Here is a 263,235-nt window from a genome sequence, read left to right as displayed (position 1 = left end):
CTCCCTCTCCCCCACTGTCCCCTCGCCCTCTCCCCCCTCTCCCTCACTGTCCCTTCGCCCTCTCCCTCTTCCCCACTGTCCCCCTCGCCCCTCTCCCTCTCCCTCTCCCCCACGGTCCCCTCGCCCTCTCCCTCTTCCCCCTCTCCCTCTCCCCCACTGTCCCCTCTCCCCTCCCCCCACTGTCCCCTCTCCCTCACCCCACTGTCCCCTGTCCCCCACTCCCCCACTGTTCCCCCTCCCCCACTGCCCCTGTCCCCTGTCCCCCACTCCCCCACTGTTCCCCTCCCCTACTGTCCCCTGTCCGCCTCCCCCACTGTCCCCTCTCCCTCCCCACTGTACACTCGCACTCTCCCCCCTCTCACCTACTGTCCCCTCTCCCTCCCCACTGTCCCCTCGCCCTCTCCCCCCTCTCCCCTACTGTCTCCTCGCCCTCTCCCCCCTCTCCCCTACTGTCCCCTCGCCCTCTCCCTCTCCCCCACTGTCCCCTCTCCCTCTCCCTCTCCCCCCACTGTCCCCTCTCCCACTCCCTCCCCCCCACTGTCCCCTCTCCCTCTCCCCCACTGTTCCCTCTCCCTCTCCCCCACTGTCCCCTCTCCCCCACTGTCCCCTCTCCCTCTCCCCCACTGTCCCCTCACCCTTTCCCCCACTGACCCCTCGCCCCCTCCCCCACTGTCCCCTCGCCCTGTCCCTCTCCCTCTCACCCACTGTCCCCTCGCCCCGCTCGCCCCTCTCCCCTACTGTCCCCTCGCTCCCTCACTCTCCCCCCACTGTCCCCTCTCCCTCTCCCCCACTGTCCCCTCTCCCTCTCCCCCCACTGTCCCCTCTCCCTCTCCCCCACTGTCCCCTCTCCCTCTCCCCCACTGTCCCCTGTCCTCCCTCCCCCACTGTCCCCTCTCCCTCTCCCCCACTGTCCCCTCTCCCTCTCCCCCCACTGTCCCCTGTCTCCCTCCCCCACTGTCCCCTCTCCCTCTCCCCCACTGTCCCCTCCCCCTCTCCCCCTCCCCCACTGTCCCCTCCCCCTCCCCCACTGTCCCATCTCCCTCTCCCCCACTGCCTGGTCTCCCTCTCCCCCACTGTCCCCTCTCCCTCTCCCCCACTGTCCCCCTCTCCCTCTCCCCCACTGTCCCCACTCCCTCTCCCCCCCTGCCCCCTGTCCCCTGTCCCCCTCCCCCACTGTCCCCTGTCCCCCTCCCCCACTGTCCCATCGACCTCTCCCCCACTGTCCCCTTGCCCTCTCCCCCCTCCCTCACTGTCCCCTCTCCCTCTCTTTCCCCCTCTCCCCTACTGTCCCCTCACCCTTTCTTTCCCCTCGCCCTCTCCCCCTCCCCCACTGTCCCCTCTCCCTCTCCCCCACTGTCCCCTCTCCCTCTCCCCCACTGTCCCCTCTACCTCTCCCTCTCCCCCACTGTCCCCTCTCCCTCTCCCCCACTGTCCCCTCTCACTCTCCCCCACTGTCCCCTCTCCCTCTCCCCCACTGTCCCCTGTCTCCCTCCCCCACTGTCCCCTGTCTCCCTCCCCCACTGTCCCCTGTCTCCCTCCCCCACTGTCACCTCTCCCTCTCCCCCACTGTCCCCTCTCCCTCTCCCCCACTGTCCACTCTCCCTCTCCCGCACTGTCCCCTGTCTCCCTCCCACACTGTCCCCTTTCCCCCTCCCCCACTGTCCCCTGTCCCCCTCCCCGACTGTCCCCTGTCCCCCTCCCCCACTGTCCCATCTCCCTCTCCCCCACTGCCTGGTCTCCCTCTCCCCCACTGTCCCATCGCCCTCTCCCCCACTGTCCCCTCGCCCTCTCCCCTCCCTCTCCCTCACTGTCCCCTCCTCCCCTCCCCCCCCTCCCCCACTGTCCCCTCTCCCTCTCCCCCACTGTCCCCTCACCCTCTCCCCCTCCCCCACTGTCCCCTGTCCCCCTACCCCACTGTCCCCTCTCCCTCTCCCCCACTGACCCCTCGCCCTCTCCCTCTCCCTCACTGTCCCCTCGCCCTCGCCCTCTCCCTCTCCTCCATTGTCCCCTCGCCCTCTCCCCTACTGTCCCCTCGCTCCCTCACTCTCCCCCACTGTCCCATCTCCTTCTCCCCCTCTGTCCCCTCTCCCTCTCCCCCACTGTCCCCTGTCTCCCTCCCCCACTGTCCCCTCTTCCCTCTCCCCCACTGTCCCCTCTCCCTCTCCCCCACTGTCCCCTGTCTCCCTCCCCCACTGTCCCCTCTCCCTCTCCCCCACTGTCCCCTCTCCCTCTCCCCCACTGTCCCCTCTCCCTCTCCCCCACTGTCCCCTCTCCCTCTCCCCCACTGATCCCTGTCTCCCTCCCCCACTGTCCCCTCTCCCTCTCCCCCACTGTCCCCTCTCCCTCTCCCCCACTGTCCCCCTCTCCCCCCTCCCCCACTGTCCCCTCTCCCCCTCCCCCACTGTCCCCCTCTCCCTCTCCCCCACTGTCCCCTCTCCCCCCGCTGTCCCCCTTTCCCCTCCTGTCCCCTTTCCCCCCTCTGTCCCCTTTCCCCCTCTGTCCCCTTTCCCCTGTCCCCCTCCCCCACTGTCCCATCTACTCTCCCCCACTGTCCCATCTACTCTCCCCCCGCCACTGTCCCATACTCTCCCCCACTGTCCCCTCGCCCTCTTCCCCTCCCTCACTGTCCCCTCTCCCTCTCTTTCCCCCCTCCCCCCTACTGTCCCCCCGCCCCTCTCCCTCAATGTCCCCTTTCCCCCTCCCCCACTGTCCCCTTTCCCCCTCCCCCACTGTCCCCTTTCCCCCTCCCCCACTGTCCCCTGTCCCCCTCCCCCACTGTCCCCTGTCCCCCTCCCCCTCCCCCACTGTCCCCTGTGCCCCTCCCCCACTGTCCCATCGCCCTCTCCCCCACTGTCCCCTCGCCCTCTCCCCCTCCCTCTCCCTCACTGTCCCCTGTCCCCCTCCCCCCACTGTCCCCTCTCCCTATCCCCCACTGTCCCCTCACCCTCTCCCCCTCCCCCACTGTCCCCTGTCCCCCTACCCCACTGTCCCCTCTCCCTCTCCCCCACTGTCCCCTCTCCCTCTCCCCCACTGACCCCTCGCCCCTCTCCCTCTCCCCCACTGTCCCCTCGCCCTCTCCCTCTCCCTCTCCTCCATTGTCCCCTCGCCCTCTCCCCTACTGTCCCCCTCGCTCCCTCACTCTCCCCCCACTGTCCCATCTCCTTCTCCCCCACTGTCCCCTCACCCTCTCCCCCTCCCCCACTGTCCCCTGTCCCCCTACCCCACTGTCCCCTCTCCCTCTCCCCCACTGACCCCTCGCCCTCTCCCTCTCCCCCACTGTCCCCCTCACCCTCTCCCCCTCCCCCCACTGTCCCCTGTCCCCCTACCCCACTGTCCCCTCTCCCTCTCCCCCACTGACCCCTCGCCCTCTCCCTCTCCCCCACTGTCCCCCTCGCCCTCTCCCTCTCCTGCATTGTCCCCTCGCCCTCTCCCCTACTGTCCCCTCGCTCCCTCACTCTCCCCCCACTGTCCCATCTCCTTCTCCCCCCTCTGTCCCCTCTCCCTCTCCCCCACTGTCCCCTGTCTCCCTCCCCCACTGTCCCCTCTCCCTCTCCCCCACTGTCCCCTCTCCCTCACTGTCCCCCCCCCCCCCCCCCCCCCCCCCCCCCCCCCCCCCCCCACCCCCCCCTCCCCCCCCCCCCCCCCCCCACCCCCCCCCCCCCCACCCCCCCCCCCCCCCCCCCCCCCCCCCCCCCCCCCCCCCCCCCCCCCCCCCCCCCCCCCCCCCCCCCCCCCCCCCCCCCCCCCCCCCCCCCCCCCCCCCCCCCCCCCCCCCCCCCCCCCCCCCCCCCCCCCCCCCCCCCCCCCCCCCCCCCCCCCCCCCCCCCCCCCCCCCCCCCCTGTCTCCCTCCCCCACTGTCCCCCTCTCCCTCTCCCCCACTGTCCCCTCTCCCTCTCCCCCACTGTCCCCTCTCCCTCTCCCCCACTGTCCCCTCTCCCTCTCCCCCACTGATCCCTGTCTCCCTCCCCCACTGTCCCCTCTCCCTCTCCCCCACTGTCCCCCTCTCCCTCTCCCCCACTGTCCCCTCTCCCTCTCCCCCACTGTCCCCTCTCCCTCTCCCCCACTGTCCCCTCTCCCTCTCCCCCACTGTCTCCTCTCCCTCTCCCCCACTGTCTCCTCTCCCTCTTCCCCACTTTCCCCTCTCCCTCTCCCCCACTGTCCCCTCTCCCTCTCCCCCACTGTCCCCTCTACCTCTCCCTCTCCCCCACTGTCCCCTCTGCCTCTCCCTCTCCCCCACTGTCCCCTCTACCTCTCCCTCTCCCCCACTGTCCCCTCTGCCTCTCCCTCTCCCCCACTGTCCCCTCTGCCTCTCCCTCTCCCCCACTGTCCCCTCTCCCTCTCCACCACTGTCCCCTCTCCCTCTCCCCCACTGTCCCCTCTCCCTCTCCCCCACTGTCCCCCTCTCCCTCTCCCCCCACTGTCCCCTCGCCCTCTCCCCCACTGTCCCCTCGCCCTCTCCCCCACTGTCCCCTCTCCCTCTCCCCCACTGTCCCCTCTCCCTCTCCCCCACTGTCCCCTCGCCCTCTCCCTCACTATCCCCTCGCCCTCGCCCTCTCCCTCACTGTCCCCTCGCCCTCTCCCTCACTGTCCCCTCGCCCTCGCCCTCTCCCCTCTCCCCCACTGTCCCCTCGCCCTCTCCCCCACTGTCCCCTCGCCCTCTCCCCCACTGTCCCCTCGCCCTCTCCCTCTCCCCCACTGTCCCCTCTCCCTCTCCCTCACTGTCCCCTCTCCCTCGCCCTCTCCCTCACTGTCCCCTCGCCCTCTCCCTCTCCCCCACTGTCCCCTCGCCCTCTCCCCCACTGTCCCCTCTGCCTCTCCCTCTCCCCCACTGTCCCCTCTCCCTCTCCACCACTGTCCCCTCTCCCTCTCCCCCACTGTCCCCTCTCCCTCTCCCCCACTGTCCCCTCTCCCTCTCCCCCACTGTCCGCTTTCCCCCCTCCCCCTCTGTCCCCTGTCCCCCTCCCCCTCTGTCCCCTGTCCCCCTCCCCCACTGTCCCCTGTCCCCTCTCCCCCACTGTCCCCTCGCCCTCTCCCCCACTGTCCCCTCTCCCTCTCCCCCACTGTCCCCACTCCCTCTCCCCCCCCTGCCCCCTGTCCCCTGTCCCCCCTCCCCCACTGTCCCCTGTCCCCCTCCCCCACTGTCCCATCGACCTCTCCCCCACTGTCCCCTTGCCCTCTCCCCCTCCCTCACTGTCCCCTCTCCCTCTCTTTCCCCCTCTCCCCTACTGTCCCCTCACCCTTTCTTTCCCCTCGCCCTCTCCCCCTCCCCCACTGTCCCCTCTCCCTCTCCCCCACTGTCCCCTCTCCCTCTCCCCCACTGTCCCCTCTCCCTCTCCCTCTCCCCCACTGTCCCCTCTCCCTCTCCCCCACTGTCCCCTCTCACTCTCCCCCACTGTCCCCTCTCCCTCTCCCCCCTCTGTCCCCTGTCTCCCTCCCCCACTGTCCCCTGTCTCCCTCCCCCACTGTCCCCTGTCTCCCTCCCCCACTGTCACCTCTCCCTCTCCCCCCACTGTCCCCTCTCCCTCTCCCCCACTGTCCACTCTCCCTCTCCCGCACTGTCCCCTGTCTCCCTCCCACACTGTCCCCTTTCCCCCTCCCCCACTGTCCCCTGTCCCCCTCCCCGACTGTCCCCTGTCCCCCTCCCCCACTGTCCCCTCTCCCTCTCCCCCACTGTCCCCTGTGCCCCTCCCCCACTGTCCCATCGCCCTCTCCCCCACTGTCCCCTCGCCCTCTCCCCCTCCCTCTCCCTCACTGTCCCCCTCCCCCCCTCCCCCACTGTCCCCTCTCCCTCTCCCCCACTGTCCCCTCACCCTCTCCCCCTCCCCCACTGTCCCCTGTCCCCCTACCCCACTGTCCCCTCTCCCTCTCCCCCACTGACCCCTCGCCCTCTCCCTCTCCCTCACTGTCCCCTCGCCCTCGCCCTCTCCCTCTCCTCCATTGTCCCCTCGCCCTCTCCCCTACTGTCCCCTCGCTCCCTCACTCTCCCCCACTGTCCCATCTCCTTCTCCCCCTCTGTCCCCTCTCCCTCTCCCCCACTGTCCCCTCTCCCTCTCCCCCACTGTCCCCTGTCTCCCTCCCCCCCTCCCCCACTGTCCCCTCTTCCTCTCCCCCCACTGTCCCCCTCTCCCTCTCCCCCACTGTCCCCTGTCTCCCTCCCCCACTGTCCCCTCTCCCTCTCCCCCACTGTCCCCTCTCCCTCTCCCCCACTGTCCCCTCTCCCTCTCCCCCACTGTCCCCTCTCCCTCTCCCCCACTGATCCCTGTCTCCCTCCCCCACTGTCCCCTCTCCCCCACTGTCCCCTCTCCCCCCTCCCCCACTGTCCCCTCTCCCCCTCCCCCACTGTCCCCTCTCCCCCTCCCCCACTGTCCCCCTCTCCCTCTCCCCCACTGTCCCCTCTCCCTCTCCCCCACTGTCCCCTCTCCCTCTCCCCACTGTCTCCTCTCCCTCTTCCCCACTTTCCCCTCTCCCTCTCCCCCACTGTCCCCTCTCCCTCTCCCCCACTGTCCCCCCTCCCCCGCTGTCCCCTTTCCCCCTCTGTCCCCTTTCCCCCTCTGTCCCCTTTCCCCTGTCCCCCTCCCCCACTGTCCCATCTACTCTCCCCCACTGTCCCATCTACTCTCCCCCACTGTCCCATCTACTCTCCCCCACTGTCCCCCTCGCCCTCTTCCCCTCCCTCACTGTCGCCTCTCCCTCTCTTTCCCCCCTCCCCCCTACTGTCCCCCCGCCCTCTCCCTCAATGTCCCCTCGCCCTCTCCCCCTCCCCCACTGTCCCCTCTCCTCTCCCCCACTGTCCCCACTCACTCTCCCTCTCCCGCACTGTCCCCTTTCCCCCTCCCCCACTGTCCCCTTTCCCCCTCCCCCACTGTCCCCTGTCCCCCTCCCCCACTGTCCCCTGTCCCCCTCCCCCTCCCCCACTGTCCCCTGTGCCCCTCCCCCACTGTCCCATCGCCCTCTCCCCCACTGTCCCCTCGCCCTCTCCCCCTCCCTCTCCCTCACTGTCCCCTGTCCCCCTCCCCCACTGTCCCCTCTCCCTATCCCCCACTGTCCCCTCACCCTCTCCCCCTCCCCCACTGTCCCCTGTCCCCCTACCCCACTGTCCCCTCTCCCTCTCCCCCACTGACCCCTCGCCCTCTCCCTCTCCCCCCACTGTCCCCTCGCCCTCTCCCTCTCCCTCTCCTCCATTGTCCCCTCGCCCTCTCCCCTACTGTCCCCTCGCTCCCTCACTCTCCCCCACTGTCCCATCTCCTTCTCCCCCACTGTCCCCTCACCCTCTCCCCCTCCCCCACTGTCCCCTGTCCCCCTACCCCACTGTCCCCTCTCCTCTCCCCCACTGACCCCTCGCCCTCTCCCTCTCCCCCACTGTCCCCTCACCCTCTCCCCCTCCCCCACTGTCCCCTGTCCCCCCTACCCCACTGTCCCCTCTCCCTCTCCCCCACTGACCCCTCGCCCTCTCCCTCTCCCCCCACTGTCCCCTCGCCCTCTCCCTCTCCTCCATTGTCCCCTCGCCCTCTCCCCTACTGTCCCCTCGCTCCCTCACTCTCCCCCACTGTCCCATCTCCTTCTCCCCCTCTGTCCCCTCTCCCTCTCCCCCACTGTCCCCTGTCTCCCTCCCCCACTGTCCCCTCTCCCTCTCCCCCACTGTCCCCTCTCCCTCACTGTCCCCTGTCTCCCTCCCCCACTGTCCCCTCTCCCTCTCCCCCACTGTCCCCTCTCCCTCTCCCCCACTGTCCCCTCTCCCTCTCCCCCACTGTCCCCTCTCCCTCTCCCCCACTGATCCCTGTCTCCCTCCCCCACTGTCCCCTCTCCCTCTCCCCCACTGTCCCCTCTCCCTCTCCCCACTGTCCCCTCTCCCCCTCCCCCACTGTCCCCTCTCCCTCTCCCCCACTGTCCCCTCTCCCTCTCCCCCACTGTCCCCTCTCCCTCTCCCCCACTGTCTCCTCTCCCTCTCCCCCACTGTCCCCTCTCCCTCTCCCCCACTGTCCCCTCTACCTCTCCCTCTCCCCCACTGTCCCCTCTGCCTCTCCCTCTCCCCCACTGTCCCCTCTGCCTCTCCCTCTCCCCACTGTCCCCTCTCCCTCTCCACCACTGTCCCCTCTCCCTCTCCCCCACTGTCCCCTCTCCCTCTCCCCCACTGTCCCCTCTCCCTCTCCCCCACTGTCCCCTCTCCCTCTCCCCCACTGTCCCCTCGCCCTCTCCCCCACTGTCCCCTCGCCCTCTCCCCCACTGTCCCCTCTCCCTCTCCCCCACTGTCCCCTCTCCCTCTCCCCCACTGTCCCCTCGCCCTCTCCCTCACTATCCCCTCGCCCTCGCCCTCTCCCTCACTGTCCCCTCGCCCTCTCCCTCACTGTCCCCTCGCCCTCGCCCTCTCCCTCTCCCCCACTGTCCCCTCGCCCTCTCGCCCTCGCCCTCTCCCTCTCCCCCACTGTCCCCTCGCCCTCTCCCCCACTGTCCCCTCGCCCTCTCCCCCACTGTCCCCTCGCCCTCTCCCTCTCCCCCACTGTCCCCTCTCCCTCTCCCTCACTGTCCCCTCTCCCTCGCCCTCTCCCTCACTGTCCCCTCGCCCTCTCCCTCTCCCCCACTGTCCCCTCGCCCTCTCCCCCACTGTCCCCTCTGCCTCTCCCTCTCCCCCACTGTCCCCTCTCCCTCTCCACCACTGTCCCCTCTCCCTCTCCCCCACTGTCCCCTCTCCCTCTCCCCCACTGTCCCCTCTCCCTCTCCCCCACTGTCCGCTTTCCCCCTCCCCCTCTGTCCCCTGTCCCCCTCCCCCTCTGTCCCCTGTCCCCCTCCCCCACTGTCCCCTGTCCCCTCTCCCCCACTGTCCCCTCGCCCTCTCCCTCACTGTCCCCTCTCCCTCTCCCCCACTGTCCCCTGTGCCCCTCCCCCACTGTCCCATCGCCCTCTCCCCCACTGTCCCCTAGCCCTCTCCCCCTCCCTCTCCCTCACTGTCCCCTGTCCCCCTCCCCCACTGTCCCCTCTCCCTCTCCCTCTCCCCCACTGTCCCCTCACCCTTTCCCACACTGTCCCCTCGCCCTCTCCCCCTCCCCCACTGTCCCCTGTCCCCCTACCCCACTGTCCCCTCTCCCTCTCCCCCACTGTCCCATCTCCCTCTCCACCACTGTCGCCTCGCCCTCTCCCTCTCCCCCACTGTCCCCTCGCCCTGTCCCTCTCCCCCACTGTCCCCTCGCGCTCTCCCCCCTCTCCCCTACTGTCCCCTCGCTCCCTCACTCTCCCCCACGGTCCCATCTCCCTCTCCCCCTCTGTCCCCTCTCCCTCTCCCCCACTGTCCCCTCTCCCTCTCCCCCACTGTCCCCTCTCCCTCTCCCCCACTGTCCCCTGTCTCCCTCCCCCACTGTCCCCTCTCCCTCTCCCCCACTGTCCCCTCTCCCTCTCCCCCACTGTCCCCTCTCCCTCTCCCCCACTGTCCCCTGTCTCCCTCCCCGTCCCCTCTCCCTCTCCCCCACTGTCCCCTCTCCCTCTCCCCCACTGTCCCCTCTCTCTCTCCCCCACCCCCACTGTCCCCTCTCCCCCTCCCCCACTGTCCCCTCTCCCTCTCCCCCACTGTCCCCTCTCCCTCTCCCCCACTGTCCCCTCTCCCTCTCCCCCACTGTCCCCTCTCCTTCTCCCCCCCTGCCCCCTGTCCCCATCCCCCACTGTCCCCTGTCCCCCTCCCCCACTGTCCCCTGTCCCCCTCCCCCACTGTCCCATCGACCTCTCCCCCACTGTCACCTCGCCCTCTCCCCCTCCCTCACTATCCCCTCTCCCCTACTGTCCCCTCACCCTCTACCCTCCCCCACTGTCCCCTCTCCCCCTCCCCCACTGTCCCCTCTCCCTCTCCCCCACTGTCCACTCTCCCCCTCCCCCACTGTCCCCTCTCCCTCTCCCCCACTGTCCCCTCTCCCTCTCCCCCACTGTCCCCTCTCCCTCTCCCTCTCCCCCACTGTCCCCTCTCCCTCTCCCCCCCACTGTCCCCTGTCCCCCACTGTTCCCCTCTCCCTCTCCCCCCCACTGTCCCCTCGCCCTCCCCCCCTCTCCCCTACTGTCGCCTCGCCCTCTCCCCCCTCTCCCCTACTGTCCACTCGCCCTCTCCCTCCCCCCCACTGTCCCCTCTCCTCTCCCTCACTGTCCCCTCGCCCTCTCCCTCACTGTCCCCTCGCCCTCGCCCTCTCCCTCTCCCTCACTGTCCCCTCGCCCTCTCCCTCTCCCCCACTGTCCCCTCGCCCTCTCGCCCACTGTCCCCTCGCCCTCTCCCCACTGTCCCCTCACCCTCTCCCTCTCCCCCACTGTCCCCTCTCCCTCTCCCCCACTGTCCCCTCGCCCTCTCCCTCTCCCCCACTGTCCCCTCGCCCTCTCCCTCTCCCTCACTGTCCCCTCGCCCTTTCCCTCACTGTCCCCTCGCCCTCTCCCTCACCCCCACTGTCCCCTCGCCCTCTCCCTCTTCCCCCTCTCCCTCTCCCCCCTCGCCCTCTCCCCTCTCCTCCACTGTCCCCTCTCGCTCTCCCCCACTATCCCCTGTCCCCCACTCCCCCACTGTTCCCCTCCCCCACTGTCCCCTGTCCCCCACTCCCCCACTGTTCCCCTCCCCCACTGTCCCCTGTCCCCCACTGTTCCCCTACCCCACTGTCCCCTGTCCCCCTCCCCCACTGTCCCCTCTCCGTCCCCACTGTCCCCTCGCCCTCTCCCCCCTCTCCCCTACTGTCCCCTCTCCCTCCCCACTGTCCCCTCGCCCTCTCCCCCCTCTCCCCTACTGTCCCCTCGCCCTCTCCCCCCTCTCCCCTACTGTCCCCTCGCCCTCTCCCTCTCCCCCTCCCCCACTGTCCCCTCTCCCACTCCCTCCCCCCCACTGTCCCCTCTCCCTCTCCCTCACTGTCCCCTCTCCCTCACTGTCCCCTCAGCCTCTCCCTCACTGTCCCCCCGCCCTCTCCCTCACTGTCCCCCCGCCCTCTCCCTCAGTGTCCCCTCGCCATCGCCCACTCCCCCACTGTCCCCTCGCCCTCTCCCTCACTGTCCCCTCTCCCTCACTGTCCCCCTCCCTCTCCCTCTCCCCCACTGTCCCCTCTCCCTCTCCCTCACTGTCCCCTCTCCCCCTCTGTCCCCTCGCCCTCTCCCTCTCCCCCACTGTCCCCTCGCCCTCTCCCTCCCCCCCACTGTCCCCTCGCCCTCTCCCTCTCCCTCCCCCCGACTATCCCCTCGCCCGCTCCCTCACCCCCCACTGTCCCCTCGCACTCTCCCTCCCCCCCCACTGTCCCCTCGCACTCTCCCTCCCCCCCACTGTCCCCTCGCCCTGTCCCTCCCCCCCACTGTCCCCCCGCCCTCTCCCCCCTCTCCCCCCTGTCCCCTCGCCTTCTCCCTCTCCCCCACTGTCCCCTCTCCCTCTCCCTCACTGTCCCCTCTCCCTCTCCCCCTCTGTCCCCTCTCCCTCTCCCCCTCCCCCACTGTCCCCTCTCCCTCTCCCCCACTGTCCCCTCTCCCTCTCCCCCACTGTCCCCTCTCCTTCTCCCCCTCCCCCACTGTCCCCTCTCCCCCTCCCCCACTGTCCCCTCTCCCTCTCCCCCACTGTCCCCTCTCCCTCTCCCCCACTGTCCCCTCTCCTTCTCCCCCTCCCCCACTGTCCCCTCTCCCTCTCCCTCACTGTCCCCTCTCCCTCTCCCTCACTGTCCCCTCTCCCTCACTGTCCCCTCTCCCTCTCCCCCACTGTCCAATGTCCCCTCTCCATCTCCCCCACTGTCCCCTCTCACTCTCCCTCTCCCCCACTGACCCCTCTCCCTCTCCCCCACTGTCCCCTCTCCCTCTCCCCCACTGTCCCCTCTCCCCCACTGTCCCCCACTCTCCCACTGTTCCCCTCCCCCACTGTCCCCTGTCCCCCACTGTTCCCCTCCCCCACTCTCCCAAGTCCCCCTCCCCCACTGTCCCCTCTCCCTCCCACTGTCCCCTCGCCCTCTTCCCCCTCTCCCTCTCCCCCCTCGCCCTCTCCCCTCTCCTCCACTGTCCCCTCTCGCTCTCCCCCACTATCCCCTGTCCCCCACTCCCCCACTGTTCCCCTCCCCCACTGTCCCCTGTCCCCCACTCCCCCACTGTTCCCCTCCCCCACTGTCCCCTGTCCCCCACTCCCCCACTGTTCCCCTACCCCACTGTCCCCTGTCCCCCTCCCCCACTGTCCCCTCTCCGTCCCCACTGTCCCCTCGCCCTCTCCCCCCTCTCCCCTACTGTCCCCTCTCCCTCCCCACTGTCCCCTCGCCCTCTCCCCCCTCTCCCCTACTGTCCCCTCGCCCTCTCCCCCCTCTCCCCTACTGTCCCCTCGCCCTCTCCCTCTCCCCCTCCCCCACTGTCCCCTCTCCCACTCCCTCCCCCCCACTGTCCCCTCTCCCTCTCCCTCACTGTCCCCTCTCCCTCACTGTCCCCTCAGCCTCTCCCTCACTGTCCCCCCGCCCTCTCCCTCACTGTCCCCCCGCCCTCTCCCTCAGTGTCCCCTCGCCATCGCCCACTCCCCCACTGTCCCCTCGCCCTCTCCCTCACTGTCCCCTCTCCCTCACTGTCCCCCTCCCTCTCCCTCTCCCCCACTGTCCCCTCTCCCTCTCCCTCACTGTCCCCTCTCCCCCTCTGTCCCCTCGCCCTCTCCCTCTCCCCCACTGTCCCCTCGCCCTCTCCCTCCCCCCCACTGTCCCCTCGCCCTCTCCCTCCCCCCGACTATCCCCTCGCCCGCTCCCTCACCCCCCACTGTCCCCTCGCACTCTCCCTCCCCCCCCACTGTCCCCTCGCACTCTCCCTCCCCCCCACTGTCCCCTCGCCCTGTCCCTCCCCCCCACTGTCCCCTCGCCCTCTCCCCCCTGTCCCCTCGCCTTCTCCCTCTCCCCCACTGTCCCCTCTCCCTCTCCCTCACTGTCCCCTCTCCCTCTCCCCCTCTGTCCCCTCTCCCTCTCCCCCTCCCCCACTGTCCCCTCTCCCTCTCCCCCACTGTCCCCTCTCCCTCTCCCCCACTGTCCCCTCTCCTTCTCCCCCTCCCCCACTGTCCCCTCTCCCCCTCCCCCACTGTCCCCTCTCCCTCTCCCCCACTGTCCCCTCTCCCTCTCCCCCACTGTCCCCTCTCCTTCTCCCCCTCCCCCACTGTCCCCTCTCCCTCTCCCTCACTGTCCCCTCTCCCTCTCCCTCACTGTCCCCTCTCCCTCACTGTCCCCTCTCCCTCTCCCCCACTGTCCAATGTCCCCTCTCCATCTCCCCCACTGTCCCCTCTCACTCTCCCTCTCCCCCACTGACCCCTCTCCCTCTCCCCCACTGTCCCCTCTCCCTCTCCCCCACTGTCCCCTCTCCCTCTCCCCCACTGTCCCCTCTCCCCCACTGTCCCCCACTCTCCCACTGTTCCCCTCCCCCACTGTCCCCTGTCCCCCACTGTTCCCCTCCCCCACTCTCCCAAGTCCCCCTCCCCCACTGTCCCCTCTCCCTCCCACTGTCCCCTCGCCCTCTCCCCCCTCTCCCCTACTGTCCCCTCGCCCTCTCCCCTACTGTCCCCTCGCCCTCTCCCTCTCCCCCACTGTCCCCTCTCCCACTCCCTCCCCCCCACTGTCCCCTCGCCCTCTCCCTCACTGTCCCCCCGCCCTCTCCCTCACTGTCCCCCCGCCCTCTCCCTCACTGTCCCCCCGCCCTCTCCCTCACTGTCCCCTCGCCGTCGCCCACTCCCCCACTGTCCCCTCGCCCTCTCCCTCACTGTCCCCTCTCCCTCACTGTCCCCTCTCCCCCACTGTCCCCTCTCCCTCTCCCACACTGTCCCCTCGCCCTCTCCCTCCCCCCCACTGTCCCCTCGCCCTCTCCCTCCCCCCCACTGTCCCCTCGCCCTCTCCCTCCCCCCCACTGTCCCCTCGCCATCTCCCTCCCCCCCACTGTCCCCTCGCCCGCTCCGTCCCCCCCCCACTGTCCCCTCGCACTCTCCCTCCCCCCCACTGTCCCCTCGCCCTGTCCCTCCCCCCCACTGTCCCCTCGCCCTCTCCCCCCTCTCCCTCTCCCCCACTGTCCCCTCGCCATCTCCCTCTCCCTCACTGTCCCCTCTCCCTCACTGTCCCCTCTCACTCTCCCTCTCCCCCACTGTCCACTGTCCCCTCTCCCTCTCCCCCACTGTCTCCTCTCCATCTCCCCCACTGTCCCCTCTCCCTCTCCCTCTCCCTCTCCCCCACTGACCCCTCTCCCTCTCCCTCTCCCCCACTGTCCCCTCACCCTCTCCCCCCCCTCTCCCCCCTCTCCCTCTCCCCCCCTCCCTCTCCGCCACTGTCCCCTCGCCCTCTCCCCTCTCCTCCACTGTCCCCTCTCCCTCTCCCTCTCCCCCACTGTCCCCTCTCCCTCTCCCCCTCCCCCACTGTCCCCTCTCCCCCTCCCCCTCTGTCCCCTCTCCCTCTCCCCCTCCACCACTGTCCCCTCTCCCTCTCCCCCTCCCCCACTGTCCGCTCTCCCTCTCCCCCTCCCCCACTGTCCCCTCTCCCTCACCCCCACTGTCCCCTCTCCCTCACTGTCCCCTCTCCCCCTCCCCCACTGTCCCCTCTCCCTCTCCCCCACTGTCCCCTCTCCCTCTCCCTCTCCCCCACTGTTCCCTCTCCCTCTCCCTCACTGTCCCCTCTCCCTCTCCCTCACTGTCCCCTCTCCCTCACCCTCACCCTCTCCCTCACCCTCACTGTTCCTGTTCCCTCTCCCTCTCCCCCTCCCCCTCCGTCCTCTCTCCCCCTCCCCCTCCGTCCTCTCTCCCCCTCCCCCTCTGTCCTCTCTCCCCCTCCCCCACTGTCCTCTCTCCCCCTTCCTCTCCCTCTCCCCCACTGTCCACTCGCCCTCTCCTCCACTGTCCCCTCTCCCTCTTCCCCACTGTCCACTCGCCCTCTCCTCCACTGTCCCCTCTCCCTCTCCCCCACTGTCCACTCGCCCTCTCCTCCACTATCCCCTCTCCCTCTCTCCTCCACTGTCCCCCTCTCCCTCTCTCCTCCAATGTCCCCCTCTCCCTCTCTCCTCCACTGTCCCCCTCTCCCTCACTGTTCCCTCTCCCTCACTGTCCCCTCTCCCTCACTGTCCCCCCTCCTCCACTGTCCCCTCTCCCTCTCCCCCTCCCCCACTGTCCCCTCTCCCTCTCCCCCTCCCCCACTGTCCCCTCTCCCTCTCCCCCACTGTCCCCTCTCCCTCTCCCCCACTGTCCCCTCTCCTTCTCCCCCTCCCCCACTGTCCCCTCTCCCCCTCCCCCACTGTCCCCTCTCCCTCACCCCCACTGTCCCCTCTCCCTCACCGTCCCCTCTCCCTCTCCCCCACTGTCCCCTCTCCCTCTCCCCCACTGTCCCCTCTCCCTCTCCCCCACTGTTCCCTCTCCCTCTCCCTCTCCCTCACTGTCCCCTCTCCCTCTCCCTCACTGTCCCCTCTCCCTCTCCCTCACTGTCCCCTCTCCCTCACTGTCCCCTCTCCCTCACCCTCACCCTCTCCCTCTCCCCCACCCTCACCCTCTCCCTCACCCCCACTGTCCCCTCTCCCTCTCCCTCTCCCCCACTGTCCACTCGCCCTCTCCTCCACTGTCCCCTCTCCCCTCCACTGTCCGCCTCTCCCTCTCTCCTCCAATGTCCCCCTCTCCCTCTCTCCTCCACTGTCCCCCTCTCCCCCACTGTCCCCTCTCCCCCACTGTCCCCTCTCCCTCACTGTCCCCTCTCCCTCACTGTCCCCTCTCCCCCTCTGTCCCCTCTCCCTCTCCCCCACTGTCCCCTCTCCCCCACTGTCCCCTCTCCCTCACTATCCCCTCTCCCTCACTGTCCCCTCTCCCCCTCTCCCTCTCCCCCACTGTCCCCTCTCCCCCACTGTCCCCTCTCCCTCTCCCCCACTGTCCCCTCTCCCCCACTGTCCCCTCTCCCTCTCCCCCACTGTCCCCTCTCCCCCACTGTCCCCTCTCCCCCACTGTTCCCTCTCCCTCTCCCCCACTGTCCCCTCTCCCCCACTGTCCCCTCTCCCCCACTGTCCCCTCTCCCTCTCCCCCACTGTCCCCTCTCCCCCTCCCCCACTGTCCCCTCTCCCCCTCCCCCACTGTCCCCTCTCCCCCACCCCCACTGTCCCCTCTCCCTCTCCCCCTCCCCCACTGTCCCCTCTCCCCCACTGCCCCCTGCCCCCTGCCCCCTCTCCTCCACTGTCCCCCTGCCCCCCCTGTCCCCCCTCTCCAAGCTTCCTCTGCCCCTCCGCTTCACCAATTCTTCACCCTGAAGACGTCACAGAAAGGTGACGTCTATGTCCAGGTGTGAAGGCGCGGGAGCGGCTCGAGCGATCGGGTGACAGTGTCATGGCAGCGGGCGGTTGTGGCCCGAGCGGGATGGAGCGGATCCAAGCTGCTGAGCGGGAGTCTGTGCCCCGAAACGGTGAGGGAAAGGGAATGGCCAAGTGCTCATCGGCGCCGAGGAGGCCTCGGCGTCAAACAATAGTCGGTAATTGCCGTTTTAGCCAGTGCGTTGGCAGGGATTTGGATTACAGTGAAGTTTGAATCTTTTGATTTGAAATATCTGGCAAAATTTCCGAGAGCGAGAACATACTTATTTTCATATCCGTAATTGTGATTTTCATTCCCGTTGAATGGGACATTTGCCGCTCAATTGTGCGCTTGTGTTGTAACAGGGCAGCACCATCATTGGCTGCACCAACTGAAGTCATACCTGAATTTTGCAAATATCTTGTTTAATTGAGGATTTCATATTGTATGAATTTATTGTGTCTTGACAACTATTCAAACTCGAAAAGTTTCTAAATTAAATCGAACTAAAAATTATTTGCTTCTCACCAGATTTACTCAGTAACATGTCAGAGGCCATTTTCTTGTTCTTTGTTTTCAAGGTTCACCATACTATCATTCGTTATTTCTTAACATTCCTTCAACTGCTTGCACTTGGAGGTGAGGGCAATCTGCCATGGAGGGGTTAAACATCTCCTGAAGCTTTATCCTGTGACCGAGGGACCCAATTTTCATGTGTCATCACAAGGAAGCATAGCTGAGGACTTCTTAATGAACTGGCTTTGTGCTCACAATGAGAGACTTGCATTTGACTCACTATCTTACATTCCTGCTAGCCAGCTGAAAGTGCAAACCAAGTCAATGCACAAACTGAAAGAATGCTAATTCTGTTCAGTCATACAAAACATGCATTGTATTCACTTGTTCAGGAAAAGGAGTTTTCCCCCCCAGGCATGCAGTGTGTTGATTCACCAGTATATAGACATGGCTGGTCAGTCCTATGGTTGTTGTGTGTCAAAAGTACTGTTCCAAGTTGCTCATTTGATGATAGCCAAATCAAGGTGATGCTAATGCTTTGACCTTGGGTTTTTTCAGGACACTTTGTGGTGTAGTTTGTTTTGAAATGGAGTGTCAGTTATACAAAACTTTAGTCACTGAGCTTTGCTGCTTTCCTAAGCCATGATGCTAGATAGACCATACCCATTCACGTTGAAATCATCCAGAAGTAAAGATGAACTAGTAGAGATTCTTCTGATATCACAACCAATCTCTTCACAAAAGTTGTCATTCGTCTCTATCATGAAACACAGCACTTGTGCACAGATACTTATGAGGTTAACTATCTGTGTTTGAATTGAGAGGCAGATCATAGAATCACAAAATCCTTATAGTGCAGATGGATGTCATCTGGCCCATCGAATCTACATCAACTCTCCCAAGAGTATTCCATCCAGACTCCGTCCACACTCTGTAAACCTGTATTTACCATGGTTATCCACATAGTTTACATATCCCTAAACACTAAAGGGCAGTTTAGCATGGCTAATCCACCACATCTTTGGACTGTGGGAAGAAACCAGAGAACCCAGCGGAAACCTACGCAGACGTGGGGAGAATGTGCAAACTCTACACAGTTACTTAAGGCTGGAATCGAACACGGATCCTGGCGCTGTGAAGTAGCAGTGCTAACTACCTAGAAATGCTTTACTTTAGTATTTGCACCATTGCAGTCAATTCTTATCTTACAAGACACAAGGCTACCTCCACAATTTAAATTGTATTCTCAACACAGAATCTGGCCTTAACTGACAGCACATAGGTTTCCCAAGTTGTGTGGATCTTAAGTGAGAGTACAATAAGGAGTCATTGATTAGTGAAATTGACAACCTGAAAGCCCTTACTTCGTGAAACTGCATTTTTTGCTTTTGCCACTGTGAAAACCTATATTCACAAACATTTTGAAAGCATGCCTTCACTTATTTGCAGGTGATTTCCAAACGTTTAGAAGTTATTTCACTGATCTTGGTTTTCTGCTTCTCTTGTTAATAATCATGGGAACAGCTTATATACCACTGACCTCTGACCAAGCTGCTGTGCACAAATTAATCTCTTGGGTCTATTTTGACATTGATAAAGCAAATCAGATGCAGGGCTCTCACTTTGTTATTGGCTTTGTAAGATCAGTGATGAGAAATAACTTCTGGTTGGATGAATTGCAACTTTTGGGTAATGCAATTTTGTCCTTTTAACTTTTCCAACTTCTGCCTCACTTTGACTGTTGTCACTAAAATCGCTAAAGCTCAGAGGAGAGAGTTCCAGTCAGTCTGTTAACAACGAAAGTAGCAACAAGCTTGGGGGTTGTTGCCACTTATCACAAAAGGAAGATGCCAAACCTGGTCAAATGTGGGGTTGGTGTCAAAGGTTGTCATTCACTTCACCCCTGGAATTCAGCTCTTTTGCCATTATTAAACTAAGGCTCAAATGAGCTCAGGAGCTGAGTGGTCCTGGCAGAACCCAAACTGGATATCTGTAAGCAGGTTATTGCTAAGTAGCTGTTGTTGAAATGTTCTGTCACTTTACTGATAGTAGACTGGGGTGATAATTGGCTAAGTTGGATTTGACCTGCTGTATCTGTAAAGGACATGTCAGGACAATTTTCAACATTGTCAGGTTGATGGAAGTGTTGTAGCTGTAGTGTAACAGCTTGGTTAGAGATGTAGCAAGTTCCAGAGCATAAGTCTTCAGAACTGTTGCTGGAATGTTGTCAGGGCCCATAGCCTTTGCAGTATCCAATGCTACAAACCATTTCTTGATTTTAATTGGAGTGAATCAAATTGGCTGAATCAAATTAATCTGTGATGCTGAGGGCCACTGGACGAGACAGATCGTCCACTTGGCACTTGTGACTGAAGGTTGTCTGAATGCTTCAGCCTTCTCTTTTGCACTGATATGTTGGGTCTTCCATTCTTGAGGATGGAAATATTGGTGGAGCCACCTCCTTCAGGTAGTTTTTAATTGTCCATGACTGGATTTGGCAGGTCTGCAGAACTTAGATCTAATCCATTGGTTGTGAGATTGCTTTAGCTCTGTCTGTCACTTGCTGCATATACTGTTTGACGCACAATTAGTCCTGTTCCCTCACTTCACAAGCCAACACCTAATCTTTAAATGTGGCTGGTGCTGTTATTGGTAAGCTTTCCTGCACTCTCCATTGAACCAGGGTTGGTCCCTGGCTGGATAGTAATTTTAGATTGAGGTATATGCCAGGCAATGAAGAGCCATTAACTATGAATGCCATCTTTATAAGATTTGGCCTAATATTTTCAACTTCAGTAATCAGTACTCCTTTGGTACTCGGCAACATTTCAGACTCAACACTGAGCTCTACATTTGAAGGACCATAACCACAACTGCCATTTTATTTTTCGAGCAACTGTCTTTGGTCATGAAACATGGAAACATGAGTCCTATCTGTTGTTTTTTGTTTGTCATGTTGCAATATCCTTTTGCATTATATAGTCATCTCTTTTGTCACTTCTTCTATTCTATCTTTCAACCTGTCACAAAATTACCCTTTCGTTCTTTCTCGTCTTCCTCACTACCCTATCCTTGTATAAACTTAGAACCTACTATCTCTCTAAATGTTTTTCAGTTCTAATGAATTGCTATTTATCTGAAACAATTAGTTTTGTTTATCCTGCTATATAGGTGCTGCTTAAATTGTTGAGCATTTTCAGCATTATTTATTATATACTTTTTTAAATTTATAAACTGCAATAAATAGATTTATTGCTGTCTTTGCTGTTTCTGTTCTGAATTGTTATTATTTCTGTTCTTTCTTGGCATGTTTTAAATTTCCCATATATTCTGAATATGTAAAACACTCATATTACCAAGAATAGGATTTGTCATTGAAATTTCAAACTGTGAATTTTAAAATATGAAGTGAGTATTAAATAATTTAACAGCATAAAATAAACCTTGACCTAGACTTTATGTTGATTGGTAGTTACAAATGCAATTCATTTTGCTGAGTCGTATAATTCAATCTGTTAGCGTTCTTTATATCATATTTATGTTTCTTAGTCATCTCTCTTTATATTTTATGGTAATCTACTATAAATTGTGCAAATTTTGTTTTTTTAAATTATGGAATATCACTGATGCTACATGAAGCTCAGCTGTTTTGGCCTGCATTCACAAATCATTTTTATTTTTAATGTATTTAGAGGAATAATTTTGAAGTGTAACCAATGATCTACTTTAAAAAAATGTCGTTTAGTATATTGCAAGGTTTGTATAGCTGTGTTTGAAGTGTCATGAGACTCAACTTGAATAAAATATTTTTTATGGTTTACTAAGCTATAATATAGGTGCAGAGTGTACTTTGAATTCTATTTACATAAGTAGGTTTTTAAAAACTAATGTTAAATTTGTGTGTTATGGGTCTCACGGTTTATTAAGTATGATTTTGTAACTTTGTGCATAATGTAAAATACAATACTTATCAGCTATTTTCTATACAGTAAATGTAGTAATGAATATTAAAATAAATCTAGGAAATTTGAAGGGGTGATATTGCTCAAGGTTATGTATAGCAGAGTGACATAAAACATACAACAATGCAATGTTATTTTGAAGTACGATTAATTGTTGCAGGCTATCAAAAGTTTCTAATATTGCATTGTTAATTTTAAGTTATTGTTTCTAAAACAAAATTTATAGTTGTAACTTCAAACATGGCTGTATTTATAGAGAATCATAACCCTACAGTACGAAAGCTGGCCTTTTGGGCCACTGAAGCTGCACCACCCTTGAAGCGCATCCAACCTAGACTCTACCCTCTCTCTGTAACCCTGCATTTCCTATGGCTAGTCCACCTAATCTACATATCCCTGAACGCAGTGGGCAAATTAATCTGGCCGAACCATCTAACCTGCACAGCTTTTTACTGTGGTAGGAAACCAGAGCACCCGGAGAAAACCCAGGCACACAAGGAGAGCGTGTAAACTGAACACAGACAGTCACCTAAAGGTGGAATCGGGTCCTTGATGTTGTGAGGCAATAGTGCTAACTATGGAGCCACCATTTGATTTGATTTGATTTGATTACTTACAGTGTGGAAACAGGCCCTTCGGCCCAACAAGTCCACACCGCCCCGCCGAAGCGCAACCCACCCATACCCCTACATCTACCCCTTACCTAACACTACGGGCAATTTAGCATGGCCAATTCACCTGACCTGCACATCTTTGGACTGTGGGAGGAAACCGGATCACCCGGAGGAAACCCACGCAGACACGGGGAGAGTGTGCAAACTCCACACAGTCAGTCGCCTGAGGTGGGAATTGAACCCGGGTCTCTGGTGCTGTGAGGCAGCAGTGCTAACCACTGTGCCACCATGTCGCCAACAAAGAGATAACAATTATTTAGCTGAGTAATCATGTTTCACGATAGTGTCAGAAGTTGTGATTGCTTAGCTTAAATGTCTAATTTAACATAATTTCTTCTGTCTTATCAATAGGGCAAAAGTTGAATGAAGATGTGCTTGCATGGTACTTAAAAACATCAAAGTTAGCATTGGCTTTAGCTGTAATAAGTGATACCCCTCCAGAGAAGAGCAGTAGAGAATATGCAGAGCACTTGGCCAAAACTTTGAGTGTGAAGGAGGTAGACTGGAAGGTAAAAGCTGAGACTTGGAAAACTGAAGTGTTACGTCTACGCCAAGAATTGTTTCTGAGTCGAATGAAGTCTATAGCAGGAACAAGCAATGGTGAGCATATCATGGTGTTCTATGTATTTAGTAACATAGTTAATTTAATTCAATTTGATGCTGCCATGTTGACTGACACTTGGTGACCTGTATGATAAGGAGGCAATACTTTTCCATTTTTGAGGCATTTTTGGAGGCTATGTTTAATGATCTTGTCACAGGACTGGTAATCCAAAGACCTAGGTAATGCTCAGGTGCCTTGGGTTTGAATCCCACGGTCTTACCTGACTGGCCTACATGTGATTGCAGAGCCACAACAATCAGGTTGATTCTCAACTGCTCTCTGAAATGGCCCATTATGTCACTCATTTTTATCAATGCTTCATAGAAATGAATGTAGGTGACCTACCTAGTGTTGGCCTTGGCACTGAAAACAACAGTGGCAAACATTAGATTAGTCAAGCACCAGTTTAATATTCTTATTCTCCAAATTGTATGTAACAATGTCCCAAACATGACGATCACCATGAATAAGCCCTGTGTTACGAAGTCAAAAGCATGTATGGTCACTTTAAGATAGAAAATGCTTTTTTGAATTTAAAGTACAGCCACAGCTGCCAGCTAAAGGTCAGTCTGTTCCAAATGTAACAATTGGCTGTTAAATGGATACTTGATTTTGGCTTTTGTTTTGACAACAGTTTTAATTTAACCAATTAGTTTAAATTATGCCTAAGATAGCGAAAGCCAGTGGTATTTGAATGTTATTGTTTTGACACCTGGAAAGCAATCAAATTATATGAATTTAATGTGCCAATGCAGGGTGTTTTGAAAATTAGTGGGAGAGCAATTGTACAATATTTCCAAGTCAGGATGATGAGTGGTTTAATGAAGAAATTGAAGGTGACAGCACTCCAATGTATCTGCTGGCCTTTTCCTTCAAAATGGTCATGGTCATCAGTTTAGAAAATGCTGGCGAAGAAGTGTCAATGATTTCGTTCACTGTGCATCAGTTGCTCCTAAGTGTCGGTGGAGGAAGGATTGAGTATTCATAGATGTGGTTACAATCAAGTGAGCTATTTTGTCCTTGATGACATCAAGCTTCTTGAATGTTATTGGAGTTGCACTCATTCTGGCAAGTAGTCAGCATACCATCACACTTTTTTTCACTCTGACTTTTTAAAATTTTTTCTCAGGATGAGGACATCACTGCCTAGGCTGGCATTTATTGCTCATCCCAGAGGGCAGAAGTGTCTGGAGTCACATATAGTCCAGACAAGTAAGGGTGACAGTTTCCTTCCCTAAAAAGGACATTAGTGAACCGGATGGCTTTTTCTAACTAAGATTTTATGGTCATTGTTAGACTTTCAATTCCAGACTTTTTAAAGTTCAAATTCCATTATCTGCCATGGCAGAATTTGAACCCAGCTTCTGAGAACAATGTTTAATCAAAGGATTAACAGGCCATCGCCTCCCCATAAAATGCAAACAGCCTGCAGAGGGCTACAGAAAGGTTAAGTGAATCGGCAAAAACTTAGTAAATGGAATATAATGTGGAGAAATATGAGATTATGTACTTTGGCAGAAAAGACAATGGAGCTGAATATCATATATATGGAGAAAGACGACAAAAAAAAGAGGGATTAGAAGTCCCTGTGCATGAATCACAGAGTGAACAGAGAACTCCTATCACCGCCGACAGAGTGATAGGGAACTCCTAAATTCCACTAAGTGAAATAACTTTTTTAAACTCATTAAACAAATACTATTCACAAATCCAAGCTCCTCCTTTCTTAGCTATGTATTATCTAATGCTAATTCTGTAAAAATAATATAGTGTTCCAATAATACACTTATTAAACATTACAATAACTTAATCACAAGATCACACAGTCGCTGTCTTCTTCAGTGTTTTCACTGTTCTTGCTGATGATCTCCCTGGGTTGTTGTCTTTCTTTTTATTAACAGTGAGTACATTTCACAATAAAAAGTATGTTTGATCGAGTGTTTTCTAATTTCTTTGAGAGCAAAATGTTAGACGGGCAGTTAGCTCTCTGGCTCTACAGCACTTGCACACTCCAACTTCACCTGCTCTGAATGTACAGCACTCCAGTTTCTCCACACCAAAGCCTGGTTCACCATCAAGCCCGCTGACAAAGGTGGTAGTCAGGAGAACAGACCTCTATGTCGCACAGACTGAACACCAACTCTCCAATACCACGTCCTACCTCCCCCTTGCCCACGACCACACGTGGGCCATCTGGCTAAAAGCACTCACACTGTCTGTGCCCTCATTGCCTCCAGTGATGTCCCCTCCACTGCCTTCAAACTCATAGTCTCCTAGTCCTGCACTGCCTGATTCTACCTGCTCCCCAAGATCCACAAGCCCAACTACCTTGATTGACCAATCATCTCAGCATGCTCCTGCCTCATCGAAAGCATCTCGTCCTACCTTGACTCCATCTTGGTTCAGGCCCTTCCCACCTCCTTCCACCATGCCCTCCATCTCTTCAGTAACTTCTAGTTCCCCAGTCTGTAGTGCTTTATCTTCACTATGGACATACAGTCCTGGTACACGTCCATACCCCAGAAGGATGGCCTCCAGGCCCTCTGCTTCTTCCTCTCCAACAGACCCATCCAGTTCCCTTTCACCAATAGCCTCCTCCGTCTCGTTGAACTGGTCCTCACTCTCAACAGCATTTCCTTCAACTCTACCCATTTCCTCCAAACCCAGAGGCTGACCATGGGCACCCGGATGGGCCCCAGCTACGCCTGCCTCTTTGTCGAACAGTTTGTCTTCCGTAGCTACACCAGCGCTGTGCCCCAACTCTATCGCCATTACATCAATGACTGCATTGGTGCAGTGTCCTGCACCCAGGCTGAACTGGAGCAATTCATCAACTTCGCCCACAACTTGCACCCCATCCTCAAATTTGCTTGGTCCATCTTGGACACCCTTTTATGACCTCTCCATTTCCATCTCCGGTGAAAGTCTCCAAATGGACGTTTACTACAACCCACAGACTCCCAGAACCACCTGGACTACAGCTCCTCCCATCCAGTATTCTGCAAGAACTCCATTCCGTTCTCCCAATTCCTTTGCCTTTGCCACATCTGCTTGGATGAGGAGATACTCCACTCCCAAGCATGCCAGATGTCCACCAATTTCGAACAATATACTTTTCCTCCATCTGTCATCCATACAGCCTTCCACCACGCTACCTCCATTCCCTGTCCCACTGCTCTAAAACCCCCCACAACACAATAAAGACAGTGCCCGCTTGTCCTCACCACCAGCACATCATCCTTAACCACTTCTGCCAACTCCAACTAGACCCCATCATCAAGAATGGAGAAATTGAGGACTGCAGATGCTGGAGATCAGAGCTTAAAAATGTGTTGCTGGAAAAGCGCAGCAGGTCAGGCAGCATCAAAGGAGAAGGAGAATCAACGTTTCGGGCATAAACCCTTCTTCAGGAATTCCTGAAGAAGGGCTTATGCCCGAAACGTCGATTCTCCTTCTCCTTTGATGCTGCCTGACCTGCTGCGCTTTTCCAGCAACACATTTTTAAGCACATCATCAAGAATGTCTTCCCCTCCCCACTCCACTCTGCCTTCTGCAAGGACCACTCCCTTCTGCAGTCCTTGGTTTGTGCCACTCTCCCCACCAACCCCCATTCCCCCAAACCCCCGGGTACATTTCCCTGCAACTGGAAAAGATGCAAAACCTGCTGGTACACCACCCTCACCTCCCCACTTCCATCCAGGGCCCTAAACAGTCCTCCCAGGTGAGACAGAGTTCACCTGCCTCTCTTCCAACCTAGTTTACTGCATCTGTTGCTCCTGATGTGGTCTTCTCTACATCACAGAGACCAAGTGTAAACTCAGGGAACATTTTGCTGAGCATCTCAGCCAGGCCCGCAGGGGCTGATCGAACCTTCTAGTCACCGCCCATTTTAATTCCCCTTCCCACTCCCTTTTCGACATTACCATCCTTGACCTCCTCCATTGCCACAATGAACCAAACCACAAATTGGAGGAAAAACACCCCATCTTCTGCCTGGGTAGCCTACAATCCAGAGGACTCAACATTGAGTTCTCTAATTTCAAATAACCTCCCTTCCCAGCCCTTCCCCCTTCTTTCCACTCCTCCCTGCCACCAACTGGAATCATTCCTCCCATTGACCAACCAGGTTGTACCCTCTACCTGTCTTCACCTCTCCCCACATCACCATCCTGCCCCTGCCTCCACCTGTATCTGCAGCTCCCCCTACACCTATTCCCAGTCCAGAAGAAGGGTTACACCCAAAATGTAGACTTCTCTACCTCCTGATGCTGCTTGGTTTGCTGTGTTCGTCCAGCGTTCTGCCTACGTTGGATTCTAGCATCTGCATTTTCTTTGTCTCTAATCAGTATGTGCAGTAGCATAAACCATATCTCAAAGCAAGTTTGTATTTATTGACATGTTCCTTTTCAAATTTAACTTGGGACTTGGAAAATATTACATATTATATTGATGGCAAAAAAACCATACATAACAACCTCTTCAAATGTTTGACTATTGTTTTTCAGGAGCTGACTCTGCTTTTTGCCCAGAATTTCCAACTCGAGGTGCTCTGGAATCTAGGAATGAATCCACTCATCTGGAAGATTCAGGTTGTGATCTATCTAATGGACAAGAGTCAGATACTCAGGATCTATTAGCTAATCATAGCCTGGGATACCTTGATTCTTATTCACTAACGAGTGAAAAATCTAAGGCATTAGTCAGTTCCACATTGTTGCATCCCGAATCAAATTCTACCCGTAGAGACAAATTAGAAGAGGGGGAGAAAATGCTCAATCTTCAAACCGAATTTTTACAGAGTTTAATAAGAATTAGAAAAATTGCAATGGTCAGAATGCCATCAACGGAAGCATTGATTCTAGACAGTGACCATTCAGTAGTGACAGATTCAGTCTCGCTTCTTGCTAAGAATTTGTTAGCTTTCTGTGTGGAATCTAGATCTCTTCTCCCAGATTCTTTACTGATGGAAACAACATGGACTCTTGTCCACTTATTGCATGGTGGAAAATTGCCGAAGATAATTCTTGTGCAATGCATTAAGATAGTAGAAGAACTTGTGAAGGATTTGGTGAAAGTCATTCTGGATAACACAAAAGTAAATAGGGTAAGTACATTTTGTGCAGTGTGTTACTCTTATATCTGCATTTATTCAACAAATAACTGCAGCTTAACTATTGTATATGGATTTTCTCATCATTGTTTACTTTAAGAACTAGTGGAGCAGTCTATATCCAGAGACATAAATTTCACTATAAAGATTTTTGCATACCTTTAAGTGGTGCTATTTTGATTAGTATTTTTGAGATGGATTTGTGATCCATCAAATACAAAAACTGAAACCAGAAGACCTCTAGGTATTGAATACTAGGACTGTTGCTGCACAGTTCTTCTGTCTGATGTTATGTGGGATTTATGACCCATTTACTTCAACAGTGTCATTGATTCCATTAAAGTAGGAGACACAGATTTCAGATGAATGTAATTTTATGACTTAAATTATTTTCATGTGGTTGGTTTAAGATCTTACTGTCCACTAGAAGAAAATCAGAATCTCTGGTCATTCATTTGTGAGTGATGATAAAACTGCAGATGCTGTATTCCAAGAAAGACAGGCAGGAGCTGGAAGAACACAGCAAGCCAGACAGCATCAGGAGGTGGAGAAGTCAATGTTTCGGATGTAACCCTTCTTCAGGACTGGGATGAGTGTAGGGGGGATTTCAGATAACTTCTCAGTCCTTCCTATCCCTTTCACTCCTCCCTGCCACCACTGGATTCATTCATCCCATTGACCAACCAGGTCATACCCTCTACCTATCTTCACCTATTCTCACTTCACCACTCTGCCCCACCACACCCTTTATCTGCAGCTCCCCCCGCACCCACCCCCAGTCCTTAGAAGGGTTAAACCCGAAACCTCCACTTCTCAGCCTTTTGATGTTGCCTGGCTTGCTGTGTTCTTCCAGCCTCCTGCCTGTCTATTCATTTGTGAGTTGCAAGATGAGCACGCAGATATGTGCGGTAGAGTTTGGACGAGACATTCCTTTGCAAAAATTACATTCATGAAGTTAGTTTAAAAATGCAATTGAGACCTTTTCCACTGAGGAAATGAGCCCAGGTATTGTCAATTCTGCTCTCTTGAGAGATTGAGTTGGCACAAAGACAATGCTTTCTTTACTAAAACATTAACAAGAGATGACAATTAATGTTCATTCATACCAAGATTATATAAAATTCCTGATAAGATAGAATTCTATTTTTATTTGTATTGGCACAGGTTGAGAAATAATTACAGGAATGAAGGCCCAGTGTGGATACTTAAAAATGAAATAATAAGCAAAGATCATCTGCAAGCACTGCTGTCAAAACAAAATAAGTGCAGAAGAAGGGATGGCACGGTGGCACAGTGGTTAGCACAGCTGTCTCTTATCTCTAGGAGGCTGGGTTTGATTCCAGCCTTAGGTGACTGTGTCCAGAGTTTACTCGTTCTTTCCATCTCTTTGTGCGTTTCCGCCGAGTGCTCCAATTTCCTCCCAATGACCAACAATGTTCAGGTTAGGTTGGCCATGCTAACTTGCCCCAAGTGTCCAGTGATGTTCAGGCTAGGTAGATGAGCCATTGTAAATGTGCGGTTACAGGGATGGAGGATGGCGGGGTGGTGGTGGAGGTTGTAGTTGAGTCTGGGTCTGTGTGAGATGATCCTTGGAGGGTTGGTCCAAAGTCGATGAACCAAATAGCTCCAACTTGCACTGTAAGAATTCTATGATTCTTATTCTATTAAGACAGCACATATAACAACATTTCCAGGCCAAACATGATCAGTAGCCACCACTGGCTGTTGTACAGCATCTAGTGAGAGAAGAAACAGGACCAAGGTGACAGAGTTCTGGCATAGAACTGTTCTATAGACTTTGATGTAGATCTTTGCAAATGACAGAGGCCCATTGCAGAAAAGACATGGGATATCCCGGCCCATTGTGTCACAGATATGCTACCTGCTGTATGAGGAAATGTGCTCACAAAGTCTCTATGGCAATCCCTGCAGGTAGATCTGACAGTTAGAGCTGTCCTTAATTTTCTTTTACACAACACCAGGTTATAGTTGACAGGTTTATTTGGAAATACTAACTTTTGGAGTGCTGCTTCGTCAGGTAGCTGTGGAGCAGGTTTATAAGACACAATTTATAGCAAAAGATCACAGTGTCATGCTGCATACAACTCATAGATATATTGAATAAACCTAGATTGCTGTTAAGTCTTTCATCTTTTAGAATGGATTGCAGGTTTTGGTTCATTAGTATGTAAATGCTACAACTTTTCCAAGTCACGTTTGCGATAACTTAAGGTTTTATAATAAAAAGTGATATCTTGGCTCAGGCAATGCATTAAAGATGTTAGGTTAGAGTCTGCCTGTATCCCAATTGTTATGAAGATGTGAGTGTACTGGACCTTTAAGAGAATTGAAGGCTAGCAGAACTACTTGACAGCATCAAATGTTCTGAGTAAGGTAACAATGTATCACTTAGTCAAAAACTAGATTAGCTGGGTTGCCTGGAAACAACAAAACAGATTCGAATTAGGCCAGTCAGTTTAAATTATACCCCAAAAGATACCAAACTCCAATCAAGTTTGAATTTAGTATGTTGACGATCTTAAAAGCCAATGACACAATCTGATGCTTTGTGGGGGTATAAGGCCGGGGGAAATTGAACAGTTGGTAGGAGAACTGCCAAGCCAACGATCTGCAGACTAACCAGAGAATAGCTCTCTTAAAGGTATCGTTATCGATCTGTGACCTGTGAAGCATAATCCCTCAGAAGAAGAAAAGAAGACACAGGAAGATCCAAATAGAAAATTCAACAGCTGGCTGATTTTGAAAACTTGAATTTTTAGTAAATCTTAATCGGGGGATTTTATTGGACTAGTATTGTAGAAGGGGAGGTAAAAGATAGGATAGAGGAAAGAGTTGTAAATAGTTGTGAGTTAATTATTCTCTGTTATACCGTAAGAAATAAAGTTGTTATTTTTGACCTTTAAATAGTTCTTGGCCTCTCGAATATTCACAGGTTACTGCATGGGATAAATCTCTTCTGTGTTGCTGGTTAAAATTAAGCAGGAAGGTTTACCCAGTATCGTAACACCATTCTTGAGTCAGACTGGTTCTATTTCCAAAGTAGGAATTTATAAAATGTTAACGTGGATTGACTGCCTGTAGATTGTGTTTTTTGAACAAAATAGAATGTATCTCTAATTACAATTCTGCAAATGCAAATTCACCCCATAGACGAGTTTGTGTGGGAGAGAGTGTGCATGTGAGAGTGCATGTTTCGGGTCACTATCTTCCAAGGCGGACTTCGGGATATGCAACAGTGCAGAATTGTCAAGCAGAGGCTGATAGCCTCGTTCCGTACCCATGAGGATGGCCTTAACCGGGACCTTGCACTGTGCACTCTCACACACACTCTCATGTATACACTCTCGCATACCCTCTCTCACACACAAACACTCTCCACTCTCTCTCAGCAACGTTCCCCCCCCACACCGCCGCGAGGCGCACACATGCAAAAACAGACTGACACACACATGCACTGTGTGCAACACTGTAATTGCAGATACATTCTATTTTGTTCACGAAGCACAAATCTACAGGTTGTCTGAGCTGAAATGTCACTTTTTTTGTATAAAATCTTAAGTTTCCTCAAGAAGGTGATTTGAATGAAGATCTGGGATTTATATTAATGAACCAAAACCTGCAATACATGTTAAAATATGAAAGACTTAACAGCAATCCAGATTTGTTCAACATATTGTATCAGTTGCATGCATGACAGTGATCTTTTTGCTATTGAATTCTGTGTTTTATGATCCTGCTCCACAACTACCTGAAGGAGCAGCACTCTGCAAGCTAGTACTTCCAAATATACCTGTTGGACTATAACCTGGTGTTGCGTGATTTTTAACTTTGTCCACCCCAGTCCTACAGGCATCTCCACATCTTAATTTTATTGCAAGTGACTTTTTCTAGGGACCTATTGGGATCTCTGTGCACTTTTCTGGCCTCCATCCATAAATGTGTTCAGGATTGACTGAGCCAATCCTGGGCCAACAGGATTCTCATTCCACACTGCCTTCTTGCAGTTGCAGGGTATATCCTGCAGAGTTTTGAATACATCCTGTCACCAATTTGTAAATGGAAAAGGATTCCCACCCCCTTAATGTCTCACTCATTTGTGGCCAGAAGAGCCAAAGTTTGCATGCTAGCACTTGATATCCAGGGAGTTGTTAAGACTTAAATGTACTAGAGGTGACAGACTCCTTGCAAGGTCCTCAATAAAAAGATCTTTGGTGATCAAGAAGAGTGCCATTCAAACCTGGTGCCTTGGCACCTCTAAGAAATCCTCAGAATGCTGCAGAATAAAATTACAATGCTGGCTATGCTTCCATAAAGTTGTTGTGGAATATAGGCCTCGAGAAGATGTGCAGAATCCTAGACTAGGTAGACAGTGCTATATATTAAAGCACTGTGGCCATCGCAATAACCCCTACCTCAAATAGCCAAACAGCTTGATGAGCAACTCAGCCCCTCACAGAGTCTGCCTGTCTGCTTGGTTATGGGTTAGTCTCTTTTGCAGTGACATACAGGAAAGATTGTGTGTAGCGAGAATGGGTGCAGCAGTGTTAGGTTCTTTTTCTTGAGATTCTTACACACTTGATGCAACTGCAATATGCCAACGTCTGTGAACAGCCAAAATTTATTAAGCAAGTGCAAGCTTTTAAAGGAACACTGTTCGTAAGGCTTGTGTTTCCGTGTCAAGAGATCTCTCCCTGAACAAAAGATGACAGTCTTCCTTTATACATGATTTTATATCACAGACACATGTCACCAAAGACAATTCCCCAGCCACTCCCATAGTCACATGCCACTCAAGACAGAATGTAGTGATTTGAACATTTCCAGAAAGAATGTGATTAGCCCATTCATTTACTGCAGGATCTGATTTAAATTGTTTTTTTTTAACTGCAGGGTGTGATTAGATTCTTAACTGCAGTGGTCTTATTCTTTCTTAACTGCAGGGTGTGGTTAGATTTTCATATTTTGCCTGCGAGACAGCACAAAGATGCTGAAAATCTCAAACCAATTGAAATTAATGCAGAAACACAGCAGGTCTGGCAGCATCTGTGGAGAGAAAGCAGAGTTCATGTTTCAAGTCCAGTGACCCTTCATCAGAGCTGTTCTGAGGCACAGAGGGATTTGTGTGTTCAGGTGCATCTGTCACAAAAAGGTAGCATGTAATCCAGATTGATACTGAGGTGCTGTCCTTTATTCAGAGAAAAGCTGAAAATGTGTGAATGGAAAAGCGCAGCAGGTCAGGCAGCATCCAAGGAACAGGGGAATCAACGTTTTGGGCATAAGCCCTTCTTCAGGAATGAGGAAAGCGTGTCCAGCAGGCTAAGATAAAAGGTAGGGAGGAGGGACTTGGGGGAGGGGTGTTGGAACTGCGATAGGTGGAAGGAGGTCAAGGTGATGGTGATAGGCCGGAGTGGGGTGGGGGCGGAGAGGTCAGGAAGAAGATTGCAGGTTAGGAAGACGGTGCTGAGTTCGAAGGATTTGACTGAGACAAGGTGGGGGGAGGGGAAATGAGGAAACTGGAGAAAGCTGAGTTCATCCCTTGTGGTTGGAGGGTTCGTAGGCAGAAGATGAGGCACTCTTCCTCCAACCGTCGTGTTGCTATGGTCTGGCGATGGAGGAGTCCAAGGACCTACATGTCCTTGGTGGAGTGGGAGGGGGAGTTGAAATGTTGAGCCACGGGGTGGTTGGGTTGGTTGGTCCGGGTGTCCCAGAGGTGTTCTCTGAAACGTTCCGCAAGTAGGCGGCCTGTCTCCCCAATATAGAGGAGGCCACATCGGGTGCAGCGGATGCAATAAATGATGTGTGTGGAGGTGCAGGTGAATTTGTAGCAGATATGGAAGTATCTCTTGGGGCCTCGGAGGGAAGTAAGGGGGGCGGTGTGGGTGCAAGTTTTGCATTTCTTGCGGTTGCAGGGGAAGGTGCCGGGAGTGGAGGTTGGGTTGGTGGGGGGGGGGGGGTGTGGACCTGATGAGGGAGTCACGGAGGGAGTGGTCTTTTCGGAACGCTGATAGGGGAGGGGAGGGAAATATGTCCCTGGTGGTGGGGTCCGTTTGGAGGTGGCGGAAATGACGGTGGATGATACGTTGTATATGGAGGTTGGTGGGGTGGTAGGTGAGGACCAGTGGGATTCTATCCCGGTGGCGGTTGGAGGAGCATCTCCTCCACTTGACGATGCTCTCCACCGCATCTCCTCCACTTCTCGCTCTTCCGCCCTTGAGCCCCGCCCCTCCAACCGCCACCAGGACAGAATCCCACTGGTCCTCACCTACCACCCCACTAACCTCCATATACAGCGTGTCATCCGCCGTCATTTCCCCCACCTCCAAACGGACCCCACCACCAGGGATATATTTCCCTCCCCTCCCCTATCAGTGTTCCGAAAAGACCACTCCCTCCGTGACTCCCTCGTCAGGTCCACACCCCCCACCAACCTAACCTCCACTCCTGGCACCTTCCCCTGCAACCGCAAGAAATGCAAAACTTGCGCCCACCCCCTCCTCTCCTTACTTCCCTCCAAGGCCCCAAGGGATACTTCCATATCCACCATAAATTTACCTGCACCTCCACACACATCATTTATTGCATGTGCTGCACCCAATGTGGCCTCCTCTATATTGGGGAGACAGGCCGCCTACTTGCAGAACGTTTCAGAGAACTACTGTGGGACCCCTGGACCAACCAACCCAACCACCCCATGGCTCAACTGTTCAACTCCCCCTCCCACTCCACAAGGACATGCAGGTGCTTGGACTCCTCCATCGCCAGACCATAGCAACACGACGGTTGGAGGAAGAGCGCCTCATCTTTTGCCTAGGAACCCTCCAACCACAAGGGATGAACTCAGATTTCTCCAGTTTCCTCATTTCCCCTCCCCCCACCTTGTCTCAGTCAAATCCTTCGAACTCAGCACCGCCTTCCTAACCTGCAATCTTCTTCCTGACCTCTCCGCCCCCACCTTACTCCGGCCTATTACCCTCACCTTGACCTCCTTCCACCTATCGCATTTCCAACGCCCCTTCTCCAAGTCCCTCCTCCCTACCTTTTATCTTAGCCTGCTGGACCCACTTTCCTCATTCCTGAAGAAGGGCTTATGCCCGAAACGTCGATTCCCCTGTTCCTTGGATGCTGCCTGACCTGCTGCGCTTTTCCAGCAACACATTTTCAGCTCTGATCTCCAGCATCTGCAGTCCTCACTTTCTCCTCCTTTATTAAGAGAAGAACTGAACATAGAATGAAAGGATATTATGCATCAGTTATATACAGCATTGGTGAGCCCATACCTAAAATATTGTATATGGGTTTCCAGAGTTGACTACGAGAGGAGCCTAGCAGGAAAGACATTGGAACAGCAATGGCATGAGTTTCTGGGACTAATTTGGGAGATGCAGCAAGAATTCATCCCAAGGAAAAAGAAACTTACTAAAGGGAGGATGAGGCAATCATGGCTGACCAGAGAAGTCGGGGATAGCATAAAAACAAAAGAGAAAGGCTATAACCTGGTCAAGGGCAGTGGCAAAGTGGCCAAAGGATTGGGAATCATATAAGTCCGAGTGAGTTCAGCTATGTCGAGTCTCAAGAGAGTAAGGGAAGGCCGAATAGTCTTTAATGCAAGAGTGTAATAGGTAAGACTGTTGAGTTAAAGGTCTGGATTGACACATGGAGGTGTGATTTTATTGTCTTCACACAAACATAGTTAAGGGAAAGGTATAAAATCTTTAAGTGAGATAGAGGTGGGTGTAAAAAGAGTGGTGGAGTAGCACCATTAACTAAGGCATCAGTTACTGTAATAACGAGAGATGATATCTTGGAAAAGTCTTCAAACACGACTTGGTGAGTAGAACTTAGGAATGTTAAAGGGGGCAGTCACATTACTGGGAGTGTGTGATAGATCTCCCAAAGAGTCAGTGTGAAATAGAGGAGCAAATATATAGACAGTTCACTGATTTATGTAAAAGTAATAATCTAGCAATTATACTAGGGATTTCAACATTCCCAATTTAAATTCGGATGGTATTAAGGGTTTAGAGGTGGTCGGTTTCTCGAAATGTATCCAGGGGAGTGTTTTGTATCAATGTATAGAAAGCACAGCAAGCGATAATGCAGTGCTGGGTCTGGTTGTGGGCAATGAAGTGTTCAATGTGGCAGTGAGGGAAGTTTTTGGCACCAGTGACTATAACATTGTATAGTTCAAATTTGTTATGGACAAGGACAGAGATGGCCTACAAAAGATGGCTTTGGATTGGGAGAAAGCAGATTTTATTAAAATGAAGTGCAGCGAAGGTGAATATCAATTTGTGAAGCGATTAGTAAGATTTCATTTCATTGTTGCTATGCGCAGATTATATACAATCCTTCCTGACTTGTTTCAAGAAAAAGCTCTTCCTGGTTTCAAATGGCTTGACATGGGAAGTCACCATTTTGTTATGACCAGGACAGCCTCAGAATATATACCATTTGGTTGCCTCCATCACTAAAGATGAGTGAAGGTAATGTTTTTACCCCTGTTGGTTTGTTTTTATGTAACCAATATGAGCAGGAATATTGTGGAGATAGAATTATTCTGGAGACATTTAAAAATGGTAGGAGAAACTCTGAGGCAGAAATCCTGCCACTTTTTTCATCTGTTACCATTTTTGCTGCTGGAGAAATGTGGAGGACGTGAATCTCTGAGGCAGGAAACTCAAACTCAGCTGTGCTATTTTGAGAATAGTGCTGAATTTACTGGTTATATTCAAATAATGGTTGAATTTTTTGACGACTTTTTAAGGATAAATTTATGTGGTTGACTATAACAAGGGTACTACTTTTGAATGGCTAAAATTCATGCCTATCAAAATTCATACCTTATCATTAGCAGAAGCCTAATTGATCTCTAAACGAATAAAGAAAACAAACATTTACAGTAATTCTGAAAACCTGGAGCGGTCTGCGATAGCCGGCACACTGACTCAAAATTTTATTTGTTATCTGTGAAGAACTAGGGTTGACTTTTACATGAGATATATGGAAAATTCCAGATTTTCTGGCCTAAAATAGGGGTCGGTATTTACATGAGATCGACTGTTACTTGAATTTATACGGTGAACAGACTCTATTTTCATTTTTCAAGGGTCTTAACCACCAGTGTGGAAGTCATGAATTTATGGAGCTGATGTAAAGACTCCTGATGTAAAAGCTGATTAGTCATATAGATTTAAAGAGGCCCTTCAACCCACCAAGCCTGTGCTGACCAACAAAAGGAAACTACACTCATCCCAATCCACTTGATGCATACCTGGTATGCCCTGGTATTTTTAGTACTTATCCAGATGCTTCTTAAATGCCGCAAGAATACCTGCCTCCACTGTCCTCTCAGGCAGCATATTCCATATATCTACCATCCTCTGGTTGAATTTTATTTTCTCAGATCTCCTCTAACTGACTTGTCCTCACCTTAAACTAATGCCCTGTGGTCTTAGACGCATCTGTCATGGGCAAGAGATTCTCATGATCCATTCTGTTCATGCCTCGCCAATTAGTATACCACAATCGGATGGTCCTGAGCCACCTCTGCTCCAAGGAAAGTAAAACCAGCCTATCCAGTCTCTCTTCATAACTTAGACTTTTCATCCTAGGCAGCATCCAGGAGAGTCTCCCTCTGCACTCTCTTCAGTGCAATCACATCCTTCAGCAGTATTCTATCTGTGGCCTAATTTAATATTTTATGATATTGCAATAAGTTTTCTTTGTTCCTAAATTCTATGCCCAGGCTAATGTAGGCAAGCATCTGATAAAGCCTTCTTCAACACAGTGTCTGTCTGTGTTGAAACTGTGGTGCTGGAAAAGCACAGCAGGTCAGACAGCATCTGAGGAGCAAGAAAAGCGAAGTTTTGGGCATAAGTCCTTCTGCTGCTCGGATGCTGCCTGACCTGTGCTTTTCCAGCATTACACTCTTGACTTTGATCTCCAACATCTGCAGTCCTTACTTTCTGTCACTGTATCTGTTTGTGCTGACTGATATCTTCAATGACCGATGGACTTGTACACCAAGATCCCTTTGTTCCTCGTGCTCCCTAGGGCTTAGCATTTGTTTTGTCTTTCCCTTATAAGATCTCCAAAATGCATCACATCACCTTTATCAGGATTAAATTCTATGTGCCATTGCTTTGCCCAGTTTACCAACTGATCAATATCATTCACATACAAGTCGTTAAAGTATACAACGAACAGCAAGAGTCCCTGCACTGGCCTCTATGGTACACTACTGGTCATAGGCTTTTAATCACAAAAATAAAACCCTTCACCATCATCTTTTGCCTCTAATTTGCAAGCCAAGTTTGATCCAGTTTGCCAACTTGCCTTTGATCCCATGGTCTTTTAGCTTTTGAGTCTTCAATGTGGGACCTTGTCAAAGGCCTTAGTGAAGTCTATGTAAACAGAACTACCTTCATTAATATGTTTAGTCTCCTTTTCAAAACAAATCAATTAAATTAGTCAGACAGGATCTCCCTGTATCAGTTTGTGTTGACTGTCTCTGATCAATCCCTGCCTTTCCAAGTATTGATTAATACTGTCCTTCAGAATTGTTCTCCAAAACTTTCCCTACCACTGACACCAGAATAACTGTATAGTAATAACCTCCCCTACCCTGCTGCCTTTCGTGAATAAAGGAACCACATTTAGTTATCCTCCAGTCATCTGTCACTTCACTTGAGGCCAGAAAAGTATTAAATACATCTGTCAGGACCCTAATAATCTACTTCCTTGTCTTCCATAATAGCTTGGGATATGTCTCATTAAGCCCTGGGGGTTAATGTATGTGTGCCCTCTAAAATGTCTAATACCTCCTTCATATTAATCTTAATGTGTACTAGAACTTCATCTTCCCAACTGAAATCTGCAGCTACAATGTATTTTTCCTCTGAATGTCGATGAGAAGTATTCATTTCACCCATGTCCACTGGTTCAAAGCACAAGTTGCCCCTTTGTTTTAAAATACTTACACTCTTTCCTGGTAATCCTCTTACTCTTATCATACGTTTAAAGTGCTTGAGGTTTTCTTAATCCCATCTGTCAAAGATATTTCATTGCTCTTCTTTCTCCTTTTAATTTCTTTTTTAAGTAACCTCTTACAGTCTATACTTTTTAATGTGCTGTAGGTGGCATATGCTTCCTTTTGCTTTGTAGAACTCTCAATATCTCTTGAAATCCAGAGTTCTATGCATTGCTGCATTATCCTTTGCTCTTCAAGGAATATGCAGCACTGAATTCTCACAATGCTACTTTTAAAAGACTTCTGCTTTCCAAAGGTGTACTTAGCTGCAAGGAGCCTCTTGCAGTCAATGCTTGCCAGATCCTTTCTAATGATATTGAAATTGGCCTTTCTTCACTTAACTTTTGCACTAGCAATATCTCTTTCCATAATGACTGAAACTTAGAGTTATGGTCACTATCCCCAAATGCTCACCCACTGAAACTTGAACCATTTGACTGGTTTCATTCCTGAGGATTAGGTCTAGCTCTGCCCCATCTGTATTAGGATTTTCTGTGTGCTGGCACAAGAAGATCTTCTGGATGCACTTGAAAAATTCCACCCCAGTTAATCCTTTCACACTAAGATGATCTCTGTTAATGTAAGGAAAATTGAAGTTCCCTGCAACTATAAACTGGTTTCTCTTGCACCTTTCTGTGATTTGCCTGCATATCTGCTTCTCTCTTTCTCTCTGACTGTTGAGAAGCCTCTGTAAATTCCCAGTAAGGTAATCACACCTTCTCTACTTCTAAGCTCTATCCATGGCCTCATTTGAAAATCCTTCGAGGATTTCATTGTTCATTACTCAGTGATGGTTTCCTGTATCAATAATGCAATGTCTATAGAACACAGCCCTATATCAGGGAGCTGCTTGGAATGAACCTTGACAAAAACCATTGCATCTCTCTCCAGATTCATTGCAAAGATGCATTCCAGAGGAGGTGAGTGATGGTCTATGCACCAATGCAGCTGTTTTGAGGGCAGCAATGGCACACAGATACCAGATTTGCATAAGGCATCTGACAGCAGTGCTCTTCTTGCCATCAGCCCAGTTATATCTTAATATCAGAAATTTCCCACAAGTACTAAGGCTTTCTGCCAAATGACCTTGATGATCTGCTGCTGGAATTGTGTAACAGGATTCACCATCTCCTTGAGTAGCAGGGTCTCAAAGACACTATGTACTGACCACTTCCTGATGGGTTTATAGTCAAAAGTGTTTTTCTTCATAAATTTTTCCATGAAGGATAGGTGCTATGGAAGAGCTCAACTACTTGGAAGTGCTATGGCACTGAGGCCAGACCCATCCTTCGCAACATCAGGGGCAGATCAAATCTTAGTGCATAGTGACACGTGGTGTTTATGTACTGAGAACCTACGCACAGCTTAATTGAGCCACACACAAAGGTAGCCATCAGGATGAAGGCAGTGTTGGGTATGTTCTTCCCCGCCTACTTACTCAGAGCTTTGCACATGGTGCCCTCGAGGACATGGTCCATCTTTGACCTCCAGATGAAGTGGAAGATGGCTCAGGCACAGGTTCAAGGAATGGGCTAGACTTGCACCATGCATAGTAAGACTGACAGTGTCTCACACTTGATGACCCCAGGTTTTTACCTGCAATGAAGAGGGAGCGGTGCTCCGTAGCATATTTTCCACCTCACCTTAGTAATATTCTCCTCCCACATTTTTACACAGACTCCTCCGAACCATATTCCCAGTAACATCAAATAATCTGTCCCACAGTGAAGGGGATAAAGGATCGGTTGGCCCATTTCCCAAAGAACAAGACTTCGCTCTTGCCTCAATTTACTTTGGCTCACAAGGCCAGGTTATACTGGTCACATGTGCTTGTGAGTCTGCACTGACAATGGATCTGAGCAGAAACTGGCGACACCATCCATGTGCGGAGAGGGTGTGACCTGCAGGCCTGCACTGGCTGGAGTAGTCATCCTTCTCAGGCTTGCATCCTTCCTGATGGACTTAGGAAAAGGTTCTATACAAAACACAAACAAGACAGCAGAGAGAGGACAGCCTACCCTGACATCAGATCTGATCAAGAAGCTTTCTGATTCCCACCTGTTGATTGAGATTGTATTAATATGTTGCAGCATAGTCAGATCCAATTATGGATTCCCTTCCCAGAGCCCAGTTTGGAGAGCACAACCCACATTTAGGTGTGTAATATCCTGCCAAAGGCTTTCTGATCCAGTTTCATGAGGCAGATATCCATTCCTTTGTCCTGCTGGAGGCGATCCTATCCCTGAGTTGTGTGAGGTTCTTAGAGATCTTCCTGGCTGGTACAGCACAGGTTTGGTTGGGGTGAATTACCGGTCCCAGAGCAGACCCGAACCTGCTGATGATGAATTTTGACAGGATGTTGTAATCTGCATTCAGCAATGAATTTGGTCAGTAATTTCTGATTTCCTCCTTCTTCCCCTTCAGTTTGTAGATGAGGGTGATATGCCCTTCCTCATGGATTCACACATGCTACTACCAGAAGCATACAGTCACACCCTTTCATCAAGTCCTGGCCGATAAAGTTCTACAGAGCTGAATACAACTCAGCTAGTAAGCCATTATTTCTGGGAGCTTTACCCTGCTAAAAAGACTTGCAGGCCTTACTCAGCTCATCGAGAAATGATAGCTGGTCCCGACACTCCCACATGCTGTCCTTCATGATAGAGGACAGGAGCAGCCAGGAGGCTTTGCTCTTTGGTGGGTTTCATGCCATGCAGTCTGACATAAATGGATTTGCTGATCCTAAAGATGTCTGAATGAGATGATGTCACTGAGCTGGCTTCTTCCTTCAGGCTGTTAATACCAGAGGCCCCCCCCCCGCCCCGTGCACCTTCTGGAAGAACAGTTTGTGAGCCAGTTGTGGATCCTGGACCGGAAGATTATCTTGGAGGATCCTGAGGCAACAAGGTGCACTGGCTCTTCACCTAAAGATTCTCCATGACATCAACCCATTGTCTACAATAGGAATAGTTTCTGCATTCTTTTCTGGAGTTCTGGCAATTTTACCTATCTCTGTCACCTTTTGAATGCCTTTGAAGATGAATAACCTCTTGAGATTCCCCTTGACTGTTTCCCACCAGTTTGGTGGAAACTCAGAGGTTTCACAGTTCTCCACTCTTTGTAATCCCTTTTGAGTTCCTCTATGTTTTCTGGGGTCATAAGTTTCAAGTTCAGGTTCTACATTCCCTTGCAAGCTACCTGGTTGTACAGCAGGAGACAGTCGGCCTGCAGGAGACAGTGGTCAGAGATGAGCACTTACTTGATGTCACTGGATCTTGCTGGAAATTTGTCCTTAAGTGGATAGACCAGTCTAGCTGTGATAACTGTATTGATGTGGTGCTGTGCCTGAAGGGCTATTGAAGATATCATGCACCTTGACAGCTTTAACCATTTCCATCAGGAATCCAGACATGGCATCCAGTTTGCTGTCATCCCCTTTGGATTGTCAAGTTGCATCATTGATGCAGTTGAAGTCAACAGTCAGAATCACCAGTGCTGAAGGATGGCCAACCGCTTGCTTTTTACCACTTGGATGTACACGTTTTTTAATCTTAGGGGAGCATTTCTGTACATGACAACTGGTTCAAAGAAATGCCTGCTCTCTAACTCCTTCAGAGGTGGTGGCGATGTCTCCTTGCAACAGTATCCCCAGGCTGGAGAAAGGGCAATTGTAACCCTTGACCAAATCAATGGCCCATGGACCCACTAGCTTGACTATTTCCTGTAACTGCTGAGGTGTGTGGTGTGAATGTAGGTTTGCTCGCTGAGCTGGAAGGTTCATTTCCTGGCGTTTCGTCACTCTACTAGGTAACATCTTCAGGGGGCCTCCGGGCGAAGCACTGTTGATAATTCCTGCTTTCTGTTTATATGTTTGAGTTTCTTTGGATGAGGTGTGGTATCCTGCACTCCTGCCATGTATGTTCATATCACATGGTGGTTTTATGCTATGCACATTTATGTTGGCAGTTTTCAAAACAAATTTAAGATTTTTCATCCCATACAGTCCAATAAAGGTTTAACTATGGTACTGTTGTTGGGTGAGCTCCTGCAACCCCTTATATCTATAACCCTGTTGGTCTTCTCACCTTCCTCTAATTGGCCTACAGGAAGGCCTGCAGTATACTCCCAGCAAAGTAGTTACTCCTTTTTTTTATTTCTAAGCTCTACCCTGATGGCCACGTTTGAAGAACCCTGTAAGATGTGAATTGATTCCAGCTATGGTTGCCTTGATTAGCAATGCAATGCCCCACCTCTCTTACTTCACCCTTATATCACACCTGAAACTTCTACACCCTGGAATGTTGAACTGCCAGTTCTGTCCTTTCTTCAACCATGTCTCAATGATTGCAAGAACATCATATTCCCATGTGCTGATCAATGGTCTAAGTTTATCCGCCTTATCACTCAAGTTCCTTGCATTAAAATAGATACAATTTAGCTTTTTAGACCTCCCATGTGCCTTACCCTGCCATTCAAAACAAAGAAAAGGCAGCAACTGTCAGAATGGGAAAAAAAAACACATATTGCACACTGACAATGTAAAAATTGTCCAGCTATCTCCTGCCAAAAGCTGGGTCAAGCCATCCTAGCCAGTTACTGTCCATCAATCTATTCTCAATTATCAGAAAAGTGAGCTAAGATATTTTTTGCTGCTCTTACTCAAGTTTCCAGACTGGATTTGATTCCACTGGAATTAAATTGATTGATTGAGCCTGAATGGCTTTAACAAGACGAACAAGGAAAGAATGTTTGGAGTGAATCAAGAACTGGAGGGACACTGCTTAGAATTTAGGAATTTTCCTGTCAGGACAGAAACGAGGAGAACACTATTCTTACAGATGATTATGCAGCTTCAGGAGATAGGGCTCATTGAATATTTTTTACTTTATACAACTTTTATTGTCAATGCCTATACAGAAGAGCAGACTCTGTTCGAGGGGCTCCTGCTTAGACTTTGCATGTTCAAAAAAGGACTGAACTCTGAGAAATAAGGGACACTAACTTGACACTAAAGTAGCATTTCACTGTGTGACATCAAGAAACCCGAGATAAACAAGTCATTGGGAATTAGGGACAAAACTGCCTGCTGGTTAGTAATCACTAGCAGCAAAGACGATGGAGTGCAGGTTCATTGTTCCTTAGAAGTACAGTCCCAGGGAGTTGGGGTAGTGAAGAAAGTCAGAAATAGGGGCACCACCAGAGCTCTTTGGTAAGACCATAAGAATTAGGAGCAGAAGTTCAGCCATTCACCCCATTGAATCTACTCTGCCATTTGAATCATGGCTGATAAGTTTCTCATCTCCATTCTCCTGTCTTCTCTCTGTAACCCTTGATCCCCTTGACAAGCAAGAACCTATCTATCTCTGTCTTAAATACTCACAATGGTCTGGCTGAACAGCCTTCTGTGAAAGTGAATTGCATAGATTCACCACTCTCTGGCTAAAGAAGTTTCTCCTTATCTCCCTTCTAAAACATCTTCCCTTTACTCTAAGGCTGTGCCCTTCGGTCCTAGTGTCTCCTACCAATGGAAACATCTTCCCAACATCCACTCTGTCTATGTGATTCAGTATTCTGTAAGTTTCAATTAGATCCTCCCTCATCCTTCTAAACTCAATCGAGTTTAGATCCACAATCCTCAAATGTTCCTCATATGTTAAGCTTTTCATTCCTGGGGCCATTCTTGTGACCCTCCTGTGAACATGCTCCAGGGCCAGCGCATCCTTCTTGAGATAGGGGGCCCAAAACTGCGCACAATATTCCAAATGTGGTCTGACCAGAGGCTTTTAGAGCTTCGGAAATACACCCCTGCTTTTATATTCAAGTCCTCTCAAAATAAATGCCACCATTGCATTTGTCTTCCTAACTACTGACTCAACCTGCAAGGTTACCTTGAAAGAATCTTGGACTAAAACTCCCAAGTCTGTTTGCACTTCAGTCTTTTGAATTTTCTCCCATTTAGAAAATAGTCCATGCCTCTATTCATGCCAAAGTGCATGATGAACACTTGCCCACTTTCTTTTAGATTCCACACAGTAGTTGGAAACAGGCCCTCTGGTCCAACAAGTCCACACCGACCCTCTGAAAATTAACCCACCCAGACCTCTTCCCCTACATTTACCCCCGACTATGCACCTAACACTATGGGCTATCTAGCTTGGCCAATTCACCTGAGTTGCACATCTTTGGATTGTGGGTGGAAACCAGAGCACTCGGAGGAAACCCACGCAGACATGGGGAGAATGTCCAAACTCCACACATACTCACCTGAGGTTAGAATCAAACTCGGGTCCCTGGCGCTGTGAGGCAGCAATGCTAATCACAGCCCCCGTGCTGTCTGCAAACATTGTACCCCATCTGCCACTTCTGCTCTCTCTCCTAACCTGTCCAAATCCTTCGATACCATCTCTGCCTCCTCAATGCTAGCTGCCCCTCTACCTAACTTTGTATCGTCTGCAAACTTAGCCAGAATGCCTTCATCTAAATTGTTAATGTATAAATTGAAAAATTGTGGTCCCAACACTGAGCCTTGTGGAACACCACTTGTCACCAGCTGCCATCCTAAGAAGGACCCTTTTATTTCCACTCTCTTCTTTCTTCCAGACAGCTAATCTTCTATTTATGATAGCACCTTGCCTATAATACCATGGGATGTTATCTCACTCAGTAGCCTCCTGTGCGGCACCTTGTCAAAGTCCTTCTTGATGTCCAGGTAGATAACATCCATTGGCTCTCCTTGGTCTAACCTGCTCGTTACTTCCTCAAAGAATTCTAGCAGATTTGTCAGGTATGACCTCCCCTTGATGAAACCATGCTAACTTTGCCCTATTTTATTATATACTTCCAAGTATTCAGAAATCTCATCCTTCACAATCGAATCCAGGATCTTACCTACAACCGAAGTTAGGCTATTTGATCTGTAATTTTCTGTCTTTAGACTTTACTCCCTTTTTAAACAGAGGTGTAATGTTAGTGATTTTCCAGGCCTCCTGGACTCACGCTGATTCTAGCGATTCCTGAAAGACCTCCACTAACTCTTCAGCTATCTCCCTTTGAACTCTGGGGTGTAGTCCATCTGATCCAGGTTATTTATCCACCTTCAGGCCTTCAGTTTTTCTAGCACTTTCTCCTTAATGATGGCTATCATACTCAACTCTGCCTCCTCACACTCATGAATGTTTGGGATATTACTACTGTCTTCCACCATGAAGACTGATGTGGAGTTCTTCAGCCATTTCCTTGTTCCCCACTACTATCTCTCTAGCATCATTTTCCAGTGGTCCAATATCCACATTTGCTTTTCTTTTGCCCTTATATAGCTAAAGAAACTCTTACAGTGTTGTGGTTCTGTTTGCCGAGCTGGGAATTTGTCTTGCAAACGTTTCGTCCCCTGTCTAGTTGACATCCTCAGTGTTTGGGAGCCTCCTGTGAAGCGCTTCTGTGCTGTTTCCTCCGGCATTTATAGTGGCCTGTCTCTGCCGCTTCCGGTTGTCAGTTCCAGCTGTCCGCTGTAGTGGCCGGTATATTGGGTCCAGGTCGATGTGTTTGTTGATAGAGTCTGTGGATTCCCTGGCTGTTCTCTGTTTGGCTTGCCCTATAATGGTAGTGTTGACACAGTCGAATTCATGTTGCTTGTCATCTGTGTGTGTGGCTACGAAGGATAGCTGGTCGTGTTGTTTCGTGGCTAGTTGGCGTTCATGGATACGGATCGTTAGCTGTCTTCCTGTTTGTCCTATGTAGTGTTTTGTGCAGTCCTTGCAGGAGAACAGAGAACAGCCAGGGAATTCCTAGAGGCATGGCACTTATCCACAGCCTCTATCAACAAACACATCGACCTGGACCCAATATACCGGCCACTACAGCGGACAGCTGGAACTGACAACCGGAAGCGGCAGAGACAGGCCACTATAAATGCCGGAGGAAACAGCACAGAAGCGCTTCACAGGAGGCTCCCAAGCACTGAGGATGTCACCTAGACAGGGGACGAAATGTTTGCAAGACAAATTCCCAGCTCGGCGAACAGAACCACAACAACGAGCACCCGAGCTACAAATCTTCTCCCAAACTTTAAACTCTTACAGTCTTCCTTTATATTACTGGCTAGCTTACCCACATATTTAATCTTCTCTCTCCTTATTTCTTTTTTTGTCGCTCTCTTTGTAAGCTTCCCAATCATCTGGTTTCCCACTGCCCTTCGTAACATTATATGCTTTCTGTTTTGCTTTTATGCGATCCCTGCCTTCTCTAGTCAGCCATCATTGTCTCATCTTCCCTATACCATGCTTCTTTTTCCTTGGGATAAATCTCTTCTGTATCTCGTGAATTACTCCCAAAAATTCCTGCCATTGCAATTCCACTGTCTTTCCTATTAGGCTCCTCTCCCAGGCAATTCTACCCAGCTCCTCCCTCATGCTGCTGTAGTTACCTTTATTCAGTTGTAATATCATTACCTCTGATTCTATCTTCTCCCTCTCAATTGCAGAGTAAATTCAATCATACGATCACTGCCTCCTAATAGTTCCTCAGGGTATTTATTTTGTAAATGTGCTGAATATTGCTTTCTTGATATATACAATTATATATTTTTAAAAATCTGTTCAGAGATTTTATGACATACCTTAATGGAGGTTCTTGTTTTCACCTCACCTCTTATGGCAGCCGAGGCAGTAAGTATTTAAAGTGTCTACCCAGTGATTACAACAAGGCATTGTTTAAGAAATTTTTTTAATAAGCTAAGAAGTCGATATAAGTAATGTAAATAAATGGACTGAGATGGCAGAATTGATTGCATGACTAGTTTGCAGCATGTGGGAGTTGTGAACTTTGAGTGAATGAGTCCTTTGAGTGAATGATTATCTGAAGCGGGTATCTTCGTCTTGAATCTCTCCAACTCAGATGCATTAAGCTGGACAGAGAGTTGGACACATTTTGATTCATAAAAGAAGGGGAGCAGTTTCTGGACCGTTTGGAACAAAGTTGCAACACTGCTTAGAGATGTGGTGAGAAGAACTTAGGTAAGAACAAGGAACCATAAAAACTGATCCTGTCCAATAATTACTGTTTAACTCTTACCTGTGAGGGATAGGAACAATAAGGGTACAGACCCATGGCACATTGCAACAAGGGACTGTCCAGTGTGTGGTAGGGTCTGGGGTCGGGGGAGGAGTCTGTAAGATGGGGAACTTAATGTGGACTTTGAAGGGGATTCAGTAATTAGCATACTTTTTAAGCAGACTTAAAAGTCTCAGATGGTTTGTTGCTTCTGGTCTTGGAGTGAGAGTTATTGTAAACTGGTTTGGAATAATAGTGTGAAGGCATTATAGGGATTCAGTTGTGGATCAGTGTATTACTAGTGCTAAATTTACATAGCAGTTGTATTCAGTTAAAGTTTGAGATCCAATTTCATTTTTCCTTGTGGGGAAGTCTAATGTAAGATATGCAATTTACATAATATAATAACATTCATTTGAGTTTTGAATTAGTGCCATGTGGGTTTTTATGTGTGTTTAAAAAGGATTCAATGCCAGTCAGGTTTTCTACAGCCATAATGTTTGAACAAAAAAATATGGTATGTGGTATCGGGAGTGTTCAAGACAATTTCCTTGTATTGGGAAAGTTTTTTTTGAACAAAGTAAACATTGAAGAGTGTTAGTCTTTTCGTCAGAGAGGTTTATTTGTTTTTCGCTTGGGGACAATATCCCTAGCTTAGAAAGCCTTTTGGTTTCAGTTTGCAAAAATCCTTCTGAAGATTAGGTTTTTAACCAGTTTTTTTATGTGAAGAATTGAGGTAGTTTAGAACTAGAACATTAGAATAGTACAGCACATGACAGCCCCTTTGTCCCACTATGTCTTTGGCATGCATGGTGCCATTCAAAACAAATCCCATCTGTCTGCATATGTACTGGATCCTCTATCCCCTCCCTGTCTGTTCATGTGTCTGTTAATGCCGCTTGTACTATATATTATATCTGCTTCTATCATTCCCCTGGCAGCTGTTCCAGGCACTTACCATCCTTTGGGTAAGAAAAACTTTTCCTCACACAATTCTTTTAAACTTTCCTCTCTTACCCAAAACCCATTCCCTTAGTATTTGACATTTCCACCCTGGAAAACAGATTCTGAATGTCTACCCCATCTATATCTATCATAATTTTATATACTTCTATCAGGTCCTCAGCCTCCAATGCTCGAGCAAAAACAATCCAATCCAACCACTCCTTACAGGTCACATCCTATTAAACCACTTTTGCACCTTCTCCAAACCTCCACAGTCTTCTGTAGTGTGGTGACCAGAACTGCATACTGTACTCCAAATATGGCCTGAATAAAGTTTTCTATGGCTGCAACACAATTTGCTAACTTTTGTACTCAATGCCCTGACCAATGAAGGCAAGAATCCCTTCTTGACCACCTTAACACTTGTGTTGTCAATTTCAGGGAGCATTACACCTCAAGATCCCTTTTTGTATCAATGCTTCTCAGGGTCTGGATACTTTTCCCTTGCATTTGACCTCCCAAAATGCATCATTTCATGGTTGTTCAGATTAAACTTCATTTGCCATTTTTCTACCCAACTTTCCAACTGGCCTATGACCATCTGTATCCTTTGACAGCATTCCTCACTTTCCCCAACTCCACCAATTGAACTTGCTAATCAAACCACCTAGGAGAAAGTCAGGACTGCCGATGCTAGATCAAACCACCTACATTTACATCCAAATCATTTATAAAATTACAAGCAACAGAGGACTCAACACTGATCATTATAGAACATCATGTCACACACTTCGAGTTAGAAAAACACCCCTCCACAACTACCTTCTGTCTTCTATTGCCAAGCCAATTTTATATCCAACTTGCCATAGATCCCATGTGACTTAATCTTCCAGACCAGCCTATCATGAGGCACCTTTATTAAAGTCCATGTAGACTACAATCACTGCCCTATTTTCTTCAATCATCTTTGTTACTTCCACAAAGAAATCAGTCAAATTGTGAGACATGATCTCCCCTCATAAAGATATGCTGACCATCCCCAATAAGTCCATTCTTTTCCAAAGTGAGTAAATCTGTCCCTAAGAATCTCCGATAATTTTCCTACCACTGATGTAAAGCTTACCCATCTGTAGTTTCCTGGATTATTCCTATTGCCCTTAAACAAAGGAGCAATATTGGCTATTTTCCAGTGTTCTGGAACCTTGTCTCTGGCTAAAAAAGAAACAGAGATCTCTGGCAAGGCACTAGCAACCTCCACCACTGCCTCTTTCAGATCTCATCATTCTCTGGGCACTTATCTACCTTATGATTTTCACAACACCCATTACCACCACCTCCTCCTCCTTAATATTGGCGTGCCTTAGAATATCAACATACTCCTCCCTAATACTCGTCCATGCCATTCCTAGTGAATACTGATGCAAAGTACCTCGCCCACTGCCTCTGGCTCCACGCATTAGTTCTCTCCTTTGTCCTTGAGAGAATGTATCCTTTCTCCAACCACTCTCTTGCTCCTAATTTACACATAATATGCCTTGGGATTCTCCTTAATTTACTTGCCAAGAACATTTCATGGCCCCTTTTAGGCTTTCTAATTCCTTGTTTAAGTTATTTTTTGCTCCCTTTATATACCTCAAGGGCCTTGTGTGATTTCAATTTCCCAAACCTTATATATGCTTCCTTTTTCATTTTGACTAAACATTTAATAGCTCTTGCCATCTAGAGTTCCTGAATGTTGCCAGCCCTGTCTGTCTTCCTCACAGGAACGTGCTGGTCCTGAAATCTGATCAACTGACTTTTATAAGATTCCCACATTGTCAGATGTGGATTTACACTCAAACAGTCACCCAATCTAATCCAGTTCTTACCTAATATGGTTATAATTAGCCTTCTCCCTATTTGGCATTTTCATCCAAACAGAAATATGATCACTGTTACCAAAATATTGCCCCACCGAAACTTCAATAACCTGGCCGGACTCATTCCCCAATACAAGACGGCTCCTTCCCTAGTTGGGCTATCTTCATAAAGTTTTCAAGAAATACTTCTGGATGAATGTAATAAATTCTGCACATTCAAGCCCCTGGCTTGAAGAGAGCCCCAGTCAATATTAAGGACGTTAAAATCATCCTGTTGTTTTTATGTTTTTCTATGATTTGCTTAGACTATCTGTTCCTCTACCTTTGCCTATTGAGAGGCCTATAGTAAAAGCCCATCATAGTCATTGCACCTTTCTTATTCCTGAGTTCTGCCCATACGGCCTGCTGGATGACCATTCCAAGATACCCTGTCTTAGTGCAGCTGTGACATTCTCCTTAGTCAGTAATGCAACACCTCTACCCCTTTTACATCCCTCTCTATCACCCCTGGAACATTGAGCACTAGGTCAAGATTAGAACTGGGAATTTGATTTCATTAGTCTCCTGCAAATTTCTTTAAACATTCATTCATGAATTGTCTTTTGAACAAGTATTGGCTGGAATAAATAGGCTGAAAAGATATCCTTCAATACTTTTGTCTGTTTCAACTGTTAGGATATGTAGTCTGGTTGTTTCTAATCACCTTGAATAACAGACCCAGGTAACCAAGCACATTTTGCCTCCAAACTCAAGCCTTTGCAAGGGGCCTCTCTGGTAAAAGAAACGCTGATCAAAATTCTGTTGGATATTCACTGCACAAGTATGGTGGAAGAGTGTGACGTCTTCAATTAATTTGCAATTCCTGACCACAAACCCTGTTGTATGTGAGCTCTCTATTTCATTAGCCTCAAGTGATCACTGTGAATTCTGTGCTGAATTTCCTCCGTCATAGACTTTGATATTACCATTCTGTGGCTAGAAGATGTTTCCTCTGTTGTACATCCTTGAGAACTGATCATTGGATAATATCTTGCCCAAACCTCTTGCGGAATTTCCTAATTTTCACATTATCTTCTTGTGCTAACCTGATTTGAAGGTTCAGAAGTTGGTAAATATATTGTTATGGTGAATGAAAATGTTTCATAAGCACTAAATTGGTTTTGCTTGATCAACGATTGCTGCAGATAATGTCAGTTGTGATTTGAGCATGAGCTTTGGGAATTCTTTGTAAAACTCTGTCCCACTAACTTGCTGTTAGACTACGAACATAGGAAATAGAAGCAGAATTAGATCATTTAAACTCTTCAAACCTTCTCTGTTATTCAAGAAGATCATGGCTAATTCCACCTTCTCATCAGACCTCAAAAACCTTTGGCCTTTGTTAGGCAGAGAAGTTTGTCTACTTCTGCATTTAATTACTGTCTCCACTGCTTTCTGAGGCAGAGATTTTCAGAGTTGTTCAACAGCCTGAGAGAACTCAGCCTCTTTATCTCTGTGCTAAAAGAGCAATTCCAGATTGTAAAATTGTGTACCCTAGTTCTGGATTGACCCACAAGAGGAAACATGCTTTCTTCATCAACCTTGTCAAGACTGTTCAGGATCTAGTAACTTCAGTCAAGCCACTCCTCGTTCTTCAAAGCTCTGGTGAAAACAATCCCAGTCTTTTTAATATATCATCAGAGGACAATGCATTCATTCCAGCCATCAGTCTTGTAAACCACCTCTGAACTCCCTTCCTTAAATAGAGTTCAGAACTGCACAGTATTCTAGATTAGATTACTTACAGTGTGGAAACAGGCCCTTCGGCCCAACAAGTCCACACTGCCCCGCCGAAGCGCAACCCACCCATACCCCTACATCTACCCCTTACCTAACACTACGGGCAATTTAGCATGGCCAATTCACCTGACCTGCACATCTTTGGATTGTGGGAGGAAACCGGAGTACCCGGAGGAAACCCGCGCAGACACGGGGAGAATGTGCAAACTCCACACAGTCAGTCACCTGAGGCGGGAATTGAACCCAGGTCTCTGGCACTGTGAGGCAGCAGTGCTAACCACTGTGCTACCATGCCGCCCACTAATTATTCTAGATGTGGTGTGAGCAATGCTCTGTGTAACTGAAGCATGACATCTTTATCATTGCTCAATTCCTCTCCCATTGGCCTGTTGCTCACATGCTGTACTATCAGGCTAATCATTTGTGATTGATATGCTCGAATATTTAAGGCCCTCTGCACCTTGGAATTCCTTCGTTGTTCTCCATTTAAGTAATACTTTGATTTTTCATTCTTTCTGCCAAAATAAACAGCTTCACATTTTCCCTCATTATACTCCATCTGCCCTTGCACATGCCCTATTCATATCTGTCTGTAAGTTCTTTAAGTCGTGTTCATAATGACGGGCAGCATGGTGGCTCAGTGGCTTCACAGCGCCAGGGACCTAGGTTTGATTCTGGTCTCGGGTGACTCTGCAGATTCTCCCCGTGTCTGCGTGGGTGCTTCTGGTTTCCTCCCAGAGTCCAAAGATGTACAGACTAGGGGAATTGGCCATGCTAAATTGCCCATTGTATCCAGATATGTACAGGTTAGGTGCATTGGTTGGGGTAAATGTAAAGGAATGGGTCTGGGTGGGTAACTCTTTGGAGGGTCGGTGTGGAGTTATTGGCTTAAAGGGCCTGTATCCACACTGTGTAGGGATTCTATAAATAACATACTTTCTACTTGTCTTGGTATGGTCTGCAAATTTAGCTGCCACGACTTAGCTACCATATTCTCTTCATCGAAACCATTGATGTAAATTGTTAAAAGTTGTGACTTCAGCACCCCTGCAGGACTCAATTTGTCATTCTCTCCAATCAGGCAAAGACTAATGAATGCATAATGTATGTTTTCTGCCAGCCAACTAATCTTCTAGATTAGATTAGATTCCCTATAGTGTAGAACCAGGCCCTTCGGCCCAACAAGCCCACACCGACCCTCCAAAGAGCAACACACCCAGACCATACCCCTACATTTACCCCTGACTAATGCACCTAACAGTGTGGGCAATTTAGCGTGGCCAATTCACCTGACCTGCATACCTTTGGACTGTGGGAGGAAACCGGAGCACCCGGAGGAAACCCATGCAGACACAGGGAGAATGTGCAAACTCCACACAAACAGTTGCCTGAGATGGGAGTTAGATTAGATTACTTAGATTATTTATAGTGTGGAAACAGGCCCTTCGGCCCAACAAATCCACACTGACCTGCCGAAGCACAACCCACCCAGACCCATTCCCCTACATTTACCCCTTCACCGAACACTATGGGCAATTTAGCACGGCCAATTCACCTAACCTGCAAATTTTTGGATTGTGGGAGGAAACCGGAGTACCCGGAGGAAACCCACGCAGACACGGGGAGAATGTGCAAACTCCACACAGTCAGTCACTTGAGGCGGGAATTGAACCCAGATTCCTGGCACTGTGAGCCACCATGTCTGTGTTGATCTGTTATTGCCTTTAGTATGAGCTTTCATCTTTTGCAATTTGCATAACTTTTGATTGGGTACCTTACTAATTTCCTTCTGGAATTGTAAGTACTGTTCATCAACAAGTACTTCTTTATCCACAGTATACGTTATTCATTCAAAGAACTCCAATAAGTTTTTTAAAAATGATTTTTCTTTGAAGAAGCCAAGCTGATGCTTCTCGATTATCTTGACTTATTCGATGAGCTTAACTACAATTTCTTTAATGGTCTTTTTTGTTCACTTGTTGGGCACAGACATTGGTGGTGGTCAGCATTTATTGCCTGGCACTAGATGCTCCTGAGAAGTTGCTGGTGAACTAATTTCTTGAACCACTGCAATCTGTGTGCTGTAGGTGGATCCAGAATGTCCTTCGGGGAAAGGATTCCAAAATTTTGATGCAGCGATAATGAAGGTATGATAATGTATTTCCAAGTCAGGTTGGTGAGTAGTTTGAAGAAGAACTTGCAGGTGGTAGTTTTCTCATGTATCTACTGCTCTTGTCCTTCTAAATGTAAATGGTCATGTGATTGGAAGATGCTGTCTAAGAATCTTTGGTGAATTTCTGAAGTGCATCATGTAGGTAGTACACACTGCTGCTATGGAGCATTGGTGGTGAGGGGAGTGGATGCTTGTTGATGTGGCTCCTGTGAAGCGGGCTGCTTTCTCTTGGATGGTGTCAAGATTCTTGAGTATTGTTGGAGCTGCACTCATCCAGGCAAGTAGGATCACACTCCTGACCTATGTCTTTTGTATGATGAACAGGCTTTGCGGGTCAGGAGGTGGTTTTACCACGCAGTATTCCTAGATATTTGTTTACTAGTTCCAAAAATCCTGGCTGTATGTTTGTTTTTGCTTAGCAAAGGTCATATTTGGGATTGCAAAATATAGAGTCTCAATAAACTCTAGCTTTTTGAGGCTATTCTCAGGCTAAGTGTGGTCGATACCTGACTTCTTATTTGTACATTTGCGCTACCTGGATCTTGAAGTTTATTTCTTAGATATCTTCTGCTTTTCCAAGTGAGCAGTCAGTGCTGTACCACTATGCCACTGACAAATTTAAATCCATTAACTCAAAAAGTTAATGAATATCCAGTTTTTAATTTTTTACTTCACTTGTGAAATCTAATTCTCATCTCTTCTTCACCATCAGTTTCCTGGATTTTCTGTTTTTCCAAGTATATTTTCTTGCTTTTCTCCTTGTATGTTTTGATTTGCACAACTATTTGCAGTGGCCTGTCTTTTTGCATGGGAACATTCTGAGCCCCATTCTGAATAGTCTTGCCTTTTGTGTTGCTGGATCTGCAACTTGAGCACTTTATTGGGGAGGCTTTTGAGTGGATGCTTTTGGTCCTATCCAAACATTGGATTCACCAAAAAGCTGGATGTTTCGACAGATTGTTTACTAATTTTGTGTCCTTTGTTTGATGTTCCTCCTGTACATGACCACTTGAGTATTAGATCTTTGTTTGTTGCAAAAATCTGTGTACTTCAACTGTGATTCGGTTATTAATAAATTTGTTTATCAATACTCCATATCCTCAAAAGCTGCTGTGGGCGGCACGGTGGCACAGTGGTTAGCACTGCTGCCTCACAGCGCCAGAAACCTGTGTTCAATTCCCGCCTCAGGCGACTGACTGTGTGGAGTTTGCACATTCTCCCCGTGTCTGCATGGATTTCGTCCGGGTGCCCTTAAGACCATCATCATCAATTTCTACAAAAAAATCCAGTCAGCCACTCAATCAGGAAGCTCTAAAACTGGTTTGATGAGAATGGTCAGGAGATCCAAGAACTGTTAAGCTGGAAGTGTATGGCTTAAAACGACAACTACACTCAGAAGAGAAAAGACAGGCCTATATGTGACTGAGGCCCAAAAACAAACCCGCGACATAAAGAACATGTAGTGGACAGAAAAAGCACTGGAAGCATAATGAATGACGGGCAACCACAATATGCATGGTTTCTTCTGTGCTGTCAAGAACGCATATGGACCAAACACCAAAAGCCCCATCCCACTACTGGCCATGGACAAAGTAACTCTTGGCAAATATAAAGAAGTCATCAAACAACCACTGGAGGAACACTTCAGAGACTTTCTCAACTAGAGCTCTGTTATAGATCCGAGCATCCTTGAACACATCCCACAGCAAGCTACATGTCACAACTTCAGCAACACCCCAGCCTTGCAGAAGTAGAGAAGGCCATCTGCCAGCTTAAGAACAAGAAGACTGCTGGGGCAGACAGTATGTCCGCTGAGGCATTAAAATACAGAGGCAAAGAGCTCCTGCTGAAGCTACATGCGATTGTCTGTCTTATCATGAAAGGGGAGAGCATTCCAGGAAAGCTCAGAGATGCCACAGTTGTGAGCAACAGTCTGACTTTGGTCACTACAGGAGTATCTCCCTGCTGATGACCATCCGAAAAGTCATTGCCAAGGTTGTCTTCAACCGTCTCTTCCCTGTAGCTGAAGAACTTTTTCCAGAATTGCAATGTGGCTTTTGACCATGGAGAGGCACAATGGACAATTGTAGGAGAAATGCAGGGAAAAGAACCTACCCCTGTTCATGGCCGCCTTCGACCTTTGACACTGTCAATTGGGAAGCATCATGAAATGCTTCTCTACTTTGGTTGCACCAGGAAGTTTGTCACTATCCTTCACCTGCTCTATGATGTTAAAAATCACAACACCAGGTTATAGTCCAACATTAATTGGAAGCACTAGCTTTTGGAGTACTGCTCCTTCATCAGGTGGTTGTGGAGTACACAATTGTTAAGACACAGAATTTATAGCAAATGTTTACAGTGTTATGTAACTGAAACTATACATTGAAAAATACCTTGATTGTTTAAGTCTCTTATCTGTTAGAATGACCATGGTAGTTTCACTTCTTTCATTTGTAAATCACAAAACTTTTTTTTAAAAGTTACATTCTCAGGTTAACTGTAACAATTGGTGTCAGGCCAGATAAGATGTTGAAGGTGTTAGCCTCCTGTGCTTTACCCACAAAGTAGAGCAAAACATCACCCATTCACAACACAACACCATCCATGCTCTCAAAACCAATCACAACATTGTCATCAAATCAGCAGATAAAGGAGGAGCCATCGTCATTCAGAATAGAAGATTACTGCAAGCAAGTGTACTGACAACTGAACAATCAGGAACACTACAGGCAACTCACAGCTGATCCGACTAAAGAGCACACGTGTGAATGAAACACATTGATAAGGACTTTGGATCCGCTCCTTCAGAATACCCTACGCTCCCTCATCCCACGTACTTCTTGCATAGGCGACTACTACTGCCTTCCAAAGATACACAAAGCCAATACACCAGGACGTCCCATCATATCAGTCAATGGGACCCTGTGTGAGAATCTTTCCTGCTATGTTGAAGACATCTTGAAACCCATTGTACAGGGGATCCCCAGCTTCTATTGCGACACTACGGATTTCTTTAAAAAACTCAGCACTCATGGACCAATCAAACCGGGAACATTCCTCATCACAATGGATGTTTCAGCACTTTAACACCAGCATCCCCCACAATGATGGCATTGCGGCAACAACCTCAGTACTCAACACCAACAACTGCCAATCTCCGAACACCATCCTACAACTCATCCACTTTATCCTCGATCATAACATCTTCATCTTTGACAGCCAGTTCTTCATGCAGACACATGGAACAGCCACGGGGACCAAATTTGCACCCCAATATGCCAACAATTTCATGCACAGGTTTGAACAAGACTTCTTCTCTACGCAGGACCTTCAACCAACATTATACACCAGGTACATTGATGACATTTTCTTCCTCTGGACCCATGACGAGGAGTCACTGATAAAACTCCACAATGATATCAACAAGTTTCATCCCACCATCAAACTCACCATGGACTACTCTCTGCTATCTGCCTCATTCTTGGACACATGCATCTCCATTAAGGATGGACACCCCAGCACCATACCCTACCGCAAACCCATAGACAACCTCACAATACTATTCTCCAGCTTCCACCCAAAACATATTTAAACAGCCATCCCCTATGGTCAAGCCCTATGCGTACACTGGATCTGTTCAGATGAGGAGGAACATGATGGACACATGGAAGTACTCAGGGATGCACTCATAAGAATGGGGTACGATGCCCAACTCATCGACCGCCAGTTCCAACGTGCCACAGCAAGGAACTGTAATGACCTCCTCAGGAGACAGGCACGTGCTGCAACTGACTGGGTACCCTTTGTTGTCCAGTACTTCCCAGGAGCCGAAAACCTACGCCATGTTCTTCGCGACCTGCAACACATTATCAATGTGGATGAGCACCTCGCCAAGATCTTCCCCACACCTCCACTGCTTGCCTTTAAACAACCACCAAATCTCAAACAGATCATTGTTCGTAGCAAACTGCCCGGCTTTCAGGACAACTCCATACAACCCTGTCACGGTAGGCGCTGCAAGACTTGTTAGAGTGTGGACATGGAGGCCACCATTATGTATGGGGACACCTCCACCATGTACGTGGCAGGTACTCATACAACTCAGCCAATGTTGTCTATCTTATATGTTGCACGCAAGGATGTCCTGAGGCATGGTACATTGGTGAAACCGAGCAGAGGCTACGGCAATGGATGAATGGGCACCGCACAACAATCAACAGACAGGAGGGATCCCTCCCAGTTGGAGAACACTTCAGCGGTCCAGGACATTCGACCTCGGACTTTCGAGTGACCACCTTCCAAGGCGGACTTTGGGACAGGCAGCAGCAAAAAGTGGCCGAGCAGCGGCTGATAGCTAAGTTCGGCACCCATAGGGAGGGCCTCAACTGGGACCTTGGGTTCATGTCACATTACAGGTGACCATCATTGCACTAAACACACACACACACAGACACACACACACACACACACACACGCCTATACGCACACACTCCTACAGACACACACTCCCAAACTCTCACATGCACCCTCTCACAGACTTAGACCCTTTACACTCACAAATATGTACTGTCTCACAGACCCCCCTCCCCACGCGCGCACACACACACTTTCTCTCACAGACACTCACAACCCCCCACCCCAGACAGACAGAGACATACACACACAAAACCCATGTATGTTTGTGGGGTGAATTTGTACTTGCAGAGTTACATTGTAATTTGCTCAAAAACTGCATGAATCCATGTAAGACTCTGTTAACTCATTTTTTTTGGATTAGAATCAGTCTAAACATTATGGCACAGACAACAGAACACAGGGGGCTAACACCTTCTCAACATCTTATCTGGCCTGACACCAATTGTTACAGTTAACCTGAGAATGTAACTTGTTATAAAAAAAGTTTTGTGATTTACATATGAAAGAAGTGAAACTATCATGGTCATTCCAATAGATGAGAGACTTAACAAACAATCAAGGTATTTTTCAATGTATAATTTCAGTTACATCACACTGTAAACTTTTGCTATAAATTCTGTGTCTGACAATTTTGTACTCCACAACCACCTGATGAAGGAACAGCGCTCCGAAAGCTAGTGCCTCCAATTAAACCTGTTGGATTATAACCTGGTGTTGTGTGATTTTTAACTTTGTACACCCCAGTCCAACACCGGCATGTCCAAATCTGCTCTATAATGACATGGAAGTCATGGTCATGACAACTGGCTCCATCACCAACCTGTTCCCTGTTCGGACTGGTGTCAAGCAGGCCTGTGTTGACCCCCCCCCCCCCCACCAACATTATTCAAGATCTACCTTGCTGTAATGAATCACCTCACTGCTGACAAGCTCCCTGCTGGAGTTGGGCTAACTTACAGAAATATTCAACCTCTGCTGCCTTCAAGCCAAAACCAAAGTCACCCAAACCAATGCCATTGAGCTGCATTACGCAGATGATGCTTGTGTATGTGCAGTCTCAGACCATCGTCAGCATCTTTATGGAGGCACATGAGACCGTGAGTCTCACCCTGAATGTCTGCAAGATGAAGATTCTCCACAATGTAGCCTGGCATTGTGGAGTGAACCCTGATCATCAAGGTCCATGGGAAGGCCTTAGAAAATGTTGACCACTTTCAATACCTTGGGAGTATCCTGTCAGCCAAAGCAACTGTTGTTTAAGAGATCCAGTGTGTTAGTGCAGCTTTCAGCTACCAGAGGAAAAGGGTGTTTGAGAACAGCAACATAAGATCTGACACCAAGATCATGGTTTACAGACTAGTGATGGTTCTCTCTCCTTTTTCGCTTTGAAGCGTGGATTATTTACAGTAGACACCTCGAGGCATTGAAGCAGTAGCACCAATGTTTGCTGTGCAAGATCCTACGAATCTGCTGAGAGGAAAGATGTGCCAACACCAGCATCCTTGACCAGGCCAACATCCCCTGCATTGTGGCACTGATTAGTCTTTGTCAGCTGCGATGGGCTGGTTATGTTGTCTGCATGACAAACAGGTACTCTACTACCAACTTCAAAAAGCCAGGCAAGCCGCAGGTGGACAGAGGAAGCACTTCAGAGAAACCCTCAAGTCCTCACTGGCGAAGTGTGGCATTCCCACATACGTTGGGCAGTCACTGACCCAAAACCGCCTAAAGTGAAGGAGCAGCATTTGGGAAGATGTTGAGCACCTTAAGAACTGCTGTCGATGGAAAACGTGGAAGCCAGGCGAAATAGCAAAAGGAGCACGCTTGCTACATCAATGACCCACCCACCCCTTCCCATGACGACCACTTGCCCCAAGTGTAACAGAGAAAGTTTACAGCTCAGGAACAGGCCCTTCGGCCTTCTGGCCCTCCAAGCCTGAGCCGATCCAAATCTACTGTCTAAACCTGTCGCCTAATTCCTAAGCACCTGTATCCCTCTGCTCCCCACCTACTCATGCATCTGTCCAATCGCATCTTAAATGAATCTACCATGCCTGTCTGTACCACCTCTGCTGGCAATACGTTCCAGATACCCACTACCTTCTGTGTAAAGTATTTTCCGCATGTATCCCCCTTAAATTTTCACCTCTCACCTTGAAAGCATGACCTCTCGTTATTGAATACTTCTCCTTTTGGTAATGTGGTGACCAGAGCTGTGCACAGTATTCTAAATGCGCTGGAACCAATGTCTTGTACAATTTTAACATGACCTGCCAGCTCTTATACTCAATACTCTGTCCGATGAAGGCAAGCATACCACCTGCCTTCTTGACAACTCTATCCACCTGTGCAGCAACCTTCAGGGTATAATGAGCCTGGACTCTCTGCTTATCAACTTTTCCCAAGGCGCTTTATAATTCACTCAAGAATTAGATTTTCCTCCATGCATCACCTCATATTTGTCTAGACTGAACTCCATCTGCAACTTCTCCGCCCAACTCTCCAATCAATCTATGTTCTCCTGTATTCTTTGTCAGTCCTTTATGCTTTCTGCTACTCCACCAATCTTCTTGTTATCTGCAAACTTGCTGATCATACCAACAGTGCCTTCTTCCAGATCATTTATGTATATTACAAATGACAGTGGCCCCAGCACGGATCCCTGTTGAACACCACTGGTCACCTTTCTTCATTTCGAGAAACTCCCTTCAACTACTATTCTCTGTCACTTATTGCTCAACCAATTCTTTATCCACCTAGCTAGAACACCCTGTATACCATGTGACTCCACTTTCTCTATTAATTTACTATGGGAAACTTTATCAAACGCCTTACTAAAGTCCATGTATATGACATCAACAGCCCTTCCTTCATCTATCAACTTCCTCAAAGAACTCTATTAAGTTGGTAAGGAACGATCTCCCCTGCACAAAACCTCATTGCTTATCACTGATAGGCAACATTCTTTTCAAAATCTAAATAGATCCTATCCTTCAATACCCTCTTCAGTTACTTTCCCACCACCGACGTCAGGCTCACTGGTCTGTAGTTACCCTTCTTCTACAGGGGTACAACATGAGCAACCTTCCGGTCCTGCGACACCTCACCTATGCTTAAGGGTGCCACAAAGATATCTGTCAGGGCCCCAGCAATTTCCTCTCTCGCCTCCCTCAGCAACTTGGGATGGATCCCATCCGGTCCTGGGGATTTGTCCACCTTAATAACCTCTAGCCTACCGAACACATCTTCTCCACTTACGTCGATGTGATACAGACTAATCAAGCTTCTATCTCTAATCTCAACATTCATCATGTTCCTCTCCTCAGCGAACACTGTTGCAAAGTAATAATTCAGAATCTCACCCATTCTCTCAAGTTCGACACACAGCCTTCCTCATCATCCTTTAGTGGACAAATCCTTTCTCTAGTTACCTGTTTCTTATATAAGAATAAAATGCTTTGGGATTCTCCTTAATTCTGCTTGCTAAAGCTATTTCATGATCCCTTTATTGCCCGCTTGATTCCTCATTTAAGACTGGTCCTAATCTTCCGATATTCCTCCAGGGCCCATTCTATTCTAAGCTGCCTGGACCTTATGTACACTTTCCTTTTCCTCTTGGCTAGTCGTATGATTTCTCCGGTCATCCACAGTTCATGAATCTTCCCTTTCCTATCCTTTGTCTTCACCGGGACACGTCTATCCTGCACTATCTTTAACCTATCTTTGAAACCGTCCCATATATCAAATGTGGGCTTCCCTTCAAATATTGTTCATGAAGAAGGGCTTATGCCCGAAACGTCTATTCTCCTGCTCCTTGGATGCTGCCTGACCTGCTGTGCTTTTCCAGCAACACATTTTTCAGCTCTTCCCTTCAAATAGCCTTGTCCAATCCACATTTCCCAGCTCCTGCCTAATTTTGATATAATTGGCCTTGACCCAGTTTAGTACTCTTCCCTTAGGACCACTTTTGTCTTGGTCTACGAGTATTCTAAAACTTACAGAATTGTGGTCACTGTTCCCAAATAAATCCCCCACCACAACTTCTACCACTAGTCCTGACCCGTTCCCGAGTACCAGGTCCAATGTGGCCCCTTCCCTCATCAGGGTATTGACATACTGCTCTAGAAAACTCTCATAGAACATAGAACAATACAGCACAGAACAGGCCCTTCGGCCCACGATGTTGTGCCGAACATTTGTCCTAACTTAAGCACCCATCCATGTACCTATCCAATTGCCGCTTAAAGGTCGCCAATGATTCTGACTCTGCCACTCCCACAGGCAGCGCATTCCATGCCACCACCACTCTCTGGGTAAAAAACCTACCCTGACATCCCCCCCCCATACCTTCCACCCTTCACCTTAAATTTATATCCCCTTGTAACACTGTTGTACCCGGGGAAAAAGTTTCTGACTCTCTACTCTATCTGTTCCTCTGATCATCTTATAAACCTCTATCAAGTCACCCCTCATCCTTTGCCATTCCAATGAGAAAATGCCTAGCACTCTCAACCTATCCTCGTACGACCTATTCTCCATTCCAGGCAACATCCTGGTAAATCTTCTCTGCACCCTCTCCAAAGCTTCCACATCTTTCCTAAAGTGAGGCGACCAGAACCGCACACAGTACTTCAAATGTGGCCTAACCAATGTCCTGTACAGCTGCAACATCACTTCACGACTCTTGAGTTCAACCCCTCTGCTAATGAACGCTAATACACCAAAACACCTTACAAGCTCTATTCACCGGAGTGGCAACTTTCAAAGATCTATGAACATAGACCCCACGCTCCCTCTGCTCCTCCACCTTACTAAGAACCCTACCGTTCACCCTGTATTCCGCATTCTTATTTGTCCTTCCAAAATGGACAACCTCACACTTGGCAGGGTTGAACTCCACCTGCCACTCCTCAGCCCAGCTTTGCATCATATCTAAGTCCCTTTGCAGCCGACAACAGCCGTCCTCATTATCCACAACTCCAGCAATCTTCGTATCATCTGCAAATTTACTGACCCACCCTTCGACTCCCTCTTCCAAGTCATTAATAAAAATTACAAACAGCAAAGGACCCAGAACTGATCCCTTCGGAACTCCACTTGTAACTGGGCTCCAGGCTGAATATTTACCATCTACCACCACTCTCTGACTTCGACCGGTTAGCCAGTTTTCTATCCAACTCGCCAAATTTCCCTCTATCCCATGCCTCCTGACTTTCTGCATAAGCCTACCATGGGGAACCTTATCAAATGCCTTACTAAAATCCATGTACACAACATCCACTGCTCTACCCTCAACCACATGCTTGGTGACCTCTACGAAGAATTCAATAAGACTTGTAAGGCAAGACCTACCCTTCACAAATCCGTGCTGGCTGTCCCTAATCAAGCAGTGTCTTTCCAGATACTCGTAAATCCTATCCCTCAGTACCCTTTCCATTACTTTGCCGACCACCGAAGTAAGACTAACTGGCCTGTAATTCCTGGGGTTATCCCTATTCCCTTTTGTGAACAGGGGCACAACATTCGCCACTCTCCAGTCCCCTGGTACCACCCCCGTTGACAGTGAAGATGAAAAGATCATTGCCAGCGGTTCTGCAATTTCCCCTCTTGCTTCCCACATAATCCTAGGATATATCCCATCAGGCCCGGGGGACTTGTCTCTCCTCAAGTTGTTCAAAATGTCCAACACATCTTCCTTCCTAACAAGTATCTCTTCTAGCTTATCAGTCCGTTTCACACTCTCCTCTTCAACAATACAGTCCCTCTCCTGGACGCTTCTTACAAATTCTACCCCGTCCAGACCTCTGACGCTAAGTGTATCCCAGTCAATGTTAGGAAAATTAAAATCTCTCATCACCACTGCCCTATTGCCCCTCCATCTTTCCATAATCTGTTTACCTATTTGTTCTTCTACCTCACACTCACTGTTGGGAGGCCTGTAATCCAGCCCCAACAATGTAACTGCACCCTTATTTCTCAGCTCCACCCATAATGCCTCACTACTCAATCCCTCCATAGTGTCCTCCTTTAGCTTGGCCGTGATATCATCCCTGACCAATAATGCAACTCCACTCCCCACTTCTACTTCCCTCCCTGTCCTCTCTGAAGCATCTATGTCCTGGAGCATTTAGTTGCCAATCCGTCTTTCATAACGTCATATTCCCAGGCACCAATCCAAGCCCTAAGTTCATCTGCCTTAACACTATACTCCTTGAATTAAAGTAGATGCACTTCAGGCCACCAGTTATTTTGCTTTCATCTTCTCTCTGCCTACTCTTCCCCTTATGAATGCTATCTTCATGATTCTTACAGTCTCCAGTTTCCACCTCACTGTCTTCTCTTCTGGTTCCCAGATTCAAGATTCAGTAAATCAATATTCCATCTCTTCCTTTCCCACTCCCACCTTTAATTAAGGACTCCTGCCTGCGCTATTTCCCACTCCTAAAATCCTCATTAAATGCGATCAAAGATTTACCAGCAAAACTTTGAAATTGGGAGTCAGTTTGATGATAGCCTGGAGATTAAGTGAAGGGACTTCCAAAGGGAACATTTGAAGACTTGGTGGGAACGTAGCCTATTGAATCATCAGGAATTTGGGACTATGAATTTGCTTATAGTGTGGTGTAACATTTAACATGAAGTTGTGTTTTAAGTTAACTTCATTACTCAGTCTTACTCTATTGAGTGTATTAGTTGCCTTGTTTAGTAAATGATGATTTTTAGTTGATTTGTTGGAATCAAAGTCTTAAAACATGAATTCCTTTCATGTAATTTAGTCACTGGGAAATTTATGAATTTTTCATGGGATTCTAATTATCAGTGGCAAGAAAAGTAAAAAATGAGAAATTGGAACAGGAGTCGATAGTTTGCCTCCTCCTCTGCCATTCTGCAGGTATGATTATGGCCATTCCACTTTCCTGCTCACTTGCATAACATAGTGTGTCAAAAAATCTGTTCACTCTGTGCAATCTGTCAACCTTGAATACATTCAATGACCCAGCCTCCACTGTCCATTGAGTAGACTGTCAAAGATTAACTACCTTCAAAGAGAAGAAATTCCTTCTCTTATCTACCCGAAACGGGCGATGCCAAATTTTAAAACTGCGACCTCTGGTTCTAGATTCCATCATGCACCTACAGGCAGTTCTTCTATAATGCGATGGTTGTGTTCGTGTAAATAACCCTGCGTTATAGAAAAATTGAGCTTTAGAAACAGCACTTAGTGTTGCCACTGTAATCGCATTTCAGTCAATACATGTTTTAAAAGTCAGTGCTTTCGAGAAAGTATCCACCATTTGCCAATCATGTTACAGCAAATTTGTATAGATGAAATATGTGTTATTGTAGAATGACCTGTACCTATCAAGTCTCCCTAGACACTTGTGATGAAATCTATTTTCTGTATTCCTATGTGTCGAGAAATCTAACACCTGTAGAGACTGTAACATACAAACACAGGATGTTCCACTCCTAGTTACATTGGATCTGCTCAGTAAAGAAAGTGTAATGCTCTGGAAGTATTCTAATAGATCACTGAAAATATTTGAAATGTAGCTAAATAGTTCAAGAATCAGTTTTCAGTCAATTTTTGTTTTAGTCAGTCAGAAATGGTGACTTTCCATAACAAACTGACCGCATGCAAGACACAAGAACAGAGAAATTCTGTGGTAGAACCATGTTAACTAAGATGAAATGTTTGTCTGCTTCCTGGATCTTGAATTATCTTTATGAATTCAGTAGGCACAGTTTCAGGAGGAGAGGTTGAGGAACTGGATGTTGAGTAGTTATAGGACATTCTAAACTTGGATCCTATTGCCTGACAACTACTTGCTGGCAAAAGAAGGAGCAGGAAGGAATTCAAGTTAAATAGGAGTAGTTGTTGAAGGAATTTTAAAACTAGAGATTAGATAGTGAAAAATTGCGATCCCTTTTCAAGGAAGCAAATATTTGATGAGATTTGGTGTCCCACAGAGTCACTAACATCTGGATTGACTAGAAGTTCATGGGAACTGTCTTGTGTGCATTTGGTATTTGAAACATTTGATTGCAGTCGTTAATTCTAATAACTCATATTTTACCTCGTGTTAATTCTGAGTGCAAGATTATAAACTGATGAGCAACTGAGATTTAAAACTTTGGCCTTTGAAACAAAACGTTTACTGGCCCCTCATAAGATTGTAGCTTTATCTGGTTTTGTAACAGCATTAGATTGTCTCTCATTCTCTAACTGTCAATTAGTATAAGCTGACTCTGTTTAGCTTTCCTTATAAGACAACCCATTTCAGAAGCAATCAATCTGGTAAACTGTCTCTGAACTGTCTCAATGCAGGTGTTTTCTTCTGTAACATAGATGAAAGTTGCACACAGTGCCTCAGATGCTGTCTCACCAATAACTTACCCAGTTGTAGCAAGCCTTTTCTACACTTCTATTTCATTTAGTTATATGTTGAACCTGCATGCTAACTTACAGCTTTTCATGTATAAGGACACTCTGATCCCAATATACTGTGACAGTACCCTTCACCTTAACTAATATTTTGCTTTTTCGTTCTTTCTGACAAAGTGGACAATCTTATATATGATCCTAGTTAAACTTCAACAGCTAAGTTTTTGTCCAACTTCTTAAGAGATCTATATTCCTTTGCAGTTTCATGACTGTGCAGTTTTAATATTGTGTATTTTTGTGAAGTAAGCTAATCTGTCTTTAAATGGATAAAGTGGGCATTCTTGTGGATTTTAGCTGATAATGGGGTAGACTGTGCTCATTACAGGAATGATTCATGTGACGTTTTGAAATTGTGATATTTTGCAGGCTCAATAGAAACTCCTTCTCCATGTAGGAGCAAATTACTGCAGACGTTGGAATCTGAACTGGAAGCAAAAAATGCTTGAGATCACAGCAGATCAGGCAGCATCCTTGGAGAGAAAGCAAGTTAATGTTTCAAATCTAGATGACTCTTCCTTCAGAGCTGAAGTTTGGAGAGGGCAGCATTTATGCAATAATGGTGGAGCGGGGGTTGGGGGTGGTGTTTGGAGTGCTGAGGGAGAAAAGATGTTGATAGTTCAGATTAAGTGATCGGAATGTGAGAATGGTAGAAAATGGTGTATCAAACTGCCAGACTGGAAAGAAAAGATAGTCCCACTCTGGTGAGGGAAGGGGAGAGAGAGTGACATACAATGTAACAAGCAAAGCTAAAGGAAAGGGAAGGAATAGGTTCACAATTTGAAGGTGTTCAACTCAATATTGAGCCCAGAAGGTTGAAAATGAGATTTTAAAAAAAATTTTTAGATTAGATTCCCTGCAGTATGAGTTTGCGCTGTGGTTCACTGGTGCATTGCAGCATAGTGATGTTAGTGGTTGAGGAATGGACTAAGGTTTCTCGGAGGGAACAGTCACTGCAAAATGCAGACAGTGGGAGTGAAGGGAAGATGTATTTGGTGATGGTGTTCTGCTGGTGCCGTCAGAAATGGCAGAGAATGATCCTTTGAATGCAGAGGCTGGTGGGGTGAAAAGTGAGAACTGATCATGCTGCTGTTAGTGATGGGAAGGGGATAGGGCAGAAGCATAGATGGTAAATCGTATCCAGATGATGGCCATGTAAACCAAAGTGGGTGGGAAACAATGGTCATGTCAGCACTGCTATTTTGGAAGATGGCATTATTCAAACAGATACAACAGTGGTGAAGGAACTGGGTGGATGAGGAAAAATCCTTGGGGTAGGAAGAATTACAGTGAAGGTAGCTATGGGAGTCAGTGGCTTTGTAGTGGATGGCAGCGGACAGTTTATTTCCTGAAATGGAGATGGAGAGATAATGGAAAGGAAAAGAAGTATTGGCGACAGACAATGTGAAAGATATAGGAGTTGGAAATTGAAGGCAAAATGAACAAGCTTTTTGAGGTCCGGGCGGGAACATGAAGGGATACCGAAATAGTTCTCGATTTACCAATAAACAGTTGTGGGAGGGGGCCAGTGTAGGACTAGAATAAGGATTGTTCCACATACCCCATAAAGATCAGTTGCAGATATGGGTGGAGAAGTGGCAGATGGAGTTTAATCTAGGTAAGTGTGAGGTGCTGCTCTTTGGGAGATCAAATGTTAAGGAAAAGTAGACAGTTAACGTTGGACTCTGGACAGCATTGGTGTACAAAAGGATCTTGGGGTTTAAGTCCATAACTCCCTGAAAGTGACCATGCAAGTCGATAGGGTGGTAAAGAAGGCTTGTGGCATGCTTGTCTTTATTGGTCGGGGAATTGAGTCCAAGAGTGAAGACTTTGGTTTGGCTACATTTAGAATATTGTATTCAATTCTGGCACCACATTACTGGAAGGATGTGGGGGCTTTGGAGAGGATGCAGAAGAGGTTTACCAAGATGGTGCCAGGATTAGAGGGTATGAACTATAAGGAGAGGCTTGAAAAACTGATTGTCTTGAGCAGCGGAGGCTGAGGGGAGACTTGATAGAGGTTTCTCAAATTATGAGATGCACAGATAGGGTTGATGGTCAGAATGTTTTTCCCAGAGTTCAAATGTCTCATACTAGGGAGAAAGTTCAGTGGAGACACGAGGGGCAGCTTTTTTACAGAGAGTGGTAGGAATCAGGAATACACAACTATGGGAGGTGGTGGAGGCAGATATGATCAGGGCATTTAAAGGACTTTTCGATAAGCACATGAATATGCAAAGAATAGAGGGATATGGACCGAGGACAGACAAAAGAAATTAGTTTCATTTGGCATCATTTTCTATGTTTTAAAGAGGCGGGCATAACTGGTACCCAAATGGGTGCTCATAGCCACTCCTTTGATTTGGCAGAAGTGGGATGAATTTAAGGAGAAATAGTTCAGTGAGAGAACAAGTTCAGCTAAGTGGAGGAGAGTGGTGATGGATGGGGATTGTTTAAGCCTCTGGTCGAGGAAGAAGCTGAGAGTTCTGAGACCACACTGGTGGTCTCAGAAACGGAAGTGTAGAGGGATTTGACATCCATGGTAAAGAGTAGTCAGCAAGGGCCAGGGAACTGGAGATTGTCAATATGGTGGAGGGCTGCAGATGTGTGGGGGAGCGGGCAGATTCTGGACAAGTGGAGAATGGATGTAGTCAGAGTAAGAGGAAATGAGCTCAGTGGGGCAGAAACAGGCTGATGTGATGGGCATACTGAGACAGTCTAGTTTGTGGATTTTGGGAAGAAGGCAGAATCAAGCTGTCCGGGGTTGGGAGACTGAGTTTGGAGGTAGTTGGGAGAAGTTCTCTGGAAGCAATAAGGTAGTTGACAGTCCTGGTAACAATAGCTTGATGATTAGATATGGGGTCATGGTCCAGGGAGAGTTAGGAAGAAGTGTCCGAGAGTTGTCGTTGAGCCTCCGCAAGGTAAAGATCAGTGCACCAGACTATAATTAGCATGTTTGATAATAAAATTAGGGTTGGACCTGAGAGAACGAAGTGCCTCAATTTCAGAGGGGGACAGGTTAGAGTAGATGAGAGCCGCAGAGAAATTGAGACGACCCTCTTTCCCTCTTCCCATTCGCTGCAGTGAGACTGTCTGTTCATTCAGGTCTGGCAGATAGACACACCATTCTCACATTCCAAACACTTAAACAGAATTATCAGCATCCTTTCTCCCTCAGCCGTCTAACCACCACCACTATTGCATAACTGCTGCCTCATCTACACTGCACTTCAGCTTTGACGAAGAGTTGACTAGATTCAAAATAGTAGCTTGCTTTCTCTCCATGGATGCTGCATGATCTCCAGCAATTTTATTTTCACTCTTTGTCCATGATTTTCTTGGAGGTCTGTTGAGCTCTTCCTCGCTCATTGCAGCCTGAATTGTAAAACCAAGAAAACCATTGTCTGCAATACAGAAGTAAAATAACTGTGGACCTCTTCAACAAGATGGAAGTGTGATAGTTAAAAGAAAAATCTTCTTATTCAAACTTTCATTTAAAAAAAACACAAGCAATTACTGTGAGCCAGCACTAACTCTGACACTGCTTTGTTTTTTGAAGTTAAAAATCACACAACACCAGATTATGTGTTTTTTGAAGCATTTTTGTGCAAGCACCGAGTACTCATGATATTTTCAATTGATACAACGGAATAATGAAATGAAATAATGGAATTAATATGTGTATAATAGAACCTAAGCTGAGTAAGTTAATACTGGTTTTAAGCAATATTTAAATCTGATCCTTTATACAGTCAAAATGTAAACATGTAGGTATATATAGGCTGTTTTGAGGAATGTTGCCTGCACATCAGACTGCCCTGAGCTTAAACTTTGATCTGTTTGAGGCCACAAAATCCAAATATTCAGAATGAGAAGCTGAGGGTAAATTTCATGGCATAGCCTTCCTGGCATAGAATTTTGCATGGTGGAAACAAATACTGGGAACCAGCTTTAAAAGTCAGTGCATTCTACAAATGTGTACATTCGCTAATATCAGTGAGTGAAATAACGCTCAAAGTCTATTGGTCTCTGAATTCAAATGTGTACTGTTGTTCCTAATTAGGTTTGCATACGTGCATTACTCATTGTTTGATCAGCTGCCCCCCATTATTAAAAGATGGGAACAGGGACATTTTGATATCAGGTGGAGGGTGGTTGTTGCTCTGCAGAATTTGTCTCCTGAAAATGTTTGGTTTGTTGTAAACTTTCTAATAACTAGTTATTACGTTGACCTTTCCTATCTACTTTAAAGCCCTATTCAAATAAATGCTTCTGAGGTTTTCTCTATTAAGAACCCTAATTAGAAGTTATATAACTAGACATAAAGAAAATGATTGTGCCAACAATAGTTAACTGAAAAGATTGGTGGTTAAAATACTAGTGAGTTAAAGCATAGATATTTTCCTAAAGACTCTAAATAGTGTGTTCTGTGTATTGGTTGGAATGACTGAGGTAAAGAATTGCTATGGCACAGTGGTAGTATCCCTACTTCTGAGCTTGGAGACCCAGATTTAAGTCTCACCTTCTCCAGACGTTGTAATAGCATCCTGAATGGCTTGATTAAAAATATCCAGCAGGAATGTAATAACTTGGGATCTAGTGGTTGTATCCCTACCTCTGAATGAGGAAGCCTGGGTACGAGGCCCAACTGTGCCAGGCATGTTTAATAACATCACTGGATAGGTTGGTTCAAAACATCTGGAAAAACTGAGGTCATAGTCACTTGGCAGGATGTGATCTACCAGACTACCAAACACTCCTAAAATGAAAGAGAATGTGGTTAAGAAATAAGTGTCGATACCAGGGTTAGTATTTGTGATAAGATTCACAGCATCAGTGCAAGAGGTACAATTTATTACTGGGGGGAGACAAAGGAACTGTAAACTTTTTGAGAATCTCAGTAAATTTCTTAATTCTTGTCTTCAGGTGGTCTTTATTGTGCTCCCATCAAAGGTTCAAAGAGTAACTTTCCTTTCTTATTCAAGATAGGAGGAGTACATGGAGTTCCACAGAGACTGCAGATGGTATGTGTAAGGGAAGCAGAATGTGGGGAATAGATCTTGAAAGATATCCATATTACAGAGCAGGAGGTGCTGGATGTTTTAAAATTCATGAAGGTGGATAAATCCCCAAGACCTGATCAGGTGTAACATGGTCCTCTGTGGGAAGCTAGGGAAATAATTGCTGAACCCCTTGCTGAGATATTTGTGTCATCGATAGTCACAGGTGAGGAGCTGGAAGACCTAAGGTTGGTTAACGTGGTGCCATTATTTAAGAAAGGTGGTAAGGAGAAGCGAGGGAGTGATAGACCGATGAGCCTGACATTGGTGGTAGGCAAGTTGTTGTGGGACAGGAATTATATGTATTTGGATAGGCAAGGACTGATTAGGGATGGCTTTGTGCGTAGGAAGTCATAACTCATTAACTTGATTGAGTTTTTTGAAGAAATAACAACGAGGATTGATGAAGGCAGAGCAGTGGACATGATCTATATGGACTTCAGTAAGGTATTTGACAAGGTTCCTCATGATAGACTGGTTAGCAAGGTTAGATCTCAAGGAATACTGGAAGAACGAGCCACTTGGATACAGAACTGGCTCGAAGGTAGAATACTGAGGGTGGTGGTGGATGGCTGCTTTTCAAGACTGGAGACTTGTGACCAGTGGAGTGCCACAAGGATCGGTGCTGTGTCCACTGCTTTTCGACTTTTATGTAAATGATTTGGATGTGAACATAAGAGGTACGGTTAATAAGTTTGTAGATTACACCAAAATTGGAGGTGTAGTAGACAGCAAAGAAAGTTACCTCGAAATACCACAGGATCTTGATCAGATGGGTCAATGGGCCGAGGAATGGCAGATAGAGTTTAATTTAGATAAATGCGAGGTGCTGCATTTTGAAAAGGCAAATCAGGGTAGGACTTATACACTTAATGGGTAAGGTCCTGGAGACCGTTGCTGAACAAAGAGACTTTGGACTGCAGGTTTAGAGTTCCTTGAAAGTGGAGTCGAAAGTAGATAGAATAGTGAAGAAGGCATTTAGTATGCTTTCCTTTTTGGTCAGAGCATTGAGTATAAGAGTTAGGAGGTTATGTTGTAGCTGAACAGAACATTGGTTAGGCCATGTTTGGAATATTGTGTGCAATTCTGGTCTCTCTCCAAAAGAAGAATGTTGTGAAACTTGAAAGGGTTCAGGAAAGATTGACAAGGATGTTTCCAGGGTTGGAGGGTTTGAGCTATAGGGAGAGTCTGAATAGGTTTGGGATGTTTTCTCTAGACCGTCATAGGCTTTTAAAATCATGAGGGGCATGGATAGGGTAAATGCCACTCACTTGCATACTGCCGACATGCCCCCACAGATCCCACTGTCACCATTCCCGCACCCCAGAACCCTGAGGGGAGCATCATCCCTGCTAATGACTCCACCCCCATTCCCCTACCACCACTCCAACTCCAGTCTCAGGCTCTGCCCCCACTCCCAGCTCCGTACCTACACCTAACTCCCAGCCCTGCCGAGTTTTCACCATCCCCCGAGACCTCCCCCTTATTGAGGACGAACCATCAGTCCTCAGCAAAGGCCTTACCTTTACTCCCCCTCTGTCCATGCATCAATTAATTCAATACGTGTAGTGATGCTGAACAATTCTTCTGCCACCTATGAGCTTATGTTTTCAATCACGACTCCCGCCCACCTTCCGAGGACCCCTTCACCCGCCTCCAACACACTCCATCCACCTGGACACCCTGTGCTGACCTATTACTCACCCTCAATCTCTTCATTTCCAACTTATTTCCAAGACATTAACCGTCTCAACCTGTCTACCCCCTCCCCCACTCCAACCTCTCAGCCTCACAATGCGCAGCCCTCCACTTCCTCTGCTCCAATCCCAATCTCACCATCAAACCAGCAGATTAGAACATAGAACATAGAAAAATACAGCGCAGTACAGGCCCATCGGCCCTTGATGTTGCGCCGACCGAAGCCTACCTAACCTACACTAGCCCAATAACCTCCATATGCTTGTCCAATGCCTGCTTAAATGACCATAAAGAGGGAGAGTCCACCACTGCTACTGGCAGGGCATTCCATGAACTCTCAACCCGCTGAGTAAAAAATCTACCCCTAACATCTGTCCTATACCTACCACCCCTTAATTTAAAGCTGTGTCCCCTAGTAACAGCTGACTTCATTAGTGGAAAAAGGTTCTCACTGTCAACCCTATCTAAACCCCTAATCATCTTGTACACCTCTATCAAATCTCCCCTAAACCTTCTTTTCTCCAATGAGAAAAGCCCCAAATGCCTCAGCCTTTCCTCATATGATCTTCCTACCATGCCAGGCAACATCCTGGTAAACCTCCTCTGCACTCGTTCCAATGCCTCCACATCCTTCCTGTAGTATGGCGACCAAAACTGCACACAATACTCCAGATGAGGCCGCACCAGAGTCTTATACAACTGCAACATGACCTCAGGACTCCGGAACTCAATTCCTCTACCAATAAAGCCCAGTACACCATATGCCTTCTTCACAGCACTATTTACCTGGGTGGCAACTTTCAAAGATCTGTGTACATGGACACCAAGATACCTCTGCTCATCCACACTACCAAGTAGTCTACAATTAGCCCAGTAATCCATCTTCTTGTTACTCCTACCAAAGTGAATGACTTCACACTTAGCTACATTGAATTCCATTTGCCACCTTACTGCCCAGCTCTGCAACTTATCTATATCGCGCTGTAACCTGCCACATCCTTCTTCGCTGTCCACAACTCCACCGACTTTCGTGTCATCCGCAAACGTGCTCACCCAGCCTTCAAGCCCCTCCTCCAGGTTATTTATAAAAATGACAAACAGCAATGGTCCCAAAACAGATCCTTGTGGAACACCGCTAGTAATTGCTAAAGGGGGTGCAGTGGTAGTTTGGCGCACTGACCTCTATACCACTGAAGCCAGGTGCCAACTCGAAGACAACTCCTCCTACTACCCCTCGACCATGACCCCACCCCTCACCACCAAACCATCATCTCCCAGACCGTACACAACCTCATCACCTCAGGAGATCTCCTATCCACAGCTTCCAACCTCATAGTTCAGGAACCCTGCACTGCCCGATTCTATCTCCTTCCCAAGATCCACAAGCCTGACCACCCTGGCTAACCCATTGTCTCAGCCTGCTCTTGCCCCACCAAGCTCATGTCCACCTACCTTGTTAGTGTCCTATCCGCGTAGTCCAAGAACTCCCCACATAAGTTCGAGACACCACCCATGCCTTCCACCTCCTCCAAGACTTCAGTTTCCCCGGCCCCCAATGCCTCATCATCACCATGGACATCCAGTCCCTCTATACCTCCATCCGCCATGACCAGGGCCTTCAAGCCCTCCATTTCTTCCTCTCCTGACGTCCCCACCATTACCCTTCCACTGACACATTCATTCGTTTGGCTGAACTAGTTCTTACCCTTAACAATTTCTCCTTCGAATTCTCCCATTTCCTCCAGACGAAAGAGGTAGTCATTGGCACCTGCATGGGCCCCAGCCATGCCTTGTCTATTTGTTGCCTACGTAGAACAGTCCATCTTCCGTAGTTCCACGGGCACCACTCTCTCTGCTACATTGAAGACTGCATCGGCGTTACCTCGTGCTCCCACGAGGAGGTTGAGCAGTTCATCAACTTCACCAACGCATTCCACACTGACCTTAAATTGACCCGGACCATCTCTGACACCTCCCTCCCCTTCCTGGACCTATCCATCGCCATCAATGACGACCGACTTAACACTGACATTTTTTACAAACCCACCGACTCCCACAGCTACCTGGATTACACCTCTTCCCACCCTACCTCCTGCAAAAATGTTATCTCGTATTCCCAATTCCTCCGCCTCTGCCACATGTGCTCCCAGGAGGACCAGTTCCTCCACAGAACACACCAAATGGCCTCCTTCTTTAAAGACCGTAACTTCCCTTCCCACGTGGTTGAAGATGCCCTCCAACACATCTCATCCACGTCCCGCACCTCCGCCCTCAAACCACACCCCTCCTAACGCAACAAGAACAGGGCCCCCCCGGTCCTCACCTTTCACCCTACCAACCTCCGCATAAGCAGCATCATCTGCTGACATTTCTGCCACCTCCAAACGGACCCCACCACCAGGGATGTATTTCCCTGCCCACCCCTATCCGCTTTCCGCAAAGACTGTTCCCTCCGTGACTACCTGGTCAGGTCCACGCCCCATAATAACCCACCCTCCCGTCCTGGCACCTTCCCTTGCCATCACAGGAATCGCAAAACCTGCGCCCACACCTCCCCCTCACCTTCCTCCAAGGCCCCAAAGGAGCCTTCCACATCTGTCAAAGTTTCACCTGCACATCCACCAATGTCATTTACTGTATCCATTGCTCCTGATGTGGCCTCCTTTATATTGGGAAGACTGGACGCCTTCTTGCAGAGCGCTTTAGGGAACATCTCCAGGATACCCGCACCAATCAACCACACCGCTCCGTGGCCGAACATTTCAACTCCCCCTCCCACTTTGCCGAGGACATGCAGGTTCTGGGCCTCTTCCACCGCCATTCCCTCACCACCCGACGCCTGGAAGAAGAAGGCCTCATCTTCCACCTCTGAATACTTCAACCCCAGGGCATTAATGTGGACTTTACCAGTTTCTCATTTCCCCTCCTCCCACTTTACCCAAGTTCCAACCTGCCAGCTCAGCACCATCGTCATAACCTATCCTACCTGCCAATCTTCCTTCCCACCTATCCTCTCCACCCTCCTCTCTGACCTATCACCTTCATCCCCACTTCCATTCACCTATTGTACTCTTAACCTTCTCCCCAGCCCCACCCCCCTCTCATTTTTCACCCTGGAGGCTCCCTGCCTCATTCCTGATGAAGGGCGTTTGCCCAAAACATCGATTTTCCTCCTCCTCCTCAGATGCTGCCTGACCTGCTGTGCTTTTCCAGCACCACTCTAATTTTGACTCTGATCTCCAGCATCTGCAGTCCTCACTTTGGCCTAGGTCTTTTCTCTGGTTTTGCAGAGTCCAGAACGAGAGGGCATAGATTAGGATGAGAAGCGTAAGATTTAAAAGGGAACTAAGGGGCATTTTTTTTCACACAACGGGTAGTGTATGTACAGAATGAGCTGCCAGAGGAAGTGGTGGAGGCTGGTACAATTACAACATTTAAAAGGCATCTGGATGGGTATATGAATAAGAAAGTTTTAGTGGGATATGAGTCAACTACTGGGAAATGGGACTAGATTAATTTAGGATATCTAGTTGCCATGGACCAAAGGGTTTGTTTCCGTGCTGTACATCTCTATAACTATACTCTATGACTATGACTGTGTTTAACTAATATGTTTAAATTGTGCTGTGGACAAAGAGAAACTGATGAGCATATTGCACTTAAATTTCCAGAAGGCAATTAATAAGATACCTCATCAAAAGTTATTACAGAAAATAAAAGCCCACGGTGTATATTGGCATGGAAAGAACATTGTTTCATGCTAGCTAGCCAATGTTTAGGCATAAATAGATTATTTTCTGAGTGTCAAAATGTAGTAAGTGGTGTATAGAGATCAGTGCTGGCCTCAAAGTTTTATAAGGTCAAATTCACATGATACCAGGATTCCTGATGAAGGGCTTTTGCCCGAAACGTCAATTTTCCTGCTCCTCGGATGCTGCCTGACCTGCTGTGCTTTTCCAGCACCACCCTAATCTAGACTCTGGTTTCAAGCATCTGCAGTCCTTGTTTTTACCAGGTTACCGCCCAGAAGGTTTATTTGAAAGCACTAGCTTTCGGCATGTGGCTACTTCACCAGGTGTAAACCTGTTGAACTATAACCTGGTGTTGTGTGATTTTTGACCTTGTCCAATCCGGTCCAACACCATTGATTTTTTGCAATTTATATAAATGACTTGGATGAAGGTAAGGTTCCAACATTTTCTGATGACACAGATATATAGTCATAGATTCATAGCATGGAGAGTAAATTTTTAAGTGGACATAAGGAAGCTACAGAAGGACAGAAATTGATAAAATGAGTGGGCAAAAATGTCGCAAATGGAGTAAAAAGTGGGAAAATATGCAAGTTTTCCATTTGGCAGAAAGAATGAAAAAAATTATCTAAATGATAGGCTGCTGAATTCTGAAATCCTGAATGATCTGCTTGGTGTAGTGTGTGAATCACAAAATGTAAATATGCAAGTGCAACAAGGAAGTAATAATAACTGTTTATTGCAAGGAGAATTGAATACAAATTTAGAAGGTTAAGCCTCAGTTCTGCAGGGCATCAATGAGACCTTGTCAGGAGTACTGGTGTACAGTATTGGTTTCCTTTTTGAAGCGAATAGATAAATGTGTTGTAAGCAGTTCAGTGAAGGTTTACTAAACCAGTATTTGGAATGAGCGAGTTGTGTTGAGAAAAGATTGGATAGGCTAGACCTGAATCTACGAGAGTTTAGAAGAGTAAGAGGTGACAGAGTTGAAATATATAGGAGCTTGAGTGGTTTTGCTGGATGAATGTGGGGAGAATAACTCTTGTTTTGGAAGAATCTGAAACTAAGGTCACAATTTAAAAATGCATGAATACCCTCAAAGATGGAAATTAGAATTTAAAAAAAAATTTGAAAATCAGAGTTGCAAGACTTTGGAAGATTCTCCTCAAAAAGTGATATAAGCAACATCTTTGAATACTTTTAAGGTAGAAATAGAGATTTTTCACCTCCCACTGATTATCAAAATACTATCACTTGAAGACTTCATCTGATGAAGAAGCAGTGCCATGAAAACTTGTGATTTCAAATAAACTTGGTGTCATGCGACTTCTGACTTTTTGAATGGCAGAACACACTTGAGAAGGCGAGGAGCCCAATCCTGTTGCATACATGCATCCTTGTATGTAAAACTCTAAATAAATAGTTATTCAAAACCTTTCAATAATTATCATTGCTGGAGTGGATTGGATAAAACTGCAATATAAATAAACTCACAGGATGGAGTCTTTCTTAAAGACATGGCAGAATTAGGCAATAAGAATGGCAACACCTATCTTGACCTTGAGATCATCGTGCTTCATCTCTTTTCACATGTCTTTCACAATGGCTGAATTTGCTGACACCACACTCTGCATCACTTGAAATCATACATGCTCATTTAACGGTCTCAGAGATACATGGCCTGGGATCCAGGAGGGCATGGACCCAGAAGGGGAGGGGGGGGCGGGGGGCAGGTATGACAGGATTCAGGAGAGATAAAGATTGAAAGGGGCAAAGAGGGAGATGGAAGAAGGCCTCCCTTGTCCTCACTCTCCCCTCAAGTTCTGATTCTGCCTCCCATCGTTACGCTCACCCTGCTGTCCTCACTCTCCTCCACACCCCCCCCTTGATGCCACCCCCATCTTAATCTCCACGCCCCTGTCCTCACTCTGCCATTAAAACTTATTTCAAAAGAGTGTGCACTTGTCTGCATATGTACAATGTGGCCTTTGTGTATAACGTCACATGTAAATTCATGTGATGTTGTATTGGATCTGGAATGACATGCATGCATGTTTCCAGCTTAGCACAGAGTTGCAGGTGTCAACAGTCATTCCCTTTCACAAGCACATAGCGTGATTCTTGCTGTGAGATGATTATTGATTATTAAATGCTACAATCTGCCTCATAAATATTCAGATTACAAATCTTCCCAAACTTGCTAAACAAACTATACATCAGGAAAACTCAATCAAGGAAGCCAGAGCATATACATGGTGGGTTCAACTTGCCACTTGTTGTGAATTACTTCCATCTTAGGGCACTAACCAAATGCATGGACATTTGCACTCGGTATCTGTTGATCCATTGCAACAATCATGGCGTTTTCACTTTGCTCTGGCATTGCCTTATGGAATGCATTGCCAGGTATCCCAGCAATTTGCATAGGAAGACTTTGTGTTCAGGGACAGTCACCATCTTCTAGAGTAGACAAGACTGCATCTGACGGCTATTTTAGCATTTATTAACTTAGTGCTTGCCTACTTATTCGCAAGCACCCTTCTGTTCCTTGCCCTGCCTTACCCTTGGTGTGCTAATTGGTGCTGTCTCACAACCAGAAAGCTTGCCTAGCTACTAAACAATCCTCAACCTAGGAGTTGCACATGTTGCTATACAGCAGAGTACTACATCAATCTCCAGTATCTAATGTGACAGACATATAGCATGTGCAGCAAGCAGGAAGCCATGTATCTAACATGAAGAAGAATAATCCTTAATGAAGTCTATGGAGGCACCTGTGAGTCAGACACAATAAGTCAAGGCTATCTTTCATAAGAGTTAGCCGTCTATTTGGGAATTTTGGTCAGCAGGCCTGTATCCTGTATTCTAAAGAGTGAGCCACAGTCAGTCCACCAGCTCCGCAGAAGCAAATCTGGGGAGTACAACAAATGCAGCTAGGGAGAAGGAAAAGGACAGTAAATCTGCAATGTCTCAAGTGGAAACTGCCAGGGAGGCATAAGTGTGGTTTTTCGTCCAGTTGGTACTTCCTAACACTGTCTTGCCTCTTTGTGAGGGTGAGCACCTGGACTCGTGTCAAGCTTCCCTGTCCTCTGTTGCCATGCCTTCAGTCCTGGAGAGCAGTGGCTAAATGAATGGAGAGCAAGCATTTGCACCTCTCCAACAGCCATCCTAGACTTAGTTCTTCGTGGCAGCAGTCATTTTGTCCATGGGGCCAGACGTACAGTTGCTTTACCTTACTACTGTGATGTAGTTTCTGAGCAAGGACAAACATTGTATCCTGTATAGTATTCTGCTGCATTGGAATGAAGTTTCTTATTGCTGATACCACAGGGCTGGGCTGAGCAAGCAGCTGATCACATGTAGTTCTCCAAGTACCAGCTGTCTGGATAGGTTTTTCCTATGCCAACAGCAGAACTCTTGCAATGAGGTTCTCACCAGATTGTGAATACACACTTTCTATGCTATGGTTCCCATCAACGAGTCTGTAATTGGACTGGTGATGGGGTGCAAGAGGCTGCCTTGCCAATGCTACCTCAGAAGCCTCAGTACTTCCATTCTTAGAGGTCCAGGAGGGCTATTTTTCTGCAGTCACCTGTTGCTCTGCAGACACCATTAGAGGTTTGCAGAATCTGAAGACAAAGGATAGTAAGGTGTCTTGACACATAACTGCAAAGCTCTATGCGATGATTCAAAGTGATTGTGGAGTTAATGGGAGAGTGGTAGTGGCATGCAGAGGGTAATTATTAATTTGTCAGGTGATGAATGTCTTAGTATCCCCTGAGGAGTGGTCCTGGTATTCTTCTCTGAGGTTCAAGATAATCTACATGTAAGTGTGAGGGCATGATGTTGAGCATTCAACTTCCCCACCCACTCTTATGCTCTTTCTACTCTATTATGGGTTGCCTTCTCCTGTAATGAAAAAGGTAGGTAAGTGAGTGAGATGGCAGTGGGTGATCTAGCTTTTACACTGGTACATTGTCAGGAAACGGTGATGAGGTTATCTGAAGGACTGAAGAGGCAGCGTGAAGGCTATACAGGGTTAATGATATGGGAGGTTGAGAGAAAAGAGCAGGTGAGGGATGTGTCATAGGCAACAGTGTAAATGATGGAGCATGAGCCTGGGTGGAAGGTCTGTGCAGTGGCACTCCTAGATTAAGAGGTGGCAGAGAGAGGAGTGTGGTATTTATCCCTTGCAAAGTAGAAAACCTGGCTATCATTGACTTTCTTTCCACATTACTACCTGTTCCTCTGAGGTAACTAATTTGGCAGGCATCCTTAGTTCAGGCTGGCAGGGTCTAGTGGCAGGGCCACTTATGCCAGTACTCTGGGAAGTGGACTGCTCTCCTTTCACTACGCTATCCACCAGGGCCTCCAGGTCCTTGTTGGAGAAAATTGGTGCTATCCTGCTCTTGTCAACCATGAATTTATTCTAGGTAAAAACAATGACTGCAGATGCTGGAAACCAGATCCTGGATTAGTGGTGCTGGATGAGCACAGCAGTTCAGGCAGCATCTGAGGAGCAGTAAAATCGACGTTTCGGGCAACAGCCTGAAGAAGGGCTTTTGCCCGAAACGTCGATTTTACTGCTCCTCGGATGCTGCGTGAACTGCTGTGCTCTTCCAGCACCACTAATCCAGAACATGACTTTATTCTCTCCATCCATGAGCAGAGCAGCTTTGGAATGTTAGTGCTTTTCCAAGTGCACTGTGACACTTTGGGCCACTCTTTGCTGAGTAGCGATTGTTGAGGAAACAACACTTATGAGATGAGGTTGAAATTAGACATGAATGATGGTAAGTAATGAGATGAGTTTGGTAAGACAGGACAAACAATGGTGGAAATGCCCCTAAAAATATGAACAACTCAAATGTAGCCAAAATAACATAGATTTCACCCACAGTTCTATTGACAACTGTTTCTGTGGTTCCTGCTGAGTTCAATCTTTGGAGTTTGGCTAAGCATTTCTAATTAATATTCACTGAATTACTCCACCAACAGCCGCTGCTGAGCTCAATTGATTCATGGGTCTGGAACTCAGCCAAGTGTTCTCAATGAGATTTTGTTCCATAACTATGTCGACAATACCTCAAAAGCTGAATATAATAAATCTTTTGTAGATGTTCCAAACCATTCAAAAATCTTACTAATTTGTTGAAGTTTTGAAGTAATAGAACAGGTGTCCCAGCTCTCAATCAAAGAGCTCAACCATCAGTTCCAGCTTTAAAACAGTGAACAGAAGTGTATGCTGCCAAACAATGAAGAGAGCAAATCACAGGGGGCAGTTTACACAATCCAATCTACATCTCAACATTGTTAAATGCAAAGAAACACTTGAGTAATAAATTGTATCCAATGTATTTGAACAGTTTTCCGCTTTCACAATGTTGGTCAATTTACAATTCTCTCTGCTACAAAGCCAATGAGTTCTCTGACTCTGTCTTACAAATGTGCCTCAAGAATTACCTACTGACTCCTACAGTGTCTCTCATGTACGATTTCCATCCCATCTTACCATGGGCCATTCCCAGAACTGCTCAGCTGATATTCCAGAAATCATCGGCATCCCTTGCTCTTACACAATTTTAAAACCGCATTATGAACCCAAACAAATACTGTCTTTTTGGGTATGCCCTGCAGGTTGCCGAAAATGGCAGACATGGAAAAATCGATACCCTGCTTTGTAGGCAGGATCCTGGAAGTCCTGTTAGATTGGGTGGTGCCATCACAGGATTTCCTCCTTTCCCAGGACCAAAAGTGAAGTCAGTGACACCAGACCATGTCAGCCTGGCCTGAGGTTGCTACCCAGATTAAAGCATTCTCAGCTACCTGGATGAATGTGCAGCACTATAAGAAGACAGTCAATGCCCATCTCTACTCTGCCAGAGTGTATTCCACCATCTTCTCTCAGATAGTTCATATTGTTACTGTATCCAACTTTATCAAGTCTCATGCTCTACCACTCATGCTAACAACATGTTCCCCACTTGCTCTCACACACCCCAATCCCTAACTAGTCTAATTCTGTATGCCCTCTGCACAACCTACTCACTCGCTCAGGAGAATATCCCACTGCACCAACACTAGAAGCCGTACCATCCACTTTCATTTCCCTCAACATCTCCTTCTCTCTTATTCTATGAGGAAAACAACCTATAATAGAGTAGAAAGAGTCAAAATGGGTGGAGTGTTGCCTGTCAGTTGGCTCCTTACCCTTTATGAGGAGAGGATCCTGATTCTGACCATGTTGGGTAAGGCTTGGACTAGCATTAAAGGCTGTCCTTGACTTGCTGCAAACTTCTGAATGAACATTATCTTCCTAACTGAGATCTGCTGACAACTGAGATCCTGCGCTACATGACGTGGCAATGCAAGTGATGTAGTGGACCTGTAGTAGGCGAGATTACAGAACTAGTAGGCGAGAAGTGAGTGAGTATTCTGAAAGCAAGCAAAGAAGCTGAGCTGCAACATTTACCAGTTCATGAGCAGGGTGTATGTCCATAAAAGAACGTATCCTTGCTGCAGAATTACAATAATAGTTGCCAGAGCAGCCTGAGGTATAGCACTGAAGTGCAGTGGGGCTGTTAGAGATTGGTAGATCTCAGATGCCAGTATTGTCAATGAGAGGTTCATGTGGCTAGTGCCCATGGAGTGTGCCCTGTGATATTGATGTCTGGTGTCCAACATGTAAGTCATTCTGTTCAAACGGCAGGCTAAATCAAATGGCAGAATACACAAGATGCCGCTCTGATTTTGTCAGCAAATTTTCCAATGTCAAAAATTGTTTGATGAGTTTGATAAGATGGAAGGTCAGTATTGATTAGGTGAGTTAGGTTATTAATAAGTCATTTAACAAGCAGCAATCATTGTCAATTGACAACCTGTTGATACCTAGCAAGGATCTTGCTGGTCATGAAAAGCATAAAAGGTGGCACTAATTGATCTTGACGTTGACCACACTTATTGCTCAGTTCTTCTTCACACCTTGCCATAGCCCTTGTCATTCAGACCACTATAAAATTCTGCCCAATGTTTTGTCCACTATGACTTCAGAAAATTCAATGATGTCAAGTTATTTTAATAATGATACTGTAGAGATACTGACTGGAATGTCAAAAACATGTTTAATGGACAGGTAGCTTAAAAAAATCCCAAAAAAGCATTTGTAGTTTTATGAGCACTTCCATCACTCTCAAAGACCTATTTTGATTCTATACATTAATGGGATGTTGAAACTAAACTTTCAATAGAATGTCAAGGTATATTGTAAAATGTGTCCAAGCTATTCTGTATTTTTTTTTCTTTACTATTAATGTTGCAGCAAATAATAATAACAGGTCTGTGAAATATTTCTGTTTTGTCTATTTTGCAAAAGTTACCCAGCATCACGGTAATAGAATATGCTCCATCCAATTTCATTTTCTGTTTGAATCAACTGGAAAATAAATTAGGTGCTGTGCAAAACAATAAGCTTAAATCGTTTGGAAAAAAAGGACAAGGAACTTCAGTGAATGCATTAATTCAACTGATGACCTACCTTCGTGCAACTTGCAGCTGGCCTTTTACTGGACAGTGCTTTTCAACTTCAGCTATCACAATGCTGTTTCAATGCTCTTGCTGCAGTCAAGCCTTCAACAGAATTGCTCCCATGACTCCATTGCATTATTCTGAACATTTAATTACCTTTCTACCGCCAACACAGTACCTTAGTCATGGCCTTTGGCCCATTAAGGACTGCTGCCTTGTCAAATATTCCAATATAGCCAGGATAGGTTAATGTCTTATGTTCCAACCTTTCAGAAGTAGAAAATAAGTGAAAGCCTTTATACAACTAAAAAGGTGGTGACAGTAAAAGATAAGTCTGTGCCAGTTGTAGTTTTAATAGCCAGTGGTTTGTATGATGGTAAACTGCTACATAATGTTAGAAAACCAACGTGAAAAGCATTAACTCAACAAAAATACATAGAGTTGTTGAGGTATACAGCGCAGAAACAGGCCATTCAGCCCAATTCATCCATGCTGACCATTATAGGGAATGAAGTAGAAAATGGATTGGAAAATAGTTGAGAAAATATAAACTTAAGAAAAATTCTGGTGAGAGCTGACTTCTAAGCATTACCTGCTTCAGTATTTTTTCATTAGGCTTTTTCCATGTAATTTTCTGTGTCATTTTATCTCTCTCCCACTCGTAAATTTCCTCTTGCTATTGGAGTCTGCCTCCCACAACCAAGTTGTAAGTCCATGATTGAAACAGAACAAAAAGAGCATAAGACCTCTGTTTTAATGGCAACAGGAAGAAGATAGCGGAATCCTAAGAATAGCAGAAGGAGATCAGGCAGAGTCAACATGGTTTTGTGAAATGGAAATTGTACTTAACTAATTCATTAAAGTGCTTTACTAAATAACAAACAAGGTAGATAATGGGGAACCTGTAGATATGGTGTACTTGGATTTCTGAAGTACATTTGATAAGGTATTACATCAAAAGTTAATATACAAGATAAGGACATACGTGGAAAAGCTAACATGTTAGCAGGGATAAATGGGTCTTCATTAACTAACAGAGCAGACAGTAGGGATAAATGGGTCTTCATTAGTTTGGCAGGTTGTATGTAGTGGAGTGCCACAGGGATAAGTACTAAGATCAGTTCTGATGAAGAGTCACCAAACTCGAAACATTAACTCTGTTTTCTCCCCACAGTTACTGCCAGACCTGCTAAGTCTCTCCAACAATTTCTGTTTTTGTTTCAGTTCTCCAGCATTTGCAGTTCTTTGTTCTATGATATTACTGAAAGTTGATTTTGGTGGGGATGTATGTTTTTTGATCACAAAAATGAACTTAAGAAGGTTAATATGCAGCAAGTGATTAGGCAGGCAGATAGAATGTTGGTGTTTATTCGATTACTTACAATATGGAAACAGGTCCTTCGGCCCAACAAGTCCACACCGACCCGCCGAAGCGCAACCCACCTAGACCCATTCCCCTACACCTAACACTACGGGCAATTTAGCATGGCCAGTTCACCTAACCTGCACATTTTTGGACTATGGGAGGAAACCGGAGCACCCGGAGGAAACCCACGCAGACACGGGGAGAATGTTGCAAATTCCACACAGTCAGTCGCCTGACGCGGGAATTGAACCCAGGTCTCTGGCGCTGTGAGACAGCAGTGCTAAGCACTGTGCACTGTGCCGGCCACATGGAATATAAAAGTAAGGAAGCTTTGGTGAGATGATATCTGAAGGATTTTGCAACATTTATCCCCCTATTGAAAATGGAAATAACTGCATTAGAACTGTTTGGAGAGTGTTCATGTGAATTTTTCCTGAGATGAACAGCTTTTGCATGAAGAATGGTTGAACAGGTTGGACCTACACTCTTTGGGATTTAGAAGAATAAAGGATGATCTTATTGAAACATAAGATCAAGCCAACAGGATCTTTTGTGAACACCTAGAAGATGCTCAAATGAAGAGATAGCCAAATGTTGCTGAAGCAAGGTTATTAGAAAATTAATATTCTGAAAACTTCTGATTTGCCAATAAACACAAGAGAAATTTCCCTAAATTGTTCTGTGTCCCTCATTATGGCTAAATTCAAGAGATATGTTGCACTGTTATGCCATCGAATATACACTTAAGACTGGGTCATGCGATTGTACCAGATACTACCCTTCCCTACAAAGACAGTAAAGGACAGCTGTCACTATTTTACCATCCAATGCTAATTAGCTCTTAAAGTTATTTTCAAAAGTGGCATAAACATCAGCTCAGTTGCTCATCCAATCTCCGTACTGGAGAATAGAAGATTGCTGAATTTGGCCTAATACAAAAAACATAACAAAATTAATTCAAGTTGGGAAGGAACTAAAAGTAAATTTTATATTTAAGTGCCTATCTGATCAAAACTTCCAATTGAAACTTACAGAATACTGAATGACCTGGACAGAGTAGATGTTGGGAAGTTATTTACATTGGTAGGAGAGACTAAGACCCAAGGGCACACCCTTAGAGTAGAGTAGAGGTGACCTTTTAGAACGGAGATAAGGAGAAACTTCTTCAGCCAGAGAGTGGTGAATTTATGGAATTCATTGCCACTGAAGGCTGTGGATGCCAGGTCATTGAGTATATTTAAGGCTGAGATACATAGGTTCTTAAGTATCAAGGGGATCAAGGGTTATGGGGAAAAAGCAGGAGAATGGGATTGAGAAACTTACCAGCCATGAAGGAATGGTGAAGCAGATTCAATGGGCTGAATGGCCTAATTTCTGTTCCTATGTCTTATGTTCTTATTGTGTGTATGAATGTCTTGGGTGTTCTGATGGAAGTCCATTGAAATGGCTTAGAAAAGGCCCTGGATGCATTAGGATCTTGGCACACCAAAACCCAGCTGTGTTTAAGAAAGTCCAGTCAACCTTATGATAGCCAAGCCCTTCCTGTTCTTTAGAAAGCTAACCCCATCAGGGAGTTGATTGAGATGGTAGAAAATTCTTACTTGGGACCTTTTGTTTTTTGGCACATAATAGAAGTGCGGAAGTCAATCTTGTCAAGACAGATATCCTTTATTATGATGAGAAACTGCAAGTGGAATACACTTTAGTGAATAAGAAATACCAGAAGATTTCACACTGAATGGTATTAGCTGTTTGCTAATTCACAATGCGCTGTATGTGTATACCTATAATGAGAGTAAAGGCTTATTTTTCTAAAATTAATGCATGTGTCTAAAATGCTGTCACTGCAGCCCAACTATGAGTATTGATCAATTTCTATTGTTGGGGTTGAGTGACTAATGGGAGTTGGAAAATGAGCTGTGATCGTAAATGGGATGAAAATTATTACCTGCAGGCAGAGAATTCAGAGCTGACAGGCAAGATAATGGAAATCAAAATCAGAGCTCATCTAAAACTCCCAACAGCAGTAAAATTTCTTACTGAAAATGATATAATCTCCCTTACATTACTAACAGCAAGGAAGCAGTGAGCACATTTTCTTGACAAATGTAGTGTTTCATAATACTGTCGCCTGTTAGTTTTATACAATGAAACATAAATCCAGCATGATATAAAAGTATGTCCAAAACATGATACATATCTTGCACTGTACATTTTCATATTTGTGAAAACAGTTAAAGAAGTTTAATTTGTGTATTTGAGTTTTATCTTTAATGTAAAAATAGTCAGGAGGAAACTGAATACTCATCTAGGAGAAAGTGAGGACTGCTGATGCTGGAGATCAGAATCGAAAAGTATGGTGATGATGAAGAGCTTATGCTCGGACATCGACTCTCCTGCTCCACGGATGCTGCTGATCAGCTGTACTTTTCTAGCACCACACTTTTTGACTCATGGTACTGATCTAGCCAGGTGTCAAAATAGGCCTGCAGAGCAAACAAGTCAGCCTGTCAGCTGTGAAAAAAAAATGTTTTTCATCTGTCTGTGCCCGCATAGCACAGTTCGTAAGCTTTCCACATCCAACCTAACCCCTGGTAATGCTTTATAAGTCGCTCAAGTACTCTCCCTAAGCAATTAACACCTTCATATAAAATTATGCATCAAACTTGCTAAGTGTTTTGATTGATCAAAAGCACTCAAAACAATCTAAAAGTAATCAAGTCTTTACAAACTCTCACATTTAACCATAACCAAACACATTGTACTCATCCTCTGGATTCAATAGGAATAATACTGAGTATGTTATGCATAATTAACAGCTATGGACTGATATGTATTAAATAGAATAATGTTTGTATTCTAATGTAAGAATGATTGGTAATGGAAACATTAGGATGCAAAACTCTTAATTTGTATTGCAATGGAGATGACACTATGGAACCACATATCCACCTGGAGTGCATGCTATACTACCAGCTTCTTACAGAATACAGTACAGAAGGAGGCCATTCAATCTATTGTACTGGCTTCCAAAAGAGCTACCCAGATAGTCCCGTTCTTCAGCCCTATCTCTGTATTTCTCTAAATGTATCGCTTCCATATATATATCTAGCTTTGTTTTGAAATATCATATTGAATCTACTTCCACCACTCTCCCAGGAAATGCATTCCCAATCCTAACAATTCTCTGAGTAAAGTTTCTTCTCTTCTCACTCCTCGCTCTGTTGCTGATAATCTTGGAATTGTGAACCCGAGTTACTGACATACTAGTGTAGAGTCAGAATATCCTTCTTTACCGTGTCAAAATTGTTCATAATTTTGAACACCTCAATAGGGTCACCACTTAATCTTCACCGCTTACTGAGCAATGAGCCCAATTTCTCTAATCTGACCTTAGACCTTAGACCTTAGGGTGGCACGGTGGCACAGTGGTTAGCACTGCTGCCTCACAGCACCAGAGACCCGGGTTCAATTCCCGCCTCAGGCGACTGACTGTGTGGAGTTTGCACGTTCTCCCCGTGTCTGCGTGGGTTTCCTCCGGGTGCTCCAATTTCCTCCCACAGTCCAAAGATGTGCAGGTCAGGTGGATTGGCCATACTAAATTGCCCGTAGTGTTAGGTAAGGGGTAGATGTAGATGTAGGGGTATGGGTGGGTTGCACTTCGGCGGGGCGGTGTGGACTTGTTGGGCCGAAGGGCCTGTTTCCACACTGTACGTAATCTAATCTAATCTAATCTAATCTACCTCAATTCCTGGTATCTTTCTAGTAAATCTCCTTTGCACTTTCTCCAGGGCTGTGACATCATTCCTTAAATAAGGTGCCCAGAATTGAATACAGTACTTCTGTTCTTTGTATGATGCACCGTGCTGTGAAAGATGCTGCATGTTGTCCATTGCATGAGCCAGATGTCATTGAAGGTATACTTAACATAATATTACCCAGCTTTTTTGATTGATCTGATGCCTATTTTCCCAAATTTTGGGATCACATAAATTCCAAATTCACTTGTTGTGAATGATCATGCATTTAACTACAGGAAGAACCAAGCTTCACTTTTATTTAAAGGGCCAGGCACCTAACTCACAGATGAGATAATTTTGAATATTTTCTGTAAAGATTTTGGGAATAGTCTGGACTTATTTTAGAGATGTTGTAATCTGTCAAGAAAATTACTTAGTGTAAGACTTCAAGTCTTGTTCTGGAAGCTTTATTTTATATGATTTCACAGAGTCATCACTGTCTCACAGCACTCTCTCGAGCTGAATAGTCAGCCTATACTTTTACTATGGTACAAACAACTTTGTTTACATTCTACACTTTACAATAATTCAAGGTAAAGAGAAGCACAGTGCAGCTATCACCTTTGTTCTTCGATGTTACTCGAGGACAGAGAAACTAACGAGCTAAAGATGCATTCCCCCTCATAAGCTTAAGATACAGTCCCTATCTTTTGTCAAACTATAATTACACAACCTCAGTCTTTATTTCTAGCAGTATTTTTCCACTAAAGCTGTGAGTCTGAGAGTCAAGATACCGTTTACCTTGGTCAAGTATTCCATCATGCAGCAGCCTACTAAGTTCCTACTACTTCCACAATTTCCTCCTTGTTGATCTTCCAGATCAACATCTAAGTTTAGGATACTGGCTGATCCAAAAAAAGGGGGCGTATCTTTCTGGAAAAGGGCACATAGGTATATATGCCTGTTTATCATAAGGGTCATCATTGGGTACAGTCAGGTAGATGACCACCGGTTTTGGAGTGGAAAATGTGGAAGGAACCATAAGACCATAAGACCATAAGACATAGGAGTGGAAGTAAGGCTATTCGGCCCATCGAGTCCACTCCGCCATTCAATCATGGCTGATGCGCATTTCAGCTCCACTTGCCAGCGTTCTCCCCGTAGCCCTTAATTCCTCTAGACAACAAGAACCTATCAATCTCGGCCTTGAAGACATTTAGCGTCCCGGCTTCCACTGCACTCCGTGGCAATGAATTCCACAGGCCCACCACTCTCTGGCTGAAGAAATGTCTCCGCATTTCCGTTCTGAAATGACCCCCTCTAATTCTAAGGCTGTGTCCACGGGTCCTAGTCTCCTCGCCTAACAGAAACAATTTTCTAGCATCCACCTTTTCAAAGCCATGTATTATTTTGTACGTCTCTATTAGATCTCCCCTTAATCTTCTAAACTCCAACGAATACAACCCCAGTATCCTCAGCCGTTCCTCATATGCTAGACCTGTCATTCCAGGGATCATCCGTGTGAATCTCCGCTGGACACGTTCCAGTGCCAGTATGTCCTTCCTGAGGTGTGGGGACCAAAACTGGACACAGTACTCCAAATGGGGCCTAACCAGAGCTTTATAAAGTCTTAGTAGTACATCTCTGCTTTTATATTCCAACCCTCTTGAGATAAGAGACAACATTGCATTCGCTTTCTTAATCACAGACTCAACCTGCATGTTTACCTTTAGGAACGAACTGTGCATAATAACAGCCTGTAGTTCTCCAAATGATACAAAGTAACAGAAGTATGACAGTAAAGTTGATGAGCTCAATGACTAAGGAGGATCTCTCCTTACCAGTGAGGTGACGTCAAAGGACCACCCAGAATTAAAAGGGGAGATCAATTTCTTGACTTCTGTGTGAATGTGAGTCACCAAATCGGAGACATTTTTAAAGTTGTCTGGTGTGTAAGTATAGCATTCCTGCCCAAAAACAGTACAAGTGCCACCTTCCTTGGATAATAGAAAATCCAAGGCCAAGCGGTTCTGAAGGGCCACTTCTAACTGCAACTAGCTCAGCATTAATCTCAGTCAGTGCCTCAGCAGTATCATTGGTGACAGTTTACAATACTATTTTTAATTTGCTTAATTCTTGGGAATGCAGACAAATTCCAATAAAAGGAGAAGACATTCCAATGCAGGTGAGGAGTCTCGTGAGGGATCTCTTGGGCTTCAAGGGTGAAGGTAAACCACCCAAAACTCTAAAGTGAGGTACTACATATCCCATATATATGACCCTCTCCAATCTGAGGGAAGCCAAGGATAGGCTTTAAGACTGCAAATAAAATAGATGCTGTTGTGGGAGGTTAACTTGACATCCCTGCCCCTTCACAACTTGGGACCCAGGTGTTTCTATAGACAGCCTGAAGTCTTATTAAGGACACTACACCATTAAACAAAAAGTGACCTTGGCTCATAAAACTTTGGATAGCTTCAATCTAGGGGGTAATAAAAGACCATTGACTAGATCCAATATAAGTGCCAGTAGAGACAGTGCCATATCATGTGAAGCAAATGGTGTCACTAACGTTGTTAAGGATTGTTGAGGACGGTCATTAAAGACTACAAGGAAAAGGGGCATATGGGATCTGTTATAGTCGGGTTGGCACCAATCTCGGAATTGGGCCAGATTATACTGTGCTGACTTCCACTGCTGCACAACCTCAACATTATCGGGTTCACCTGAAGATTTTTGGCATATTAGCCATTTGGCAACTTCAGGTCAGTTAAAGGATACAGGCCACAAAGGGACACCCCCTCTTTGAATGGATCAGCAGATGGCACATACCCAACATTCAGTTTCTTTTCCTGCCATACGGGCACTTTGATAGGCCAGATGCAAAAACATGTTGGGGTGAACTGATTGTCTTAGTTGCTTTATTCTTGTAACAGAGGGGAAGCTTTTTTTTGTGCCATACTCTCCGGCACTTGAGGCTTCTCTAAAAGCCAAACCCGAGACTCCAGGTACCAGTGTTGACAAACTTGGTGTGTCACATGAGAATTGTCATTGATCCTGGTATAGGATCGGGAGCAATTCAGATCACATCTCTGTCTGACACATGCCTGCAAACTGCTTCCTTCTTTCACGCAGTTGCAAGAAAACCCTTTTAGATTCCATATCTTCCCCTGCGGCAGATTCCTTGCCGGTCGTGATCTCCCCCCATGTCCCCAAGAAGCGCTACAAGGTAATATTGGAAAATCCACCAGACAGCAGAGGCTTAACTTACAAGAGGAGAAAGTGAGGACTGCAGATGCTGGAGATCTGAGCTGAAAATGTGTTGCTGGAAAAGCGCAGCAGGTCAGGCAGCATCCAAGGAACAGGAGAATCGACATTTTGGGCATAAGCCCTTCTTCAGGAATGAGGAAAGTGTGTCCAGCAGGCTAGGATGAAAGGTAGGGAGGAGGGACTTGGGTGAGGGGCATTGGAAATGTGATAGGTGAAAGGAGGTCAAGGTGAGGGTGATAGGCAGGAGTGGGGTGGGGGCGGAGAGGTCAGGAAGAAGATTGCGGAACAACCAACCCAACCACCCCATGGCTCAACATTTCAACTCCCTCTCCCACTCCACCAAGGACATGCAGGTCCTTGGACTCCTCCATCGCCAGACCATAGCAACACGACGGTTGGAGGAAGAGCGCCTCATCTTCCGCCTAGGAACCCTCCAACCACAAGGGATGAACTCAGATTTCTCCAGTTTCCTCATTTCCCCTCCCCCACCTTGTCTCAGTCAAATCCCTCGAACTCAGCACCGCCTTCCTAACCTGCAATCTTCTTCCTGACCTCTCCGCCCCCACCCCACTCCGGCCTATCACCCTCACCTTGACCTCCTTCCACCTATCGTATTCCCAACGCCCCTCCCCAAGTCCCTCCTCCCTACCTTTTATCTTAGCCTGCTGACCACACTTTCCTCATTCCTGAAGAAGGGCTTATGCCCGAAACGTTGATTCTCCTGTTCCTTGGATGCTGCCTGACCTGCTGCGCTTTTCCAGCAACACATTTTCAGCCAATATTGCAAAGTATCTGATACTCTTTTTTACCTTTCATTGCAATGGAGGAAAGATGGGTAACTCTCCCCAGACCCTGACCCATTCGTTGCATATTCTGATTAAAAACAGCATTAGAGCTCGATATACATTGTATTATGTTCATCATTACAGAACAGAAGGGTATTTTGGCATGCCCATCACAACACCATACATCTCTAGTTTCAGTCGTTTGCAGGTTGTTGTGTCCCTGAAGTCCCTGTAACACTTCCATTTTACCTATTCCTAAACAAGGCAGGAGCAATGTGTTGCAGTTTGTTCACTTTAGTAGTTGCCAAGTTGGTGGGGTTATATATTTTACAGTAGGTCGCATGCCCCTATTCCTTACGTCCTTCCAATTTAACAGCAGTTCAGATGGTCACTAACACTTGATACTGTCCCTTCCACCTTGGAGAGAGAGAGCCTTTGTTAAGAGACTTAACGTACACTAAATCGCCAGGTCCAAAGGCGTGTGTGTTTGACCTATTGGGTTTCAGCATGGCTTCTATTACCTTTGAATGATTTGCGCAGGCTGTTCATTCAGAGTTTGGGCGTATGGGTAGTCATGGGTCTTCCCATAAGAGTTTCAAATGGGGTTAGACCAGTGGTTCTATAAACCTGGTTTTGGAGGGTGTGCAGGGTAATAGGCAAGGCTTCAGGCCACTTTAATCTAGTTTCCTGGCAAGTCTTTGAAAGGGTATTTTTTAAGCATCCCGTTAGTTTGTTGCACTATTCTTGAGGACTGGGTTGATAGGGGATATGAGCCTTCCACAGAAATCCCCATACTGCACACAATGCTGTTATTATTTTCCCAGTAAAGTAGGTACCCTGTCACTATTTGTTTGTCCTGGTATTCCAAATCATGGGATTATATCTTTCATAAGACATTTTACTACTGTTTGGGCATTATCCCTTCTGGTGGGAAATGCCTCCTTCCATCTACAGAACAAATCTGCTATGACCATTATGTATTTAAACCATCCTGAGGGAGTCATATGGACAAAATCAATCTGCAAGTTCCCAAATGGCCCCTCAGGGGTAGGTAGGTAGGTGATCAAAATGTGCAGATGTTCTTTCTGTATTGTACTGTTGGTAAATAACGCATGTTTCGGCTATTTGTTTTAAAATAGTAGATATGCCAGGAGCAAACCATTGTTGGGCAATTTGATGTAGCACCCCTCCTTTTCCTACATGACCCTGCCCATGTTGACTTCCATAGGTGAAGGGAAAGAGATCCTGGCTATGTTCATACAATGGAATGGAGAAAAGTGCTGAGCAGAGTGGTCTATGGCAGTGTAACAAGCTGAATCTAGGGGTAACAAGGAAAAGATGGCATTGGTAACAAGGGTGACCAATGCCATAGGGATAACAATCTGATTTACGGCTCACAAATCTTGAACAAACTGCCACACATTGCTCCTGCCTGGTTTAGGAATAGGTAAAATGGGAGTGTTACAGGGACTTCAGGGTCACAACACCCCCGGAAAGAGCAGAGCATCAATAACAGGCCGAATGCCCATTTCAGCATCAGGTGACAGTCTCTATTGATAGACGCAAGGGTGGACTGCACCAGGACGGACAGTAACATGGTGCAGCAGTGCAGAAAACACTAACGCCACATGGTTTTTTATGGAGTGCCCACAGGGAAGAGGGGACAGATGCTAGAAGCAGTGGGGGCATATATTCATGGAGCGAGGCTGGCTGATACCAGAGAAAAATTACCAGCCATTAGGTAGATGGGAGCCAATGCAACCAACCTCATCAGAGAATACAATAATCCAAAAGTTCCCACAATGGGTCTCCCTTCGAGATTCTCTGCAGGACAAGGAATGGATCATAGGATCAATTTCTTTAGGCCGATGCAGGGACTTAACAGAGACAGTGACGTGCTGCACTGAGGTGGGAACCATCACAAACAAAGGTGATTGTACAGTATCAAGCTGAACGGAGGCACCTAGGTCATGGGATTGAAATAAATTCTCCCATTGAACTGCAATGAACCTGACTAAACTAGTCAAGGGACCGTGGGGCTTGCAAATAAATCAGGGACTAGATGGTGGGTAAAAAGGGCCGTGAAATGGATGGTTTTAGGAGAGTGGAATGTAAGGAGTAGATGATGAAGAAAGCTTAAACAGGGATTGGTGCTTCTTTCTACATCGGCTGTCATTTGGTGCAAAAGATGCAAAACAACAGGGTTATTCTGTAGTTGTCAGCATTACTATACAGCCTGTGTCGCAGGGTCAGAGCACTGCATCAGCAAATTTAGGCCTGCACCACAGAGTCATCGGGGAGATCCAAGTACAGCCTCTGATCAGAACAGTGAATCAAAGCACTGCGTTTATACAGGGCTCGGCAACCCAACGGGGAAGCAGCTGAATTCTTGATAATAACGAATGATTCCTCCATGTGGAGCTGACCTATCTGAATGGGAAAAGGTTGGGAGAGTGATTCCACCATGGGAATTCCTGTTGTGCTGACGATGGAGACAGTTTAAGTGCCTATCAGAAGTTCCACAGAGGGGAGGTACAGATGAAATATTTGTGCTGGAGTCGACTAAACCTTAACATATTTCCACAGAACATCAATTTCTGTCATTGGGTCTTCGAGGAGAGAAGAAGATAGCTGGATCAAGGCATTCTGTACCAATAATCCATTATGTCACCGCTTATTGTGTAGTGTGGGAGGTGTCTGTGAGTGTAAACATTGGGGCATGCACAGAACACTGAATTCTTGCAGTTGCAGGTGGAGCAGCTAATGGCATCTGACAATCTCTAGCCCAATGACCCTTCTGACCACACCAATGGCAAATGTCATTATTCTTGGACCAAACCAGCCACTGCCCCCCCATCTAACTGAGGTGGGTAATATCTGTGGCCTTTCATTAGATGATTGGTGATATTGGACAAACTGGCCATTAGGACCCTCAGACCTCTTATTGAATAGAGCTTGTCAATCCATATTAGTGAGGGAGGTAACTACAGCCCCCCAATTCTGCAGTTGCCAGGTGAGATTGATTAGCTTGAAAGCCTGAACTATATAGGGCCTAACACAATTTAACAGAGTCTGTACTGCCACAGGATCATTTCCTTCTAGAGGCACTCCCACGGATGATTGCCACATGTTTTTAAAATGGGCAACAAAATCAAGTCTTTCTTTTGCAGGCATCAAGTGACCTCCCCAAAGTCGCTATGCTGCCTGGCCCCATTTGAGATGGCCTGCATAGCTTGGTTCTGGACCGACTCATCCTGGGGGATATTTCCCTGACCCTGTTTCTCCTCTATGAGTTCCTCTATCTAATCCCCATTTTCCCCAGCTGGGACTGAAAAAGAATCTTTAACAGTCACCCAGGAGGTGCCATATGCAACTTTGAGTAAGGTAAGAGGTTGGGTAGAATCAGTTGGGGCTGTAGGCAAGCTGGTAGATTGGACGACATCCTAGTATTGTGGAGGTTGTGAAGTTCTTGAACCCCGGGAAGGTCTATCAGTTCCATGATCGGTCAGTGAGCGCTCACAATCGATCTGGCTGTTTAAGACTTCACTCTTCATACAGCCAGGTGAAGAGCATCCAGAAACACAGAAGTCGAGCACTTCTGTATTCCTCAGAGGAGCTGCACACAACAGCTTAATACAAAGACATTTTTATACTTTTCTTAAAGCAGGGTGTGATTTCATAATACATTCAAACAATTACCAATCAGTATATGATATTGCTTCATTGACAGTTACTTGGTCCAGTGATATTAACTGGGAAACAACGTATGTCCCAATGCTTAGGTCACTTTTATCTCATGACACAGAGCCGCTACATCTGCACCCGAAGGTCAGTCAGAACGGTTAGTACTCCCTTATCTTGTCGAGTTACTTCTGTATTCTAAAGGGCGCATTGTCTGCTAATTTCTTTTTGCAACATCCTGTAGTTAGTTATTTATGCAACTCTAGCAGAATTAGCAGTTAGCAACCTAGAAGCCATTTTGTTGTGCTAACTTGCATCGAGAAGTCATCTTGTTGCCCTCTAAATTACCAAGTGCATCCATCAAGCAGTTGCTCCTAACTGCAACTAGTCACATAGGTGCAGGTCATGAGCCTCCATGTCCTAGCTCAGCCTGTATTCAGGTTTCAGACTTTCATCTCCACCCTTTGGTCATTCCATGACGACACCATTGGGTGGGAGGGCATAGATCAGAACAGTCTAATCGGATGGATGCCAGAGCCTACCATTCTTCTCCTCTTCCAGGGAGGAGGCAGGGATGGGCTGCTGCTTCTTCTCATCCGCATTGGGGGCACCATCAGAACAAAGGAGCATTTTCTGAGGGGAACCAATGTTGCCAACAGAATTCAATAGCTTAGCAATAATACATTTAACGATAGCAATGTTAGCAAAGAGACAAAGTAAAATAATACCAATATACATTGTCCGATTGAGATTTTGGCTCATGGCACAACTGGTTGATCAATCTCCCCAGCGAGTGCCTTCCATCATTTTATTGACAAAGATATAGCTGTTATGTACATGCTTGGTAATATTCTCGATGAGGTTGATAACACCCATCATACACTATGGTGCAAACCCCACCCTGTTTGGCCAGTAGGTAGTTGTGGGCATACAGGTTTTACTGGGAAAATAGACGTAATTCTGTGAGTATGTCTTTAACTCTTGCTGAGGCCGTTTCGTTGCCCCAGAGGATGATACTGCAAATAAGATAATTTTGGTTTTGGTGGCTAATAATTCCTGCAGATCCACCTATGGAAAAACCACTAAGAAATGTGTGGGCCCAAGAATGGGCTTTACTGTTGCCCAAAGCCTTAGCCTCCTTCCAATGCGCGCAGAATTTGGGTGAAGTTGAACATTTGGTAGAGAAACCCCAGCCCCATTCCCAGGTAGATGGACAGGGAACAGTAGTTGGGAAACGTGTCCCTCCAGCTACAGCACGGGGAGTACCTGTTTCATCCAGAGCGAGGAAGATAGTCGTTTTTCCTTAGCTGAAAAGATAATAACCGGGTTTAATATAAATAATGGAGGGGGCATGCCAGTGAGAAGCAGGCCTATCTTTATAACTACCTCGAATGAACAGGTAGTCCGTGGCTACAAAGTTTGGTCGCCTTGGGCACTTAGAGTGAAAGCTATTCAATAAAAAGAGATGGGTCTTTTTGTAAGAGATGCGGTTATCATCCCAAACTGATTCCTTCCATCCCACAGTTGGGACGATGGAGGTGCTGTTAGGGGTCTCATAGGGAAGGTGGATGCTGTTACCCATACCACAAAGAGCCTGAATACTGGTAATAATGGGGACACTCTCCTCCCATTGGCATACGCATGAGATGCAAGGCCCCACAGCGGAGCAGTAGCGGTTGGTACATTTGACCAATAGTCTTAGTCACATTTACTAAGCACATCCCCATCCCATACCATTGTAACAATTTGGATAGGCTACTCCAGACTTATTAGAGGAAGTCCACAAGCAACTAGCAGGTGGGGATAAGTAATAGTCAAAGGAAACATTATGTCCGGTAAATGCCTTAGAAGTGTTCCATACTCTGTTGTTGGAATTTGGGAGAGGGAAAGGGGTCAAGGAGTCCTTTGCTGATGTGAGGGCATAACAGACCATTTCATCCCAGCCGAATATTTTACTGAGAGTTTGAAAAAACAAGTTATTAGTGAAACACGGCATTCCCCTCTTTTCCTTTTGCAGCATGCAGATTTAGACCTGTTTGGGTGGGGGCAAGACTTACCAGGGCCACCCATGACGCAACTGAAACCAAACTGACATGGAACACCTTGATAGGGTAAAGACCTTTGAGACCTGTCCTGTAAACAAACTGTCAGATCTTCTTGATGCAGTTGACCATTAGGACAGTCATTCTTGGTAATGTTCCATGTATCGAAGGAATCAATCTGTTGTCACACAAGGAGGTCTTTTTGGCATAAATGGTACATAGTCTCTTTGCTCCGAATCACACTGATAAATAGTCCCTTCTTGAGCACTAATGATGATAATGACGAGTCCACATAAGAGGGTAAGTTTGATCTTCATCATGGCCGTTGACCTGGATCAGGGATTAGAATATCTAAAACAGAAGAAAAATTACTTTTCGAAACATGCAGTTCTATCTTAAGAGTCTAGTTTGTTACCAACTGATTCTGGTTCCTCTCCCAATTTCCCATCATCTTCCAAGTCCATCATCTCCTCCCTTGCAAGGGGCTCATCCGATGACCATGCAATGATGGAGGTGAACCCAGGTGGATCTCTAGCAACCTTAACAGCAGTAGGGGTGGTGAGGAGAACCTGAAAGGGCCCTTCCCATCAAGATTGGAGGCCACGGCGTAGCCAATTCTTGATGAGAACGAAGGAGCCGGGTTCAACAGCTGGATCATTGTCGAGGGAGGGGAGCTTCTCAGGAGCAGCACAGATCTGGGAGTGAAGACTTTGCAAAATTTTAGCCTAAGAAAGTACATATCCTCAGTCATGTGATAGAAATGAATGGGGAAGAGGCATTATTCAAGGGTGTGCGGAAAACCCTACTGTAAACAATTTTGGGGACAACATTACAACAGGATCTTGACCAGATGGGCCAATGGGCTGAGAAGTGGCAGATGGAGTTTAATTCAGATAAATGCGAGGTGCTGCATTTTGGGAAAGCAAATCTTAGCAAGACTTATACACTTAATTAGATTAGATTAGATTAGATTAGATTAGATTAGATTAGATTTTTTAGATTAGATTAGATTAGATTAGATTAGATTACTTACAGTGTGGAAACAGGCCCTTCGGCCCAACAAGTCCACACCGCCCCGCCGAAGCGTAACCCACCCATACCCCTACATCTACATCTACCCCTTACCTAACACTACGGGCAATTTGGCATGGCCAATTCACCTGACCTGCACATCTTTGGAGTGTGGGGGGAAACCGGAGCACCCGGAGGAAACCCACGCAGACACGGGGAGAACGTGCAAACTCCACACTGTCAGTCGCCTGAGGCGGGAATGGTAAGGTCCTAGGGATTGTTGCTGAACAAAGAGACCTTGGAGTGCAGGTTCATAGCTCCTTGAAAGTGGAGTCGCAGGTAGATAGGATAGCAAAGAAGGCGTTTAATATGCTTTCCTTTATTGGTCAGAGTATTGAGAACAAGAGTTGGGAGGTCATGTACAGGACATTGGTTAGGCCACTGTTGGAATATTGCGTGCAGTTCTGGTCTCCTTCCTATCGGAAAGATGTTGTGAAACTTGAAAGGGTTCAGAAAAGATTTACAAGGATGTTGCCAGGGTTGGAGGATTTGAGCTATGGGGAGAGGCTGAACAGGCTGGGGCTGTTTTCCCTGGAGCGTCGGACGCTGAAGAGTGACCTTATAGAGGTTTACAAAATCATGAGGGGTATCGATATGGTAAATAGGTAAAGTCTTTTCCCTGGGGTCGGGAGTCCAGAACTAGAGGGCATAGGTTTAGGGTGAGAGGGGAAAGATATAAAAGAGACCTAAGGGTCAACTTTTTCGCACAGATGGTAGTACGGGTATGGAATGAGCTACCAGAGGAAGTGGTAGAGGCTGGTACAATTGCGACATTTATGCGGCATTTGGATGGGTATATGAATAGGAAGGGTTTGGAGGGATATGGGCCGGGTGCTGGCAGGTGGGACTAGATTGGGTTTGGATTACTGGTCGACATGGATGGTTTGGACCGAAGGGTCTATTTCCATGCTGTACATTTCTATGACTCTATGACTCTAAGCAAGTTTTTCCCATGGGTGTGCAATATAGGTGGAACCATACCAGAGGCAACAACCGAACCCAGGAGAGACCGGTCTCAGAAGTCAATTTGACAAGTTTAGTTGTCAATGTCTGAATACAACGCTGTAAGAGCCCCGCAGCCTGAGGGCAATAAGCACAATGAGGTTGGTGGCAGATCCCAAAGTGAAAGTATATTTCATCATTGATATCCTCAATAAAGTGGGGGCCATTGTCAGAGGACAGGCAAAAGGCAACACCAGAACGGGGAGTAATTTCTTTGAGCAAAATATTTACAACAGTTTTCACAGTGTTATTAGTAGGATAAGCTTCAACCGATTTAGGAGAAAAACATCAACAATAACCAGAACATACTTATAATGCTGACACCTTTGCAACTCAAAGTTAAGCTGAAGGATTTGGAAGGGCCCTTCAGGAAGGGGTGTCTGTCCCCTCAGGCAAGGCACACCCTAGCCTGGGTGGTTTTCTTGGCAGGCGAGACATCGAGTACTGACAATCTGAGCCATCTGCTGCAGTGAGGGTGCCACCAGGTGGTCAAGAGGAGGTCAGACGTCAAGTGAGCATCACAATGAGTAGCATTATGCAAACAGTCATGAGACAAGAGCATCGGACATACCAATTTGACGAACTGGAGTGGTTCAGAATTTAGTAACAGTATTACAATAACAGCCAGTCTTGGACCACAGCACCTTCTCGGAGTCAGAGGTCTCCCCCTGTAAGATAACAACATCTTTAATGGTTGGCATTAGCTTGTCAGAGGTCGACTCACCCTTGCCAGAGTTTTCAGTCTGGCTCATCATTTTAGGCACAATCATAAGATGGCCATGAGAGGCATCCTTGGTGGCCTCATCAGCAGCACGGTTACCAATGTCACCAGGGGGTTGGCCAATGGTATGGGCAGCATACTTGATAACAGAAACCTGTTTTGGGAGCAGGAATGTGGTCAAAAGGTCTGAAATGAGCTGGCGATGAGAAACGGGAGTATCTGAAGAGGTCAAAAATCCTATATTTTTTCAGAGCTGACCAAAATCATGGACAACTCCGAAGGCATAGTGGGAATCAGTGTAAATGTTCGCGCAAAAGTCCGTGCCGAGGACACAGGCACGGATCAGGACAAAATGTTCAGCCTGTTGGTCAGAAAAGGGAGTCTCAAAAGAAGCTGATTCTAGGATGGAGCCATGGTCGTCAACTATCGCATAACCTAAGAGGCGATCACCTATATGGTCAATAGTGGATCTACCATCAGTGAACATATTGATGTCAGGGTCTGGGATAGGGGCATCGGAAAGGTCTGGGCAAACTTCAATGGCCTCATTAATGAGGATGAAATGATCATGATCTGGAGTGGACAGAAGTGATGGAGGACAGACAAGGAAAATCGGCAGGATGAACAGTGGTACAGTACTTAAAGGCCAGTGGGGGGCATGTTGAGGGGGTGAACCTCAACGGTTTTGGCGAGCAGCAGTCAAATGGTGATTTTGCAATTTTCCTAACAGGGCGATTGCCGTGTGAGAGCTGTAGACAACAATATCCTATTGGAGGGTGAGGTTCTGTGCAGACTGTAAGCTGAGATTATTTGCGGTAAGGGTCGGAGTACAACAGGGGTGTCCCAAGGCAACAGAGTCAAGTTTAGTAGAGAAATAGACAACCGGACATGTTGATCTCCATGTAGTTGAGTGAGAACTGCGGAAACACAGTCATCCAGAATAGTGCAGTAAAATTGGAAAGATCTGTCATAAAGGGGTCTTCCCAAAGCTGGAGCTTGTGACAAGGCTTGCTTGAGTTCATCAAAGGCCTGTTTTACCTCTGAGGGGAGTTTGAAGCTCCCTTTGTAGGAAGTGAAAGTGGTCAACATCATGACTAAGAGGAATCAATTGTTGGCAAAAGTTGACTATGCCGAGCCATTGGCGAACCTGTTTCGTGGTCTTTGGGACTGAGAAGCTAACAATAGGAGTAATATGGCTCTGTTCAAGGGAGCGTGAATCAGCCGATAGGATGAAACCTCGAAACTTTACTTGGCATTGTGCAATTAAGACCTTCTTAGGAGAGACAACGTAGCCCAGGTATTTCAGATATTAAGGAGGAGGAAAACATCACAGCGCTTAGATTCTTAGTTGATACTGGCAACAAGGAGGTCGTCCACATATTGAATCAATGTAGACCCATTTGTGAGGGCGAGGGTACGCAATTGTTTCTGTAAGGCCTGAGAGAAGAGGGTCGGAGAATGTACGTAGCCTTGAGGTAGTCAAGTCCACATCAACTTTTGGCCATTAAAAGTAAAGGTAAATAGGTACTGACTGTCTTCATGGAGAGGTAGAGAAAAAAAAAGGCATGTTGCAGGTTGACAACAGCGAAAACTTTAGCTTCTGATGGTACCGAGGCTAGAATATGAGCTGGATTTGGGACTAGGACATGGAGAGGCTGTACAATAGCATTGATAGCTCTCAAGTTTTGAACCAGTCTATACTGGCTTTGGGACAGCCATAATTGGAGTGTTACAGGATGACTGGCAAGGAACCAGGATGCCCTGGCAAAGAAAATCATCAGTCAGTGCAGTGAGGCTCGGTATTGCATGTTGTTTCAGCGGATATGGATGGCAGAGTAACATTTGGTTTCAAAAAGATTTGAATGGGTTCCCATTCCTTAAGTCCAACATGGAAGGATGTTTCAGCCCATACATCAGGATGGATCAAGTAAAGGACATCCCGACTTTCATGGTGCAGGAGAGTGGACCAATGAGAGGTAGGATTGGGATGATAGAGGACAGTCACCACTCCTGGGGATGTCTGCAGATGATGGCAAAGTGGATCAACCTTGGTGATTGCACGGTGGACCAAAGGTTTTTAGCATGGTAAGGTGGATTGACTTTCCGAATGATGTGAGGTGTCGAGGTACTTGTCTGTTTCCACAGGTGAGCAGGTATCTGAAAGTAGTCTGCTTCACCCTCTGGCCTGGTAACCCGAGCCAGATATGTACAGTCCATTCAGTACCATGAAATCCCTGAAGAAACCTTCAAGGAATTGGTCTTGGCTTGTCCGATCATAGACAATAGTGGCATGACCGTCAGACCTTTGGGGGCCAAGGTCAAGTGACTAGCATGGACACGTACAGTTGGCATTCAGCTGAGTCAGAATCAAGTTAGACATCATCAGGGGAACAAGCAAGTTTGACTTGAAATGCACACAGCAGATTTCGTCCCATTAGGCTGCAGGCTAATGCGGTGGTAATTGCAAAGCGGTGGTCCAGGGAATAGCCTTGGAAATAGACAGAAACTGGATCAGAAACCAGATAATGGTGGACCTCACCTTTGGGTTATCTTAGAGATTGGAAGGTTCATGTCAGAGGTCACCGAGGACATTGAATCTCCCGTGTCAATCAAAAAGGGATACCATCTGTTTTCGACTTTGTGTAAGACTGTAGATTCGGGCTTGTGAGATACGGACTTCAAAGGAAAGTTACTTAGTCATTGGGAATAGGGATTATTTTGCGCAAAATTAGTGTATCGTCCTCTGCCTCTTGCTTGGATTGGCGGGTGATTATTAGTGTTCCCCCAGTTGTCTTGAGGGTAATTTCCATATCCGCCGCCTCGGCTCCCCCCAGTTGTCCCTTGGGGACAATTAGAAGCCCAATGGAAAAGGCGGCCACAAGTGAAGCAGCCTTGGGTAGGGCAATCATGAGCCCAGTGGTATGGGTTGACACAATTGAAATAGCTCTGAGGGGGTTGTCTGGGAGGGATCCATTGGCCATGTCCATGACTGCGGCCTCAAAAGGGTGGAGGGCTAATGCTGTGACGCAGAGGTAGTTATTGAGGAGTCCCTTCCTGGATGACAAATTCCGACTTCACGCAGGTCGGCGCCTTGTCCTTGCCCACATGCTTCCACAAAGCCTTAACAGAATGATAGAATTGATTGGAGTTAGCGTCGACCCAATCCAAGTTGCTGGTCTTAACTGCAGAGGCAACAGAGGGCGTCAGACAATTCAGTAACATAGTGTTATAATTAGCATTGGCAACACGGAAATTCAAAATCCGGTCACCAGAATAGGATTCGTTACATTCTCGAAACGTTCAAGGAAGTCCTCAGCAGATTCCTTACTTCTAGAGCGAAGTTTGAGGATATGAGTAAGATCAATAGGCTTTGTCAGTATGACAGATGCAGCAGCCAGGATATCATCCTGTCGCTGCTGTTCCTGAGCCACAGCTTTGGTGAGGGCAGCAAAATCATTATAACATGATCGGTAAAACAGGCACATTCAGTCCGGGTAAAGATCTGTTGGAGAAGGGCCCAAAGGTCTTGAGCAATCCCATCATAAACTTTGATCGTGGTGTTTAGGAAATCAACAAACTGTTGAGCAGCTTTGTGGCGATCCGGAGCAGTACTGAGAATGGAAATAATTTCATGCTGCTTCCAGGGATAGTAAACATGGATAGTGGTGTTTTGACCAGCAGCACCAGCCTGTGGATTCGGCATTTCCCTCATGGGGAACAAACCTGGAGTTATCTCATTGACTGAGTCTCAGAAGAGGAACTCGGCGGAGTCTTGCATCGTTGGACAAGTTGTGGCAAGGCATGGTGGGACTTAGAAGAATGGAAGATTTCGATTTCAATTGATTGTGAGTATTCCAGGCAACAGGGTCAGTAAACTGAGAGGGAGGCGGAGGAAGCGGTGTAGCCGTGATATCGGCATTCGTCTGAGGGCAACCTGCAGCTGTCGAACTAACGGGAGTCTGAGGAGTATAAAGAGAAATAGTGATGGCGGGGACGAATCCAGATGGAAGAACGACAGGGGCTGGCTACACAGGAACTACGGGGATTTGAAGATTGGATGCAACAACAGTTTGATAAGCAGGAGGTTGAACAACTGGTGGAAGAGGGGTTAGGGCGGGAGGCATTTGATGTGTCGATCCAGTGGGGACTGTAATCACTGGGGGGCGCATTTAGTTTTGCTTGCGGGTTGGGTGGGGGTGGGGAAGGCGGTGGCGGTGCGTAGCGCAGATACGAACACCAATCGTCCAAATCCAAATTTTTGTTGTCTCCTGCACCCAAAGGCAAACCATTGAACTGCACAGTTCTTTTTATTAGTCAGTCACTGGTGATTTTTCTTTATGTTTCTGTTGACATTTGACTCAAGCACATTAATTTTTGAGGACCTCAATTAGTTTCATGGTACCATTATCAGTCAATTCCATTCCCAGCTTGATGGCGGTATCCTGCCATGAATTCAAGACCAATTCTTTGTGACTTTCATAACAAAACTGTCGACACAGTCCAATCAGTTCTTTCGCTTTGAGCCCATGTTTCATTGCCAAATCAATTGCTGGGCTGATTTAACCAATTGATTATTTTTGAGGCTGCCAAGTGGCCACTGTTCAACACCTAATTTCTTACTTAAGGTGCCAGAAAGTTTGCACAGGCCTTCAGACTTTTCGGGCTGCTTTTCACATAGTTTCACCAACGAAGATGACAAACCTTGCATCTTATCTATATTATTAACCATCTTAAAAAAAACCCTTCTTTTATAATTTCAACCTGAAACTTTCACTAAACAACAACCCGACAATGAACAATAAAACTAATGACTTCTGCAAAACTTTCTTGACATTCTAAAACCCTGACAGTCTCATTGTATCGCGATACTTCCTTGTTTAGTCTTTAATAGAATAATTTGGAAATCAATTTAGACAACACCTATTTGACTGAATTTGTGTCCCCGACTCATTTGAAGTCTTCAATACTCAGGTCCCCGACCTGTCTATTTCCTCTCTCAATTCAAAATGTTAGAGTCCCCGACTCATTCCGGATTCCCAATCCGTAGTCCCCGACTCTCTTCCAATTTTTTCACAATAAATCCCTGCCAAGACTGATCCTTTTTGAGCTGGACTTAGCTGATAGACAGCGAGGGGTCGAGCCAACTGTGACTTGAATGAGAGGAAAACTAAATGGAGAAAATAGTCACGTCTGGCCAGCCGATTCCTCTACACTCAATAGCAGAGGACTCAAGGCTCTTACATTGCTGTCCAAAATCTGTCCATACTGAATCCGAGTCACAGCACCAGATGAAGATCTTGACCCTCCTCGGGGTCTCTCGATTCTGCCATCAGTCAATGAGCACTCAAAATTGATTTGGCTGTTTAAGTCTTCACTCTTTATTTCTTCATACAGTTGGGAGAAGAGCGTACAGAAACCCAAAAGTTGAGTACTTCGGTATTCCTCGGAGGAGCTGCACACAACAGCTTAATACAAAGACATTTTTATACTTTTCTTAAAGCAGGGTATAGGGTGTGATTGCATAGTACATTCAAACAATTATCAATCAATGCTTGATATTGCTTCATTGGCAGTTACTTGGTCCAATGATACTAACTAGGAAACAACTTATGTCCCAATGCTTAGGTCACTTTTATCTCACGATACAGAACCGTTACATCTGCACCTGAAGGTCAGTCAGAATGGTTATTACTCCCTTACCTTGTCGAATTATTTCAGTATTCTAAAGGGCGGATTGTCTGCTAATCTCTTTTTGCGACAGTGTGTGGTTAGTTATTTATAGCTATATAGCAGAATTAGCATTTAGCAGCCTAGAAGCCATTATGCAGCTCTAGCAGAATTATCAGTTAGCAGCCTAGAAGCCATTTTGTCTTGGTAACTTGCATTGAGAAGCCACCTTGTTGCTGTCTAAGTTACCAAGAGCATCCCTCAGGCGGTTGCTCCTAGCTGCAACTATTCACGTAGGCACAGGTCATGAACCTCCATGTCCTAGCTCAGCCTGTATTCAGGTTTCAGACTCTCAGTTGAAGAGGTCGGGGCTGCTGATCTCCCACAGCTGCTGCCAAGAAGATGTTCTCCATAACTGTACCCTCCTGAGATTCAAGCTGGGGATATAATCCCATCAAGGCACTGGAAAATGCCTCCTTCTGTGCACCAGCATCTTTGTTAGGTACAGATTTGGTAGGTTGATGATGCTTAGCAATCTCTAACCATTTAACGAAACAATGCATCATAACATTTGTCCCAAGTGGGATTGCCAGCTCCTTCCTGAGTAATTTCTTGCCATTCCTTAATTTTACTCAAGTCAAAAGAGCCTCCGCAGGACCAACAACCCTGTGACCATCCATAAAGATCACTACAAAAAGGAGTGACATAGCTCATGTTTCATGGTGCACCATACTGCTAGTGATTCCATCAGAACAATGAGGTCTGCTATCTGTTGCTGTGATCTTATCTTACAACATCTTTGTTTTGTTCACTTTTTCATCTTTGGGCTGTATTCTGGGTGCCTCACATCTTCATTCACAGAGAGGTACTGACCAGTGGCTCGATTTCCCATTTCTGTAATCTACAAAGAGACATTAATGGCCAAGAATAGAAAAGGAGAGGAAAAGAAACCTGTTACAGGTGCCCGCATTCACTAATCTACTATAAGTGCTCACTGGTGTTTCTCTTCCATCCAAAAAGTCTTGAGCCTATTTTAAATGGGTAACTACCACTTTGTCTCTCTCACTGCCCTGGTAAATGTAGATTTCTCCACGATCTTGCCTCAACCTTTTGGTAGTCTTGGCTCAGTTGTAGTCACTGGCTGGACACCAGACAGTCTCTACATGTCCCCACCGTGAGGGGAGCATAGGCCCAGTCCTCCTTTCAGCCAGAACTGTCACACGCACTATTTCTACTATTTCCTCTTTTACTTTTTTTGGATGGTGTATTAATTGGAATTCTGCCTGACTTAGATTCTCTGACCCCAGATTCTGTCAAGGAAATTGCTTAATCTGAGACTTTGAGTCTTGTTTCAAGAAACTTTATTTTTCGTGAATTCATGGAAAGGCTGCTACAGTCGTCACTGTCTCACAGCACTCTCTCAAGCTGAACAGTCAGCCTATTACTTATACAATGATACAAACAACTTTGCTTACATTCTGTACTTTACAATAATTCAAGATAAAGATAAGGACAGTGCAGTTTTCACCTTTGTTCTTCAATGTTGCTCAAGGATAGAGAAACTAACGAGCTTAAGATACATTCCCTATATTTTGTCAAACTATAATTACACAATCTCAGTCTTTATCTCTGCAAGTTTATTTCAACTAAAGTTGCGAGCCTGAGAGCCAAGGTACCTTTTATCTTTGTCGAGTATCCTGTCATACAGTAGTGTGCTAAGTTTTTACTATTTCCACAAAATGTATTGCTGGATTTAGTGAGGAGTGTTGGTGCATGCTCTGCAGGAAGGGCCAAAGATTTGGTGATTCTTTCCAAACAAAGTCTGCAATAGTCATGGGTTTCTGTCTCTGGGCTAACGGAGCTAAGAACTTCTGCCTGATGTGTTCAGCTAACTCAGAACCTGACTCCCTCATGCAGTTTGGCAATGACAGGAGGCTATTTGGCACTTGATGAGTCAGTCAGAACACTCAGTATTTTATTATGAATGTCTCCTGACAGCTGCCTTCTTAAGATCTTGCAGGGTTTGGCCCTTTGAGCTTGCAGTACCAATCATGGCTGATTGGTTTGTGGCCTTAATTCTCCTTTTCTGTCCTCAAAAATCTTGACTCCTACTTAATCCCCTTGTAGTAGTATTCATTTGCAATCTTGCCTTCTGGTTAGCTGACAAATAAAGCAACCTTACACCTAACCTGGCTTCAGCCCACTCATAAAACAGTGACTAATCGCATACAAATCTCAATTCGATGTGACCCTTGAGTGTGTTTGCCTTTCCAGTGTTTGAGAAAACAGCTGAAAATGATGTACCACTCCATTGGTATAAACACAAAATACTGTGGATGCTGGAAGTCTGAAATTAAAAACAGAAGGTGCTGGATAATCTCAGCAAGCTTGACAGCATTTGGAGAGAGAAACAGAGTTATAATTTCAAGTCATTATGAATCTTTTTCAGAAGTATTTACAATTGAATAGTATTGAAAAGTCTCCTGTATTTCTGTCCAGATTCCTTTTGACAATGACAAACCGTTTTTGAGAACCGCTTGCATTACTAGCTCACATTGCTTAGCTCTGTGTTGAACATACAGATAGCCAGCATGTGAAACATACATTTTTTTGCTGCAATCAAGTAAAGGAGATGACGACATGAAATTTGTGTTACCTAGCTCTGCCTCGAGGAGTATGGAACATTACAAATCATGGAGCAAGAGACGCATGCTTTTACCTTCTGCAGCTTTTTTTTAGAAGAGGTTGTGACAGGAGAGGAAAGCAAAATGTGAGAAGCTAATTAGGTAAAACAATGGTTTGTTTTACCTTCAATGGTTTGGGCTCTGGTATTGGCTACAACATTAGTTGCAGCTGTCCTCATGATGGTGAGCTACATTCTATATTAAAGGAGGGCATACATGTCTGATTAATTGCTTCCATTTGGAGCTATGTGAATGTGGTGGAAAAAATTTGGGGGATTCGCCAGTTATAAAACAGTTGGAAACAGCTTGAGGCTTTCTGCAGTGTCATATATGAGGTTTGAAGTGTGGCTATGAACATGAAGTACAAGTTATCCTCAGTACAAGTTATTCCTGCTTCTAAGTGACATACTGATAGTGAATGGGCAGCTCAATGGCTGCCTCACAGTGCCAGGGACCCGGGTTCGACACCAGTTTCGAGCAACTGTCTTTATGGAGTTTGCACATTCTCATCATGTCTGTGTTGGTTTCCTCTGGATGCTCTAGTTTCCTCCCACAATCCAAAGATGTGCACATTAGGTGAACTGGCCATGCTAAATTGCCTGGAGAAAGTGAGGACTGCAGATGCTGGAGATCAGAGCTGAAAATGTGTTGCTGGAAAAGCGCAGCAGGTCAGGCAGCATCCAAGGAACAGGAGAATCGACGTTTCGGGCATAAGCCCTTCTTCAGGAATGAGGAAAGTGTGTTCAGCAGGCTAAGATGAAAGGTAGGGAGGAGGGACTTGGGGAGGGGCGTTGGAAATGCGATAGGTGGAGGGAGGTCAAGGTGAGGGTGATAGGCCGGAGTGGGGTGGGGGCGGAGAGGTCAGGAAGAAGATTGCAGACCAACCAACCCAACCACCCCGTGGCTCAACATTTCAACTCCCCCTCCCACTCCACCAAGGATATGCAGGTCCTTGGACTCCTCCATTGCCAGACCATTGCAACACGACGGTTGGAGGAAAAGCGCCTCATCTTCCGCCTAGGAACCCTACAACCACAAGGGATGAACTCAGATTTCTCCAGTTTCCTCATTTCCCCTCCCCCCACCTTGTCTCAGTCAAATCCCTCGAACTCAGCACCGCCTTCCTAACCTGCAATCTTCTTCCTGACCTCTCCGCCCCCACCCCACTCCGGCCTATCACCCTCACCTTGAGTCCCTCCTCCCTACCTTTTATCTTAGCCTGTTGCTGCGCTTTTCCAGCAACACATTTTCAGCTCATGCTAAATTGCCTATAGTGTTCAGGGATGAGTAGGTTAGATGCATTAGTCAGGGGTAAATGTAGAGTAATAGGGTATTGGAATGGGTCTTCAAAGGGTCGGTATGGACTTGTTGGGCCGAAGGTCCTGTTTACACACTGTATGGATTCCATGAATGGAGCAGTGTATTACAGACAAAATGTGTTACTTTCAATCTGTAATTAGGATATGTACATGAAAATTGTTGTTAATTTCTCATCGCTATGTAGAGCTCATTCCAGGATTCATGAGTAAAAATAAAGATTATTTATTCCCACACACTTAACCTGTGAATCAGTGCAATGTTGCACATATACAGTCTTACATCCACCAGCATGTACAAATATTGGTTACAACTGGACATAAAAGAATAATTATAAAAATCGAATTTAACTTCTTTTTCCGTGCAAGCCTAAAGTTTCTTTAGTTTTGACGGAACGAAAATGTTAGAAATGCAGAGATTTTTCAGTGGTTGCAATGATTATTGTAGTTGATCTGCCCCGAAGTGTTTTTTTTAAGCAGAACTTAAAAGTTGAACAATTATAATTTGGTTCCTGATGACTTACAGTCGATTTCTAGTTGATGACTGAAGTCTGTGATCATTTTTGATAATCCTGTCTGTGTCTGGTGTAGATGAATTGTAATTCGTAACGAGGTTAACATGTTACAGGCCTCACTCTGGTTGGAAGGGAGGAACAGTCATGGTGCAACAATAAGCTAATGGAGATTATTCAATTTGACATGCCAAAAGTTAAAAGTTGACTTTCCCTATTGTACTTTATGAAACATGAAAATGATTTGTCTGCAGATGCTTCCATCTACAGATTTTAGTTTATCTTTAAATAATGAGATGTGTGAAATTCACAAGTGGCTATAAATGTCCATAATTACTGACCTATTTGCTTGAGTTTTGGGTGTTGTCTGGAGTTGATGGTTCCAAACTCACAATGTGAGCCACCTTAAAAGCTGTGAAGAGAAATCTGTGTTAACGTTTCGGGTCCACTGACCCTTCCTTGGTTGAAGGAGAAAGCGGACATTTCAGAGGCTCCCTTTTTTGAAGTTGACCTCTTAGAACATATGTAACAGAAATAAAGGAACTGGGAGAATGGAAAGGAGTCTTTATAAGAAGCAGGGTGCAAGGATGTATAGTTCAGGTAAATGTGGGGGTCAGTAGGTTCAAAGTGGATATTAGCAGCTAGTTTCTCTACAGAAATGGAAACTGATGTCAAGGTAGATCAAGTGAATCCTTGGAAGAATATAAAGGCAGTAAGAGGAAAATCAGGAGGGCAAAAAGGGGATATGAGATAGCTTTGGCAAATAGAACTAAGGAGAATCCAAAGGGTTTTTACAAATACATTAAGGACAAAAGGGTAACTAGGGAGAGAATAGGGCCCCTCAAAGATCAGCAAGGCGGCCTTTGTGTGGAGCCGCAGAAAATGGGAGAGATACTAAACAAGTATTTTGCATCAGTATTTACTGTGGAAAAGGATATGGAAGATACAGAATGTTGGAAAATAGATGTTTACATCTTGAAATATGGACATATTATAGAGGAACAAGTGCTTGATCTCTTGAAGCGGATAAAAGTGGATAAATTCCCAGGAATCGATCAGATGTACCCTAGAACTCTGGTAACCAAGGGAAATGATTGCTGGGCCCCTTGCTGAGATATTTGTATCATCGATAATCGAGGTTGACCAACATGGTGCCACTATTTGAGAAAGGAAAAGCCAGGGAACTATAAACCAGTGAGCCTGACATTGGTGGTGGGCAAGTTGTTGGAGGGAATCCTGAGGGACAGGATTTACGTGTTATTTGGAAAGACAAGGACTTTTAAGGATAGTCAACGTGGCTTTGTGTGTGGGAAATCATGTCTCACAAACTTGATTGAGTTTTTTGAAGAAGTAACATAGAGGATTGATGAAGGCAAAGCAATAGACGTGATCTATATGAACTTCAGTAAGGTGTTCGACTGGTTAGCAAGGTTAGATCTGATGGAATACAGGGAGAACTACCCATTTGGATACAGAACTGGCTGAAAGGTAGAAGACAGAGGGTGGTAGTAGAGGATTGTTTCTCACATTGGAGGCCTGTGACCAGTGGAGTGCCACAAGGATCGGTGCTAGGTCCACTACTTTTCACCATTTATGTAAATGATTTGGATGTGAGCATAAGTGGTATAGTTATTAAGTTTACAGATGACATTAAAATTGGAGATGAATTTTGATGAATGAGTGGTTAGCGAAGAAGGCTTCCTCAGATTACAACACGATCTTGATCAGATGGGCCAATGGGCTGAGAAGTGGCAGATGGAGTTTAATTTAGATACACGTAAGGTGCTGCATTTTGGAAAAGCAAAACTTAGCAGGACTTATACACTTAATGATAAGATCCTAGGGAGTGTTGCTGAACAAAGAGACCTTGGAATGCAAGTTCACAGTTCCTTGAAAGTAGAGTCGCAGGTAAATAGGATAGTGAAGAAGGGATTTGGTATGCTTTCTTTTATTGTTCAGAGTTGTGAAAACATGTTGCAGCTGTAGGCCACGTTTGGAATATTGCATGCAGTTCTGGTCTCGTTCCTATCAGAAGGATGTTGTGAAACCTGGAAGGGTTCAGAAAAAAGTTTTACAAGAATGTTGCCAGGGTTGGAGGATTTAAGCTATAGGGAGAGGTGAATAGACTGGGGCTATTTTCCGTGGAGCGTTGGAGGCTGAGGGGTAACCTTACAGAGATTTATAAAATCTGAGGGGCATGGATAGGATAAATAGAGAAAGAGTCTTTTCCCTGTGGTGTGGGAGTCTAGAACTAGAGGGTGATTTAGGGTGAGAGGGGAAAGATATTTTCACATAGTGGGTGGTGTGTGTATGAGTGCCAGAGGAAGTGGTAGAGGCTGGTACAACTACAGCATTTAAAAGGCATTTGGATGGGTATATGAATAGGAAGAGTTTAGAGGCATTTAGACCAAGTGCTGGCAAATGGGACTAGATTAGGTTAGGACATCTGGTCAGCATGAACGAGTTGGACTGAAGGATCTTTTTCTATTCTGCATGTCTCTATGACTCTATAAATGGGCACGGAGGTGAAAATGAGTTTGACCTGAAGTCACACCCGAGATTCATTAAGGTGGAGCTGCGGAGGGATAACAAGCTGAGACCTTTGCTGAGTACAGAAAGTTCAGCATTGGCGAGTGAAAGGTTAGGAGGGATGGTGAATACCCAATTGGAGTGGGGTCAGGGGAGGGGATGGAGTAAGAGGGAAGAGAAGGGGAGGAAGGTTCTAGAGGGCGATGGGTACCTCTGAGTTGTTGCATCTTGTGTGCCTTGATGCCTGAAAGGAAAAGAAAAAAATTCTTGTTAGTGAGTCAGCCAGCAGATGAAGTGGAACTGCAGAGATGTACAACCCAGAGCCAGCATGATGTGATGCTGTTGGAAAGAGAGGTCAAGAGTGTGCATATAATACCATGTGGCACTGACTGTGGGTCTTAAGTTGTGGCGAGAGCAGCTGTCTGAGGAATGTTGAACAGAGAAACCTGTGATTCTGGCTTCATTCAAAGCAAGAGGCATGAAACTTTCTCTCTCTCTCTTTCTCTCTCTGTGAGATAAATAGAGGGAGGGGCAGTGGGGCTGGGGAAAGATAGGTGGGATGGTGTTAGGTGCATGCAAGTAGGAGGTGATTGTGATTGGTCAGTGGAAAGGGTGGAGATGATAGGCAGGAAGGAAGGTGGACAGGTTAGGTCAGGTCAAGGGGGTGGGGCAGAGAGGGAGCGCTTGACCTGAGAAGAAGTTGAGCAGATTTGAAAGCTGGTAAATTCTATGTCAAGGCCATATCATTGTAAGTTCCTGAGGTGGAAGATGAGGTATTCTTTCTCCAGTTTCCTTGTGGCCTTTTTTGACAGTGGAGGAGGTCCAGAATAGACATATCATTGGGTGTGTCTGAGGGGGTGTTGAAATATCAGGCAACTGGAAGGTGGGATTGTTTTGAGCATCCGGGCCATAGATGTTCCCTGAACTGGTTTCCCAAGTTTGTGCTCAGTCTCTCTGACGTAAAGGAGATCACCTCAGGAACAACGTATGCAATAAATCAGATTAGAGGAATACAGGTTCATCTCTGCAATGATTCTTTGGGGCCTGGTACGGAGGTGAGAAAGGAACTGTGGGCGCAGGTGTTACACCCCCAGTGGCCGCAAGGAAACGTGCCAGGTGTGGAGGAGAGGTTGGTGGGGAGTGTGGACCAAACGAGGAAGTTGTAGAGAGAACTGTCCCTGAGGAAAGCAGATACGGGTGGGGAGGGAAATATCATTTTAGTGGTGGGGTCGAACTGCAGGTGAGGGCGGGATGTTTGAGGGCAGAGGTTCGGAAATGGAGGAGATGTGGTTGAGGGCATTGTTGGTCATGGGGGAGGAGAAATTATGTTCCTTTAAGTATGGGGACATCTGAGATGTCCTGGAGTGGAATTGCTCATCCTGGGAGCAGATATGCAGAGGCAGAGCAACTGGGAGTATGGGATCGCAGGGAGGAGGGTGGAAGAGGAGGTGTAGCTGATGTAGCTGTGGGAGTTGGGTTTGAAGTAGATGTTGGTGCCAAATTAGTAGCTGGAGATGGAGACAGAGAGGTCCAGGAAGGGAGGGAGGTGTCAGAGATGGTCCAGGTAAATTTGAGGTCAGGGTAGAAGGTGTGAGTGAAGTAGGTAAACTATTCAAGCTCCTCATGGGAGCACGAGGCAGTGCTGATACTGTCATCAGTGGAGCAGTGGAAAGAGTGGGGGATGGTGCCAGTGTAGCTGTGGAAGAGGGACTGTTCCATTGATCCAAAAAGAAGGAGGCATAGCTAAGGGCCATGTGGGTGCCCATAGCCACCCCCACTGGTTTATAGGAAGTGAGAGGATGGAAAAAAAAAATTGTTAAGAGTGAGGACCAGTTTTGCCAAGCGGATGAGTGTGTCGGTGAAGGGGGACCTGTTATGTCTGCAGGAGAGGAAGAAACAGAGGGCTTTAACTCCCTATTCATGGGGATACCGGTGTAGAGAGATTGGATGTCCATGGTGAAGATGAGGTGTTGGGGGCCAGGCATTTCAAAGTCATGAGAAGATGAAGGTCATGGTAGTGTCCTGAATGAAGGTGGGGAGTTCCTGGGCCAAAGAGGACAGGACAGAGTCGAGATAAGAGGAGATCAGTTCAATGGGGCAGGAGCAGGCAGAGACAATCAGTCGACCGGGGTAGTCAGGTTAATGAATTTTGGGTCGGAGATAGAAACAGGCAGTGCAAGGTTGTGGAACTGCAAGGTTGTGGAACTATAAGGTTGGAGGCTCAGGGTGGGAGATCTCCCAAGGCGATGAGGTTGTCAATGGTCTTGGAGATGATGGTTTGGTGATGAGAGGTCGGATCATGATTGAGGGGAGTGAGAGGAGGAGGTGCCAACAAGTTGGCGAGGTAGGGATTTGTGTGCCAAACTACCATTGTGCCTCCCTTTCAGCTGGCTTGATAATGAGGTTGAGGTCGGAGTGGAGGGCAGCACGTTGCAAGGGAGAGAGGTTGGAGTGGGTGAGAGGGGTGGAGAGGTTGAGGTGGGTAATGTCATGACGGCAGTTGGAGATGAAGAGATCGTGGGAGGGTACATAGAACATAGAACTTTACAGCGCAGTACAGGCCCTTCGGCCCTCAGTGTTGCACCGACCTGTCATACCAATCTGAAGTCCATCTAACCTACACTATTCCATGTACGTCCATATGCTTGTCCAATGATACTTAAATGTACTTAAAGTTGGCGAATTTACTACCGTTGCAGCCAAAGCATTCCATACCCTTACTACTGTCTGAGTAAAGAAACTAGTTCTGACATCTGTCCTATATCTATCACCTCTCAATTTAAAGCTATGCCCCCTTGTGCTCACCATCACCATACTTGGAAAAAGGCTCTCCCTGTCCACCCTATCTAACCCTCTGATTATCTTATATGTCTCTATTAAGTCACCTCACAACTTTCTCTCTAACGAAAACAGCCTCAGGTCCCTCAGCCTTTCCTCATAAGACCTTCCCTCCCAACCAGGCAACATCCTAGTAAATCTCCTCTGCACCCTTTCCAAGGCTTCCACATCCTTCTTATAATGTGGTGACCAGAACTGTACACAATACTCCAAGTGCGGCCGTGGGTCATGGTCGGCAATGTCCACAGGAGCGGTGTAGTCGGCAATGTTCACGGAAGTGACATCAGCAACCTCCACAGAAATGACGTATCATCTTCGGCAATGGAGATGGCTGAAGCGACTGCGTGGTTATGGGGTCAGATGCCTTCAGGAGGAGGTGGGGGATAGAGTCTGGAGGTCTGTGTCTGGAAACAAGTGTGAGAAAGTTTGGCGTACTTCCACTCTTTGATGTCCAATTGGGTGGAGAAAAAGCGTTGGTTGAAGGTGTGGATCCTCCTGAGGATGAAGAACAGCAGATGTCCTTTCCAAGTCTGAGAAAGAGTGGTCCTGAGCTGGGGCAGGGTTGACTACAGTGAGAGAATTTGGCAGCGCATGGTTGTGAGTGTGGAGCTGAGGATCCATAGTGAAAACCGTTTCTGGAGGCTTTGGACATACAATTAGTAGTCGAAAAGTGTGGCGCGAGAAAAGCACAGCAAGTCAGGCAGCATCTGAGAAGCAGGAGAGACAACTTTTCAGGCAGAAGCCCTTCATCAGGAAAGTTGGGGATGAGGTGGGAAAAGGGTGCTGAGAGATAAGCAGGAGGGTGCGGGTGAGGATAGGGGAAAGGTAGCTGGAAAGGTGATAGATAGATGCAGGTGATAGTGTTTGGCCGGAGGGAAGGGTGGAGCGGATAGGTGGAAAGGAAGATGGACAGGTAGGACAGGTCAAGAGGGTGGTGCCAAGTTTTAGGGTTGGATCTGGGATGAGGTGGGGATGGGGAGATAAAGAAACTGGTGAAGTTGACATTGAGGCGTTCTTCCTCCACTCATCGGGTGGCTTGGATTTGAGGAGGCGGCCCAGGACTTGCATATCCTTGGCAGAGCAGGAGGGGGACTTGAACTGGTTGGCTATGGGGCGGTGGGGTTGTTTGGTGTGTGTGTCACAGAGATGTTCCCTGAAATGTTCTGCAAGTTGGTGTCCTATCTCCCCAATATAGAGGGGACCACATAGAGAGCAACGGACACAGCAGATGAGGTGTTTGGATGTGCAAGAAAATTTCTGCTGGATATGCAAAGAGCTTTTGCGGCCATGGATGGACCTGAGGTCTCCTGCTCCTTGGATGCTGCCTGACCTGTCATGCTGTAACCCTACATATAATAGGTAGCAGTTGTCACAGTTTGGTTCAAATTGAGATGGTCTGAATCCTGTCTGGAATCCATGGGGGATAAGCCAGCCGGTGTTAAGCAGGTGCGAAGAAAGGAGACGTGGCTGTAGTACATTGGAGAGGCTGAGCGCCAGCTCTCTGTTACCTCCTCCTATCTCCTCCGGACTGTGACCCCACCATGCAACATCAAGCCAAAGTATCAGCTACGGTCTCTGACTTCATTTCATCTAGGTATCTCCCCACCCATTGCCTCCAAGCTAATAGTCCCCTCGTCCTGTGCAGCTCGCTTCTACCTCCTTCCAAAAATCCATAAACAGGACTTCCCAGGCAAACCTTTCATTTCATGTTGCTCTTGCCCCACAGAAATCATCTACTCCTTCCTTGATTTGATCTTTGCTCCCCGGTCCAATCCATACCCACTTCCACAATTTCTCTGACACTTCATGCCAGTTTCAAAATTTCCAGTTTGCAGGCTACAGTCGCCTCCTCTTCACCATGGATGTCCGATCCCTTTACATGTCTGTCTCCTACCAGGATGGTCTCAGGGCTTTCTGCCTCTTCCTGGAGCAAAGGCCTAAACCTTCCCCACCCACCACCATCCTCCTCTGCTTGATCAAGCTTGTCTTCACCCGAACAACTTCTCTTTTACCTCATCTCATTGTCTTTACGTTAGAGGAGTGGCCATGGGTACTTGCATGAGCCCCAATTATGCCTGTCTCCTTGTGAGGTACTTGGAACATTCCTTGTTCCAGTCCTATTCCTGGCCCTGCTTACAACTTCTCTGATTTATTGATGATATCATCAGTACTGCTTTCCTCTCTCATTTGGAATTGGAACAGTTCATCGATTTCGCTTCCAATTTCCACCCTGCCCACATATTCACCTGGTCTATCTCTGACTCCTCCCTTCCCTTTCTCGACATCTCTGCTTCCTTTTCTGTGAATTAACTGACCACTAATATTCACTATAAACTCACCAATTCCCACAGCTACCTAGACCATACATTCTTGCATCCTGCTTCCTTTAAAGACTCCATTCCATTTTCCCAGTTCCTCTGACTCCATCACATATATTCCAATGACGTCAACATCAACAAGGGAGCCTCCGAAATGTCCACTGTCTTCCTCAGCCGAGTATTCCCAGCATCATTGTTGACAGGGCTCTCAACCAAGTCCGGCCCATCTCCCACACTTCCATCCTCACGCCTTTTCTTCACTCCTGCAACAGTAATAGGGTTCCTATTGTCTTTATCTACCATCCCATCAGCATCTACATCCAGAAGATCATCAGCCACCATTACCTCCAGTGAGATGCCACCACCAAACACATATTCCCCTCTCTGTCCACCTTCCACAGGGACGGTTCACTCTGTGACACCCTGGTCCCCTCTTTCTTTCTCCAAACACCTCCCCACAGCCCCGTGGTACCTTTCCCTGCAACCACCAAAATCGTAACACCTGCCCATTTACCTCCCCCCTCCTCTGCATCCAAGGACCCAGCATACCTTCCAGGTAAAGCATCACTTTACCTGGACTTCACACAATCTAGCCTGCATTCGCTGCTCACAGTGTGGTCTCCTCTTCGTTGGGGAAATGAAGCAAAGACTGGGTGACCGCTTCGCAGATCATCTATGTTCTGCCTGCAAGAAGACCCTGAGCTTCCAGTTACCTGCCTCTTTAACACGGTACCCTGTTCCCTGACAAACATCTCTGTCCCAAGCCTGTTGCAGTGCTCTCGCGAAGTTCAGTGCAAGCTAGAAGAACACCTCATTTTCCACTTGGAGACTCTGCAGCCCTCCAGACTCAATTTCGAGTTCAATATTTTAGGGTCTAAACTCTCTGATGTCCTCACCCCCAACCCCACCCCATTGTTATCCCACAGTTTGCCATGACACACTGTTAACCACAAATAGTCTCCATTAACAGGTATTCACTTTCCGAGGCAGATTGTTATCCACTTCTTTGTCTGTTCAACTGTTCTTCTCTCTCTTTGGGCTCCATCCCTACCTATTGTTTACTCCTTACCCCTCCCCCACCATACTTCTGCACATAAATCAACATTTTCCTAGCTACCATCAGTTTTGAGGAAGGGTCACCGGACCCAAAACGTTAACTCTGATTTCTCTTAATAGATGCTGCCAGACTTGCTGAGCTATTCCAGCAACTTCTGTTTTTGTTTCTGATTTACAGTATCTGCAGTTCTTTTGGTTTTCATCTTAAAACCTGTTGTGTGAAATCTTACATGGGTATGAGCGACATGGGCAATGAGAAGATTTGTGGCAGAATTGGACAAGAAATCCCGCAAGGCCTGTCACAATTTCAGGATCAACCCGGTGCAACTTCTAAGCTTTTGCGGAGTAGCAAAGGAAGTGTCTTGTTAGGCAATGGTGAGTTTTTAATAGGCAGAATTAAAGCTTGTAACAATGCTTGTTAATGGTCCAACTCACCTAATTAATATTAAGCTTTCTATCGTCGTTAGCCAGGGGTAAGGTCCCACAAGACTGGAATGTTGTGAATGTAGCGAATGTTGTGCCCTTATTCAAGAAGGACTGCAAAGAAAAACCTAGAGTCTTGTTATGGACCAGACTGAACCTCCTCAAAACATTTCAAGAGGGTAGCCCGGACCCTAACTTTGCTAGTTGTTTTAAGCAGGTTTAAAGTGGATATTCCAGGAGGGAATCAGCTGTTTTAAACAAAGCAAGATTACTAAATGAAACACAAACAAAAGAAAACAGAATACTGAATAACTTAACCTCTTCAAAAACCCAACAGATCATCCCAACCTAATGGATGCTGTTCCAAATACTGGCAACAATTCCAATAAATGCCCTTTGGCGCAAAAGGTAAAATCGAACAGGTTCTTACAGGATAAAAGGCAGAGAGAGAATACTAGCCTGGGCCTGCTTCTTTGGGTCCAGCAGCTTTTTCCACATGACTAGAAAAGTGAGATGGGAGAACTGTATAGTCCCCATTCATTGCACAAGTTTTTTTGAAACATGAAAGCCTTCTGCCTGCCTGTTATCAAATTGGCTCTAAAACTCTTCACCTCCAGATTTTTCACAGTCTGTGTTGTTTATGACCTCTCTGAGATAAAAGCCAAGGACAGCATAACCTTGTTAAAGGATAAGCTTTGTTACATTTGCTTCCTTAAAAAAAAATCATCAATATCCAAAGATGACTTCATTTTAAAAGCCCCTTAAATCTAAATTGTTAATACTCTAAAATGCACATTGACTACAAACGTGCAAACATGCACAACTACATTCCGTTTCAGTCTGTTGTACTCCTGCCACCGAACGCCTCCGTTTCTCATTCGAGTCTCAATAATGCATCAGCAATCACATTTTCATGTCCTGCCACATGCACAATTTTCAAATTTAATGGCTGCAACAACAAACTCCATCTGAACAGTCTGGCATTTTTGTCCTTAAATTTCTCTACAAACTTCAAATGGTTATGATCAATGTATATGATTCATAGAATCCCTACAATGTGGAAACAGGCCGTTTGGCCCAACAAGTCCACACCAACCCTCCGTAGAGTAACCCATCCACACCCATCTCCTACTCTATTACTCTTCATTTCCCCTGACTAATATATCTAATCTACACATCATTGAACACTTATGGGCAATTTGGCATGGCCAATTCACCTAACCTGCACATCTTTGGACTGTGGAGGAAACTGGAGCACCCAGAGGAAACCCACGCAGACACGGGGAGAATGTGCAAACTCCATACAGACAGTTACCCGAGGCTGGAATTGAACCTGGGTCCCTGATGCTGTGAGGCAGCAGTGCTAACCACTGAATCACATGTCACCCTGAGCCACTGTGCCACCTTTCTCATGTTTCTGTCCAAATGCCTCTTAACCTTTGCTATTGTATTTGTTTCTTCCACCTCCTCTAGCAATACATTTCTGGATATTGTCTCAGAAATGTTACTGGTAACATAAATACTGAAATATTGTAATAACATCAACACTGAAATGTTGTAATGCCAACACCAAGTTCAAAGTCTCCTTCTGAACCATTGACTATTTCTGCTGATGAACTTCCTGGAGAATATCCGAAAGGCCTTTCTATCTTCTCGTCGTCTTGCAAGAGCACAGTACCAATACCCACATCGCTTGCATCAAGAGCCACCTTGAATGGCTTTCTGTAATTAGGTGTGGCTAATACTGGAGCAGAGCTTTCAGGCTGTCAAATGCCTTCTGACAGTCCGCTGTCCACTGAAACTTTTTGCCTTTCTTTAGCAATTCCATGAGTGGAGCAGCCACACTGTGAAAGATTGGTACGCATTTTCGATAAATCCACTCAATCCCAGGAACCGTAGTACTCCGCTTTTTGTTCATGGTATGGGAAACTCCCCAATTACCTTTGTTTTTATATCTCGCGGAGCCATTTGTCCATGTCGAATAACATGGCTCAGGAAGTTGACTTGGGCTTTGGCAAATTCACTTTTAGTCTGGTTTATCACCAAACCTGCCTTCCAAAGTCGATCAAACAATTCTGACAAATGTAAATGTTCCTTCCGTATGTGACTAAAAATCACCAGATCATCGCTATAAATGACATAGTTGGGTAGTCCGCCAATGAACTTATTCGTTGGTATCTGAAATGTGGCTGGTGCATTTTTCATGCCAAATAGCAAGATTTTAAACTCATACAGTCCATTCAGTGTTATGAAAGCCACAGTTGTGTTTGCTCTTTCTGACAGAGGTATCTGCCAGTATCCTCTGAGCAAGTCCAACTGAGAAATATAAGTTGCTTGTCCCACTTTCTCAACACAGTCTTCCAAATCAGATATGCATCAGTCTTTGTAACTGTATTGACTTTGTGATAGTCCACACATAATCACTGGGCACCATTACTATGGGTGAGCTCCAGTCACTGTAACTCATTTCGATTGTGTCGTCTTGGAGCATGCGTTCAATCTCCTTTTGAACCTGTGCCAACTTTAGAAGGTTAAGCCTATAAGGATGTTGCTTAATCAGAATAGCATGTTCTATATCTACATCATGCATAATTAGGTTAGTACTTCCCAGCTTATTTCCAGTTATCTCCCCATGTGATGGTAAGAACTCTTTCAGGTCATTTCAATTTTTCTCTGGAAGGTAACTCAATAACTTATCACAATTTTTGACAACTTCTGCATTGCCCAATTTAATTTGAGGCATGTCCAATTCAGAATCTTCTGAATTTAGTTCTTCCCTCTGTGTTGTAATCAATAACACATTCTCCTCTTGCTTTCCTTCCCTGTCCCTATACCTTTTGAGCAGATTAACATGACACACCCTGAGATTTATTTCAGTCTGGAGTCCCTATGAAGTAGTTCACCTCAATAAATTTCCTTTCAACTTGATAAGGTCCACTAAAATTTGCTTTTAAAGGTTCACCCACCACTGGAAATAACACTAATACCTTATCTCCTATAAGAAAATTGTGAATTTTTGATTTCTTGCCTACTTCCTGATTCATTGTATGCTGTGATACTTTTAAATGCTGTTTTGCCAACACCCCAGCTCTATTTAATCATTCCTGAGTATTTGACATGTAGTTTCTGACTTATCAATTTCTCCTTAATCAATTTTAATGGTCCTCTCACTTCATGCCCAAAAACTAATTCAAATGGACTGAACTTGGTCGATTCATTTGGTCCATTTCTGATCAAGAAAGCACAAATGAAATTACCTTATCCCAATCATCTGGATAGTCTTGACTATAAGCCCTCAACATGGTCTTTAATGTCTGATGCCACCTTTCTAGTGCTCCCTGTAATTCTGGATGGTACACAGTAGATTTGAATTATTTTATTCCTAGCTGTCCATAACTTCTTCGAATAATTTTGATGTAAAATTTGACCCTTGATCTGATTGGATCTCTGTGGATAGTCCATATCTATTGACAAATTTGAGTAATTCCTCTACAATCCTTTTAGCTGTTTACAAATACTGATTCCCACTTTTTGTTTGGGGTAGGGGACCTACACAAACAAGACTCTTGTAAAAGGTTCCTCAAATGCAGGATTAAGTATTAAAGTTGAGGGTTTTATTACTGCCAGTGATTTTCCAATTACCTGACATGTATGACATATCTGGCAAAATTCAGCTACATCCTTGTGCCAGTAAAAATGTTTTTGTATTTTAATTTGTGTTTTCCTCACTCCTAAATGTGCCACACACCACTCGCAACACCTCCTTTCCGTAACCTACTGGTAATATGATTTGGTGAACCTCTGCCCATTTCTCATCTGCCTGAATATGTGATGGTCTTCATTTCCTCATTAAGATATCATTTTTCACTGGACACTCCTACCTCACCTTACATAATTGAGCGCTTCTTGTCTCACAGTGAATTCCAGTTACTAGTATCTTTTCTGGCAATAGTCCTTTAGAAGCACATATCTCCTCATCTTTCAGCATCACAGATTGAGAGGATCCTGCGTCTCTTGATATTGTAACTGTTTTATCTGCTGCTTCTGGCCTGTGTAAATAAACTTTACCTTCGCTAGTATATGGTTTAAGAAGATCTGGCACTTCCTCCTTTACCAATCTCCGACCAAGTTGTACATTCTGGTGCAGCTTTCTAGCCTCCAGTGTGCTCTCTGATACCACTCCTACAAAATTCCCTGGCTTATCCTAGTTTCCTACATCTGGCTTCCCAGTGCTTTTCCTAACCCACCAACACTGTGATTTCATGCAGCCTACTTTATTGTAGTGTTTTCCCCAATTTCTATCCCTCATTGATTAAAATTGATTCTGGAAGTCAAACTTTGCTATATGGACCAATTCATGATCATTAGCTATTTCAGCTGCTAATCTGGCAATTTTAACTCTCTGCTCTTCCATATAAATTCTCATACCTCAGGAAGTCAATTTTTGATTTCCTCCAAAATAATTGTCTCTCTAAGAGCGCTGTAGGTTTGCTCCATTTTTAATGCACTAATCCACCTATCAAAATTACTTTGATCCTTTCAAACTCAATGTCGGCTTGACCAGGGTCCCTCCTTACATTCCTGGTGCTTCTAGCCCAAACTCATTTGCACTTAAAATGGCATTTTTCACATCCGCATACTCCCCAGATACCTCCTGTGATAGTGATGCGAATACCTCACTCGCTCTACCTACAAGTTTTGTTTGGATCAACAAAACCCACTGGCTACTGCATTTATTTAGCCACTTTTCAAATGAGATGAAAAAGGCTTCCACACCCTTCTCATCACATTTAAGCAATGCGTGAATATATTTAAACAGGTTCTGCCTTTGGCTTACCATGGGTTTACTCATCCTCACTCTCTTGCTCATGAAGCTTACCTTCAGCATTCATCTCCCTCCTTTTAAGCTGACTTTCCTGTTACAGTACCAATTTCTGAAATTCAAATTCCCTCCCTTTCTTCCTTTCCTCTCTCTTCTTTAATCTCTCTTTCCTTTTCTCTCTATTCTGCTTTTAATCATAACTCAAACTGTTTCATTCAATTTCTCTTTCCTTGTCTTTTGCCTCTAACTCAAGCTGCTTCATTTTCAATTGAGTCTTAGGCATCTCTAAAGATTCTGATGGCATTTCCAGCAAATTCAAATGCTAATCTATTGCTGGAATTATCGCTACTTTCCCCATGGAAGGAGGCAGCTCCAACTCCAGCTTGTCTTCCAATTCCAGCAGCTTGGCCTTAATCACCTTTTGCAAAACCCCCAAGGTCACTTTTTCCACCCCCCAGAAATCTCTTGGTGACTTAAAGAGCCATTATTATCCCAAGCACTGCTTAAAACAACCAAATTCAACACCTGGATCAACAGACGCTAACACTTATCACTAGCTGCCTTCGAGTCCAACAACTCTAATCCCAAATCAGAACTATGGAACAAATCCCGCAAAGAGCCCCCAATCTGTTATGGACCTGGCCAGACCCTCTCAAAACATTTCAAGAAGTAGCCCGGACACTAACTTTGCTAATTGTTTTAAGCAGGTTTACAGTGGACATTCCAGGAGAGAATCAGCTGGTCAAACACTTAGTTTAAACAAAACAGAATTTATTTGCAAGATTACAGAATGAAACACAAACAAAAGAAAACAGAATACCAAATAACTTAACCTCTCCGAAGACCCAACAGATCATCCCCACTTAGTGATGCTATTCCAAATACTTGAAACACTCCCCATAAACCCCCTTTGGCACAAAAGGTAAAGTCAAACCCAGGTTCTTACACGATAGAAGTCAGAGAGAGAGAGACTACCATCCTGGATCTGCTTCTTTGCGTCCAGCAGCTTTTTCCACCCTTCTACGAAAAACCAAACCAAATCAGAGACAAGGTGGGCTGGGGGAACTGGCCACACCACGTTCATTGTACAAGTTTTTTTTAAACTTGAAAGCCTTTTACCTGAGGCAGCCTCTGTTATCAAATTGGCCCTAAATCCCTTCACCTCCAGACTTTTTGGAATCTGTGTTGTTTACAAATACTTTGGAAAAAAAAAGCCAAGGATAGCATAAAGGGTCTGGGTGGGTTATTCTTTGGAGGATCATTGTGGACTTGTTGGGCCAAAGGGCCTGTTTCCACACTGTAGGGAATCTAATCTAATCGAACTAAAATAGGCAGTATTGTGGACAGTGAGGAAGATTTGCAGAAATTTCAGCAGGAGCTTGATCAGCTGGAGAAGTGGGCTGAGAAATGGCAAGTGGAGTTTAATACAGATAAGTGTGAGGTCTTGCATTTTGGAAAGCCAATTCAAGGTGGGAGTTTCATGGTGAATGGTAGAGCCTTAAGGAGTATAGTGGAACAGAGGGACCTTGGAGTTCAGGTGCACGGTTCTTTGGAAATGGATTCACTGACTATAGAAGTTGGGAAGTTATGTTGCAGTTGTACAGGAAGTCAGTGAGGCCATACTTGGAGTATTGTGTTCAGTTTTGGTCACCTTGCTTTAGGAAAGAATTTATGAAACTGGAAGGAGTGCAGAAGAAATTTGCAAGTATGTTGCCAGGACTCAAGGGTATGAGTTCTATGGAGTGGTTGGACAAGTGAGGATCTTTGTCTTTAGCGTCTAGGAGACTGAGGGTGATCTTATACACTTCTATAAGATCATGAGAGGTATAGGTAGGATGAATGCTTTCAGGCTTTTTCCCTGGTTGGGGAATTGAGGACGAGAGGGCATCAGGGGAAAAAATAAAAGGGAACTGAGGGACAGCGTTTTTACACAGAAGGTGATATGCATATCGAATGAGGTGCCAGCAGAAGTGGTTGAGGTGGGTACATTAACAACATTTTAAAGACATTTGGACAAATAGGTGGTTATGAAAGGTTTAGAAGAATATGGGCCAAGTGCAAGGAAATGCAGTTAGCGTGGATGGACATTTTGGTTGGTACGCTCCAGTTTGAGCCGAGGGCCTGGTTCTGGTCTGTAGGATTCAATGGTTAAAGAACAAAGAAAATTTACAATGCAGGAACAGGCCCTTTGGGCCCTCCAAGCCTGAGTTGATCCAAATCCACTGTCTAAACCTATCACCCAATTTCTAAGGATTTGTATCCCTCTGCTTGCCACCTACTCATGCATCTGTCCTGATGCACCTTAAGTGAATTTACCATGCCTGCCTCTACTACCTCTGCTGCCAATGCATTCCAGACACCTACCACCCTCTGTGTAAAGTACTTTCCGTGTGTATCCCCCTTAAACTTTTCACCTCTCACCTTGAATCTTTAAACACCCCATCTATACCCTTGATGATTTTGTAGACCTCAGTCAGGTCCCCCCTCAATCTCTTTTTTTCTAATGAAAACAATGCTAACCTACTCAACCTTTCTTCATAGCTAGCACCTTCCATACCAGACAACATCCTCGTAAACCTTCTCAGCACCCTCTCCAAGCGTCCACATCCTTTTGGTATTGTGGCGATCAGAACTGTACACAGTATTCTAAAAGTGGCCAAACCAAAGTCTTGTTCAATTTTAACATGACCTGCCAGCTATTATACTCAATAAGATGGAGGCAAGCATACCATATGCCTTCTTGACCACTCTATCCAACTGTGCAGCTACCTTCAGGTACAATGGACCTGAACTCCCAGATCTCTCTGATCATCAACTTTTCCCAAGGCTCTTCCGTTTACAGTATAGTTTGATCTAGAACTAGACTTTCCAAAATGCATCACCTCACATTTGCCTGAACTGAACTCCATCTGCTACTTCTCCTCCCACCTCTCCAGTTGATCTATATTCTCCTCTATTCTTTGACAGTCCCCTATGCTCTCTGCTACTCCACCAATCTTCGTGTCATGTGAAGGGATCTTGCCATTGCATAAGACAGTAAAGGTGTTGAGAAATTTCAACATGGAAGTCAAAGCTGATACTTGGTGACTTCATATTGCCAGTAGCTGCAAACAGCCTCCCTGTTGCTCGGCACTATATAACATCTCAAGACACAATCCATGGGCACAATTCACACACATCTCTCAACAACTGATATTGGCATCGAAAATTTGCCAGCCCCTCTCAAACAGCAAGGCACCTATCTGAAACAGTTACAGGATGATCAGGACACACAGACTTGCATTGCAGGAAGCATCAACAACTAGCTTGTGCAAGGACATTTTGTGTCAATGACAGAATCCAAGCTTAGCACTTGGATCAGGTTGCAACTCAGGGCTGCTCAATTGCTATCTTAGTAGAGTCATAGAGATGTACAGCATGGAAAAGACCCTTCGGTCAAATCTGTCCATGCTGACCAGATATCCTAACCCAATCTAGTCCCACCTGCCAGCACCCGGCCCATATCCCTCCAAACCCTTCCTATTCATATACCCATCCAAATGCCTCTTAAATGTTGCAATTGTACCAGCCTCCACCACATTCTCTGGCAGCTCATTCCATACACGTACCACCCTCTGCGTGAAAAAGTTGCCCCTTAGGTCTCTTTTATATCTTTCCCCTCTCACCCTAAAACTATGCCCTCTAGTTCTGGACTCCCCGACCCCAGCGAAAAGAGTTTGCCTATTTATCCTATCCATGCCCCTCATAATTTTGTAAACCTCTACAAGGTCATCCCTCAACCTCCGACGCTCCAGGGAAAACAGCCCCAGCCTGTTCAGCCTCTCCCTATAGCTCAAATCCTCCAACCCTGGCAACATCCTTGTAAATCTTTTCTGAACCCTTTCAAGTTTCACAACATCTTTCCAATAGGAAGGACACCAGAACTGCACGCAATATTCCAACAGTGGCCTAACCAATGTCCTGTACAGCCACAACATGACCTCCCAACTCCTGTACTCAATACTCTGACCAATAAAGGAAAGTATACCATACGCTTTCTTCACTATCCTATCTACCTGCAACTCCACTTTCAAGGAGCTATGAACCTGCACTCCAAAGTCTCTTTGTTCAGCAACACTCCCTAGGACCTTACCATTAAGTGTATAGGTCCTGCTCAGATTTGCTTTCCCAAAATGCAGCACCTCACATTTATCTGAATTAAACTCCATCTGCCACTTCTCAGCCCATTGGCCCATCTGGTCAAGATCCTGTTGTAATCTGAGGTAACCCTCTTCACTGTCCACTACACCTCTAATTTTGGTGTCATCTGCAAACTTACTAACTGTACCTCTTATGCTCGCAACCAAATCATTTATATAAATGACAAAAAGTAAAGGGCCCAGCACCAATCCTTGTGGCACTCCACTGGTCACAGGCCTCCAGTCTGAAAACAACCCTCCACCACCATTCTCTGTCTTCTACCTTTGAGCCATATCTGTATACAAATGGCTAGTTCTCCCTGTATTCCATGAGATCTAACCTTGCTAACCAGTTTCCCATGGGGAACCTTGTCAAACGCCTTACTAAAGTCCATATAGATCACATCTACTGCTCTGCCCTCATCAATCTTCTTTGTTACTTCTTCAAAAAAACTCAATCAAGTTTGTGAGACATGATTTCCCACGCACAAAGCCATGTTGACTATCCTGAATCAGTCCTTGCCTTTCCAAATACATGTACATCCTGTTCCTCAGGATTCCCTCTGACAACTTGCCCACCACCGAGGTCAGGCTCACCGGTCTATAGTTCCCCGGTTTGTCTTTACCGCCCTTCTTAAACAGTGGCACCACGTTTGCCAACCTCCAGTCTTCCGGCACCTCACCTCTGACTAGCGATGATACAGATATCTCAGCAAGAGGCCCAGCAATCACTTCTCTAGCTTCCCACAGCGTTCTCGGGTACACCTGATCAGGTCCTGGGGATTTATCCACCTTTAACCATTTCAAGACATCCAGCACTTCCTCCTCTGTTATCTGGACATTTTGCAAGATGTCACCATCTATTTCCCTATCCTTTCTTCCCTACCCTAACTTCCATATCCTTTTCCACAGTAAATACTGATGCAAAATATTCATTTAGTATCTCCCCCATTTAGTGTTCCCTCACTGTATGCTGGTGCCATCTTGCTTTGCCTTGACAATTTGCTTGCTGTGCTAGTCAACAGTGCTCAGTCAAGTGAGTCAACATCTTACTGTATGATTGTGTTACATCAATATTGTACCTGCACCATCTTGGGTAGCAAACATATTGCATCTGCAGCAAGCAAGCAGCTATGTTTTAAAGTCTTAGGGGAATTGTCCTCACTGAAATATATGGAAACAACCATCAGTCAAACTGTCCCAGTATAGTACATCAAGGTCAGCCTTCAATTCTAATCTCGAAGATTGACCATGGTCAGGCATCTAGTTGGGGTGTTCTCAGTCAGGGATCATGCTTTAGTCCAGGGATTTGATCACAGTCATTTCTGTGACTCCAGTGTTGCTAATTCAGTGGGTAGGGTGATCCAGTCAGGGAGATGTACAGCCAACCATTGGTGATCTGAGTTTTTTGTCTGGGGCTGTCCATTAGGTCCATCCACAGAATCAAGATAAAAGGGGAGTGGGGGAATCAAAGGGTTCAGTGCTGCTGGAGAAAGACTTGGCAACCTATTCTTCAGGACTGGGATGTGCAGATTAGAGGGAAGGGGAATGACAATTGGGAACGGGCAATGGTATCTGCAAGAGAAGATGTGTTAAAGCATGGGAGGGAATTATTCAGGAAGGGGATTCATCCACATTCTGGAGTACCTTGGCTTCAAGGTGGGGTGGGGGGGCACAGTATATAACCACACTTTTGCACAGTAACCTCAAATACCAATGATTTGGGGAGAGAGGGTGCAGTGGGGGAGGAGAGAGAAATATGGTAGATGAAGACTTATATAAATAGTTTGTAGATGTATTGCATGGAGACCTAGAGGAATTCATGGGAAGGGCAGCCCAGAAGGGGATCTGATTGTTTAGGGCCTCATGGAAATGTAGAGGGAGATGCTGGAAGTTCTTGGCCAAAGAGCACTCACTATCGTCTTCTTCCAGCATGCTGGAAATCAAAATGTGCAATTAAAATGAAAATGGCTGTGACCACATTCATAGTGGATGGGGTAAGTAACTTGACCTGTGAGAAAGGGGGTCTTCAGAACCTACCAATGTTAGGACCTTTAAGGGTAAACAACATTTCACACAGACCCATGCACTGGACAGTACAAAGCTCTGTGCAATTCTTAATCCTTAGCCATTCTAATGCATTGGCTACCTGTATGCTATGCATCTTCCTGCTCCAGACACCTCTGTAGCCTCATTGTCTTCTAAAACACAGCTTCACTATATTTTGAGAACAAGCCAAATCTTTTTCCACAACATGATCTTTTTTTTACAGCGCTTTAAAAAAAACATTTTTGAATGTATATACATACCATTCACAGAGAAATTCACTTTTTAAACTCTTGATCAAATGAGATTGAATTGGTGATGCTTTTGGATTGACCTTTACAAATTTCAGTAAAATGGATGCTGTCATTGTAACTGTCATGGGAATTTTCTGTGAATACAATCCAATTTTCACAGGCAGAGGACTTTACCTTCACTGGAGGATGGGACTTGTGCAGGGTATTGATCTCTTCCTTAACTTTTAGGACTAAAAGTCCTAATCCTTTGCCCTTGGAGCTCTTGGATGACATTACAATTGAGCTATGTCTCACTACGTAGAGCTGCAATAGTAGGTGAACTACTCTCAACTATGTTCACAAGGTTACCTGCTTTGTCTTATGAGAAAGTAATCGAAGTTCCTGTTGGAGTTTAGTTAAATTAGGGAAGAAGTCTAGTTCATGATCCATTTCAAAATTAATGTCAGGTTTGTCTGTTTCAGCCTTTTTGCGTAATGGGACATTGCATTCCTCTTGGCATTCACTTCTACAGCTCTTTTACCAATTCTCCCAATTCTTATTTTCGTTATCCAACCATAAAGCAGACAAATGGGCATCATAAGCTAAATTATTCCAGACTGTTTCTAACTTAATTGTTTCTTTCATAAATACTTTCAATAGTCTGTCATAGAATCCCTACAGTATGGAAGCAGGCTATTCAGCCATTACAACCCTTCGAAGAGCATCCTACATAGACACACCCCCACCATACCCTACTCACCTAGCTTGCACACCCCTGAACACCATGGGCAACTTAGCATGGCCAATCCACTAACCTGCACATCTTATAATACTTGGGAAGAAACCGGAGCATCCAGATGAAACCCACTGGGACAATGTGCAAATTCCACGCAGACTACACCAGCAACCATCTCAACACACACAAACGAAGCTGTATCAGAACACTATTCCAACGAGCCACCACACACTGCAGCACAGGCGAACTTCGGAACACAGAGGAGAACCACCTAAACAACGTATTCAAGAAGAACGGATACTCAAAAAATATACTGCGCAGATTCCTCAAGAACAAACCACGACAAGCAGACCAAACACAGCCAGAAACCCTAACCACCTTACCATACATCAAAGAAGTTTCAGAAATGATAGCCAGACTACTAAGACCCCTTGGAATCCTAGTAGCACACAAACCCACCAACACTCTCAAACAAAAACTAACAAACTTAAAAGACCCATTACAACCCATGAACAAGACCAACGTCATCTACAAAATCCCATGCAAGGACTGCCATAAACACTACATAGGACAAACAGGAAGAAAGTTAGCCACCAGGATACATGAACACCAGCTGGCCACAAAAAGACACAACCCTCTCTCCCTCATAGCCTTACACCGGATGAAAAAAAACCACCATTTCGACTGGGACAACACATCTATTCTGGGACAGGCTAAGCAAAGACATGCCAGAGAATTCCTAGAGGCCTGGCACTCCAACCACAATGCCATAAACAAATACATAGATCTAGATGCCATCTATCAACCCCCTCAGAAAACGAACAGGAAATGACATCACCACAAACCCCAGGAACCCCATCCAGGAGAAAGATAAATAGAAAGCAGGAGACAACAGCTTCGCTTCACTTGGAGGCCACCACTGATGATGTTACCTAGCCAGGTAATGAAACGCCTGGATTTCAAACCTACAGCTCAGCGAGCAAACCTACACCCTAAACCTGGTACCTGCCTCTGTGAGGCAGCAGTGTTAACTACTGAGCTACAGTGCCACACCAGTAAAAGTGAATGTATCAAGGACACACTTGTAATGACCAACACATATTTCTACAATAAACATGACAGGACCTGCTATTGACTGTCCTAACTTTTCCATTGAACTATCAGTCACATTTTAAAATACTCCATGGTGACTTCCTGTTTTACTTTAAGAATTATACAACATGCGTTTAAGTAAATCTAAGACTGCTGCTGAAACTTAAAGCCAACTAAACCTCAATTTTGTACTAGTCCACTCCTGACAACACAGCAGATTTTATTTTGGGAGTGGGGTTCATGATCACAATTACCTGATATAGGCAGTTGACAATTTTCAAGCAATTTTCTGATAGTGTCTTGAGTTTCTTAAGATGCAAAAGTTTAGATATAATATATTAATTAATTAGACAAAGGAAAACATGACTGTTGGGAAGTTCACTAATACCAAGGGTCAACTCGGCTGTTTGCTATGGAATGTATTAGACTCGTTAAAGTTATGAAAGCACATGCTGCTCTTTTACCAGAGGTGTTAGGAAACTATTCCATTGGTTTGCCTCCTCTTTTTCTGGTCTATCTGGAATAACACAATTCTGTGAAGATTACCTGATAAGGACAGTTCAGAAAGAAATAAGCATCCTCAGACCATTTATTGTTATATCATATTTGTAGGGGAAAGGGGCTTACGTTATGGAAATCAGTTGGCTAATGGCCATGAAATAACTACTCATGATGTCAGATGACCATTGATTGTCCCTGAAATAACTCCACAGAGACTGATATTCCGTCATCAAGTCACCCTTTATTTACACGTACATGATCCAACTTCCTCAGAGCCAGCTGCCATCAGCCTGGGCTCCCTGATGGGACCAGATTAACAGTCTCAATCAGGGAACTCATTTTCTATGAGGTCAACCTGGCTGACTTCATTACAGTCACTACATCCCTCAGTTCTAAGTCTGGGAACGTAGGTCTGTTCTGGTTCCTCCACTTCTGCCTTGGATGCGGGTGGCTTGCATCGGACCGTAGTCTGCCTCTTGCACCTGGAGATTCTCAGAAGAAATTCATCATCTTCAAGCGGTGAAGGCATCGAGGTTCTAACATCCACCATGTCAATCTCAAACTCCATGATTTCTTCAATGCTAGAGGGAAGGGGAGAACCAAGGGTTCTGATAGCCTTTCCAGTGTTCTTAGGGGCCAGGTATGTTTTCATCCATTTGTGAGTTTGCAGCTTTTATGTGTTCCACATGCTTGTTCATGATTGCCTTACCTACCCAAACATTGGCGTTCCTGAAGCTGTTTCACATCTTCTTCCCCCGCCCCAGGTCTGGGAAGATCAGATTTAACCTGGCGTGGAGTCTTCTCCCCATTAATAAGTCTGCTAAAGCTATCCCTATAGTTGCATGAGGGGTGGTTTGATAATCAAAAAGGAACTGGGATGGTTTTGTGTCAAATAAAGCTGTTGACTGTTTCTTTAAGCCTGCCTTCAAAGTTTGGTCTACTCTTTACATCAGACCATTAGACGATGAATGGTATGGAGCTGTACTTCTATGCCCAAAACCATTTGACTTTTGAATTCCCTTTTGAATGATGACCTGTTAACAGTTCTGGGAGTTCATGTATTGCAAAAGATACTCGCAGCTTTTCTATTGTCCTCCCCGTGTTTGACAAATGAATTCTGTGCATGCCCAACCATTTTGAGTGGGTGTCCACAATGTAGAAGACCATTGAGCCCATAAAAGGGCTAGCAAAGTCGACGTGTAACCAAGTCCAGGGTTTACCTGGCCATTCCCACAAATGTGGGGCAGCTGAAGGTGCTAAGTTTTGTCCTTGTGACCACTCTGATCACTCCCCAACCAACTCAGTTATGTCTTCATCCAGTCCTGGTCACCAAACATAACTTCTCACCAACATCTTCATTTTGGACACCCTGAATGACCCTGATGGAGTTCAGCCAGTCTCTGGCAGTGACCTTTGCTTGGGACAATCACTCTTGCTTCCTACATTAAAATGTCATCCTCTTTGGTGTTCTGGTCTCACCAGATCAAAAAGGTTTCAATTCTGATTGTGATGGCCCATCACCACCAGCTGTTTTAGTTTTGCCAGGATTGATCTTTTTGTGTCCACACTGATATTGTCAGCGGTGACTGAAAGTGTGTCCAGAAAGTTTAAAACCAGAACAGACTCTTCCAGTGACAGCACCACTGGTGGTAAATCTGGCAGTGGGAGGTGGCTCAACGCTTTTACATTTGCTACTTGACATCCTGGACAGTGTTCTAACTTGTAATTGTTTGCACTTAGAATGAGAACCCACTGCTGAATTCATCCTGAAGCTATGAGTGCCACAGACTTGTCCTCTTTAAGTAGCCCTAGCAGTGGTTTGTGGTCTGTTACTATTACAAATTTACAGCCATAAAGATGACCACTATACCTTCCTTCCAGGGCACCCTTGATCACAGTCACTTCATCTTCCAATGGATGTCACCCGGTCTTCTTGCTTCTGTAGCTCAAGTCAGTCACTTTATATGCCCGGAACACATTTTTTTCTTGAGGCCTACACCCACCTTGGAGAAACCATATACATTTTCATAGAATCCCTACAGTGAGGAAACAGGCCATTTGGCCAACAAGTCCACACTGACCCTCCGAAGAGTAACCCACCCAGACTCATTCCCTGACTGTATAGCTCTACATTCACCTTTGACTAATGCACCTAATCTACAGATCCCTGAACAGTATGGCCAATTCACCTGACCTGCACCCGGAGCACTCGGAGGAGCACCCGGAGGAAACCCACACAGACACGGAAAGAATGTGCAAACTCCACATAGACAGTCGCCTGAGACAAGAGATTATCCACACAGACAGTTACCTGAGACTAGAATCAAACACAGCTCCCTGGTGATGTGGGGCAACAGTAATAACCACTGAGCCAAATGTGTAAGAACTGCTTCTAAGTTCTCTAAGTGCTCTTTATTGGTCTTTCCTGTTATTAACACGTCATCCACATAAATGGCATACTGGGGTAGACTTTGTAAAAGTGTTCTCTATCATCCACTGAAAAATGGCACAGACTGATGATACCCAAATCGCAGTCTCATATACTGTACCATTATGAGTATTAATTATGGCATACTTCTAGGAATCCTCATCTAACCACAATTGCAGTGATGCAAGGCTCATGTCCAGCTTTATGAAGTACATCAGGCTTTATAAACAGTTCAACAGTCCTCAACGGCATGGTGGCACAGTGGGGGGGCGGCACGGTAGCACAGTGGGGGGCGGCACGGTGGCACAGTGGTTAGCACTGCTGCCTCACAGTGCCAGAGACCTGGGTTCAATTCCCGCCTCAGGCGACTGACTGTGTGGAGTTTGCACATTCTCCCCGTGTCTGCGTGAGTTTCCTCCGGGTGCTCCGGTTTCCTCCCACACTCCAAAGATGTGCAGGTTAGGTGAATTGGCTATGCTAAATTGCCCGTAGTGTTAGGTTAGGGGTATGGGTGGGTTGCGCTTCGGTGGGGCGATGTGGACTTGTTGGGCTGGAGGGCCTGTTTCCATACTGTAAGTAATCTAATCTAATCTAATCTAAACAGGTGCTGCCCATTCCAAAAATTGTACTGGTTTGAAGATTCCTTTACTTTCCAGCTTCCTGATTTCTGCCTCTACTTTTGTACACAAGGCAATAGCACTGGGGCAGGCTTTGCTGACTTGTGGAATTGCTACCTGGTCACCATGCAAGGTGGCCTTTGCTCCTTTGATCATCCCTGGACCATCCTGAAACATTTCTGGGTATTTAATTAGGACTTCACTCAGGTAGCCATTTTCTAATCAAAAAATGTTGAGGTAATCAAGATGAATCTTTCTCAATTAATTTCGCTCATTAGACTTGGGTCCAAGCCTTTTACTACAATCGGTGTAACTGACCCAGCTGCTTCTCATAAAAAAACGGAACTGAAGTTGTACTCTTAATCTGTAAGGGTTCTGCAGTGTAGTTTCTCTGTCTGACTGAGTTCTTGCACAAACTTAAGGATTGGAGTCTAGATCGAATTCTGTTAAAGACTGGTTCTGCAGTCATCCATTCAGCTGCACCAGTATCAGCTTCCATTAGAACCAGGTGACCATTTAACCAGATGTTTATTTTGATTGGATCTTATTTAACTGTTCAAAGCCAGATGTAGGTAGACTTTCAAGGATGTGCACTTTCCTGGACAATGGTCTATGAGTTATCTTCGGAGAAAGTGAGGACTGCAGGTGCTGGAGAGTCAGAGTTGAAAAGTGTAGTGCTGGAAAAGCATAGCAGGTCAAGCAGCATCCGAGGAGCAGAAGAGTCGACGTTTCGGGTATAAGCCTTTCATCAGGAATGTCAGGTGACTTGGATTTTGTGGTGGAGGAGCCCAGGACTTGCATGCCTTTGAGGGAGTGGGAGGGGGAATTGAAGTATTTAGCCACATGGCAATGGGGTTTATTGGTGCATGTGTCCCAGAGATGTTCCCTGAAACACTCCACGAGTTTAGATTAGATTAGATTACTTACAGGGTGGAAACAGGCCCTTCGGCCCAACAAGTCCACACCGACCCGCTGAAGTGTAACCCACCCTTTCCCCTACATTTACCCCTTTACCTAACACTACGGGCAATTTAGCATGGCCAATTCACCTGATGTGCACATCTTTGGACTGTGGGAGGAAACCGGAGCACCCGGAGGAAACCCACGCAGACACGGGGAGAATGTGCAAACTCCACACAGTCAGTCGCCTGAGTCGGGAATTGAACCCGGGTCTCTGGCGCTGTGAGGCAGCAGTGCATCCTGTCTCACTGATGTAGAGAACACCACATCAAGAGCAAAGGACATAGTGGATGAAGTGGGTGGATGTGCAGGAAAATCTCTGCCAGATGTGAATAGATCCTTTGGGTCTTAGATGGAGGTGAGGGGGAACCACCTAACAACCGGAGGAAGAACTCCTCATGTTCCACCTTGGGACCCTTCAGCCACATGGCATCAACATCGACTTCACCAGTTTCCAAGTTTCCCCACTGACCTACCATAAGTAACCCCCCCACCTGCATCCACCAATCGACTTCCCAGCTACCTTCCTCCTAGCCTCGCCCCCACCCTCTTATTTATCTCTCAGGCCCCTTCTTTCCCCCCCCCCCCCCCCCCCCCCCACCAACCCAACATTCCTGATAAAGGGCTTATGCCTGAAACATTAACTTTCTTTCTTCTCAGATACTGCCTGACCTGCTGTGTTTTTCCAACACCACACTCTAGTGGGGCTTGCCAGCCCAGATTGTGAAGTAAATTTAAACTGTTTGACCAAAACATGGCTTTGTTTTACAGTTTTGCAGTGGGCTGACCTAGGGTCCCTCTGTTCAGGATACATCCTGAGTGAGGCTTTGCAATTGCTTTCATTCAAGTGTCTCCCAAGCTTAGTCAGCCTGGCGAGGGTGTCCACTTCCATCAGCATTACTGTAACCAATATGATCCATTTGCCCCATTTCCTACTCTTCCACATACTTGGGCAAAAAAAGCATGTTTACTTCCTCCAGACAATAGCCATTGCTGCTACCTCATGCTCAGGACCTCAGGTAGCCTAGCAGACTCAATTTGTTCCTTAATTACTGTCCCATACTGTAAATGCCTTCCTCTTGGAGTGATTTACCCCTTCAAATCCATCTTTCATCTTGTCATAAAAAAAATTGCAAAAGCTTGTCTACCGTCCATACAATGTTAGGCTTTTGTTACATTGTGCCACAATCACAACTCACGATTTTAATTTGTTTTCAAGATTCTGTTTGTTCTCTCCACCACATCCAAAGATGTGCATGGTCACTCTTTATCAGTGAACATGCACATCTCACTCTCAAACTCTGAAACCTAGTACTTCCAAAAAATCTTGTTGGACTATAACCTGTGTTGTGTGCTTTTTAAACTTTGTACACTCCAGTCCAACACCGGCTCCTCCACAACATGTTGATCAGTGATGGTATAGGTGCACAATCCTTTATCCGAAATGCTCGGGTCCAGTTGATTTTCAAAATTCAGAATTTTCCGAATTTCAGAATAAGTGACAGTTTGATGGTGACATTTGTTTTAAAAAATTTACCAGAGGAGCAGACTCACTGAATTAAACAGGCCCTGAAACAAAATTGAGGCCTGCCAGTGCTGGGCCACACCACCCATGTCACATCTGAGTGACACGCATCGAGTGGGTGGCGACTTGGGTTAACTGTTTGCACTCCAAACCACCTTGTTAAAAAACACTTCACAAAAGAATCCTTCAGACTTTGGAGTTTTTGGGATTTTGGATAAAGGGTTGTCTACCTGTATTGCCATCTTCAGTTTGCTTTGCTCAATAATGTTTTCAAACAGTAGTTGTTACTATTTCTTAGTTATTGGCATTTAGACAACAAATTCTTTAACTGAGAAATCAAATGAACTGAAAATATCCAACTGTTTTCTTTTTTTAAACTGTATTCAACTTGTAGATATTCCATATTATCCTATTATAGTTGCCAAACTTATAATTGTTCCAATCAAACTTTATCGTGTACATACTTGTCTTACCTTCACCATACCCTTTATTGATATAGTCTATCAAGTTACACTCTCATAGATTGTTTCAAGATCTCAAAACAAAACACTTTGAATAGGTAAATATTCTCTTCTAACCCAGGCATTTCATTATTACCATTCAAAATTATTCACCAGTCTCAGGTTTTTCACTGTCCAATCAAAGATACTTACAATATTTTTAAAGCAAAAATTGAACAATTCTGTTAGATTCCAAGCACTAATCTCTCTGAACACAGTTAAAAATCACATAACACCAGTTATGGACCAACAAGTTTATTTGGAAGCACTAGCTTTCGGAGCACAGCTCCATCAGGTGGCTATAGAGCAGGGCCATAAGACACAGAATTTATAGCATTGATTCTCTTGTAGATTTATACAGTCTCTCTGTCTCTGTGAAGCTGCTTTCTTCCTCTCTCTCGCTGGATGGTCAGCTGGCTTCTGCCTCTTTTCATGCTGGTCTTCTCGGAAAGCCTCCAGAAAATTCCAAGAGAGGTTCGAAGACCTCTCTTGTAACATCTCTTGAAATCTTCTAGAGACTTTGAGGAGACCAGCATGACAAGAAGCAGAGACCAGTTTATCATCAAGAGAGAGAGAGGAAGAAAGCAGCTTCACAGAGTCAGAGCAGAGAGAGAGTGACTACGTAAATCTAAGAGACTCAATGTATCTTATGGTCCTGTTCCACACCTACCAGATGAAGGAGTGGCGCTCCGAAAGTTAATGCTTCCAAATAATAAACCTGTTGGACTATAACCTGATATTGTGTGATTTTTAACTTTGTCCACCCCAGTCCAGCACCAGTTCCTCCACATCATCTGAACATATTCATCCTCTAATTTAGACCTTTAGACATTTCATATCTAAGTATTATTCCAAAAAACCCAGAAACTAATGGGTTCTCTTAAATTCTAAATTTTTTTTTGGAAAAAAGTTGCTTTTCCATAGATACTGCTCCTGTGGGTGTTTGTTATTTCAATATACCCCTTGTTATTGCTGTAATCTCTCTGGCTGCCTTTAGTGAGTCCTGGCTACCCTCTGGGACTGGATAACAAAGGGAAGTGTCTTGCTTAAAAGTTAGCCAACCCAGTGCTTCAACTGATCTGTTTTATTTTAAACTTCAGCTTCCTCTCTATCCCATTGCCATTATTGTGCCTGCCTGTGAGACTTTAGCTTCCCAACCAACTGGCTTCACTTTACGTGTTCCATTAGTGGCTTCTGAGGGGTCTAACCTCTGCATAGCATTTTATCTCTCTTTCTTCCCATTCTCCTACCTGCCAGCATGCTTCAGCCTCTTCAACCCATACCCTCTGTCATAAAATCGCTAGTGTTGAGGCAACCATTTAACCCACCAACTCCACACTGATCTTGCAACAACGCTATTGGGTAACTCAACACATTGATTAAAGGACTCAAAAAATCAGATTTAGAATCATAGAGTCATACAGCATGGAAACAGACTCATCAGTCCAACTCATCCATGCTGACCAGGTATCCCAAACTGAACCCCTGGTCTCATTCGGCTGCATTTGGTCCATATTCCTCAACCTTTCCCATTCATGTACCTGGTCCACTTGCCTTTTAGATGTTGTATTTATTTCCACCTGTACCACTTCCTCTGGCAGCACATTCCATATATGCACCATTATCTGTGTGAAAACATTGTTCCACAGGTCCTTTTAAATATTTTCCCTCTCACCTTAAGCCTATGCCCTTTAATTTTAGACTTCTTAACCGTTGGAAAAAGACCTTAGCTATTCATGATTTTATAAGCCTCTATAAGAAACTCCAGGGAAAAATGTCCCAGTCTCTCCCTATAACTCAAACACTCCAGTCCCAGCAATGTCCTTGTAAAATTTTTCTGCTCCCTCTCTCGTGTAACAATATCCTTCCTGTGGCACGACTGCCAGAATTGTATGCATTATTCTACAAGTATCTGCACTGATGTCTTGTACAGCCGCAACATTATGGCCAACTCCTATATTCACTGCTTTGACCAATAAAGACTAGTATGCCAAATGCCTTCTTTACTTTTAAGGAACTATGTGCCTGCACCCTTCAGTCCTTCTGTTCAACAACACTCTTCAGGACCCTATCATTAACTATGTCAGTCCTGCCCTGGTTTGCCTTACCAAAATACAACACCATGCATTTACCTAAATTAAACTCTATCTTCCACTTCTCGGCCCATTGGCTCATCTGATCAAAATCTTGTACTCTTAGATACCTTTATATCATTATATCACTAATTTTGATCATCACAAACTTACTAACCATACCTCCTGTACGCTCATCCAAATTGTTGATATAAATGACAAAAGTGGATCCAGAACTGACCTTTGTGGTGCACCGCCAGTTACAGGTCTCCTTCTACTACCACCCTCTCTCTTCTACCACCAATTTTGTATCCAATTTGTTATCTCTCCCTGGATCCCATATTATCTAACCTTACTAACCAGTCTATCATGGGGACCTTGTTGAAAAACACCCTTCAGCTATCACCCTCTGCCTCCTGCCATTCAGACAATTCTAGATCTAATGAGTCAAATTTCCTAGGATCCGTGGGCTTTTACCTTTGCTATCACTCTCCCATGTAAGTTCTTAATGAAAGCATTGTTGAAGTTGAATAGACTGCATCAAATTCCTTGCTATCATTTACATGGCTGCTTACGTCTTCGAAAAATTCAATGAATTTGGTCTAACATGACTGCTTTATATTCAAACAAGTAGAAATACTATGAGGGAAATACAAGTTAACTGGTGAAACAACTACAGAGTACATCAAATAATATATGAAATCAAAAGACAGGTCCCATAGATTTCTTATCATCCCACCCAGATGTTAGGACACTGTGGTTCACCAAATCTGATTTAAACCTTGTCTTCTTCTCAAGGGTTTCCAGTTCTTCAGTTGTTGAATCATAGAATCCCTACAGTGTGTAAACAGGCCCTTCTGCCCAACAAATCCACACCGATCCTTTGAAGAGTAACCCACCCTGGCCCATTCCCATCCCCTATTATCCTATATTTACTGCTGATTACTGCACCTAACCTACACATCCCTGAACACTATGGGCAATTTAGCATTGCAAAGGTCTAATCACAGAATTTCCTCAATAATAAGTTCTGCTCACCATGGATGTCATTCGGCATCTTCTGCGACCTGTAGCTAATGAGATCATAGATCATAAGATATTGGAGCAAAATTAGGCCATTCGGCCCACTGAGTCTATTCCATCATTCAATCATGATTAATATGTATCTCAACCCCATTCTCCTCCTTTTCTCCCTGGAACCTTTGATCCTCGTACTTATCAAGAACCTGTCCATCTCTGTCTTACATACATTGCCTGACTTGGCCTCCACAGTGCTCTGTGGCAATGTGTTCTACAAATTCAGCAACTGAAGAAATTCCTCCTCATCTCACTTCTAAAGGGTCGTTCTTTCACTCTGAGGCTGTGCTTTCAGGTCCTAGTCTCTCCTACTCGTGGAAGCATCTCCATATATATTCTTCACAGGCCATTCAGTGTTCTGTAATTGTCCAGAATTAGATCTCTAACTTAGAATAGTTCAGCAACTATTCACCACACAGCTGCTCAATCTCTGTTGATAAGGCTGCCCAATTTGATGCACCCAAGCTCCATAAGATAAACAGTTCAAGTTAGCTAACAGTTTGCTGAGTTACACGAAGCAAAAACTTTGCATATGTTTCCCTGAGCCCAGCTCTCAGCTGAACCGACTAGCAACTGGCGTTTCTTCTGAAATTCAACAGTTCAGAACTATTGCAGCTCCTACTCCAATGAGCACCAGTTTATCAGAGTAAACAGCAGCATTTAACGCTATTGAAGTACCTTCTACGGTTTTCCGTCTTGGACTATCAAGGACTCTTGAAGTGCTATTCAGTGAACAATTGATTGGTGACTTGTGAACTGTTTTGACTGGCTAATGAAATACGATTATTTATTTCGTGCATATTCAGAGATAACTAGTTTTATGACTGTGAATTACAAAACTCATTCTGTAAGTTGCAGAAACCGCCAGTCCTTTTACAAAATATTACAACACACATGCTAAAATTCCCTCACTTCTCTGTCTAGGTATCTTACACTATCTACTGTTTTCCTGTGTTTCATAGGCATTCTTTGCACATCTGTGGTTCCCACTTGCTTTGGTGGCTTTGCTGTTACTGACAATATGACTGAAACTTTAAATCTTAACTAATTTAACTTCTTGAATTCACTGACCTTGACCGTATGAAATCATTAATTATTTTGCACAGGAACCAAATCCATGGGCTTCGTATTGACCTGAAAAAGGCCTGAGATAGTGAGGGGTAGGCAGCCTTGCAGCAGCTACCTGCAATATGGCTTAAAAGACCATAGCAAGTGATCATTCATTCTCAGGAAGGGTCCTCCAGCCTCAGGAGAGCATGAAAGTGGGGATACAGAAATCAGGTTAACTGCAAGCTCATGAGGGAAAAATGGCATAAGGCTGTGGAGAAGACCAAAAGCAGAGACATTGGTACTCTGTGACCAGGGTATAAAGCTGAAAGATAAAATACCTGCAGATGGTAAAGCAGTAGTGTCACTAAAGACTGGCCTCTTCTGAGAAGCGTGACTAATCTATGTGCAATAATGGCAGAGGAGATGACTTTTCTATGTTGATGGATATCCAATGCAGGTGCTCATCAAAGTCACCAGATTCCTAATTTTCTGTGCATCAGATTCATTTCATAGAAACCCACACTCGACATGAATGGCTTTTGTCAGTCAGCTGGACATCACTGCATCAAGCTGGTGACTGATGCTGTCTTCAGAAGGGACAGCCAGCATATACAATACCAAACTGATATAGGCAGTTAGGCTGAAAGATTCAGTAGGATTCAGCACCATCACTGAATTCTCCCATGTGCATGGCCTCAAGCATGATGCATGTGACATCAAGTCTCTAATAGTTCAATAGTGGCTTTCATTAATCTAAAGGGTATCTTTCCTTCAATGTCCTTCTTCTGTGACCACTATCGACATTAACCTGAGAGCAGTTACAGCATCTACATTCTCTGGGATTCTTAGGTCCCACAGCTTTTCATCTTCACAGTGGAGACCTAGGAGAGTACAAGACATCCTCTAAGAATAAAAATAAGGAAACTGATGACAAACAGTACTATCCTGAACTACATCACCTGATAACCCTTAGGTTGGTGCATGACATTCTTAACATTACCAGATAAACACCAGAAATGGATGAATGATTGCATTATACCTTTATTAGAAACATCATCTGGAGCAAGCAGAAAAACATTAGGAAAACATAATTAAGCATATAACTAATTATTTTTCTTAATTATCTGTCTTAGTTTTAATCTTAATTACCTCAGGTTTATAATTATTTTATAACTGTTCCCACTTGGTAATCTCCTTGATTGTCAGCTGTGATGGAAGTAGGCTGATGGTTAGACCATAAGACCATAAGACATAGGAGTGGAAGTAAGGCCATTCGGCCCATCGAGTCCACTCCGCCATTCAATCATGGCTGATGCGCATTTCAGCTCCACTTACCAGCGTTCTCCCCGTAGCCCTTAATTCCTCTAGACAACAAGAATCTATCAATCTCGGCCTTGAAGACATTTAGCGTCCCGGCTTCCACTGCACTCCGTGGCAATGAATTCCACAGGCCCACCACTCTCTGGCTGAAGAAATGTCTCCGCATTTCTGTTCTGAAATGACCCCCTCTAATTCTAAGACTGTGTCCACGGGTCCTAGTCTCCTCGCCTAACAGAAACAATTTTCTAGCATCCACCTTTTCAAAGCCATGTATTATTTTGTACGTCTCTATTAGATCTCCCCTTAATCTTCTAAACTCCAACGAATACAATCCCAGTATCCTCAGCCGTTCCTCATATGCTAGACCTGTCATTCCAGGGATCATCCGTGTGAATCTCCGCTGGACACGTTCCAGTGCCAGTATGTCCTTCCTGAGGTGTGGGGACCAAAACTGGACACAGTACTCCAAATGGGGCCTAACCAGAGCTTTATAAAGTCTTAGTAGTACATCTCTGCTTTTATATTCCAACCCTCTTGAGATAAGAGACAACATTGCATTCGCTTTCTTAATCACAGACTCAACCTGCATGTTTACCTTTAGAGAATCCTCGACTAGCACTCCCAGATCCCTTTGTGCTTTGGCTTTATTACTTTTCTCACCATTTAGAAAGTAGTCCATGCTTTTATTCTTTTTGCCAAAGTGCAAGACCTCGCACTTGCTCACGTTAAATTCCATCAGCCATTTCCTGGACCACTCTCCCAACCTGTCTAGATCCTTCTGTAGCCTCCCCACTTCCTCAGTACTACCTGCCTGTCCACCTAACTTCGTATCATCGGAAAACTTCGCTAGAATGCCCCCGGTTCCCTCATCCAAATCATTAATATATAATGCGAACAGCTGTGGCCCCAGCACCGAACCCTGCGGGACACCGCTCGTCACTGGCTGCCATTCTGAAAAAGAACCTTTTATCCCAACTCTCTTTCTTCTGTTAGACAGCCAATCCTCAATCCATCCCAGCAGCTCACCTTGAACACCATAGGCCCTCACCTTGCTCAGCAGCCTCCCGTGTGGCACCTTATCAAAGGCCTTTTGAAAGTCTAGATAGACCACATCCACTGAGTTTCCCTGATCTAACCTACTTGTTACCTCTTCAAAAAATTCCAACAGGTTTGTCAGGCATGACCTCCCTTTACTAAATCCATGTTGACTTGTTCTAATCAGACTCTGCTCTTCCAAGAATTTAGAAACCTCATCCTTAATGATGGATTCTAGAATTTTACCAACAACCGAGGTTAAGCTGATTGGCCTATAATTTTCCATCTTTTGCCTTGATCCTTTCTTGAACAAGGGGGTTACAACAGCCATCTTCCAATCATCCGGGACCTTTCCTGACTCCAGTGACTCTTGAAAGATCTCAACCAATGCCTCTGCTATTTCCTCAGCCACCTCTCTCAGAACTCTAGGGTGTATCCCATCGGGGCCAGGAGATTTATCAATTTTAAGACTTTTTAACTTTTCTAGCACTATCTCTTTCGTAATTGCAACCATACTCAACTCAGCCCCGTGACACCCTTTAATTTTTGGGATATTACTCATGTCTTCCACTGTGAAAACTGACGCAAAGTACTTGTTAAGTTCTCCTGCTATTTCCTTATCTCCCATCACTAGGCTTCCTGCATCAGTTTGAAGTGGCCCAATGTCTACTTTTGCCTGTCGTTTGTTTCTTATGTACTGAAAGAAACTTTTAATATTATTTCTAATATTACTGGCTAGCCTACCTTCATATTTGATCCTCTCATTTCTTATTACACTCTTTGTTATCCTCTGTTTGCTTTTGTATCCTTCCCAATCTTCTGATTTCCCACTGTTCTTAGCCACTTTATAGGATCTCTCTTTTTCTTTAATACATTTCCTGACTTCCTTTGTCAGCCAAGGTTGTCTAATCCCTCCCCAGTTAATCTTTCTTTTCTTGGGAATGAACCTCTGTACAGTGTCCTCAATTATACCTACAAACTCCTGCCATTTTTGCTCTACTGTCTTCCCGGTTAGCCTCTGCTTCCAGTCTATTTTAGTCAGTTCCTCTCTCATGCCCTCATAATTACCTTTATTCAACTGTAACACCATTACATCCGATTTTGCCTTCTCCCTTTCAAACTCCAGACTGAACTCTACCATATTATGGTCGCTACTTCCTAAGGGTTCCCTTACTTTAAGATCTTTTATAGAGTCTGGTTCATTGCAAAGCACTAGGTCCAGAATAGCCTGCTCTCTTGTGGGCTCCATGACAAGCTGTTCCAAAAAGCCATCCTGTAAGCATTCCATGAATTCCCTTTCTTTCGATCCACTAGCAACATTATTTACCCAGTCCACCTGCATATTGAAGTCTCCCATGATCAATGTAACCTTGCCTTTCTGACATGCCTTCTCTATTTCCCGGTACATGTTGCGTCCCTGGTCCTGACCACTGTTAGGAGGTCTATACACAACTCCAATTATGGTTTTTTTGCCTTTGTGGTTCCTCAATTCCACCCACACAGACTCCACATCATCCGACGCTATGTCATTCAATACCATAGATTTAATTTTGTTCTTAACTAACAAGGCAACCCCACCCCCTCTGCCCACCTCTCTGTCTTTTCGATAAGTTGAAAAATCATGGAGGTTTAACTGCCAGTCCTGACCCCCCTGTAACCAAGTCTCTGTGATGCCTACTACATCATAATCATTCACTATTATCTGTGCCATTAGTTCATCGGCTTTGTTATGAATGGTACGAGCATTCAGGTAAAGTGCCTTAATGCTAACTTTCTTATCATTAGACATGTTGGAAGTCATATGTCCTAAGTTATCCTTGCTTTTTTCTGCATTCTCAGTCTGCCTCAATTTTAAATCCGCCTGGAAACATGCTATCCTGCTGCTTATCTTTCCATTTACCTCCATACTCTCTGTCGCTTTCACTTTCCCTTCCCCCCAACTCAGAAGTTTAAAGTCCTACTGACCACCCTATTTATCCTCTTCGCTAGAACATTGGTACCTGATCGGTTCAGGTGGAGACCGTCCCAACGGTACAGATCCCCCCTGTTCCAAAACTGATGCCAATGCCCCATGAAGTGGAATCCCTCTTTCCCACACCAATCCCTTAGCCACGTGTTTATTTGCCTAATTTTCTTGTCCCTATGCCAGTTGGCAAGTGGCTCGGGCAGTAATCCGGAGATTATGACCCTTGAGGACCTGTGCTTCAATTTCCTGCCTAGTGCTTCGTAATGCCCAAACAGGTCCTCCACCCTAGTCTTGCCTATGTTGTTGGTACCAACGTGGACCACAACAATTGGATCCTCCCCCTCCCGCTCCAATATCCTTTCAAGCCGGTCAGAGATGTCTCGCACCCTGGCACCGGGCAGGCAACACACCATGCGAGACTCCCGATCCGGCTTGCAAAGGATACTATCTGTCCCCCTAATTATAGAATCCCCTATAACCACTACTTGTCTATTAGCTCCCCCCTCTTGAATGGCCTTCTGCACCATGGTGCCTTGGTCAGTTAGCTCATCCTGTCCAGAGCCCTTTTCCTCATCCGAACAGGGAGCAAGAATCTCGTACCTGTTGGACAAGGTCAAGGGCTGAGGCTCCTCCACTCCTGAACTCCGGTTCCCCCTACCTGCTTCACTTACAGTCACACTCTTTTGTGCCTGATCACTAGCTGAGTGTGAATTAATTAATCTCCCAGGTGTGACTGCCTCCTGAAACAAAGCATCCAGGTAACTCTCCCCCTCCCGGATGTGCCGCAGTGTTTGAAGCTCAGATTCCAGATCATCAACTCTGATCCGGAGTTCTTCCAGCAACCAACACTTGCTGCAGATGTGGTCACTGCCGTTCACAATGGGATCAGCCAGCTCCCACATCATACAGCAACAGCACATCACCTGCCCAGCCATCTCTGCTTAGTTAGTTAATTACTTACTTTGTACAAGTATGAGTTAGAATACCTTCTGATACCTCTCTGCTAGTTTTTTTTACCCTAAGTAAGGACTTAATGTATACACACACAAAAAAAATGAAGTAAATTTTTAACTAGTCCCTGGTAAAGAAATAAAAATCCTTACCTTAAAAGAAAAAGCAGAGTAGTTAAGAAGGTTAGAGGAGGAGGGTGGGTGGGAGATACTACAGGTGTTGCATTGGTTGTCTTCCAGTTTCATTTTCCATCAAGGTCACCATTGCCTTAAATTTCAATGGTGTGATCAGAGCTTCTATCTCTGGTTTACTGAGGTTTGGAGGTCTCTGTCATGCTGAGAATGTTCTTCACCCACGCAGGATCTTGCTCTGTTATTGAGGAGCCACTGTCCACAGTTGAAGCACCCCAGAGGAGCTCCAGAACAGTTGTTCCTCTTTACTTGTAAAACATGCTTTTATATCCCTATATGAAGACCTGGTGGAAATTCCAGATGGCTCATCTACTCTTTTTTTTATTTCCACTATTGCCATTAGTGCAATGTCCATTGCCTGTAAACCTGCATGCATTCCTAGCATCTACTGATTGGTCTGATGGACTTGGCTCTGCAGGAGTCTGTAATCTTATTAATGAGGACAATGAGTATAAAGTAAGGAGGTTACATTAATCCTACATAGAACACTGATTCAGCATCAGCTGAGTATTGTGTTCAATCCAATTTAGGAAAAATCATCCCAGTTACATGGATAAATTGGAAAAATTGGGACTGTTTACTTTGGAAAAGATAATATTGAACAGATATTTGATAAATGTGAAAACCATAGACACATCTATGACTTGTTTTCATAGATAAAGTTTTCTCATTGGTGGAAGGACAAGGGCAACAGATTTAAAGTCACTGGCAAAAGAAGCAATGAAGACATGGAGATAATCTTTCTTCATGCAGCAAGTGGATAGAATCTTGAATGTTCTACCTGACAGTGTGACACAAACAGGTTCAATTAAGCAGTCAAGGAATTTGGACTGTTAGCTGAAAACAAAGGATGTGAAGGACTGTAGGAGAAGGCAAAGATGTGAATGTAGGTAAAGTGATCCAATGAAAAGTTGGTGTGGACATGATGAACCTAATGACCTCCTTGCTGTAACCATTCTGTGATTGCTTGAGTGTAATTGAACTTGCGTTTTTCAGTGGATTTGTTATCACAGAGTGCTGTCAAAATTAGCTACTAAAGGTGTCAATTTTATACTACTCTTTTAATGGAGGAGATTGGATGCTCTGATCATGGCCTGAATAGACTTCTGGATAGTTGCTGGAAATATTGCTAATGCAAAGGATGTTTAGGGCTTCGAGGTTGATGGGCTTTAAAACATGGCACCAACATTTCCTTCCACATCATGGATGCTGATGTTATCTCAAAGTCTACCTGCTGGCTGTTATTTAGCCAGCTGGCATGAATTGCTGCATGAACTGGAGCGGAAGGATCTTCTCTTTCTCTCCAGATACCACAAAATACCGACCAATGTGCCAGTGAGTTCCTGAGACAATAAATGATTGCTTTTCTGTCAAGTGTAGAAATAACAATCAATATATTTAAATTGTTCCTGTTAATTTCTCAATTTTGTTTAATGTCGATGTTCTTCTCTTGTCCATTTCACATCAGATGACCATCATTCAAGTGTTTAATTTGTTTATCTGCTTAGTTTCTGAAGCAGGAGTTATTGGCTGACCTTCTCATCGTACTTGGACAATGCCCATCATTCAGCAATCAAGTGTTTGCCAATCTTCTCTCAGGAATTAATCGCTTTGTAGATTATCTCTGGCAGATACGACAGGTACTGAAACTACATTTCTCTGGTTAATGAACTTTATGCAGAGGTACCTTGATTAGCTGGCATTCAATTATCTAAATTTCAGATTATCCAGCAAGATCGCAAGGTCCTGATGCTTGGCTAAACTATGTTATCTAGCATTCGATTATCCGGAATCCGATTAACCGAACGAAATACTCCCTGCCCATATCATTTGGATAATCAAGGTTCCTCTGTAATACATTGCCATTGTAAGCAATCTGGCACTCAGATCAAAACTATCTACTTGTTTTTGAATTAAGGTGCTGTATATATTAAATCATGAAGGTTCCCATGCATTCAGTAATTTGTCTGAGGGCCAAAATGTAACGTGCCTGTACCATTTTAACCCCAGTACATTTTAGAAGGTTAGGTAGCACATCCCTAGAAAATAGGTCCAGAGTATTTAACTCACATTTTGCATCAAAAGCTCACAGAAAGTTTTCAGAGCCAATAAATCGACACACCAGAAAGCCCACTCTACTACCTGGCAGACCTGATCTGTCAGAGCACAAATTCACCACTTTCTGTAGGATATTGCATTTTCTTTAGATTACTTAAAGTGTGGAAACAGGCCCTTCGGCCCAACAAGTCCACACTGACCCTCTGAAGCACAACCCACCCAGACCCATTCCCCTACATTTACCCCTTCACCTAACACTACGGGCAATTTAGCATGGTCAATTCACCTAACCTGCACATCTTTGGACTGTGGGATGAAACCGGAGCACCTGGAGAAAACTCACACAGACACTGGGAGAGTGTGCAAGCTCCACACAGACAGTTGCCCAAGGCTGGAATTGAACCCGGGTCTCTGGCGCTGTAAAGCAGCAGTGCTAACCACTGTGCCACTGTGCTGCCCACATTGTTGGAAAAGTACATTTCGTATAAATTAGTCGCAGACATACCCCAACCCACTTCAGGTTCTCTCAGACCTCTTGAGTTTTTGCTTTAAAAAGTCAGCATAAAGAATGAAATAATCTTTTCAGATAGTGGCATGTGACTCCAGAAAAACCAAACCTGTCAGACATGGAGAAGTATTGACAAATTGGTGGGTCCAAGGCCATCATCCCCAGGATCTATATTCAGTGCAGGAATTGCTTCAGTGATTTCTCACAAGTAGCAAGGGCATGTGCATCTCTTCATTTTTCCATTGAACAATACTTTGTAAAATCTGCCTCCTTCTCTACCAGAATTTCATTTCCTCGAATACATATTTCTCTTTGTAAATGCATATTCACTTCAGCCAATATGTAAGAGACTCATCTCATCTTTGTTCTCAACCCAATACCCACTAGGACAAGTGTCTTTTTGTTTGCTAGCGTTTGTACAATAGCCACCTTTTCTTATGAATTTTACTTGATTACATTGCACATTCCAATTTTCAGGTTAAGACCATCCCTACACCTCAGCACTCTCCTGTATCCAAGGAAAAGTAATCCTTTTCATTTCTCTCCATCTCTCTGTGTCTCTCCAGAGGACAAAATATATCGATCAGATAAAGGATTTTAAGCTGGCACAAATCCTCTGACTACTACTTACATCTCTTAATGGACCACTAAAAATCTCCCCGACAGTTCGACTACATGAAATTGCATTCTAAAGCCTGTCACCTGCTTCTGTCCAGCCTCCTGAAACATGCCTTTTTTTTCCTCTTTCCTCCCAATCCACCCAAACAATCACAGTCTGTCCTAAGAAGATAACCCAAACAAGGAAAACCTTTATGAGCAGCACTGTCACACAGTTAGCACTATTAAGTGGCAGCACAGATAATTGAATCCGAGTTGGATTCGTAAGTGACCTAGACTAGAGAAAACCCAGTATTAATAAACAACAACCAGTACAAGTGGTAGGAGAGAGCTCACTACAGGGCAAGTCCTTTTTTCTTTTCTGAGAAGGGTAACAGAAATGCAAACCACAAGGTTGAGGAGAAAGATACTTGATTTACTGAAGTAGTTATGAGGTATTGGAAGACCTACCAAGGATTTAAGTGCCATGGCATGCATTTGTGTAGGTGTGTATTTGTAGAATATGTCTTGTAATCTCCAAGGATATCAGTAGCTAAATCAGTCTATTGAGATGCTGCAGTCAAGACCTCCACTAGTGTAAATGCAACAGCTTCTGCAATTTTATTAGAACCTTGGTGGCTGCTATGCAGTCTCTTGGCTTAAATCTATGTTCCACTTTGGGAAGACAAGTCTCTACGTTCAGCAAACTGAAGCAGTTATAGTCTATAAATTATATTCTAATTGATTTGCAAATTGAGCTGAGCATAGAGGGAAGGAGTTTAGCACTTTTTTTTGTTTCTCCTTCTGACACTGAATACATGTACTGATTATTTCTCTTTAAAAATTACTCCTAACTATTCTTGAATAAACAGACTCAATATTAACTTCAAAGGAATAAAGTTTTCAGAATCTGATACCTTATTTTTCTTTAAATAATTTTGGTAAACAACCAGCAGGAACTTCTAAAAGCAATCTACTCCAACAGGTCATCTACTAAACAGCATCATTGAAATTGGATGTACTGCACATACAGACTACACTGTCTCCATTTACCTCACAGAGTCATCAGTCTGAGAAAAACAGTAATAAATGCTCAGGATTTGAAGAGTGGCTGAAATTTCCAAGGAAAGAAATTAAATGAGATATTACATTCAAGAGAAAACTGAATGACTAATACTAATCATTTATTTGTAAAACAACTTCTTTTCTTGAAAGCTTTGTTTTGGAAGATTATGTATTTCAGTTCTTGAAAAACTAAAAAAAATTTCAGAAACTTATTTTGCATGATTTTTAGGGAAATGTAAACTCACTATTGGCAAATATTACATTTACAAGATGAGCTTGCATCAGCAGTTACAGTTGTTAACGTGGCCATATGAATTTGTAATGAATGAAATGACTCAAAAATGTTATAAAAGGAAACATAAGCAGATGGGAGAAAGGATACGGTGTATTACATATGTTAGAATAAGAGCACCTATTTCAACATCTGTGAAATATGGTTTCTGACTAATTTTGTTCTTCATTATTTTCAATCAGCTGAAGTAGTATCAGACTTACTGAGACAGAACTGTTAAATTGGTTTATTTTTGTAATTCCATTGCAATGATTGGCAGATTTCAAAATTGGCAAAATAAAATCAAGTGCAGATAAATGTGAAGTGATGAGGTTTGCTAGGAAGAATAGAGAGATCACCTTACTTGGAAAATGCAAGGCAAGCTGGGGTGAGAAAAACAAAATGATTTTTGGAGTACAAACGTGTCAATCACTAAAGGTCTGTCACAAGTTAGTAAGACCTTTTAAAAAAGCAAACCAAATACTGTGGTTTATTTCTACTGGGACAAAATTGGAAAGTAGAGAAGTTAAAGTTATACCAAATTTTGTTTAGCCAAGTTGAAGAGTACCATGTGTTGTTCTAGTCACCACATTATAAAGAGGATAGAGAAGCACAAGGAATGTTGCAGAGAATGTTGACAAGGATGATGCCAGAAATGTGAAAGTATACATATTAAGAAATGATGGGTGTTGATGTAATTGAATTCTTTAAAATTGCAAAACGTTTTGGTATCATGGACACTGAAAGAACGATTCCACTTGCGGAAAGAATATAGCTATCATCAATGTGAAATAGTCACCAAGAAATCCAAAGAGAATGTGGAATTCACTACAATAGGGAGCGGTTGAAGCAAATGGTATATAAGCATTTAAAGGGAATATAGGCAAACATTTAAGCAAGAAGATTGTACAGAATTACGTTGCTAGATTTAGATAAGGAAACTGGAAGAAGGCTCATGTGGAACATAAACACACTGGCATGACTATTTTTATTTGTTTTTCATGGGATGTTAGCATCATTGATACGACAAAAATGTGTTGCCTATCCCTCATGGTCCTTAATGGTGACAATGAGCTGCCACCTTGAATCACTACAGTTGTGTCTGGTGTAGGTAAACCCACAGTACTGATAGGAAGAGAGTCTGTGTTTCTGTTCCAGCTCTGAAGGAATGTCACAATAGATTCAAGTCAAATGGTGAAGGACTTATAGGAGAACTTGCAGGTGATTGTATATCCAAATGTGTGCTGCCCTTTTCCTTCTGGAATTTGAGAGTTTGGAAGGTGCTGTCAAAGGTGACTCAACGATTTGCTGCAGTGCACCTTTTCTATGATGCACACTCTACTACTATGCAGGTAGTGGAGCGAGTGAATGTTTGAAGTGATGGATAGATTGATGATAAAGCCTACTTATTTAACCAAGATGCTGTTGACATTGGAGATGTGCACATCTAACAAAGTATTTCATCCCACTCCTGACTTGTGCTTTTCTGGTCAATGGTAAGCCTTCAGAATATTGATGATAAGGGATTCAGGAATTGTAATGTTGTTCAATGTCATGGAAAAATAGTTTGGTTCTTTCTTGTTGGAAGTGTTCATTTCTTGGCACTTGTGTTGCATGAATGTTACTTGCTATTTGTCAGTCCAAGCCTGTATGTTGTCCTGATTTGCAAATTGAGCTGAACAATATAAACACCAGTAAACATTCCCATTTCAGACCTTATATTGGAGGCAAGGTCATTAATGAAGTAGCTAAAAATGATTGGGCATAGGACACTATCCTAAAGAACTCCTGAGGCAATTTGATTGGCATCCAGTAGCCACAACCATCTTTCTTTTTACTGATATAGTCCCAGATAATGTTGAGTTTTCACCCCGATTCTCATTAGCTTGACATTAACTTAAGAAATAGGAGGAGTAAACCGTATGGCCCATTGAACCTGTTTCACCATTCAATATTATTACGGCTGACCTTTAGCTTCAACTTCACTTTCCTACCCACTCTCTAGATTCTCTGTGATACAAAAAATTGTGTATCTCAGACAAATAATTAGTTTAATGATGGAATTTCCCTTTTGAGAGAAAAAAACTAAGGATTCACAACCTTTGAAGTGAATAAATTTCTCGTTTTCGCAATCCTAAATAATGGCCCATATCCTAAGACTGATCTCTATGTAGTAAACTTGCCAGCAAGTGGAAGCAAACTGTTAGTGTCGACTCATTCAAGCTCTTTCAGAAGTTTGTACATTCCAATTAGACATCTCTAATTTTTCTTTACACTGTCGAATGTAGATTCAATTTACTGAGCCTAAGTCCTCTCAACCAAGGGAAAGAGAAACTTTGCTGTATCACAATGTAAGTATATATTTCCCTAAATACGGAGGCCAAAATGGAGACCAAAACAGTGTACAGTATTCCATATGTGATCTCACCTGAGCCTTATCAAGTTTTCTTTATTCTTACAGATTTATACCCCTGCACCTATCCCCATGGCTCCTCATAATCCTCTGCCAGCCTATGCCATCTCCCATGGCCTCATACCCCATATGGCCCAGTCAACTCATGGTCATTTTTAGCCCCTATGCCAACTTGGTTCAACTCTTATCTCACACCCATTACGCTTTAATGCCCATGGATGAAGGAAGTGTAATCAGGTGGCATCAGAAAATAAAGTTACCAGCCTATTAGTTGTGTCACCATTAAGGTGCACTCTTTTTCTACAAAGCAAACGGTCAATACAATGATTTCTTCAAGATATTTTTATTATTCACTTTTGGATGTGGATATCGCTAGCTGGGCCAGCATTGTGGCAACTTTAGGGACAGCTCCATTCAATAACCATACTGTGAAAGAGAAGCAGCTGTTTAATGAGGTTGACAGAGGTTAAACTCTTCAAATACATTACTCAACATTTAAGTCAACAGAAGGGTGAAATGCCGATCAATCGTTTATCCCCTTCTCTATCAGGACAGATTACCTGAAGGCACTAAGAATATGGTTTGGAGGGGCTGGGCATGCACAAAATCTTGGAAGGAACACATTGCCAAGGTGAGGCAGAAACTGGTCTTTTGGGAACACCGTTCCTTCTCCATTGAGGGTAAAAACCTGGCCATCAGATGTAAGGCACTCTCTCTGTTGTTGTACATGGCTCATTCCCTGAAACTGCGCTGTTGCAGTCACCCAACCAATCTTGCACTTCATCTGGAGGTCTAAGATGGACTGCGTCAACAGGGACACCATGTACACAATTCTAGATAAGGTAGGGGGGAAGGAATGTACTCATTTCGCCCTTATCCAGATGGCCATCTTTGTGTGCGGCTGCATTAAGCTATATGTCGACACTCAGTACGCAAACACCTAGTGTCACTTTACGGAGGTTCTACCTGTCCCTGGTGTTGCGAAGAATGGGACTGGCCTTGTTGCCATGGAACATTCCAAGTAGTTGGACTGTTCCGTATCACCTGTCCTTTGTGGAGAAATTTGTGAAGAGGGATGCATTAAAGCTTAGGCAGCTGCCCCTAAGGCACACCGGGGTAAGACCAGTGTCTTAGGTCTTCCTGTTGAAGTTAAATAAATGTCTGTTCGATTGTCAGAACCCCCGACTCCATAGCTCAAATGCATGTAAATAAATATAGTGCTCAAGTAAGAAATGCCTTGGGTTTTTTTTTGGATAGACTCAAACTCCACTGTTTGTTTGTTTCCTTGATACATATAAAGTTTTTTTTAATAAATTAACAAGTCCATCAAGAAGTGATCAGCACATAGCATCCTGAAGACCCTGTGGGAAAAAGAGAAAGTGGATCCAGTCGCATGTTTCCCTGAGCAGACTGTCAAAGTCATTTGCAGAGTGCCGCATCACCAGAACTTTACAATAAGCACCAAGACATCACTTGGTTGGTGGTGAGAAGGGAACTACCTGTGAGATCCCTCTTGTACAGCTGGTCGGTCTAGAACAAAGAAGAACAAAGAAGATTTACAGCCCAGGAACAAGCTTTTCGGTCCTCCAAGCCTGAGCCAATCCAAATCCACTGTCTAAACGTATTACCCAATTCCTAAGCATCTGTATCCCTCTGCTCCCCACCTACTCCTACATATGTCCAGATGCACCTTAAGTGAATCTACCGTGCCTGCTTCTACTATCTCTGCTGGCAATGCGTTCCAGGCACCTACCACCCTCTGTGTAAAGTATATCCCCCTTAAACTTTGTACCTCTCACCTCGAATGCGTGATGTCTCGTTATTGAATACCTCACCCTGGGAAAAAGCTCATCACTATTCTACCCTGTCTATACCCTTCATGATTTTGTAGACCTCAAACAGATCCCCCCACAATCTCCTTTTTCTCAATCTTCTCTGCACCACTGCACGTTGCCCTTGAAGCACAGTGTCTTCTGGAAGGTACTTTTGCAAAGGAAGTTTGGAGAAAGGTGCAGTGGTTTTTGACAAGGTTCCTCCCAAGCAGATCCCAGACCTAGGACTGTACAGTCTATTCCCAGGGGAACGCGCACTGAGGCAAACATCAGTTGCGCTTGAAAGTTCAACACAGTGAAAGACACTCTTTCTTTGATCTGCCCAAAACTTGTTGGTCTTCCATAACAGGGAGTTGACCTCAACCAAGTTTTGCAGACTGGCACATTTCAAGGTCCAGGACTACATCCTGAGGGATGCATTAAAGCTTAGGCAGCTGCCCCCAAGGCACAGCGGGGTAAGACCAATGTCTTGGGTCTTCCTGTTGAAGTTAAATGAAGGTCTATTCAATTATCAGAACCCTCGACTCCATAGCTCAAATGCATGTAAATAGATATAGTGCTCAAGTAAGAAATGCCTTGGGTTTTTTTGGATAGACTCAAACTCCAATGTTTGTTTGTTTCCTTGATACATATATAGTTTTTTTAAAATAAATTAACATTAAGAATGAATTAATATTGAGAGGGAGGAGATGTTAGCAATTTTAGCAGACTTGAGAGTGGATAAATCTTGAGGCTCAGATGAGATTTACTTAAGGCTGCAGTGGAAAGCAAGAGAGGAGCCAAGTGACAGTATGGTGGCTCAGTGGACAGCACTGCTGCCTCGCAGTGCTGGAGACTTAGGTTCAGATCCAGCTTCAGGTGACTGTCTGTGTGGAGTTGGCACATTTTCCCTGTGCCTGCATGGGTTTCCTCCAGGTGCTGCAGTTTCCTTTCACAGTCCAAAGACCTGCAGGTTAGGTGAATCAGCCATGCTGAATTGTCCCATAGTGACTAGAAATAGGTAGGCTAGGTGGCTTAGCCATTTAAAATGCAGGATTACAGGAATCGGCTGGGTCTGGTGGGATATTCTTTGGAAGTGGGCTCAATGGACCAAACGACCTGCTTCCACAGTGTAGGGATTCTATGAATAAAGTATACTTTATGAAATTAAACTCACTTGCTAAGAAAATGGGTGTAATATTCGTGTTTATAAGAGAACAAAGCAACAGATGAATGTATGAGTGAAACTAGGACAATTGGTGCAGCGTCTTCTGATTGGTTGGGAAGCATATGTTGAGGTTTTTTTAGTTTAGGAAAGAGATGAGTGAAAGTAAATATGGACCCAATTATTGGCAGGGACAGGTGAAATTTGACTGGGTAATAAGGAGATGAGAGTGAGTGCAAACAAATATTTGGCATCAGTTTTCATTATAAAAGCCAGATGAAATGTTCCTGAAGTAATGAGGAACCAAGGGTCCAGCAAGAAGGAACACCGAAAGGAATGAGAAATTAATGAAATTAAGTGGCAATAAATAGACTTGATGATCTGCATCCTCAGATTTTAAAAGAGATATTTGCAGGTAATGGATGCATTGATTTTGATGGTCCAGAAGGCCACGTTTATTATAAATGCTACCACTGGGTGGCACAAAGAGCACACATGCGCTGTGTCATAACCCAGCATTATGGAAATGACAGAAGGAAGTAGCGCTACTGGATGGTGCTGGAAGTGTCAATAATGGGGGCAAGTGCAAATAACGGGGCAGGTCCTAAACAGCTTCAAGTAGGCTTCCCCAGCAGGGAGAGGAAGAAGGTCAAGCAGCAGCTGGAGAGCACCCGTGACCAGTTATCCACATCCCAATTCTGACTTCTCCTTCTACCATCACCACCCCCCACCACCACCACCTCTTACCCAATCCAACCTTCCACAGAGTAAGGTGATATATCATCACTGCACGCACAGAAGATTCTTGCAGTCTGTTTTGTCACAGCCAAGTTACATCTGTGCGTGGATGGTTGCTATATTGCATTTTTTATAATTATTCCAGTTCCAGAATTTGTTGAATTCTAAGACAGTTTTCAAGAATTGGAAAGTACTAAACATAATCCTACTATTTAAGAAATGAGGATGTGAAAAACATGGGAACTAAGTGCTAGTTATCCTAACATCTCCGGTAGACAAAATGCTAAAATCTGTAATTAAGGACATGATAAATGAAAACTTAGAAAATTAGCATGTGAGTAAACAGAGTCAGTGTGGAGTTTGTGAACGGCAAATTGTCTTTGGCAAAGGCTTTAGAGATTTTTGAGGATGTAACTAGTAAGATAAATGGGGGAGTCAGTGAATGTAATTACATAAATTTACAAAAGAATTAGAAAGTCATATAAGAAGTTATTATTCAAAATTAGAACTCATGGGATTGGAAAATAATATGGATTTAAGATTGTTTCATGGCCGGAAACCAGACAGTAAGAATAAATGGGACATTTCCTGCTCCTAGGCCATAATTAACAGAGAATAGCAGGATTCAGTAGGTATCAATGATTTTTGTATTAATGATTTAGCTGAAAAGGCTGAGCTTAATGTATCTAAGTTTGGTAGCAACATAAAGTTGGTTGCGAGCAAGCAGCTATAAGCTACCTGAAAGTAAAAATTGGCCCAAATATGTTAGAAGTACTTCTGAAGAAGTACTTGAAGCAAGGTTTAAAAAAAAATTAAGAAATTCCAAAAATGCAGGCACATTTAAATTATAACACCATATCCCTAACCACTTTGTTGTTCATGGATGCCTAGTGAATCTGAGTGCTTACTTAAAAGGAAAATCCCCATACCCAGCTTGTGCCCTCCCTACGTGGCAGTCTACACCCTCCTATCTGGTTGCTGCCTGACCTGCTGTGCTTTTCCAGCACCACATTCTCGACCCTGACCTCCAGCATCTGCAGTCCTCACTTTCTCCTACCTGATCAGGTGTACCCTAGAACTCTGTGGGAAGCTAGGGAAGTGATTGCTGGGCCTCTTGCTGAGATATATGTATCTTCGATAGTCACAGGTGAGGTGCCGAAAGACTGGAGGTTGGCTAACGTGGTGTCACTATTTAAGAAAGATGGTAAGGAAAAGCCAGGGAACTATAGACTGGTGAGCCTGGCATCAGTAGTGTGCAAGTTGTTGGAGGGAATCCTGAGGGACAGAATTTACATGTATTTGGAAAAGCAAGTACCGATTAGGGATAGTCAGCATGGCTTTGTCTGTTGGAAGTCATGTCTCACAAACTTGATTGAGTTTTTTGAAGAAGTAACAAAGAGGATCAATGAGGGCACAACAGTGGATGTAGTATATACGGACTTAAGTAAGGCATTCGACAAGGTTCCCCATGGGAGGCTGGTTAGCAAGGTTAGATCTCATGGAATACAGGGAGAACTAGCCATTTGGATGCAGAACTGGCTCAAAGGCAGAAGACAGAGGGTGGTGGTGGAGGGTTGCTTTTCAGGCTGGAGGCCTGTGACCAGTGGAGTGCCACGAGGATCGGTGCTGGGTCCACTACTTTTTGTCATTTATATAAACGATTTGGACGTGAGCATAGGAGATATAGTTATTAAGTTTGCAGATGACACCAAAATTGGAGGTGTAGTGGACAGAGAAGAGGATTACCTCGATTACAATGGGATCTTGATCAGATGAGTCAATGGGCTGTGCAGTTTAATTTAGATAAATCTGAGGTGCTGCATTTTGGAAAAGCAAATCAAAACAGGACTTAATGTAAGATCCTCAGGAGTGTTGCTGAACAAAATGATCGTGGAGTGCAGTTTCACAGTTCCTTGAAAGTAGAGTTACAGGTAGATAGGATAGTGAAGAAGGCATTTGGTATGCTTTCCTTTATTGATCAGAATATTGAGTATAGGAGTTGGAAGGTCATGTTGAAGCTGTACAGGACATTGATTAGGCCACTTTTAGAATATTGTGTGCAGTTCTGATCTTCCTATCAGAAGGATGTTGTGAAAACTGAAAGGGTTCGGGAAAGATTTACACGGATGTTGCCAGGGATGGAGGATTTGAGCTATAGGGAGAGGCTGAACAGGCTGGGACTATTTTACCTGGAGCATCGGAGGCTGAGAGGTGACCTTATAAAGATTTGTAAAATCATGAGGGGCATGGATAGGATAAATAGACAAAGTCTTTTCCCTGGTTTGTGGGGAGTTCCGAACCAGAGGGCATAGATTTAGGATGAGAGGAGAAAAATATAAAAAGAACCTAAGGGGCAACTTTTTCATGCAGAGTGTGGTACGTATATGGAATGAGCTGCCAGAGGAAGTGGTAGAGAGTTGGTTCAATTACAGCATTTAAAAGGTGTCTGGATGAGTATATAGAACATAGAACATAGAACAATACAGCACAGAACAGGCCCTTCGGCCCACGATGTTGTGCCGAACTTCTATCCTAGATTAAGCACCCATCCATGTACCTATCCAAATGCCGCTTAAAGGTCACCAATGAATCTGACTCTACCACTCCCTCGGGCAGCGCATTCCATGGCCCCACCAGTCTCTGGGTAAAGAACCCACCCCTGACATCTCCCCTATACCTTCCACCCTTCACCTTAAATTTATGTCCCCTTGTAACACTCTGTTGTACCCGGGGAAAAAGTTTCTGACTGTCTACTCTATCTATTCCTCTGATCATCTTATAAACCTCGATCAAGTCACCCCTCATCCTTCGCCGTTCCAACGAGAAAAGGCCGAGAACTCTCAACCTATCCTCGTACGACCTACTCTCCATTCCAGGCAACATCCTGGTAAATCTTCTCTGCACCCTCTCCAAAGCTTCCACATCTTTCCTAAAGTGAGGCGACCAGAACTGCACACAGTACTCCAAATGTGGCCTAACCAAAGTCCTGTACAGCTGCAACATCACTTCACGACTCTTGAATTCAATCCCTCTGCTAATGAACGATAATACTCCATAGGCCTTCTTACAAACTCTATCCACCTGAGTGGCAACCTTCAAAGATCTATGTACATAGACCCCAAGATCCCTCTGTTCCTCCACCTGACCAAGAACCCTACCATTAACCCTGTATTCCGCATTCTTATTTGTTCTTCCAAAATGGACAACCTCACACTTGGCAGGGTTGAACTCCATCTGCCACTCCTCAGCCCAGCTCTGCATCCTATCTAAGTCCCTCTGCAGCCGACAACAGCCCTCCTCACTGTCCACAACTCCACCTATCTTTGTATCATCTGCAAATTTACTGACCCACCCTTCGACTCCCTCCTCTAAGTCATTAATAAAAATTACAAACAGCAGAGGACCCAGAACTGATCCCTGCGGAACTCCACTTGTAACTGGGCTCCATGCTGAATATTTACCATCTACCACCACTCTCTGACTTCTACCGGTTAGCCAGTTTTCTATGAATAGGAGAAAGTGAGGACTGCAGATGCTGGAGATCAGAGCTGAAAATGTGTTGCTGGAAAAGCGCAGCAGGTCAGGCAGCATCCAAGGAGCAGGAGAATCGACGTTTCGAGCATGAGCCCTTCTTCAGGAATGAGGAAAGTGTGTCCAGCAGGGTAAGATAGAAGGTAGGGAGCAGGGACTTGGGGGAGGGGCATTGGAAATGCAATAGGTGGAAGGAGGTCAAGGTGAGGGGGTGGGGGCAGAGAGGTCAGGAAGCAGATTGCAGATTAGGAAGGTGGTGCTGAGTTCAAGGGAGTTGGGGAGACAGGCCCCCTACTTGCGGAACGTTTCAGAGAACACATCTGGGACATCCGGACCAACCAACCCAACCACCCTGTGGCTCAACACTTCAACTCCCCCTCCCACTCCACCAAGGACATGCAGGTCCTTGGACTCCTCCATCACCAGACCATAGCAACACAACGATTGGAGGAAAAACGCCTCATCTTCCGCCTAGGAACCCTCCAACCACAAGGGATGAACTCAGATTTCTCCAGTTTCCTCATTTCCCCTCTCCCCACCTTGTCTCAGTCAAATCCCTCAAACTCAGCACCGCCTTCCTAACCTGCAATCTTCTTCCTGTCCTCTCCGCCCCCACCCCACTCCAGCCTATCACCCTCACCTTCCTACACTACTGTGCATTCTGCCAGATGATTGAGACTGCAATGACCATTATGACAATCTCAGGTCAGACTGGCAGAGTGGAGTCATAGCATCCTTTGTTGGTCCTGAGTTGTGGAAAAATGCACAGCAGGTCAGACAGCATCTGAAGAGCAAGAGAGTCAACGTTACGGGCTTAAAACTTCATCAGGACTGGGGAGGAGGATGTTGGGCTAAGAAATAAATGTGGAGGATGGGGCTAGGGGAAAGGTAGTTGGGATAGTGATAGCTGGGTGAAGGTAGGAGGTGATTGTGATAGGATGATGGGAATTGTGAATGGATACGTGGGAAGGAAGATGGACAGGTAGGTCAGGTCAAGAGGGTGGATCTGATTTGGCAAGTTGGATCTGGGATGAACTGGGGGGGAGGGGAGATTTAGAAACTGATGAACTCAGTCTGTAGGTTGTGTGGTTGTAGGCTCCCAAGGCGGAAGATGAGATGTCTCTCCTCGTGGTTGCAGGTGGCCTTGTTTAGGTGATGGAGGAGGTCCAGAATGGACATGGCATGGGGGCAGTTGGAGGGGGGGTTGAAATGGATGCTGGGATTGGTACGGATCAGAGATGTTCCCTGAACCATTCCGCGAGTTGGCACTCGGATTCTCAAATGTACAGGAGACCACATTGAGAGCAATGGATGCAGTAAACGAAGTTCGAGGATGTGCAAGTAAACCTGTGCCGGATGTGGAATGATCCTTTTGGGCCTTGGACAGAGATGAGGGGGGAGATGTGGGTGCAGGTTTTGTACCTCATTTGGCGCAGGGGAAGGTGCCAGGTGTGGAGAGGGGTTTGGTGGGGAGTGTGGACCTAACAAGGGAGTCACAGAGAGAATGGTCATTACGGAATACAGATCAGGGTGGAGAGGGAATGGTGGCAAGGTAAAAGAGGTGGAGCACTGCTAATCAGGGATAGTATCACAGCTGCAGAAAGGGAGATCAAGGAGGAGTGTTTGCCTACAGAGTTAATATGGGTGGAGGGAAGAAACAGGAAAGGAGCAGTCACTTGGTTGCGAGTTTTCTGCAGGCCCCCCCCAAAAGCAACAGAGACACAGAGGAGCAGATTGGGAGGCAGATTTTGGAAATGTGTAGAAGTAACACAATTGTTGTCATGGGTGATTTAAGCTTCCCTAATATTGTTGGAACCTACTTAGTTCAAATAGTTTGGATGGAGTAGTTTTTATCAGGTGTGTCCAGAAAGGTTTCCTGACGCAATATGTAGATAGGCCAATGAGAAAGGAGACCATATTGGATTTGATGCTTGGCAATAAACCATGACAAGTATCAGATCTCTCAGTGGGAGAGCATTTTGGTGATAGTTATCACAACTCCCTGATCTTTACTATAGTCATGGAGAGGGATAGGAGCAGACAGTATGGGAAAGTATTTAATTGGGGGAGGGGGGAATTACAATGCTATTAGATGGGAATTGGGGCACCTAAATTGGGAACAGATGTTCTCAGGAAAATGCACAACAGAAAAGTAGAGGTTGTTTAGGAAACACCCGCTGATAGTGCTGGACAGGTTTGTCCCACTAGACCAAGGAAGGGATGGTAGGTTGAAAGAACCTTGGGTGATAAGGGATGTGGAAGATCTAGTCAAGAGGAAGAAGGAAGCTTACTTAAGTTTGAGGAGGCAAGGATCAGACAGGGCTTTAGAGAGTTACAAGGTAGCCAGGAAAGAACTGAAGAATGGCCATAGGAGAGCTAGAAGAGGGCATGAAAAAGCTTTAGTGGGTATGACTAAGGAAAACCCTAAGGTATTCTACACTTATGTAAGGAACAAGAGGATGGCCAGAAAGAGGGTAGGACCGATCAGGGATAGTGGAGGGAACTTGTGCCTGGGGTCAGAGGAAGTAGGGGAGGTCCTTGATGAATATTTTGCTTCAGTATTCACTATTGAGAGGGACCTTGACATTTCTGAGGACAGCGTGAAACAGATTGGTATTCTAGAACAGGTTGAAAAGGAGGATGTGCTGGAAATTTTGAAAACTGTAAAGACAGATAAATCTCCTGGGTCAGACGGGCTGTACCCTAGGTTACTACAGGAAGTGAGGGAAGAGATTGCTGCATCTTTAGCGATGATCTTTGCGTCCTCATTGTCCACTGGATTAGGGCCAAGTGATTAGAGGGTGTCAATTGTTATTTTCCTTTGTTCAAGAAAGGGAACAGAGATAATCCTGGGAATTACAGAGCAGTCAGTCTTACGTCAGCGGTATTGGACAGGATTTTGAGAGACAGAATTTATGATTACTTGGAAAGTTATAGTTTGGTTAGAAATAATCAGCATGGTTTTGTGAGGCGGGGAGAGCAAGTTGTTTCAAAACACGTTGATGAAGATAGAGCAGTGGATATGGTACATGGATTTTAACAAGGCATTTGATAAGGTTCCCCATGATAGACTAATTCAGAATGTAATGAGGCATGGGATACAGGGAAACCTGGTTATCTGCATACAGAATTGGCTGGCCAATAGAAGACAGACAGTGGTGGCAGATGGAAAGTATTCAGTCTAGAGCTCAATGACCAGTGGTGTTCCGCAGGGATCGGTTTTGGGACCTGTGCTGTTCGTGATTTTTATAAAAGACTTGGATAAGGAAGTGGAAGGGTGGATTAGTAAGTTTGCCAGTGACATGAAGGTTGGTGGAATTGTGGATAGTGTGGAGGGCTGTTGTTGCAACAAGACATTGACAGGAGGCAGAACTGGGCTGTTAAATGGCAGACGAAGTTCAACCTGGAAAAGTGTGAAGTCATTCACTTTGGAAGGTTGAATTTGAATGCAGAATACAGGGTTATAGGCAGGATTCTTGGCAGTGTAGAGGAACAGAGGGATCTTGGGGTCCATGTCCATTGATCTCTCAAAGTTGCCATCCAAGTTGATAGGGTTGTTAAGAAGGCATATGATGTGTTGACTTTCATTAGCAGGGGGATTGAGTAAATAAGAGCCACGAGGTTATGTTTCAGCTCCATAGAGTCCTGGTTAGACCACACTTGGAATATTGTGTTCAGCTCTGGTTGCCTCATTATAGGAAAGATGTGGAAGCTTCAGAGAGAATGCAGAGGAGATTTAACAGGATGCTGCCTGGACTGGAAGGAATGTCTTATGAAGATGGTTTGAGGGAATTCAGGCTTTTCTCATTAGAGAGAAGAAGGATGAGAAGTGACTTGATAGAGGTGTACAAGATGATGAGATGCATGAATAGCGTAGATATCCAGAGACTTTTTTCCAGGGCAGAAATATCTAACAGGAGGGGGCATAATTTTAAGGTAACTGAAGGAAGGTTTAGGGGAAATGTTAGAAGTAGGTTCTTTAGTGAAGGGTACGTGGAATGCACTGCCAGCAGTGGTAGTAGAGTCAGATGCATCAGCAACTGTTGGATAGTCACATGGAAGTTAGTATGATGAAGGATATGTAGGTTAGTCTGATCTAAGAGTAGGATAAAAGGCTGGCACAACATAGAGGGCCGAAGGGCCTGTACTGTGTTGTACTGTTCTATGTCCTATACTTTTGATGTTTCAGTCTGACTGTAGGTGGCGTAAATGGCAGAGGATGATACACTAGATTTAGGAATTAGTGGTGTGGAATGTGAGGACTGGGGGGGATTCTATCCTTGTTGCAGTTAGGGGGGTAGGGTTCGAGCGCAGAGGTGCCTTGTAGAAATTTGTCTCCTGGCAAGACCAGCAAATATTGTTCATTCTTGATTTTTTTGTGAGGGTGATGTTAAGCTGAGTCCTTGACGCTATCCATTTGATGTAGGTGTATCCGTATTAGTATGAGGAAGGGGCTCCCAGGATCTTGGCTATTCTTCAAAAAAGAATGGTGATATATTTCTTAGTCAGGATGGTATGTAATTTAGAGGGAAACCTGCAAGATATGGGGTTTTTTATGTTTCGCATTTAGCTGAAGCTTAATGCAAAGCTTTCAGCTGCCTCATTCACATTCATATACTGGGCTCCATTATCATTGATAGTGGTATTTTCATGTAGGCTCCTCTTATTTAATTATGCAGTATGATTTGCAACTAGATATAGCAGGAGTGCTCAGTATTGATCTGAAACATTGATTGTGGGGTCATTTGACTCTTGAGTATAACAAAAACTGCTTTTATTATTCGGTATGCATATAGATGGCACCAATTTTGTTGCCTTCATAAGGTTGGCACCTCATTTTTAGCTACCTCTGATGCTCCCCCTGTCATGCTGTCCTAACATGGTTCATTGAACCAAGGTTGGTTCCTAGCTTCATGGTAATTGTAGACTGCAGGATATGCCAGATAATTAAGTTTCAGATTATGATAGAATACAATTCTGCTGTTGCTAACATCCACAAAGACTGATCGGTGCCCAGTTTTGAGCTGATAGATTTGTTCTGGATTTATCCTATTTAGCACAGATACTGTGCCACAACACAATAATGGTTGTCCTCAGTATAGGCAAAAGGTAGGATCTTGTATCTGCAAGAATTGCACAGTGATCATTCTTCCCAGTACTGTCATGGATAGCTACATCTGTGGCAAGAAGATTGACACAACAAGCTTGATCAGTAGTGGTGCTACTGTGGCACCTTTGGTGAGGACATTCACCCATTGCACCATCAGAGTCTATTTTGTAACCATTCTACCCTCAAGTGTTTCATCCAAGTGATTCATAAATAACAGACAGTATTACGTCATAGTGTAGAAGAGGTTTCCTTACCCTTTCCCAATCTGGAAGTAAAATGCTAATAAAATGAATGAACTTCAAAAAAAACAGACATCACAGTATGTTGCCTGGTTTCCTGGGTATTTTGTTTTCTCCTGCTTCCTTATGTTTACAAGTTAACATTAAGGTATTTTCCAATCTGAATCATAAGATAGCCATCAGAAGTGGAAACTAGGCTTATCTTTAGCCTACAAATGCAGAATCTAATTTTGATTTCTTAATAATCCCTTAGCGGTGGTCACCTGAGTCCACATAAATCAGTCGCTAAGCCTGGTGGTTTTCTGGTCTATCAGATTAAGTGATATATTTGGCGATGCATTCATCTGTTGAGTCACTAGAGCTATTCCAAAAGCTCAATTCTTAATGGATGTTTAATACTGTAATTTACATTTGATGTGGGTAATTCAAAATTATCAGCATTTCTATGCTGTAGGATTGGTATTGTTAAAGCCCATATTTTAAAAGTAAAATTACAGATTAGAATGCAATTATACATCTGTACACTATTGTTCCTGAATGGTAAAAAGAAACACAGAGCTCTACACTACTGTCAACTGAGTAAGCTGCAATGCAAATTAAGAGGTTTTGGAAGAAAATGGGTTGATTTTCATGCACACTGCCTGGGTGGCATTTCCAGCAGAATGCAGAGCACACTCTGTTCAGTTTTCTTTTTATAGAATCATCGAACCCCTACAATGAAGGCAGAGGCCATTCGGCCCACAAGGTCTGCACTGGCCTTCCAAAGAGCAACCCACCAGACCAACCCCTCCTCCCTATCCGTGTAACTCCATACTTACCATGTTAACCCACCTAGCCTGCAGAACGCTAGACACTACAGTGTAATTTAGCATGGCCAGTCCACCTCACCTGCATATCTTTGGACAGGAGGAGGAAATCTGAGCACCCAGCGGAAACCCGAGCTGACACAGGGAGAACGTGCAAACTCCACACAGAGAGTTGCCCAAGGCTTGAATCAAACCAGCGTCCCTGGTATTGTGATGTTAAATCACCATGCTGCTATGGCATTTATATGCCAGCATTAGTCTAAGTTCTGCAATTCATTTATCTCCCATTCTGTTAATGTTCTACAGACCATTTCAAGCATACCCATTGTGGATTCATGCCTTGTCCTCTTGAGTGGACCAACCTTCAGTTATTAGACATGCCAATCCTGTAATATTTCCTGCAATATGTAATGAAAATGTATGCAAATTAAGAGCAACAATTATTTTGTGTCCCACGGAACTGTTGAGTATTTAATGATCAAGATCTTAAAGACCAGTCAGAGAAATCAAGATTTGGAGGTGCCAGTGTTGGACTGTGGTGTACAAAGTTAAAAATCACATAGCACCAGGTTATAGTCCCAACAGGTTTATTTGGAAGCATCTCCTAGACCTCCACAATTTTAAGTGTCTAAAACATTCATGGTGATACTGACTGAATGGATGGAAGAACCTTTTCTGTACAGTATGATAATGTAGTTCACAACCTCTGTAGAGATGCTGTTAACCATATTCTGAGTGAGCAAATGTTTTGAGAAGTAACTTCAAAAGGTCTTAGCCATGCTGTTCACACTAAGCTAGTCCTTGCACCTAACCTTGTGGCCTCTCATACCCTCTATGCTAACCTATGTGCCTCCACCTACCTTCTTGTCTCCTCATACCCTCCATGCCAAGGTATAACTAACTGCCCATCCTGCATAGCACTTGCAATCCATATCAAAGTATGGTTCTTCCAAACTCCTTCACTCACTACGCATGCTGCACAGAACCAATAAACCCTGTGACAACAATCGAGTATTTATTTTTTTAAAAAATAGCAGTGCATTCATACGTTTTTAAGTTAATTTTAAAAAAACTATGCTATAACCCTATAAAAGTGGATATCATCCAGAATATTTAAAGTATCAGTAGTTGAAACTGCAAGCACTTGTCATATCTGTAAAATTGTCAGAGTAGATTATGGAACAAGTGCACTCAATCAAGCAGTATTTTTTCTAGACCCTTTTCAATATACTAATAGATCTCTGGGCTCGCAGAAGCCTCAGTGTGTTTTCTTATGCTGATGGAAGATCAGAAAGTAAATGGTATAACGAATACACTATTTGCAGCTAGTCAGACAAGAGAACCATAATGGAGAATGGGATTTAGATACGAGGATACCATCATCTTTGATAGTTTCAGTGTTTTCAACAATGATCTTTCTTAAAATATGTAGCTCCCCTGTTCATCCTGAGGATTTGGAATACATAGGCATATCTTTCCCACTGTAATTAGTTTCTATTGCCAATTGTTCTACATCTTCTGCAAAAAATATCTGAGTGACATGCAAAAATTTAGGTAATGTAGCTCTTAGGTTGAATAGCTGTCAGAAATGTTTATCCTATGATTAGATTATTTACAGCGTGGAAACAGGCCCTTTGGCCCAACAAGTTCACACCGACCCGCCGAAGCGCAACCCACCCAGACCCATTCCCCTACATTTACCCTTTCACCTAACACTACAGGCAATTTAGCATGGCCAATTCACCTAACCTGCACACTTTTGGATTGTGGGAGGAAACTGGAGCACCCGAAGGAAACCCACGCAGACGCTGGGAGAATGTGTAAACTCCACACAGAGAATCGCCTGAGGCGGGAATTGAACCCAGCTCTCTGGTGAGGCAACAGTGCTAACCACTGTGCCACCGTGCTGCCCAATATTGTTGGCATGATGTTTTGAAGCAGTGCTGAACTCATGAGAGTGCAATCAAATTTAGATATGTGTTCTGATTTATTGGGATTTTTGGGGGGATGGGGTGATGGGGTTTGGTGAAAGCGGTGGTGAAAACTGAAAATGTATCGGTATGACTTGTTGTTTAGAAATGCATTTCTTAACCTTAACCACTCACACGATGTCATTGAACCTCTGGTGGCACTACATGATGCACTGAATTGCCTCTTCCTGTGCTACAAATATTCTATCATCCAGGCGCTCAGGATTTGACTTCCACTACTAGTCTCTGTGACACTTTTTTCTTTTTGTCTTCTTATTTTGTGTCTGGAGGGTTTCCAACAACACCCCTCACCACACAACCAGCTCCAGGTGTATCTCTCTGTCTCACTCTCTTTCTCTTCAACTTTTTTCACCACAACTTTCCATACAAAATCCCAAACCCTTGTTTCCAACTTTATTCCAGGGTTATCCATTCATCACTCATGGCTAGAGACGCATACAGTTGCAGAACGACTCTAATCGCTTGCTGCAGTCACAATGTACCATCTCTTTAAGGGGTGCCAGCTCGTTTAAAGAAGTAACTACTAATATTGCACCCCTCCCCACCCCACACCGACAATACATACAGGCAAAGTGTATAGAATTCACTATTTACAGAACTCTGGACTGCACACATAGATATCATTACAATTAGCATGGAGCACAAAGTTGGTTAGACATTCGGGACAAAGCTATTTATAGTGCATTACATATTCTGTGGAGAAGGGAGGTATAGGAAAATTGGAAGTCACTACTTTGTTGGCTATGTAGAACAGTCCATCTTCTGTAGTTACACTGGCACCACTCACCACCTCTTCCTCCGCTACATTGATGACTGCATTGGCGCCACCTCGTGCTCCCGCGAGAAGGTTGAGCAATTCATCAACTTCACCCACACATTCCACCCCAACCGTAAATTCACCTGGACCATCTCTGACACCTCCCTCCCCTTCCTGGACCTATCCATCTCCATTAATGACGACCGACTTAACACTGACATTTTTTACAAATCCACCAACTCCCACAGCTACCTGGATTACACCTCTTCCCACCCTACCTCCTGCAAAAATGCCATCCCGTATTCCCAATTCCTCCGCCTCCACCGTATCTGCTCCCAGGAGGACCAGTTCCACCACAGAACACACCAGGTGGCCTCCTTCTTTAGAGACCACAATTTCCCTTCCCATTTGGTTAAAGATGCCCTCCAATGCATCTCATCCACATCCCAATGAGGTCTCCTCTACACTGGGGAGACTGGACGCCTCCTAGCAGAGCACTTTAGGGAACATCTCCAGGACACATGCACAAATCAACCACACCGCCCTGTGTCCCAACATTTCAACTCCCCCTCCCACTCTGCCGAGGACATGCAGGTCCTGTGCCTCCTCCACCGCTGCTCCCTCACCACCTGACACCTGGAGGAAGTACGCCTCATCTTCCGCCTCAGAACACATCAACTCCCTGGTATCAATGTGGATTTCACCAGTTTCCTCATTTCCCCTTCCCCCACCTCACCCCAACTCCAATTTTCCAGCTTAGCACCACCCTCATGACCTGTCCTACCTGCTTATCTTCCTTTCCACCTATCCACTCCACCCTCCTCTCTGACCTATCACCTCCATCCCCACACCCATTCACCTATTGTACTCTATGCTACTTTCTCCCCACCCCCACCCCCCTCTCATTTATCTCTCCACTCTGCAGGCACCCTGCCTCTATTCCTGAGGAAGGGCTTTTGCCCGAAACATCGATTTTCCTGCTCCTCAGATGCTGTCTGACCTGCTGTGCTTTTCCAGCACCACTCTAATCCAGTCACTACTTACAGTCAGACTTGCTATGAGGAAGGACAAGAGGAGTGATTTTCTGAGTAAACCTCAGTCACAAGATCCCTCACCATCTCCAGCATAACCTAAAGGCAGGCATTATTGGATTTCGTTGTTAACCACATATAGTAGGATTTTAACATTTCAACAGAACATTAAAAGAAACAAGGCACCCAATTTTAAATGTCTCTGTCCAGCAGGAAAACAGCAGCAGAAACCTGAAAATGGCATTGTAATGCTTACCATATAGGTAAAGCTAATGCTTGCCATTTTGAAAAGACGTATGTTTCGTGCACCTGGACTCTTTAAATGGTGACATGAGGCTGAATCGTATGTCTTTATGGCAAAGTCTGTGTTGCATATGATTTATTAGAACGATTTCCAAACAAAGCGTAGAGAGATTTCCTATAGCATCTGGCCATAAACTGCCTGATTAACTGCATAACCCCCCCTTAATAAGTCTGTCATGTCCAATTATAACATGCACAGCTCCCTGAACAACTTAACATACAGAGGATATTCCTGGAATTGACCGGCATCCTATGGAGCCCATTTCATCTTTAAAAGCCCACGATACACACTGACAAGTACTGTCAGTCCAGAACTGCCCTGCATTGTTCCTGACATTTTAGCTGGACTTGGCAGACAAGGGAAATCAGCAAACAGGAATGTGTAGGTTCTGCTAATTGGGATGATACAGAGGAGGGACTTCATCTAGACTACATGACCATGCAACCTGGTTGGAGGTTGCCATGTAGGTTAAAGTTGTTGCAGCCATCTGGAGGAATGCACAACATTGTAGGAAGAAGGACAATGACCTTCTCCACTCTGCCAGCATAAGTGTCATCATCTTCTCTCCAATACCTCACATACACTCTATCTCCCACCAAGGCTCATTCTCTACCACTCTCACTATTGCCTGCAGCATTTTCCCTCAGTTGGAGTCACCCAGTCCAACTTCCAAAAGCATGCCTTAAACCCCGCATGATTACTTGCTCAGGACACCTCCCCATTAAATCAAAATTAAAAACAGTACTACCCACTTTCATCTCATTTAATATATGCCTGTCACTTATTCCAACAGGAAAACAATAGGCCAGAAAGGCTCAATATTTTGATCCTCACACATTATGTGGAACGTATCCTCACTCTGACTGCCCCAAGGGGTTGAATGACTGTTTCCAAGCCCTTGGACTGGTACAGAATCTGCCCTTGACTTACTGTGTCAGGACCGCCTGGTTGACTGTGGCCTGCTGACAACCATGACAAGGGCAGCACAGTTGCTCAGTGGTTAGCACTGCTGCTCACAAAGCCAGGGATCTGGGTTCAATTCCAGCCTCAAGCGACTATCTATGTGGAGTTTGCACGAAATGTTAGCGTCTTGGTTTTCAACACGGAAGTTGTTCAGAACTAAAGGTAATTTGAACCCACTCAGTATCTGTTCTGATTTTCATGTGAAGTTTTATGAACACCTAGCTTAGCTTGTTTGTCACTTTTGGTAAGATCGGAAGCTTGATATTAGTGAGTCAGATTGGGCTGATAACAAGACTTTTAAAGAGCAATAAATCTTCTTAAGTGGCAACTCATCGGGTTTAGTGGGAAACCCACTGTGCTGCTTGTCAAAAACATAAAAGATGGAGCAAGATGCTCCCAATATTGAAATCATCCTGCTGGACTTCTCAAGCAATTTTGCCACAAATCTCACCATAGCCCACATGGCTCAGACCTCAATAAGATTTTACCTAGGGTGTATACTCAACTATTGATATTATTTTTGAAGTGAAAATTTGCAGAATAACCAAGATTTTTAAAAAGACAAATGGATGTTATTCTCAAAATTGATTAATTTTCCATTTTGGGGGGTCACAAGGAGAATTCCAATTCCTTGTCACTCAAAAATCCTCCAGTCCAAAGTTGGAACACATTTATTGATGACCCACATCAAGGATCATCTCCAGGCTCCAAATGTCAGTCACCTTCTATTCAAATCTGGCAGACTCACACAAATTACCAATCTGCAATGGAGCACAATATGGCTGTCTCATCTTACTAAGAACCAAGTCTGCAAGTGATTCAAGCCTCACATTAGTTACTGGAGGTATACAGTGATGCACTCTGTCCATTGACTCCCCATTTAGCATCAGCTGACATAGGGACCAACAATCGAAGTTGAATGGTCAGTAGTTTTGTTGGAATGAGAAAATGGGCCTTACAGTCAAGAGGAGCATTGAGAGAGTATTGGAAGAGATAGAAGAGACACTAGAGTAATAGTTAATTCAGGACTAGGGCCAGGGATATCTTTCAGGAAAATTGTGTCAGTGTTCTAGAGGAAGGAAGAGAAGCAACAGATGCAGCTGAATGGATGATTTCAGCCTTTAGGACAAAGAAGTCCATGAGGTCATTTCACTTATTGATAGTAAGGGCAGATGAGGCAGGGAAGAAGGGTCTACATGTTTTGTGCTGAAGAAGATAAACCATGAGCTCCCATTCTAGTCTAGGGTGAACCTGAAATAGTGAGCCGTTTTGTGGAGAACAGTGGCGAATGTGGCCCAGAGAATTCAGGAAAAGCATGTTTAAAACAGTTGTGCACCATAGAACATCGTATCGGTAGAGCTTAGATGTAAGTGAGAAGGGGTGAGAACCATGCCAAGAGAAATTAAGAGTGAAGCAAACTGGAACATCAAATCCAGAGGTATGACCAGAAGTGTTTTGAAAGTTTAAATGACTTCAAATAAGCCAAAGAAGTATGATTTTTTAAAAAGTAATGTGGATTAGAATAGTATGCAGATGAGAAAGAAATCATATAAATGCTAGTTTTTTAAAATTTGAATTGAGCATGTCATACCTGCTACTTCAGTATAATTTGGTTTATCACTGATCATTAAGCACTTGCAAATCATAAATTGTATTCAGAGACCTGGAAGACTTAATGTTTCATCACTGACTAGGGAATTTCAGGACCCATGCATCCTAATTCTGGTTTACCAGAGAAGACAAACAGGAGGCTGGTAGAACAGAGCAAGCCAGGTAGCATCAGGCAGTGGAGAAGTCGACGTTTCGGGTATAGCCCTTCTTCAGGAATGGGGATGTGGATAAGGGGAGCTGCGGATAAATGAGGGTTATTGGTGGAGAGAGGGTCAAAATGATGAGATAGTGATAGGTAAACACAGGTGATGGGTATGAAGGGAGGAATGAATCTGGTTGGTGGCTGGAAGGAAGGAAGGGTCAGTAGGAGGTATGAAAGGGAGGAGGTGGGGCTGGAGAGGAAGTCGGGGGATGGGTGGGAAAATTATTTGAAATTGTAGAACTCAATGTTGACTTCTCTGGGCTGTAGGTTGTCCAAGCAAAAGATAAGGTGTTGTTCCTCCAATGTGTAATCTGATTTACTGTGGCAATGGAGGAGGCTGAGGACAGATAGGTCAGACAGGGAATGGGAAGGGGAATTGAAATGGACAGTGACGGGAGGACAGGCTGGCCCTTACAGGCCTGGCTGAGAAGCTCGGCAAAACATTCCCTTAGTTTACATTTAGTCTCACTGATATAGAGAAGACCACATTGGGAGTACCGGATGCAGTAAGCTAGATTGGAAGAGAGGTAGGTGAACCTCTGACTTACCTGGAAGGACTGTTTGGGGCCCTGGATGGAAGTGAGGGGGGTTGTACACTGACAGGTTTTACATCTTTTCCTGTTGCAGAGTGGGGTGGATGGTGGGGAAAGTGGCATGGACCAAGGAGTGAGGAAGGGAAAGGTCCTTGTGGAAGGCAGAGAGGGGTGGGGAGGGGAAGATGTTCTTGGTGGTCAGGTCCAGTTGGAGTTGGCGGAAATGTTTGAGGATATAACATTGGATGCAGAGTCTAATGGGGTGGAAAGTGAGGAGAAGGGGGACCATGTCTTTATTATGTTTGTTGGGGTGGGGGTGACATCGCTGGTGTGGAGCAGTGCAGCGTGGAATGGAGAGAGTGCGGTGAAGGGCTGATTGAATGACAGAGGGAAGAAAAACATGGTGTTTAAAATAGGTTGATATCTGGGATGCTTAGGAGTGAAACATCTTGTCAGAGCAGATGTGGCGGAAACAGAGGAATTGAGAAAACCGGATGGAGTTTTGCAGGATATGGGGTGGGAGGAGATGTCATCCAGATAGTTATGGGAGTTTGTGGATTTCTAGTAAATATCTGTCCGTAAACTGTCACCAGAGATGGAAATGGAGAAGTCAAGAAAGGGGAGGGGTGTCTGTGATAGACCAAGTGAATCTGAGGGCAGGGTGGAACTTACAGGCGAAGTTAATGAATTGCTCCGGTTCAGCCAGGGTGCAGGATGCAGCAGCAGTGCCAGTCACTGATGTAACGGCAGAAGAGTTGGGGAATAGTACATGTGTATGTGCTGAAAAGGCACTGTTTGACATAGCCGACAAAGAGGCAGGCATACCTCGGGCCTATGAGAGTGTCTATGGCACCCCCTGGATTTGGAGAAAATGGGAAGAGTTAAAGGAAAATCTATTGAGGGTGAGGACTAATTTGGTGAAGTGTCAGACGGTATTGGTGGAGGGGGACTGGATGGGTCTGTTGGAGAGGAAGAAACTCGGCCTGCAGGCCATCATTGTGGGGAATGGACATGTATAAAAACTGCACGTCCATAGTGAAGATAAAGCGCTGGGGGCCGGGGCACCAGAAGTTTCCGAAGAGGTGGAGGAAGTGGTTGGTATCCCGGATCTCTGTTGGAAGTGCCTGGATCAAGGGGCGAGAATGGTGTTGGAGTGGAAAGAAATAAATTTGGTGGGGCGGGAGCATGCGGAGACGATGGTTTGGCCAGGGTAGGTGGGCTTTTGGATCTTGGGGAGCAGTTAGAACCAGGCAATGCGGGGCTGGGGGACTCCGATTGGAGGCAATGAGGTTACAGACAATGTGGGTGTTAGTGGCCTGATGGGCCGTGGTGGGGTCATTACCTCGGCCGACCCATCATCTCAGCATGCTCCTGCCCCACCAAACTCTTTTCTGCCCACCTCGACTCTAATTTCTCTCCCATGGCCCAGGAACTTCCCACCTACATCCGGGACACCAACCATGCCCTCCACCTCTTCGGAAACATCCAATTCCCCGACCCTAGTGTTTCATCTTCACACATCCATTCCCTACCATGACAGCTTGCAAGCCCTCAGTGTCCTCCTCTCCAACAGACCCACTCAGTTCCTCTCCACCATTACCCTCCTGCGCCTGAATTAGTCCTCACCCTCAATAACTTTTCCTTCCACTCTTTCCAGTTCCATGAAATCCAGGGGGTGACCATTTGCACTCGCATTGGCCTGAGCTACACCTGCCTCTTTATCGGTTATGTCAAACTGGACTCTTCAAAACATGCACAAGTACTATTCCTCAGCTCTTCTGCTGTTACATCGATGACTGCATCAGTGCCGCATCCTACACCATGGCTGAACTAGAGCAATTCGATAACTTGGTCAGTAACTTCCACCCTGCCCTTAAATTCACTTGTCCATTACTGACACCTCCCTCCCCTTTCTTGACGTCTCCGGCAACAGTTTACGAATTGACATTTACTAAAAATCCACAGACTCCCATAACTACCTGGACTACACTTCCTCCCACCTTGTATCCTGCAAAACCTCCGTCCCATTTTCCCAATTCCTCTGTCTCTGTCACATTTGGTCTGACAAGGAGATGTTGCATTCCCAAGCATCCCAAATTTCCATCTATATTAAACAATTTACTTATCCCCTGTTACGACATGGAAACGAATCCATTTGTTAATTAAACCAAACACCCAGAAAAGCTCATAATCTGTTAAAATATAAGTGATGGAGAACTTTCAAATTCCACTATTTAAAGAAAATAACATCAATTTATTTTCTAACTCTAAAAGTGAGCATTAAAACAAAAACTATTCAGAAATCTAAGCTCCCACCCCCCCCCCCGCACTTTCTCTTAACTGCTTACTATCTACCTCCAACTCCATAACAATACACTGTTGCAATAAGACATGTATTAAAATTACATCAACTTAATTTCAAAACCACACAATCTCTGTCTTCTTCTGTGTCTTCACTCTTCTGGAATTGATCTCCCTGAATCATCTTCTTTCTTTTTACTGCGAGTATGATTCACATGAATAGGTACCTTTGATAGAGAATGTTTTCTAATTTCTTGGAGAACAAGATGTTACATTGGCAGTTAGCTCTCTCTCTCTACAGCAGTTGTTTTCTGACGAAGTTTCAAAATGTCCACATTCTTATACCACCCAACATCGGATTGTCTCATTGTTTCAATGTTAGCAAAACAATAAATTCAAACTCAATTGGATTTTACTATTCTGGGACATGATTTAAACTGATGGGTTAAATTTGAATTGTTATCAAAACAGTAACCAAAACTCAGGTATTCATTTCACTGCCAAATGTTACATATTTTCAATATTACAGTACACTGTGGGACTGCCATTTAGTCATACACACAGGTGCTTGTAAGCTCTCAGTTCGGAACAGAATTCTCTCTCACTTAAAGGTACAGTACATACCTTCAAGTCCATAACATCTCCCACCTTAAGAAAAAAATTAGCCATCATAATGAGAAGATGGCTTTTTTTTTCTCTAATTCTCAATTGCATTATTATGAAATATACATGTCATTCACCTAATTTATGCTTTTCAAATTGATTTCTGCACATATATATACATATATATAAAACATTCAAATCTTACCTCCAATTTTTCCTTTAAATCTGCGATAACGCAGCTGCTATAACATTTTTATGACCCGCAACATGTACAATTTGTAAATTAAAAGTCTGTAACATAAGACTCCAACAAAATGGTCTCATATTTTTGTCTTACATTCTTGGAAAGATTTAAACAGGATTGTGGTCCATGTCACATAAATATTAAAATGTTGTAAGTATAGTACCAAACTTTTTTTTTCAATGGCGCAGCATTTTCTCTGGTGGGTGTTGAGTTTCTTTGAAAAATAGCCACTTGGCTGTTCAGTTCCATCATTATCTTCCTGTAGCAGTACAGCTCCAACTCCTATATTGCTATCATTGATTGCAACTTTGAAGGGTTTCAAAAATTTGGTGTAGCTAAAACTGGTGCTGTGATTAGTACAGCTTTTGAATTCTCAAATGCCTCTTGGCATTGTTCTGTCCACTGAAATTGTGTGTTCTTCTTTAGTAAGTCTGTCAGCAATGCCACCACACTGCTGAAGTTTGGAACAAACTTCCAGTGAATCCGCTTAGTCATAAAACTTGAAGCACCTCTTTCTTCAAGGGTGGTCGTGGAAATTCCTCGATGGCCTTCATCTTCGCATTCCTTGGGGTCAACCTTCCGTGTCCAATATTATGTCCCAAGAAATCACCTCAGCCTTCACAAATTTTGTTTTCTTTAAGTTTATCATCAGTTTTGCTTCTCATAATTGTTCAAAGAGCTCTGTCAACTGTACCATGTGATCTTTCCATGATTTGCTAAAGATCACTACATCATTCAGATAAACTGCACAATTTGTTAATCTGGCCCCAACTCTGTTCTTTAGTCTTTGGAATGTGACTGGTGCATTCTTCATTCCAAAGGGTATCACTTTGAATTGATATAGCTCATTTGGGGTTACAAATGCAGGAATTTCTTTCGCTTTCTTTGATAACGGTACCTGCCAATAACCAAGCAATAAGTCCAACCTTGTGATGTAAGTGGTCTCCTGTCTTGGTATTGGACAGGAGTCCAGTTTTGTTATGGTGTTGACCTACCGATAGTTCACATAAAATCGTTGAATCCTGTCAGGTTTGGGAACTAACATGATCGGCAAACTCCACCCATTCTGACTCCGTTAGATGATATATTCATTGAGCATTGCATCCACATCCCTCTGGACCTGTGTGAACTTGAGAGGATTAAGTGTGTTTTATCGGAACAGCATTCCCTACTTCCACGTCATGCGTAATAGTATTAGTCCTCCCCATCTTATTCCTGCATATGTCTTCATACTGCTGTAACACACCTTCCAACTCAGTTCTTTACTCCTGAGACAGATATCTCACTAACCTATCCCACACCTCAAGGATTTCCTCATTATTTAATGCATTTTGAGGCACATCAAAATCCATGACATCTGGATTTGATTCCTCACTCTTCTGGGCAGTAACTAATACCTGTTTATCCAGTTCTCTGTCTCTATTATAGTAAGGTTTCAAAAGATTGACATGACATACCCAATAAATTTTCTTTTTCTCTCTGGCATCTATACCAGATAGTTCACATGATTCAACTTTTTCTCAATTTGATAGGGACCGCTAAACCTGGCCTTGAAAGTATCTCCTACCACTGGTAGCAATACTAACGAGAAAACGCCTGAATTTTAGAGTTTTTATCTGCCATCTGCATCATTTTGTGCTGTGCCCTCTTAACATGCTATTTAGCTAACTCAACTACCCAATTTAATCTCTCCCTCACTTCAGATACATAATCGAATTGTGAGATCTCCTACTTCAGTCGTATTAATTTTTCTTTAATTAATTTCAAAGACCCTGTCACTTCATGTCTGAATATTAACTCAAAGAGCATAAACTAAGTAGATTCATTTGGTGCATCTCTAATGTCAAACAATATGAATGGGATACCTTTATCTTCATCATTCGGGTAATTCTGACAGTACGCTCTTAACATGGTCGTCAGTGTCTGATGCCAGCTTTCCAAAGCTCCCTGGGATTCAGGATGGTACGTACTTGATTTAAAGTGCTGTATGCCTAAACTATCCATGACTTGCTTAAACTACCCAGCAGTAAAATTAGACCCTTGGTCTGATTGAATCTCTCTGGGTAGCCCATACTGGGTAAAGAAAGCTACTAACTCCTCCACCACCCCTTTTGCCTTAATATTCCGTCATGGAATTGCCTCCGGAATTTTGGTAGACGCATCCATTATGCTGAGCAAATACTGATTCTTACTTTTAGTTTTAGGGAGGGGACCTACGCCATCAATCATAATCTACGTGAAAGATTTTTCAAATGCGGGAATTGGCAACAAAATTGCCAATGGCTTACCTACAATTTGGCATGTATGGCATGCACGGCAAGATTTAACTACATTGTTTTGCAGTCCAGGCCAATAGAACTGCTTTTGTACCTTAGCCTGAGTCTTCCTCACACCTACATAACCTCCTACTGGTAATTCATGTGCTACCTGTAACACTTTCTGTCTGTATGCTACCGGCAACACATCTGGCACATTTCTGTCCGTTTCTCCTCTGCGCTAACCGGCGTGGTCTCCATTTTCATCTTAGGATTCTGTCTTTAACATAATTACCCTCAGGAATACACTCCGATTCCTTTTCTGAGTATGTATCAGTATAAGTATCTTTTATTGTCTCATCTTTCTGTTGTACGTCCACTGGCCTTTCAGGACTAAACACCTCTGCCTGACCCATTACATCAAACAGGGTGCCAGCTAACTGAACCTCAACTCCTTCGTCTTTGTCTTTAGTTTTTCCTTCTTGCTGTGATCTTGGGATCTTGTTACAGTCTGGAAAAGCTACAGGGTAATTTTCTTTTAACTCCTCAGTTCCCTGGTCTTCCTTTGGCTTCTCCACAATAAGGAGTGCCACCTCTCACCTTGTATTTTGTTAAGTCATTCCCAAAAGCAAATTGTATTTCTGGAATTGACACTCTATCAATCACTCCCACTGTTACTTCCCCAGTCTTGATTTAGTTCTCCAAACTGATCTTACACAGAGGAACGCTAAAGTTCTGTCCATCTATTTCACAAATTACCACTCTCTCGGGTAGCATGTCAGAAAGAGTGCAAATACTTTCATCTCTTACTATTACAGACTGATCAGCTCTTGTACCTCTCAACATTGTAACTTCCTTCCCTTCTCCCCCAGTTCTTCCTGAGTAAACTTTACCCACAGAGGCGAAGTACTTATAGAGCTTGGACACGAACTCAATACGCACCCCTTGCCTGGGCTGTGTACTCTCCTGCAGCTCCTTGACCTTTCTTGGGGTTCCTTTATTACTTTCACTAATCCTACTGGCTTAGCCTCTTTTACTACATCTTATCTCACAGTGCCTTTCTTCAACGACCAGTATGATGATCTAATATGTACCACCTTCTGGCAGTGAAAACACCTTTTCCCAGTGCCCTTCTGAAACCATCAGCACTTCAATATTATGTGTCCCACTCCATTACAGTGAAAATACCTGAGGCCATTCACATCCTTTTCACCCCCTTGGGCTTTTTTTTTAACACCTGTGGTAAAGTATTTCCAGTGTGACTTACTGTTTGCTTTGTATTGAAAGATCTCCCCTTCTCACAATTTCTACCCTTCACATGATGAAACTCCTGTCAGAACCTAAATGTGTCACCTTATGCACCAATGCAAATTCTTCTGCTATCTCTGTCGCTGTTCACATTTCTTGAACTTTCTGTTCATCCACATAAGTTCTTATCATCTCTGGAAGTGAGTTTTTAAACTCCTCCAGCAGAATAATCTCCTTTAGACCCTTGTATATCTCATCTGTTTTAAGGCCCATCTATCAAAATTACGATGTTTAATTCTTTCAAAGACAACATAAGTCTGACCTGGTTCCTTCTTTATGTTTCAGAACCGCTGTCTATATACTTCTAGTATTAATTCATAAGCACTCAAAATAGCCTGATTTCCAAAAGGCCCTTGATAAGGTGCTTCACGGGAGGCTGCTGAGTAAGGTGAGGGCCCATGGTATTCGAGGTGAGCTACTGACATGGATTGAGGATTGGCTGTCTGACAGAAGACAGAGAGTTGCAAAAGAAGGTTCTTTTTTGGAATGGTAGCTGGTGACAAGTGGTGTCCAGCAGGGTTCAGTGTTGGGTCCCCAGCTGTTCACTTTATGTATAAATGATCTGGATGAAGAGACTGGGGGCATTCTGGTGAAGTTCACTGATGATACAGGCAGGTAGTTTTGAGGAGGTGAGGAGGTTACAGAAAGATGTAGACAGTTTAGGAGAATAGTTCAAGAAATGGCTGTTGAAATTCAATGTGAGCAAATGCAAGGCCTTGCACTTTGGGAAAAAGAACACAGGCCTGGACTATTTTATAAATGGTGAGAAATTTCATAAAGCCAAAGTACAAAGGGATCTGGCAGTGCAAGTACAGGATTCTCTAAAGGTTGACTTGCAGGTTGAGTCCGTGATTAAAAAAGCAAATGTAATGTTGTCATTTGTTTCAAGAGGGTTGGAATGTAAAAGCAGTGATTTGCTACTGATACTCTATAAAGCTCTGGTTAGGCCCCATTCAGAATACTATGTCCAGTTTTGGGCCACTCACCTCAGGAAGGACATACTGGCACTGGAGTGTATCCAGCAGAGATTCACAAGGATGATCCCTGGAATGGTAGGCCTAACATACGATGAATGGCTAAGGATTCTGGGATTGTATTCATTAGAGTTCAGAAGGTTGAGGGCAGATATAATAGAAACTTACAAGATAATGCATGGCTTAGAAAGGGTGGATAGTGGGAAATTGTTTCCGTCAGGCAGGAATACTAGGACTCATGGGCACAGCCTTAGAATTAGAGGGGGTCAATTTAAATGGAAATGAGGAGACATTTCTTCAGCTAGAGAGTGGTGGGCCTATGGAATTCACTGCCACTGACGACAGTGGAGGCTAGGACGTTAAATGTCTTCAAGGCAGAGATTGATAAATTCTTAATCTCGCAAGGAATTAAGGGATACCGGGACAGTGCGGCTAAGTGGCGTTGAAATGCCCATCAGCTGTGATTAAATGGCGGAGTGGACTCGATGAGCCAAATGGCCTTACTTCCATTCCTATTTCTTATGGTCTTATGGTCTAATAATCTCTTAATCCCTCATCTGTCAGGGCTGCAAATACCTCACTAGCTCTGCCTACCATCTTAGTCTGAAGTAGCATTACCCATAAATTCTCTGGCCACTCCATCTGCCGAGCCAATTTTTCAAATGAAATAAAGAAGGCTTTGACATCTTTCTCATCAAAATATGGCAATGTTTTAACATATGTGTATACATCACTACCTTCTCCCTTCATCTCCATTCTGTTAACTTGACTTTCTTGACTAATTCACAAATTCTGAAGTTAAAATTCTCTCCCTTTCTCTATTATTTGGAGATGCAGGTGTTGGACTGGGGTGCACGAAGTTAAAAGTCACACAACACCAGGTTATAGTCCAACAGGTTTAGTTGGAAGCTAGTGCTCCGAAAGCTAGTGTTTCCAATTAAACCTGTTGGACTATAACCTGGTGTTGTGAGAATTTTTAACTTTCTCATTATTGTTTCTCTTTCTCATGTCTCTTTTTGCTCAACTAAGAACCTTCTCTCCCTTTCTTTTACTTCTTTCACTTTTCTTTATCTTCTAACTCCATTTGCCTCAATTGCAATTTAAGTTTTTCTAACTCTGCTACACTTGTCTGTTTCTCTGATACACCTGAGTGCTTAACCAACTCCACTGCAATTTCAGCTTTCCTTTTGTCCCTGGTTAAACCCAATTCTACTCAGCAGGTCAGGCAGCATCTGAGGAGCAGGGGAATCGATGTTTTGGGCATGAGCCCTTCTTCAGGAATGAGGAAAGTGTGCCAAGCAGACTAAGGTAAAAGGTAGGGAGGAGGGACTTGGGGGAGGGGCGTTGGAAATGCGATAGGTGGAAGGAGAGGGTGATAGGCCAGAGTGGGGGTGGGGGCGGAGAGGACAGGAAGAAGATTGCAGGTTAGGAAGGTGGTGCTGAGTTCGAGGGTTGGGACTGAGACAAGGTGGGGAGAGGGGAAATGAGGAAACTGGAGAAATCTGAGTTCATCCCTTGTGGTTGGAGGGTTCCTAGGCGGAAGATGAGGCGCTCTTCCTCCAGCTGCTGTGTTGCTATGGTCTGGCGATGGAGGAGTCCAAGGACCTGCATGTCCTTGGTGGAGTGGGAGGGGGAGTTGAAGTGCTGAGCCACGGGGTGGTTGGGTTGGTTGGTCCGGGTGTCCCAGAGGTGTTCTCTGAAATGTTCCGCAAGTAGGCGACCTGTCTCCCCAATATAGTGGAGGGCACATCGGATACAGCGGATGCAGTAAATGATGTGTGTGGAGGTGCAGGTGAATTTGTGGCGGATATGGAAGTATCCCTTGGGGCCTTGGAGGGAAGTAAGGGAGGAGGTGTGGGTGCAAGTTTTGCATTTCTTGCGGTTGCAGGGAGAAGGTGCCGGGAGTGGAGGTTGCGTTGGTGGGGGGTGTGGACCTGACGAGGGAGTCACGGAGGGAGTGGTCTTTTCGGAACGCTGATTGGGGAGGGGAGGGAAATATATCCCTGGTGGTGGGGTCCTTTTGGAGGTGGCGGAAATGACGACGGATGATACGATGTATATGGAGGTTGGTGGGCGGTAGGTGAGGACCAGTGGAGTTCTGTCCTGGTGGCAGTTGGAGGGGCGGGGCTCAAGGGCGGAGGAGTGGGAAGTGGAGGAGATGCGGTGGAGAGCACCGTCGACCACATCTGGGGCGGATATTGCGGTCTTTGAAGAAGGAGGCCATCTGGGTTGTTCGGTATTAGAACTGGTCCTCCTGGGAGCAGATGCGGCGGAGACGAAGGAATTGGGAATATGGGATGGCGTTTTTACAGGAGGCAGGGTGGGAGGAGGTGTAGTCTAGGTAGCTGTGGGAGTTGGTCGGTTTATAGTAAATGTCCGTGTTGATTCGGTCGCCCGAGATAGAAATGGAAAGGTCTAGGAAGGGGAGGGATGAGTCTGAGATGGTCCAGGTAAATTTGAGGTCGGGGTGGAAGATGTTGGTAAAGTGGATGAACTGTTCAACCTCCTCATGGGAGCACGAGGCAGCGCTGATACAGTCATAGATGTAGCGGAGGAAATGGTGGGGGGTGGTGCCAATGTCGCTGCGGAAGATGGACTGTTCCACATATCCTACGAAGAGGCAGGCATAGCTGGGACCCATGCGGGTGCCCATGGCTACTCGTTTGGTTTGGAGGAAGTGGGAGGATTGGAAAGAGAAGTTGTTCAGAGTGAGGACTAGTTCAGTCAGTCGAAGGAGGGTGTCAGTGGAAGGGTACTGGTTGGTACGGCGGGAAAGGAAGAAGTGGAGGGCTTTGAGTCCTTCGTGATGATCCCTTGTGGTTGGAGGGTTCTAGGTGGAAGATGAGGCGCTCTTCCTCCAGCCGTCTTTCTCCAGTTTCCTCATTTCCCCTCCCCCCACCTTGTCTCAGTCCCAACCCTCGAACTCAGCACCACCTTCCTAACCTGCAATCTTCTTCCTGACCTCTCCGCCCCCACCCCCACTCCGGCCTTTCACCCTCACCTTGACCTCCTTCCACCTATCGCATTTCCAACGCCCCTCCCCCAAGTCCCTCCTCCCTACCTTTTATCTTAGCCTGCTTGGCACACTTTCCTCATTCCTGAAGAAGGGCTCATGCCCAAAATGCCAATTCTCCTGCGCCTTGGACGCTGCCTGACCTGCTACGCTTTTCCAGCAACACATTTTTCAGCTCTGATCTCCAGCATCTGCAGATCTCACTTTCTCCAAAACCCAATTCTGACCTATTTGTTACTTCTTAAAGTATGTCCTTCCTCCGTCTTTCAGAACGTCCTTGGCAAATTTGGGAAGCATCTTCAAACCCCAGAACTTCTTTAGCAATCTTTGTAGCCATTTCCTTCACTTTTAATGTAACCAACCATAAGTAACAGAAATTAAATTTTCTCACCTAAGTTTTATTTAAAGTTTTAGATACTAATCACCAAGTGTTTAAATCTGCTGGAATCTCTCATACCCTAAATCAGTTCAAATCTGTCCAAATCTCAACTGGATCTGTCTAAACCAGTCCAAATCTATCCAGTTCCTGGACCTGAGCCCCCAAATCTGTTAGAACATGGAGGCGAACCCCTCTGTTAATTAAGCCAAACACCCAGAAATACTCGCCTTGCATCGTAATCAGTTAAAATATGTGTGACAGAGACCTCCCGAATTCCACTATTTAAAGAAAATAACACCATTTTACTTTCTAACTCTATAAGTGAACATTAAACTAAAGCTATTCATAAATCTAAGCCTCCCCCTTGTCTTAACTGCTTACTATCTGCCTCCAACTCTATAACAATAAACCGTTCCAATAAGACACTTATTAAAATTACGTCAACTTAATTTAAAACCACATAGTCTCTGTATTCTTCTGCGTCTTCATTCTTATGACTATTGATCTCCATGGGTCGTCTTCTTTCTTTTTACTGCGAATATGATTCACATGAAAAAGTACCTTTGATAGAGAGTATTTTCTAATTTCTTGGAGAGCAAGATGTTATATTGGCAGTTATCTCTCTCTCTCGTTCAATGGCAGTTGCTCTCTGACGAATTTTCAAAATGTCTGCATTCTTATACCACCCAGCATTGGATCATCTCATTGTTTCGATGTTGGGAAAATAATAAATTCAAACTCAATTAGATTTTAGTATCCTGGGCATAACTTAAACTGATTGGTTAAATTTGAATTGTGTCAAAACAGCAACCACACCTCAGATATCCATTTCACAGCCAAATGTGACATATTTTCAATTTTCCAGTACACTCTGGGACTGCCATCTAGTCATGTACACAGGTGCTTGTAAGCTCTCAGTTCAGAACAGCATTCTCTCTCTCTTAAAGGTACAGTGCACACCTTCAACCTCATAACACCCATCTCTGTCATCCAGACAGACCTCCACTCCACCTTTTCCATTTCCCGCTCCACCCCCAGCATAATACAGACAAGGTCTGCTTTGTCCTTCTTCCCACTTCACTAGTCTCTGCATCTTCATACACTTCTGCCAACTTCAACTGGACCCCACCACCAAAAACATCTTCCCCTTCCCAACCCTCTCTGCCTTCCATAAGGACTATATTCCTTGTCACTCCTTAGTTCATGCCATTCCGCCCCCCCCTCCGCCCAATACATTGTCCAGCACCCATAAAAGATGTAGAACTTGCCAGCACACCACCTCCCTCACCTCCATCCAGGACCCCAAACAGTCCTTCCAGGTGAGATAGAGGTTCATCTGCCTCTCTTCCAACCTAGTTTACTGCATCCAGTACTCCCGATGTTGTCTTATCTACATCAGTGAGACCAAATGTAAGCTAAGGAACATTTCACCACACATCTCAGCTGGGCCCATAAGTGCCAGTCTGACCTCCCGGTCATTGCCCGTTTCAATTCCCCTTCCCACTCCCTCTCTGACATGTCCATGTTCGGCCTCCTCCATTGCCTCAGCGAATCAGACCATAAATTGAGGAACAACACCTTATCTTCCGCCAGAGCAGCCTACAGCCTGGAGGACTCAATATTGAGTTCTCCAATTTCAAATAACCTTCCCACCCATCCCCTGACTCCCTCTCCAGCCCCCGACTCTCTCTCCAGGAGCCCTGAAAACCTCCTCCCTGCCATTCCTCCTATCGCCCCTTCCAGCTATCAAATGGATTCATTCCTCCCATCAACCAGCCAGGTCGTACACACCACCTGTATTCACCTATCATTTCCCCACCATTCCGACCCTCTTGCCATCCATAACCCACCTTACCAAGCCCCCCCCCCCACCCCCGACTTTATCTGCAGCTGCCGCTACTCTCACCTCCATTCCTGAAGAAGGGTTATACCCAATACTTCTCCACCTCCTAATGCTGCCGGTGTTCTTCGAGCCTCCTGCTTTTCTACTTTGGATTCCAGCATCTGCAGTTCTTTTTAGTCTCTAACTAGGTTTACCAGAGAACCAGTTGGTAAATGTATTTACTTTAATAATATATTAGTGACCTATTTGATGAGTCTGTGCATTGCAGATTAATTGATACTTCTAATGACTGTGGGGAAGCTTGGAATGAGCCTTTGATAGTTAAGGACAGTGAAAGTATTAACTGTTACAGGCATTGTCATAATTAATGTGAAGGTTAACAGACTTGAGATAGTATAATCATGTTGCTGTTTTCAAAGTCATAATTTCCTTGTGCCTTCCCAGACAGATGCACTTGTGTTTAAAGATTTTGTACATTTGTGATTACATCAGTGATGAATTTTATTTCCAAAAATCTCAGTAAGATCTTTCAAAACAAATGCTGATGAATCCACCTCTCAAACTTCACTTTCACTTTCATGTGTGCTTTTAAAAAAACTGACTGGCTCAAACACAACTTCTAAACACTGACTTCCTGTAAGCCTGTCACATATTTGCCTATTATTTATGGCCGTAAAAAATTAGGGAACTGCACCTTTCTTGTGTGCTTTTTTTTACTAACATCAGTACACTGGCTGTGGCCAGCCAGCTTGGAGTCAGTTGCCTAAACTGAGGAGGTTCTAATCTCCTAGTTATATTCTGTAAAACCTCCACACTACCACCAAACAGCATCAGTGCATTTTTCTCCCCAGAACCAATGTCGTGTGCCTGTGAAGAACAACGTGAGTAGAAAACTTTATTGACATTCCACCGTCAGGAAGGAAAATCACCTAAGTGGCCAGTGACAAGCAGTGCCCTTCTCATCAGAGGGCGATGTCTAAATGATCAAAAAAGTGAAGGGGAGGGCAGGATTAAATCAAAATAGAATCAGAGGGGAAAATAAAACACTCCACGGCCTGTGGTGCTCACCTTTTCCTGAAAACCTCAAGGGTATTTTTTAACAACTGCGTGCTTCTTCTCCAGGAACACCCAGACCTGAACATAACACAGAAGAGGGGCAGGCATTCAGCCATAGTGACCCCATCCACAACCTGCTGCCTGGGTAATTCACCTATATTGGTTTCTACCTCATTGTCATTCATTGCAGTATTAAAATGATGTCCTCTAACAATTCATTACACCTCTATAATGCATTCAAATCTGGCACTTAAGAAACTTACAAACTGCTTACTTAACTTTAGATACATCCCATTTATTTTCATTGACAGTCTAAAATTGAACACAGCTTCAAGGCTCCCCCTGGAGCCTTGTTACTTCTTTGGTAGTAGACTAAAATGAACAGGCTTCAATGATGCCAGCCATGAGGATCCATTCCCAAGTCATCTGCATGCTATTTTCTGTGCCTGATGTGAGCTCAATGGGATTGTAATAAAAGGGCTCCCATTTATTTGTGATTTGTTTTATATGTACCAATTCAAATGTTCATCAGCTGTGTCCTTGCATAAAATCTTTATTCATTTAATAGTTATTTCAGTTGTTACACTATCACCTTTTCAATGGAGCTAAACTATCTTACTATCCCAAAGGCATGAGAAATGCTGAGAGTTAATTATCTGATGGTATTCTTATACCCAGAGAACGAGTGTATTCCTGATCAAGAGATGATAAACATTACAAGGCAATTGATTACCACAAATCTAAATGGTTTTACAAAGATTAGATGGTACAGCTGGCTACCTGGCTAATGTATGTTTCAAAAGTGAAAAGGTTAATTTCCATTGAGGCTGAGGTAGATTTGGTACATAGCTCCTTTTCTACCCTTAGAATTTGAAGCTTCTCACCACTGGCAAACCAGCCAAAACTGCCAAGAAGACAGCTAAGAATTAAGTGCAAACAGACAATGGACCATAGATCTGCCTTTTGGGCAGAGTACTTACAACGTGATGAAAGAAAGTTGATCCAGCTGTTCATAATTGGCAAAAATTTGCCTATTGAGGGGTCTGTAAGCTCAGTTGGCTAGATGGCTATCACATATTTCAGATTAGTGCCAAAAATGTGTATTCACTTCCCATTCTGATTCAGGTAGACCTGGAAACTGCCTGCATGCTAAGCCTCAAGGTAATCGTGTGGGTGGTAATCCTCAATCGATATAAACAATCATCTCACTTTCTCTAATATAAATGCTTCTGGTCCATTGCTAATTGTTGCACCTTTGCTGTACATAAATTAGCTGCATTAAAACTGCACCTCACACCTACTTAATCAGTTGTAAAATGCTTTGAAACATCCTGAAACTGATAGCTTGGATAGACATAGTTTCTGAAAGAGGCTTATGAGAAAACCAGTTTGCAAAGTATTTTTTACTATTAGTTTTGCTGTGGAGCTTCAGTTGTCATCATTAAGATGCTTGTCCATCTAATTAGTAGAACAGAGCAATTGAAGATGGTTCAGGGTAAACCTAACCACATGTAGCTTCTATACTGTTCAGGAAAGATACTTAAATGGTGAAACATACCCCACCGTTGATTAATTTATATTACTTCCAAACACTGTCTGTACAGACAGATGGGTGACAGTGAGGGGGACTGGGAGGAAGCAGCCAGTGCAGGGACCCCCTGCGGTCGTTCCCCTCAATAACAAGTATACCGTTTTGGATACTTGTCGGGGGGACGACTTACCAGGGGTTAGCAACGAGGTTCAGGCCTCTGGCACGGAGCCTATCCCCGTTGCTCAGAAGGGAAGGGTGGAGAAAGGTAGAGCGATAGTTATTGGGGACTCAATAGTGAGGAGCACAGATAGGCGGTTTTGCGAGGGCGACAGAGACTCACATTTGGAATGTTGCCTCCCAGGTGCAAGGGTTACGTGATGTCTCTGATCGTGTTTTCCGGGTCCTTAAGGGGGAGGGGGAGCAGCCCCAAGTCGTGGTCCACGTTGGCGCCAACGACATAGGTAGGAAGAGGAGTGAGGATGTTAGGCAGGCTTTCAGGGAGCTAGGTTGGAAGCTCAGAGCTAGAACGAACAGAGTTGTTGTCTCTGGTCTGTTACCCGTGCCATGTGATAGAGAGTCGAGGAATAGGGAGAGAGAACAGTTAAATGCGTGGCTACAGGGATGGTGCAGGAGGGAGGGATTCCGGTTTCTGGACAACTGGGGTTCTTTCTGGAGAAGGTGGAACCTCTATAAACACGATGGTCTCCACCTGAACCTGAGGGGCACCAGCATCCTTGGGGGGAGGTTTGCTAGTGCTCTTTGGGAGGGTTTAACCTAACTCTGCAGGGGCATGGGAACCTGGACTGTAGCTTTAGGGTACAGGACCTTGAGTGTAGGGAGGTTAGGAACAAGGCATCGATCTCGAAGGAGGGTGCCGGTAAACAGGAAGGTGGCTTGAAGTGTGTATACTTCAATGCCAGAAGTATAAGAAATAAGGTAGGTGAACTTGCAGCGTGGGTTGGTACCTGGGACTTCGATGTTGTGGCCATTACAGAGATGTGGGTAGAACAGGGACAGGAATGGCTATTGCAGGTTCCAGGGTTTAAATGTTTTAGTAGGGTCAGAGGTGGGGGTATAAGAAGGGGAGGTGTGGCATTGCTTGTCAAGGATAGTATTACAGCGGTGGAAAAGACGATGGAGGAAGACTTGCCATCTGAGGTAGTTTGGGCTGAGGTTAGAAATAGGAAACGTGAGGTCACCCTATTAGGAGTTTTCTACAAGCCTCATAATAGTCCGAGAGACGCAGAGGAAAGTATTGCAAGGATGATTCAGGAGAAGAGTGAAAGTAGTAGGGTGGTTGTTATGGGGGACTTTAACTTCCCAGATATTGACTGGGAAAGCTATAGCTCGAGTTCGTTAGATGGGTCGGTGTTTGTCCAATGTGTGCAGGAGGGTTTCCTGACACAATATGTAGACAGGCCATCAAGAGGTGAGGCCATACTGGATTTGGTTCTAGGTAATGAAACAGGCCAGGTGTTAGACTTGGAGGTAGGTGAGCACTTCGGGGACAATGACCACAACTCGGTGACTTTTACTCTAGTGATGAAGAGGGATAAGTGTGCACTGCAGGGCAGGAGTGATAGCTGGGGGCAGGGAAATTATGATGCGGTGAGGCATGACTTAGGATGTGTGGATTGGAAAAATAGGCTTCAAGGGAAGGACACAAATGATATGTGGATCTTGTTCAAGGAGCAACTATTCGGTGTCCTTGATAAGTATGTACCAGTCAGGCAGGGAGGAAAGGGTCTTGTGAGGGAGCCGTGGTTTAATAAGGAATTGGAATCCCTTGTAAAAGGGAAGAGGGCGGCCTATGTAAAGATGAGGCGTGAAGGTTCAGTTGGGGCGATTGAGAGTTATAAGGTAGCCAGGAAGGATCGAAAGAGAGAGCTAAGAGCAGCGAGAAGGGGACATGAAAAGTCCTTGGTTGGTAAGATTAGGGAAAACCCTAAGGCTTTCTATAGGTATGTCAAGAATAAAAGGATGACTAGGGTAGGTATCGGTCCAGTCAAGGATAGTAGTGGGAAGTTGTGCGTGGAGGCAGAGGATATTGGAGAGACACTAAATCAATACTTTTCGTCAGTATTCACTCAGGAACAGGACATTGTTGCTGATGTGAATATTGAGTCACAAGTGATTAGAATGGATGGCTTTGAGGTATGTAGGGAAGAGGTCCGGGGAATACTGGAAAGGGTGAAAATAGACAAGTCCCCTGGGCCTGATGGCATTTATCCTAGGATCCTCTGGGAAGCAAGGGAGGAGAGAGCGGAGCCATTGGCCTTGATTTTTATGTCGTCGTTGTCTACAGGAATAGTGCCAGAAGACTGGAGGATAGCGAATGTGGTCCCCTTGTTCAGGAAGGGGAGTAGGGACAGCCCTAGTAACTATAGACCAGTGAGTCTCACTTCTGTTGTGGGCAAAATCTTAGAGAGAATTGTAAGGGACAGGATTAATGAACATCTGGATAGGAATAATGTGATCAAGGATAGTCAGCATGGTTTTGTGAAAGGCAGGTCGTGCCTCACAAACCTTATTGAGTTCTTTGAGAAGGTGACCAAGGAAGTGGACGAGGGTAAAGCAGTAGATGTGATGTATATGGATTTTAGCAAGGCATTCGATAAGGTACCCCATGGCAGGCTACTGCAAAAATTACGGATGTATGGCATTGAGGGTGCATTAGAGGTTTGGATTAGGAATTGGCTGGCTGGAAGGAGACAGAGGGTAGTAGTTGATGGTAAAGGTTCATCTTGGAGTGCAGTTACTAGCGGTGTTCCACAAGGATCTGTTTTGGGACCCTTGCTGTTTGTCATTTTTATAAATGACCTGGAGGAGGGGCTTGAATGCTGGGTGAGCAAGTTTGCGGATGATACGAAAGTCGGTGGAGTGGTGGACAGCGAAGAAGGATGTGGCAGGTTGCAGCGGGATATAGATAAGTTGCAGAGCTGGACAGAAAGGTGGCAAATGGAGTTCAATGTAGCTAAGTGTGAAGTCATTCACTTTGGTAGGAGTAACAAGAAGATGGATTACTGGGCTAATGGTAGGCTACTTGGTAGTGTAGATGAGCAGAGGGATCTTGGTGTCCATGTACACAGATCTCTGAAGGTTGCCACCCAGGTAAATAGTGCTGTGAAGAAGGCATATGGCATACTGGGCTTTATTGGTAGAGGAATTGAGTTCCAGAGTCCTGAGGTCATGTTGCAGTTGTATAAGACTCTGGTGCGGCCTTATCTGGAGTATTGTGTACAGTTTTCGTCGCCATACTATAGGAAGGATGTGGAGGCACTGGAACGGGTGCAGAGGAGGTTTACCAGGATGTTGCCTGGCATGGTAGGAAGATCGTATGAGGAAAGGCTGAGGCACTTGGGGCTGTTCTCATTGGAGAAAAGAAGGTTTAGGGGAGATTTGATAGAGGTGTACAAGATGATTAGGGGTTTAGATAGGGTTGACAGTGAGAACCTTTTTCCGCGTATGGAGTCAGCTGTTACTAGGGGACACAGCTTTAAATTAAGGGGAGGTTGGTATAGGACAGATGTTAGGGGTAGATTCTTTACTCAGTGGGTTGTGAGTTCATGGAATGCCCTGCCAGTATCAGTGGTGGACTCTCCCTCTTTATGGTCATTCAAGCGGGCATTGGATAAGCATATGGAGGTTATTGGGCTAGTGTAGGTTAGGTAGGCTTCGGTCGGCGCAACATCGAGGGCCGAAGGGCCTGTACTGCGCTGTATTTTTCTATGTTCTATGTTCTATGGTGGTGCCCATTCCCCATGTTATCAAATTGGATTGTATTTTGATAATTCTTCACTGTATGAAAACAGTTTTCACAGGGGATCTCCCAACTTGCCATTTGTAACTGTGGAAGAATAAAAAGAAGAACTTGTATTACATGGCACCAGCCCTACAAACAACAATGGGATAATGACCAGATTAATTTGTTTTTAAGGAATTATTGAGTGGTATTTTATTTCCACTTGAGAGGCCATTTTAAAGATCTGTGACAATGCAACACTTCAGCATTGTGCTGCATTAAAGAGTACGTGCGTACTGACACCTGTCAGGGCCACAAGTGGGATCAGCCAAATGTGTAGTTTACCATTTTATGAGATATGAAAGATAGATTATTTTGTCATATAGTAGCATATATAAAGTTCAGCATCTTTGGATGTCCCAAATTTGGACCAAGCCCCTGTCCCACACTACCCTGTCCCCATATATGCTTTATTGATTACACCCCCACCTTACAATTTACATTTACCTCCATTTCACAATTGTCATTCCCAAGCCTGCAGCCCTCAAAGCTACAAATTAGTTCTCAAGTCTCCTTCCGATCGCAGTATTACTTATAGCACCTTCCCACTATCTCCCTTTTCCCTAGTTTCTCTGGATGGAGTTGACAAACAGGTCATGTCCTACTTCCTTGAAAGACCTAACCATACAGCCCTGCATGAGAAGTTCCTAGATTAGAGTGGTGCTGGAAAAGCACAGCAGTTCAGGCAGCATCCAAGGAGCAGGAAAATCGATGTTTTGGGCAAAAGCCATTCATCAGGAATTCTGATAAGGGCTTTTGCTCAAAACGTCAATTTTCCTGCTCCTTGGATGCTGCCTGAACTGCTGTGCTTTTCCAGCACCACTCTAATCTAGAATCTGGTTTCCACCATCTGCAGTCCTTGCTTTTACCTGCATGAGAAGTACCCAACTCCTGTTGGATGGCTATACATCTCCTCTCATTGAGCTAGCCCACCCCCACACCCCAGCACCACACAGAGTGGCTGTTATAGAACTAAAGGACTTATGGTGACCCACTCTCTTGGCTGTAGAAACAGAGATTCCCTGACCAAAAACACCCAACTAGATGCTTCACCATGGCTAATCCTTTGGACGGATACTGGGGGCTACCCTCGACTTACTGTATCAGAAGGCTTGACTAACATGTGCTACCATGGACTTTGCTTCCTGTATATGCAGCATGCTTGTCACATAAGCTGCTAGCACATGGTGCAAGTATGTGATGGGCAAAGAACAGTGCTGTACATCGAAATGTACACCTTCTTAGGACTGCTGATCAGCCAGGCAGGCTGCCAGGTTGAGTGACTGTGCTAATGATCAGCCAATGCTAAGAGAGCAAGTGAGCTGCCCTCAGATGAAGTTTGGTTCAATCTATGAGTTGGATGCCTATCCCTGCATGAAACATTCCCTTGAAGCTGTCTTTCAATACTGCAGTGAAGATCTATACTTCCTTAGAATCCTGCAACAGAAGTACCATCATGATCCTGAGGGTTGGTCAGTTATCAGATGCCATGGAAAAGAGGTCTTTTCCATGTTGGTGCGGAAGGATCATTTCTGGAGATGCTGTTATTTAGTGAGCAACGTGGAGGCTTGTCATAGCCAATGGCGAGCTGAGGTCACCAGTTATCCGCTCTGACTTTTTTGTCAACGATTCTTGGCATCTAACTTGATTGCAGCAAGTGGCTGTATAAGAATCTGTATATTAATGAGGTGAGCTGATAATAAGGTTATTACCGAGTAGTAATCTTCTTTAATAGGCAACTCGTCACTTCCTAGCATGAGTCTCACACTGAAGCTGAGAACTTATTTAAAAGGTGCAATGAATTACTAGGCATCAGTGGACTTCTCACACAATTCTTGCACAATTTCCTTCCATAGCCCATGTCATTCAGGCCCAAATAAGATTCTGCCTAAAGTAACCATTTAGCTTCTCTGGCATTTCTCTATTCCTAGTTATAAATTTTCCCACTCACGTTCGTATTAACTAAATATTTCCTTTTTACATACCTGTAGAAGTTTTGGAATCTATTTTTAAGCTTCTTTTTCTAGATTGTATTTATATTCTATTCCTTTTCTTATCGGCATCTTGTTCCGCCTTTTCTGTATTCGGAAAAATTCCCAATCCTCAGAATTAGTTTCATTTCTGAGCATGTTCTCAGATTTTTTTCTTTTAATCTTGTACATTCCTTAATTGTCATAGCCTTTAATGGGCTGGCAGCTTTTGATAGGATAAGACTTCAGTGTCGAGGTACCTGATAAGCTGAGAATGTTGCCTGTCAGGCTGCCACTAGCTGATTGGAGCTTGATCCAATGAACTTCCATGCTGGTGGGAATAGAGTGGAGGGAGGATTTCGGATATTTGGATAATTGGGGCTCATTCTGGGGTAGGTGAGACCTCTACAGACAGGATGGTCTACACCTGAACTAGAGGAGTACCAATATCCAAGGGGGAAGGTTTGGTAATGCTCTTTGGGAGGATTTAAACTAATTCAGCAGGGAGATGGAAACCAAAATTATAGTTCCAGTGACAAGGAGGTTGAGAATAGTGAGGTCAGAAGTGAGGTTTCAAGAGTTCACCTGCAAGCGGGATGGTGGTTTGAAGTGTCCCTACTTCAACGCCAGGAGTAACCAGAATAAGGTGGATGAACTTGAAGCATAGGTTGGTACCTGAGACTTCGATTTTGTGGCCATTTCAGAGACATGGAAAGAGCAGGGACAGGAATGGTTGTTGCAGGTTCCAGGATTTAGATGTTTCAGTAAGAACAGAGAAAATGGTAAAAGAGGGGGAGGTGTGGCATTATTATTAAAGGACAGAATTACAGTTGCAGAAAGGACATTTGACGACTCATCTACTGAGGTGGTATGGGCTAAGGTTAGAAACAGGAAAGAAAAGAGGAATGATAACAAAGGTGATTCTGGATAGGAGCAAGAGTAAAGGGTGGTTGTTATGGGGGACTTTAACTTTCCAAATATTGACTGGAAATGTGATAGTTCGAGTACTTTAGACAGGTCAGTTTTTGTCCAATGTGTCTCGGATGGTTCCCCCCACAGTATGTAAACAAGCCAACAAGGAGTGAGGCCACATTGGATTTGGTACTGGGTAATGAATCAGGCCAGGTGTTAGATTTGGAGGTAGGTGAGCATTTTGGTAATAGTGACCACAATTTAGTTATGTTTATTTTAGCAATGGAAAGGGCTAGGTATATAACACAAGACAAGAGTGAATGCTGGGGGAATGGCAATTATGATACGATTAGGCAAGATTTAGAATGTATAGAATGAGGAAGGAAACTGGAGGGGATGGGCACAATTGAAATGTGAAGCTTATTCAAGGAACAGCTACTGTGTGTCCAATATAAATATGTACCTGTCAGGCAGGGAGGAAGTAGTTGAGTGAGGGAGCTGTGGTGTACTAAAGAAGTTGAATCTCTTGTCAAGAGGAAGAAGAAGGCTTACGTTAGGGTGAGATGTGAAAGGTTACTTACGGAGCTTGAGAGTTACATGTTAACCAGGAAAGACCAAAAGAGAGAACTAGGAAGAGCCAGGAGGGGACATGAGAAGTCGTTGGCAGATAGAATCAAGGAAAACCCTAAAGCTATCTATAGCTATATCAGGAATAAAAGAATGACTAGAGAAAGATTAAGGCCAATCAAGGATATTAGCGGGAAGTTGTCCGTGGAGTCTGAGGAGATAGGGGAAGCGCTAAATGAATATTTTTCCTCGGTATTCACACTGGAAAAAGACAATGTTGTCCAGGAGAATACTGAGATACGGGCTACTAAACTAGATGGGATTGAGGTTCACAAGGAGATGTTAGCAATTCTGGAGAGTGTGAAAAATAGGTAAGTCTCCTGGGCCAGATGGGATTTATCCTAGGATTCTCTAGGAAGCCAGGGAGGAGTTTGTAGAGCCTTTGGCTTTGACCTATATGTTGTTATTGTCTACAGGAATAGTGCCAGAAGACTGGAGGATAGCAAATGTTGACCTCTTGTTCAAGAAGGGGAGTAGAGATAACCTTGGTAATTATAGACCAGTGAGCCTTACTTCAGTGGATAAAATATTAGAAAATGTTATAAGAGATAGTATTTATAATTGTCTAGAAAGGAATAAGTTGATTAGGCACAGTCAACACTTTTATGAAGGATAGGTTCTGCCTCACAAACCTTATTAAGTTATTTGAGATGGTGACCAAACAGGTGGATGAGGATAAAGCGGTTGATGTGGTGTACATGGATTTCAGTAAGGTGTTTGGTTAGGTTCCTCATGGTTGTCTGTTGCACAAAATATGGCGGCATGGCATGAAGGGTGATTTAGCAGTTTGAATCAGAATTGGCTAGCTGAAAGAAGACAGAGGGTGCTGGTTGATAGGAAATGTGTTCATCTTGGAGTTCAGTTAATAGGGATCTGCAAGGATCTGTTTTGGGATCTTTGTCATTTTTATAACTGACCTAGATGTGAGCATAGCAGAATGGGTTAGTAAATTTGCAGATGACACTAAGGTCATTGGAGTTGTGAATAGTGCGGAAGGATAAATATGTAAGATAGCTCACTGAGCTTGAAGGTTTGTTGTCAGACATTTCGTCACCATATTAGGTAACATCATCAGTGAGAGTCTCCAGTGAAGCTCTTGTGATATGTCCTGCCTCTCTATTTATAGGTCTTAGTTTCTTAAGGTGGATGATGTCATGTCCAGTTCTTTTCTCAAGGGAAGGTAGATAGGTTCTAAATCGATGTGTTTATTGATGGAGTTCTGCTTAGAATGCCATGCCTCTAAGAATTCTCGTGTGTGTCTTTGTTTCACCTGTCCTAGAATGTGTGTGTTGTCTCAGTCAAAGTGGTGTCCTTCTTTGTCTGTATGTATAGAAACTAGTGATAGTGGGTCGTGTCATTTGGTGGCCAGTTGGTGTTCATGTATCTTGGAGGCAAGTTTCCTGCTAGTTTTTCTGATGTAGTGTTTTTTACAGATCTTGCATGGCATCTTGTAAATGACGTAAGTTTTGCTGGTGCTATTTAATGGATCCTTTGGGTTAATTAGTCATTGTTTAAGTGTGTTAGTAGGTTTGTGGTCTACCATGATGCCAAGGGGTCTGAGTAGTCTGGAAGTAATTTCTGATATGTCTTTGATGTAAGGTAATGTGGCTAAAGTTTTTGGTGGCATTCTGTCTGCTTGTTTGGGTTTGTTTCTGAGGAATCGGCAAATTGTGATTATTGGGTACCCATTTTTCTGTATGGATATCCAGAATGGATATTCTTCCTCTGCTTTTTGTAGTTCTTGGGTGCTGCAGTGTGATGTAGCTCATTGAAATAATGTCTTGATGCAGCTCCATTTGTGGGTGTTGGGATGATTGCTTCTGAAGTTAAGTATTTGGTGTGTGTTTGTTGTTTTTTTTGTCGACGCTGGTTTGATGCTCTCCATTAAATGTACATTCAACTGTCACGTCTAGAAATGGGAGTCTGTTGTCATTCTCCTCCTCTTTTGTGACTTCTATGCCTGTCAGGATATTGTTGATGGTGTTGTATGTTTCCTCTAATTTGTTCTGTTTTGTGATGGCAAAGGTGTCATCTGCATAGTGAACGCAAAGTTTGGGTTGAATAGACGGGAAGCCAGCTTTATCAAGTCTTAGCATTACTGCCTCCACTATGAGCCCTGATATTGGTGATCCCATAGGTGTTCCATTGACTTGTTTGTAGGTTTTGTTATTGAATGTGAAGTGGGTGGTGAGGCACAGGTCCGCTAGCTTGAGGATGTTGTCTTTGCTGATGAAGTTGGTGCTGTCTGGTGTTTGTGGTCCTGGTTTTCCTAGTAGTGATGCCAGTGTTTCTTTGGCCAGGTTGATGTTAACTGATGTGAAAAGAGTTGTAATGTCAAAGGAGACCATTATTTCATCCTCTTCTATCTGGATATCTTTGATGGTGTTCAGAAATTTTTGGATAGAGTGAATGGAGTGGCGTGAATCTTCATTTAGGTGTTTTAATTTTTGGTGGAGTTTTTTGGCTAGTCTATAAGTTGGTGTACAAGGTAGGGATTCTTGATTAGTGGTGCTGGAAAAGCACAGCAGTTCAGGCAGCATCCAAGGATCAGTAAAATCGACGTTTCGGGCAAAAGCCCTACATCAGGAATACAAGCAGAGTGCCTGAAGGGTGGAGAGATAAATGAGAGGAGGGTGGGGGTGGGGAGAAAGTAGCATAGAATACAATAAGTGAGTGGGGGAGGGGATGAAGGTCAGGGAGGAGGGTGGAGTGGATAGGTGGAAAATAATATAGACAGGTAGGACAAGTTATGGGGACAGTGCTGAGCTGGAAGTTTGGAACTAGGACGAGGTGGGGGAAGGGGAAATGAGGAAACTGTTGAAGTCCACATTGATGCCCTGGGGTTGAAGTGTTCTGAGGCGGAATATGAGGCGTTCTTCCTCCAGGCGTCGGGTGGTGAGGGAACGGCGGTGAAGGAGGCCCAGGACCTCCATGTCCTCAGTAGAGTGGGAGGGGGAGTTGAAATGTTGGGCCACAGGGCAGTGTGGTTGATTGGTGCGGGTGTCCCGGAGATGTTCCCTAAAGCGCTCTGCTTGGAGGCGTCCAGTCTCCCCAATGTAGAGGAGACCGCATCGGGAGCAACGGATACAATAAATGATATTGGTGGATGTTTGTACCAGGTAGGGAGACTATGGGTCTGAGGGGAGCCCCAGGTTTGTGTATCTTTGCTAATCCAGAGAAGCGTGGTGTTTTGGATCCATCTGGTTTCATATTTTGGATGTCTGCCCGGTTTAATTCTCATGATTTTTTTTGTGCCTCACACCCACTTCACATTCAATAACAAAACCTACAAACAAGTCAATGGAACACCTATGGGATAACCAATATCAGGGCTCATAGCTGAAGCAGTAATGAAGAGAATTGAACAAGCTGCCTTCCCATCTATCCAAACCCAAACTTTGGGTCCACTACTTAGATGACACCCTTGTCATCACAAAACGGAACATACAACACCAACATCAATATCCTGACAGGCATAAAATTCACAAAAATGGAACAGAACGACAATGGACTCCCATTCCTAGACGTGACAGTTGAACGTACAGTTAATGGAGAGCTTCAAACCAGAGTCTGCAGAAAAACAGCACAGACAGAACAAATACTTACCTTCAGAAGTATTCATCCTAATACCCACAAACCAAGCTGCATCAAGACATTATTTCAACAAGCTACATCACACTACAGTACCCAAGTACTACAAAAAGCAGAGGAGGAATATCTATACAATGTTTTCAAGAAAAACGACTACCCGATAAACACAATTCGCCGATTCCTCAGAAACAAACCCAAACAAGCAGACAGAATGCCACCAAAAACTTTAGCCACATTACCTTACATCAAAGACATATCAGAAATTACTTCCAGACTACTCAGACCCCTTGGCATCATGGTAGACCACAAACCTACTAACACACTTAAACAATGACTAATTAACCCAAAGGATCCATTAAATATCACCAGTAAAACTAATGTCATTTACAAGATACCATGCAAGATCTGTAAAAAGAACACTACATCGGACAAACTAGTAGGAAACTTGCCACCAAGATACATGAACACCAACTGGCCACCAAATGACATGACCCACTATCCCCAGTTTCTATACATACAAAGAAGGACACCACTTTAACTGGGACAACACACACATCCTAGGACAGGTGAAACAAAGACACACACAAGAATTCTTAGAGGCATGGCAATCTAACCAGAACTCCATCAATAAACACATTGATTTAGAACCTATCTACCTTCCCTTGAGAAAAGAACCAGAAATGACATCACCCACCTTCAGAAACCAAGACCTATAAATAGAGAGGTGGGATAAACCACTAGCGCTTCATCAGAGACTCTCACTGATGATGTTACCTAGTATGGTGATGAAATGTCTGAAAGCAAACCTTCAAGCTCAGCGAGGTATCTTACATACTGATCATCAACCTGAGCAACAAATCTTCTCAAACATCGCTAGTGCTGAAGGATGTTGCAGGTTACAGAGGGATATAGATAAACTGCAGAGCTGGGCTGAGAGATGACAAAGGAGTTTCATGCAGAAAAATGTGAGGTGATTCACTTTGGAAGGAATAACAGGAATGCAGAGTACTGGGCTAATGATAAGATTCTTGGTAGTGTAGTTGAGCAGAGAGTTCTCAATGTTCATGTACATAGATCCTTGAAAGTTGCCACCCAGGTTGATAGGGTTTAAAAATGTATTGCTGGAAAAGCGCAGCAGGTCAGGCAGCATCAAAGGAATAGGAGAATCGACGTTTCTGGCATAAGCCCTTCTTCAGGTTGATAGGGTTGTTAAGAGGCATATGGTGTGTTAGCTTTTATTGATAGAGAGATTGAGTTTCGGAGCCATGAGGTCATGCTGCAGCTGTGCAAAACTCTAGTATGGCCACACTTGGAATATTGTGTACAGTTCTGGTCACTGCACTATAGGAAGGACGTGGAAGGTTTGGAAAGAGCTCAGAGGAGATTTACTAGGATGTTGCCTGGTATGGAGGGAAGGTCTTATGAGGAAAGGCTGAGGGACTTGAGGCTGTTTTTGTTAGAGAGAAGAAGGTTAAGAGGTGACTTCATTGAGACATATAAGGTAATCAGAGAGTTAGGTAGGGTGGACCTCAGACCCTTTTTCCTCAGATGGTGATGGCTAGCACAAGGGGACATAGCTATAAATTGAGGGGCAATAGATATAAAACAGATATCAGAGGTAGTTTCTTTACTCAGAGAGTAGTAAGAGCATGGAATGCACTGCCTGCAACAGTAGTAGACTAGCCAACTTTAAGGGAATTTAAATTGTCATTGGATAAGCATATGGATGAAAATGGAATAGTGTAGGATAGATAGGCTTCAGATTGGTTCCACACATCGGCGCAGCATCAAGGGCCGAAGGGCCTGTACTGCACTGTAATGTTTTATGTTCTATGCTTACCTTGAAAGAGACTTCCCCCAAACTTAATGCACAGAGCACACAAGGTCAGCAATTTTTTTTACACTATCTGCTTTTACAGTTGCAAGAGGTTTATTCAAAGAGGTCAGATATAGGAGACCCACAGATCTTCACGCTGAAGATGGCTTGAAACCTTACACTAAAGAAATGGCATCCCTTCCACCACCAGTGGAGATGGAGTGCCAACAGTGAACACTACATTCCACCCTGGAGGGATTGGCTTTTTAATTACATTTATTTCTTCTGTCCATAACTACATGATCACAAGGAAGGTCTGTATCTCAATTTGTTAGGATATTTCACAGCAAGAAGTAGTAAGACATTGATGAAAGTTCAGAAGAATGCACTCAGAGGAGATAAAATTAATAAAACATAGCAACATTTTAAATTATTGTTGTTTGGATTGAAGAGAGAAATAATTGAAGATCTGGAATAAAAACAGAAAATACTGAAAATACAATTGTAGAATCTTGCAAAGGTATTTGTGCAAAGACAGTTTTTGTCAAGGAGCCTTTTTAAACTGGGAGTCATTGGTTTAAAGTAAAAGGGGATTAATTTTAAAGGAGATTTGAGAAACAGGTTTTTTTTAACAGTGTGGTAAGTGCCTGTAATGCACTGCTACAATACAACGTTTAAGAGGCGAAACGTGTGGCGCTGAAAAAGTACAGCAGGTCAGGCAGCATGTGAAGAACAGGAGTATGGATGTTTCGGGCATAAGCCCTTCATCAGGAATGCCTGACCTTCTGTGCTTTTCCAGCGCCACACTTTTCAACTCTGATCTCCAGCATCTACAGTCCTCACTTTCTCCGAACGTTTAAGAGGCATCTTGATAGACATATGAATAAGCAGGAAATGTGTACCCCATAGAGGCATTTTAGTTTAGGAAGGCATCATGTGTTAGTGAAGTCTTGCTGGACCAAAGGGGCCTGCTTCTGTGTTGTACTGTTCTTTCTCTTAGTTCATTGCATACAGAGACTTTATGGCACAGAAGGGGTACCCTGGTAGACAATATAAAGGAGCAAATGTTTTGCCTTTGCTGTGAGGATATCTCTGAATGGAGGTTCTCCTTGCAGCTTGAGTGGTGCTGCCAAGGCTGCAAAGTTCCCAGCCCTTTAATTTGGCCAGCTTGTACTACTTACTTGTGGAATCAAGCCCTCAGGTGTGGGTTTGATTCAAATCCCGCAGAAATTACACTAAATCTCATTCACATTGCTTACCAAAGCTGGTTTCTGTTCTGGGGACATTTCAGCTTTTAAACTTTTATCTTTGATTCACTCCATGACCTCACCTTTCTGTGTCTATGCAACCTCCTCCATTGCTAAGAAAATTCAAAATCTTTCTGCTCCTCTAAATCTAACCTCTGTCTCATATAGATTTGCCTTTAGGTGCCTATTCCATGAATTCTGGAAAACCCCTGTAGGTGTCTCCACCTCTTTACCCTTTTAAAATATTGCTTAGATACTAAGGACTGAATATTTTGGCTTAACTGGATGTCCTGCCACTGGGAACAACATAGTCTTCCATATTGTTCCTTGATATTTCAAGTGTTGTGTCACTGGGTTTCACATACACCATGCCTGTCACTGCCTATCAGATTGCTTTATCACTGCAAAATAACATGTTCTGCAGCTTAAGTCATTAGTATATTTTTCTAATTTTAGTTTTATTTAAAATTGAGTTAATTTACACTACCTGTGCTCATTGCTATAAACTCCAAGATATTAGTGTGAGAAAAATAATCTAGAAAATGAAATCATGTTGCATAGAGGAGTTATTGGATGTATTAAGATGGATAAATCTCCTGGTCTTGACCAGATATATCCAATAACCCTGCAAGACGCTAGAGAAAAACTTCCAGGGGCCCTGGCTGATATATTTGCATCATCATTAGCCTCGGGTGAGGTCCCAGAAGTCCTGAGGGTCAGAAGTGTTGTGCCCTAATTCAAGAAAGGCTACAGAGAAAACTTTGGGACCTATAGACCAGTAAACCTAACATCTGTGGTAGGTAAGTTCTAAGATGAGATATACATGCATTTGGAAATACAGGGTTCAATTAGGAGTAGTAAGCATGGCTTTGTGAGTGGGAGATCATGCCTCACAAATTTGTTAGAGTTCTTTGATGAAGTGACCAGGAAGGTTGATGAGGGCAGGGCGGTAGACATAACCTGTGTAAATGTCACTTAGGCCTTTGATAAGGTACCATATCCTTTGATGTGGTAGGCTGCATGGAAGGTTAGATAACATAGAATCCGCGGAGAGCTAGCAAATTGGACACATAGTTGGCTTGATGGTAGGAAGCAGAAGGTAATGGAAGGATGCTTGTCAGACTGGAGCCCTCTGATTAGTAATGTACCTCAGGGGTCGATGCTGAGCCCATGCTGTTTGTTATCTATCTCAATGATTTGGATGACATTGTGCAAGGCATGATTAAGTTTGTAGATAACACTAAATAGGCAGTATCATGGACAATGAGGAAGATTATTGGAAATTGCAGCAGGCTGTTGATCAGCTGGGGAAGTGGGCCAAGAAATGGTAAATGGAGTTTAATATAAATAAGTGTGAGGTCTTGCATTTTGAAAAGTCAAATCAAGGTAGGAGTTTCATGGTGATTGGTAGGGTCTTAAGGAGTGTAGTGGTACAAAGGGACCTTGGAGTTCAGGTGCACAGTTCTCTGAAAGTTGAGTCACAGGTGGACAGGGCAGTGAAGAACGCTTTTGGTACTCTGGCCTTCATCAATCAGGGCATTGAGTATAGAAGTTGGAAAGTTATGTTTCAGTTGTACAGGTTGTTGGTGAGGCCACACCTGGAGTTTTGTATGTGGGTTTTGATCACCTTTCTATCGGAAGGATGTTTTTAAACTGGAAAGTGTGCAGAAGAAATTTACAAGGATATTGCTAGGACTCAACGGTCTGAGTTATATGAAGGGGTTGGACAGGCTAAGACTTTTGTTTTTTGAGCATCGGAGACTGAGGGGGAATGTTATTAGATTAGATTACTTACAGTGTGGAAACAGGCCCTTCGCCCCAACAAGTCTACACCGACCCGTCGAAGTGCAACCCACACAGACCCATTCCCCTACATTTACCCCTTCACCTAACACTACGGGCAATTTAGCATGGCCAATTCACCTAACCTGCACATTTTTGGACTGTGGGAGGAAACCGGAGCACCTGGAGGAAACCCACGCAGACACGGGGAGAATGTGCAAGCTCCACACACACACAGTCGCCTGGGGTGGGAATTGAACCCAGGTCTCTGGCGCTGTGAGGCTGCAGTGCTAACCACTTAGCCACCGTGCCACCCAAGTGTATAAGATCATGAGAGGCATGAATATGCTGAATCCATTCAGTCTTTTCCCCAGGGAAAAATGTTGGGGAATCAAGGACTAGAGGGCATCAGTTTAAGATTAGAGGGGAAAGAATAAAAGGGAACCTGAGGGGTAATGTTTTCACAGAGAGTGGTACGCATATGGAATGAGCTGTCAGCAGAAGTGGTTGAGGCAGGTACATTAACAACATTTAAAAGGCATTTAGACAAATACATAGATAGGAAAGTATAGAAGAATTTGGGCCAAGTGCAGGGCAATGAGCTTAGCGTGGAAGGATATTTAATCGACATGCACCAGTTTGGGCTGAAGGACCAGTCTTCATGCTGTTGGACTCTCTGACTCTATTCATTTCATAATATTTAGTATTACTTTTCAAAATAAGATGAACTTAAATAAAGGACATTTCTGAAACAAATGGATCAAATTAGATTAGATTAGATTAGATTACTTACAGTGTGGAAACAGGCCCTTCGGCCCAACAAGTCCACACTGCCCCGCCGAAGCGCAACCCACCCATACCCCTACCCCTTAGCTACACTACGGACAATTTAGGATGGCCAATTCACCTGACCTGCACATCTTTGTCAAATCTTACTATTTGACAAATCTATAGAATTGTAAGGCATTCTACTATGTTCCTTTAATATAAGAAAAGTGTTGAATTATTGAAGGACCACTTTAAACAGTGAGTTCTACCAATAATTCACATTCAGATGTAATTTACACAGGATAAAATACCGAATAAATCGGTTGGTTTCACAAGATTTGAGATAATTTATTACTCCCAATCTTCACACGTCGATCTGTTCACATCTGGAGATATGTTTTTATGGCAGGTTACTTCTGAATTAATAGATTTATATATAAAATTTCTCGAAGTTTCACTTTTTTGTGCTTTGGAATATGCTACTCTTCAAGTATCATATATTAATTCACATATAAAAATTGGAAAAAATATTCAGATAGGTCATGTCCAGAAAAAGTAAAAAATCAACAACACCAGGTTGTGATCCAACAGGTTTATATTCAGATTGGTCATGTCCAAAAAAAGTTAAAAATCGCACACAACACCAGGTTATAGTCCAACAGGTTTATTTGGAAGCACTAGATTTCAGAGCGCTGTTCCTTGGTACCTGAAGAAGGTGCTAATGCTTCCAAATAAACCTGTTGGACTATAACTTGGTCTTATGTAATTTTTAACTTTGTCCAGTCCAGTCCAATACCTGTTCTTCTTCATCATGTCCTGAAAATGCCAAGCAAATCAAATCCAGCCAATTATTGCCCCATCAGTTTCCTGTTGATTGTCAGCAAATTGATGTGAACAATTGCACTCGGGTTGTGTGGTGCAATTGCTTCCATCACTTTGGTGCAGTCAAGTGACATGTACTCAGCAATAACTAGTTAAGTGTTGCCCATTTTGGATTAAGTCAGGGAAATACAACCTTGATCCAAATTTGCAGAAGAAAGTTGAATTGAAAAGCTGAGGTGAGAGTGACTGGGAATATCAATGAAATGCTGGCATCAAAATCAATGGCATCAATCCAACATCTGAAGAAATGTGGTGCAATATTGAAGTTAATGGTAATTATAGAAAACAAAACTCTCCACTAGAAAAGGAAGATGATTCCACTTATTGGAAGTCCATCATTTCATCCCTAGAGTTATTCAGGGTGGCATCCTAGGCTGAACCACCTTCAGATGTTTCATCAATGACCATCCTTCCATCATTAGTTTAGTTGATAATTGCACAGTATTCAGTACATTCACAATCTGTCAAAAACTGAAACAATCTGTATCTGTATGCAGTAAGTCCTATGTGTTTCTTTAATATTAAAGCAATGGTGGTTAGTTTGTTTGTGCAGGTGGAACAGTTGGAAATATTATTGTGATTTTGCTAACTTGAGTTAGTAATTGAATGCTTCATAGATACCTGAATGGAAGAAAGGAGGAGTCATAGAATCCCTATGGTGTGGAAGCAGCCCATTCAGCCCAGAGTCTACACCAATCTTCCAAAGAGCATCTCGCCCAGAAGCACCCTAACACTGTATTTCTCATGGCTAATGCACCTATCTTGCACTTCTATAAACACAACTGGCAATTTAGCATGGCCAAACTACCTAACCTGCACATCTTTGGCTTGGAGGAAATTGGAACACCAAGGGAAAGCCCATATAAACACAGAAAGAATATGCAACTGCACACAGGCAGTCACCTGAGGGTGGAATCAAGCTTGGGTCCCTAGCACTGTAAGGCAGCAGTGCTAATCACTGAACCACCATGCCAATCTAGAGTGCATTTCTGTCACAAAGTCACCTCTCTGAGAGCCTTTATGTCACTTTCAGTGATCACGCAACTGTGCCCTCAAAGCCAGAGTTTGTTTCACTAGCTTTCACAACCAGGGCTCAAGGACCAGCTATACAGACCTTGGGCTCCAACATCTGTTCCATCTCAAAGAAATGAATTACAGGGTAGAATGGGTCTCCTTAAACGTCAGTCACGTCCTCAAGGTTGTCTCACATAAAATAGGTGAAATGATACTTTATTACTCCTAGAGATTCGCAAAACAGCAGCAACATTACATCTAGAAATATCTTATCAGCTATGGTTGAATAGCCTTTTGGTGTATGCTTAATGTGTACTGCATGGAGTTGCCAGATAAGTCAAAGCAAGTGAACTTCAGTTTGAACACGCCAAATTTCTGCTCCATAACATACTTTGCAGTCATATAACTATGGTTGTACGTTTTGTCTTGTGATGTAGTGGAATTCTAAAGTAGTGGCATCAGTTTTGCCAGAAGGTAACAAAATTTGGCGTCATGGCTCAGTGGTTAGCACTGCTGTCTCATAGCATCAGGGATTAAGGTACCCTTGGGTACTGAGTGACATTTACACATTCTCTCCCTGTCTGTGTGGGTTTCTTCCAGGTGCTCCAGTTTCCTCCTACAGTCCGAAGATGTGCACTTTAGGTGAATTAGCCAGGCTAAATTGCCCATTGTCCAGAGATATCTAAACTTAGTGGATAAAGCATGGGAAATGCATAGTTACAGGGATAGGATAGAGTAAGGAGGTGTGGATCTAGGTAGATGCTCTTCGGAGGGTCGGTGTGGATTCAATGGGATGAATTACCTGCTTCCACACTGTAGGGATTCTATGATTCTTAGCGGATAGTGAGCGTTTGGCAGTACAGTGGCTGTCACCTTTCCTGGTGTCAAGGGGCGAAGAGGGAAAGAGGCTTCCCACATGATTAAGGTTCACCTGAACACTAAATAAAGGAGTTTGCTTGCAATGTAGTATGGCTCCAGTGGTGATGAGGAGTAGCATCATCTCAAGGAAGGGAAGAACCCGGGCATTAAGATGATAGGGAAGAGAGGGGTGGTGGAGGCCATATCATCAGCATAAACTATTGCCAAAGATGGATCAAACTCAAGTCACTGAGGACCACTGTTACAGGAGACTCCAACTTTCCAAGGAGATAGCCACAGAGATCTGTGCCCTGGATGCTGAAGACCATACATCTCATAGCACTGCTCGCAATGCCTTGTTGGTAACTGTCCAAGTCACTGTGGCTTTGAACTTCTTTGTTGCTTTCTTCCAAGGATTAGCAATGGGCCTTGGGCACAGGGTAATTGATACCCCTTTACAACTGCTGGGCAGTACATTAATTTCCTGGTAGATGTGACCTCAGTGTGTTTAACGGCCATTACCAGATTCCTACAGCTGCAGGGCAACATTGATTGTACCCATGTTGCCATCAAGGCACCCAGGGATCTGCAAGTTAGATTTATCAACAAGAAGGGCTGCAACTTCTCTATGTTTGGCTTGTCTGTTATCACAAGAGTTTCCTTTATGTGTACTCTTGCTTTCTGGTAGCTGCTAGAATTTCTTAGTCCTCTACCAGTTCTGACTGGCAGAATACTTCACACCACCTCCCAGTGTAACTGGAAGGATTCCACGTACAGGAAGTGATGGCTATCCTGTGAGAAACTTCAGTGATGAAATTGAAGCAATCTACTCACTGGGACAACCACTGAGCAACCTGTCTGACTTCTGAAGATGTGATTCCAGTGCTTGGACTGGTAATGTGACAGCCTGCAGTCCACCCCTGCAAGGGTCTCATTTATTGTAGTGGTCCGCTCCACTTCCCATAATATGACCTACATGTGGACCCTGGAAGCACACATCTCATTGGAGGCAGAGAAGGAAGAGGAGCTAATAAAAGATACAGAACACCAAAGTTCCCATTTGAACCAGGAAGTTTCTGGACCCAGTACAGGGCCTTTGCATTGATATTACTATCATTAAGATCATTTAATTCAGGCTTGTTTTGACTAAATGCCTTTGACCTATGAGGAATGTCATAGTCTGGAGCTCACTCAGAGTTGATAGGAAAGTACTAACACTTCTCTTGAAGATGTAGCCTGAAATACACAAACTCCCACTGTCAATAAAAACTCCCATCTGTCCAAAGATCTTATTGTCACCATAGATAGACAGATCCTGGCTTTGCTTTTCTACTTCCACCATTTAGAAAAGAAAGCTGACATGTCTGGCTTGATGTATCAATATTTACGTGGTGCTCATAAAGAAAGGCAGTGCACAGTTGCAGGAAGTGAACATCTCGTGACTCACAACAGTGCTCTATTCAACATAATGCCTTCTGCATTTGGCCAGTTCAATGTGATGCACCCCTTCTGGCTCTGGAGGAGATAAAGACACTTCAGTCTGTCTGTGGCTGAGATGCACAGGGCACATGTATCTATCATGGAATTGACTGAGGGGGCAGTTGCAGAGGCAGCTGCACCTAAATCATTACAAGGGCAGTGTCAATAATAGGTCCTGCTGCACAGTTGCTCCCTTAGTCAGTTTGGCCAAGGAGGCCAATAATAATGGCCATGAGAGATGGGTCCTTGACTAGCATTTAAGATGATTAGCTGGGAGCAGCAGCTGGGGTGCGACTGATGCCTCCTTTAGACATCTCTGCACTGTTGACTATATAATGTGGAAAGCAATCCATGAACAGCAGTGAACATTTCCTACAAGTATTCCAAAGACTGCTGCATATGGCTGTCTATGAAACATTCTGTTAAAGGAGGAATTCATGTTCTGAAAGGTGTAAGCCATAGTAGTCCATGCCTCTGAAAATTCTGCAATGTTGGAGCATATCTGTTGTTGTTTCTCCAGATAAGATCTCCTCCCCAGTGAGTTCTGAGGTCCTACTTCTATGCCCAGCGGAGACTTCTGTTTCAATTCTCCATTCTGATAAGGACTGCTTACAACTGCATATCAGTGTCATTCTCATCACTAGTGCCACCTTATCTAACTGTGTGCACAGAATCACCAAGGTTAGTTGGTGGAGGATATTTGTAGCGCTTCCTTTTCTAAACTCGCTGATGTTGCTGTGCTCTGTCCAGAGATGCCAAGGATGTTAGTCTGGTTATGTCAACATCTGCGCGATAAGGAGGTATAATAAGAAACCATGAGAACTAGCTTTAGAGAGCAGTCTCCTTTACAGGATTGAAACTTTCCAGTACAAGTCATTCTCAATTAATTGTTGGCTGCTGCACAAATGCCTTACAGGAAAACTCAGCATTAAAACATTTTTGAATATCAAGCTGCTTAACTTACTGCCTTGATACCCATTGAGCATAAGAAACAACTCAGGTCTTTCTCTCTTAATCATATCCTTTTATCTCACTCATTACTTAAGTTTTTGCACAAAATTTTACATTGAATTAAATATTCTGGCCTACATATCCTGATTTCGACCAGTGGGCCAGTTTGTCCTCCATGGGTATGAAACAGAAGATTGGATCCCAATCAAATGAGGAACAGCCAATCATTATGCCTGCCTTAAACCACAGGATTGTGATATTTTGTTACTGATCAGTTCTCCCTCATGCTGATGCAGCTACATAACCTCCTGAAACAGGCAAAAAAAAACCCAGAATAAGCAAGACATATTCTGGAAAACTCCTTTTCAATCAAATGTTCACACTCTGAGATAGCCCAAAAAAATGTAACATCTATTTTGGTTTAGCCATCTTTAAAACATAAGATTCACTCTGTAAAATGTACGAAAATAAATGTTTGATAAGCGCAAACATTGCTTTCATTATTCCTCCTCCTTTCGTTGCCCGTCTTGTACTTGAGATGTTTTCCCTCACTTTCTCAAAACTGAAGCAGAAAACACAGGAAAAAAGTCAAACTTAAAGTGAATACAAAACCAACATATAGCAACAAATAAAACACAAGTCTGCTCAGTCTTCCTTTACACTATTAAACTACAATTTGATGCCAATGAGTGAGATAAAAGGATATGATTAAGAGAGAAAGACCTGAGTTGTTTCTTATGCTTAATGGGTATCAAGTTGCAATGGCTATGTTATACAGTCGAGATGCAAACTTATTATCACAAAATTAATTTGAAACCTTTTGTATGGTATATGACTATAAATTAGTCATATAACCTGGGCTTTGTGATAGGGTTGCCAACCTTCCAGAATGTTCCTAGAATTCCCAGAAATTAACATTTCATCTTCAGGTCAATGTTGTGAACAACCTTAGTGAAAACTATTAGAATATTAAAATAAGTTAAGATCAGAGTGCTGCTTCCCCCAGCCTCCGGAACTATTCGGCCACCATTTGCCACGAGGCCAGGACAGTCACCACCCCACGAATATCCAGCACCACTCTAATCTTGACTCTGATCTCCAGCATCTACACTTTTGCCAAATATCAAAATAAGACCAGAAACAAAAATAATTAGAAATGAACCATTAAAGTTTTTAATGATACTTTGAGTCAGTGAAAGCAAACTAGAGAGAATAGTTTCAACACTAACTTACATTGAATAGAAATGAAGGAGAGCATTGTTTGCTGAGCTAGGCTATCTGAGCTACAGCTATCAAATTGCAATGGCTAAGTTATACAGTTGAGGTACGCCTAGGTCATCCTACAGAATCAATATTTGACCAGTCCTTTGCCCTTTTAGCAAATGCTGAAGACATCTGGTACAGGTCTGAATACTAATTCCAATTTCTTCTGCTGGTGAGCTTCATAACTGTTTGGTTCAGCATTGGCAGAACAAATGTAGGAAATTCAGGCAAATGTTTATTTCTGGAAAGATTCTGATTTTACCTTTGATGGGACACCTATAAAATAAATTGCACAAGATATGGAACTAAAATGGAAAACTATACCTTATTAATTCCATTCAAATTTACTGCCTGTCCTCCATAAAGCCCAAAGTGTTTGGCACAACCCTGTTGGAATTTATCAGATATTCCTGCAATTGAATTGTAAAGTTGAAAAGAATGTAAAGCTATGGAATTGTCTGCAAAGTTTTTGTTATCTCTGAATTTATTATTGCTTCTGTTTCTTTCCCTATGGGAGGAAAATGAAAGCAATTTATGCTGTTTGCACACTATGATACTGTCTGCTTTCACAGTTTTCTTTAGAAGTCTTTGAGTGTGCTCTGAGCAGCAAGCCTGTTATATCCTGTCTTGTCCCATTGTCTTATTGATAGTCATTCTTAACAGTTTGATTACAATGACTCACTGCCTGACTGCTTATCATTGCAGCAGCGTTTACTTACCAGCTCACAACCTACCATAGATAAAGAAGGTCAGAAAGAAAAGAAAATGTTTGAGTTTGTTGGACAATGACTATGTATCTGATCTTGCATTCTGACATTAAAAGGGAGATCCCGAGTGGTTAGAATTTAATTATTTTCTGTTATTTCCCCAATAGCTTTGATATGTAGCATTCACAAGTTGAAAATGACAGGTTTTCATTTTACCAAATAATACAGTTCTATCATCTTGCTCTCGCCTATTTCTGCAAATGTATTCACAGGAAATTAAATCAACGAGAATGAATACATTGACTCATGTTCATAATGCATTGCAGTAACAATGAAAAAAAGCAAATGTAGAATGAATAGTAATTCAGCCGATTGGTCTCTACATTGAGACTAGTGCAATACTTTGACTCTTATTGCCACCTGCACACATTGGAGTACATGATTCTATAGTTAATTTTTTTTCTATAATTAAGCAGGTATTGATAACACTTTTTAATGCTGTGTTTCACTGAACAATGGCAACAAATTAAAAGAATGGTAATTTATTAGTCTTCCAGTTCCCCTCAGACTTTTCTGTGGCATTAAAATGTGATTCGTATCTCACAACATTATCCTTCAACAGAATCTCCACCGCCTGTGCAAACAGGATAAGCTTACAGTGTGCCTCTAATTAATTAGCCTGGAGAATGTGCACTGATGTATAGAGACTAGACATTCAGTTCTTCAGAATCTGAGTTCAGAGGAGGACATAATCTACACCCAACAACATGCTCATTCTCTAGCTCCAACCTACCTTTGGACTATTTTTCTTTTTTTTACCCCCACACTACCGCCTAACTGCAGTAGTGCTTATTTTTTCCCCAGCACCCATGGTGTGTGTGTGCAGGTGTGAGACACAGTGAGAGACACAAAGTGCATGAATCTTTATTCAATTTCCACCACCAGGAAGATAGGAAAATTCCCGAGTGGCCAGTGACAAGCAGTGCCCTTCACAAAAGGGCAATGCTGTGTGATCAAACAGTGAAGGGGAGGGCAGGGATTAAATCAAAATAGAGTTGGAGGGGGAAATAATGCACTCCACTCCCTGCGGCGCCCACCTCTCCCTGAACAACTCCAGGGTGTTGGTGGACACCGCGTGCTCCTTCTCCAAGGACACCCGGGTCCTAACGTAACCGCGGAAGAAGGGCAGGCAGTCGTCCCTAACGACCCCCTCCACGGCCTGCTGCCTGGACCTGTTGATGGCCAGTTTGGCCAGGCCCAGGAGCAGACCCACGAGGAGGTCTTCAGACCTGCCCTCCCTCCGTACCGGGTGCCCGAAGATCAGGAGCGTGGGACTGAAGTGCAGCCAAAAGCAGAGGAGAAGGTTTTTAAGAAAATCAAAAAGGGAGTGCAAACGCCCACACCCAATATATACATGGTCCAAGGACTCCACAGCGCCACAGAACAAGCAGTTGGGCTGGGAGTCCATGAACCACCGCAATCTGCGGTTGCAGGGGACAGCTGCGTGCAGCACCCTCCACCCCAGATCCCCAAGAGAAAGGGGGAGGACTCCCGTGTAGAGAGCCCTCCACTGGGGATCTCTACCGCCCGGTGGCAAATGGGCACGCCAAGGCGTGTCCGGACGGTGGATGAGGGAGAAGAGGTGGACGGTGTGCAGCAGCAGTCTATACGGGGCCTTCCTTTTAATATCCTTGAAAGAAACAAAATTAAAATTTTGGAGGCGGCTCAGGTTGTGGGGCACAGGCTCCCGCGGGAAGTACGGGACCTTGGGGCCAATGTGAAATTCCATCCGGGCTGGGGTGAGCGCGGACGGGATCCCACCACACACCTGAGCGTCCTCCAACTGGTGCACTACGTCGGGTCCGAGCACCGCCGTTTTAAGGCGTCGGATGGCGGTGGCCACGTACCGGACGTCTACCGCTGCCCTGCTCGCTATGTCCTGCGGCAGCGTCCAGCCCAGGCCCCCGGCACCCAGCACGTCCCCGACCCTGGTCACCCTCACCGCCACGGCCCTCCCCTCCGACAGCCACTCGAACCCGCGAGTACGGGAGGTGCAGATTCCTGAGCAACGGCTCCCTGAGGACAGCCGCTACTCCAGCCGGAGGGTAGGCGCGACGCGATTCGACTATGTTCCAAACAGTGATCAGGTCCTGGTAAAAGACAGGCAGCGTCTTGAGGGCGACCTCCAAACCGTCACGGTCGACGAACAAGAGCTGCGTGTCGTAGTTGAGGCTACGCACCTGGTGGAAAAAATATGTCGCCAGGGCGCACCACCTAGGGGGAGGCTCGACGTAAAGGTATCGCCGCAAGGTCTGAAGGCGGAACGTCGCGACCTGGGTGCGGACGCACATCAGCGACTGACCACCCTCCTCAATAGGGAGACTCAGAACCTGCGCGGCGACCCAGTGCATCTTTTTGTCCCAGAAGAACGTTCTCTGGATGTCAGCAACAAAGCCAGGAGGAGGGACCAAAGTGACCAGCCGGTACCACAGCATGGCGGCCACCAGCTTTATGACCAGCACTCAACTGTAAGATAGCACTCGGAGCAGTCCTGTCCAGCGGCCTCGGCAATCCGAGATTTTGGCCTCCAGCTCCTGCCAGTTGGCCGGCCAGGATTCCTCAGCCGGGCTTGGACTATTTTTATAGTGGCAGCATTGGATGGAGCCAGTGGCAAGTAGAAAATTAGGTTTGTTAAGGGCCTAATACAGACTAATTAAAAAAGGAGGGTTTTGCTTCTGGTCAAACTCCAAGTTTGTGAATTAGTCAGGGTCAGTTTGGATATATGGAGCTAGGTATCTCACAGTGAACTTTTCTTCCTGTTGAAGTTCAAGATCAGCTACAGGCTACACTATTGAGGGACTCAAAAACCTTTCAGAGTAATGAGTTGGCTGTTGATTATATTTTTTAACTAAATACATAAATAATTTGAAGAAAGGGCACATCCAAATCACAGAGTCATACAATATGGAAACGGACCTTTTGATGCGGCTCGTTCCACATGAACTCCTCTAACCTTGGAAAAAGAACTTGGCTATTCACCTTATCTATGCCCCCTGTGATTTAATAAACATTTAAGGCCTTCAATGCACCAGGGAAAAAAGTCCCAGCCCATCCAGTCTCTCCCTATAACTCAAAATCTTCAGTCCAAGAAATATCCTTGTAAATTTTTTTCTGCACCCTTTCTAGTTTAACAACATCCTTCCCATGAGCAGGATGACCAGAATTGTACACAGCGTTCTAAAAGTAGCCACACAAATGCCTTGTCTAGCCCCACTTGACGTCCCAACTCCTAGACTCAGTGCCCTGACTAATTAAGGCAAGTGTACCAAATGCTTTCTTCACCATTCTGTCTACCTGCAATGCCATTTTCAAGGAACTGTGAGCCTGCACCCCTAGGTGCTTCTGTTCAATAATACTCCTCAGAGCCGAACCATTAACTGTGTAAGTCTTGCCCTGGTTTGCCTCACCAAAATACAACACCTCGCATTTATCTAAAAGTCCATCTGCCACTTCCCAGCCCATTGGTTCATCTGATCAAGGTTGCCTTCAATACTCTTCAATAGCCTTCTTCACTGTCCACTGTATCGCCAATTTTGATGTCATCACAAACTCACTAACCATACCTCCGATATTCTCATCCAAATTGTTGATATAAATGAGAACAGTGGACCCAGAACTGATCCTTGCAACACACCACCAGTTGTAGGCCTCCAGTCTGAATAATAACTCTCTACCACCACCCTCTGTCTTCTACCAATGTGCTCTCTCTCCCTGGATCCCCTATGATCTAACCTTACTATCCATTGTACCATGCAGGATCTTGTTGAGAAACACTCTCAGCTATCACCCTTTGCTTCCTGCCACTTCACTAATTCTGGATCCAATGAGCCAAATTTCCTTGGATTCATGAGCTTTTACCTTTGCTATCAGTCTCTCATGTAGGATCCTAACAAAGATGTGGAAGAGCCAGTGTTGGACTGGGGTGGATAAAATTAAAAATCACACAACATCAGGTTATAATCTGGTGTTGTGTGATTTTTAACTTGATCTTAAGAAAACCATTGCTGAAGTCTGAGTAGACTACATCAAATTCATTGCCCTCATCTACACATTTTAAAAAGTCATTGAACTTAATCTAACATGACTTATATTCAAGCAAGTAGAACAATTGTGAAGCAAATATAGTCAACATACAAACTGGTGAAATACCTACAGAGCACATTATATAGCAGATGCAATCAAGAAAGGTCCCATAGATTTTTTATTATCTCACCCAGATGGTAGTGCACTGTGGTTCACCAAATCTGATTCAAATCTTGCCTCCTTCGCAAGGTTTCTAGTTCTTTACTTGCAAAGGCCTAACCTCAGAATTTCCCTAACAATAACTTCTCTTACCATGGAGACCATTCTGCTATGGCCTGCAGCTAATTAAATCATAGATGATAACATATTGGATCAGAATTAAGTCATTCAGCCCATTGAATCTGCTCTGCCATTCAATCATGGTTAATATGTTTCTCAACCCCATTCTCCTCCCTTCTACCCTTTGATTCAATTACTTATCAAGAACTTATATATTTCTGTCTTAAATACACTCAATGACTTGGCCTCCACAGCCCTCTGCAGCAATGAGTTCTGCAGATTGAGCAATTTCTGGCTGAAGAAATTCCTCCTCATCTTAGTTCTAAAGGGTTGTCCCTTCACGCTGAGGCTGTGCCCTCAGGCCTTGGTCTCCCCCATTAGTGAAAACATCTCCATTTCCGCTATTTCAGGCCTCTCACTATTCTGTAATTATCAAGAAACAGGGCTCCAACTTAGAATAGTTCAGTCACTATTCACCATGCAGATGCTCAATCTCTGCTCTTGAGACTGCTCCATATGATGTATGAATCTCCACCCGAGCATCATAAGGTAAACAGCTCAAGTTAGTTAACTTTGCTCTGTGTTTCTTCAAACCTCTTTCATGAGTTTCACAAAGCAAAAACTTTGTATAGGCTTGCTTGAGCCCAGGTCTTATCTGCACCAACTGGCTACTGGGATTTCTCCTGAATCCCAGGATTGTGGATTAGTTATGGGAAATGCAGGGTTACAGGAATAGGGTAACTATGAATATGATTCTATAATTCCAACAGTTAAGAACTACAGCAGCTCCTACTCCAATGGGCCCCAACTTGTCAGAGTAAACAGCAGCACTAAACATTATTGATGGCTGTCCCTTTCTGACTAAAAATGACTCTTGAAGTGCTGTTTGTTGACCAGTGAACTGCTAATCAGTGACTTGCAAACTGTTTTGACTGGCTAATGAAACATTCCAAGAGTATCTTGGCCTTTTTTTGGGCAGAATCAAATGTGACTAGTGATGGAATATCTTGTGCTTATTTCCACAGGTGCCAGATTTCGCAGCACACAGGAATTTTGTACAGGAAATACATGTATCATAAGTAATAAGATTGTCAGGAGGACCACTCACTCCAAACATTAGTTCTGTTTTTCTCACCATAGCCGCCACATTATCCCATTTCCCTGCCTGTAGTCTTCCCTGTTCTCCATTCCCAAAATAATTTATTGTGGGCAAATGGTGTTAAAATTGAGGCTGCTGGGTATGGAACCAGTTCATAAGACTGGGCATGTACATCAGTCGGTTATAATAATTAACACAAAGAACTGTGGATGCTGGAAACCTGCACCAAAAAGAGGAAATGCTGGAGAAACACATCAGGTCTGGCACCATCTGTTGAGAGAAAAACAGAGTAAATGTTTCGAGTGTAGTAATCCTTCATCAGAACTTACAGTAACTGGGAAAGTATCTTTATGCTGACGACAGTAGGGGGAATGGTAAGTGAATAGAGTACATGGAGATGGAGCCAGTGCAACCAGATCTGCTGTTTCTCCAGTACTCCATGTCTTTATATTTTCAGTAACTAGTTTTCTATATTTCTGCTTATAACCAGACAGAATTTGATGAATCCTCGTATGAAAATGTCTACTACCTATTTTGGATACTGGAACAACTTTTACAGCACAAGAATTCAGCAGGTTGTGGAGTTCCCACTATGAATTGCCTAGAGTTGGAGAAACTTCAGCAGAGATTAGACAAGATAGTCCTTCATTTATCAGATGATTTCCCATTGTTTACAATGTACCTATGGAGACTGGGAGCTCTGCTCAATGTCACTTCACAGCAGAAGAACAGCTAAAACACAGTTGCCTATTTTTAAAGAGCTTCATCTCTTTCAAACAATTAATATGGCTTGTAAGTTCCTCTGCATTCTCTTATTTTCAAATATTTATTATCTTTGTGTTTATAACATTGTTTAAACATACTCAATGCATTGATGTACAAAACAAAATCAGGAGTAGTGTCCTTGTGTTCAAAAGAACAATAAAGAATTTTGTATAATTGTACCACAAATGAATAGTGAGCATTTCTAAATCTGAAATTGCAACTATTCTAGAAAGTTGAGCTGGTAATGTTTTTGAGTGATGTTACCTGCTGATATTAATCATTTTTAAAAAGTCTGAATGAATTTAATAGTTACAGGAAATGAATTTTTTCACAGTATTTCAAAGCAATTTGAACAACTGTGGACAGAAAGTAAAACTTTTACTTGGACCTACTAAATAATGAATACATGCTTAGAAAACCAGGAACACCAGGCAAATATTTATACTAGAACATCCATGGCCATTTTTACTGAGTGGTACTTTAATTAGTGTTAACAGTGAGAAAATTATTATTTGTTCAGTAAGGGGACAATCACCATGTTCAACATTGCAATTTAAGGCGGACAGCAGTTACCACTTTGTCTTAATGCTAAGTTTGCACAATGAATCCTAAAATAAGGGAACAATCTTATGCTGGAAGAACCATAGAATCTTAGAACAGCTGTAGTCCAAAAGGAGACTATTTAGCCTATTAGGTTCATGCTCACTCTCTGCAAGAGCACTTTAGCTTTCTGTATTCCACCAGCTATTCTTTGCAACCCTGAAAATTGATTCAAATAAAAACCAAAAGAACTGCAGTTGCTGTAAATCAGAAACAAAACAGAAATTGCTGTAAAAGCTCATTAGGTCTGGCAACATCTGTGGAGAGAAATCAGAGTTAACATTTTAAGTTGAGTGACCTTTCCTTAGAACTCAGTTTTGTCGATTTCTCTCCACAGATGCTGCCAGACCTGCTGAGCTCTTACAGTAATTTGGTTTTGTTTCTGAAAATTGATCCCTTCACTTTGTCCATTACCTTTTAAAAGCCATGATTAAATCTGTCTGCACCACCGTCTCAGGCATTGCATTTCAGATCCTAACCACTTGCCTCATAAAAGATTCTCCTCTTGTTATCTTTGATTTTTGCCATTCACTTTACTCCCATATGCTCTTGTTATCAACCCATGAATAAGAACCATTTCTCTCGAGAGACCCTATTCAGATCCCTTGAGATTTTTCACAATTGCATCAAACTTTCTCATCCTTTCCTTCTCTAAGGACAACTGCAGCTTTTTCAATCAATGTATGCAACCGAACCCAAGAACCATTCTTAAAAATCACTTGAGGCTGAACCAGTGTTTTATAAAAGGTTCATTATTTTTAGCTTTTGCAGTCAATTTCTCCTATACTTTCTCTATACTTTCACCTATACTCCTATATTTTTAACCACTTTCTCCATCTGCCTCTGCTACCTTCGATGATTTGTATCCACACCCCATAGATCTTTCTATGCTTGCGTTATTTTAGAGCTCTGCTCTGTAGTTCATATTGACTCTCCTTGCTTTTCATACCTAAATGAACACTTCGTACTTCTCTGTGTTAAATATGAACTGCCATGTGATCAAGTGTCCCCGGCCTTTCTGTGTCCACTCAAGGTCAAATATTAATCTCATCATCATTTTTTCTTTATTTTTTCATGATATGTGGGCATCTCTGGCAAGGCCATCTTTTTTACTCATGGGATGAGGGCATTGCTGACTAGGCAGCATTTATTGCCCTTTCCTAATTGCCAAAAGGACAATTAAGAGTCAACGACATTACTGTAGGTCTGGAGTCACGTGTAGGCCAGACCAGGTAAGGATGGCAGTTTCTTTCTCTAAGGGACAAAAGTGAACCAAATGGGTTTTTCCAACAATCAACAACTCTAGATTCTTAATTCCAGATATTTTTATTGATATTTTTACTATCTGCCGTAGCAGGATTCGAACCCAGGTCCCCAGAATGTTATCTGGATCTCTGAATTAACAGTCCAGGATAATATCACTAGACCATCGCCGTTATTTATCTCCAATTGCCCTTGAACTGAATAGCTTGCTAGGTGAAAGTGGGTACTGCAGATGCTGGAGATCAGAGTCAAGATTAGAGTAGTGCTGGTAAAGCAATAGCAGGCCCGGCAGCATCCAAGGAGCACTGAATTCAGGCAAATCGACATTTCAGGCAAAAGCCCTTCGCCAGCTAATCCTGCTGTGTTTTTCCAGCACCACTCTAACCTTGATTCTGAATAGCTTGTTAGGCCCTTTCAGAGAGCAATTAAGAATCAACCACATTTGCTGTGGTTCCGGAGTCATAGGAGGGCCAGACCAGGTAAGACAAGATTAGATTCCCTACAGTGCGGAAACAGGCCCTTCGGCCCAACCAGTCCGCACCGACCCTCTGAAGAGTAACCCACCCAGACCCATTTCCCTTTGACTAATGCACCTAACGCTATGGGGCAATTTAGCATGGCTAATTCATCTGATCTGCACATCTTTGGAATGTGGGAGGAAAAGGAAGCACCCGGAGGAAACCCACACAGACGCAGGGAGAATGTGCAAATTCCGTACAGACAGTCGCCCGAGACAAGATGTTATCTTCCTAGGGGATATTAGTGAACCAGTTGGGCTTTTACAACAAACAGTGAAGATTGTCATAATTGCCACTCCTTATATTTCAGATTTTATTAGGTGAATTCACATTCCACCCAGAGAATTTGAGATGTATCCCAGGCAGTTGAGGAAGGCATTGGAGGAGATACCAGGGGTCTGGCAGTAATTTTCAAAACCTCCATGCCACAGATGAGGTACTGAAAGACTGGAGGACTGGAGGAAAGTTACACCCAAGAGCTTGCAAGCCAGTCAGTCTAACTTGGGTGGTGGCAAGTTATTAGAAAGAATGCTAAGGGACAAAAGAAATTTGCACTTGGAGAAACAGAAATTAATAGGGATAGTCAGCGTGGATTTGTTAAGGTTAATCCTGCTTGATAAATTTGATTTAACTTTTTAAGGAGGTGCCCTTATTGGTACAAGGGAGCAGGGATTCACATTTTTAGAACATTGGGATCTTTTCTGGGGCAGAGGTGGGTGGCACCTGAACTGGAGGGGGACCAAAATCCTAGCCGCCAGGTTTGCTAGTGCAACAAGGGAGGTTTTAAACTAGATTGGCAGGGGATGGGATCCTCAGCGGCAGGGTGGCAAGTGCGAGGATGGAGGGAGATACCGTTATCGGAAATAGTAAGTTAAAGAGACAGGTCAGGCTGGAACACGGCAGGGAGAAAGGAATGCTTGTTGGATTAAATTGCATCTGTTTCAATGCCAGAGGGCTGACAGGTAAGGCCAATGAACTGAGGGCATGGATAGGTACGTAGTACTGGAATTTTATAGCCATTATAGAAACATGGCTAAGGGAGGGCCAGGAGTGGCAGCTTAATGTGCCAGGGTACAGTTACTTTAGCAGGGCAGAGGTGGTGGAAAGAAGGGAGGGAGAGTTGCATTTTTGATTAAGAAGAATCTCACAGCAGTAGTCAGGGATGAAATTACTGAAGGATCATCCAGTGACACTTTGTGGGTACAGCTAAGAAATAAGTTGAGTGTGTGGCGCTAGAAAAGCACAGCATGTCAGGCAGCATCTGAGGAGGAGAATCGACATTTCAGGTATAAGCCTTTCATCAGGAATGAGGCTTGTGGGGTTGAGAGATAAATGGTAGGGGGGTGGGGCTGGAGAGAAGGTGGCGGAGAATGTGATAGGTAGCTGAAGGTGCCCCCTCATCTCCGTACAAGGCCCCAAAAGATCTTTCCACATTCGACAGAAATCCTCATGTTATCTACTGTATCCGTTGCACCCGATATGATCTCCTGTATATCGGGGTGACAGGATACCAACTTGGGGATTGTTTCAGAGAACATCTCTGGGACACCCCCATCAACCAACCAATCCCACCGCCCATGACTGAACAATTTAACTCCCCCTCCCACTCCACCAAGGACATGCAGGTTATGGGCCTCCTCCATCGTCAAACGCTTACCACCCGACGCCTAGAGGAAGAACACCTCATCTTCCACCTTGGGACCCTGCAACCACACGGGATCAATGTGGATTTCACCAGTTTCCTCATTTCCCCTCCCCCCACCTTATCCCAGTCCCAAGCCTCCAACTCGGCACTGATCCCTTGACCAGTCCAACCTGTCCATCTTCCTTCCTTCCCACCTATCTGCTCCACCATCCTCTCTGACCTATCACCTTTCCCCTCACCATCTAATTATCATGTTCCCAGCTACCTTCCCCCAACCCCATCCCTCCCTCCCATTTATCTCTCAGGCCCCCTTGGCCCACAAGCCTCATTCCTGATGAAGGGTGTATGCCCAAAACATTGATTCTTCTCCTCGGATGCTGCCTAACCTGCTGTGCTTTTCCAGCACCATGTTCTCAACTCAGATCTCCAGTATCTGCAGTCTCAACTTTCTCCCAGCTAAGAAATAAGAAGGGGATGGTGACATTATTGGGGTTGTACTGTAGGCCCCAAATAGTCAATGGGAATTTGAGGAACAAATATGCAGAAAGATTGGGGAGACTTGCAGGATCAATAGGATTGTCATAGTAAGGGATTTTAATCTTTCTAACATAAACTGGGACTTCCATAGCATTAAAGGCTTAGATGGAGTAAAATTTGTTAATTGTGTTCAGGAAAGTTTCCGCCAGCAGTATGTAGAAGGTCCTACTTGGGAAGGGGCAAAACTCAACCTACTCTTGGGAAATAGGGCAGGATTGGTGACTGAGATGACAGTGGGGGAGCAAGTTGAGACCAGTGACCATAGTTGTATTAATTTTAAAATAATTATGGAGAGTGAAAAACTCGTCCACAGGTTCAAGTTCTAAATTGGGGCAAGACGAATTTTGATGAAATTAAACAGGAGCTTGCAGGGGTTGATTAGAGTAGTTTGTTTGCAGGCAAAGGGACCTCTGACAAGTGCGAGGCCTGTAAAAGTGTGATAGCCAGGTGTATATGTTCCAGTGAGAGTGAGGGGCAAGAAATCGGAATTCCTGGAATGACAAGAGATATTAATGTTTGACCAGAAAAAGGAGGCATGACTCAGGTACAGGCAGCTGGGATCAAGGGAATCCCTGGAAGTATTTAGTTACAGGAGTTTACTGAGGAAGGAAATCAGGAAGGTGAAAAGGGGCATCAGATAGTCTTGGCTGAGAAGATTAGGGTGAATCCAAAGAGGTACTTCCCGTATATTAAAGGAAAAATAATAACTAGAGAAAGAACAGGATCTCTCAAAGATCAAAGTGAACATGTGTTTGTGGAACTGCAGAAGATGGGTGAGGTCCTTAAAGAATATTTCTCCTTTGTGTTTACTGTGGAGAAAGACATGAAGACTTGGGAACTTGGGGAAGTTAGTGGTGATATCTTGGAGACAGTCCATATCCCAGTAGAAGAGATGTTGGACATCTAGAATGAACAAAGATAAATAAATTTCCTGGTCCTGACAAGATTTACTCAAGAACACTGCAAGAGGCTGGAGAAGAGATTGTAGGGGCCCTGGCTGGTATTTTTGCATCATCGTTAGCCACAGGTGAGGTCCCAGAAGACTAGAGTGTAGTGAGTGTTGTGCTCTTATTCAAGAAGGGCTGCAAAGAAAACCTAGGAACTATAGACCAGTAAGCTTGTGGTAGGTAAGTTACTTAAGAAGATTCTGAGGGATACGATATACATGCATTTGGAAAGACAGGGTTTGATTAGAAGTAGTTGGCATAGCTTTTGCGTGTGGGAGATCATGCCACACAAATTTGTTAGAGTTCTTTTGATAAACTGACCAGAAAGGTTGATGAGGACAGAGCAGTAGACATATAGATTTCACTAAGGCTTTTGATAAGGTTTCACATGTTAGGTACTCTGGAACATTAGATTGTGTGGAATCCAAGGGGAGCTGGCAAATTGGATACACAGTTGGCTTGAGGTAGGAAGCAGAGAGTAATAGTGGAAGGATGCTTGTCAGACTAGAGGGCTGTGACTAGTGGTGTGCAAGAAGTTGTACAAGCAAGGACTTGTTTCATTAGACCCATAGGACACGGAGGAGGAGATGTTATGGAAGTTTATAAGATCATGAGAGGCATGGATAGGGTGAATGCACTCAGTCTTTTTCCCAGGGCTGGGACTACAGGGCATCAGTTTAAGGCTAGTGGGCAAAGAATAAAAGCGAACCCGAGGGGCAACGTTTCTGCACAGAAGGTGGTACACATATGGAATTGAGTCCAGTACCTTAGTAACATTTAAAAGGCATTTGGACAAACTGACCCTTCAACCCTAGCTACCAACCGGATTCATTCCTCCTACTGACCAACCAGGTCTTACCCACCACCTGTCCTCACCTCACACTACCTCACCACTCCGCTCTAACTCACTCCCCCCATAATCCTTCAACCCCCCCCCCCAGTCTGCAGCTCCCCTACCCTCACCTTAATTCCTGAACAAGTGTTATACCTTGAAACATTGACTTCTCCACCTTCTGATGCTGCCTGGCTTGCTGTGTTCTTCCAGCCTTTTGATTGTCTACAGCGGAGATTTAGCAGGATGCTGCCTGGATAGAAGGGTGTGAGCAATGAAGAAAGATAGTATAGGTTGGGATTATTTTTCTTAGAGCAGTGAAAATTCAGAGAGGACCTAATAAAGAAGTCTAAGACTATTAAGGGCATGGATAGGTGAAATTACCATAATTGTAGCAAACCATAGGGCTTCCCTCTCAGTGGAGAGCAGTATAGAATAGCCTTTATTGTCGCATATACTCAATGAATATAGTGTAAAGTTCATACATCACCAATTACAACGCTGACTTAGACACAAAAGAACCTAGGCATACCTTCGTTAGTTACAAGATCTAGAACAATAGAGAAATAAACTCTCCAGCATTGCAGAAATAAACAATAAAAGCCAAAAAAAAACTGTGGATGCTGTAAATCAGAAACGAAAACAAAGGTTGCTGTTAAAGCTCAACAGTTCTGGCAGCATCTGTGAAAAGAAATCAGAGTTAATGTTTCGGATCTGGTCACCCTTTCTCAGAACTGATGGTACCCCAGGAAAATGCAGAAGGTAGGGTTGAGGGAGGGGACAGACAAAGGGATAGATAACAATCTGGCTACAAGACTGAATAGCTGTTAATGGGGACTGTTAGTGACTTTCAATAGGTGGTGTGTAATGGCAGACTATGGTGTGGCCTGGTGTGTAGAGTAGAAGACTAGGACATGGGAGAGTTCAGGCCCTAAAATTGTTGAACTTGATATTGAGTCCAGAGGGCTGAAGGTTTGTCAAGCGGAAAATGAGGTGGTGTTCTTCTAGCTTGCGCTGAGCTTCACTGGAACAATACAAGCCTGAGACAGGAATGTTGGCCAGGGAACAGGGTGGTGTTTTAAAAGTGGCTGGCAACTGGAAGTTCAGGGTCTTTTTTGCGGGCAAAACCTAGAGGTCCTGCAAAGCAATCACCCAATCTACGCTTCATTTTCATAATGTAGAGGAGACCACACTGTGAGCAGCGAATGCAGTAGATCAAATTGTATGAACTGCTGCTTCACCTGAAGATATATTTAGGGCCTTGGATACTCGGGTGGGATGAGGTAAATGGGCAGGAGTTATACCTTAAGTAGTTGAAAAGGAAAGTGCTGTGGGGGGTCATTGGGAGTGAAGGAAGAACGGACCAAGGTGTTCCAGAGGGAACGGTCCTTGCGGAAGATGGATAAGGGAGGGGAGGGGAATATGTGTCTGGTCGTGGCATCTCACTGGAGGTGGCGGAAATGGTGATTGATGATCTTCTGGATGTGGATGCTGATGGGATTGTAGATAAGGACAAGGGGAACCCCATCACTGTTGCAGGAGTGAAGAGAGGGTGAGGGTGGAACTGCAGGAGATGGGTCAGATCTGGTTAAAGGCCCTGTCAACAATGGTGCTGGGAAATCCTCAGTTGAAGAAGAAGGTGGACATCACAATTGCAGTATTTAAGAGCACCTGGACGAATAAATGAATAGGAAGGGAATAGAGGGATAATGATCCTGTATATTGTGGTTGGGGAACTGGTGCAGGAAGCAAGGATTTAAGTTCTTGGATCATTGGGATATATTTTGTGGTAAGCATAAATTCTACAAGAGAGACGGTTTGTACCTTAATAGGTTAGGGACCAGCATTCTGGCAGGCAGGTTTTCTACTGCAACACCGCTACATTTAAACTAAGTTGCGGGGGGGGGGAGGGGACAAACTGGATGTTTAAAAAGGAAATTGAAGGGAAAGTTAGAACAAGAGAAGTCAAGAAAGACAACTGTATCAATGAGGCAGAAAACTCGGAAAGGGATCATGCGATAGGTTGAGTGAAATAGGGGTTGATGGGAAGGGTGAGAGCAGTAGCAAATTAAAAGTACTATATATGAATGCACGAAGCATTAGACATAAGATGGATGAGCTTGAGGCTCTTATGGAAATTGGCAGATACGATATTGTGGGGATAACTGAGACGTGGCTTCAAGTGGACAGGGCCTGGGAAATGAATATTCAAGGCTACACGTGCTATCGTAAGGACAGACTGACGGGCAGAGGGGGTGGGGTGGCCTTGTTGGTAAGGGAGGATATTCAGTCCCTTGCACGGGGGGACCTAGAGTCAGGGGATGTAGAGTCAGTGTGGATAGAGCTGCGAAATACTAAGGGTAAAAAGACCCTCTTGGGAGTCATCTACAGGCCCCCAAACAGTGGTCTGGATGTCGGATGTAAGTTGAATCAGGAGCTGAAATTGGCCTGTCGCAAAGATGTTACTACAGTTGTTATGGGGGATTTTAACATGCAGGTAGACTGGGAGGATCAGGATGGTATTGGACCTCAAGAAAGAGACTTTGTGGAGTGCCTCAGAGATGAATTCTTAGAGCAGCTGGTGCTGGAGCCGACCAGGGAGAAGGCAATTCTGGATCTGGTATTGTGTAACGAACCAGAATTGGTCAGAGACCACAAAGTGAAGGAGCCATTGGGAAGTAGTGACCATAATACATTAAGCTTCAATCTGCAATTTGAGAGGGAGAGGGGACAATCGGAAGTGACAATATTTCTGTTGAATAAAGGGAACTATGGAGCTATGAGGGAGGAGCTGGCCAAAGTTCAATGGTGCAATACCTTAGCAGGGATGACCGTGGAGGAACAATGGCGGATATTTCTGTGTATAATGCAGAAGTTGCAGGATCAGTTCATTCCTAAAAGGAAGAAAGATCCCAGGAGGGAGGCACGGGCGGCCGTGGCTGACTAGGGAAGTTAAGAAACATATAAAGTTAAAAGAGAAAAAGTATAACATAGCAAAGATAAGTGGGAAAACTGAGGACTGGGAAGCTTTTAAAGAGCAACAGAGGATTACTAAGAAGGAAATTCGCAGAGGAAAAATGAGGTACGAAGGTAAACTGGCCAATAATATAAAGGAGGATAGTAAAAGCTTTTTTAAGTATGTGCAAGGCAAGAAAATGGTTAGGACTAAAATTGGGCCCTTGAAGACAGAAACAGGGGAATATATTACGGGGAACAAAGAAATGGCAGAAGAATTAAATGGGTACTTCAGATCTGTGTTCACTGGGGAAGACACAATCAATCTCCCTGAGGTAACAGTGGCTGAAGGACCTGAACTTAAGGGAATCTATATTTGCCAGGATTTGGTGTTGGAGAGACTGTTAGGTCTGAAGGTTGACAAGTCGCCGGGGCCTGATGGTCTACATCCCAGGGTACTGAAGGAGGTGGCTCGGGAAATTGTGGATGCGTTGGTGATTATTTTCCAGAGTTCGATAGATTCGGGGTCGGTTCCTGAGGATTGGAGGGTGGCTAATGTTATACCACTTTTTAAGAAAGGTGGGAGAGAGAAAGCAGGAAATTATAGACCAGTTAGTCTGACCTCAGTGGTGGGAAAGATGCTGGAGTCTATTATAAAGGATGAAATTACGGCACATCTGAATAGTAGTAACAGGATAGGACAGAGTCAGCATGGATTTATGAAGGGGAAAATCATGCTTGACTAATCTTCTTGATTTTTTTGAGGATGTAACTCTGAAGATGGATGAAGGAGATCCAGTAGATGTAGTGTACCTGGACTTTCAGAAAGCTTTTGATAAAGTCCCACACAGGAGGTTAGTGAGTAAAATTAGGGCGCATGGTATTGGGGGCAAAGTACTAGATTGGATTGAAAATTGGTTGGCTGATAGGAAACAAAGGGTAGTAATAAACGGCTCCATTTCGGAATGGCAGGCAGTGACCAGTGGGGTACCGCAGGGATCCGTGCTGGGACCGCAGTTTTTTACAATATATGTTAATGATATAGAAGATGGTATCAGCAATAACATTAGCAAATTTGTTGATGATACAAAGCTGGGTGGCAGGGTGAAATGTGATGAGGATGTTAGGAGATTACAGGGTGACCTGGACAAGTTAGGTGAGTGGGCAGATGCATGGCAGATGCAGTTTAATATGGATAAATGTATGGTTATCCACTTTGGTGGCAAGAACAGGAAGGCAGATTACTACCTCAATGGAATCAATTTAGGTAAAGGGGCAGTACAGAGAGATCTGGGTATTCTTGTACACCAGTCAATGAAGGTAAGCATGCAGGTACAGCAGGTAGTGAAGAAGGCTAATAGCATGCTGGCCTTCATAACAAGAGGAATTGAGTATAGAAGCAAAGGAGGTGCTTCTGCAGCTATACAGGGCCCTGGTGAGACCATACCTGGAGTACTGTGTGCAGTTCTGGTCTCCAAATTTGAGGAAAGACATTCTGGCTATTGAGGGAGTGCAGCGTAGGTTCACGAGGTCAATTCCTGGAATGGTGGGATTACCTTACACTGAAAGACTGAAGCGACTGTGCTTGTATATCCTTGAGTTTAGAAGACTGAGAGGGGATCTGATTGAGACATATAAGATTATGAAAGGATTGGACACTGTGGCAGCAGGAAACACATTTCCGCTGATGGGTGAGTGCCGAACCAGAGGACACAGCTTAAAAATACGGGGTAGACCATTTAGGACAGAGATGAGGAGAAACTTCTTCACCCAGAGAGTGGTGGCTGTGTGGAATGCTCTGCCCCAGAGGGCAGTGGAGGCCCAGTCTCTGGATTCATTTAAGAAAGAGTTGGATAGAGCTCTCAAAGATAGTGGAATCAAGAGTTATGCAGATAAGGTAGAAAGAGGATACTGATTAGGAATGATCAGCCATGATCATATTGAATGGTGGTGCAGGCTCAAAGGGTTGAATGGCCTACTCCTGCACCTATTGTCTATATGAAGACAGTTTTAATATGGAAGGGCAAAATGTGTTGGCGCAAGCTTAGAGGGCTGAAGGACCTGTTCCTGTGCTGTTTTGTTCTTTGTTCTATTTTGAAATTTCCCTTGTTGAAGTAGGCCTTATCCGAACATACGTGACGGAGACGGAGGAACTGGGAGAATGGAATAGAGTCTTTACAGGAAGCAGGCTGTGACGATGTATAGTCTAGATAGCTGTGGATGTCGGTGGGTTTATAGTGCATATTAGTGGCCAGCCTAGCCCCAGAAATAGCAACAGAAATGTTGAGGAAGGGAAGAGAACGTGCTGCGCCAGGCTAGGGTATTGCCATGACATGTCAGGAGGTCCCTACAGGAGGAGGTCACCATTGCCATACCATGAAGCAGCTGTGCCAGGCCTAGAGGTTGCCATGTCAAGAGGCCACTCCGTGAGGTCAAAAGGTCACTACACTACGCCAGGAGGCCGCTGCGCCACGTCAGAGGTTGACATGCCGCTCTGGGAGATCACTGCAGGATCACTGGGCAGTCACCACGCCACTTTGTGAGGCAGCTGCACCAAGTCAAGAGGCTGCCACGCCACTTTGGGAGGCTGCTACACTAGGCTGGAAGATCACCACTCCACATTGGGAGGCCACTGCAACAGGCCAGGAGGCCGCTACAAAAGATCACTGCAGCAGGTCGGGAGCCATCGTGAGAAGTTTTGAATCATCACTGGTGGTGGTTTAACCTGAGGGTCATATAAGTCAAGGGGAGTAGTTGTAAAGGAGTTTATTCCCTAGTAACCTTACTGGCATGTTGATTGAATCCATGGTATTGATATTATTCTACATTGCATGTCAGTCATCTAGCCAAATGTACTAATCAACCCCAGGCATGGATAGGATGGATAGGGTTCAATAACCAAGCAACATAGATTTAAGGCAAGAGGAAAAAGGCTAAGAGGAGAGTTGAGGAAAATTTGTTTTGGTGTGGAAGGAATCTGAAAATCACTGCCTGAAAAAGTGGTTGAGTTAGTCTGCAGGGCTATGTGCCAAGAGCTGGAAAATGGGTTTAGTGCAGTCAGATCTTTGTGGACTAGTGCAGGCACGATGGACCAAATGGCCTCTTTCTATGCTGCAAGTATCTATAGACAGAATCTTATCGGGGTCTGAGCAACATGGGCTATAACAAGATATGTGGCAAAATGGGACAAGAAATCCAAAGAGGATCATGTCGACATCAAGATTATCTTGCTCGATTTTTTGTGCCTTTCATAAATGGCAAGGCAAGATTCTCACTAAGCAGCGGCGAGATGCCAGTCATTTGGATTTAATCACTTTGTTAATGACCCTATTTACATCATTAATATTTATTCAACACCTTCCCAGTAAGGTGGACAACCAGACAACTCAACAAAGAAACCAGAACGAAGTCTCTGTTGGACTTGACTCACCATTTGTTCCAGCACATCTCCAAACCAAGTATAGGATGCATCTTCACTTTAGTGTTGCATCATGGGTTGCAGTGGGTGGTATCATTATAATGCAAAAGTGAGGAGACTTTGTGCTCAGGGATACACATGCAGTTCATGGACTAGAGCAGGCTACATCCCCAGGCTTTTTAATTGCTGTCATAGGCCTCACTTACTCTGAGCTTACCCGGATGCTCACAGCATCCCTGCTCTGCATTGCCTTGCCTTTTGAACTTCTCCTCCTTAACCAGAGATATCAGCCTCATATTACTGCACAGATGGAAAGCCAGGATGCTTGTCAGTAGACCTCAATAAAATCAAAAGGAACAGCCTTCACTCAAGGATCCTGGCACAGGAAGACAAGGGCAGTGTTCAGTGCCATTCCAGGGCCTACCTGGAATGATCAGAATTAGAATCTTGTCCTCATAATGGGAAGGAGCTGAATGAGCACATTATCTGTCTTGACTGCTTCCAGATTAGGAACAGTTTTCCTTCTGGAATGACAGAGAAGCAGATTATTTTTGGTACAGTATAGAGGTGAGGTGTCTTGAACAAGTGATTGGAGCATGCAGAGGGCATGCAGAGTTAATGCTGTCTGGATTTAGATTGGATTAGATTACTTACAGTGTGGAAGCAGGCCCTTCAGCCCAAGAAGTCCACACCGATGGGATGAGTAACAGCATGAGTGGAAGATGATGCAGCCAATAGTGCACAAGTCTTGGTGAGCAGTGCACAATAGAAAAGAGTGAGTGAGTATAAGGTATCAGATAGATGATGGTGGCATTTGTCCTTGCATAGCAGAGAAGAACATTGACCATATTCCTGCATGGCTGTGCTTTCCACCAGATGGCTGAGGCTGTTTTAACCCAGATGACAACCTCAGAGCTCTAACAAACCTCTGAGGCCTCATTGTTAACCATGCTGAATCACAAATAATTTAAGATAAACAAAGATCCATTAGTGTACTAATCCATTTACTTTAAAAGCAAAGTACTGCGGATACTTGAAAACGATACAAATCTCTCTCTCTCTCTCTACAATGCTATCAGACTTATTTGTGTTTAGTTTCTCATTCGTTCTACAGCCAAGCATCAAAATCTGTTTTTGGATTAAGTTACTATCTATCGTTACATAAATACTTAAAAGTTAACTATTAACTTCAGACACATAGATAAACCCAATGGTTACTAACTCAAAAACCAGAGCCAAACTCACACCAAATAAGCTTAAAAATTATACCTGTAAATCCACAATCTACACCATAACTGTTATTAAATGAATTTGCCGTTCAGCCCTAACAAACATTGTATCAGTGACCAGTGAGGTGCAGGGGTGTGAGCTGCAGCTAATGTTAAGAGTTATATTGGAAACACACAGAAGCAAATATATTCAAGGCCAGAGTTACTTTTGACGGCAACTGCATATACTCCATCATTTCAGAACTGTTATGTGTATGACAGTGAATCCTACATGAAGATTTGTGCCCCATTGCTTCCTTGCCTTCTGTTGTCCTTCATACTGTCCTGATGCCAGAGTTCTACCCGACCTGCAGAGAGTTTGTCCCTCAAAACCATTGGAAACAGAACCTGAAAGTCACACCTCCATTGTCGTCAGCTGGAGCCTTCCATCTAGTCACCTCATTGTCCATGAAAGCCTTGCTCCTGCTTTTTCGTTGCCATGATGCCAGGGGCCAGCCCTATTCTGAGTAATGAATGTTCACTCTCCCTCCCACTGTGCAGTGTCCCTCTAATGATACCACAGATAGTTGTGATTCCCACTCTGCCCATCTGTGTTCAATTAGTCAGTCTCAAATCTGAGTAACCTGTTTAAAAAGTTAAAGGTCAACCCTTAACAACTTTTATTGAGCTTTTAACAGATTTAATTAACCTTGATGGGAGAAAGTATAATTCCAGTCCCGCCATTCCCCGCACTATCATAGAGTGAAACAGACCCTTTGGTCAAACTCGTCCATGCTAATCCAATTTCCCAAACTAAACCAGTCCCACTTGCCTGTGTTTGACCCATACTCCTCTAAACCTTTCCTCTTCATGTACCTACCAAAATATCTTATAAATGTTGTAACTGTACCAGCATCTACCACTTTGTTTGGAAGTTCATTCATAAACCACATCTTTTGTGAAAAAGTTGCCTCTATCATCCCTTTTAAATCTTTTTCCTCTCACTTTAAAAAATGCTCCCTAGTTTTGAACTCACCCACACTAGGGAAAAGACCTTTGCTGTTCACCTTATCTGTGCCCCTCAAGACTTTTTGTTTATTGTCTGCACTGAGATCATCGCCTTATAACTGACCTGCTGTCAGCCACAGGCTTTTGTTTTAAGGGACCTCTCACTTCTATTGGTCTTTTTGTGGTTCCTGAAAATTCAACCCTCTATCTATGCTTTCATCCAATAAGTTCTGGCTTTGATTGTTCTACCTTTCTTCTCGAAACTGTTTGGCCTGCTAATTCCTAATTCCAATTTACTTGGGACAGATCTATATCAGATTGACAATAGCCCTCACCCAATTATGTATTTTTGCTTTAGATTGCTCATTTCTCTTTACCATAGGTAATGTAAATCTTACTTATAGAGTCATAGAGATTTACAGCATGGAAACAAACCCTTTGGTCCAACTCGTCCTTGCTGACCAGATATCTCAACCCACTCTAGTCCCACCTGCCAGCACCGGGCCCATATCCCTCCAAACCCTTCCTATTCATATACCCATCCAGATGCCTTTTAAATGTTGCAGTTGTACTAGCCTCCACCACTTCCTCTGGCATACACGTACACCATACATTCCATACCACCCTCTGGAGTGGAAAAGTTACCCCTTATGTCTCTTTTATATCATTCTCCTCTCACCCTAAATCTATGCCGTCTCATTCTGAACTCCCCCACCCCAAGGAAAGGACTTTGTCTATTTTTCCTATCCATGCCCCTCATGATTTTATAAACCTCTATAAGGTCACCCCACCCCTCTGATGCTCCAGGGAAAACAGCCCCGGCCTATTCAACCTCTCCCTATCGCTCAAATCCTCCAACCCTGGCAACATCCTTGTAAATCTTTTCTGACACTTGATGCATTTCTCCTTCTTTCTCCTTGACTAGATTTCAAAATACTTCATTCCTTATTCAGTCAGAAATAAATTAATACAGAAATAATTCCTGAACATTCTCCAACAACTCTCCACCCTTTCTGTCCTTTTCACTATTATTATTCCTAACAATACAGAATAATTGAAGTGTCCATTATACCGACTCTATAATTACCTGGCCATAACTTCTTTGTACCTTCAGTCTGAATTAGAGTGGTGCTGAAAAAGCACAGCAGGTCAGGCAGCAACCAAGGAGCAGAAAAATCGCGTTTCGGGCAAAAGCCCTTCATCAGGAACCTTTTACCTCTGTATCTTAACTCTAACCAAATTCTACCCTTGAACTGTCCAGGATATCCATTCTCTCTACTATTTGAATATTTTTCACATTTCCTTCCTTTCCTTCTCCATCTTTTCCTGAACACTTTGTACCCCAGCTATAATTATTACACAATTCTAATCCCTTTTCTGAGCCAGGTTTCCACTCACCGCCCTTACCTACTTCACTTCATGCAATAACATATATTAACTGTAAAGTTGGTGTGGATCTTATGGGGCTTCCCCTTAATTTTACTGTCATTAATAATTCACTATTTCCTTTTCTCAGGCTATCTATCTTCCTGGACTGTTTGTGAAGTTTCTAACAATACGTAGTGATTTCTATCTTCTTGCCAAGTTAGTTTAAATCCTCCAAACAGCAGGAACGATCCACCTCACACCTTGATCCCAGCTCTTTTGAAGTGCAACATATCCGATCTCTTTACATTCCACCTCTGCCAGAACTGGTCCCAGTGCCCAAGGACTCTAAAGCCTTCCCTCCTGCAACATATCTTCACACATTCATCAGTTTTATCCTCCATTTCTTATACTCATTAGTAGGTGACATTGGAGCAATCCAGAGATTACTATTTTAGGAGCCCTACTTATTAGTCTTACAAGTTCCCAGAATTCTGCCCCTTCCCTCTTTCTATGCATATAATAAGTACTACTATATAATGGCTGAAAATGTGTTGCTGGAAAAGCGCAGCAGGTCAGGCAGCATCCAAGGAGCAGGAGAATCGACGTTTCGGGCATGAGCCCTTCTTCACTACTATATAATACAATTGGCTATGATGTCAGGCTGTCATTTCTAATGATAAGCCAGCCCTCACTCTCAGGGCACCTTAGTGCTGTGTTTATGTTACTGAACCACTAGTCTTGAGGCCTGGATAAATAGGCCAGACAAGCTTGAAAATCTGATGCTGAGATTAAAAGGATGCGTGGAAAGGTGATTGCATCTGGAATTCTCATGGGAATTTGGTGCAGAGACAAGAAAAGGTTCCTTTTTCTACCTTTATTTTCAGCGTCAGGTAGACGAGTTGCTTCCCAGTGGGTAGCCTAGAGAGTATGAAAAGCTAGGCTTCATTCAAAAGAAAGTTGAAATAACAGGCAAAAAGGTAAATTATGGACTTATGAGCGTTTTTGGTTATCTTTCATATCTAAACTCAGGAATGTCAATTTAAGTGGAATATTAACATTCAGAAGATGAACACAAGCCAGACTGGGGGTATTAACTAAAATTTAATTAAGAAAATAGTTAATAAATAAATTAAAATGTAATAATAATAGAAGGGTAGATAATTTAGTATGCCTATAGTACGTGGGACTGATGGAAGGTGGTGTGATCCACATTGGCCAGACCTGAAGTAAGTGTTTTGGTTTGAGGAGCACTGGCTCAGAGTTAATGAGCTGGAGGCCGGGCTTCAGACACTGAGATGATTCATCAAGGGGTAATGTTATGCTTTGTTCCAGAAGTCTGGCACACCCCTCAAGTTAACGATTTGATCCAGGTCAGTGACTGGAGTGTGCATCTATAAGTGAGGCAGGTATGGGGATCAAGAATATACAAATGAAAAAGTTTCAGTCTTTGCAAATGTTCGATAGATTCAAGATTCTTGTAACTGGTAAATACAAAAGCAGGGGCTGCAAAGTGGATGAACAATTTAGTGATAGTATCATGGTGCAGGGACAGTTTTTAGAGCAGTACATTCAATTGTCAGAAAGCAGGCTATTTTATACCTGGTAATGTGCAATAAGACAGGATTAATTCATAAACATATAGGAAAGGAATATCAAGACATTAATAATCATAACTTACTATAATTCTTATGTAGATTGAGGATGGGACAAATGTTTATAAACCAAGATAAATGTAATTATAAGGTTATGATTTCAGCATTGGCTATCTTGAATTGGGAAAATAGAATAAAATGTAGTGCGTTAGAGAAATAGTGGTAGACTTATTTAATAACTTAGCTAAGATATTCATGTTTTTCTTCTTGATGGTATACAAGAATATTACACAAAGTCTGTGGCTGTCTTAAGAAATTAAGGAAAGCATCAAATTGATTAAAAAAACAGACAGTACTGTGAAGATTAATGGTCAGACTGAAGCTTGAGCAGATTTTAGAAATTAGTAATTACTAAAAAAAATTGAAATTAAATTATAAGAGAAAGCTAGTTAGAAACATAACAAAGTAAGAATTTCTGCAAGTATTTAAAAAGAAAGAGGAATAACTAAAGTGATAGTTTGTCCCTTAGATGGGGAGAATGAAAAATTAATGATGGGAAACAAGAAAATAGCAAAACAATGAACAAGAATTTTGCAATATTCCTCACTGTAGAAGACACAAAAACTGTGGTAAAAGGGACAGAGAAACTTAAAACAATCAAAATCACTAGGAAACATGGTATTGGGAAAACTATTAGATATCACAAGCACATGGATTACATGAAAGCTGCAAACTCGCAAACGATACAGAACGTGGCGGATGTCGCAGTCTCGACATATCGGTGGTGGGTATGTTATTGGAGATTATTCTAAAAGATAGGATTTACATGCATTTGGAGAGGCAAAGAGTGATTAGGGATAGTCAGCATGGTTTTGTGTGAGGGAAATCATTTATGACAAACTTTTTGAGGATGTAATCAAAAATATTGATGAGGGCAGAACGTTAGTGTTGTTTATTTGGACTTTAGTAAAGCCTTTGATAAGGTTCTGCATGGTAGAATAATTTGTAAAGTTAGATCAAATAGGATTCAGGGTAAATTTGCCAATTGGATACAAAATTGGCTTTACAGTGGGAGACAGAGAGTGGTGGTGGAGAGTTGTTTTTTGGACTGGAGGCCTATGACCAGCAGTGTTCCGCATTAATTGGTGCTGAGTCCACTGTTATTTAGCATTTATATAAATGATTTGGATGAGAATATAGGAGGCATCATTAGTAACTTTGTAGATGAGACCAAAATTGATCCTATAGTGGACAGTGAAGAAGGTTATCCAAGATTACAAAGAGATATTGATCAATTGGGTGAATGGGCTGAGGAATGGTAGATGGAATTTAATTCGGATAAATGCAAAGTATTGCATTTTGGTAACAAACAAGAGCAGGATTCCCACTCCTGCACTGTCAACCACCACCAGGGTAATTGGAGTCTGGAACTCACTGCCTATAAGGGTGGGAGAGGCAGAAACCATCATAGCATTTAAAGAATTATTTAGATATATTCTTGCAATGGTAGAGTATGCAAGGCTATGGGCCAAGTGCTGGAAAATGGGATTATATTTTTTATGTGATTGTAACTGGCACAGACTCAATAGGCCAAAATGCATTTATCTATACTATAGATCTCTAGGACTCCCAAAGCCTGTCCACAATCTACACAGCACAAGTCAGGAGTATGACAAAATATTCGCGACTTACCTGGACAAGTGCAACTCCAAAAACATCCCAGAAACCTGTACTATCCAGATAAAGCAGTCCCCTTGATTGGCTCCACATGCTCAAACATTCACTCTCTCCACCACTGATAGACAGCAGCAGTAACATGTACTATATACAGGAAGTATTGCAGAAATTCACCAAGTCTCCTTAGATAGCACCTTAGACAACAACTTCCGAACTCATGATCACTGCCTTCTAGAAGGCTAGGCACAATAAATACATGGGAACACTACCACCTGCAAGATTCCCTCCAAGCAAGATATTATGTTTACTTGGAACTCAATCGCTGTTCATTCAGTTTTGCTGGATCAAAATCTTGGAAATCTCTCTCTAAATGCACTATAGGGGGATCCTACACCAAATGAACTGCAGCAGTTCAAGAAGTGAACTCACTACTGCCTTCTCAAGAGTAACTAGGAATGGGCAATACACGCTGGCCCAAGCAGTGAAATTTACATCCGTTAAATTAATTTTTTTTAAAATGTCATCCTTGCTCTATTATTACTGTCAAGCAATGCACCAACACTGGTTAAATAAGGAATGTAGAAGAGGTAGGCAAGAGCAGGACCAGATATAAATGAAAAGAGGCAGCACCCTGGTGAAGCTGCAACATATGACTACATTCAAGCCTACTGTCAGCGATAACTCAGTTCATAGCAATCGTTGCCACTGAATCAAAAATTTGAAAGTTCAAGTCCCACTCCAGGAAATGGGCACAGAAAAATGATGTTGACATTGCAGTGCAGTACTGAGGGAATGTTGCACCATCAAAGTGATGTCTTTTGGATGAGAAGTTAAACTTATGTATAGTTTCAGGTGGATATAAAAATGCCTCTAAATTTTATTTTTGAAGAAAAGCAGGAGAGTTATGCCCAGTGCCCTCATTAATATTTACTCCATAATCTGTGAACTATCATTATCAGCAAAATAAACACCTACCTATTCGAATCCTGTTTCCCAGCATTGTCCCATAGATTTGTATGACTTGGTTTTGCAAATGCACATTTAAATACTTCTTAAATGTCATGAAGGTTTAGCCTGTACTAACCATCCTCTGGGTGAAGACATTTTTCCTTACATCTCCTGTGAATCTTCTGTCCCTTACCTTAAATCTATGTCACATATCACAGATCCCTCCATCAAGGAAAAAAGTTTAATCCTGTTCACCCTATCCATGAATCTCAATCATTTCCACTCTCTAACTCCTCTGCTGAAAGGAAAACAACCCCAGTCTGTCCAATTTTTATTCATAACTGAAACTTTTCAGCCTGGACAGCATCCTGGCAAATTTCCTCTGCACCCTCTCCACTGTAATCACGTTCCTCCTTTAATTTGGATCCCAGAACTGCACACAACACTCATGTAATGGTCTACCCAATGTCTAGTACACTTCCATTATAATCACCCTACTCTTAAATTCTGTGCCTTGGCTAATAAAGGCAAGTATTCCATTTGCCTTCTTAACCAGTTTGTGCACCTGTTCTGAAAACTTAAGAGACTGATATGCATGCACACCAAGATTGCTCTGATCCTTGCTGCTTTCCAGGGTACTGTCGTTCATCACGATTGATTAGATAAGATTGCTGTGTGTAAATTGGGTGCTGTGCTTCCTACACTCTAACAGTGAGTGCAATTAACTATGTTTCATTAATGATAGACTACTTGAGATGTCACAGCATTCTGAAAGGAACTCTATAAAAGCATTTTGTTTTGGTGAACAGCGGATGCAACATGTTCTGAACAGAGAAAAGTAATACCATCACCAATAGATGAGATCAAAGCTTTGCTGATTTTTGCTCATTGATGAGCAATTTGCAACTAATGTGAGAAGGAAGCTCAATGAATATCCACATCTTCAATCATGGCATAACCCAGCACAGGTGCAAAACGCAAGGCTGTATTGTTTGCAACCAGTGTCAGCCAACAAATGCCAAATGACGACCCATTTCATCCTTTTACTGAAACGCAGGTTAATGTCATCAGCCAATTCAATATACTCTATGTGTTATTAAGAAATATCTGAGCAACCTCGATACAATAAAATCTATGAACTCCAAAGGTATCCTCACTGTAGCACTTCAGAATTGGCTGCGCTTTCAGCAAAGTTATTCCAGTACAGCTATGACACTGGCATCCGCCAGTCAACATGGAAACTGTTGCAATATATTCTGCCCATGAAACATTGAAAAACTGGCCTTTTTAGCAGCTTTAACAACCACAGGATGTCCATAAGTGCCTTACAGCCAATTAAGTATTTTTTTAAAAACTGTTGTCCTGTAGGAAACTTAGCATTTGCAACAGCAAGTCCCATAACAGCACATTTTTAAATGACTATATAATCAATGTTTGTGATGTGGATTGAGGAATAAGTATTGTTCAGGAAACTGAGGACAACTATGAGGATGAAGGTCACAGAGCTGAAACATTAATTCTGTTTCCTCATCCAGAGATGCTACCAGACCTACAGAGTCTGTTTCATATTTCCAGCATCTGTAATGTTTTCTTTTATATATGATATCTCTCCTGATCTTCTTCAAAACGGTGACATGGGATCTTCTGTGCCCACTTAAGACGTCAGTTTGAGCTGTGATTTATTATTTAGCACCTCTGATGATGAAGTATTCCCTCTGTATAGAAATGGAATGTCTGTCTTTGAATTTTATGTTTATATGGGTCCTGAATATGCAATCTTCTGACTCAGAAATATGAGTGTTACCAACTGAGTCATCCTTGACTCATGAGCAAATGCATGGAGAACTGCATGCCAAAGAAGTTAATCAGAGTGTTCCCGTACTGGAAACCTTGGATGAACCAGTAAATCTGGCATGCAGCATTCAATTCGCAAAACCCAGACCTATGCAGAAAATCCAGATATGACCTTTGCAAAGCCATCAGAGATGCTAAGAGGCATCACTGAACCAAGTTAGAGGCTCAGACCAACCATACAGACATCTGCTGCCTGTAGTACTGCTGATGTATCCGGACGACATGTTTCTGTACAATGGTAGATACTTCATTGTCAGACAGCCGGGGAGATATTCAAAATGTCCCAAAGTAGCCGTATGTCAATTTCTGGTGACACTTCTCCGCGAATCTCTGCCCTACACACAAAGACAATATTTTTATGGGGATTAAATAAAAGGTTTATCATGGTCAATTGTCATTACATAATTTAAGATAGGTAATTATGAATTTACAAAACCCAATGAATGTCGATGTCCTGTGATAACTTGTGAATGTATCCTTCATGATCATGTGTTGACGGGAAGAGATTAAAACAGAAGTGTTTTGCCTGTTCTCAATGGGGAATTCACACACCTGTGGTAATATGGAGGGGAAGTAAGATAATGGGAGTAGGAGGCAGTTTAACAGGGTTGTGGCCAAGGCAATCAGTCTTGTCTGGGAAGCGCAAATGCTCCTTTCAGTGGCTATAGGGGAATCCACATGTGAGGCTCCGTTAGGGTCCATTTCTGAGATACAGTCAGCACCCCCCCCACACACACACACACATTCTGTCTGTATCGTAAGAGTACAGGCTTTCAGTTGACACTGCAGTCCTTTGGTAGTGGAATGTTTAACCACAATGTGTCCTCAAAGAGAAGTAAAGCATGGAACTGACCCCTCTGTGGCATTTTAACTTCCTCAGTACAGCCGAAACAACATAACAGGATACAAAATGAAGCAGAGCAAGACAACGGATAAAAGCCTCTCTGATGCACACAGTGCTTTCTATGCTCGGTTTAAGTGAAAGCCAGCGGAGCAGTGTCATCTGCCCCAACATTCTCAGACACACCTATTCCCGCTGCCATCCCTGAAAATGTCAGATCAATCTTCCTGAGAGTCAACCCAAGGAAAACTACGGGCTGGGATGGATTTCCCAGCTCTGCACTTAGATCCTGTGTAGACCAGCTGGTGGAGATATTCACTGACATCTTTACTGACACCGTCCTACAAGCCAACATCCCTACTTGCTTCAAGAAGACCACCATCATCCCAATACCAAAGAAGACACATGCAAAATGCCTCAATGACTACCTCCAAATGACTCTGACCTCCGTAGTGATGAAGTGCTTTGAGAAGCTGATTATGGCCCAACTCAACTCAAGCCTCCCAGCCTTCTTTGATCCCCTGCAATTTGTCTACTAAAATAACATGTCCATACCTGACAAAATTTACCTAGCCCTGCACTCATCCCTGGAACATCTGGACAACAAGGACATCGACATCAGAGTCCTATTCATCGACTACAGCTCCACCTTCAACACTCTAATCCCCTCCAGACAGATCTCAAAACTCTGAGACCTAGGCTGAATTCGTCAGCTTCCTGACCCACAGACCTCAAATTAATTAAATTAGACAACTACACATCCTCCACAATAACCCACTGGAGCCCTCAGCTCCTTACTGTACTCCCTGTGCACCCAAATTCTGAATGAACACAATCTACCCTTTTGGTGATGACACCACTCTGGTAGGACGGTTATCTAAGAATGATGTATCAGAATACAGAAAGGAGTTAGAGGGCAATGTGTCATGGTGCAGTTGTAACAACCTCCCTCTCAATGTTGACAAAACAAAAGAACTGATCATTGACTTCAGAAAGAACGGAGAGAACACACCTCCATCTACAGCAAGGGAGTGGAGGTTGAGAGCATTATACTCCTAGGAGTGGCGATAACCTACAACCTGTACTGGACTTTCCACATAGATGTGACGGCCAAGAAGGCATAACAATGTCTCTTCTTCTTCAGGTAGCTTAGGAAATTTGCATTTCCAGAAGGACCCTCACCAACTTTTATAGGTGCACCATAAAAAGCATACCATCCGGGTGCATAATGCACAGTTACCTAGTATGGTAACTGCTCTGCCCAGGACCATAAGAAGCTTCAGAAGTTGTGTACCCAGCCCAGGTCATCATGAAAGCCAACCTTCCATCCAGGGACTCCATTTACACTTCTTGCTGCCGTGGAAAGGCTGTCAACATCATCAAAGACTCCTCCAGCCTAATAATGCACTCCTATAACATCTTCCATCAGGCAAAAGATACAAAAGCCTGAACACACACACACACCAACAGGTTGAATGTCTCTCTAATTTTAAATAGTGCTTCTGTTGATCTTGCTTCATGCATCTCCTGTGCATTGTAACCTGTATGCCTTACTGTGTCTAAACACCCAATGATCTATATGTCCTTGCTAACTATGATGTGCCTGTGCTACTCACAAACAATGTGTTTCACCAGACTTAATTACAAGACTACAATAAATCAGATCAAATCAAATCAAGTAGGACAAATTCAGTCTATCTAATGCCCTATTTGACTTTGCTAAATCAGTAGATTGGAAAGTCAAAGATAGCGCTATCAAGTAGCACTTGTAATCGCCTGCTTCCCGTTTCTTTGTTTGGGGTTCTCTAGGATCACTTGATTGAGATGTCATTACAACCTTGACCTAAACATGAATTTTTTTAAAAATTCCAAAGGTGAAGTGAGATGAAAGGATTGACATCAGAATAGTATTTAATTGAGAATGGCATCATGATGAATCTTGTAAAATTTAGACTAATGACAATCAGGAGATGACTTCCTGCAGATTGGAATCAAGGGAGGTAGTTGTGTTTTATGCAGATGAGTCATTTCAACCTTTAAACATTGTTGCATGAGTTCCTCAAGGACTGCTCATGTCTAACCATTTTTAACAGTTTCATTAATTAACCTGATTGCACCAATAGGTCAAATGGGGATGCTTCAATGGCAACATAGTGTGAATTCACAGCTCCTCAGTTAATGAGACAGACCTTCCTCCCATGGGAACATCTTTCCGAAAACCCAAATACAAACGGAACAAACAAAAAAACACTGCTGGGCTGAGTAAACAGATGAAGCTAATAAAGTAGATCATTTTATTCTTCACCATGTTTTTTTTTTGAAGGAGTTAAATAGGAAACATATTTTGTTTTATAAATTCTGAAGCACAGAACAGGTGGAACAGATCCACCTGGGTCCAATTATGGTGTGATGTCTTAAAGTGTTACAATCATAGTCTCACTATGGGGTAATAGAGTTATATGAGGCAATTTTGACATTTAACGATGGTATAAATCAAGTGATATTGGATTATTTGCTGTTGTACATCCCCTCAATTTTCAAAAGTCATGAAGGATGTGTAACAAGTGAAGGCATCAGTTTCATAGAAAAACCCAAGATCAAAACTACCGCCTAGAAGTTTGTAATACAGAAGGAGGTCATTGTGCTTATTGAAATTTAGCCTGCCTAGACATTTAACCATATTCCCTGCTTTCTAAATGTTTTCTTCCTCAGATATTCTCATTTCTTAAAATTATTATGGATTTTGTTTCTATCACTGTTTTTGGTAAGGAGTTTCCAACCCTAACACCTATTGGAGTGTAAAGAAACTCTCAGCACCGTTCCTTTTCCTCCTTTGGTAATGTTTTAAGAACATTTATTTAGTTACTAGCTCATTAATGTTGTCAATTTCTTTTCAATTAACATTACTAAAAATCTTGATAATATTAAAAGCCTTTGCCTTATTTTCTGATGCTCAAAATATGAAGCACAGAAGCAACTGCCAGTAATGACCAAGGTAGGTAAATAATGATCTTGAGAATTGTGATTTGTCTTGCACTCACCAGCACATAATCATAAGAATATAAAATTGCAAAGGGAATAGCAATTTCCACAACATGAAAAGTTGTTGTTGGCAACTGAACTCTGATAGTTAGAAGTATCTCTGTGGAAAATGCCCCAGAAAATAGTTAACTACCTAACTTTTGTTTAAATTCAAACTAGGCAAATTAATTCTTATTGATTAAGACATTGATATGGGGACTACGCAAAGGGATGGTTGACCCCCAAGCTTTTGTTTGGTTGAAGAGAGAAAATGCGTGGGCATGATCTTTCTGTTTGCAAAGCATATAACTCTGCTATGAAAATATATAGTGAGCCACATAGTAAACCTAATTAATAATCTTGAAGTCATTGTTAGTGTAGGTATTCACATAATGGGGATTGTTTTTCAAGTGTTGTCCAATTGTAGAATCACATCAGCAGACTGGTACAGTTGGGAAAGGGAATGAGTCAAACAGTCAGAGCAGGCAGGAACAAAGCAGAGAACAAGGTAGGACTGATGAATTAAACTGCATTTACTTCAATACAAGAAACCTAACAGGGAAGGCAGATGGACTCAGGGCATGGTTAGGAACATGGGACTGGGATATCATAGCAATTACAGAAACATGGCTCAGGCATGGACAGAACTGGTAGCTTAATGTTCCAGGAATGCTATAGGAAGGATAGAAAGGGAGGCAAGAGAGGAGGAGGAGTGGTGTTTTTGATATGGGATAGCATTACTGCTATACTTAGGGAGGATATTCCTGGGATACATCGAAGAAGATTATTCAGGTAGAATTGAGAAATAAGAAAGGGATGATCACCTTATTGGAATTGTATTATAGACCCCCCTCACAGTCAGCGGGAAATTGAGAAGCAAATTTGTAAGGAGCTTTCAGTTATCTGTAAGAATAACAGGGTGGTTATGGTCGGGGATTTTAACTTTCCAAACAAAGACTGGGACTGCCATAGTGTTAAAGGTTCAGATGGAGAGGAATTTCTTAAGTGCGTACAAGACAATTTTCTGATTCAGTATGTGGATGTACCTACTACAGAAGGTGTAAAACTTGCCTACTCTAGGAAAATAAGGCAGTGCAGGTTACTGAGGTGTCAGTGGGGGAGCGTTTTTGGATCAGCACTCATAATTCTATTAGTTTTAAAATAATGATGGAAAATTATAGACCGGATCTAAAAGTTGAAGTTCTAAATTGGAGAAAGGCTAATTTTGACGGTATTAGGCAAGAACTTTCAAAAACTGATTGGAGGCAGATAAAGGGACGGCTGGAAAATGGGAAGTCTTCTAAACTGAGATAACAAGAGTCCAGAGACAGTATATTGCTGTTAGGGCGAAAGGAAAGGCTGGTAGGTATAGGGAATGCTGGATGACAAAAGAAATTGAGGTTTTGTTAAGAAAAAGAAGGAAGCATATGTCAGGTATAGACAGGAGAGATTAAGTGAATCCTAAAAAGATTATAGAGGCAGTAGGAGTATACTTAAGAGGGAAATTAGGAGGGCAAAAAGGAGACATGAGATAGCTTTGGCAAATCAGGCTAAGGAGAATCCAACGGGTTTTTATAAATACGTTAAGGACAAAAGGGTAACTAGGAAGAAAATAGGACCCCTCAAAGATCAGCAACGTGGAGTTACAGGATATGGGGGAGACACTAAACATGGAAGATATAGAATGTGGGGAAATAGATGGTGACATCTTGAAAAATGTCCATATTTCAGAGCAGGAGGTGCTGGATCTCTTGAAATGTATAAAAGTTGATAAATCCCCAGGGCATGATCAGATATACCCCAGAACTCTGTGGAAAGCTAGGGAAGTGATTGCTGGGCCCTTTGCTGAGATATTTGTATCATCGATAGTTGTAGGTGAGGTGCCAGAAGACTGAAGGTTAGCTAACGTGGTGCTACTGTTTAAGAAAGGTGGTAATGAAAAGCCAGGGAACTATAGATCAGTGAGCCTGACATCAGTGGTGGGCCAATTATTCGAGGGAATCCTGAGGGACAGGATATCCATGTATTTGGACAGGCAAGGACTGATTGGGGATAGTCAGCATGGCTTTGTGCATGGGAAATCATGTCTCACGAACTTGATTGAATTTTTTGAAGAAGTAACAAAGAGGATTGATGAGGGCAGAACAGTGGATGTGATCTATATGGACTTCAATAAGGCATTCAACAAGGTTCCTCATGGGAGGCTGGTTAGCAAGGTTAGATCGCATGGAATACATGGAGAACTAACCATTTGGATACAGAACGGACTCAAATGTAGAAGACAGAAGGTGGTGATGGAGGTTTGCTTTTCAGACTGGAGGCCTGTGACCAGTGGTGTGCCACAGAATCGGTGCTGGGTCCACTACTTTTCATCATTTATATAAATGATTTGGAAGTGAGCTTAAGAGGTATAGTTAATAAGTTTGCAGATGATACCAAAATTGGAAGTGTAGTGGACAGTGATGAATGTTACATCAGAGTGCAACAGAACCATCACCAGATGGGCCAATGGGCTGAGAAGTGGCAGATGGAATTTAATTTAGATAAATGTGAGATGCTGCATTTTGAAAAAGCAAATCAGAGCAGGACTTATACACTCAATGGTAAGGTCCTGGAGAGTGTTGCTGAACTAAGAGACCTTGGAGTGTAGGTTCTTGGTTCCTTGAAAGTAGAACCGCAGGTAGATCGGATACTAAAGAAGGCATTTGGAATGCTTTCCTTTATTGGTCAGAACGTTGAGTAGAGGAGTTGGGGGGTCATGTTGCGGCTATACAGGACATTGGTTAGGCCACTTTTGGAATGTTGTGTGCAATTCTGGTCTCCTTCTTATTGGAAGGATGTTGTGAAACTTAAAAGGGTTCAGAAAAGACTTACAAGGATGTTGCCAGGGTTGGAGAGTTTGAGCTATAGGGAGAGGCTGAATAGGCTGGGGTTGTTTTCCATGGAGCATTGGAGGGTGAGGAGTGACCTTATAGAGGTTTATGAAATCATGAGGGGTATAAATACGATAAATAGACAAGGTCTTTTCCCTGAGGTGGTGGAGTCCAGAACTAGAGGGCATAAGTTTAGGGTGAGAGGGGAAAGATATAAAAGGGACGTAAGGGGCAACTTTTTCACGCAGAGGGTGGTGTGTGAATGGAATGACTGCTGTAAGTCCTACCGAACAACTTTGAGAGATGAATTAAGGATCATTTGCTACCACTGCAGGCACATTTCCCAAACTAGGCCTCCCAGTATTTTGCCAGTGTGCATCCCTAAATTAACCCATGAAAGCATGTGACAGGGTTGCTCTGCCAGTTACTTTGGATCCAACAAGTAGATAAAAAGGCATTTATGTCTAACAATTAATATTAGGTGCAGCTGTCAATTTTCCCAACACTTGAAGGATGGCCATCCATTGTTATATTCTCAAATTGAATAACTCTAAATGTTGGAGTTTCAATTTAACATTTACTATTTTCAGCCACCTCTCTGGAGTGATTTGATTGCTCACTGACAGTTGTATTAAGCTCTGGGAATGGGAATAATTTCGTGGGCGGCACGGTGGCACAGTGGTTAGCACTGCTGCCTCACAGCGCCAGAGACCTGGGTTCAATTCCCGCCTCAGGTGACTGACTGTGCAAACTCCACACATTCTCCCCATGTCTGCGTGGGTTTCCTCCGGGTGCTCTGGTTTCCTCCCACAGTCCAAAGATGTGCAGGTCAGGTGAATTGGCCACGCTAAATTGCCTGTAGTGTAGGTAAGGGGTAGATGTAGGGGTATGGGTGGGTTGCACTTCGGCGGAGCGGTGTGGACTTGTTGGGCCGAAGGGCCTGTTTCCACACTGTAAGTAATCTAATCTAATCTAACTGGCTCAAAATATGGAGTTTTGAATCCTCAAGAGAAGTGTCAGGAATTAGGACCAATGTAAAATTTCACCCAAATCTGTGTCAGTTCTGATGGAAACCCACTGTAAGTTTCAGTTGTCTCACTATGTAAGTGCTCAAGCCTTACTCCAACCTCTTTCCTCTACTGGCTAACAAAACCATATTGGATTCCTGAATAGCATGCTCTGAGGTGACCATATTCCAAATCTTGATCTGTTCCAGATAAGACAGACCACTCTTGTAAAGAGTTATGAAAACCAGATCTGCATGTCATAATTGAGATTTTATATGTCCATGAACAGGAGCTACATGTCATAATTGAAACTTGTAACCACACATCAGCAGTGTACAGATGTAGATCTAGGCAACAAACTCCATTTTGAAACTAAACGTTCGCAGAGTTCCAAATAAATATTTGTGATCCACACTATCAAACATCTCGTGATCAAGGGAAAGGATTGCAGCCAATGGAGAACCATTCCTCTAGGATAGATGGATGAATGTTATTATAAATGGCTTGGCCCAGGATGTATTGGACTAGTCGGGGTGGATCAAATGGTATCATGTGGTGACATGGTGGGAAGACATTTTTCTGAGAATAACTTTGTAATCTAGGCTGAGGAGAGACAATGGATATCATTTTTTAAGAAGCAATGGTTGACCCTTTGGAACCAGGCTGTCAGGTCAAACAGCCCTCTGCATGGACCTGTTCATGTCAACCTTGGCTGAGCCTGATGAGGTCCATTAAACTGTCTGCAATATTGTCAAAAATCAGGAGCATGGGTCTGAACTGCAATCAGACATATCTGCTTTAGGAAACAAAATAGAGTCTATAACAAATTACAATGTAATATATACATGGTCCATGGACACCTCGAAGCTGCAAAATTTGCAGACGACACTAAGGTCGATGGATTTGTGGATAGTTACGAAGCATGTTGTAGGTTACAGAGAGACATAGATAAGCTGCAGAGCTGGGCTGAGAGGTGGCAAATGGAGTTTAATGTGGACAAGTGTGAGGTGATTCACTTTGGTCAGAGTAAATGGAATGCAAAGTACTGGGCTAATGGTAAGATTCTTGGTAGTGTAGATGAGCAGAGAGATCTCGGTGTCCATGTACACAGATCCTTGAAAGTTGCCACCCAGGTTGACAGGGTTATTCAGAAGGCATACAGTGTTTTAGCTTTTATTAATAGAGGGATCGAGTTCTGGAACAATGAGGTTATGCTGCAGCTGTGCCAAACTCTAGTGCAGCTGCACTTGGCGTATTGTGTACAGTTCTGGTCACCACATTATAAGAAGGATGTGGAAGCTTTGGAAAGGGTGCAGAGGAGATTTACTAGGATGTTGCCTGGTATGGAGGGAAGGTCTTACGAGGAAAGGCTGAGGGGCTTAAGGCTGTTTTCATTAGAGAGAAGAAGGTTGAGAGGTACTTAATAGACTGGTTAGCAAGATTAGATCACATGGAATACAGAGACAACTAGCCATTTGGATACAGAACTGGCTCAAAGGTAGGAGGATCACTTTTCATCGCATTATTGAGCTGCCTCAACACCATTGGCCAAGCCTCATTTTTTTCAAACTCTGGCTGACTTTAGTGACTCAAGACTGGAGGCCTGTGACCAATGGAGTGCCACAAGGCTTGGTGCTGGGTCCACTGCTTTTTGTCATTTATATAAACGATTTGGATGTGAACATAGGAGGTATAGTTAGTAAGTTTGCAGATCGCACCAATATTGGAGATGTAGAGGATAGTGAAGAGGGTTTCCTCAGAATGCAATGGGACCTTGATCAGATGGGCCAACGATCTGAGGAGTGGTAGATGGAGTTTTATTTAGATAAATGTGAGGTGCTGCAGTTTGGAAAGGCTATTCAGGGCAGGACTAATACGCTTAATGGTAAGGTCCTGGGGAGTATTGCTGAACAAAGAGACCTATGAGTGCAGGTTCATAGTGCCTTGAAAGTGGAGTCGCAGGTAGATAGGATAGGGAAAGTGTCATTTGGTATGCGTGCTTTTATTGGTCAGTGCACTGAGTAAAGGGGTTATGGCTGTACAGTACATTGGTTGGGCCACTTATGGAATACTGTGTGTAATTCTGGTCTCTTTGCTATTAGAAGGATATTATGAAACATGAAAGGGATCAGTAAAGATTTACAAGGATTTTGCCAGGATTTAGATTAGATTCCCTACAGTGCAGAAACTGTAGGGGAGCTAATCTAAATCCTGGCAAAATCCTTGTAAATCTTTACTGATCCCTTTCACGTTTCATTATATCCTTCTAATAGCAAAGAGACCAGAATTATACAGGAGGCAATGGTGCAATGGTAATGTCAGCAGGCTAGCAATGCAGAACCGAAGGATCATTTGGGGGCAGCATGGTGGCTCAGTGGTTAGCACTGCTGCCTCACAGCACTAGGGTCGCAGGTTCGATTCTAGCCTTGGGCGACCATCTCTGCTTGTTTGCACATTCTCCCTGTATCTGCATGGGTTTCCTCCAAGTGCTCCGGTTTCCTCCTACAGTCCAAAGATGTGCAAGTCAGGTGAATTAGCCATGCTAAATTGCCCATAGTGTTAGATGCATTAGTCAGAAGGAAATGGGTCTGGGTGTGTTATTCTTCGGAGGATCAGTGTGGACTGGTTGGGCCGAAGGGCCTGTTTCTGCACTGTAGGGAATCTAATCTAAATATAAGATAACCAGGGAGTGGACAGGGAGAACTTTTTTCCAAATATGGTGACGACGAGCACGAGGGGGCATAGCTTTAAATTGAGGGGTGATAGATATAGGACAGATGCCAGAACTAGTTTCTTTACTCAGAGAGTAGTAAGGGTATGGAATGCTTTGCCTGCAACAGTAGTAGATTTGCCAACTTTAAGTACATTTAAGTCGTCTTTGGACAAGCATATGGACGTACATGGAATAGCGTAGGTTAGATGGGCTTCAGATTGGTATGACAGGTCGGCGTAACATCGAGGGCCGAAGGGCCTGTACTGAGCTGTAATGTTCTATGTTCTAAAAATTACAAGTGTGGCCTGCATCTGTGGCCTATTTAACCTAAAGTTGAATGGGACTGTTATGTGCATCACACTTCACCTGAGTCCTCGAATGTGACAAGGAGAATATCCACAAAGAAAGCCATCCATTAGGATCCTTCAGCACCACTGGATGGCAAAATGAAACTCCAGGATGTGCCTGACTGGGAGATGAAGGTAAGAAATTGATGGGTGTGCAGCAGCAGACTTACGTTAGAAACATTCTGCGCCAATCAGAAGAATATGGAAGGAATTTCCTTGAGCTGGCTCAAATTATGCAGTGTAGCTCCCTAAGGGAGGTTTCAAAGCTTGGAACCAATTTGAATTCCATCGAAATGGGGAGTCAGGTAAAATGCAAATCCATCGCATTCTTGAGCTGCCTCAACACCATTGGCCAAGCCTCATTTTTTTCAAACTCTGGTTGACTTTAGTGACTCAAGATCACAGCAGCAATCCAATGCTACATTTTGTACCAAAGTAAGCCTGTGAGCATCCTCTATATTTTTGAAAACCTCTCAGTAAGAAATCAGAGTAATCAATTTGTACCACAACATGGCAATCATCAGTTGGTTTATGACCAGCTCTTAACTTATGTAATATAGCATTCGAAGATGTGAATTAAAGGAGATGAGTGATAGGGCAGATGAAGGATCTGAACTCCTTTGGTAGGGAGTGCAGCCTCTACAGCTTAACCAGGAGCCTGGATCATTTTCTGCAGTTGATACTTGCCGAAGATACTACAGAATATATCTTTTGACAGTTTTAAATTGTCTGCAGATCAGCTGAATCTCTGAATATGAATAGGGAATTATCTGACCCTAATAGAATTTTCTGCCCTAAAACTACATGAGAAATCGTGATGTTTTAAGAATATGTGGCTTTTACTGGGAGTATGTGTGTAATTTCAGTAAAATAGTGTACCTGTATTAAATCTGTTAATGATAAGCAAAAATGGTATGGTCAGCAGAATGTCAAGCAGTCATTCAATCGCTGAAGCCAATCTTAATGAATTAGCTAAAGGACTTTTCCAGACCTTTCAAAAAGGCAATTGATTTTTATTGTTGGGTGGTAGATGCTGTCTTAGAGTCAGAGTCATAGAGGTCTATAGCATGGAAACAGGCCCTTCATCCCAACTTGTCCATGCCGTGGAATTTTCACAATTAATCTAGTCCCACATGCTTATTTTTGATCTGTGTCCCTCCATACCTATCCCATCCATGTACCTGACTAAATGTTTCTTAAATGATGAAATTGTCCTCTCTTCCACCACTACCTCCAGACACTCATCACCCTCTATGTGAAAAGACTGCCCCTCTGGACCCTTTGTATCTCGCCTTGCTCACCTTAAACATACAATAATACAGCACAGAAATAGACCCTTCAGTCCAATCTATTCGTGTCGCACATAATCCCAAACAAAGCTAGTTCCTCCTGCCTGCTCCAGACCTTTCCTATTCATGTACTTATCCAACTGCCTTTTAAACCCATCACTTCCTCAGGAAGTTCACTCCACATGGGAACCACCCTCTGTGTAAAAAATTTGCTCCTCATGTCTTTTTTAAACTCTTTCCTCTCACCTTAAAAATGTGCCTCCTAATCTTGAAATCCCCCATCCTAGGAAAAAGACAACTATTATTATCTCAATCTATACCCCTTATGATTTTATAAACTTCTGTAAGGTCACGTCTCAACCTCCTACACTCCAGTAAAAAAAAGTCCCAGCCTGTCTAGCCTTTCTTAAAAAATACCTCCCATACCCAGTAACATTCTGGTAAATCTCTTCTGACTTCTCTCCAGTTTAATAATATCCTTCCAATAAACAGGTGACCAGGATTGGACACAGTACTCCAGAAAAGGCATCACCAATGTTCTGTACAACTTCAGCATGACTTCCCAACTCCTGTATTCAAAGGTCTGAGCAATGAAGGCAAGTATACTAAATGCCTTTTTAACCACCTTCTCTATACTTCAAAGAATTATATACCTGAACCCCTAGAACCCTCTGCTACATGTCCTCTAGTTTTAGATTTCCCTACCATGAGGAAAGTTTGTTGGCTATCCACCTAATCTATGCCTTATAGTGCAGAAAGTGGCCATTCAGCTTGCACCCGTTCTATTATCTCACAACAATCACCTGCCTATTCCTCAGGATGCTCAGGAGGATGAAACAGGGGCAGTAAAAAGGAAGTTGCCCATCTTCTATTGCTTGTAAGGTATTGTGAAAAGGGAAGCAGTAGTTAGAGATGACTGAAGAGTGAATCATGAATCAGGAACAGAGGAGTCAGTAGAATACTCCACTGAGAAACTAAACCAAAATCAGATCTATTGGAAAAGAGACTTGGGCATTGTTTTTGGCTGTTCAATGTTTGTAATTCTATGTCTGGCATGGTAACAAGGGCAAGTTCCCTTCCAAGTTCCTCATCATCCTGACTTGGAAATATATTGCCTTTCTTTCTTGTCGCTTGGTCAAAATCCTGGAATTCCCTACTTCACAACATTGTGGGTCTACTTATAGTATATAACTGCAGCAGTTCAAGAAGACAGCTCACCTCTATCTTCTCAAGTGCCACTAGGGACAGGCAACAAATGCTGGCCAGTCAGTAACACTCACACACCACAAGTGAATTTTAAAAAGTGCTAATTTTCACTGATCACAATTCACTGGCCTTCATTGAAAAGTTCAAAACTGGAATATGCAACTGTTCAAATGGAGTCTATTCTTTTTCAACTGTTTCCTATAAAGATTATTCTCGTTGCTGGAAAGGATAATGTATTTATTGATGCATTGTCCCGCATTTAAAAGGTTGGAATAAGTTCAATGTTTAAGTCTTGTAGAAAGGACAGGCGGGGCCAGGGTAATAAACATGATGGGACTAGCAGTCTGAAGTGAATTTATTTTAATGAAAGGAATATAACAGATAAGCTAGGTAATTGTAGAGCCTGGATTAATACATGGGACTACGATGTGGTAACCATTACGGGAACTTGTTTGAGAGAAAGGAAGGACGGACAGCTCCAGGGTAATGATGTTTAAGGCAAGATAGAAAGGGATATTAAAAGGGTGGGAAAGTTGCATTACTGATTAAGGAAAATGTCATAGTTGTACTAAGAGAGAGATTTTCGAGGCAGTGAGGAAGTATGAGTAGAACTGAGGAATAAAAAATGTATAAACTTTATTATAGGGTTATGCTATGGGCCTCACAATAGCCAGCAGGAATTAGAGGAACAGATAAATGTAACCATGGAAAGATGTAAAAGCAACAGTGTTGTGGTCGTGGACGATTTTAATTTCCCAATATTCACAGATACTACCTGGTGCCAGAGGTTTAGATAGGACAGAATTTGTTAGATGCATCCTGAAGGGATTCCTGAAACATTGTAAATAATCCAACTAGGGAAGGAGCCATATTAGACTTTGTACTGGGGAATGAGCCTGACTAGGTGATCAAAGTTTCAATGGTACAGCATTTTCAGAACAGTGATCATAATTCCATAAGTTTTAAGATAGTTATGGAAAAAGATAACTGTTTCAGGGGTGAGAGCAATTAAGTCGGTGGCTCAGTGGTTAGCACTGCTGCCTCACAGCACCAGGGACCTAGGTTCAATTCCAGCCTCAGGTTTGCACATTCTCCCTGTGTCTGTGTGGGTTTCCTCTGGGTGCTTTGGTTTCCTCCCAGTCCAAAAATGTGCAGACCAGGTGAATTGGCCATGCTAAATTGCCCATAGTGTTAGGTGCATTAGTCAGAGGGGACTGGGTCTGGGTGGGTTACTCTTCGGAGGGTCTGTGTGGACTGGTTAGGCCGAAGGCCCTGTTTCTGCACTGTAGGGAATCTAATCTAATCTAATCTGATCTATTTTTAAAAAGTCTAACATTATTAAACAGGAACTGAAAAAAACTTGGATTGAAGGCAGCTGTTTGAAGATAAATCCACATTTGACTTGTGGGAGTCTTAAAAGCCAGTTGATCAGAATTCAGGACAAGTGTGTTCCTATAAGGATGAAGGATAAGAACAGCAAGATTTGGGAACCTTAGATAATGAGAAATGTTAGATCTTTAGTTAAGTTGGAAAAAAAGGCACATGAGAGGTTTCAGAAAATTAATTGAAACAAGTCCCTTGTGTATAAATGAAGCAAGATGAAAAAGAATCTCAAGGCATTTTATATATATATTAGGAGCATGAGGATAACTAGGGAAAGGGCAGGTCCACTCAAGGACAAAGGAGGCAATTTATGTGTGAAGCCAGAGGAAATGGGTGAGCTTTTTAATGAGTATTTTGCATCAGTATTCACCAAGGAGAAAGACATGGATGATGGTAAGTTTAAAGAGAGGTTTGTTGATACACTAAGGCATGTCAACATTAAGAAGGAGTGTTGGATGTCTTGAAAAATGTCTTGTAAATAAGTCTCTAGGGCCTGATAGATACTGAAGGCGACAAGGCAGGAGATTGCTGAGGCCTTGACAGAGATCTCTCTGTACTCTTTAGCCCCAGGTGTGATGCCAGAAGAGTGGAGAATAGCCAATGTTGTTCCTTTGTTCAAGAAAGGCAACAGGGGGTGTAATCCGTGAAATTATAGATCAGTGAGCCTTCCATCAGTAGTAGGGAAATTATTGGGGAAGATTATTAGAGACAGTGTTTACAGAACAACCTTGATTATTCAAACGAGACAGGTGGGGAGTATTTTGTTCGGGTAATTGATTGTTCTGATAACTGATCTGATCGTAAACAAAGGAAGCCATACTGAACATAATAATGTAGAAAAGCATGTTTACAGAGGTTTTATTTCATTCAATCAATAAAATATGTACAAACACTAGATATTGCTTAAAAATTCATGATATTTTACAAATAAAATCACTTTTTGGCTAGGGTTTGACTGAAGTCTGTGAAATGTTTTGCTGACACTTTCCTGGGTTTTATCCTGGTCCTCGAGATCAGCTGGCACCTTTCTGTTCAGTGTCATCCCACCGTCCAGACTAACCAAGTGTTGTCCCTCCTTCCTCAGCGACTGCCAAGCCCTAAGAGAGAGAGAGAGAGAGAGAGAGGCACAAAATACAGGGGGAACATGAGAGAGAGGGATTTTTTTGCACTCAAATTAGCAAATTTACAAAATGATGCATTAAAAGGGTGAGGAATAGAATTTTCCTACTTCATTTGAAATGCATGTACAGGAATCTTGAGATCTTGTTCAGATAATCCAAAATTCAGATAATTGATGTTTGGATAACCAATGTTGTTCTGTGATTACATTTAGAGAAGAATGGACTTATTAGGAATAGTCAACATTGCTTTCTGTGGGGAAGGTCTTGACTGAGTTCTTTAAGAAAGTGACAAAGATGATTGGTAAGGGTAGGTCACTGCATGTTATCTACATGGACATTACTAAAGCATTTAACAAGGTCTATCATAGTAAGCTAGTTCCGAAGATTAAGTCAGTTGGGGTTAACAGTGAGTTGGTAAGTTAGATACAAAATTGACTTGGTTATAGAAGACAGAGGGTAATTGTGGAGGGGTGTTTTTCTGACTGGAGGTCCATAAGCAGTGGTATTGTGGAAAGATCAGTGCTGACGCATGTTTTGTTTGTAATAGAAACAAATAATTTAGATGAAAATGTAGGTGATCTGATTATTAATTTGCAGATAGCATTAAAGTTGGTGGATAAATTTGTAGATAATAAGGAATGATATCAAAGGATGATGCAGCATACAGAGCAAGTGGAAAGTTGAGTAGAGAAATGGCAGATGGAGCTTCATCCGGATAAGTGTGAGCTGATGCATTTTGGAAGATCAAATGCAAGAGGAAAATGTGCAGTAAATGGC

The 263,235-nt window shown here is 44.6% G+C and overlaps 1 protein-coding gene across 1 annotated transcript; it reads left to right on the top strand.

The window, feature by feature from the left end:
• Positions 1-20,845: 20,845 nt before the first annotated feature.
• mei4 (meiosis-specific, MEI4 homolog (S. cerevisiae)) lies at positions 20,846-224,356 on the top strand. The gene is made up of 5 exons (XM_072581645.1): positions 20,846-20,909; positions 21,748-21,996; positions 26,506-27,104; positions 152,690-152,821; positions 224,013-224,356. Exons 1-5 carry the CDS (start codon positions 20,846-20,848, stop codon positions 224,256-224,258), a joined length of 1,290 nt encoding a protein of 429 aa, XP_072437746.1. The 3' UTR covers positions 224,259-224,356.
• Positions 224,357-263,235: the final 38,879 nt, after the last annotated feature.

This window comes from Chiloscyllium punctatum, chromosome 11, assembly GCF_047496795.1.
Source record: "Chiloscyllium punctatum isolate Juve2018m chromosome 11, sChiPun1.3, whole genome shotgun sequence".
NCBI classification, from domain to species: Eukaryota; Metazoa; Chordata; class Chondrichthyes; order Orectolobiformes; family Hemiscylliidae; genus Chiloscyllium; species Chiloscyllium punctatum.
The sequence above is the reverse complement of the archived record's forward strand: the minus strand, read 5'-3'. Positions and strand labels throughout refer to the sequence as shown.

Coding starts and splice junctions, on each gene's coding strand:
- mei4 (XM_072581645.1), top strand. CDS start 20,846: ATGCAATGTTATTTTGAAGTACGATTAATTGTTGCAGGCTATCAAAAG. Junction 21,997..26,505: donor TATAGCAGGAACAAGCAATG/GTGAGCATATCA, acceptor ATTGTTTTTCAG/GAGCTGACTCTGCTTTTTGC. Junction 152,822..224,012: donor ATCTCTGGCAGATACGACAG/GTACTGAAACTA, acceptor GCTTATAACCAG/ACAGAATTTGATGAATCCTC.